Raw genomic sequence first — 237,154 nt, 5'->3', positions numbered from 1 at the left:
TAGTTTTGGGAGAAATGTTTGCTATATTTATTCCCTTATATTCTGTAGTTTTGTTCAAGTAGTTCAAATATTGTACAAGTAGCTACAATGTATTCGCTAAAACAATACAACAAAATCCTTATTTAAAGTATGGAATTGTGAGCGTAACTAAAACCAAACTCTAGTTATTTTACACCAATTGCACCCAGAGCATTATTTTCACACTTGATACCTCTTTTGCACCGGAAAATACATTTCCGGGGACCATCGCTTACCCTTCCGTCGAAATGCACTGCCACAAGAGATGAATTAGCAACATGTAATGCTTTCCAGCAACGTTGTCCACCCAACCATTAAGCTACCGTGTATGTATGGCAACCTTAAACGATAAAACTTTTACGCTTTTGAGTGCTGGTGACCGTTTTCGACAACTTGCAAGAGCAGGTCAACAGGCTGAACTTTGCATTTCCGCAATTGGGCAATCGGTTGAGTAGGACGGAAGGGTAAAAGTTTTGAACACATTTTTCAACACCACCAACAGAAAGCCCCCATAAATGTGTGTTGTGAAATATGATTTTTTTTGTATGTGCGGTACACGAGCAAAAGGCAAGTTCATTGGTTCCCATTGGTCTCAAAAACTGAAGCTTTTTAAACCCAAATTTTAAAACAGGACGAAAGAGTGCTGCGAGAGTGAAACACTGCTGGCAGGGAAATTTTCAATGATTCCTGCACGCTGATGGAAAGCAATGATTTCTTATGAAGGTTCAAAGGGTTCATGTTTCATCGAATGATTCGATTGGATGCAGAAAGTAGGTTTCTAGTTAGGAAAGGCAAAGGCAAAGCAAGAGAATGAACTTTGTGCGTGTGGGTAAACAACACTATCGTAAGTGGTGGCTTCCATTTTTTTACATGCAAAAGTAAGCAAAGAACACATCTCCGCATTCGAACGAGGTCAAAAACTGGCAAAGAGTGTGATGAGTGACTATGAAACTTTGCGAACGCTTTACGGCCACGTTCAACCGTTCGTCGGGCGACAACGCGCAATAACACAGGGGCGGGGAGGTGCAAAATTATGGCCAACGTTTGCAATTTATGATCTGTTATCGTTTTTAAACTTTGCCACCATACAGCGCACACCGGCCTTTGACGTAATGGACGCGTGCGTTCGTTCACGTGTGCCGCTAACCATCGTTGCTTGTGTGCAAAACATTTCCTAAAGTAACGCTCGAAACCAGTTGATAGACGGTTTCATTCATCAGCAGACAATTCGTGTGAAATATTTGTGATTTTCTACGCTAAACGTAAGTCAAGGAGGAATTTGTACAAGCCATTTTAAGACCGTGACGTGCCGTGTAGTACATTTGTCCGAACTTTGTGCATTCATAAACATGTGCGTTTTCGCCTGTTTTTTGATGAGTCAGGTGTTGTTTTTGAACGTTGTGGCTGTTGCAAAACGCGGGAAAATGTGAGAGGGCCACGCGTATGTGAGCGGCATACCCTTGTGGCACTCATTTTCCAGGCACTCAATCAGATAGAGAGAGCACGCGCTGCTCTGAAACACTCAGAGTGGGAGCAGCGACTAACTCTGCGATGACGACAACACAGCTGTTCGTTCCCTTTCGGTCGTGCTTAAAAGGCTTACAATAAATAAATACATAAATACAGTTTAAAAAAGCACACTTACATAACCGTAGCAATCGGCGGGCAACAAATTAGTTGCCGATTACGCGTTGCTATCGACCATGTTTAACGGTTTTCCGAAATCCGATAAACATCTCATAAAAACGAGAGGGATAGTTTAACCGTTAAATGTGAAATAAACACTAGACCTTAGAGTAAATAGCGCACCTTCGCTTTAGTTTCCACGCATTTGTTTATTGTGGTTCGGGGTTGCATGATTGATGTTTGAAATTGGTTTGATTGTTGGTATTGGTAAAATATTTACTCCGCCACAAAGAAATTTCATCCAGCCGCAACTTGATCTCGGTCTACCTCCATGGTAACAGGCTTTAAAAGGTTTTCTTTAGGGTTTCAGTAAGGTCGGTTTAACTGGCGTCGAATTGGAATAATGATTTACTCACACTATACACAAACACATTCACTTCGGCTCCGCATTGAGATTGAGAGGCGTATGGGGCCGTAAGATTTATCCTACAGTACCGAGGGCTTTGACAACGCATTTGCATTACAAAGCAGCAGCGCCGGAAGGCGTGCATGAGATACATTTATGTGCATGAACTATTGAATTCTGTTATATTTTGTGCCTATTTTTGAATCGTTTTTTGCAACCTTTTCATTTTCCGTCATCGTTATGACACGAAGCAATATTTTTATATTATTTATATAATGAATCACTGAATAAGAGCAAAAACCAATCCCCATTCACAAAAGAATCCTCCACGGTTATGGTCAGTTAAGTTAATTTGAATGTAATTAATTCAAGGGTGAGACAAGATCAATTAAAATTGAATGAAATGCCCGAATGAAATATTCCAGTGACCCCCTTCACTTGACCCCCTTGCCCTGAAGTTTCACTTGATGGTGAGAAATTAATCATTGGCATCATTTGAAGTGCTGGCAAATTGCATGATTGTATAATACGCCGTGATGTGATGTACGCCGCTCTACCAGCACGGACCATTTTCGTCCGTTCCAGGGCTGCTGTGTAGTTTGGTTTGGACGGTTTTTGTAATAATACTTAACAATGAAGTCTCCCTGTGCCGGTGCAGCGTGCTTCGTCGATGCAGGCACGACTGTTGATTTATGTAATGGCATCGGAAGGAAGAAGTCTTTTGTAGCTTTCTTGCCATCGCACTCGTTGAAGGACATTGTTATGGGGTAGTGTAAACGAGATCTCATAACCAGTGCGGTTTCTGCGGATCCGTTTGCTTAGACATGACTGGTTTTGCTGTTGCAGCACACAGTGTGGTTGGGGTCGTTGTGCTGACCTTGCCGGAAGAGTCTCAGGCAATAGCGCGATAGTCTCCGAGATAAGGTGGAAAGAAAATGTTTCTCTTTTGCTATTAGGCCGTTGAGGTTCATGTTTCAATTCTCATGCGTAAACAGTAATGCTTTTCCTAAATCGACATAGGTCTGAAAGCAACTAATTTTCCCATTTCATTTCCTCATGCATAATTGTAGCTTTCAATAAATAGTGTTCGAAGTGCTTATGCTACTAATCAACTACTAATCAATCATTCACATTTTCTTTTGCCACCTATTGAATTTCTAGTTCAACAGTTTCCAATCGGACCCATTCGGTTCTTCCTTGCCGCTTTGAAGCTCCTCCCAGCTCCTGGCAATGGTAATGGTAAGGTACGCTTATAAGGTCAACAGTGTGTAATGGAATCGGACGGGATTCCATGGGAGTCAATAAAAGTTCGTTCGGGTCGTTGAAATCCTTTGCTCCGGGCGCGACGTGCACATGAGGAAAATGCACAGAAGCACCGAGCAGCGATTGCAATTGCCATTTCATTGCCACTCGACGGGTGTATGATGTAGCATATAAAGTAGGACCATCGACTGGAACAAATCAAAACTGCTGCACAAACACACCGTCAAGATGCCTGGCGGGGTACATTGTGGTGGAACTGGTGGTGAATTATTGTTTCACCCTGAATGTGTGATTGCGTAAGGTTTGGTTATTAGTTTTTCGTACAATGTAGATGCTCTTCCGGAAGAGCTTTCTGAAACGTTCGCAGAGCAGAGAGCAACATGGGCAGTATGAAGCTATTAAAGCATCTGAACATTTCAAATAACCACATCGAAATGATTGTACATTAAACATCTCCGAAAATGGTTTACATAATTAAGCTTCATAAGATGTGATTTATTTTGTATACCTATCTTCCTGAGTAAGTTACAAGTGGCTAAGCAATGCTCCAGAGTCTACAATGATTGTTCACTTTGTGGATTGCTTTAGATATAAGGGAATTCGTGACGTGAAGGATTCAGATAGGATTATTGGACTGGAAAGTCAATCGATACGAAAGAAAAAGAAATTACACACACTGAGGACACGTTAAGCCGGACACGGTGAAATTCAATTAAAAGTTCCATTATCTCCGTTACGCTAGTTCACCTTTGAATTGAGTCTTGGCGATTGCCTCAAGGGATAGCATTTTTTACCACTTAAAATTCAATGAGAATCCTGTAAACTGCTGACTCTGTTCAAAAGTCACTCATGACCAGAGAGCATAGTTTTGGCATGCAGTGGGTTGTATTGTCCACATTGTAGTGGTTTGAAAATTCTCGTAGGCTAACCATTATAACTAAGGGACACCGTAACGATCCAACTCCTTAATATTCTTAGTAAGTTTCTTTCCCATTGGACCTTCCGTGACCATACCAATTCCCAGTCCTTCAAGATAAGAAAATAACGCAATTCCTGTGACCCAATGAAACCAATCGAAGGCTCCGAATCATAACTGGCTCGTTAGCTTTATCGTTAAGAGTTTTCATCAAAACAAACGCATATTAGTGAAGAAAATTGCTCTCCCGGGAGAATTGCGTGCGATAAAGCGCTTTGGACGGACCCGTTTGCTTGCCCAACTCGATGGACCATCCTGTGTGCCCAGTGTGCATATGGAGCAGTCAAAAGGCGCTAACCGACAGATTAATCTGATGAACCAATGAACGTCTCCGGCAAGGTTTCGGGAAGCGGCAAGCTTTCCATGGAGACGCCCGGTGGCTCATGATTTACAGCTACATTCTTGTGTGGAATCACAGATGAATTATACTGTGCGCAGCTATATCTCATTAGGCCGATATTTATTACACGCTGGCTTAGGCGCACGGGTTTGCTTTATGCGAGCCGTTTCTCGCTGCTTTGGCCAGAATGTGCTGCTGATTCATCGAGAAATTGGAGTTTAATGTACGGGGGGTTCGGGGTTAAAGATGGTTTTTGCCGCGTTTCCGGAACGCTTTCCCGTTTACAAAGCTAAGTGGGGCGATGATAATAAGATGAAATTATTGTTTCCTTTAATGAAGCGCAATGATGCTGCGTTCTGTGATGGATTGAGCCTGTTTATGGGACTTTGGCGGGTTGATCAAACATGAAAACGAGCGTTAATGAGTGTGTAGTTGTTTTGTTGAATCAGTAAACATTAAACCATAAACAGTAACTGTATTCTGCAATTGCTTCTGAAGCGAGAAATTCAACGAAACGCTTCACCGCCAGCGGCGTGACGCAACTTGTTGACTATTATTAAGGCATTCGAAATTCTTTTCGAAATTGAGCTCCAACACGGTGAACACAGGTCAAAGGACAATGCTTTAAAGTGCAACATAAAGTAGTAGCTGGTGTTGAGGATCAACGCGACCGTTTGGATGGTTGAATGTATTACGTCTTAAGCAAACAACGAAACTTTCTGCTTCTTTACGTCGGTCCTGGGCCTCATCTTGCTAAGATTGTGAACGATTTGTTCTGTTGTGGCTGAATACCTTCTGCCACGAATTACCTGGAAGTGTAGAAAAATTCCACGTAAATTGATGAATGATGCGCAAGCATTACGACTCCTAATGGCGGTGATAACTTTGATTGCGATACCTCCAACGCTGATGGCTACGATGATAGAGTAGATGATGAGTGGCAGAGAGAAGTTTTGTTTGCCAAGTTTGTGCTATTCTTGTCAATGTTGCTGAAATAAAGTTGATCTTTGCGGTGGATTTTGCTAGTAACCGCCACATTTCAAGGACAGGCTTCAGTCATGTTTATTTGTGCCATGAAAAATGGTACCCATTTATCGTACATTTTTTGGTCCCGAATTGCATGCCACAAAAGGAAGCGCAAAATTCACTGTAATTATTCCTATTTGCGTCACATTAATTTAAAATTGCACAAACGCGTTGTAATGTTGATTACAGCGTGCTGTCGCTCGCTTGCTCGGTGTAATGCGAACCAGGAATGCTCTCCCCCAGTGATTGATTAAAGGCACGACATGGTTCCGACATTAACGGACGCGCGGTCACAGTGCGGGCAGAGTGATGATGGTCCAGTAGTGAACGATATATTTACATAAAATGACCACCAGTACGACCTCCACCCGGGGTAAGCCCCTAAAGAAGTGGTTCCGTTCACGCCCGAGTGAATCATCTTTCGTCTTCTTCTCTCCCATTTGTCGAGACAGTGCTGATGAGGTTTGAAGTTTGGATGACGATCGTGTGAGTGAGACTCACTTCATTCGACCTGTACGCTCCAGCACGTGAGAGGAGAAGATTTACCGTGGATTGTTTATTATTTTGTAGAGCGTGGTAAAACATGCCAGCGGGAATATGAGCAGTTTTGGTTGAATGTTTGGATTATACCAATATTCATGAAGAAAGCAAAGCTGCAAGTACTTGCCTGAGGAGTCAATCGTCTAGGTGTGTCCCGGTAAAGGTGAAGCATTCAAGGGAAACCACTTGAGAACGACGATGAACGCCAGGTGTAGCAGTCGGTGGGGTAGCTAAGGATAGAATCAACAAGAGATCTATAGCAAGTAGAAAAGGGCTAAATTTAGAAATATTTAACATTTATATCGCCTATTTTGCTGTTGTACAATGTCTCCTATAAAGCAGAGCGGTATGGTATTACAACTTTGTTCCGCTAATTCGTCCGTGTTCCAGCAGCTTTAAACAAATACGTCAGCACTGCACCGCATTCTTGGAACGGTTCCGTTTCCCTCACTTCACTTGTGTTTCTAAATGTAGCTACCGTTGGCAAGGCGCTCCCACCGAACCTGGTTACAGATTGTGTACGGTCAGCAGAGCGGGTGGAACATGCCAAGCTATATCTTCCAAACACACCCGAAGCGCTCGGACCACGAACAACTGCACAAGTAGCTGTCCGTTTCGATTGCTGTTTCTCGCCCACAATTACGCGCGTCTATTGGCAATCGTCCCACGAAACCAGCCCGGAACGTTTGTATCGCACGTGCATATCGCTTCAATGTGTATCAAGCTTACCGGATGCCGGACGCGAAGCAAACAGTTGGAAAATCCATCGTTTCAGACTGCGTTTCAAATTGAATAGACATCTCCAACCGGGCCAAGCCGGGAGCGTCTAAGAATGGGGATAGTTTTACCACTTCATTGAACAGTTTGCAACCAGCAAACTCTAGAGCGTACCAGGGTGGCCAAGGGTTGGAAAAGTTATGTCGCGGAAAAATAAAAACCCCGGCTCTCGGCTGTCGCCTCAAACGTCGTGATGAAATTCTTGCGCCTGTCACAAAATCAAAAAAAGTTTGCTCATAAACAAACGACCGTGCATGGGCATATTTTGCAAAACTGTTTCAGAAGGCTTCAGTAGCTGTCAGGATGTTCTTGTCTTGTTTCTTCTCAGCGTGCAAAATAGAATCAAGGGCAAAAGGATTAGATTCCAGTTCCAGGCGGCTGGTTTGCTTCACGGCACACGACATACACCATGATGCTGGAGCGGGCATTAGGGATAAAGTTTTGCTCGACGGTTTGCCGTTGCCTGGGCAAAGTTTCGAATGGGAATATTCTGAGTGGATGAAATGGAATGAATGATAAATTTTGTCCCAGCATTAGGCGAACCGGAGCGTTTGGCATTTCGTCTCGGAGCGGAAAGATGACAGCGATGATGTCTTCCTGTGCCTGTTCCTGAGCTACAAGCTGTGGTGCATTGTTTCGAAAAGCTTGCGCATATCTGCTCAGAAATGCAATTAAAATGTAAAATAGAAAAGGAACGCTCAACTCAAACCATTGCAATATGCAGTTAATCGATATGAGTAATATTGTATGTTGGGTGTTTAACAGTTTCGTAGAGTGTCTCCAAACATAGAACTGAACTACAAGCTCCATCTCATAATGCCTTTCTTTTAGATTGTCAAAACGTTTGGTTTGTTCCATTTCCCCTAAGCCAAACATGGTAACATTGACACACATTTAATGTACCATTCTGCACCCACAAATTTACGCTCTCACGTTTCGGCACATCGAAACACTACAGCTACCAGATTCGCTTGTGGAACGGCTCCGGTCCGAGGCCCTTTCGAGCCAGATGTCAATTATCGGACAGTTTGCAAAAGTTGACTGTTCGTTATCGGTGCCAGTCAGGTAACAGTCGTGCTGCGGAACGCCTTTACAACCCCTTAATGTCCGAGCGGAAAGGGAAGCTTACGGGGAAGCACGAACAGAACACAAGCGGCGTGCGTTACGCTGGTGCCCGCCAGTGATAATGTAATTAAACGGATCCGTACTGCTTGACAGATTATTGACCGTAGGGCCGGCTGGATCCGATCGTCATAGCTGAAAATGGGCTTTTCTGTCTCTCTCATTCATACATACACAAACACATACATGCACAAGCACAAGCAGGCGAAATTTCTATGGGAAGAGCCCTACCAAAGCCATAAAAGGGACCGACTAGGCAAGGGATATGTGACTTGCAATTGCAATCTGGAATTAAAATCAAATTAAGTTTCGTCCCTTCCGTCCCCGGGGTGCACGCGAGATAGGGCAAAGGATGCAGAAGGACGTCGTGCGAAAAGGACATCCAGCCTCGGAACTCCTCCGCGTGACAGATGTAATAATTTTACTACGCGCGGTGGGTGTGATGTTATAATAAATCACGGACGGGTTGTGCGATCAGCAAAACCGGGGGCGAAGATAATTGTATTACTGCGGCATTACAGGCGCGTTGAAAGCGATTGCTACACTTTGCTGTCATTGTTGATTAAACACATGTACAGAGTGTGCCCAGTATTCTAGGCGAATCCACAGCACCGCTCAATCCATTACGATAAAGCTATGAAAATCGGTTTTTAAACTCAATTATTGAATGGGTTTCATGGCAGCAGCGAAAAGAAATGATGCTGCTCTAAAGAATGACGGCGTGGAGCATACACTAGCCGGCAGGCCACCACTTGGATGTATGCACCCGTACCTCCCCCGCCAGTGGAATGAATGTAAAAGAATCAATTTTACGCTTCGTTTGCATTTTCCTTCCCATCGCGCATCGTGGGTACTACGGTCTCACTATCGCTAACAGATCGGAGGGATGAGTTTTTGTTCCACCCGCTGGAATGGGCAAATATACTGAAAAAAGCCAAAAAAAAACCTGACACACTGGCACCATGCTCTGCATTTTAAAGCTCATTCACTGCACCGTGTCAGCTAATGGAGAAATTGGCTTTAAAAGGGACATTGAGGGTAAGTGATTTTTACGCTTGCTAGCAGCGGATGTAGCGCTTGAGGATTTAAATTTTTACGACGAAAACGATCACATTTTTGCTGCAATTCGGGACAAGCATGGAGAAGCCAAATAGGGAGATAGAGAGAGAGAGAGAGTGCACTCATTCCATTGACTTACCTTACCATTAAGCTGGAGCAGGCAAACGGGGTGCCAACATGGTTTCAAACTGCTCCGTTCGGCCATTTACCGGTACCGGTAAAAGGTTCATTACGGTAAGCTTTACGAGATGACGTCTGGGGCAGAAAGTTTTGCCGAAGCTCGGTGGTTACTTACAGTTTTGGTCATTTTTGTTTTCGTACAAAAATAGTTTAAAAAATCAGTACAAGGAGGCTTTTGCAAAATTTTAATTGAAATTCTTTCAACAGAAATGAACAGCAGCGATGGACGGTTGACCGTCAGTTTGTCTTTTTTTTTAAGGAAAAGTACTTTTCTAGTTAAGGATGGGATAAAAATGTTTGCTCATTAAATGGCATCATCTTGTAACTGGAAACATCTTGTAAGCTTTATAATTGGAAGCATTTTGTTTTTTTTTGACATCAAAAGCTCGGCATAGTTATTAAAACCGTACACGGAAGGAGTTGGTTTCTGAAAAAAAACCCATGATTTTCTACGCTACGCTGATTAAGCTGACCCTCGAAACAAGAAGAACGTTGACTTGCGATGCTGCTTTATACACAATTTCATTCATAAATTCTACGAAAAAGGTACAATCTATGGTTTGTCGTTGCTTGTTGCCGTGGTACTCCCGTCTCCCAATAAGTACTAATTTCACCACATTTTCCAGGAACATCTTCCGCCTCTGACGTGATTGTCGTACTTGCCACATCTGCTACCACATGGTTAATCTTCCTGTGAGCTTTTAAAAAAAAAGCTCTCTCCCTATTTTTTGCCAACGCGAGGACCTCTTTCTTCCGAGGGGGTGCGTGGCAAGCAGTGGCAGCATCCTCACTCAGACGATCGTAAACCAAAATAAACCACACCCTTTCGTGCAGCCAGCAGCCAAGCAGCTAGTCGTCTGTAGCTTTACTTACACTTCCGGACCACATGCAGGCTGGGCGGTGTGCTAGTCGTACAGCTTTAAATTACGATATAATACCGGCTCGAGCTGCTTACGGTCACTGGCAGCTAGAATGAAGCACTTTGTTTTCCGGATCGCACCAGTGAAGCGAAGGAAAGCAAGGAAAAAAACCCGAAACGAAAGCAACGAAATCATTGTATCCCTTTTTTTTGCTCCTTTGAATGTGCTAGCTAGCGAGCTGTAGCTGTAGCGTATAAATATTCTGTCTGGATCGTCAGGAGATCTGCAGACGCTGGACGCCATAAGCCGACGACCGCTTTTGTTGCTGCTGATGCCACCGACACCGGCAGGTCGGTTAGATTTTTATGTATCGGAAGAAACAAACGATGCTTGGTGCGATTCGTATGCAATGGTGCAAAATGCGGAGGTAGTAGATCAAGTTTAAAGTGACTCCCCGTTTGCCCTGCTTGCCGGCATGTTAAAGCCGGCACGTACGGCACATCGATTTTCGTGCGTAACGTGTTTGACTGGTTACGCCAAAAACGTAAGCAGCAAGCGAACATTGGTTCGATTGATTTCGCTGTCAATGTGCGTGTTACTTCCTGTATTTTCTTCCGCCAAGTGCACGGGCCAAGTACCATGTGCTGTCGCTGGCGCCACCGGGACCGACGGCCCGAACCATTTGCACCGCGGCGAGACAAGCCGTTTTTGTTCGTGTTTGGTGCGGTACGGGTGGGAAGGTTGGTTTTTTTTTGGGAAGCAGTTCGTTTTTATATGCGACCATATTTCATATCGCTCCACCCGCTCAACGCTAGTCGCTCGTAAAACCCGCGGAGAAGCGTAAGTGGAAATAGATTAGAAGTGGGCGTACGGTTTGCCCCACTCTCCACAACGGTGCGAATATCCCTGCCGGTATATTGCGAGACGGTGTTACCATATGAAGCGTGTTCTAGCTTAGTAGTTGGTGCCAAAAGTCACCAATCTGCCTCTTAGTAAGACAGTACACCAGTGTCGGGCTGCTTATTGGGGCAGTATGTGAAGCTTCCGGTTCATGCATATGTATGGAGTGTAATGGCACTGGTGTAGGAAAAAACAGGGGAAATCTGCCCGATACGGAACTTTGTCGCAAACAGAGAGAACCACTTTCATCGTAGTAATTGAACAGGAGAAAAGTACGATAAAAGTTTCTGCAGTCATTTAATAAATACAAAGTGCAATTGTGGCCAGCTGTTTTGAAAGTGGTGGTTTAACTTGGAAAATTAAAATTGAAGCTATTTTGTGCAGCAAATTGCATACTTTTGGGCGCACTTTGATGAGAAACTGCGGGCGCTTCTTCAAGCTCTCTAAACAAATTTTGCCTTTACTCTAAACAACCTATCGCCCTCATGGATGCTGCAGCAAAAACAATTCAAAATATTAAAAAGCCATTTTGTAACGCACTAATCGGGACACTAAACAACTCTGCCTTTATTCCGCGCGGCACAAACCAATGCAACCCATCGTTTAAGTGCCGAACCGTATTTGTTACGCTAGAGCTCGTTCACCGCAACCATTTGTCACCGCACCACGACCATTGGCGTGATGCGAGTAATCAGCACAGCTTATTAATTAAATCCACGCAAGCGACACAAAATCCACTCTGCCCCAAACAAAAAACAAAAACGCTACCATCAAATGATGTTCCAATTGGATGACAAAACGGTTAAAGGGTCGGCAAAAAACGGCTCGCCTCGCTCGTCGATTATCGTTTATAATCGTTTATTTAAATACCGCTGGGAGAACGGCGTCCACCGGATGGCTCGTGCCATCGCTGGAAAATGGTTTCATTATCAGCGCAAACGGCACAGCCAGTGTCCCATTGAGCAGCTGGCATTTGGGGGAGCCCCCACATCGAGGTTTGACGAAGGGAGTGAGGTGGTTTTTTTTTCTCTTCATTTCCATGATTAAATGCGACAAATTAGATGAGTCCCGGAAGGCACACGGTCCGTTTGTTCGTAGCCATTAATCACGATGCGATGGCGCTGGCGGAGGCTGCCATGCCAAATGATACCCCGCTCGGCTGGATGCATTCCGGAGGGGGCAGCAGGCACACGTGCTTGATTTTTGCCATGACCCAGTTGACGGGTGATGCAAACAAATGCACCTAAACGTACCCGATTTGATTTCCATCTGAAAGTTCCAATCCCGGTAGGCGCACAGATTTCGACCGCTTAACACCCGACCGACTACCACCTGTTAAAAGTCGGCAGGATTAGGCAGTACCAGCCACGAACCGGGTGCTGAAAGTTGGCCAAACTGAGGGTGCGAGGAGGGGAGGGGAGAAGAAAATTTATCTCCCAGCAGAAGTCTTTTACTGCCGGAGCGAAATTTATTACTACCGTCATCATCATTATCACGGGCATCATCGTCTGGTTTATGTCGAGTGCATTAAGCGGGGGCCATCTCACCTGGGGGTGTCATTGGGGGGAAAACCTTTCCACAGCTTGGTTCCGCAAAACTAATCGTACACGGTGCTGATTTTAGTGCGCAGATTAGTAGCGAAAATTATGGTTAATACTTTACGCCATAATTCAGCGCTGGTTGATTATGGCGAAGGTACGGCTCAGTAGAGTGTAAGTGCAGGAGGTGAGGTCTTTTTGCTAAGCGGCTTAATTATTGTGTGTTATTTTAATGGGCTCTCATTTGCGAGGTGTGTGGTAAATGATTCTGGCCGCAATGATCATTTGCTAATATGAGCCTCCTCTTTATCGTGTTGTTGTTTTAAAATCTACAGTTACTTTTTGATATATGAGCGGCGGAAAGCATAGGAAATTGATTTCGTTGTTGAGCGTAAAAAAGACTGCTTTCCAAACACAAAAAATTTAGCTAATTTTGGGTAAAGCTGAGGTGGTCCTCACGATTGATCAAAAATCTAATGTAATCTAAAAAATGATAGATTTTTGGGTAAAAATAATTAAACATATTGATAAGATATGGTATGTTGAAAGTAAATTAAAAAATATGTGAAAAACATGTCCAAGGTGCGTACATAGTGAGGTTTGTGATTGGTTTGACTAATCTTCAAAATTGTTAACATTGAATTTGTGTTATACTGTATAGCTTACAATGTTATTTGCTTTTAGTACACCATCATAGCAGAATTTTGTGTAAAGAATAAAGTCTACAAAAAGCTTTGAACTTTATGGTTTTAATGATTAAGCAAATGGCCACCATCATTATCACTTTTTGGAATTCCTTATGTTTTGATGCAAGAGAGGACACGTGTGAATATTTTTAGAATTTCTCATTCTTAGTAATATTAAATGTTAATTTTTGTAAAGATTCAATCTTTAATTTCTACTAAACTAAATCCAATTGGCCAAAATGAAGCAATTATTTGTAAACATTCCTGCACTCACTTGGAAGCAAAACCACTCCCCACTCGATTATGCTCACTCGCACGCATTGGAAAGGAACTCACGAAACTCACCCACGACATGAGTGCTGATGCTGTTGCTGCTGGTGCTGCCGGCACGCACTCAACTCACGGTGACCAAAAACACGAGCGCCAAACCAACCAGCCGGTCCAACCTTGGCGTCTTCTAGCGGCACAGCCATCGTTTCAGTGCGTTCGTGACCGTGGTTTAGCATTGACGGCTTTTCGCCCTCATCTACTGGGCCGTGGCGCAGTTTCCTTGCTTGCTGTACACACTACCCGTACACTACACAGGAAGCGTGACTCACCGTTTCCATGGATACGTTCGGGAGGGTTACGAGCGGTTGCAACAGTCACAAACCAGTGCAACACCACCGATCCGGATGGCAGTGTAGAAAGTGCATCGCTGCACATTTGTCGTTACTTCACTCGCTGCGTGTCCTTCGCTAGTGTGTGTGCGTGTGTTTTATACATGCCATTTTCTGGCACTATTTTCCAACTTCAACATCGTGTTTTCTGTAGTGAATGTAGTCGTAGTTTTTACCTCGCTCGCCCTCACTGGTAGTACCAATGGCCTGTAAATATTCTGCTACAAGTTTTAACACCTCTACCAATGCCCAAAACGCGACCTGTGCTTGTCAAAAGTTTTGTGCAAAGAGTGCCGTGTTGCGTGTAAATATGAGTGTGCTGTATTTTTTATCCTAACCTACAGACGATCGTAAGATTTTAAAACCTATGTAGTCCCTAGAGCGGTTCCAATGTTTCTCCGTCTCTCTAACCTTCTTCGCCATTTCTCTCTCGTGTGTGTGTGTGTGTGCGTGTGTTTTCTCCTTTTGTCCTACCACAACCGTCCACGCAGTGCCGCGTGGTAACCGTGCAAGCCGCAAATCTTAATGTCAATTTCATCCCACTAACCGCAAACTTTCGCTGTCGAGAGTTTTTCGGCGACCATTCTCCTCACGGCTCATCCTACCATTTTATACCATCCTGCATCTCGTATCGATACGACCTGTGTGTGTATATGCGATTATTGTTCAGTGTGATCAGTGGATGTGTGTGTGTGTGGGGGGGGGTCCTGGTGTGAATTTATCGCTACATGCAGGAGCAATAACTCGTGAGCATAATTTAACGGCGCACGCATAAAAGATGGTCAAAATTGGTGCTGTGAAATTGCCATTTTACTGTCTGGCATGGGTGCAACTGGTGAGCGTGCGGTATTGAAGTTGATCGTTACCGTGCCCGTGGTAATGCGTGTTACATCCTGCGAGGAGCTATAATGTGATACAGCAGCCTTTTTTGTAAAGTGCGTGTGTATGTGTATGTGTGCAAAGCGTGTTTTAATGTACAAAATGGAGTGTGAATTGTTTGTAATCGTAAAACGAATTGTAGTGTGTAATAAAAGCATATTGAGTACGATCGATAAGCTGCGTGTGTGTGTGTTTATTGTTGATGCTGATTGAACAAAAATTGAGAGCATCAAATCCGGGTGTGGCAGACAGGAGGATAAAGCATTTGCATAGATTTATGACTCGTTGTCTCGTTGTAAAATAACAACACGCACTGTGTGCACTGTAGCGAAAGCTCTTCCATTCCATTAAATTAAATCCACCAACGGAATCGATTTTGTGTGATGAAAACACAAAAAATATATACAAAAGAAACGATCCGATGCTTAAAGCACTAGTTTGAAGCTTCATCCCCGTTTTGGAGTCAAATATTAAGCGATTGCTGCACCCATGCCGAGTGGGTCATAAATTAATTACCCAGAGTGTGCCATTCTAATCCGATTGTTTGTAAATTTATGAGCTAATCGGTCTCGGTTGCATCGAGCTGCACCTGCTGTTGACTGTTTGGCGCTAAGCGTAAAACAAACGTCGCCAACCTTACGAGAAAAAGGTAGGTAAAATGGTCTCTAGTTTGCTTCATACACTTCGATTGTGTGTACTACAGATACCTTTTATCACCGTTAAAATGTTTCAACCTGGACCCACCTGGCTGTTAGATAACGGCAACTCGATCATGTTCGGGACCGACGCAAAGTGATAGCAAAACTGCCATGTAAAGCAAAAAAAAACAAACAAACGTCCTCCATCATGCGGTGCTCTGAGACATTTAACTTATCAGTAAACACCTGTTAGTGGCACTTTCGGTCAATGTTTCCTTACCGCACGAGACACCGGGGCGATGTGTTCTGGAGCTTAAAGCCGTAACTAAACAACACTGCCTGTACGGTGACCCCGGGGCTGCCAGGAAGCCTCCACGCTGTGCGGTTGTGGAAGTTGGGCTGAAAACTTCCAACAACGGTTGCGGTTATGTAAAGCTTTTCCAATGAATTTACTACCCATCCCCATGGGAACGGTCTCGATGTTCAGCGATGAATGCAGTAAAAGCGACTCGTGCCGATGCTGGACTTGCTGTTGCTAGCTGACTTCTTGTGTCTTTTCGTGGCTTTTAAGAGGCAGACAAAAGCAAACCAAATCAACCAAAAAAAAAAGAATAAGAAAACCCACAAGTCACTGGCAAACTTATTTCACACCAGCTGTAAAGCATCACTTCGTCGGATGACCAGTGGAAAGGAGGGCTGGTGAGAGAGCTCTCGCGGTTATGAATCTTTGCAAATTTCTTCCCCACACTTGAACCTTTCAAACTCACGAACCTAGTGCGATAGAGATGGTTCTAGAACGGGACCGTTTGGTGGGGCTGTGCACCGGAAAGGTTTTCCTGCTTTGAGAAGTTTTGTTGAGAAGATTATAGCGGCAATTGATTTACAATCCACAGTCCACTTTTTCCCGATTGCAATTGCATTCGTATATTCGTCTGCACTTGACTGTTGCTTCGAGTTGGAAGGGAAATAAACTTTTCGTGGAAAAGCTTAATAAACTGTACTTTTTGTGTAGTTTATTAACGTTATATTCATTCAATGCACTTGGCATTGAAGGAAATGAATTGATTGAATTTTAAATTAGCGTTAAAGGTGACTAAAATAGTTGTGTAGCCATGTTTAATCAGTTGAATTTCAGTTTGAAGAGGTCTTTACCAATATGAAATGATCCTAGAATATTATAAAGCTCATGCAATTTATAAACGTTAACATACTGTTCATATAGCTTTGCTTCTAATTGGAATTGAAATCACCAGAGCTGTAATTAATTTCAATGGATTATGTTTACGCATCCAATTCACATTTGAACCAGATAACTTTCCAATCCGAATTTGGTTCAGATTCAATCTATCTGTAAGCGTAAGTGAGATTTTTTATTAATGCTTTCTTTATCACTCGATTACGATTGATTTACAGCTCATTCAAGAGTTTGTTTGAATTAACAGTTCTGCAACAATACTTACCAACTTGCTTGCACGCCTCCTATCGGCACCTTAACAGTGACCCCTGTCGAAACATCTGCCACATCGTTAAGCAAGTACAACGATCCATAATTTCAGCCGTATATTCAATAATATACGCCCAACACAGCCCCCGCGTGCCGCATACTATCCAATAAACAACCGATTACGATTATTCGATTTTGCTACGCGAAAAATTGAACACCTGCCAAAATCGCTCGCAAGTGCACATTCCTTTCCCCAGCACTGATCTGGGTGATTGGGGAGCTAAAGGTGGGAGGTGGTGCGACTCTTCCAGTTGTACCGGTGTAATTCGTGATCGTACATTTGCACATAATGCCTGGTTACAACCGCACCGTTTCAGCGGATCGCAAATGACGCGCCAGTGTAATGTGTTAGCGATACACAGCGAACCAAAAGCGGGCGAACGTTATCAAATTAATCCACCCGATTGGCCCGGCGGTGGCTATTTGTTTTCCTTTGCCGCCCGACCGTTACCAATAAGAACGCGCTGAAAACTAATTGGATGAAAAATGTGATTTTAGCGGTTTGAAAAATGAGAGCGAGGAGTGTGTGTGTGCCGGTGATTCGAGCGATGTATGTTTCACCTCCTTGGGCGCTGGAGGTAGCTAGTCCGGGCTAGTACGCGGCCGTCTAGACGAGCATGATAAATATTTATACGATCGTAACGCACCACTACGCGCATCGCTTCGTCAGCGTCATCGGACACAGTGAAAGCAATGTGTTTAGATAAGAAGTTCAATGGTTGTTGAGCGAACAAGTTGCGTTCTTGTGTGTGTGTGTGTGGTTTGCCGCTCGGCGATATCTCACGCGCGGGAAAGGGTATGTACGGGCAAGGGGTTTGCGCGAGCACTGTAAACACGCTTGTTACAGCATAAGTTCCCGGGGCACATGTACGAAAGCAAGAGGTTACTAAACTGCACTAATAATCGTAAAGAAAGCCAATCTTACTTTGGTGGAGTTTTGTTGATGATGGTGGTTAAACGCACAAACACACAGGATGGGGCAGGATGTGGATGGGGAAAAATTTGAAGAGCGTATGATTTAACCTTCCCCCTATTGTTGGAACTACGAAGCGATGGTACGATAACGTACACAAAAGTTCACTGCGCTGTGTTGCGGTTGATGCTGTTGGGTAGTCGACTACAACGGGAGCATATCTTGCATCTTTATGTTTAAATGGTGGAAAAGTACTCGCTCCCACCGAAGCGAAAAGCGTATTTTGGTGAATGCAAAAATCGATTTTTCAGATACAAAAAAACGATTATGCCAACCGATAACGAAACACTGATAAGAGACGCGATCACCAAAAACATTTACCCGAATCGCGCGGTCCCCATCAGCAAGGCAACAACACGACTCATTGTCCCTACCGCTAAACCAATCCGGGCGGACGGAAAAGCAATCAAAGTAAGCGCAAATGCATTTTCCCCCTTTCCAGAGATGGGCGAAAGAGTTTTGGCTGCCGCTCAAGAAACAAGAAATCGTTTTCCACTTCCAGTCCGCGTTTATTCCACGTTGTTTTGTTGCGCTGATTCATTCATTCATTCATTACTGTTTATGGGGAATGGAGGCTCCCTCGGTTTCCGGCTGGTGGCAGTAAAATGGTGCCTTTTCTTCCACCTCATTGAGGTGGCGCGCATCAAATCAGTGCTGAAAAGCTGCCCTGCTTCTCTAATGGTTCAAAACTCATTCAATTTTATGTCTCTTCTTTCTTTCTCTCCCTCTATCTCTTTGCAGCGGACTCGATACGACCGTGTTTGTGTTCACGCTAAACAACGAACTTCCAAGGACAGCGCTCTACGTCACTGTTTTGTGCCTCACTGCGAAGGATTAAGCTCACCGGGGGAAGGGAAAGCGAATTGGTGTGAAAGTGGACCGGACGACTAATCCCGTTGACGCCCTACCGGAAGGTCGGTCAGTGATCGGAAAAAAGAAAATTAATCCTTTCACGCTTCGCTCCGCCCGGCCAGCAGTAACGCAATTAAGTGTTTAGAGGCGCGTGTGTTCTTCGTGCGGAGTTCTTAGTGAAACAGACGGGGCTCAGCGTAAGTCAGCGCGTTTGCTGGTTATAATCGTAACTCCTGCCATGAAGCTACTGGTGGGACTTTTGTTCCTTTCTGCAGTCAACTTTGGTAAGTTGCCCGTTCTACCACATCCAGTTGCAGGAAACAAAAGATTCAATCTGTGGAAAATATTGATCATTCGCCCGCTTTGAGGCTTTGAGTGTAGGCGCCCGGCGCTACACTGCGCGTAAGCTCAATAAGTCGGTGGAAGTAAAACACAAGCTTACCCGCCGTTAAAGGCAAATCCTGCCCTTTCTCTCTCTCTCTCTCTCTCTCTCTCGCTCTCTCTCTCTAACTCTCTCTCTCTCTCTCTCTCTCTCTTCACCGTCTCCAACTGTACGGTACTGGGGAAATTGGGGTTCGAAAAGCGACGGTATATATCGGTGGCAATTCATTTCCGGCGTACGCGCGGTTTGCGGGTCGCGCCAACGCGCCTACGGAAGGCAAGACGCTCATAAACAGATGCAGCTTTATGAGGCTTTTTGAAAATCGAGGGAAACTGTTTGCACTGATATGGATCTGTTCGGGTAGTTCGGTTAGGTTAAAACAATGGCCAAAGGTTCGGCCAGTGTGAAGCGTGAAGCGAAGGAAGTAGTGCGCGGAGGTTGAATAATGCTTTCGCGGGGAAAAGGCAAAATCTGTGGCATTGTTTTGCAACTGCAGCCAAGTACGGCCGGTGGAGTTATTACGGCTTTCTGTGCTTTGTTTTAAATTGCCTTCCAATGATAGTACTGGTAAAGTCTTTTGCTGAGGGAGAGTAATAGAGAAACTTTTCTTTTTTTTTCATTTTTAGAGAAACTGTTTCATTCTCGTTGAAGTATTACAGTACATTGAACTATTTGGAGACTGATAATGGTGGCATAGTGCACGCTGAATGTTTTATATAGAAATGATTGGGTTTGTGGGAAACTGTTCCAAAAGTACGAATGTCATTACACACGCTGCTATTTATTCTTCACGACTATGGAGCGTAATAATTTTAACCCATCCTGACCATGAACCTGCTGGCCGTGAGGCAGTGTAACGGATGATACGATGAGGTCATTACCGGCTATGCAATTTATTCCCGAACATGAACTCCATTTGGTTCAACGCACATACAAACACATCCACACACACACACACAAAAGCAGAAGCCAAACAGCGTTTGGTCAGCGTCAGACAGCATCGCGTCATATTCCATTAAAACGACGAACGATACCTTTGTTTGACATTCAATCATGTCGCAGCTGCACTGGACAGGACGGGAAGCAGGGGTAGCAGCTTCACCCAGCCGTAGGGGTGTGAAAAAAAAACGAGCGTAGGCCTTGAATTTCATGTTCCATGCACTCCCCCTGGCTGGCTGTGAAGATCGATTTATTTCTTCACCAACGCAGAGTTAGCTGCTGCTGCTGCCGGTTCCATTGTCGTTAACAGGACGGTGTTTGCAGCAAGCAAACATAATTTGCGTTCCGTTACTCCGGTACGGGTGTGTGTGTATGTGTGTGTGAGAGAGAGAGAGAGAGCTACACAGAAAGTGTAAGCTTTTAGCTGTAGATGATTGACGGATGTGGGTGGCTCAACGGCGATACCGAGCCGAATGTATAATTTTGTTTTACCAAAAGAAGGAGGAGAAACAACACACAAGCCCTGTATAATTATTTTCCAACATTTCTCACGACGACTTCTCCTGCCCATGTTTAGCCCAGATCAACAAGTTCTGCTGGCAGAACTTGTTTGCTTCATCGTCCTCAATTATTCATCTGCACGGAACGTCACGTGTTCAGCGATGGGACTGGATCATACAAATTTGAACCACATTTTTCTTTCTTTCTTGGATATGGATTTGGAATTTGTGGAGTTAATTCTACCCTTGCCGTCCCATCGGTGGTTTGATTGCACTGTCACTTTCATTGCAATCGTCTGCCATGCTACGTGACAAGGGTTTTTTTGCGGTACCTGGTTTGGGCTCACCTACTTGGCAGGGTATGTAATAGCGCACCGATCGTATGATTATTGCACGAGTGAATGTGGAAAGTGTGGTGGAGTGGCGGTGTAGGCACCACTTGCTAAAATGACAGACGGAAATGGCATAATGAGAAAGGTTTACCTACGAACAAAAAAGGGAATTTCCTTCTCGGAAATCATTGTATGGAAAACAAATAGCACAACGGTTGAAGAATTACGCTAGGGTGTAGCGTAAAAAGCTAAAAACAGACATTACGTTTGCAGTGAACCTTTTCAAACAATTAAAAAGGGTTATATTTATACTCTTGGGAATGCTGATGACTAAATAATTAACCACTTTTGTTGATTTTGATTAATTAGCGAAAGAATATCAATGCAAACATCAAGAAAGTATTCCCGATTTTTGTTTAGAACTTTAAACGACGCAATATTTACCTTTCCTATCAATTATCGTTCAAACCAATCAATGCGTCTTTTGTAGAATATTGTGATTGTAATATTTTACTCTCCAAATTGTCTGTTTTGATCTCATTCCACCTTAAGAACTTCTCAAGATTTTCAGCAGAAAATACACAACAACGTCTGATTACTAAGCCAACACGAGCTCGAAAAAATCAAAGAAAACACACATCGTGAGCCATTTCCGTGGAGACATAAAATACCCGCGCAAATGGAAAGGGTTTTTCCCGTTGCCAAGTGGCGCAGCATGGCGTGGTGCAGATAAGCGGCTGGTGGTGCCCCCCTAACCACGCCAAATTTATCGTTTGAGTATTTGTTCAATGATGAAACGTTGGCATGATCATGACGCGGGGGGGTGGGGGTGAGATAACCGGAACGAAATACCGCACCGAAATAATAAACAGTTCGGTGGATCCGCACGCGGTTTCCTTCACAACGATATATACAACGCGCCACCGATCGGAGCCAATCACGTGGCCTCGAAATTCCAACACGATAGAATCCAGTGAGATCTTCCGTTTTCTGAGTTGGAAATCCGTTTTACACCTGGCAAAAGAGCGACGATGGATTGCATCCCCCCTGCTTTTTTACTCTTCATTGGCCGACCTTTGGTTGTGCCCGTCTGGTACAAGAAGAAGAAGAAGAAGAAAAAAAAAAGGGAGTTTTCCTTCGACCGTCATTTGCACAGCAATTTATCATTCATTTCCCCCATTTCGGGGGGGGCAGCGCCAAATGGGAAGGGCGAAAGAAATGGATGCGGAACCCCCTTTGATGGTTTTCTTTTTTGTTGGGAGAGAGAGGGACGGCCTTCCGACTAATGGATGTAAATATTTATCCACGTAATCGAACGGTGGGATTATCATTTATTGGCTTATCCGGCGTTGGGTGGGGATTCACCCCCCCTCCGAATCGATGATAGTGCGATGGGGGTTAAAATACGACCCATTTGCATGACCTACCTCCCCTCCCCCGTTCCCTGGAGGTCGTTCGGATAAATGGTCGGAAAGGAAAACCGTGTAGTGAGGAAACCTCGCCACAAGGGTAAACCTCGCCAAATTATCAGCCTTCAACAGCAGGGTGGCCGACGACGGGTGGATTGAAACGGATCGGTTTGATCTTATCGCCAATGCCGGAATGGTGGTGCGTTTCTTTGTCAGGGAAATTCAGGTCACACCAACAGGTTGCCACAACAGGTTGCAGTAATGGATGGGTTTTGTTTTCATCCACACAGAGGTACTGCGTGCTGTTGCGTATTTTGAGCGCTGTTTGATAAACCCCATAATGATTGTTCCGTGGCGAAAGGAGGTGGTGGTTGAAGCAGGTTGGGTGGCAACGTCGTTGTCAAAAAAAAGCAACACTCCAATTATCTTGATTGCCAATCATTACGACAGTTGGTTGCTATTTGCATTTCCGGTGATGATAATGATATGAAAAGAGGGAAATACTGTACTTGGAAAGGAAATGGTGTAAGCTTTAGAAAGAGCTTTACTGGAATGAGGCGCATAATGCATACTGTGTTTGTCGTAAGATTTATACAAGTTTTAGTCATTTAAAAAAAACGGTTAAAACGAAGCAAAGCATTGCGAAACAGATTCAACTAACACTTTATCATTGCTGGAAGAAACTCAGAAGGCAGAATGGGTGTTGCGCGTCTCTTGAGCGCCTGCTCATTATCCCACCCATCAACACGGGTACCGCCTTGTCAACGAGAAAGTTAAGCGGCCAGCATGATCTGACCTAATCCTGATCAGCCGAGACTTGCAAATTACCACTACAGTACAGACAGTACGCGGTGAAGCGGTGTGTTTGTGCCGTGCGGTCGGCGGTGTCTCATTTTGCATATTCAGACGCAATGGCGGATGAGATGATAATCCCTGCAGCCGTCGGTCGCCAAGCATTGTTTACCACCACCAGCTACAGTGATGAGGATGTAAAAGAAGTGTAAGTAATATATTCCATCTTTGCGATTCCGTTTCCCGCGGATCTCCGTTCGCTTGGTGCGTAATCTGAAACACGCGTCAAACGCGGAGAATAGCATCAGCAGGCCGACGCACTTGAAACTTGTTGAACACATCGGGGTAACCCGAAGGAAGGTAAACACCGGGATCCGGGAATGAACGCGTTCATCACCATTACGGGTACGCGTGTGACGCACAGCGGCGGCGAGCATCGTTTTCAGGCCGGTTTTTGGACGACACGTGGACGTGGACAGCTCGCTCGACGGTGGCACGGAGTTCAAGTTACGCCCGTGACCATGACCACGGTCACTGTAACGACCTGTTGGGGTAGTGTTCGGTGCGGGCCGGGTTTTCGTTCGTGCCAGCGATAACTTTCCTTAGCCTGGAGCGCCCGGAGCCCCTTGAACGGGTAGCCGGGCCGACTGGTAATGGATGCATTATTAAGCATTACCGTTTGCCGCACACGTTCCTTTGGATTGTCCGTGGTGGGAGGGCCGGTTGTGGGGCCTTTTACTGCCCTTTTTATTTGTGTGCACGCGGTAGCCTTTATATTTCAATTATCTTCGTACCGGTGGCTGACAGGCGGTGCTGTGTGGCCGATCGGAAATATGGGTGGCTTGCATATTTATGATTTTTAATACCAAACGACGGTGCGCCTTTTTCGCAGGTGCGCTGGAAACGGTATTTAAAGGATGAAGTTTATTGGATGGGTTGTTGGATGGGGATGGGCGCTTACTTGTTTTTAAGCTCGGTGTGGGTTGATAGTACCTGGAGATAGTGTGCCAAAGGGAGTGGAGCGTGCAAACGATTTGTAAATAAGGAGCCAAGATTCCATGTTAGACCGTTGCTGAGGGTTAATTAAAAGCTTTTTAAACAGGTTGCCTTCCCCATTTATCAGCTCAGATTAGATTTATTATATATTATTGTTAATAAAGCCACTATCCGTAAGGTAACTTCACGTAGTTCATAAAACATAACATGGTAATTAATTGCAACCAATCTAAATACATAAAACCAGCTTATTAGAAGTAACAGTACAGCTTCCGGCTTTCCCAGTTATCTTTCAAACAAAAATGCAAAACTGTCCTCTAAAGAAAGATCATAACAATAAATTAGCCCATTATCTGCCACGCTCGTACATCACACGGAGCAGGCGGGAGGGAGGCTGCTGCCCACGCTACAATATCACAAACCGCAAACAAACAACCATAATACCGTACACCGACCGTGTGTACCAGTTTGTCACACTTTGCCCCCACCTCCCAAGAAGTCGGAAATTGGTCCCAGGTTGCGTTTTTACGAGCATAATTACGCTGACCGCACCGAACGGGGAGCCAAATTCGAGCCCTTTTCTTCGTTTATCGTGCCCGGCCCTCGGGGGTGGATCCAGCGCCGTAGGTCAGCGTCCAGCAAAACAGCAATTAAAGCACGCAAAAGCTAGACCCCGGCAAGCAAAGCAAAGCATAGGAGCGTGTGTGGTGTGCGTGGGGTCGTAAATTTTCCCCAAGATAGTGTGCGAGACTTTTAGTCGTTAATTGTTGTTTTGTGCCTTGCAGCTTGCCCGCACAGAAAAAAGAACAACTCCCAAATCGGTAGATGAAATCCACTACGGAAGTGGTAAATTCGGGCGGGTTTTTCCCAGTTCAGGAGTCAATTGTTGGGTGTATTGTATTGTACGGGGGGGGGGGGGGGTCAAAGTATTATGAAAAATAAAACGCACTGCCCGGAAGCAATTTTTCAACGTAGGAGTATTAGCCAATTCGCTAGTACTGGTGTATTATTCCGCTTTGTGCTTTGTGGACGATCGGAAGCAAATGCTCATGTATAAAATGGATATTCTGATTTATCACTCACATTAGACGTTTTCACTGTGCGGCAGACTCCACAGCAGCCGGATGCCGGACGTTAAGCAGAAACTGATTGTGGTTGTCACTTTGTCGCCTTTCGGGCGGAGCCGATGGAGACGCAGACGACGATGCAACTTTCCCGGAGCGCAATAAAACAGAGCCCTGGAGCTTTTGGTGCACGGCACGGCCGGACGACAGGGACACCCCAAACCCAAACCTTGACCGCAAATGGATGACCCACCGATAAGATGTTGGCAGGGCTGCCTAATAAGCACAGGGCGGTGCATAGTTTTCGCTTCCGTTTCGTTTCCAGCATGGACGTGGCACGTAGTTTTCCTTCCGTCGTGCAGTCAGCGACGAACTTCTTTCGTCCATTAGATAGGTCAGCCCCAGTGTTTCCACGTTGGTGGGTCACAGGAGTTTGATTATCTAGGTACGGAACTTTGGCCCGGGTAAAGGCTGTACCGGAATGCAGTGTTGCACCCATAGCCAGGCGGATGGGTCTTTCTGTTTTCGAGGTGACTTTCCTTCATTGGAATGTGTTGTGTAGGGCCGCGGTGACCGCCCAGTAATACGCATGGGTCATGATTAAAAGCACTCCCGAGCAATGCAACGTATGTTGCCTCTGTTTTGAGTTGAGGAAGGCCACTCCGTGAGGCTAAAAAGTTAATCTCACGTTGCTCCTTCTGGTGTCAATTCTCCTGAGAAATAAACAGCATTCCGACACAGCGATTGTGAAGCCTGGAAGCTAATGTAGCGCATGTGAATAAATGAGATTTTAAAGGGATGCGTTCGAAACACGGGCCTCGGATGTCATTAAGTGTCGTTGGGTGCTTTGTTGTCATCAGTGAGGTAAAGTGGGTCAACCAGGATGAGTGTGTCTCTGGGTTAAGTAGTTTAGGGGGGTGGCGCCCCTCTGGTTCTGCTCGGCACAGCCACCAAAAGCGATGGATTACAAACACGCAAACGAGTGTTTAGAAAGCAGCGTTACGGTTCGTTTGGATCGTTGATTAGATTAAGCAGTGGAAGAGAGTGTTTAAGTTGATTAAGAAATGAGCATCATCTACCAACAACAACAAAAAAAGCAGCAGTAGATTTAACTAATTGACTCTTTGGGATGATTTGATTGAACCTTAAGGGGCTCTAAGGGCTTACGGCAAGAAACGACAAGTTTTGCAAAGAAAAAAACAAACATCTTGCTTCGTTTAGCTTTACCCCAACTGGAACATAATATTTTATATCCCCTCCGTGTGTGGGGCTAAACAAACATTCCGACTTGGAACGCAGCTTAACTGCCAAAACCAGTCATGTGACTTTTCCGGCTGTTTGCGTGCTGTTCTTTGGTGCTGTTCTTCTCTTCCATTTTTTACTCGCTTCGATTCGATTTTCGATTTACCATACTCGTGCTCGTAAAGTTTACTGATGGATCGTACTGTTTGGATCGGTTTGGCTTTATCAAACCAGTGTGTGTGTGTGTGTCTTTGGCAAGCATCGCGGTGTTTCGGGTTCGTTTTTTCGTGTTTCATTTTTGCTGTCTGCTGCGAGGATATCAAGTGCAGCGTACGTTCGTTCGCAAATCCGTGCACCAGCTGTTGACCTGAATTTGGGTATGAAACACACACACCAAGTGTGTGGCAACCAAGGATCATATTTTGATAACATTGTACAGCGGGACGGTGCGTGAGTCGTAAAAAAATATGCTTTTTTATTATATCAGAACAAGGCAGGTGTGTTCTGCAGGTGCTTCAAGTGTCTGCAGTCGCTATAAAGCGGTATAGTAATGTGAAGGACGCGAATGGAAATAACTATTTTGATTGACGTTGTAGTAACAATTGGTACAAATCACTCAAGGTGTAAACATTCGGGAAAATTGAGCAGAATAACTTTTCGATTATTTATATTTTTTTAGACTTCTTCTAAGAACGATGTTTTCGGGCAATGAATTCACCGTTCAAGTTTGCTTCGTTTGTCGTACAGATGTCGTACAAATTGTCTCAGTCGTATTGATTTTCCTCCATTGTTACTAAGAAACATAGTTTTGTTTCTGCACTTTTCGCTTTTTTTTCTTCATTGTAACTTCATCTACTATAGCGACACACCCAACACAGCGCGACAAAATGTCATTCTTTTGAAGAACAGAAAAGAAAACAGAGCGCGCATTCCTCGAGCTCGTGCTGAATGAGCTTACTCGGGAGCGTAGTCGCAGCATCCGCGGCTCGCCGTGGCCAATACATAACGAGAATCGCATAAATATACATCCATCGCGTCGCGTGACAGCCGTGCCATGGGTTTTGTACTGATTGAATTTTGTTTCCCACTCTTCAAGCCACACCGGCGCAAGCATCCGGCACGTTGCGCCGGGCACTGGTGCTGCCCGAGACGGAATACGAAAGAATTCTCGAGCAGCAGCAGCAGCTGGGCGGCTCGTTCAACCGGAACACCGTAACCGTGGACGGGGCGGAACCGGCGGAACCCGGCACGGTGACGTTCCGCTGCGAGGATGGATTTTTCCGGTGCAACAACACGCTCCAGTGCATCGAGCAGAGCAAAAACTGCAACGGATTTCCCGACTGTGACGACGGCTCGGACGAGCTGGAGTGTGGTAAGGAATCTTCGACCCGCCAGCCACCGAGAAAACCACCGCCTGTTTACAATCAGCCCAATTTTGATTTGTTTGCTTTTTTTTGTTTCCTCCCCTTCTTTCGCCACAAAACACGATCAGATGACGACGTGGGACGGAATTATTATGACCATTACTTCCGCAAGCGACCGGCTGCCATCAACGATCAGCTGCCTTACACACCGTGCAGTAAGTAGCCCAGTGGAGCGTTGTTGCAAGCAGGAAGGAAAAAAACACACACACACTAATCCTTCAACACCTTTTTGGGCCCTCCGGGGTGTAGACTGGAACGACGCCAACAACACGTGCAAATGTCGCGGAACGGACGTGCTGTGCGAGTACAAGGGCCTTACCGGGCTGCCATCGGTACTGACCTCGGAGAACGTCACGCTGCTGTAAGTGGGTGTTGACTGTACAGCGGGAGCGTGGGGTCGTGAATCAAAGCTCTGCTGCAATCAGTTTTTTTGTGGTTGTATTCGAATGTGATAATATCATCATTCGAGCTCCGCTGAGTGTGGGCAGCAGCAAGAACTGACAGCACGCGGTGGCTAGATCACGGGTCCACGTACGGGTGTAATAGTCCTAGCTCGTGCGCCACCGAGTGCATTTGCTAGCACGGGGGTTAGGAATGCATTGTGATTGGCAACAAAAAAGAAATGACAAATCACCACTCCACACTTCGTTTCATGCTTTTCTCGTGTTTGTCGTTGCAGCGATCTCACTGGGAATGTGTTTATCGAGCTGAATATGAATGTGTTCCAGCGCTTCCCGAAGCTCAGCACATTGTAAGTATGGCCCGGGTGGGCTACGTGCCACGGCACATTCCTGCTTCCCCATTCCCCGTCCCAATATGTGTCATGCGTCAACCGTAGTAACATTGCTCCGCTTGTGTCCAGCTTGTGTCGGAATCAAATTGAAGCACTGACCCAGCGCGCGTGTGTGGGAGAGTGGCGGAAATATGGGAAATGGCACCGCAAAAGCCCGTCAATCCGAAATCAATTTCATCCATTGCTTTCCACATTATCAGTGAAGCCGGAAATGCACACATGGATGCATTTCGACCCTTATGCCGCAGCTCTGCAGCTCATCCCGGACGGCTAACAATTACGTTAAAAATTACATCACGTACAATTATTGTCGCTTGGACGTGTCGCTAAGCGTTCTGTTTCTTCTTTGGTTTGTTTGTTGCTTCCCAGAGAGACACTGGGGACACAAATAGAACGTATCCAGCCCCATTCACCCTATCCACTTTTCCACGTTCATTATCGTTAGCAGCACGAGAAAGGGCTTAATTAAATCTGCACCAAACCCAGAGTGTGCTTCCGCCGCTTCCGTCAGATAAATTACTTTTTCCCGTTAAGTGTGCTTGATTGTTTCCACTGTTTGACTTACTTCTGATGTCTGTTTGCTTCCTTTTCTATGTCCCATCCCATCAACACCGGATACAGAGTCCTGCGGCACTGCTCGATCGAGCGTATCGAACCGGTCAAGCTGGCCGGCAGCATCGACGCACTGTAAGTATGGGTGTGCAGGGGGCCTCGAATGTGCATACACGTTGAGCAGAGTTTGCCCCAGAGTCGTCGTCAAGTGTAAGGCTCCGCCACGCTGAGTTTATGAACGTTTTGTTGGGGTGGGGTTAATTGATAGGATTGCTGCCTACAAATAGAACGCTCGTATGTATGTACGGGCGGGATGAAATGCCGCCAGGATAGAGAACGCGGTTCCATTAGCTGCTAGTGGGAGGCTAAGTAGAGCGCGTGAAGTTCTCCGGAGTCCTGGGTAGCGTTACTGGCAGCAAGAAATGCTGATAATGTCCGTCTGAGAGTGTGGAGTTGGTTGATTTGTCTGGATGTGTCCGTCAAACCCAGAATAAAGAGCTTACGAAACCCAAAAAACACACAAGAGCTTAAGCGAATTATCTGCAGTGCGCAAGATAACGACCGTTCGAACCGTTCGTAGGAATGGTTGGAACTTCTGACAGTATGTTCATTTCATTTACATGTGTTTTTCGGGGAAAAGGAAACGAAGAAACTAAGCGCCTAAAGCGCTAGTAATAGTTTCCGTGTTTCCCTTGCTCCCTTGCAAACATAAGGAAAGGAAGAAGGAAGTCTTCAGGCTGTCTAGTACTGTTTATCGCTGCTGCCGTTTGTTGCCATTACCGTTGGCTTCACTCATTACGGCGCGCTAATACGCTCGATCTTTACCTTCGCGCGTTCGCTCACCACAAATGCTCCACACCATTAGTTGGGGTGTCTTATTGAACAGCACAATAAAAAGCCGACTTGCGCACGGTCGAAGTGGCAAGTGTCTAATAAATTGTGCTACTTTATTGTCCAGCCAAACCAGCCCCTCTGCCAGTGATGCAGATGGTCTAAGGCTAAGGCGGGGGGTGTTGGTGCCATATTTCTTCACCAGCTTACTCGTTGCAAAGGTACTGTTTGCAATGGGGTCGTAGTGATCGTTACTGCCCGTTGATTCGATTGCAACCCACTCCAGCCGGTGCGGTTATTTGTTTCTCGATAGGATGTTTTAAGACGGCCACGGGTGGAATGGAAAAGTGGGGTTTGTTGCAGTTTGTTGGTGCAATTTTTATTGCCGGTAAATGGGGAAAGGTAACTTCAGCTGCACTTACTCCGGACGTTTGGTTAGCTGATGCAACCGCACACATGTTCTCCAGTGGCAATTTGTGGTTCGCTCAGTACTGAGGAATGCGGAAGCACCGTCACAGCTTAGGTCGTTTTTGGTCTTTTGAATATTGCGTTGTGAGTCATTGAATACAATAGCTAACGTGTAAGATACATAACGGCAGTTAGTAGTAACGATGGGTAATGTTGGTAAAAATCCGGAGTCGACTCCAATTCGATTCCGATAATTTCTGAACCAACTCCGGAAGGTAGGTCCACCCAAAATTATTCGGAGTCGTCCGAAATCGCCTGGAGTCCTTTGGATTCGGAGTTGACAGGAGTCGTCCAGAGTCCTCCAGTGTCTGAATCGTCTGGAGTCAACTGGAATCGGAGCCGGTCGCAGTCAACTGTAGCCAGACGACTCCGGTCGACTCCGGATGACTCCGAACGACTCCGTACGACTTCCAACGAATCTGATTCCGGGCGGAACTACTGGTTCTCATTTTGTCGGAGTCGGAACGTAGTCGTGAGTGCGGTCTAGAGAGCACATCACTAGTTAGTAGTTACCAATTGAATCGTAGATTGCATAGATTTTGGCGTTTTTTCATACGACATCATACGTAATTTCCTCAATGTGTCTTCTTGCAATTGCATACATAATTTTAAGAATAACTTCAAGAGCGCATAATCAAACCAAACTGTAAATGGGAGTCAGTTATATCGCAGATTGAATAGATTTAGGCGTTTTTTGATTTGACTATACGGGTAACACTAATGTATAAATGCATTGCATACCTTGAGGTGTTTTAAAAATGTATTTAACGCCTAAATGTGTGCAATCGTTTACAAAAATGCACATTTTTAAGAAAGATCTAAAAATTACAATACGAAATGAGCTTTCTTTGTAAATACTTCCTTCCCTCTTCGAAGACATTTGGACCAGAACGGGCTGACGACGCTGCCGGACGATTTTTTCCCACCCGGGACGGTGCTGCGTATACTGTAAGTGATTTCTATAAATTTCAAAAAACCCAACAACCATTCGTTCCAATGATGGATGAGGTACTGTTTTGTTTACTCCCCTCCTGAAGTGTACTGAGCGGCAACCGAATTAACCGGCTGGGAAGGACGAACTTTGTCAATCTGGAGTTTCTCGAGGAGCTGTAAGTATACACCCCAAACAAACCATGATGGATGAGGAGCCACCGGTGCGATCTGTCACTGTTGATTTATTTCCACCTCGTTTCCCCCCCGCATCGCAGTGACTTGAAAGACAACCAGATCGATGCACTCACCGAGGATGTGCTGGCGCCGCTGACGAATCTTCGCATACTGTACGTAAGCCCCACTTCTAATCGCTGCGAATAGTTAAGATGCTAAAGTTTGTGCTTTCACATTCGCTGTATGCGTTTGTGTGGGTGTGTGTGTGTGTGTCACTGCAGCTACTTAAACAACAACCGACTGCGGAAGCTCGTCCCGGGCATGATACCGGCGCTGGTAACGCTGCAAACACTCTCGCTCGCGCGGAACCAAATCGAAACGATCGAGGTGTGTGCGCTGGATCTGCCGTCGCTGGAGCATCTGTAAGCATTTGGGTTGGGCGCGGGCGCGCCCACGTACCGTACCGCAAAGGATACAAAGTTTTCCTACCGCTCGTTTCAGCTACCTGTCGGAGAACCTGCTAACAGTGATCCGAAACGACACGTTCGGCAACTTAACGAATTTAGTAGGATTGTACGTAATAGTTCCACTGTGCGCACCCGGAAACGGCATCAACACTTTTGCTAACCAATCGTTCTCTTTGCTTCCTTCTCTGCTCCCTGTGAACAGATTTTTAAATAGCAACAAAATAACCCATTTCGAGCTGGATGCATTTAGCGGCATAGCCAAGCTGGCAACACTGTAAGTATGGTTGATAGAAGGGGAGAGAGAGCGGAAATAGGTTTCCATTATCATTGCCACACTGCTGTCACATTGTCGCCTCCTTTTTTGCGCAAACCACAGCAACCTGCAGGGGAACAAATTTGACCGGATCGATCGGCGCGTGCTGGATAACCTTACCAACCTGCACCACATGTACGTATGGCGTGAACGGGACGTGTGCTGCTAAAATGCCTATCCCTCATTTCTAATCCCCTTTTTGGCAGCCATTTCACCGAGTTCCATCACTGCAAGGCGGCCCTGCACGTGCGTGTCTGCGAGCCAAAAGGTGACGGCATCAGCAGCAACCGGCATCTGCTCGATAATCCCGTGCTGCGTGCAAGGTACGAACGGCCGTACGAAAGCTCTGTTCGGTCGCGACACATCGCGACACCGATGAGTGTTTTCCAATTGGCGTTAAGCTTGTGAATGAAGAAGCGCGGCTAGAGAAGCTGTTGGCAATGTACTTATTAGAATCTTATACGAATTACTCATAGATTTGGGGGATAGAGTGGGACGAAAATTGCTTTCAGACGTGGAACGTTCTTTAATTAAAATTTTAATTATCTTCTCGCGCTAAGGTTGCCTAGTTGATTGGGGGGCACGGTTCAGTACATTTTCGTGCGCCGACACGTACCCCGAAGCGTGATGTGTTCGCGAATGCGAGCTCCGATGGCTTTCTTAACGAGATATTAATATCGTTCTTTCCATTATTTGCGCATCTCTCATTTTCGACTGCACGGTGCATCACGTGCATTTTTTTTTTTTTGTTTTGCTTTTTGCTTGTTTTATTTTTGCTCCACCACCCGCGCGCGCTCCACAGTGTGTGGATAATGGCGGCCATTGGTATCGTGGGCAATCTGCTAGTCCTGTTCGGGCGCTATGTGGTCGGGTCGCGCAGCAGCCAAGCGCACGCGGAACATTCGCTCTACCTGCGCCATCTAGCGGCCAGCGATCTGCTGATGGGCGTGTACCTCGGCATCATAGCAACCGCTGACATTATCTTCAGGTAGGTCCCTGTAAGCACCAAACTTTGTTGCACAATTACAGTGGCTAACGGTGGTTTTTTGCATGGTTTTTTCTCCCCAGAGGTGAATATCTTACCCATGACGAAGAGTGGCGCATGAGCTCGATCTGTGCGTTTAGTGGCTTTCTCAGCACGCTCAGCTGCCAGTCGTCCACGCTGCTGCTGACGCTCGTCACCTGGGACCGGCTGGTGTCGGTGACGCGACCGCTCTACCAACGGTCCAGCAGCAAAACGCGCGTCATCCTGCGGCTGGCCGTGCTGTGGGGCGTGGCGACGGCCGCCGCCATCGCCCCACTGTCCGCGACCGAGTACTTTGGGCCACACTTTTACGGCAGCAACGGGGTGTGCCTGTCGGTGCACATACACGACCCGTACGCGATGGGCTGGGAGTATTCGGCCGGGCTGTTCATCCTGGTGAACACGGTGTCGCTGCTGTTCATCGGCATCTCGTACCTGCGGATGCTGCAAGCCATTCGCGTCTCCCGGAACGAAACGCGCAACACGCTGAACTGCCGGGAGAAGGTGGTCGCGAGAAGGTAGGTGGTACGAGCCCCTGCACCTCCACAGTCGGTGGACAGAGACATCACCTGTGGACAGTGTTAGCGATACTCCGCAACGCAGCACTCGTTCGGAGTATGCAAAGCATCGTCCTGTGGAGTTTTGCTCTCTCTCTCTTTCTAACCAATACACTCTTCACTGCTTGGTTCTCTTTTATTACCCCGTCCTACAGGTTCGCCATCATCGTTGCAACGGATTGTGTCTGCTGGATGCCGGTGATTGTAGTGAAATTAGTTGCGCTAGCAGGTAAGTGACTCACAGCCGGACGCTGCTTCGGTGTACCGTGGGGAGGGTGAATGTTATTTGTTGGTTTCTAGGGGGAAAGGATAACATCTCCAGCATGGGCAGATCACTTTGCATATGTTGATAGTGTAACCGGGATGCCGTAAAGGGAGAGCTGCTTTATGCATACGATAATTGGAGTTGATGTAATCAAAGAATGTATCTAGTCGCTATTTTGAAGCTCTTTTGTAACGAAAAGCCCCAATAGCGAGTGCTTGGAAAAGGGTGATTAATGAATCAACTAGTTGCGCTAAGAATGTAGCTTTAAGTTCTAAAAAACCAGTTAAACCGAAAGCTACCATTTTCGTCTCGGTGTTGCTAATTTCGCCGTTCGCCCTAAATCGGGTCAACTTCACTTTACAGCACCTGTAATTTAATTCAATTTTCCAATCGACAAGATTTGGCTTTCCCGAGGCCTGCTGCCTTATCCACTGCGTCTACAGCGCACCCTCATCCGGAAGCAATTAGCCTACGGCTGACCGCTGGAAATAAGCCGATGGAAGAATCGTGTCAAGGGGTGGGTGAAAGAATTAGCCACAGTTAAACGAAGCAGCATGCCCCTTGGAAGGCAACTTGAAGCTAATTTCTTTCATGGAAAATCTCATTTTCGTCTCACCCACATTAGCAAAAAGCAGCTTTACGGAAAACACACACACACACACACACACACAGCACCAAAGAAGCTGCTATTTCTCCTCTCTAAGCAGATTGGAAGAATAAATGTACATTAAAAAATGCAAACAAAAACCGCACAAGAAATGTGGCTCTTTTATTCGATCGCTTGCCTCGGCTGTCTGGTGCCAAGACGATGCCAAGTCAGGCGGTGGGGGATAGAAATACAGTTTTTTTTCTTTACAATTTCGAAATTTGGCGCTGGGCGTGAAACAATTTAATCTTCATCAAGCCAGACGAAACGGACATTGGACCAGCCTGTATCACACTGAAGCACTGGTCGCTGCCTGCTAATTGAAGGGTCCAAGGGAAACAACAAGCTTGGGCGCAGACTGTTTTTCAATTTATTTACCATGACAAGAACAACGTGCCACCGGGGCATGGCTTTTTGTTCGATTGACGAGAAAAACATTTCCTCTTGCTCTCGTACTGTTGTTTGTGTGAGGTGTTGTGGTTTTGCATCGTTTGGATTGTGCATCGAAGTAAGAACGGTATTCCAATTTATTTCCACGCGGAAAGTCATCGAGAAGCTGGGCGGAACGTACGTTTCGAAACAGCCACTCAACCTTTTCGGCACATGGGACACGAACAATCGTGCCCTGTTTGTGTCAGTGGTGGTCTGCTCGAGGCTATGATTTGTTACAACACACAAACGCCAGCTCCAGTGCTGGAGTTTCCATATGCAAACAGTGTCATTAAAACGGTGGAGAAAAGCTTTTCGGTGGAAAGGCGCCGTGTTTAGCTGCGAACTAGCTGTGTGTAGTTTGATTTATCGAATCGATCGGGGGCTTATACGGGCGTTCACTTTTCCGATTCGTTGCGTCGAAATAATTAAAGCATTTAAGCTCTACCTTTCCGCTGGGTGGCTTGCCGCTACCGCTGGTTCACTGATGAGGTTACAATTAATTGAATTTCGTCGTTGCGCGATTGGTGTGAGGGAAATCAGAGGAAAAACCACTACCAATCCCGTCGCACACAGTTGCAGCTGAAGCTGAAGATGGTCACACACTGTCACAATGATACAACGGCAGGGAAACAGGCGGGCAAACACCATTCCGGAGTAGCGCGAACGTTTCGATCGCAATGGTTGTTGGTCATGTACTCGCTGTGTGGTGTGGTTCGTTGGAGGATGAGCTTTGGTTTCTGGAACACGGCAGTAGGGCAGAATGCATTTGAAATGGCTACAAATGTGCATCAGCGAGGCGAACTGGGGACCGACCTAGTTCGTGGTTCGTTCGCGGCTCAATGGAGCCGAAATTCGGTTGATGAGATCGTTGGTTTTTGTTGAAATGTTTAAATTTAACCATTACACATTATAGTTTAAGAAGCTTTCTGCAGTCGTTTATAATCGGTGTTATTCCATTTAATCTGTTCATAGCCCAATATGTTACAGGGTTTACCGAGTCAGTTTGCGATGTGAGTTGCAATGCTAGCATTTTCACCATTTCATTCAAGTGTGGAGTGTGACATCAATAACCATGCGTCTCCATTCATTGTTAATCTACAGGCGACCCTCGAGCTACAACAAGATACGACAATTCGCATACATGATTTTTGTTCATTTTGACAATTTACAGCTGTCATTTAGCTATGATTGATTGATTTTTTTTAATTCTTACCGATAGCCGTTTCATAAAAAATTCTGAAGATTTCTCAACTACCCGAGTCGTACTTCGGGGAACTCTTATTCTGAGCTCAATATTTGTTATGTTACTTACTTACTTATCCGGCGCTACAACTGTTTCGTAACCTTGGCCTACCACAGGAGTGTCCGAAACCGCTCACGGTCTCGCGTCTACATTTGTCAGTCCGTTATCCCGGCCTTAAGGGTGAACGCCTACACGCCATCATGCCACCTCAGAATGGGCCTACCACTCTCCAAACTTCTGACTTTACGGGCTGGATCATTCGTTTCCATGCTCACTGGAGCCTGACGAGCTAGATGCACGACAGTGAGATCGCCATACATCTCGTATAGCTCGTCATTATATCGCCTCCATCATTGTCCTTCCACACACATGGGATTCCGTCAGATTTGGACAGTGTCCATATATCATAGGCGTATGTGAGTACCGGTACTATATAGGTGCTATATAGTCCCAGCTTCGTCCGTCGCGATTGGTTATTTGAGGTGAATTGCTTTCTCAGATTGTAGAATGACCGGTTGGCAGCCAGCAACCTTGCGCGCAACTCTACCACCATGCTATTGTCGTTGCTGACCTTTGACCTTTGAGATAGGTAAATTCTGGGACGACTTTAACACTTTGACCACCGGCCTGACGTCACAGTTTTTGAGTGAGCACGTAGCGCATGGCAAGAGAGCGATGAGAGCGACAGTTTCTCGTGCCATTGTTATCACTCTTTTGTTTCATTGCGATAAGCGGCGTAGCACATGTCGTTCTCGTTCTCTCTTTCCTACCTCTTTCGTTCTCAAGAGATTTACTGAGCGTCAGATGCGAAGCTGAACGGCGAGCACAACCGTCATGCGAATTTATATGACACGGCGCTTAACGTGTTAAAAGTGGGTTCACGTATCTGTACGTCACGCCTGCGTAAGTTTGGATTAGTTATTGGTAGGGGCGCTGATGTTATAACCATTAGTTTGGTTTATCTGAAGTCCGAGGCTCTCTGTCGCCTGCTCGATCGCTTGGTAAGCTGATGTATGCCAGGATCTGGGTTGACTTATAGAAGAGGGTTCCCGTAGTCTCCACCCTCGAGTCGCGGGTGACCCTTTCTAGTGCCAAGTTGAATAGGAGACAGGCAAACCCCATGGTTCAGACCGTTAGTAGTTGCAAATGGCCCTGAGAATTTTCCATCCACCTTCAGCTGGCTAGTGTGCATCTCCATTTTTTACCACTTCAGCTGCGATTCCGTCGGTTACAGGTGCCTTGTTATGATTCAGCCCACGGAGAGCTTTTCGGCTGATTTGTTATATATCTTATAAAAATTCTAAATAAAATTAAGACGCCAACCAATTCCATTCCACCCATTTCCACCTCCATTTGTAACACGCACACCATCCATGGCGCAACGCTGGCAAACCACTTCTCATATTAAACGCCATTTGTGAAATGTGGATGAAACATTTTGTCATACTTACGGTCGCTTTAGCGCATTGGCTGCACTTACACTTTCACGCCCCTCGCCGTGTGGCAAAGTACAAATCAGACCATTATTACTATAAAGCATTTTGAAATATTTCCCAGCAGTGGAGCAGCAAAAGCAAAAAAAGATACAAGGAAATAACCACCAACGCTGAAGCTGGTCCCATTACCTCTGCATGCACGTTACTGTTCAAGTAGGACGATAGTGAGAGGGATTGGAAGTGATAGGAAGCGAGCGTGAGAGAAAATGGGCTGGAACCGGAAGCTGGAACAGATCCTTCCTTCCTTCCGTGTCTTTCTAACACATTCATTTCCTTTCACAGCCTCTCTCTCTCTCTCACAGACACTCCCTCTCTTCACTTCTCACTTGCTCATCAAACTTGTCCTCCGTTCGGGCAGTCGCCACGCAAAGCCATGTCATGGATAGCCGGGACGACGAAACCCCGAACCATAAATAAAATGGCATTACTCCTATTATCGTGTTACGACGGGTTTGTGCCCCAAGGCCCACGGCTTCTGTGGTTTTTCCCCCGTTTACCCCGTTTGGCATCGTTTTGGAACATTTTTTGTTGTTGTTGTTCTTGCTACACCACCAGCCACGGGCACGATCAATCCGCCGTCCCGCCTATCCCGCCGTAGAAGGTGTACGGGAAAGGTTGAATGGAGGCGCCTGGTGTCGTGTAATGTGAGGTTTTGCTCCGAGCTGCTCGAAACTCGACCGGTCCACGGGACTCGCTTGGTCTGCCGGTCGAGTGTGTAGTTGACTTTTTGATGCTTGCCGCATACCCCCAGCCCTGGCTCTAGGATGGTCTTCACGTTCTGCCCTTTGATCATCAACCACCGATCGGTTTGTTGGTTGTTTTTCATGCTTATTTGAGAGTTTTGGGCAGTGTGTATGTGTTTTTTTTTAAAGTTATTTTAACCTTCTTGTTCCATTCAACCGGCAATGGCTACCGCGAGGAGGGGGTGCCCAGCATCTCGTTAGGCAAAACAAGATATGTCACGTATCCGGTGGCATATTTTTTGGCGGTTCGCCAAAGTGGAAACTCACGGTCTCGGTCTCTTTTTTTGGGTAGAGTTTTTTACCCATATTTTATTATTTTTAGTTGCTCTACAAGACCACCTACACATTAGCTCGTTTGATCGGATAGTTTACGTGTTTTTGAGCTTTGCCTTTTTAATGCGAATTTTCCGTTCACCGTGCACATTTTGATGGTATTTTATGGGTTTTGTTTGTTTTGTTTTTTGCGTATTATTTATGAATTCATTTCCGTGCGATATTACAGTGCATTCTATAACATTAAAGCTTTGGTTGCATAATTATGACACATAGTTGCCTTATTCTAGTAAACATTGTGAGACAGTAGCACTCAATAAAGAAGACAATTGTTCGCACCCGAAACCTTCGCAAACTCCGCACGCGAGCATTCATCACAATTACGCACCGAAATTGCGCCAGTTATCTACACCGGCCAGTCGCTCGGAAACATTTCGAATGATTAATGATGAACGCAACGCAATGGTTGCCAATGCGAGTGTGTCGCGTTTATCCTTGTTCACACTTCTTAATCTCGTCGCACTCTCTCTCTCTCTTTCATTGAGCGGGGGGAATAGTTTCCATGGGAAGGGATAAGGTTTATTGCGGAGCTTTTAACACACCACCACCCAGTGGTAGACAGTGTCCCTGGAGAGGTTTGCATGACAGCATCGTCTTGCATTGCAATAAGCTTAACCATGGTTTTTGACGGCTGCTGTGCGCGGGCGGTCTCACAGTAATAGACCGCAGTTCTGTTCCATCGATAAGTTTTGAGTGACAGTTGAAAGGATCACAGCAGGATGTGTGTGTGTGAAAAAAGCAGGAACATGTGAGAAACGAGTGACATTTGAGGGTGCCACTGGGAAAGACTGACGGAACCATTTATCATGCTCACGATAGTCGGTAAGGATTGGTATGGTTTTATTCATGTTTAATTAAATTCATTGCGGTTCACGAAACCGATTGTTGATGAGCAGTGTTGAGCAAATTCATCGCGAGGTGCTGTTCCATATGAATTGTAAAATTGAATTTATTGCATTAGGAACCTTCTCCATCAGCTGCAAACTTTTCCTTTACACCATTGACAGTCGCGTCGTATCGCCTTCTCCTACTGGAAATGTGTTGCTGTACCAGCTGTGCGGATACATCAAATAAGAAATGCAAATAAGCGAACCGTTCAGTCACGCTCGCTTTTGCGTTCGCTGAGCTTCGCTCCATACGTGATCCTGTATACTGTTTCCTTTCTTTTTTTTGCCTTTTTAGGGTATGAAATTTCCCCGTCCCTGTACGCGTGGCTAGCGGTGCTGGTACTACCGATCAATTCCGCCCTCAACCCGGTACTGTACACATTGACGACGGCACAGTTTAAGCAACAGGTAAGTTTTGTTGCCGTTGGAGTAACGTTAGTATATTTCTGTGCAATGTATTGCCTGAGAGATTTAAACATTTAAAATTATTTAGGGTAGCTTTTATCAGGGATAAAAAAATATCGTGTTTAATGCGTAATTAGAAAGATACGTGATTCAGCTAATTCGGCATCCCGCAAAGAATGGCAATTTTTCGATTTAGTTGCTTATACAGGGTTTTCCACGATTAATTGGTCAGTTCCCATGATTTTTTGGTGGGTTCCCATCGATTTTTGGTTCGTTCCCATAATTTATTGGTATTTTCCAATTGGATATCAATACAATTGGATTAAAAAAACTCTGGCAAACGGCCAAAAAACCGTGGGAACGCACCAAGAAAAATATGGAAACCCGCCAAAATTTATGGGATCCAACAAATAAATCGCGGGAAACCCTGTAAAACGTTTAATAACTGTTTCAATATTTAGTTTACAATTTTATCATTAAAAAAACAAAATCTCCAAACTAATACCACAGTGCTCAGAAAACTGTTCGAACTGTGCTACAACTGTCATACATAAGCTTAAACTAATCACCGCTAGATGGCGCTACTATATTTTTTCCCATTTCATTTCACAGCTAGCGCGCTTCTGCTATTCGCTACCATGTGGCGCTCATCCCGAATATGATTCAGCAATCGACTCGCGGTAAGTTGAGGATTAAATGAATTTTAAATGTTCTTCCTTTGCTGCTATTTAGTTCATCCGGCCAGCTTTCCCGAAACGTCTGCTTTCACTCACCATAGTTAGTTTACAAATTTCGCGTGACCAATTCTTCGCTTTCCTGTTCCGTAGCGTGCGAAGCGCTCGGTATCGTTCTGCCACTCCTCCTCCCACCCCTCCCTCCCTCCCCTTAAAAGACCACCACGCGGGGGAAGGATATCGGGCTAATGATGTTTTAATGACTGGTGGGACGACGCAAACATTGTAAACGCACGGCATGGAGCGTAACCGAAACGCGAATAAAATGATTTAGTGAGCATCAATTTGCAAGGGTCCGGATGAAGATCAGAACTCGTACCCGGACCCGGGATGGGAAGCGCGCGAAAGCAGCACCTTTTCTTCAAGGCGAAGGATAATTAACGTTTGATAGCGGCAAAAAAATCCTTACCTTCGTTGCAGGTGTAAAGGATACCAAGGGTTGTTCCGTTTTCGCCTTTTACCGCTCAGCTGCATCCAGCAGGTGAACAATGAGTTCGTTTTTCACGGCCGGTTCATTATCCCAAGAGCAGCCGGGAAAGATTGGGTACGGCGTTCGGATGTATTTAATCCTTTTTTATGTCCACCAACCAGTGTTTCGCTTTCAATTTCCTACCTGCGGAAGTAATAATGGATCAGAGCGGCGTAATGGCATATATCCGGTGAGATCGACTCTCGGCAGTGAAGAGTTCTTACCTCTGGGAAAAAGATAGAGCAACATATTGTATTTCATTAGAAGGAGAGTCCCTCCCACAATGGTTGACTGGAGACCAGCCTGTTCTTGAAAGTGTATTTTCGATTTATCTTGTTCAAGGGATATATTCCTGGGAAACTGTTCTAGCTGCTACACCGAGGCCAGTTTGAATTTATTCCCACAATAACACGGGTGCTATATTTTCGGAGAAATTTATTCCATCCAAACGCACTCAAGCACGAAAGGACTGAAAGCTGGTTAGCATTGCATAAAAAGAAACAAACCGGCTTTATATGACGTGCGGATTGCATACTTTACAGCCACACTGAACTAAAGCGCCTGAAAGTATGCAGCTCGCTTGCTAAGGTTGCCGTTTCAGCATTTGCTTTCAGCCTTTACTTAACGTACAATGTCAACTGAGTTGAAAACGCTGCCAAAGTGGGTTAAATTGTTCCTCAAATTTCGTAGAATTCCGTCCAGCCCCTAGCTACACGATACCCGCTTCGATTAATACATTTAATATGTTTGTCCTTTCCTTTTGGCACACTCCCCGATGAACCGGTTCGCTCCTTCCAGGAACTCGATGGCACAGTTTTCGCACAACGGAAGCAAACGTATGATGAATCGAAGGGTAAGTAGCGTTCCTTACAGTTTCGCTATAACAAAAAAGAACCCATTAAGATTAAAGTGATTTGTTTTGCTCCCTCATTGTTTCATACACACACTCACACACCACCACCAAACAGGAACGCATGTCATCCAACACGAAGGTGTACGAGTTTAAATAGCAGTTGTCGAACGGGGGTGCACCAGACCGGCGCAGTATCCGCAGCGTTCGGCACCGGCCCTCCGACGCGTCCGATACCTCCGACCATCGGAACCATCGGCACTGCTTCCTGCCCAACAGTGTGCACCACCCATCGAAGCAGGGCCATCCGGGGTCAGCGGCGGGCTGCGGGACCGGTATGCTGCGTGTGCCTTCCTCGTTGCCCTCCTCCCCCTCGACGATCATCACCAACATCGAGCAGGATCGGGCGGAACGCGACATACCGATGGAGATGGCCGCACTGGTTGTGTTTGATGGGCAGCATGGACCGCAACACCAGAACCGGTTTGTGTGTGCCGGACCGCCCGCTGGCTACGAGCGCCCGCAGCAGGGACAGGGAGGATCCGGCAGCTGTGGCCACCGGAAGCATCGATCGGCCACCGCGGTGCTGATGCTGATGGAACGTTGCTCGAACTCGAGCACGGAAACGTTTGACTTTTGAGCCGCGGGGGAGGGGGCGAAGTGAAGCCTAGAAATGACTGTGATAAAAGAAACTAGCCGCTTTGGTTTGGTGGATGGTTGAAACTGAGCGGGAGGGAGGAGGAGGAGGAGCGGTGAAAAACAACCCAACAAGGAGAAGCTTATTTGCCTACCGAAACACGTCGTTACGTCGATCATTCGGGTCGAATGCTGTTTCCATATTTTCTCAAACCGCTTCCAAGGAGCTTACATTTTAACGATAGATGGCGCTAAACAAAGGTCGCGGATAGAATTGCACTTCCGCAACACTTTGTACGTGCTGAACGTTTTACAGATGAAATGAACTACAACAAAATGAGCATAGTTGAATAGAAAGAAAAGTTAATTTTATAAAAAAAAGTTTAACTGTTGTGTACACCAAAGTGTAAAGTAAAGCTCGAAGTGGAACTCGATGTGATCGAGCATGAAATGCTCGTGTGTTTTGATTGTTTTTTTTTTTTAATTGACTAAACATACATAAACATGTAATGGTAAAGAAGGTTCAGGATCGAAATGTTGCTACACCGTTAGAACCATAAGTAAAATACGTTTCGGACAGTTCTTTGTTCGATTTAGTGTACTCTTTACGCTAGCGCTCTCTGGCGGAAACGAGTGGAACGAACAGGTGTTGTTAATACTAAAACAAGTTCAAGGGCAAAGTTTGTTAGTTTGTTTGATTTCTTTTCGGAAAAGAGGTGATATCTTTCTCATAATCATGCAACACAAAAACACACTTAACAAACGGGTTAAGTTTTCGACACATTTCTTCGTTTCATAATTTATTCCGTTCTATGCCCGGCCCATCTGTTCCCCCCGCGTCTTCTTCTTCTTCTTCTTCTATTGATTCAGATCACTCACAATACACTTGGTGGATTTGCCGGCCACTCAACTCCGGTGATGATTCGGTCCCAATTGCCTAGATTACTGTTTACGTTAGCTTTTACAAGTAAATGACTGCTTTCGCGCCTAAGGATATGCTTCACAAACGTACCTCACACCCCGGGTATACCCCGCTACCATCATACTCCTGTCCCGGAGACTTCCGTGCGAGGAACTTTTAGACCCGCAACGAACTCCAGTCCGAACCGTAGGGCAGTTTCTGCTGCTCTGTCTCTGTCTCTTCTCTTCCCAACGCGTTGTCACACTATATATGTCGCATTCGATGCGCCCTTCAACCGTGTGTTTAGTAACACCTTCCACTAACAATAAGCCACCCATTACTGGCGCCAATCGGGAGGTCTACCGGTGTGCGCCCGGGCGGTACCACTCCGCAAACAATGCTTAACAATCTTCTCTAGGTAGGAAATCTTTTTAAAGTTCGCATTATTCCTTTGCCGCATTTCCCCCTATCCCTCTTTCCAACTATGCACAGCTCATGGTGGGGGAAATCATAAAAGAAAACAAAGGAAAGGACTGGTAAGGACTGACTGACTGACTGGCTGGTAACGGAAGCGACGAGATTCACGTTACGCCGCATTTACTGCCCATTTAGTGATGTCAGATCGGGATCGGTGTGTGGGCGACTAACGGCTTAATCCTTGATCTTCTATTACACATGCAAACGACACCACCACCACGACAGTAGTAAATGAGACAGCTACACGTACTTAAACGAAAGAAATAAACAGCTAAGTTGGAGGAATGTACATTCCCACATTCACATAATAAATAACAAACTCCATCTACAGCGTCCATCAGCGTCGTGCCTTGAACGTGATTCGTTTTTTTTTTTAAATACGTAACTGTCTTTTTTTCTTTTTCATGTGCCTTCTCCTTTTCTTGCTGTTTTATCGGAAATCATTGCCACTTTCCTGGTTTAACAATTATTTAACAGCACGCTAAATCAGAATGAACTGCCCCGTATTGGGAGCCTAATGTGCTGCAGATTGCATACAACCAGGGGGATATTTGCCCGTTCCTTGATTTCGCACCCATTTCACCGCGTGCCGATTAACCTCTCGAATTCAGTCTTTCATATGTACAAAGGTATTCGATCAGAGCCATTAGTGTGCTGCTTTGTTTTTCAATAGCATCAATAGTAGTACCTAATTAACAAAATTCCTAGCTAATATGTGCGTGCGTAACATTGTCACATTTTGCGCCTCGAATCCACTATTGGGCGGTTTTTTTTTCACCCCATTTTTACCGTATTACCTAGTATGCAGTTTTTTTTTATACAACAATCTCAACGGTTCGGTAGCGCTTATTCACACCCCAATAAACCCGGAAAACAGCACCGACACCGTACACACCGTGTATTACTCTAGCCGGCGTGGTGTAGTAGACAGCAGCCGGTATCCCCAACATTGCCTTTCATCCCGTTTCGGGTGATCGGGACCACGCTGAACCACGTGCCCCTGCGTCCCTGTACCTTGTTCTTGCTTACTTACTTACTTCGTATGTGTATATTTATTTATGTGTAGCCTTTATAAATAGAACAACGAGGCAAAAGGAGTTAACGAAGCGCGAGCGAAAGTGCGCTCCTGTGTGTGTATGCTTTAACGTGCACCGCGCTCTAGTGCGGGTGAGTGAATCGATTCAGTGAACTGGGTGATGCTGTGGAAGGGTTTTACTGCCGCCTGCCCAAATCGTATCACCGGCAATGGGCGCGTTTAACGAAGCTACTGGGTAGAGCAAAGCAGGCTTCGACGGTGCCATAGTACGGGTAAGAAGGAAATCTCCTTGTCACAACTAGCACCAGCCTACTGTGAATAATCTGGGTTTGTTTTTTTAAGCGAGCCGCATCGAAATGAAGTAGGAGAGACCCTCCCTCTGGTGGTGAGGAACCTGGAATGAGACTCCAGTCCGTTTGCTAACTCGTAGTCCTCTGGTACTGTGCTACACTCATCCATACTGATATTACTTTGTACAGTTCGCAACCACGCAATACTCATCCATACAAGCTCTTTCATTCCCCCGGACGATCGAACAGACGATGACAGTGTGACTATCACAAACCTACTTAGCTACGTGATCACACAGGTTATACACACACACACACGAGAACGCTCACAACAAACATACACTCATACAGTCCGAGCCAGGCAGGTTTAGCGGGAAGGCCTCATAGGTTCAACCCGTTTCGAACAGTCTCTGGCTACTGTTTTGTTTCTGAACAGGTTCGAACTGTCAGAACACGCCCCGACGATTCTTCTGGAGCACTTACAATAGTTACTATCCCTCTCACTACGAACCCACCGTTCCCTCGAATGGAGTATTCACTTTATACAATTGCGCCTGCTTCTCCGCACGAACTCGATCTCGTTCCTACCTAACCTAAAAGCCTTACGTTCGTACTGGTAGTAGTCGAAGTAGTAGTAGTAGTAATTGTAATAGTAGTGACACTAGGAAAGTACTAGTAACAGTGGTGTGTATGCGCCACAAAACCGCTCACAGTTCGCGCTGCTACTAGAGACTGAACAGACTGCGGACCCGTGCCAACAGTCACCGCTTGTAGAGCGAGTCCTTGCCACCGCGCAACAGCGACCCACCTCCGCCACCGCCCCCCGCCGTGGACGGCTTGAAGAACCCGAGCACATCGAGCGTGCGGCGCGTGCGCTGTATCAGCTCGTCCTTGTACTTCCAGATCGTGGTATCCCGGACCTGGTTCTCCTTGAACTCCTCGCAGCTCTTCTTGAGCGTACGCACACAGTCGGCCCGGTAGTGCTGCAGCTGGGCGTCATCCGTCGACACCGGGTAGGAGTGGCAGGTGCCGCCGAGACAGGCGATCGGGAAGTGATTGTGCAGCGTCAGCACGCGCTCCGGATTGTGGAAACACTTGACGTACTGGTTCGGCTTGGTGTAGTTCTTGGCGCGCGTCACGTGCTGCAGCATGTGCATGTAGCGCGGCGTATCCTTCGCCCAGTCGTGCTCGTGCTGGTCGCCCCGGTCGAAGAAGTACACGTTCCGCACGTTGTAGCTCGGGTAGGTGTCGTTCTTCAGCTTCATGCCCTTCGCGACGACCCGCTCCATCAGGTCGTGCCAGGTGCGATCCTCCGGCCGGCGGGGCATGATCACCTCGTCAATGTCGAGCAGCGCGATAAAGTTGTACTTGTACATGTTCTTGTACAGACAGTCGTTGTACGGGATCAGCTCGTTCTGCCGCTTGTGGGTCGTTTTCTTCGACAGAAACAGATGCTGGAAGCCGGGCACGTTGGGCTGCCCGCCCGGCAGCGTCAGCGGCGTGACGTGCACCCGGTCCTGCTCCTCGTAGTACCGCAGCACCTTGGAAATGTTGGGATGCACCTGCAGCTCGTAGAAGAACACCTTGTCCGCACCGAGCATGCCGAGCAGCTCGATCCACTCGACCAACCGCACGGACAGATCGTCGTACAGAAAGTCCAGCCCTTTGACGCACACGGCAAAGCCGCGCTTCTCGTCGTCCAGCGGCCGATTGTACAGCACGCGCAGATTGTTGGTCGCCGTGTCGCACTGCTTCTCCACCAGCGAAACCGACGCCGGCACCAGCCCGCGGAACGGTTTCGGGATCTGGCAGGCGATCAGGTACGGCTGGTAGATGCCCTGCTTGTAGTTGCCCCACTTGTTGAACCAGATGTACTTGTACTCGAACGTTTTCACGATGAACGGTTCCTTCTGGCCGTCGAACCACAGCTGGCAGAACGTTTTGACCCGCGGCTCGATCCGGTCGATCATGCCGAGGATGCGGACCGCCGGCCCGATGCGCGACCGCTTCCGGATGTCGTAGTACGCACCGAACAACTGGAACGTGCCGTTCGTGCTGCGCAGCGTCTGCCAGTAGATGTTGTTGAACTCGAGCTCGAAGATGGACGGGTAGCGGGCACAGGATGCCTTCTTCTGCACCACGTTCTTGTGCTTGCTCCAGTACGCGATCGGCAGGGAGGGTAGCCGTGATTCCACGTCCCGCACCAGCTGCTCATCATCGATCACTGTTGGTAACGGTAGGAGAGTGAGAAAGAGAGAGAGAGACGGAGAAGTCAAGAAAAGCAAATTAATTTTACCATCAAACGATATGAATATTAATTGCCTTTTGCGCGGAAAGACGACATACGCAAGAACATGGATTAAGCGCAACATATGCAACATTGTAAAGATTGGAGTGCCGTCACGTACGCGACACTGTCCGTAGCCCGCGATGCGTGACGTCAAGTTGAAAGGAGAATGTGAGGAATTTGAGCAATGTGATGTGATTGCCAAGAAACGGCATTGAGCTACTCGTTCATGTTTGGGGATTGAAAATATATTCAGTTGCACCTTCAACTTCCTTCCTTTACAAACAAACAATGCACGTAATCCTTACTTTAATTGTACTTTACAACTCAAATGATTAAGTGTGTGTACATACATAGTTCGTGCTGATGCAAGCAAATAAAACTTTGCAAATAAACGCCTCCGTCTAGGCCGCACGCACGGAAAGCAAACTCAAACGCCGTGACCATGACCAAACGTGACCATCTACGTATTACGCGATAAGCCGGTCCGTACGCCGTAGGATGGCACGGGGAAGCGGCGTATTTGTGAACTATTTTCCGCCTCGGTTGGAAGTTTAGGTTTAAATTTAGGGAGAGGTCATGAAACGCATGTAAAGAATTTGAGTGCAATTCTGTTATATTCTCACCGGTGTTATCAGTGATCGGCAAGAAAAAGTATAGCTTAATTCGCGTAATAAACGTTCGTGTTCGTAACAGCTTCTTGAAACATGAGCTACGTTGAAAATGCAACAATTCATACAAGGAAAGTTGCTTTCAAACAATGAGAATGCTTTCACCTGTTCAACAAGAGAATGGTTCTGGGTTTCTCTTCCAACAAAATAAGAAATGCGCATAAAATACGCTTATCAAGTATTTCCTTTCATTTCTACCAAAATGAACAGTTAGCTAAATTAAATAAATGTCACAATGTACATTTAATTTAAAATAAACGTTCCCTTTTAATAACACCCACGTCAACATAGCGTGCTTGATACGGTGAAACAGCAAGCAAAGTATACGACGACGCTAAAAAGTTGATCGCTAAGGACCTAATTGAGCTTGTCAAGCCGCATCAGAACGTACGAAAACGTAGTTCGCTCGAATGTGCCGAGTCACCTGGGCAGCAGCCAATTCTGAACTGCGTGTAAATGATACGCCGCGGAACGCCGTGCACTTTGCGCGAAAGCAACAAACCTTGCAAAAGCACACGACCGGATAACGATGCTTTTCGGACACTGGAATTATCATTTTTCATTGTACCGTTAGCCGTTCTGGTGTATGTGTGTGTGTGTGTTGTCCCTTTCGAAGATCATATGGCGCATCCGATACGGTCAACCGTTCTACTTCTGCTGCCGCTAGCCCATCCCCAACCGACCAACACGTTTGAGGAAACGCAAAACAACCGTCGCCGGCTAATTAGCCATTCGCTTCACCGTCGCTGAACGCTGACCGACATGGAACAGATTATAAAGAGCAAATCGAAGAACGGGACTTTTTATTTACCAAAGACGCTTGGAATTGGCCAACGAGATCTAGATGCAGATCGCTCTGTTCCTTCTTCAAAAAACTGCGTCGGTCAAGGTATGGTTTCTGCGTATGAATATCTGCAAGAGTTGTGTGTGTGTGAGTGTGTGTCTGTGATTTGAATGAATGTGGAACGTGTTGAATTTCAGCTACGTGTTGTAGGTGTTCAAGTATCCACAAAGGCACGACGACCCCGACCGCGATCTCTAGCCTCAATTCCGTCCGTATGCAACACACTTTGCCGTCCTCTTTACACAGGTCAGCAGCGGCAGCAGAAGCACGTCCGTCTCAACGTACGGGAATCGGGAATCGAAAACGAAATCGAAGACCCGGGACTCTGCCTCGCCTAATAGCAGCTAGGCGCCGAACATTCCCATGCCCAAGGGCATCCAGGGGGCCGAACGCCTTCAGAATGCCATCAGAATCGATAGCAAGGGGGTGGAGACTCACGGTCCTCGGCAGTCAAAGTACAGTTACTTGATCTAAATCCCAAACCCATTCCGAGCCTGGCTTCTTCTCGTGGCCGCGGGCCGCCCGGGGCCAGCGTGCGATCGCCCGTTGCCTTTGCCTCCGACAGAGGCAAACCGGGCAATAAATCAATAGACGAAACGCACACGACGAAAGCACTCACATGCGCGGCCAGCTCACCGATGACGATGACGATGACGGTGATGGACCCGGGTGGACAAAAATAGGCGAAAATCGGGAACGAATCGTATCGTTTGATGGACCATGGGTACACGATCACTATCCTCTAGCCTGATCGCTTCGGCCTCAAAAGATGATGGCCTCTATTCAAAGGTTCCAGGGCTCCAGGGGGTCGAAGCCGGGGGGAAAAGTTAGGAACGCATTCCACTGGTAGTGGAGTCCAATGCTTTGGCATCGATGTGCCGAATGTCACAGTTTGGTATGTAGCCGGCCAACGTGGGAGAGATCGGTTCGGTAGTTTATCTTCGTATTTTGAGTTCCCCAATCCCCGAGTTGCCGATTAGTTTCCTGATGTTTTGTGTGGTCTTTCGCTTCAGAAACTACTCTGCCACAGGTGTACGCAAGACATCTTACGAGCAAAGATCAATATGTAGGTTCTTCGCTGCAGTGGTTGAGGTCAAGCCATCGTGTCCACCCGTTGGTTTCGCATCATTTTTAACCAAAAGCGTTCCATGTAAGGTAGTATTTATGTTCTTTTTGTTTTGTTTTTGTTTATGCAAATTGTGTATGCAAATTTCCTGCGAGTATTCATTGCCTTACTTCCCATTCAAGGGATATATTAAAAGAAGCTTATAAATCTTGTATTTATGGAAAACAAGGTACACCTGACCAAACAAAAATCAGGAGATGGCGGTTGTCCCCATTGCAGAAATAGGTCAAGCCATCAATATCTCAAGACATCCAGGAGACGTACAGGAAATGTTTTAAACATGTTCTTGTGTGATCATAATAAAAAAAAGAAAATATAGAGAAATTCTTCCAACTGCAATCATGCCTCAGCTCAAACTGGTCTTCTTTTCCATCGATTCTCCAACGTAGACTGTAAATAGGCTTCGTCAGTGTCATTAAACATTTACGATCGATCGGTTGTTAAACTTTTCAAGCTTAAGTACGCTCAGATATTGCTCGGATGGATCCATCGGAGTGGGGAGTTTAGGTTTTACTCCGGGGGATTTCCAAACACGAACGAACGTCCTGTTGCTGGTACTTGCTAGAAGACATAAGTTTTCGGTGATTGGAAGAAGCGTGTGTATGTAAATAATGTTTTTGTCGGCATAGTTTACGACTGTTGTCGAGATGTTGTTCCGCTGGGTCCGTTTGCCCGAAAACTCCAAAACGGCTGGGTGACATCTTCGATAATCGGTGGCTTAGGTGGCGCAGAGAGGACGGCTACACCATGTTGCTGTGTTGTGGGTACACAGCGACAACCGCGTCGCGAGACGAAGTAGGCGTTAAATTGCTCCGAGATGACAGACGCAATAAATTTCGATGCTCAAAGGCAGACGCGGAGATAGAGATGAGAGCAACACGTACCCCCCACACGAGGGGATCGGGATTTGTTTTCACACCAGCAAACAAAACTGCTACAATCACAGCGCGTGTGAGAGTACGGCTACGTTCTTTTCTTTATGGCAGAGGCTCAAGTTCCAATACAGTTCCAAAAGTGGCAGAAAGTTTACCAACGCTTTGGGATCGAACGATTCGATTTAAATCCCTTTTTTTATTTATTGTTTGCTAAGCGCTTGAAATCTGTACAACCACACCTCCGGTAAGGAAAACGGTAAGATGGGACACTTCTTCTGCCGTCTCTTTTTCGCGACGCTTCCCAGAACTGCTGGAGAAATAACACACTGGATTGAAGTCACGGGAAGTTGATGTTTACCGAGGGTAAACAAACTTTGCAGCGAATTCAATGGTTAGGCTTTTTAAGAACGGAAACCACACCACCATCCCACCGTCAACCAGATCGAGTGGATAAATGTGCCAATGTGCGGTGAGGTTCTTTGAACTTGCAACTCTTCTGCGAACGTTTACAGCGTCGTGTGATAGCATCAATAAGGAAACAGATGTGTGATCAGTTGATCAATTAACACACGACAGACGTTACGATTCGCTGGTTTGAAGTAGCGCGAGCTAAGCGAGTGGATAGAGCATGTGTGTGATCAAAGTTGATTTTTGCTGGAAATTCCTGGTGCAGTGTTCTCGGAGCAAAAACTGAAGCACCATAACGCAACGCAAGAAGTTATTAGCCTCGCAGTTAATCGTTTTCCCAGATTTGCCATTCAAGCAAGTGTACTCCACACTCCTCCAGTGGAGGAGCCAACACTGTTCTGCAGATGGTTTAAACTCTCAATTATTAACACAACAAAACTCAGAATAGCTGATTGGTCTAAGAGCTCCCCGGCAAGCAAACTTTAAAGGCAGTAAAAAAAGCCCCAGCCAGACCATTTGCATACCGACGATCACGAATCAAACATCCGGGCACAACATCCCCCGGGAGTGGAGGGAAGAAGAAGCGCTACACTTGCCACAGGAAGCTCTGCTGTACTGTAGAAGACTACTCCAGCACATCAAGAGGTTGAGGGGTTCTTGACGAGTGCTAGCTACCGTCTTCTGATTCGTCTCACTCTTCGTCACCGTGTGGACAGTTCGGCCGGGCCGTGCAGCGCCATAATGGGCCGGACAGGTTTCGCATTTTATTACCTCGCCCGATGTGGCTAAAGAATGCTAATCATGCATGCAATTCCACGATGCGACGGAGATTGGATAGGGGAAAGAGAGAGATAGGCAGAGAGAAAGAGGGAGAGACAAACACAGGGTGTAGAAGCAGCAGCGACTTACCAGCACGATTATCGACGAGCACCTCGTCCACGCCGGCCATTGCGCCCGCGAGCCCGGCCGGCGACAGGTAGCGGTCGGTGGTGGTCGAGGTGGCCTCATTTCCGGTCCATCGGTTGTCCTTGTTCAGCAGCAGCCGGCCGTTGATGGGCGACTGCTGGAACTGGTGCGGCATCACCGGGTCGCCGTTCAGCTTGAAGAAGCCCAGCACCAGAAACGACCAGATGCCGAGGCCGAAGATGAACTTGAACACGACCCGCGTCTTGGGTGACATTCGGTGCGACATGCTGGTGCCTGCTTGCGTGCCTGTATGGCTGACCGGTGTATATAAGTGTGTGTGTGATTATCACACAATTAGAGGGGGGGAGGGAGGCTTGAACGCCAAATTGATACACCTAATCGGCAAAAGGGGGAAATGCTGCTGCTGCACTGCAGCGAATTCCGCGGCGTATGTGCGTGTGCGGCCTTATGGTTGTGGTTGAAGCAATCCTTCAGACGTGAGGCTGCGGTCGTTGCTGCTGCTGTTTCTCGAACGAAGCATCGGAAGGCGGCAGCTGGCTCATCGCACCGGCTCGGTTGTTGGCGGGTTGATGCTCTTCGCTAGCAGCAACATCGACGACAAATAGCGGCAGAATTCTGCAACGAGAAATGAACACAGCACGTTAATAGGCAATCTCTAGCGGCATTGTTTGGCGACGAATAGCCATATCGGCCCGTTGGCCCGTTGTCGGCGGACATAATTAGACACTAAAATGCAACGTGTTTGCGACGCTACGCGTTTCGCGGGGTGGGCTGTAGCATTTGGCTTCCGTTTATGTGACGGGCACGTAAATGAAACCGATTGATGGACAGGTGAAGGTAGTTGCTGGCCACTAAAACGCAACCCATTCCCGCGGCCCGCTGCCTGTACACGTCGTCCACGCCAAAGCCACGGTATCTTACCATTTGGCGGGTGCGCTTCACATTTGGCGTTGACGTTTCTGGGCAGAAGGTCTGGGACAGAAGGTCCGCCTTCTAAGGCGAATTTGATGCCAGTCACCTTTACGGTAAATTCCACCTTATCGCCCGCCAAACACCTGTCCTTTCATGGAGAGTGCATCTCGTGCCGAGCCCAAGGCCGGCTTAGATGACATGTGCTGCTGACAACAGCGCTTCAAGGATCGGGGTTGAAACGACGGTCCACCGCCGAAACCGCCTACTTTGATTGCAATCATTCCGTAACCGCGCGGCTACACGAGGTGAAATATACAGCGAAATGAACTATTTGACAGGCGAAATATCTGACGGATAAAGCATCACAGCAACCAGCTGATGTGCAATGTAAACAAATAACGTGCACAAAATCGTAATTAAATCCATTAAATAACTTCAATATCGAGTACTTCGTCAATTTTCAGTCAACAGTTCATAATTTCTTCTAATTAGGGAATGTTCTACTTATGAATATATTATTTTTAATAGAATTTCGAAAGCGGATGTTGTGTCTCCCCCAACCCTTTAGCTGTACCTGTCAGATATTTCACCTGTCAAATAGTTCATTTCGCTGTATATTTCACCTCATGTAGCCGCGCGGTAAGCCATTTGCATAACGCAAACGTCCATGTGAAGGGCAGAATAAGTGCGTTGCATCACACCGGTGCCGGTGGCCACATGTCGCCCGGACGGTTATCGCTCGTAACGATGTCAATGTCAAGAACGGACCCGAACCATTTGTTTGACGTCGATCGGACGCGATTGATAGTAATTAGCCTTCGGGGGGGAGGATAGGTGGAATTGAAGGCGGAAGGGCAATACAATATTATCGTTGGCACGGCGTCAATCGGTGCATGCGTAATGAACCCCCTAAGGTGGTAATGGAAAAACGTGTCCGGCTGTACACGCGGTACGTGCTTTGCAGTCCCCAAATTGTCCGAATCGGACAAGTTCAGGGTAACGATTGATTTACGGAACAGGTGAGTTAGTGCGTAACGCTGGAAACGCATTGAACATCGAATGCCATACGGTTTCACCTCGCCCGGAGGTCACTCTGGGGGACGGTCTGGGGAAGCTTCTTGGGACATATTTCTTAGCACTTACAGGGACCCATTGATCGGTGTAAAGTCTGAACGATACCGTGCAACGATAAGCCTACTTACTTATGATTAATTGCACGCTGATTGTTAACAAATTGATTGCAGTTAATGCCAGCTTACAAATTAAAATAAATCAATGGCTTATAGGGGACCTTAAATTGCACGGCACTAATACATCCGATTTTGAAGGATTACGCTCCTTTGCGACCGGTATAAATGTGTCCAAATAATAACTGTGTGCTTGCTTCCCTTGGCACTTCACTCGAAAGTGAAAGTGGAACCAGGCAGGTGATAAATGATACCCGTGTCCAGTCCAGTCCAGTGTGTCCGTATGCAAAACTGTCGATTACCTCACACATTTCGGGGGAATCGAGACGAGCTTGAAAGCTACCGGCGCGCTTCGATACCAATAAAAATTGCTCAACTGGTTGCTGGAGCGCGGGCTCGGACTTCCTCCAAATAGGGAAATGAAGACGGCCTTGCACGGCCCAGCTTTGAGCCGTGCTCAGGTTTTAATCTCCTTTACTAGTATACCCACACAGTGGGAATCCTTTTGGACCTTCCCACCTCCTTGCACACCCAATCTGATCCTCGATATTTCGTAATCACAGCATCTCGCCAATCGGTGCCGTTTGTAGTGCATCGGAATTACATAAATATTAGCATTGGCCTTCGGTAGGAGCTCGCCCGTCCAGAAGGAAAGTGGCTGAAACTTTTCCTCTTCCGTTTGTGTTTGTGTGTGTGTGTGTGTGTGTGTGTGTGTGTGTGTGTGTGTGTGTGTGTGTGTGTGTGTGTGTGTGTGTGTGTGTGTGTGTGTGTGTGTGTGTGTGTGTGTGTGCAAGTATCATTACCGATTTATTTCTTTTTGTATGTTTTCCCTCTGGCAATGTGCAATTGCAACTATGTACAAACCATTGGATTGGATGCAAATGAAACATGTAAGTTAAAGGGGGGGGGGGAAGAAGTTACAAGCTTGCCCGTCCCATATGCAAGCAGCACACGACGTCGACGAAAAACGACAAACTGTAACACTGCTGCACCGGCAGAGCAAAGCATCCTACTCCCTCTGTACACGGCCATCTCGCTCTTCTGCTTTACCTATCAAACCGGGTTTTGGCCATGGAAAGCGTTGCATCCATATCTCGTTTCACTGACATAACCGACGGGGCGGACCGAGGTGGCCCGAGACCGAATGTAAGCCGATACACAGATACACACACAGACACAGGCACATGTGTATGACGCGCTCGTGGGGCAGTACAAATTTTAAAAGCAAACAGACAGCACAACCCGCCCAAAGAAGAGGAAGCATAATTCGAGTCGAGCGAAAGAAAACCCCCCCTCCTGCTCGCCTGGCTGCATTCGTTCGGGTTGCATCTGGATCCGTTTGCAGTTGCGGCACTGAGGAGGATGGCACGGGAGGATGCATTGGCTACAGCTTCCCCCTGTCCGCCCTGTCCACGTTCCAATGCCGTTCGGCCTCGCTGAAGGTACGGTACGGGGTTTACAATTTCCTTGGAACTCGTGCTCGCGTTGTGGATTTTGCGAACGAAAACACACACACACATTTCCTTTCCCTTCTGATAGCAGCAGCGCAAAGGGCAGTGGATGGTTGAGAATGGCAAACATTTGCACGGATTCTTTTGCGATACCGTGCTCAAGGTTGCTTAAAACTTTTGCTAATTAATTCCATTTAAGTAAATGTTCTTTTTGGTTGTAGAAATTATTCTAAAATCGCTTAAAAGAAGCTTCACACAGTCTTTTTTGTAGAAACAAATTCACTAAGTAATAAAATAGTGACGCATTTGGATTAAATAGTTGCACAATTTGAACTAAAATGTTGCAAACCGTGCACCGTGAACTTCTTCTTAGTCACAGCGTGCTCTACAAACATGCGTCACATCGGTCCGGTTGATGCGCGTGCGGGGCATGTTTGAATTCAAATTTCACTCTGCCCGTTGTTTATTTATTTGTTTATGGCAAACCCACCCGAAAAGCATGGCACTGGCGGAAGGGGTAAAGACCAGTACGGAATGGTGGAGAAGTCACACCCCCCCCTTCTTGTCTGCCTTTTTGGTTTTGCTTTGCCGGTGTCGGCGGGGCTTTCTCGTCCGGATGTGTTTACAGCCAATTATTAATTCGTAAAAGTAGGCGAAAAAGTTGTCCGATCGGCACAAGATCTGGCACGTCTTCACACACACACACACATGCTGGTGTACATCCATACAACGCTGGAGCGATGGAGCTAGTTTCGCGCGTAGTCCAGCCGCTGGTTTACACAGGTGGAAGATCGGCTCGGACGATCCACCCACGGCCCCTTGTGCACGGCCCCAAGTTCGCTGTGAAGGAGGCCACTTTTCGGTGGTACCAGCGCGAGCGCAAAATGATGTTTTGAGGGCACACGGTCGGTGCTTTACCGGCTGAACAAATCAGTATTGTTGTCGGTTGTGTGTAAAAAATCTTTAATCGGAACAGTCCCGTATGTTCAGCTGTTTTTTGTGTTTGTGCCATATTTATCACTCGCAATTCAATTTCATTCACGTGATAATTATAGCATCACCATTCGTGAGGAGGGGGTAGAGGAGGAATTATTTATACCCGCACGCTGAAGGGTTTTGACGAATTTTATTCCCCTCCACCCGCCACTCTGAGGAAGCATATTAATGATTCATGCAAATGGGAAGATGTGTTGGCGTGTATGTGTGTGTGTGCTGATTTATCATACAGTGTGATTTGCATTAAAGAGTGATCTTCACTGTTTAATGGAAACATGCCTGCCTCTTTGTGCGGCTTGTTGAAACAATTATAATGAATCATTGATTGTTACTGAGAGGAAGAGAGAGAATCTGAGAGAGTCATTGTGAAAGAAAAAGAGATTGAAACGGAACTGAACCGAGAGACAGCAAAGAGCAACTTTTAAATGAAACATCCTTCCCGGAAGGATAACGCCTGGTCCCGGTCGGACTATCGGATTACCAACGCCCCGGAAACGTAGATAGTTTGGAATAGAGTAGCCTAAGCTGATAATTATATTACAGGGATGAACAGTTCTTCCGCCCGGTCGGCACAACAATTTTGTTGTGAAACTGATTTAATCGTTTAAATGGTTTCCGAAATACAAAACCGTTTCAACGTTGTTAACCCTTGACCGTGTTTCCCCAAACAAATGGCTGGCCAATGGCTGTGCGGTGGTTCATTTGGTACAATCTTTTTGCATTCCACTGCATTCCAAGGGTGCGTTTTTTCGACCATGGACGAGCTGTAACGTGTAATCGATCCTGCCCGCTGTTAATCAGCCGCAGTGACCTTTCGCTATCAGCTCTCCACTTGTACGATTAGGTTGAACACTCTTCGCTTGGTGGCGGGCACAAAAACACCACAACAATTCAATCAACCCGCCGAACAACGGAACCACCATACATCATCGGCCTGTTGAGTAGACATTGCAGCAACAAAGCGCTCCTAACAAACGGCTGTTGTGGACTCATAAACCGGGGTTTGGTGATCCCTTTTTTCATTCCATCTTTCGCTCCATGATCATTTCTTGCCTCACCGCCACATCCCACTATTGTCCTTGAGATCCTTTCCTTTTGTCCATTTCTATTGGTGCATGTGTGTGTGTGTGTGTTACGAAACAATTGGGTTGATGTGAGGGAAACCTTACGAAGGGTAGTAGAAAGGATGATGGGCTATCGATTACGCCTCGGGGGCCACAAAAGCCAAACTGACGGCAAAGCTTGCTTTTCTACCTAGCAACATGAGACGTACCTACAGGTTCACTGCTGACATGGGATAGACGTATCCTTTACGGCTTGGCTCGACCTTCGGCAGGCCGCTCTCACGAAACACGATGCGTGTGCGTGTGTATGTGTTTGGAATTTTTCTTTTAAAAAAATCCTAAAATTCTTCTTTCCAACACTTGGCCCGTCACTCTTATCGCATCATTCACACGGAGCATTCAAAATGGTGCAAAAAATCATTAGCAGCAAAAAAACAAAAACAAACACAAACACGTAGATGGCAATGCAAACACACGGACACTTGCACACTCCGATGCTTAGCTTGCATGGCCCATGGGCAGACGATCAGAACGATCTTCCTTCACCGTACAGAAACACACACACACAACCGCCGCTGGATGCTGCAATTTTCCACTCATCGCTCGACTTTGCTTTGAGAATTTCGCGTTTCTATGCTGCTCGCGGCCACACTTGAGACGCAGGCAAAGGTGAAGAAAATCTTACGATGCTTAAGATCATTCCCTTTGCCGTCTCTTCCCTTCACACAGACCCAGCACTCGCGCTAATTCTTCGTTGCTTCGTTTCGCTACACACAAACACGCGCACGCACAGACACACACACACGGCTGCGAGCAAATCACTTCAACGGCTCTTCTTTTAGCAGCAAAGATGAACGTTATCAATGGTTGATTTGCTGTGCATGCAGCTTCTTCACTCCTCTTCACCGCTTCCCGCTTCGTAAGTAAGAGCACATTTTCGCAAGAAACTCTTCCACTTATCCACTGAGCTTATCTTGTGTTGCTGCTCTTGCTTTATTCTAACAAATCAAATCTCACGTGCTCCCGGTGAGATTGGCGCATCGTTTAGAGCTAGCTGAAATCGTGTTTTGGTACTCGCTTATTCTTCTTTCCTATCTCGCTTTTTGTTGCTTACACCGTCGGGCGCGCACAGAAAACGCGACGTTCACAAATCCGTACCCTGCGTCAACCGCACGAACAGAACCTACCGACAGACGGCACACAACTGCCACGGCAAGGGAATCGACGATCTCTCGAACACGCTCGGGACAACGCACTGCTGCGCGGCGCGTGTATACGCTGCAGCACAAGGGACCTCCACATAGACACACTGCGAGAGGCATTCGAGAGGGAGAAATCACGCATCGTGCGAGAGAAGCGCGAGATAACGGGCAACGGAGATCACACGGTCTTCGTCTTTGACCTCCTCCCCGTTACAGCGTTATGACGTCGACGATGACGTTCGAAACCCCCGCACCTATAAGCGCTGCGCAGTGCGGTGCGAGAGTGGCTTAAAGTTTCTCGCTCTCTTCGGTTGGTCCGCTCCTGCAGCCAGTCCCCGGAAGAAAACCGGCTTAGCCTGCCCGCGGTCTCGGCTTTGATTTTGGGCTTCGCTCACGGACAGCACCCCGCGGGGATGCGTTTAGTCGAACCGATCGAACGATCGACGCGATCGTGCGTGCGACCTCTGCAGTGCGTTCGGACACAAAAAGGAAACGCGGAGCCCAGAGACGACCTCTCGGACGCGTCAGGTGCAAAGCGTGTGGAGTGGATTGTGTATGCTGTGTCTTTCGTGCCAGGGTCGTGCGAGCAGCAGCAAATACGCAACCGTGATGAGTACTCTGGTTCATCACCTTGGCGATGTTTACAGGGTTGACCTACGCTATGCGTTACAAATCGATCAAGAACTAATCGGTTTTTGTAGGCTTCAACGGTTTTGATGCAGTTTGAAGCTTGTGTTTTGTTTTATTTCGGTCCAATAGTCACGAGTCATACGTCTAGACGCAGTGCCGTAGTTGCACTTGAAAACGCTTCACAATCACAACACCTTATCGGCATTATTTTGTCCAGCGGTACGAAATTAGCCTCTGCGCATAGCGCACCCGTGCGCATGGAAACCGTTGATAAACGCGTATCGGACCTGAATCTAGATAAGCAAGTTTTGCATTCCTATCTTCACAGTCTTGATGTCGCATGGTTACCACACCTCTAGTTCCACAAATGTATCTCACTGAGCAGCAAATGACTAACATCACGCCAACCAACTGACTCAACCAACACGTAATGACACAGATCCATGGATGCCGGGAATGTCCAGCAAACGCTCGTCGTCAGTGGGCCGTTAGCATCAGCGTATCTTTCGTTCGTTTCCCCGTTTAAGCCGCAGATTTTTGTGTGGCTTCGTTTCCATTTCAGTGTCATCGAAGGGGCGTTAAATATTAGGCAAATAAAACCACGATGTCGCATCGGCCAGCGATAGTTACACACAAGGGTGGAAAAAACATGTTGCTGAAGTTGAATGTGTGTGTGTGTGTGTGTATTAGTTGGTGAGTTGTTCGATTCGAAAGCGCGACAGCTTTCGGTTGAATAATCGAACTTCAGCGATCGGTCCCGAGACGGGGGAGGCGCTTGTTTATGCGTTATGTAACGGCCGATAAACGCGTCACCACTCCAACGCCCCACACATCCCGGGTGAGGATGATATCGGTTGTAATTGGGATCTGGTTGGAACGGTTCAGACAAGGCGGGCGAAGGACGGGAGTGATCGGAGCGAAAGATAATCGGATGCAAATTATTCCATTTCTTTGCAAGTTTGGCTTTCTATCGCCTTGCGGGAAGGCGTCGCATGGCAGCCAAACGAATACCGATCATTCCGAAAATTGTTTTGATAAGAAATAAAAAAAAAGAAGGAAAATAAAAGAAAGCAATCAAACACAAAAGAACCGATAAAGGCGAGCTCAATGCACCTCGATGCCAAAAGTCAAAATGTGCAACACAGTGCTAATGAGAGCGCAATTTAAACGCTCACAGGCAACACAGCCTGTCGGTTGCAGTTTCAAAATGCGTTCCTGACTCTTATGCTCCGGTCAACAGCCAGAATGCGGCCCAGTCCGATGTATCATCTTTCGGCATCTGTTTCAAGATGACTTTTCTTTACGGGAAGTTTTACAAGAAACCGGTCAGCACATCTCGTTCTCACAAACACACACACACACGCATACACTGCCGTAAATTCCGAAAGAGAAGCGAACCCACAATAGGGATATTTTCAACATCAAATCACATTACTCTATACCCTGTTGATACAAACTTTTCTTTGTGAGTCTTTCTCATCGCTTCCCTTCTTTTCTTTTTCTTTCCACCATTCGGTGTATGTGTGTGTATGTGTGAGTTTGAGGCCTTTTTACTGTGTTGTGCCATCGTTTGGACCATGCGGTGACCACCGCAGGAGGTGCCTATCCCAAGAACACCACGCTGACATGACTGGGTGCTTTGGGCTGCCCCGGGGATGTAGTTTTTGCTGTACCCGTGTGCCGTGCCGTGTTCTCGGCCAACTGAGGCCCATTATTCTTACTCACTTCCCGGCCATCATCTCCGTTTACATCATCAATCATAGGAACGATCAGGTCTGTGGTGAGCGTTGGGCTCTTCTCCACTCTGCACTACCTATGATCGTGACTCATTACTCCCAGCGTTCGAACAGCTCGCCCTACTCGAGGTGGGCACGCGAAAGGGCAAAAAAAGGGCTACCCAATCCACGAGTGCGACTAAACTTGACCCAACCGGTGAAGGTTAAGCAGATTCTCGTACCATTATTCACAGTACGGTGTAGAACACAGCCAAGTGGCAGGAGGTTAGCGGAAAAGCAGAGAACGAGCCCCGATGCGGGCCGCAATGTTACGGGCTTAAAATGTACATGATATCATTCGGTAAAGATAAGATTTGCTTAATCGCTCTTCATCTTGCTTATGTTTTCGTTTATTAGGCGCTCTTCAAAACCTCGCTGCAAGAGCAACCACAACAACAAAGCGAATGAGCTGTTTGTTTTCCTTCGCTGAAGACGCAAGACAAACAAGCCTTCTCATTGCGTATTCGTGCTTCTTTCAAAACATTCAGCATGATGAGTGGACTCTTTTTCATTGCCGTTTGTTGTTGCGGAACTCCCAATCCTCCAAAATAAAGCCTTATACACAGTCGGTGTAGCAACCAGTGGCCTGGGATAGTGATTTAGACAGTGTTATGATGGGAGAGGGATGGTTTTAGCACCTGTCAGAGTTGAGTGACAGTACGGTTGCTGATAACGATTCAAGAATAACAAGCCGTTTAGTAGTCAACATCATGTTCCTCTTCGTGCCGTGGAGAAAAATTAATCAGTATGGAACGAATACTTCAGAAAGGAACAAAAACAAGTGGATCTGTCCACAATTTGGCACATTTCAAACATTCCACTTTCAGTCTTCCCCACATCCATTAAGTGTGTGTGTGTGTGTGTGTGGTCGTCCTCATTAGATAAAACACAAGAGTCACCAGGGTATGCAAATGATCATCTTCCATGCAATTAGAGAGGAAATGATTACTTCACTCCAACAGAATGCTCATTCCACCGCTGTGCTGGAAGAATTTCAAAAGGTCGTGACAGGATTAAATTAAAAATTATAAACTTCAGCTCACCTGACAGTCGGGACCTAGCTTTGCCCTTGCGACCGGTAGATATGAAACCCTCTTTCGGGTATGGTTCCTTTGTAGCGTCCTGCTGCACGTGTTCAACCGCCAAGAGGATTGTATACCTCTTACGTGGATTGCATATCGCGCGGGACTTGGCGCGGGAGCGCATCCAGTGTGCCTCATTATATCCGTATCTCCGTCTCCGTACGGAGACTCGGAGCCACTCTCATCAGGCGTAACGATGAGTGCTCAAGTGTGGCTGTGGGAATAAAATACGGCACCCTCAAGCAAGCCCCGTGATTATCACACTTGACGCTTTGTGAACAAGTGGCAGCTGCCTCGTGCAAACGGAGGGCAAGAGGCCACCGGGGAGAAAGAAATTCTTTCACTTTTCTTCGCCACGTTGTGTACACACACACTTCGTCAGTGCTGCTACCTTGGTGGTACATTTTATCGTTCTTCTCGCCGGTGGAGGGTTGCGAAATTGCGAGAGGATCCGGTGTGATTTGCAGATAACTCTCCTGTTGCATTGCAACTGTCTGACGCGGCGGATAAGACGACGCATTCATAATGATACAGAATTACAGTTGGTGGCTTGTTGTGGCCCAGTGATGGCATTAACTTGATGCGCCTTTTGCACAAGCGCCTCGGGGAAGCAGCCACTTGACACCACCGACGGTAGTACCGACTGACGGCAACTCAGTCTTAATTTGACGGTAATAAAGCTACTGACGTCTTGTGGGTTGTGCTTTTTTTGGGAACCATTGTTCGCAAGTACCCACTCGATGTGACCTTGCACCGGAGAGGATCTGCTGGATTGGGCGCTCGATCGGTGGCTACCGGATTTGGGATATCTTCACTGTGATGTGTGAAGAGGCATATTAAAAAGTATGAATTGACAACTAAGCATGTCAGATGGTAGTGGCAGCATGTTGGAATTACAAAAGACAGATAAGACAGACCTTCGCAATTCCGTGAGCTAAACGAGATGTGTCCCATTGAACCGAGAGCTCCAATTAAACCACTCGATGAACTCATTAGGTGTTCCGCGGATTATCGGTCACTTTTGCAGCAACAGCAGGTAGACGCTTGACGAGCCAATTAGAAACTCTCAACTATTTCTGTCAGATCTACGCGAGACGCACTCTAATCAGCCCCTAGGTAGCAGGTTAAATTTCACTTCCAATTACTGCGCGCAACCGCTGATGCAGTTTGTGGCAAAATCGGAATTTATTCTAGCTACCTCCCCGGTTGCAAATACATAATTACGCGGGAAAATAATTGGGTGACGGCGTTTGGCGACCGGAGCAAAACCGACACTGGGACCGGACAATCGGACCGGAGCAGCTGAAACAATACGCATCCCGTCGATTCGCACGCCAACGCAATGTGTGTAATTAAAAGGCTATGACATTAGCCAGGGAACTCATTATAAATGAGCAAACATTGGTCCGGATGGCCCGAATCGGAAGCTGGAGGATGTTGGATTGTGTGTGAGGATGCACAAGCCAGCAATAGATTTATCCTCGGTTTGTGTTCGGTGTGGAAATTGAAATATTCCTGCATCCGGTACGATATGAGCAAAGCAGAAAACTTCTCACGTTACGTGCACTAACTAGCACCGTGCTGCGGGAGGCACGGCGGGTAGGACCAGGTTTGGCATATTGTTTCTAATTAGTCCAGAATTTCACGCCACACGCTTCCGTGTGTGATGGCAGTAAAGGAGGAACAGTCCCAGACACAAAACGAGAGCTACCTGGAAACGAGCTGCAACGAGGAGCAGCAGCAGCAGCAGTAGCTTCAAACAGCAAACCTCCGGCCCAGGCTCGGGGATGACGAGCAGAAGCCGGTCGATTTCATTTCATATCCGGATTACCCCAGTCCCGAGCTGCAAGTACAGTGTGCAGTCAGAGCCACAAAACCAAAGCCACACTGTCATAACGAAACTAATTTCATTAGCAACTGAATGCGATAAAACATCTCGCTCTATCAGACAACCTCGGTGAGACTGTTTGTGCGCTGTATGGAAGCGAGGGAAGCCGAGACTCCGCAGTTGGAGCGATACGCAAAGCCTCATTCCTTGCACGAATGTCTGTGCCGGCTCCCGAGGTATTTTGTAGATAAGAGCATTTGCATGATGCATTCCACTCTTTGCGAAAGCCCGGGCCGAAGAATACTGGCGTGTGCTCGCACCAAAAAGTTGGCCAGCTTCCGGGGTACGGAGATGCTGGAAAACTAGCTGTAGTGTAGGTTTACTGGGGCTGCTTCAATGCTTCCTTCAGTCGCATAATCGGATAACTATCAGGCGCATTACGTTACGGGTTCGTGTTACGGGCATGAAGAAAGTGCTTCATCTTCGTTGGGGCCAACACTAAAGCGAGGCTCCAAACCGGCAAATCGACTACACACCGTACACAGAATTCCGGAGAATCGAGATGCCCACCACCAGCACCGGGGCAGGTGGGACGGGGTTCAATGCGGTCGGGCTATGGACCCGACGCTTACGGCCGCGTAAATGAGTTTCCACTCAATCGAAAATGCTTTCGCCCCGGTGGCAGTCCGGCCCGGATCGGCCGCACCCTTTCGACGAACGACGAAGGCCCACAACAAAGAGTCTCGATCGTAACCGCGGCGAAGCAGCAAGGGAAGCTTCTTAGCAACTCAATTAATTAGAAGCGTTTCGGTCTTTGTGCAAAATGCAGCTAAGTAAGCATTCGAGGTCGAAGCTTCTAACCAATCCCCAGCCCGTCCGAAGCCAAACAAATAGAGCGGACGCAATTGAAGCATTGAGAAGGAGCTCCCACTGGGTACGTTACTTTTTAAAACCCGGAAGCACGGAAACTTCTTGCAGCTGAGACGAATTGGGTGGCCAGGAGGTTGGGCTTGGTGGAACGGTTGTTTCTTTTGTGCTTTATGTTGTGCTTCCCTTTTGAAAGCGGATAATAAGTTTTCCGCCCCTTCCCGACTCAATTATGACCCCGGCGTTCTTCATTGTTCCTTCAGGACACGCAATAAAATTGGCTAGCCGAAGAGTACGGCTTGCTGCTGGTGCAATGGCCGCCTTCTAATGCGAGCAAACATTAGATGGAGAAAGGGATTAATTTAACGAACCCGCAAAGGATAATGCTTTTGGATCAATTAGAAAGTTTATCCTTCTTTCCCTTCACCTCTTAACGGGCTTCTTGGTGCGATTCGTGCGCTGCTCGACGACCGCATTAATCACGTAATGTGATTCGCTGAGGCGAGAATCGGTTGGAATGTTTCGGAGCAAGATGATTTAATTTCGGCACGACAAGATTATCTCGAGATAGGCGAGGAGAAGTTCGAAACCCCCTCACCTCGTTCTAAAATTTGTGACATTTTTCATTGCAAAAGTAAAGCTTTCCACACTGTGCAGCGAGACATCACTGCAGTGCCGAGCTGCAAAGCATCTCATCCACCATTAATCTCATCCACTCAACAATCTGACTTTTCTGACAACTTTATCCATAAATAATCGCTTCATGCTGCTGCTACCGATCCGTATGTACCAGCTGGTACGGATTTGCAAGGCATCGTTCGGCATCGTCCGGTAGTTAAACACACGCATACTCATGGATAAACAACCGCAAGAATCGATTCACCCCATCAAAGTGTCAACTGGGCGGCAGTGCACAGAATCGTTTAAGACCGTGAGCATGTGGGCGGACACATCAGTGCAGGGCAGGGAGTAAAACCTGATCAATTAGAAAATTGTGCAAGAAAAGTTGTTCTATCTCCATTTCCGCAAGCACCCTTCAGTCAGACAAGCCCAGTGTTGAGGAGGAGAAAGACAATGGCGATAACATCCGCCTGGAATGTCCTTGCACTGGTACGAATACGCCTGCCGAAGTGAGTTTTTGCGTCGAGCAAGTTTCGTGCAATGATAATAGTTTTCTTCCTCAATTATGAAGATCGGATTTCATACCGGATGGTTCGGTTGACCGAGCATGTGGGCAGGCAGTATCCTGGCAAGTGTCAGCCTATCCTGTCCGTCCTGGCAGACCCCACAGCCAGGCGCACGCTGATCAACTTCCACTAGCAGCCTTTTGAGGTTTTTGCGAAAGTGCTGAAGTCTCGTTTTATTTGCCCACCCAAGTGTTTGCCGGGCCGAATCGATCGCATGAAGAAGTTTGAATAAATCATACTTCCGCCTTTCGACGATGGTGGTGTTTGCCCCCTTTTCCTCGCAACCTGAGTACAGCCGGAGTACAATCCACTTAAATGGCTTGGTGTGTGAGAGTGTTTTTTTGTTGTTGCATTGCTTTATTGAGTTTTCACCAGCCCGTACCTCTGCTCCATGGATGACTCCATGGAACTCGATGGATGACAAGCTCAACTGCTGTTTGATAAAGTCGCACCGATAAGGAACAGATGGTACTTAATATTTACTTCGCCGCATAACTCAACGAAACTTTTCCCGCTTCTGTAACGAATACACAAAACAAAAAATCTGCGCCATGTCCTATCTCGCTTGGTACAGGATGTTAAGGCTTAAATTTGTATGCAGCACTGTGTACTAAGCTGGACGAGTGGATGGTAACGAGTGAGGTGTTTAAGCTAAAAGTCACATTGAGAGCATTGAAAAGGTTGTATTCTTTGCTCACTCTTTAAAGAGAGTAAAGTCTCTTGGGACAAACACTGCTGAACACTAGGATTCCTTTATTTTCCAATAATTTCGCTTCAAAAAATGTAACCACATTCGGTGTCTGAATTTTTCTTACAATTTAGAACGAAGTGCGATAAAAAAAAGCTTACCGGTTTAAGTGCGCCCCGTCGAATGATCTTCCAACTTCTCGAGTGTCGCACTCTCGATTTTTCTCCCAACGAGCAATCGTGCAGCAATCGAGTTTTTCAAGATGTCGATAAGAAATTCCAGCTCCAGCTCAAGACGCAAGACCTGGGGAGAATCAGTTGGGAGGCTGGGATAATAAACCACCCGGGCTACAAGAAACCGAAGAAAAACGACTTCACACTTCCTCTTTGCGTTTGGTGCTACATCTGGAGGAGTGTTATCCTTTGCCGCTGTTTCCCCTTGATGGAAATCGGCTGTAGGCGCTCCGTATCGGTAGCGATGACAAGTGATGAAGGTGCGGGTTAAAAGAATGGCTCACACCACGCACCGACGAGTGGCAAGGACGGAAACGTGAGCAGAGGAAATTGAAAATGGTGGAAAATTACTGTACCAACTGAAGTGAACGGTTATGTTTCGCTGCGTGTGGGAGGAGGGTGCATTTACGCGTGGAATTTCCTTCGCGTATCAAAAGGAGCATTTATTCGATTGATTACGAAGCGGCACCGGCACAGTTGGGAAGCTGTTTTCGCTAACACTTTCATACCAGTTCGCTTGCTGTAGGGTCCAAAAATTCATCACATGAAACACACTCATTTCCTGCCACTTCAATAATCATATCAGCGGGCTGGAAAAATGAGGCTGAAATCTGTTCAATTTTTCATCTCCCAAAACACCTACGGAAGGCACTGGCAGGAGCTGTACCGTAGCGTTGAAATGTCAATTATTTGTCACTTTTTGTAGCCCTCTTCGTGAGGTATGTAAAACGGAACGGCGACGGTAGTGCAGCGGGATGGCAAATTGTTGATAAATTAAGTAACGAGCGTAGTAACTTCCGAACTTCAACCGAACGAGAAACGGCTTTTGTAGAATGGAAGAAACTGAAAGCGACAAGGCAAAAAATGAACATAAAATCAATGCTCGGAAAACATCTGGCGCCCATCACTGCGTAAAACGAACGCTCACAAACGCAGCCTTTGGATTTTGTTGATGTGTGGCCGATGTGTGTTTCGTCTTTCTCACTCCCGGGCAGTTAATGTAAACATTTATGCTAACGCTTTACGACGGCAAAACAAACCCGGCTAAGGAAAACTCAAACGTGGCTTCTGATGGTGGAAAGCGTAAGAAGAATATATCGGGGAAGCAAAATTCATAACGCCGAAAGCCACGAGAATTGGGGAGCCGGTAATTAAAACATCATTATCGGTTGGGTAACGCGTTGCCCGCACTACACACATTATGCGGCACATTGTAGGCGAATCAATGAAAACATTGTTGCAGTGACACGTTTATGGACGGCTTGACATGTTTATTGGTTGTAAGGTTAGGAGATAGTTTATAGGCAAACGTGGTACATTCATGCTTTGATGTCGTGCAAATCATATTAATCTTCTTCAAAGCGGAGTTCAAAATCAAAGAAATTAACCGCAATATATGTATTTCAGCTTCAAACTGAATCTTTATACTAAAAAATGCTGTTTCCTTGTTCTTAAATGGTAACCATCTGTTCAAGGAAAGCAAACAACGTTATAGACATTGAGCCAAGCGAGAATGAGCGTCGTTGAAGCGATTAACGCAAGACTCCCGGAACCTAGACTCCGAACATAATAAACGTTTATCATTCAAAATTTGATTGCCCTGTTCTCGGTAAAACCGGCCCACCAATTAAGAGCACGCGTGTAAGCCTTGTTATTAGCCGATCAACACACAAACCATCCATATCGTGATAGCCATCAAATTACGATTTCATAACTCAGCTACCGGGCATTAGGCCCGTTCGCGTCGCAACAAATTGATTCTTAATCCACGGCCCAGTCTGGTGAGTCCTTCGCAAACGTGAAGCACAAACCGTTTAATCATCGCATCGCAAGGCGCAATTCCACGTGCGTCTACCCCTCCCCCCCCCCCCCTTCAACGCCGCCAACGATCATCAATCTTTAGCCAGGGCACGTCGCGGGACGAAACCCCGAAAGGTGCTAATTGCTATTGTTACAGTCAGCACTGTATGGAAGGCCTGCGACAGCCTTCCGCTTGAGCCTATGAGCTCAGATGCAGCAGGACTGTGTGTCCCTTGGCTGGGAAGCTGGAGCAGGAGCGAGCCTTGTGTTGACGGAACTGAGCACACCACTGAGTTCGTTAATAATGTGGCCATCTTTTTCGGAAGGCTTTGCTTGAGCAACGGAACAGTTTGCGAGCGAGTCATCGTCGGATGTTTGAAGACAAAATAGCGATGACTCATCCCTGGACCGATACAGCATGCGGCGTAGATTGATGAGTGTATGATTTGTGCGAACTCACGATTTCAGCCGACATCAACGAGACCATCGTGTTAGCAGCAGCTACAACCTGCAATCCACTCTGAGAACGATTCGAGAAGATCTAAAATCGAACCCGATCGTCAGGCTGCTAGGGGGCAACCGTGCGGGTCAAGGTTTGTTTGGAGGCTGGCGAACCGAAGCGGCAAGTTCAGGTTCAAGATCGTGTTTGTAGTTGGCTGTTGCAGCGCACTGATGGAATGTACCCTGGCGCAACGGAATACGGCGGTCAGCCATCGCGATGCCTCATAAACACGGCTTAATTAGACGATGACGATAATCGGACGAACCCCGCCGATGTGCGAGTGAAGACGCTACCTTCCACCTTTCCGAGGGGAGGGTTCGAATGAGCAAACGCAAAGAGGAAGCAAACATCCTGTCCAAGAACTGTTGCTGCGAGCTAGAACCAGTGGATGAGCTCATGCCTAACCGATGAGCGCAGCACCGTTAGCGGATAGTGCAAAAAGGTGTTGATAATTGATGGGTTGAAGGCTGAAGTAACTAACGTGCCTCTGCAACAGACCGTACTTCTCGTTGGAGCCTCTCTCTGTGTCTGTGTTTGTGGAATGGATACGCAATGTTAGCCACTGTAAAGCCACTGACCTTCAAGTGTGGACCAAGATCGCTAGCACAGAAGAGCCTCACCTAAAGCTCACTTCCGCGGTTTACATCGCTGGCTTTGTGAAGATGTTCACTTTAAACGATCTTGCCGGATTTTTTTCTGTACCGACAACAACAAGACGCTCTCATAAGACACACCGTTGCTGGGAGGTTCTGCCCACTCGTTTTAATGTGCTGCTTTAAAGCAACTTCCACTGAGACGATAGCAACGTACGTAAAAAAGCTGCCGAAAAAACAGCCCACTCTACGATCAAATGTCCTCAAGAATGTAAAGCTCGCTTAAGCCTTGTCCAAACAGGAGAGCGTTTTGTGTGACCCAGGGCCGGAAGAGCGGAACCGTTTACCGGGGCTTTTAGTTGATTTTGCAAAATTACCCAACCACTCGTGTGAAACAAGGCTTCCTTCCCTTCAGTGTTGATGCCTAGGCACTGACAGACGGCTGCTTGTGCATTGTGCAGCATATCTCGGTGAAAAATGGCTGGCAAAGAACGCATCTTTACCCGTCGTCGAGTGTGAAAGATAAATTATATCCTCCCCACACACGAAAAGCTCACATGATTTACTGCCACTGGCTCATCACAGCCGGAGACTATTGCCCACTGTGCCCTTCCTTTATGGCATCGTGCATCATGCACTTGTGAAACTGCATACTCTCTGGCAGTGTGGAGGTTGAAAGAAAACTGCACACACACACACATCCAGAAACGTAAAGAGAACGAACAGTTGTCGGAAAAAGGCTGCTCATATCGGAAGAAAAACGATACACACCCGGGCGTACATAACGCGTTCCTTTGCATCTTGGTTGGTTGCTGCCAGCGGACGCACTACACCGGTCGGAAATGGATCGTCTGGTGCTCCAAGTGGCGCTAAAGAGTTTCTTGGGAAGAGCGTTTGGATCCGAGAGAGAGAGAGATAGACAGAGAGAGAGAGAGACACACAGAGACAGAGGTCAGGATGTGTGGGACGTTGCGCCTGTTTCGTCTAAAAGAATCCCCCCGTGCTGCTAGTGAAAAGCACTCGGTCGGACGGTTTGGTCGCTTTGAAGAAAGGTCTACACCGTAATCGCTCTTGAGAGGAGAAAACCTTCCCCAACGTACACGAGCATATATTTATATATATGTATGTGTGGGTGTGAGGAATTTGAAGATGGGATCCCTTTTACCATCCCAAATTGTGTCCGGGTCGGCGGAAGTGGTGCTTTGTTGGTTGCAGCTCCAAGAACGCTTGCTGTGGGGTTGGTGCAAAGGAAGGTGTCGGGGCGACGGAACGATGATGATGGGTGCTAAATGACGAGTTATTATTTTAAAATGGGGAAGAGATGGGATGCTGCCTGGCAGGAAGGATAGAGTTGTCTCGAAAATTTGAATCCCATGTAGGATGAAGCGGACATGGGTGTGTTTGGTGGAGTGAAGTGTGTTTGTTTGAAATTTGGCTTTGTGGCTGGAGCAGCAAAGAGCGCTTGTTTGCTTGCCAGTGTTTGATGAGCGTCATAAACTAGCTGCTGCTTACAGGATGCTTTAGCAGCAGTATGTCACGAAAGGTTAAATAGAAAGAAGATTACATATTCCGTGACTAAGACGATTTCAGGGGTCTATTTCTATGTTTAAGAGCAAAATGGCCTAGCTTTTATTATTATTTAACTGCTCTTCTTGCATGAACATCATGCAAAAATCACAACTGATCTTGTGGCCACACGATGTCATGTCAGTAACGCATTGCAAACACACACACCCACACATACAGGGCTCTAAGGTATTGTTCGCCCTATGGCGCCATTGCAAAGTTGACATTCGCTTCATCACTTCTCAACCCGCGGCTAGAATCACGGCGACCCCAACGACACAGCATTCCCTGACGGTTCGGTTCGCTGCGTGTCGCCATCTAACGCCAGCAAGGCTTTTCTCTTACACAATAGTTTCATCGCCACCATCACCACCACCATCCCAACGTGCCATTTTCATCGTGCAGCGGAAGCGTGAAACGGATGTGATGATAAATGTTCCAAAAACCACACCGCATTGACCGCAACACTTGCTGGGTCGCGTTCGCTGTGTGAGGCGCGTGTGGAACAGGCTGCTCCAAAAAGGTACCACTCCAGGACACAAACACACACGCACACCAAGCCACAGGCTAACTTCCTGTGACTTGCCACACAATCCATCCAGCGAGAGTCAATTTCACTGAGATAAAACGGCATCCGATGGCTTCCGCTGTGTGAAGGCACGAGCCAACTCCGACGCTCCTCTGCTCCCAGATGGAGGCCAGATGGATGTGTTCGCTGGTTGTACCGGACGCAGGGTTTAAAATTGAAATGTACTTTGCCTAAAATCAAATGTGATGGCTCCATTATGGCTCACTGGATGGTAACGTAACCTATTCGACCTTGTTTGGCTGGTCGATCGAAGCGAACGAGTTGGCGAACCGTCCAAACAGCAGTGCGGGAGTGCGAAAACGTTTGCCCTGCGAGCCAGCAAACACGAGTCAGCAGTTGTTCCGGCCCTTTCGCTCTACGCAGCAAAATCCCCAGCGAGCTAGACTGGATCATCACGAAACGGCAGCAGCTAAAGTCACCTTCGCAGCTGAAACCTTTTGCCACTGTCAGCGTGAGGTCTTAGCGAGGCAGCGAGACTTTGTTTGACGTGGACCACCGGCAGCGATGCGCTTCTGTTCCGGCTCATTGTTTCCTACAGCCGGTTAGTCAGTGTTGGAGCAGTGACTGTGTGACTCCCACCGTGTACATCCTGGCAGGGGAAAGGCCCAAGGCTGACTTCCCAACCTGGATGCTGATTAGGCGTAGGGCCATAGTCGATTCGGGGCAAAACTTGCAAACTTTCGCCTGATTGGTGCCTACGGGGGCCCGAGGGAAGCTGTACATCTGCGGCACCATATCGGCGCACAGTCCAGACTGTCATCAGCATGTGGCCTTAATAATGGGGCAAAAGTTGGCGTGTCATGAGCGAGCTGTTCTCGCTAGCTCCAGGCCGCTCTGGCCGTGTTTAGTCGAAGTCGATAAACAAGTTTTTGGTGTGCAGACAAAATTTGAACCCCGGGTTGCGTCTCGTGCACTCGCTCTCCCATGCCCCCATGACAAGTGACCGCGGAAAAACCTTCAACCACGTGCGATCATCACTAACCGTGCCACACAGCCTGCGCGGTGTCGGTGGAGGTGGAGAAAAAGAGCAATGAATCGAATGAATGGTGCATTTGCGCCACCAGGGGAGGAGTTTCCACGTTGGTCGAGAATCGCTTAAACAATGGAACCACTAAACGCCGCCTGGAGATAGATAGTTCAGACTAGCGAATCGAGCGAGATGTGTTCCAAAGTCTTGTCCGACGATTATGGCGACACGGCGTTACAATGGAACATCACGACGTTGACGAAACAGGAAGCACGAGTCGTTTATCCGATGGACATCGTAATGGAATCGAAATACGAAGGGTGAAGATAGCCGGTGGAAAAACAAAAAAAAAACACATTCCAGATGAACACCCCACCCGCAACAGTCTTAGAAGGTACAGTCTTACACTGAGCAATCGTGCCGGTTTGATGGCTTGTACGTAAGCTATTAAAAACTATAATTGGCATCTAAAGTGCTAGACGCAGCGATTCTGATAAAATCATTCTGCCAGCAACCGACTGGCATACGATCGTAGGGCTTCGCTGTACCGGACGAGCAGAGGTAATTAATTTACAGCACAGCCAACCAAACGTCCGGATTGGAACCGTCTCCATAAACAAAGCAAACCACCGTGCAAGCCCAACAAAAAAAACCCCCTGACGACGCGAGCGATGACGCGCTGCATCATCTCCCGAATGACGGCCTTCCGCGATCGAACCCCGGTACCGGATGACGCGTTGATCATTCAATCAGAATGATAATTATCAAAGCAAATGAAGTCGTTAGATGGGAAGAGATGCAAAAAATCGCGGAGGAAATGAATTAAAAACACATCACTCTGCCCAACACACACGCTCCCGCGGCTGGAGCAAACTGACACAGCACTTTTGAAGCTAAAAGAGAGTTGAGATATCTGCTGAAATCAACTATTGTATGCAAAATCGAGTACGGCACTGGATAAACGAGTGGGAATGCTAGATTTGTGATACCTCAGGTTGACAGGCATTAAGGGTGAAGGCATTATTTTCGGATTTTGAGTGATCTATCTTCATGCAATCGATCAGCTTGGATGTGTTTTGGAGAGTGTGATCACTATCAAAAGGGAGCTTTATTAAAATTGAAGAAACGCGATGGAATATATTTTCAGCAGACTGTAGCAGAACCGTCCACAACGCAAAGCTCTTCCTTTCTCTTTCGCCCCTACCCGAGTTGCATAAGAAGAAAATGATCGTTCACATATAATGAAGCTCTTCCCGCGCCGAGTACTTCCCACGTGGATCGTCATTGAAGGCTGCTAAAGAAAAAAAAAAACACAGACTTTCCTCCCAAAAGTATTGTCAGATTAGCGTGGAAACGAGGCTTGCAGCATTTGCATTGTGCAACGGCCGGGACGATTCCAATGACAGCTGTCACTGTCGCAGGTAGACAGTGTTTACATCCGCCTCGAGATGGACACACTAAAACCTTCGCTTGTTGTTGTGGGTGATACGCGTCGATTGGGACGCCCAACACACGTAATCTTCTTCCCTCGCGCTTCCCACCCAACAGCTCGAGCACAGCTCCGGCACGACTCAATCGTCGATACTCGATTACATCAACCTACCTAAGGGGGGCTAGTAGCTTGGTAAGCCGTTGGACAACTCCCCTCCCCCCCCTTGGAGAAGGGATGCAGCACTCACACAGACAGACAGACACGCAGTGCGCATCTTGGGCCGTTGCAATGGCGGCAGTATGGCACAACTTAACCTATCATTTGGTGCGCACAAACGCCGGCACCGGCGGTGGTTGCAGCAGCACAAACTCAAGCATGTAGTAGGTAGCTGCCTGCCGGCATAAGGTAGGTCGTAAATTAATCCCACCCCAACACACACACACACACACCCGAAGGGAAGGGCTGCCGCTGCATCAGGTCGGCAAGAATGCGGTTCCGCAGCATTTTGTGGTAGCAGTACCGTCATAACTCGCCCTTGCCTTGCCGGCGGGCAAACGCGCGCGAGCAGCTTCTGCGCTCCCTTTGGGGGTGGAGGAAAGGGAAACGGAGGAGTGAACCGAATATCAATGTCACGTAGATGTGGCCACTGTGGCAAGGCACGGAACCGGTTTTTCACTTGATCAAAGAAAGTGTACTTTATGGCTTTTCATGCTCTCCCCGCTTCCGGCACCCTGCCGGCCGGCGTTTGCGTTCTTCCACCATGAGTGTCCATCGCAGCGATGCACTCAATGCTAGAAAAATGTGGAACATGCGTCTTGCGGCCGGGTAGCACACAGCACGAATGTAGAGCAATGGCATATTTCATAGTGCTTTATAAGTCAACAACAACAACAAGCCTTGGTCGTGTTGGGTCTTTTAATCATGATTCACAGCGTTTGATACTGCTGGAAACTGTGATATCTCCTGCCATTGCAGGAAGTACCACGGAGCTTGAAATTTTCGAAACTGATTGAAGAGCTTTTTTTACTTCTATCGCACTCTGTGATTAGCACAAGTCACTGTTGTCCAGCCTTGTTGGCCAGTCATTGCATCGAGTCTTTTTGTGCAATATTCTTCTCCTCCCATCCTTCCGGAATCGTTATGCTCGTGCTGTGACATAAACTTTGCCTTTTGTTTATCGCCCAGAACCATCTGGAGCATAAACTCTCAGGGCAGGTCATTTTGGTGTTCTGGAACTCGGACATGCATAAAACCCGTAATCCGTGGTCAGGTTTGGCTTAGTGAAATGTTTAAAGCCACTGATCACAGCATCACATTGTTATGGTTCCCTTTTTTACATCCCCCTCGAAAGCTTTAAAAGTAATTACTCTTTTATGCACCCAAAACAAGCGCGATGTTATGTGGGTTGTTTAGTCTAGGCTAAGAAAAATGACACAATCTGCACTAATAAATTTCAATTAAAGGTACCACAACAACAAAGGAGCATATAAAACTTCCGCTTTATAACAGTTGCCAACGGAGTTTTATATTGAATATAAAAAAAGGTTTAGCGGGCCTGGGGTTTAGCTCATTTATTAATCATCCCGTAGCAGTTTTCCCATTAAGCCTGGCCAATGCTTTCGCTGTGTGTTGTGAAGCTCTTTGCCTTCTTAGCAAACATCTTAACCCATTTCGCCCACCCCACCATAGAGTATTTATTTATCCCGCAGCCAAACGCCACCTCCTCTCCAGCTGCCAAGAACAGGGGAAAGTGTAAAAGCATCCGCGGGGAATGCACATTTCGGTGCACATTTGCACTGGCTGCTGCACGTCGCTATTAAATCTTCATTGCGGCCGTGCGGCACGTCTTGAACCGCACCGGAGTGGTGCACAAGAATGCAGTGGCAACTCCTTTTGCAGCCCCCCCCCCTCCCGAAACGAAGCTGCAATGAGTCAACAGGCAGCAGCCGCGGCGGAATGCACTGGCGGGCGGGGAACCTGAATGCAAACCCATAGCACCCCCAAAAATGGAACCAGCAGCAAGTAGGGCAAATCCAACGACAGGGTGTGTGTGTGTGTGTGTGTGAATGGTGGGATTTTTATTTTATTATTAGTACATTCCTTGAGTGTACTGTCACGCGGGCGTAATGTTACAATTTTATTTGCCCACTGACCGTGCCCGTTTTTTTTCATCCCATTGCTTCCTCCGCTTCGGGGAGTCTGTTTGCTTCCCTTCCAAGTTTATATTTTGCAGCCGTGGCACCTACGGAAGAGGAATATAAAGCGTGCACTTTACTGGAGCTGCATTGCTGCTGACGACGACGACGACGAAGGCAACGAGCCAAACAAAAAAAAGACGGAGTGGTGCAAATCATCATCTCACGGCCGAAGGAAAACGATGACGGAGCGCACCAGAGCTTTGAGGACGCCTTTTGGGAGAAGCCGGAGCCGGGGTAGATGGCATGAAGGTGTAGGTTCACCCTCACTCCCTCTATGTGTGTGTGTGTATGAAGTGGGACACACGGTTAAGGAGCCTTGGCTGGTACGTGATGCTTCGTCGATTGTGCCGATGGACGGGTAAGAGTCAGCAGTATTTGCGCACGATTGAACAATTCATTTTGCTCCGCACGCAAGTGGAGCAGCGAACGAAGGCACTGGAGGGAAGCCGGCGCTTCAAGGAGCAGGCAAGAAATATTAAACCCCCGCTCCAAATTCTCTTTCTGATAAATACTCCCATTAAACGTTGACGTTCGCAATCGGAAATGGCATTTAATTCATTAGCTATCGCCGTGGGGGTTGCGCACTATAGTCCTCGCCGAGGTGCGAGACCGTGTAGGGTTTCTCGGTGTGTTAGGGGTAGTTTTGCTTTCTCTCTCGAGGTTGGAAAGATATTTAAGGATACATTAAAACCAAATAGCAATCCATTTTCTTCAACAAAACGATGAAGCAAGCACAATAAGCTAGCATCTTTATAAACGCTCTGAATGCGACCGAGGAGCCCTGTAGCTGCAACTACGCCCTAAGAAATGTTCCAATGCCCCTCCCCCCCACCGATCGAAAGAAATGGCCACCTTTCGAGCGCAGTTAATTAAATCACACAAGCACACAGATGCTTTATCGCATTCCCCTTCCGTGCCAATGTTTTACTTCCATTTTCCCAAAGCAAGGAAGCAAGCGCCTTCTTCGGCACGCCTAACGCAAGGATATCAAAGACCCATTACAATAACCGTTTGCGTAAAAGGTGGTTGCGGACGATCAGCAAACCCATCATCACTTCTCGGCCCAGGGGTTGCCTTTTAACGCATCCGATGCGTGCCGTACGGGCAAGATAGTCCGTGAACGCAGCCCCATTTCCGGCGCATTTTCCCAGCCCGATGTTATTCGATTCATGGCTTCATTGGTTTAACTCACACACACACACAAACATACAAAAGCACAATCCTCCAGGATCTCGCAACGACAGTGTAATAAAAAACAACAAAAAATAAACAGGTGATAAAATAAACAGAAGCGCCCGTGGGTATAACGTGCCCGAGGCATTGGAGAGGTGCCGGTCCCATCCAACGCTCACCCTCTGTTCGTCTCTAAACGGTTTTCCACCTTCGTGTCGTATCGATTCGCATTTTATCGCACAAACAAACGCGCGACTTCTTCAGCAGACATCGTCGATTCCCCGGTTCGTGGTCGTCCTGCTTGCCGTCGTAAGCACCGGAAGCAAACAGAAAACGATATTTACAGGCAATAATTTAATTCGCCGGTGTCAGAACATGAAGAGCGAGGCGGACACGGGTTTTGCCGCAGTTGGAAAAGCTCTGAAAGCACCGTCGTGCTTCAGTGTTGGATAGTGGGGGTGAAAAATAAACAGGAAAAAGGTGGAAATGGAGCGTTCCACTTGACGATGCCACCGGGAGTCGCCTACCCGAATGGAGATTTACAAAAAAAAGAAGACATCAGGTTGGTGAAATGTTGTCACGAGTGTGTGCGATGGTGTGTATTTTTTCCCGATACAAAAAAGAAACTCCCGCACACACACACGCTGAGCAGAGCCAGTGAGTTGAGTGCTCTAATATTTAAAGCTTTTTAATGACTTCTTTCCGGGGAATTTCATGAGAGTTTCCCAAGAACTACAACTGGCTTGTCGCTATGTCGGTGCAAATCGATTCTGTGTGAATGGGAGAGTGGAAGGCGAACTTGTAGCAGAAACCCCTATACAGGTTGTTACTACCGTTTGGCTGTGCAGAAAGGACATACAAATGGACCAATCATTCAGTGGCGCGACGCCGGTGGATTACGTGTAAAACGGTGGCTTCCGAGTCGATAAAGGACAAATCGAGAGCAATTTACGAGCGGAACGACTGTTTAACGTTTTGCCGCTGTTGGACGGGTGCAACCGACGAACGCGTAATTTATTGGGCATTATGGAGGAAAATAATTTCATTTCCCTCTTCAATAAGACTTGGTTCATCGTCCTTTGTGGGAATGATTTCCTTTTTTTTTGGTTTATGAGCTGCCGGCTGAAGAAGCAACTTTATAATTGTTCTTTTGTTCAACAGTGTAGTTGGAATCGGCAAACGCAAACGGGAAAAGTTTCCCCAATAAATGCTCTACAATAAGGGTTTGTGGATTGCGTTTTGCATAAATCAAGGCGCACTTACCACGCTTAATCGGCTTATGACATTTTTATTTCCTCGTCGAATGTATACCGGCTGCTGTTGAAGGGGACTGAAATTAAACAAAACATAACAAAAAACAAACCTGTTAAAGCAGAAGTATTTACCTTGAATAACGGAATAGCAAGAAGTTGGGGGAAATGATGGAAAAAATACAATATTACGAAAAAATAAAGACCGCACATGTATGATGGCGTGATGATGGAAAAGATAAGTAAAACATTCCTCCCCATCCCTCTCGTTCGTTACCCGGAACGTCACAGACATTTGCTAACGAGGGAGGGGTTTGCGTGTGTGTGTGTGTGTGTTTGCTGGTAGAAACACACTCCGATATGGCCAGTACGAAAAATCGCCTCCGCACCCTTCGCTGTGCTTCATTTCCCGTTCCTTTAATCGTTGGGTGGGCAAAATTATGTGTTATGGAGTAACTTTTCACGGGGTAATTAATTTCCCGATGCTTTTCGGGTGGAAAAGCGCGGAAAGATATCCTGCTTTGGGGGAGGGGACACGTATCGTTCTGTGGTTATGTTTCGATGTCATGCCGTCTGAAGTGGGAACGAACGAAGGAATCCACACAGTCCACACAGGAAATGGAGTGTTAAACGTTATCAAAGAGAGAGAGAGAGAGAGAGAGAGAGAGAGAGAGAGGGGGGGGGGAGTAGGGAGGGGATAAAAACACATACCCACCCGAACGTACAGAAATATTTCCCGATAGGGCGGCACCCGAAAATTACGACGTCGCTTTACTTTATGAAATTTGTTTTTCCAACTGTGCTTCAACGGAAAGTTGCAGGTGGTGTATAGAAGAGAAAAAAAAACGTGGCGAGGCTTTCCCTTTTTCATCCGCCTACCCTGCAGTGAATTATTGATAGTGGAAACGAATTCCTTGGCTTTTTTATGCTGTTGTTGGGGGAATGAAAATGGACGGAAGCAACAAGGTAGAATTATGTCCAGACCGGTGGAAGCCAGTAACTGCACGTATGATAAGCAGCGGGCAAAACGGTTGGCGTGCCAAAGGACCCTCAATCATATGCTCCATCCGTTCGCTAGGGGGCGTAGGATGGCCCTTTTCACGGATCGGTGCCAATGTCGAATTAGATAACGAAACATGTCATGGAATATGTGTGGCATTTTTTGAAAGAGATTTTGTTTGTATCTAACACTTGTAGAGCAGTTTCTATTTTCGATTCGGCTTCCCTTGGCACTGTATGAATGATTTATTTTTGAACCAAATTTTAGGGGATGAAACTCGACAGCAGAAGAGACGTACATTCGACAGCAAAACACGGTAGAGAATTGGAGCATTAAAGGGCACTAAATCACGCACACACACCAGATAGCAGTAAATCGAAAACGCCGATAAAACGGTTAACATATCTGCTGTCTGTAATTGAAACCACAGTTTACAGCACTGACACCTGGCACTATCTGCTGGTGCGACTTTATAACCACCGTGATTGACACCGTTTGCTGTCTACGGTCGAAATGTTTGATAATAAAACTGGCATAGCCGTGTCGAGTCGATAATGAACGTCAATGTTGCCGTTGTGCAATAAAATAATAATCACGAGCGACAATGTTCTCCCTTCCCTTCCGGGCAGGCGATTAGCAACTCAACCGTGAACGAAACAGAACCGATAAAACGATTCTATTTACGATTGGCAAGTGGGTGAGTGTTTTTCATTACTTGCCCTTTCTCCCGCTGCATTGTAGAATGCGGATCCTGCCCTCATCCGCAAATCTTCAGAACGTTTTCTACGCTCTGTGTGGTGGTACGGAGGGCGGTAGAATGAGCAAAACTTTCACCAAACACCTGCCAGTAATTGGCGGTGATTCGGTGATCATAAACATAAACACTAATCAGCAAGTTGGTGTTGGGCTTGGCAGCGGTACCGACAATCTTCGACAAGCAGCCGCTGAAGCCGTTCCGGTGACGCCAAGCAACACGGATCGCACGGAAAATCGTATGAACACTAAACCGGATAAACCCCCATTTTACGCTTCGGTCGAACTTGGTGCGTTACCGCTTACCTCCTGTGTGGAATAATTTGTGTTTGCCAGCATTAAATCAGATTTTATTTACCCTTTTACGGTACAGCATACAAACCCGTTCCCGGTCTCTTCGGTACGTCGCTTCAACCGGACGTCGTTCGTCCTTTTCTCGTTCAAATCTCGTTTAGCTGTTTTATCTTTCTCCTGAGATTGTACATTTTATGCAACGAAGCGCTTCAGGCAGCTTAACACACTACGCTTGATTTCACACCATTAGAGATTATGTGTGTGTGTGCTCTACGGGTTGAAAGGTTTGATTGAATTTCACTTCAATCAGGACCGAAACCTTTCCTCAATGTATCCGTTTTGCCCTTTTTGTTTTCGCTTCACTATCAATCCCGCTTTGTGCGCCGATAAATGCAAATATTATTCAATTCATTTGCGTTTCCGTGGAAGCCTTCCACTTGAAGCACCTCCCGTCGCACCGTCCTTTTTTCATTATTTGTACAATATATATCTTTGCTTAAACGATCATTGAATCGAAAAGTAATTAGAGGCGAAGATTTATGCAAATAGCAGCCTGTCTCCATGATATTTCCTTGGATCCTTGGATTCATCTTGCACCTCGTTTGAGTACAAGAGATTTCCCTTTACTCTAGAGCAGACGTTAAGCACCTTTCCGAAGGTGTCTTTCCTCCGGTAATAGGGTAGAAGGATGGCAAATTTATCACCACCAACCATGGGTGAATAGCTAATTTCGTCCCAATACGGCGGTGATCCGTGGATTTTTGGGTGAGTGGAATGTAATGAGCTTTTGGGATGGGGTGCAAAGTTTGGGGGTTTTGGGGCAGAACGTTAAACGAAGGTAATATGAGGCATTTTGCATAAAATTATGTCTGTATTAGTTTTTTTTACCATTTAAAGTACCCTAATTAAGCTGTGTTTGGCATGCAAGAAGCCACACGGAAGCAATAAAAGTTAGAACAGTTTGAAGTCTCATGTAACGCATTTGTGGACGATTTCAACAACGTGTTGTTCAGCAGCGTCGACTATTTCGAGACTAGTTTTGCACGCACTGATATGTTTTTCTTTTTGCAGGCACGTGCTGGCATTGTCATTTCCTTGGACCACACACACACACACGCGCAGGCTTTCAGATTACTGAGCTAAGCCGTTCCCGGACTCGTACATTGCGACCTAACATCCTTTGCTGAGACATCCAGAGCTGCACGAGCAGACGGAAAGGTCCAAAGAATGGGTCGCCAACACAGCGCAGCATTGTGTGCGCTGCTTCTGTTTTTTTTTGAAGTACAAACTTTCCATCAAACGTCCCTGAGATCGGAAATCTTCTTATGAAGGACATAATCTCCCCCAGCTAGAGGTGAAAGCTTAGTCGCTGACGGTGTGGCGTCCTTTGACGTCTGACGTCGGACGGTGCTTTCGGTACGATACGAACAAACAAGATAGGCACCTTTCAGCCATTGTCACCGCCTGTCTCACGTCGCCCTGTTTGGCGAGGCTTTGTTTGGTGAGGGGAGGAAATTTGATGCCTGCGAGTAAATATGTCTCTCCTAGAATCCAGCCCCACTAACAGCGAAGGGATGTATTGTTCTACCAAGGGGCAGCTTATCAAGCTTGTTCTCGCTGCAAGCATCAATAGCCCACGCACATCGCTGCCGTTGGCAAAAAAAGCCATCCCTTGCAGACATAATAGACACTTCACCGTCAGTCGCTGTTAGTGGCGTTGGCTAGCAGCATTTATAGCTTTCGTGGAACTCGGCTCGGCTCCTAGGCGGTAGCAGCCTTTATTCGCGTCCATCCGGCGTCACGCCATAACGCCACCTTGTCACCTTCGAACGGCGTGACGGTGTGACATTAAGTGACAGTCCCAAAACTAATCTGTCTGCTGACAGCACCGACTGGTTCGCCAACTTACCGGACCGTGGCGGAGTGGGACAGATGAATCGAAAATCGAAACTAATCATGTGCTATAATCAAATCATAAATCACATCCGCCCATGCCGGGAGGTAGTACACCAGCCGGAAGAAGAAGCCGACAAAAGATAGCAGGATAGATAAGTATTGATACAGCGCGCGCGGAGCGCCTCAATGTGCGGTGGCATGATGGGGGAAAACCAGTTGATGAGTTGAAGATAGGTTTATCAATAACTGTCAGCGCGTAAATGTGTCCCCATAGTTCATTCTATCGCCATCGGGAGGCCGCACTCGGGAGCGAGTCGATAGAAAGTGCTACAGAGAAAGTTCTACCGCACACAACCCACACATGGAGGCTATTCAGCCGTCGACACCGACGCTTGATGATTGACGCGCGGTAATTGAGCTTGGCAACTGGATGTTTATTTCCGCTTCTTGGTTGGTCCGCTTGGCAAAGGGCTGATGGCCAATTGTATAAGTGACTCAGCGAACTGACCATATGGGATTGTGCAATAGAGCGAGAAGCAGTGGCGGAGGACCTCAATCGTTGTCTTCAAGACACCCATTTCTCGAACGTGCTCTATCCCCGATATTTTGTCTAGCATACCCAATAACTCACACGATGACTAACTCACCATTGTCAACCTACGCTAAACCGCAAACTACACAACTCGATCAGCTGTTATTGTGCAGTTTGGTTCTGCCTTTCCTAGTTTCATGTTGCATTGTGGCCTGTTTTTTTCAACTTTCAAGCAAGCTCCTAGCCACGGCACGAAGTAACAGCTGTTCAGCCAGGTTTGGGCCATCAGCTTCCACCCTTATTCTCGTTTGGAACTAGTTTTAGTGTGGCAAGCTCGACCGGAGAATGAAAGTAAAACATTATCGCTCGAACGACCAACTACCCGTCTCGACGATGACCATTGCAAAGACCACGGTGTGGACCGACTGCCCGGGACACGAAGCGGGTGTGACAACTTTAAAAAACCAACAAGAAGCGCGCACGGTGTACGTTGGTCTTTTTCCTCGCACACCGAATGATTTATCATTTCACTTAACCGCACACTGAAATTAGTCCGATTTATTACCCGGTCCGGTGGCGCACTGGCCCCATGGAGCTGTCGCCCAAGCAGTGTGTGTGTGTCTTGCGAGGGGTGTGCTTTGCGCCAGCCAGCTACAACACCTCGAATCGTACCGCCAGAGACCAGTCAGAACCAAACCTCCATTGTCCGGGGCCCGGTTACGGGCTTCTCTGGCTGGTCAATCATCTGCTTACCGACGGTCGTTGCCATCGTTTGCCATCGTGATCAGTCCCGTGATTGTTAACCTGACGCAACCGAACGGGTACAATAAGGAAGTGCCGCCGTCTGCGGTCGTCATCTTCAAGTGTGCGTGTAGCGTCCAAAAATCTTGCCACTTGCCCCACTCAACGATTCGTTTCCTTCGCGGGTTCAAATTAGACCGGAGCGCTCTAATAAATAAATGGCACTCTTCCGCCGGGCACGGCACCAGCCTTTCACGCGACAAACACACCGGGCCTGTTGCTGTTCTAAGGTATGGTGTGTGTGTGTGCGTGTGTTCCTAAGGGTCAGAAGTGGTTTTTGGCTTCGGATACACCGATTGCACCACAAATTGTATGTCATTAATATTCGCCTCTGCTGGTGCCCGGTGGTTGGAGACAGTCGCTTGCTTCGGAGGGGCGTTGTTTGGTCGTTGTTGCGCAAACCAACCGCTGTACGTGAATTGTACGGTGGGGCAACACAGGCGGACTGGCTTTTTCGGGGTTTGAATTATTCTAACCGTTTGCGTGGAGATAGTTTCATTCTTCTTTTTGTGTGTTTGCGGTGCGCAAATTAATTGCAACCAATTACCGGCACTTTAAGACACCGCAACCGATGGTTGCACGAACACTGCCGTCGCTACCGTGCCAGCATGTGTTGGTGGTTTTGTGGTATCAATTATCTTGATTATAAAACGGAAACAACCCGTCCACTTGGAAGACTCGCCAAGATGCAGGGGGGAAATGTGAAATGGGGCAGAAGAGTGCTTGTTGAACATGGCAAAAGTAATGTAATAATTTAAATGGAGCAAGTCGGGCAAAGCCTACCACATTTTTATCGCTTATCCTAGTGTCTTCTTCTCCTGTCACTTAAGCTGTCAAATGGCAAAAAAGTAATACACTGAACCGTGGTGTGAGCGACTGCTCATTATGACAGGAACGTGACCTTTAAAGCGAGCGGCCGGTGGGAGATTGTGCTAGTTATTTATTGCTTTTGCTACCTGTGCAACAAGGTTGATCGAGCGGAAGACCTCTCGGAATGGTGCACATCACATTCACAGTCACCCGTGAGTGTATGATGAACCACGTTCGCTGGTGGCTATTATTTACTGATGAAATAATTAACGATACGAGAGAGCGCAAGGATACACATTGCACTTTAAATTTGAAACCATAAAGCGAATGTGAAGTGAAATATTGCGTAATCAGTTGTTCACATTGCCACAAAGGATAGGAAATGGATATGATTGTGCTTTAATTTTGGTCACCTAAATTTTAGCTAATTAATGCACCCAATTTGTGCCTTAGCCCAGTTTCGAACGCTTTCAATAATTTGCTTCATTAAACTATAGTCTAACCAAAAACCGCAGCTAATGGATGACATTACCAGGAATTGCCCAAAAACCATTACACAAACCGACCGCAGAATGTGACATCTCAATTAGGCAAGCAATCGTAAGGGGACACGCCGGACCGGGCAGCTTTGATTGATAATCCTTACGCGCCCCGGGGTTCAATGGTATGTACACCGTGTGCCGTGTGTCGGTCGGTACATTGTGGTCGTAGGTGTTAATGGAATTTCCATTTCCAGCTACCGGGCAGTGGTTGCTGCTACCGGAAAACCCCAACCCCGCTGTCCCTGTCCGGTTGTGCTTTAAGCCGGCGATGGTTGGGCCAGCCATTTCCAATCACAATGTCTACAGCAGGCACGTCACTGGACGAACAACAACAATAGGATTCCTTTCACGTTCTTTACGCACCCGAGTTCGGCTGGAGCAATGTAAAAGTTTTGCGATTGGTTTGCCGTTCATTGGTTGTGCCGTGAACGCTAGCAGATAATTAGTGAGAAATTTTGCCCAGGCGGGGAAGAATTTTCATTTCATGCGATGGAATTTTGTGTTTAGGATTGTGTAAAAAAGTTTCATCAAGATCGGGCGGCCCGACGTGGAAAATGGAAATGATCTTTCTGTGGTGTCTTTATTCTTTTGAGACCTGGCTTGAAAGCTCTTGAAGCGCTCAACTTTCGCGCCTACAACGAGTGCATTACATGTGGGGGAAAGCATGCTGTCCTTAAAATTCCAAACAATTCCGAAGAAGCAAAAAAATGTCCTTAAAAAAATGTCACCATCCTCATCTTTATTCGAGCAATTTCCGGCGGCGAAAAAGTATGCCTTAATTCATCCGGTGCATTTCCAAGACGTTGTTTTGTATTTACTTTCATACATTACGCTGAAAGTTTACGCGGCCCGTCCAAAGCTCCTTCTCAGCTACACATCCAGCACGCTAGCTAATGGCGCTAACCAGCAAACATTCTCCCTTGAAAGCAAGACAGCGCCATCGTAAAAAGGGAGTGTGTGAAAAGTTTTCCCTAGAAATTTCGCATCAAAACTTTATTGCTCCTCTCCCTCGCCTCGAACAACGCAAACCACACAACACACATCGGGACGCTATTCACATTTTTCCCGAAACGGGGAATGGAAAGCTAAGAGGCGCTCACTGGGATGGGTTTGATTCCTTTTTTTTTCTCTCTCCCGCGTTGTGCCCAAACTGTGCTGGGGGAGAATCTTAATCGGGACATTTTTGTTTCTCACCCTCGGTTTTACACTGTCTTCATTCCATCGCAGCTCATGTAAGGACATACCGCAGAACCAAAGTTGGTGGGGTACGAGGAGCGGCAGGATTAACACAGGCGGGAAACTTTGAAAAACTGAAACCGATGGGAAAAGCGCTTGTTGCTGGGATGATGACGAACGGAGGCAAAAGTTCGGTGAAAGGATTTCCCGACAGTGCAGGGTTTACGAGCAAGTCGTATCCGAACAAGAAAGGGCGAGAGAAAGCGAGAAGAGCGAGAAAGTGAGTCAGCTTAATGCAATTGAGGCGAGGCAATGAAGGGAAAAGCTGGATGGAGGCGACTGTTACCCACTGAAAAACATTTACAACACACCCGCGAACACTCAGACGATAAATCCTTTTAAATACATTCAATTTAGCATCCAACCGCATCGAATGGAGTTTTTGTTTCCGGGCGCTGTTGTGTCTGTGGCACCCGTCGCCGACGGTGCTTTGTTTTGGCTGCCGAGCTTGATCCCTTCTTCCAAACGGGGCGGCCCCCCCGTGATTCATCGGGCCAGACAGTATCCCCACCACCAATGCGCGTGTGTGTGGGTGTGTGTCATGGAAATGGGGGTTGTTTTTCCGAAAAACAAAACGAAACACTTCACTGCTGGCCCAGATTTTGCGGTGGCTGCGTGGCTGCGGGGGTTCGGGGACCGTTTAAAGGTTCTCGCTGTTTTGTTTTGCCACCGGTTGAGGTATTAGCAGGAATGAAGGGTGACTTTTGGAAAGGAAAAACAAGCGGGTTGCTGCTGGACAGAGATTGAGAAGTACTGGGAATTATTGTTGAGATGCTCTGTGGGTAGTTTAAGGTAGTTACACCTAGATTGTTGAATGAGATTATTCTAATTACTTTTCATATCGTACAATGATAATGCTACTAATTCAAACTATCACGAACAACATTTAAATAATGAATCATTTCAATTCAATTACTTGGTTACTTTTCTTGTGGCCAGCTTTGCTTGCCTTCGTCTAAAATAAGCTTACTCACTCGCAACCGTGCAGTATCATGCCCGGAACAGCTCCTTCACACTTCAATCGGAAAAGGATGAGAAGGATCGTGTGAAAATCTCCTCCCAAGCTCTAGCCCTGTTTTTCGATGGGAAGCGATACTTTTGGACGGTAGTGGAAAGGGATCGAGGGATGTTTCCCACTTACAGGTAAAAGCACACCACCCTCTGGCTCTGGGCAGCCACGGTTGGTGCCGGATGGAAACCCCGGCATTCCGAATTTCATGTGTCAAGGATTAAGAGCGATTTCATGCTGTGTGGCGGCAAGGGCTGCACACACACGGATCGAAGTGTCGGCACAAAACCAAAGCACACCGAGAAGGGCAATGCGGGTGTGTGTCTGTGTGTCAAGAAAACGGAAACACGAACAAGGAAAACCACATCCACCTCGAAAGCGGGAGATCCGATGTTTCACTTAATGGGTTTTGTCGGTGGCAGCCTAAATGAGTGGAAGATTTATGTTTCGTTTTTGCCTCGCGTTTTTTTCTTTTTTGCGCCTAAAAGACCTCCCTCGGAGAGTCCATTTTTGTGTTTTGTTGGGTTGTACGAAGAATATCACGAGCGGTGGGTGCTGTCCATCGGTTAGATGTGCGTGTTGTGGGGCATTTGTTCATTGGTTCGATGCTTTAAAAAAGATCCCCCAAAAACACGCCAACTTTTCCTCGTTTACCTGCTGCAAAAATGGTCCTTTTTCGAGCGGAAAATTGAGCCTGACAAATGTATCAAAAAAACAGGCACGCCCAAAAAGCTATTGCTAGTGCCTATGTTAGCAAAGAACAAAGCAAATTAAAAATATATCCCAACGAAAAAAAAAAAACAACAGGCAACTCATCCATTCACTGATTTGAATTGAGCGAAACATGCTCTAATTGTAGTCCTTGCTGTTGTTTCTCCCTTTGCTGTTGTTTCGCTTCAGTTCAGTTTCGATCGGCTTTGGTTTTGAAAGCGTGGAGTATCCTTCCCACCAAACGCAAACTACACAACACACCTGTGTCTAGTGAAACAGAATGTGTGCCCCGCCGGGGGTGGGGGGGGAGTTAGCGCAAAACAAAAACATGGCACTACACTACACCAGCGTTACCGATTTTGGTTCCTTTTGTACACGGTACCAAGTACCGCCGACCCGTTTGTTCGGGAAAGCGGACTAGAACGAGCCTTTTTTCCTTCCCGCAGGGCCGGAAAATTACAGTTCCGTTCTGGGCTGGCGCTGTTGTTTCGTAGCGGCGGCTCCGGCCGTCTTGTGCCTTTTGTGCTTAGCTCCCGCTGCCGCTGGCTGCAACCAGGGTTGAACAGGGTCGTGGAGTCGTGTTTTACAACCGTGCAAAAAGATGAAACACAACATAGAGAGAGAGAGAGACTGTTGAAACAAAGTGCAACAAAAAAGGAAAGCCAAAAAGAAGAAGAACAGCAAAAAAAAGCATAAACTCCATTCGTTCTGAATCCGGTCCGGTAGTCAGGAGAAAAATGCCGCCAATTAAAATTCTTCTGTCCTGTCGTCCATATTTATTGTTGTTGTTGTTGTTGCTTGCCTGCTGCTACTGCTTGCGTACATGGAAAGCCTCCGTCGTTCGTCTCGGTAACAAAACCCCAACGAACAGAACGAACCCGAACGAATGGCATTTGGAAGGCGCTTACCTTTCAGCGTTCAGGCTACTATCAGACGATGGGACCAGACGATGGGGCGGAAGTTATGAAACATGTGAAATTATCAATTGCCAATAAATTCACGGATTACATCAATTAATTTTCCACTTGCCGCTTCCCGGTGCGGTGAGGTGGCGCAAGAAAAACACTCCATTCGCGGGCCGGGCTTCCTATTTGTTTCTTCGTTCGAATCGTGTCGTTGGCCTGGCTTTGTAGTGTCCGGGGTGGAAAAAAGGGGTAAGAAAAATGCGAATAAAATCCCTCACAACAGTCGAGTTCTGGAGGTGGAATTCTGGTTCGAGATGGACTGGAATGTGTCCCTGGCGTGGTGGGGCGTGTTGCCGGCAAAGTGTAAGTGCGCGCGATCGACGAGCCAGTCGCATCGAAGTGAATGGCTGGCGGCTGGATTATGGTGTAATAATTCTTCAGCGTTATGATGGTCTCGCGCAAGCAGAAGTGCTTTGGATGTTGGAGTTTTTTTTTTTTTGTCGTTGCCATTCCGGCAGTTTGAGTTGTTTTACAGAATTACTGCGATGTAATCCGATAATAAATGAATGGGCATGGTTGGCCAAATCCGAAACAGTGGCTGGAATGATATTTTGTGGTTGCGAGATGAGATTACATTAGTAGAAATTGAATGCTTTCAGTTAATGCCTTTCAGGTTGGGCACAACACAATTCAAACAGCCATTTTTTGTGAAAATGAGCATGAAAACCATTCCACGAGCGACTACTTTTAACCAGAATTATTGTGACTAGAGCAAAATGAACCAACTTTGGAATAAAAATATTGTTTTCTTAAGTTAGAATTATTTTACTATCGATGAAAGTTTTGCGACGACCCAACTCTTTTATTCCGTTGGCGAATTGCCCTTCAACATTCCCCTTTATGATAAGTGGTTTGTTTTACCGCGCAAAAGCTGCATAATAAATGATAGCACCAAAACCAAGCGCCACAAAGCGCCTGCACCAGCTGCAACAACCGTCGGTACGCAAATAATTCCAATGCACTCTCCAATCATGCTGCAGCAGACGCAGCAGCGCGCTTGCATCGGAAGGAAAAATGCTTCATTTATTTATGCTACTAAGTGTTTATTTAACATTCCCCTTCTTGCCCCCCCCCCACCCTCCGCTGCTCACCTTTATTTGCCCAGCGGATTAGTTTGCCGTTCGGGTTCAGCTACGAAATATTCCTGTACAGAGAGCGCGAAACATTTGTCACCGTTGTGTCGCGCGCGCTGTACCATAAACTAAACAAAAAGCGCTGGGAAAACAATTGCTTGCTTCCGCCTGCGCGCACAGCGCAGCTTCGGCAAAAGGAGCATGCTTCTTGCTGGCGAAAGAAACAATCCTTTTGCATGCTCTAAAAAAGTGGGTCGAAGCTTCAAGCACGGCTGGAACGGGCGGACGGTGGGCAGAATCCCCCCCGGTTGATTTGAAATGGTATGCAAATTTTAAATAAATAACATTGCTCTTAGTGTCCTTTCGCAAGGCTCCCCGGTCAACTTCACCGACAAGAAGCATTCGCCGGTTGCGCGATGCATTTGCTTCCCAGCGTGTTCTGGTCGATCGTTTCTGCACCGTAAATCTAAACCTCTCGAATACAGCAACCTCGGTACCCCTCAATTAGTAGTCTGCGTCTATGCAAATCCTTACCACACGGGAAACGGTGGGAAGGGAGGTAGGCGGAGGGGTGCAAAGCAAACGAGGGGCAAAACTTTTCCACTAACGATGAAAGAAATCACAACTCCTCACAAACGAATGGCGTTCGTTTAGAGCGATGCTTAACGATCGAAACAATGCAATGTGTCCCGCATTTCCCACAGCATCTTATGGTCGCCGCACACACACACACATACTGCACGCATTGTCAAAGTTTGACATTTTCGGGGCGCAAAACTTTAGCGTTTTATTGTGCGTTGTGGAGGCGGCAGTGGAGTCGGGCGGATTTTGTTAGAACTCGCATCCACGGAAACCATACGGCATACTGGTGGGTCCCGATCGTGTCTGGTCGAACCGAAACTTTGCGAAACAACTCCCCCGGGTGGGGCAAAATCCCGGCTCTACCGGCGATAAAGCGGACGCGGCTAAGTACACGGACGCTGAATAAAATAAAACAAAACGACACCCGAGATTAGCAAATTAAATTGTTTAAATGGCAATAGCACTGCTCACCATCACCCAGGGATGGGGGGGGGGGTGAACTTTCGCGCTGTTCGCTGCGCCCGCGTCGGATAAAGTTGATTTTGCTAATTTCTTCAAGTTGGGAATTAATTAAAATTAAACATCTTTTTTGGGGAAATCTTTGTAAAAACGACAGTTTTTAGACACTTTGGAAGGTGAAGTTGCACGGGGCAGTAGGAGCGGTGGCAGTCGCGTTTCTACCCCTATAGAGCCTACGGGCCGATATATCCCCCCCCCTCTACACAACAAGTCCTAAACAAGAGCTGCTTCCAAAACGGTTGGAAATGGAGAAAAGTTTCCCGCACGAAGGACATTCTGGATCACGGATTAACTGGTGAAAATTCTTGGAAAATTTTCGATACAATAAACAAAAGCTTCCGTACACTTCTCCTCAGGGGTTGCCGGGGTGCAACTTCGTCGAAAGTACGTTAATTACCCATTCCGGGAAATTTGCTCCCGCCTGGTTCGTGGGGGGAGCAGTTTGCGACCAGAAAGTACTATGATCTTAAGATAAGCATTCTCAACTCTGCCAAAAGCTTCCGACACCTCATGGAAGCCGCCCTGTCATTTTGGGCTGGAATAAAACAGGGAGTGGAAATGGAATCCGTTTTTAAGTGTCGGAAAGCTTTGCACTCGTTTTTTTTTTGGGAAGAATTTATTTCGTCAGTTTCAATCGGAAACGTTTGCCGACTGGCGGTGGTGTGTGTGGGTGTGTGCTCCCTGAATTTATTGGCCGCAGCAGCAGCAGCAGCAGCAGCAGAGGGGAGCTTTCCATTCACACTTGTGTTTAATTTCCTGCTCTCGTGTCATGTCTTTATCAAGCACCACAGAAACGTTAATCTTTTCCCGGGTTGGGGATGCACACCCTTCACCCAAGGCGAACCTCTTTCCCACCTTACGGCTCAATCCTTCCTTTTATCGTCCTCTTTGCTGGTGTATGTAGTCGGTGGTAGTTTGCACACATCTAATGGATTGGTCTAAATTGTACCAAATAAAACGAATGTACCGTCGGCACGCTCAGAGGGATTGTGAAAATTGAGATCGGATAAAAAGGAATAAATCTCCCCAGCGCGAACACTAACCAAATGCATTTTGGGTCGTTAGTCGGGGTGTAGGAAACGGGGGTAGGAGGAGTTCAATGATGAGTTTGTTGTTGTTGTTTTAGGTTTGTTGGATTGCTTGGGTGTATAGAAGGCTGTTAAGAATATATTTGCAGCAGAGTTCTGCTAGCACGTGTGAGATTCAATTGACTGTCGATCTGATTATATATTTGAGTTTAATTGGTGCAATGTGTCAAATTTGAATTTTCATTTCAATTCAAACCCACTATCTAAGGAAACGTATCTCAAAGGGTTTTGGACAAAAAGGTTCAGAAACTACTATAAGAATTCGAAAAACGGCATGAACGTTTCCAATTGGTAAACACAATTGATTTACATTTCCACATTCCAACTAGATGCAATCGTAATCCTAACCCTCAAAACCCGCCATGCAGTTTGTCGTGACTGGAAGTACAGTTTCCCTACTACTTGTGTCCAAATAAAGCCACGCCAAAGGATCAGATGCCAATTATTATTAGCGACCATAACGTGCCACTAATGCCTAATTACGCACAGCTTGCCCAGTTGGCCAGCGCGATGACAATTGTATGCGACCGCAAGCAAGTTAATCCCATCCCGGCTCACACATACACTCAAACACACACACACACACACACACACACACACACACACACACACACACACACACACACAAACACACAACAACCATGCAAATACAATTTGTTCTGCATTTTAACGGCGGTACCAGCAGCCTTGCTTGAGGGGCGACTTTTCGGGGGTAGTTTTCAACGGAACCGCAGCATTGCTCCTGGGGATTCGGGGAGGGAGCATTTAAATTAGTTTTGCTCCGTTTCCGGCTTTGCCTGGCGCAATTTTCCTGGCAGCGTTCGGTTTACGGTTGCCCGGCGTGCACGGTTGGTTCCGGTGGATTCGCGCGTGGTTTGGCCCGATTTGTGACCAACGTTCGGTTGGATGAGAAGGGTCAATCTGTTTGCCCGGCACCGTGCAGCTAACGAGCTGATTGCGGTTAGGCGTACGGTGCGCTCTGGCCTCACTGGCCGCTGGATGTGTGTTTGGCCCAAATGGCACAAAGTCGGTCGTAAATATACTAATTAGACCGACGGGTTGGAGGTAGATTACTGGCAGGCAGGTTCACTTATGTGATGTGGCGGGCTAGGGTTGCACATTTTTGGCAGTTTTCAAATATTTGAAAGCAAATTAATAAAACATATGCGAATGTTGCGATTCATGAAAAGTGGTTGAAATTATTGAAGTTATTGAAAATGTCGCGAATGATATCAATATATACATGGATATAACAGCTTTGTAATTTTGTAAATTGAAAATATTGTCTAAACAACCTACTTATGTAGAAAATGCAAACGAAGAGCATTCAATTGGCATTTGAATTAAGCTGTAATTTTAAAATGTATGATACAATTGTGACATGTTCCAGTTTTAGTAGTAGTAATTTCTACTAGTTTAACAAAACACAAGCAATTTCCATTTGAACTGTAAGTATTACTTTGCTTCAGTGCCACCTGGCTTCCGGGAGTTGTTTTTCCCAAACCCTGCGCTCCTCCAAAAATAAAAATCCTACGTATAAAAACAAAATCCAAACAACAAAGAATTAAGAATCATGCCCCAGGCTCAACGCGTCAGTCTGGCGAGGGCTTCAATTATCCACCGGTATGCGGTTTTGCCCACTGCCGGTTTGTGTGGCCATCAGCAAACACTACGAAACACTGGGGGCTCGTTCGATTTGGTGCGCTGGCTGTAATGATGCGTCCCCAGCAATGGCTTCCCTCTCCCCTCTCCCAAACTGCGGAGGCCATTATAATTGCAAATTAATGGGCGGATTAATAGACACACTCTGTCTTGCGAAAGGAAATCTCGGTACCTGGTGGAGCGTTCGCCACCATTTACGCCACAATGCGTGCGCGGGAGCCGCGCACAATCGGAAGCACGGCGATGGAAGGATAAAAGGTAAACAGTAAACAACAATTAGCCTTATTTGCCCGCAACACTCGAATCCTCAAAGTCAGGGGGCCAATCGACACGTGGTTAATGATGCAGCGGCAGTAGCGGGGCCTACCGGGGGTTCCGTTTTTTGGGCTTGTTTTGGGCCGTGGGTGGAAAATCTAATTTAGTGCACACGCAGCACAGGTACACTAATAGGCATGAAGGTGCGAATAAAGAAATCACCGTCGGCTGGATTCAATTACGGCTATTCATTATGGTGATTAGGATCTCTTTTGTTGTAAGGGTGGATATAATAGGATCTATAGCATAAAGCTTCATTCTTCATGGTCCTGTGAAGTGATTCCATTTACTTGACTTCGCATTCTGTGTCATTCTAAGGCTTTCGTTTGAACTTGCACCACACCCAAGCATGAGCAGAGATGATAAAAAAGAGTGACCCCTTGCCACTGCCGAAGCTGGCCACTTTCTCAGCTAAAGTAATCGTTTAAATAAACATCAATTCCCGTTTCCCATAAAGGATGTCTCCCGTCTAGTTGACTTTTAATCAACGTACACGAGCGAGTAACACGATCCGATGCGGGTGGCTGTGCTCTGCCTTACCAGATAACAAGCATTGAGCCCGGCCCTCCTTGCCGGCTAGCGAGAGCGGCTTGATTGCACCGTGACCATAGCCATTATTTCTGGTCCGTTTATTTTTCCAGACTAAATACGGCTGCATACGAGCGGACGAGCACACGAACCAGCAAGCAGTAGGACGTGTTCGGCTCTGAACCATCCTTCAGCAGCGGTGCACACTGTACAATGGTTTATTTTCGGCAAAGCGGGCCATACCGAGAATTCGCTCTTCCGATGCTTTTGCAAATGAATTTTAAACCTCAAAACGATACACATGCATTCATGCACTCGGTACATTTTCGTCAAAAAGTATGTGCATAGGTCGCATTCCTTGTGTTTCAGGGAAGCCCGTCTGCGGGAAGTCTTTTAACAACCGGTCTGCTAGTGCCACCGAAAGGTGAACCGATGTTAAGGTTCATGTGGCTTATTTTCGTTGAAATAAAAAATATACTAGCAAAGGATAGCCAGGTAGCCGAATGCCGTAAAACCCACAGAAGGTGTACCGGAACAGAATTAATTAAAAATTCCATGCAGAAATATTTACCTCACTCAATGCGCTTTCGACCAAACGGATGTACATGGTTACAGTACAAACCGCACCGAGGTGCTACGTTCTGTTACATCCTATTTGGCCAGACAGCACTAGCACTAGTTTCCGTTTTAATTGAATGAAAACAAAACCGATCGTATCGTGTCGACCATGGCCATGGATTGGGTTATTTTTAACCTCACCTGACCGTACCGTCAGCCTTAAGTTTTATTCCATCCACACGCCACCGAATCCGTCCATCACGAGCCGAAACGAACCGGAAATCTTTCCGCTTCACCATGCCGCAGCATTATGTTCCTCTTACGGGGGAGCTTGCTTTTGTCACCAAGCTCGTGTTGGGCGTAAGCCGGTGATTATATATGACGGTCACGGTTAAGGTTAGGGGGGGCGCAAAAGTGGTCCAGCAGCGGAAATCGGATGACAAATTGAAATCGGACGCGGCATGTTAAGATTGCGGCTTGTGATTCATTTCATCTTAAATTAACCAAGTTTTTTTTCATCTTTTTTTTTAATATATATTACACGACCTTAAACTTGTTTAAAAAATTGAAGCACTTTTTATAAACAAAATTTAGCTTATATACTCTTTAGTAGTGGATTTAAATATCAACAAAAATATATTTATACCATCGCTCGTTAAATTCCACTTTAAAATACGTTTCATGTCGGATCAAAATGGGGCAATTTTTGTTGTTATTAACTGATAACGCCGCACACGCGACAGGAATGAGTCCCAGCAGTGTCCTTATCTATTAGACATTTGTTCCTTTTTTATGAACAATTCTTTACCATCCGGTTCTGCAGTTGCAACAAAATTATTTTTATTCAAACCATAAAATTAAAATCATGAAATGTTCTCACCATACCCAGTAGTTGGACGGATCGGTTGATCCCAATCTTGTGTTACAATGAAGCACGAAGAGCATTACAACGGACGATGCAATTTGCTTGTTTTGCATCCATTTTTGCATGTGTTCATCTGTGGTTTTTCTTTTCACATTGCGCAATCTGTACTACAGCTGTACAAAACACATTTACAATCGATATCCTGCCACCGTGCAATGCTCGGTTAAATCCGGCACGATCCAACAGAAATATGCTAAATTGTACAACAGCGTCCGATGCTTAATTCATTGGTTGGAGGGAGGGCACAAATGCACGCATTATCGGATTGTTTATCACCTTTGATTGATGTGGTACGGAATTGCGTGAAACGATTTCTAGGGCACATATTTTTCCATTTAAATAAAATTGATTTTTTGTGCGGAATACGAGAGTTACAAAGAGTAAATTCCACTAAAAAAGTACGACTGATTCCATTTCCAAGGATCGTCATATAATAATCCATTTGAATGCTTAAGGCTAGACCCTTTCCAATTGGATATGTTCTTTCTACCATGTCACCCAATAAAAAATCCTATTGTTACATTTTCTCATTACATTTCGCTCCACGCTCTACTATGACACTATCAGCTGACAGCTCAATCTATGTATTCAAGAAAATAAAACTCACCATAATCTGAATTGACTGACCAACTTCTTTCGCCCTCCCCGGCGTATAGCTTGGCGTATGATTCGATTATTGCAAAGTTGCATCCGTTTCAGCAGCTTTTGTTCACGCGAGATAACTGAAAATGTCGTACCAGGAAGGAAATGCGAACGCTAGAATTAAAACAAAAAAAATAACGACACTGCCCATCACGAGCAGCTTCTTTTGCACACCCAGATTGGAAACAAAGGACCTGCCCGGGAAGCCACCCAGCGGGATAAGATAGTGGTGCAATCCTCCAAGTGTACCACTCGAGCTTACAGCGGATGGTTTTGTTCCCTTTGAAGAGGCTTTGCCGCTCACCGCGGGCGGAAAGTTCAGCCCCGACCGGATGTTGTTATCCGTTATGATTCCGTGCCGGTCGGACGAAGCACGGCAGCTTACGAGATGCAAAACAAAAACGGCCAGTAATAGCACCAACCGGCGGCAGCCGCACGGACAGTGCAGCAATTCCATTGTGGTAATTTATTTGCCCGACAATACAATGTTCGTAGGGTAGAGCGCTTTTTTGTGTTGGTCGTGGCGATACTTTTCATTCCAACGGCCATACCACTGCATGCCCGGGTTGTGGCGGTACCAGCCCGTGTTGGACGGCTGTACGCCCGAGGGGCCATTTTTCCGGGCGATGCCATCGGGTTCATTTTTATGTTTCCCTGTGGCGTCAATTTTTGGAAACCTCACACGATGCAGTTTTGTTTCGAAGCCGGAAAAATAAAATAGTGTGCGAGCAAGGAAGGCGAAAGGAAAGGAGGGAATTTTATTTTCCACCTACACCATTTCTTCCCACGGGAGGAAGGCTCTACCTCGTTTCTCCTGGTAGTGTGTGAATTTCTGTGGGGCTTTTTTTGTTGTTATTATCCAATTTTGCAAACAATTCTTTTGGGACGTCCCTGCTACAGACTAGTGTAATCGTGTAAAGAGCTTCCCTAGTAACACAAAGCTCACCCAGTGTCAAAGCACCCGCAAGGGATATTACTCAGGGAGAGGGAAAACAAAACGGTAGACAGTGAATAAGCGAAAAAAACAACATCCCGTTCCAACACCCTAGGACACATAACACTCCACTACCACCGGCTACAGTGAGCACCGACAGGAACATCCGGATTGGACGGAATGAAAAACAATTTTCATCATGAATAAATTCATAAATAAAATTTTAAATTTAAATTGAAGATTGAAGCTGCACACTGTGTACAGGGCAGGGCATTTTTCCCACGTACCAGCAGCCATCCTGCCGTGTTGTGCGATGTGGTAAAGAAGCATGGGTACGAAATTCCTTCACCTTTTTCGCCTCCGCTATCAACACGATGCGGAGGGGCAAACATTGTTACACCAAACTGGTGTCGCGGTATGGCTTTGGTGGGCGAGTGGTTCAAATTTTGCCCGACACAAAAACGGCAACGCGAGACGAAGTGAAGCAACCGTTCAATGCATTTTCTTACCTTTTCCTGTTTTTTTTTCACACAAAAAAAGAGTTGTGTATGTGTGTGTGTGTGTGTGTGTGTGTGTGTGTGTGTGTGTGTGTGTGTGTGTGTGTGTGGAGTTTAGATAATTTGTGATTACTTGCGGCTTGCAGTGTGCTTGAGGTTTTCAGGCTCACATGCTCGTGTGGGAGGATTTATGGGCTTGCGCTTGGATTTTACAATGTTACATATTCATGAAGGATCGGTGTTTGTTGGCTAAACAAAAGCACCCGCTGCCGGGTGTCAACCTGTGCGTTGTTTTGTAGTATTCTAATGGCTTGTCTTTGATGTGGAAAACTGAATTTTCAATTCCGCCATACGTTTCTAGGTTACATTTGAATCGAAACTGTTGTGATTTGTGTTTTCGCGTGGAAAACGATCAGCAATTTTAATGGACAATTTACTTCTGTGTATTAGTTTAATTGATTTCGGGTCGCTGCAAAAGCTCCAAGCCATGGCAGAAAGCGTCATTAAAACTTTGTTAAAATGCCTGTCACCGATTGTTAAAACTAATTGAATGACATGCTTTCCTGCTCCACCGTTGCACACATGTACAGTAGTTGGAGCAGCCACACATTTTGGTTAGTCATGCCAACGAATTCATACAAAATAGGCAAAAAAAGAGCACGACGCTCTAATGAAACAAACGGTAACAACTTTTCTGGGAAAATTTGATTTCCTGCTCGTGTCCATCACCATTGGAATTGGGGAAACTTTAGCACACAATTGGTAGCGAACGAAAAAGCGAAAAACGCTTAACGCTCACCTCCCAAAGCCCCTCCCAGCACGACCGTGCCTTATCCGCATGCAAGTTAGATTTTTGGATACTATTCACAATATTTTGACTAGAAACGGATTGAATGTTTAGTTGGTTTCTTTTTACTACACCCACAAAAAGTCCCACTTGGCTGCCGAATTGTGCATTATAAACGAACACGACGACACATTGAAGCGATGCAAAATGGCACTGGACGATAGAAAAAAAAAACCCCTGAACAGCCAAGCATTATCCCGGCGGCAAGCAGAACGAGCAAAGGGTGCCGTTGAAACTGCACCGAACGAAACAATTGCAGCCCGAGCGGAAGCGGGCCAAATTTTCCAACCCAACACCAGGGTTCCAGCTTCCAGCACGGGACGTGCTGAGCGACGGCTGTCGTGGCGTGACAGATGAATTAATTTAACCGTTTTTTGTTTGTTTTGCTCTCCTTTACCTTTTTTCCCCCAAGTCGTGCGACACATTCGTCTGCATTCGTTCGCAAATTTATCCCAACTGATAGAAGGTAATATTGGTGCTATTGCTCCTGCTTTTGTTTTTTGTTTATTACCAGCCTCCGGGCGAGGGCGTGAGCGACAGTTCAAGCGAGAACGCGTCAACTGGAGCCACGGGTGAAGCGGCTGGTGAGCTGTAGCAAAATGTTTAGAAAGCTGGCGCTCCAGTAGCGTTTTGGGTTGCCGCGAGAGAAGGAAAAAACAAACTAACACGGGTGCACCATTGCGAAACCCAGCAATGGGGAAAGGTTTAATTGAAAGCGGGGCAATAAATTGAAATGAATTTTCGGGACGAATATTGCTCTTTCGGTGCAGCACTAAATTGCGTTTGTCGCCTGGAAATGGGAATGGATGGTTGAAGAAGCAGTATAACTCAGCGGGAAAAACGCAAACGTTTGCCAATTGTGCACGGGGGTTTGCAATGCAACCGTTGGTTGTTAGGTAAATTGTGCCATTTTGTTCGCGGAACTTTATTAGTTCTGTTTTCTAAAAAACGCATAAAATACCTCACTTAAAAAGCAATACAAATTTCCTCGAAAATTGTTTGCTTTTCATATACAATTTAATAAATTTTGACGAAAGTAAATAACGACGAAAATAGTTGTCACCAGAACGAACTTTGCCAAATTTCGTTCATGGTTAGATACCAGCGCTTCTCGGTAGTGAAACTTCATAGTTTACACACTCCAGCTCCCAATTCCATGAAGAAGTACAACAACAGGCGCCTCCATCGTCGGTCGGGGAGTGCTGCGTTTGAACGACCCACCAAGTGGACATTGTTATAACAACAACTCGGAGCACCATTTCACTGCAAATGAATATCACACCTTCGGGCCAACGCTAGCACCTGCTCGAGCGCCAGAACAACCTCTCCAAAGTGTAAGTACTCGTTGACATTTCAAAACATTCGCCCCATAACCTGCTCGCTATGGAGCTGGCTTGTTCGGACCTACGTACGTTTGGACATTCCACACACACACACAAACATGGACAAAGCTGGAAAGATCATTGTGATGCTGAAAAATAACGATTCAATAATCACAATGTATGGTGGTACGATAATGGTCCCATTAGGTTTACGATATTTGTTTCCATTCCTTCCATTAGCTTGTATTATGGACACACTCAAACCACACCGCGGTAGCGTTGAACACGAAGAAAACTACGACGACGGCAGGAACCGGCATTCAACCATTTTGAATGCACCTTTACACGAATGGCGTCTTACTCACGTCCATAAAAATTATCCGTGGTTCCACAACGATTTTAATCATATAAAATAATCCGTGCATTATGCTCTGTTTAGCTGGCACCTCCTCATTCAAAGCGAGAGAACTGATGTCGTCTTTCTTTTTTTTGTACTAGAGTTAAACGAAAATTTCTCCCATTTATTCAAGTACCTTTTCCAGTTGGAATACTTCAATGAGTGAGAAAAACACAACAGAACACTCTTGACGGGTTTCCACCGGTGCAAACTAATACAGCACTTTCTCGGGACTGATGAATTCCTAAAATAAACTCTAGCTCCTGATAACCTTTGTTGATGCTTGATGCAAACATAATGTTGCCGCTTTATTACAGAGTTTGAGAGAAAATCGTTGGCTCGCTGGAGCATGAGATGAAAAGTAGCATTGTGCTAGGGCAATATTTTTCACTGCTTGAAAAGCCCTGAATGTCGATGAACATCGAGCACCCAATTGCACCAAACATTTGAATTAAACTAGGCAAAGAATTTGATAACAGTTTAGACCATATCAGATAGAGGGAAGCATACATTATTAAAGCATTTAGCTTTTTGTATCTCCGTGGAACGGTTGGCCATTTTTATGTTTGTTTCATATCCCAAAAAGGAAGGCATCAACATTCGTGTACACATCTTTCTTTCCAAGAAGTCCATTCCAGAAGTCCTGAATGATCTCTAGAAGGACAAGCCACTTGTCTCCTAATCATTACACATCATCATAGACATCAAAGTCCTCGGGTGTATCGCTTTGATATCACTGTGAACTGCGACCAGTCATCAACTTCCCAACGAGCTTAAAGCGAAACGCCATCCTGGGCAGTGGCCCAGAAACATTCCAACCGTCTTGAGGCAGCGAATTCTCGGACACTAGAGACAGTAAAAAGGAAAACAAGCCGTGCGCCCCTAAAATGAGCGTCAGTCTTTTGTTCGGCTCTGTGTCCAGCGATGTGACAATTTCCAGCTCGTTCAACAGTGCAAAAAGACGAGCAGAGACGCTTGGCAGAGCGTACTCGGTCCTCGCGCACCAACCCTACCAAACGTCGCAGTTAAAGCGGTAGGCAGCCATGAAAGCATGTCAATACAGTTGCGAGAAGGTTTCGGGATATTTATGTTTCACCTAGCTTTGAACAGTGCGCCACTCGCAACGCGCGGCAGCGATGCCGTGCTAACCTTCGCAGTGGTTCCAGTATCCTGACACGAGACGAGTGATTAAATTGGACGCTGAACAAATTTGACCAGCAACAAAAGCCCGACTTGGCGAGCGACGGACACAAAGCATAAACCACATGCGCCAGTGACGAACGGTGCCCGGGGTACGGTGATGACGGTGATGTTAAAAATGCTTCAACTTCTGCCACTCATTGACTTGCCGTTCTGGGGCTAGCTGCTCGAGCTGCCCCGGGAGGACTACATGTTTATACTGGCTTCCGCTCACCGCTCTCCCCATCATCGACTGACATTATGAGGAATGTGTCCTATGTCCATCATGGCCCCCTTTTTTTTTTTGCTGTTTCGACTCTCTGTTTTGCTGTTTTGAAATGAAAAGACTCTGGAGCTTTGAACAGAGGGTAAGGCTCTTCTCTAATCAAATCCATCCCGAGGTTGGACGGTACGGTCAACGAATTCAACCGAGTCCAGAACCGAGGGGTTAAGGTTAGGGTTGAATTGCGAGAAGGATAAAAAATTGTCCGTACCAGAAATAGGACAAAAAAAAAACCTGCGCAAGGGCACGTTTGCGGGAAAGCGTATCATATTTTTAAGCTGAGTTATTTTCCCACAGCCTGCAACCGTCCGGGGCTTTGCCAGCGGGCCCAGTTTACACAGTTCCAACCGGCTGAAAGCCTTCCCCGTTTACTAGCGTCCAATTTTTCGTCCGCCTTGCTGAAGCCGCTGTACCCGCCGGTTCGAGTGGTCGTTCAAACACTTCACATTCACTAGAGCATCGAGGACAGGGACGTGCCGCTAACAAGGAAAAGCTTTGAATGGTGAAGACAAGAAACCAAAAAAAATATATATAATGGACGGAAAAAAAGCATACACACAAGAACTCACACAAAACCTCCCAATAAGCTTGTGAACCACGGAAGCCAGTATCCATGAGCTCATCGGAATGGCTTCCGATTTCCCCGGCCGGATACGGCCGGGTGTGACATACCGGAAGGGAAAACCATTCACTTAAGCAGCGCCCATTCACTCACATACTTGGGTGTATGTATGTATGTGTTGGCTGCAGACTTCCAGTTGGGTTGGGTGGGTCCTCAAACGTTGTCCTTCCGATTAGATCCATCTACGATAATTACCTGCAAACGAGTGAAATGAAAAGAAGATAAGAAAATAGGATGGGAAGAAACAACAAAGCCAGTTAGTCTGGAGAAGCGCTGCTATGAAAGGAACAATATTTTTCTACGGCTTTGTGTGTGTGTGCATGTGTTTGTGAAAAATAGTCACGTCAGCAGTATGGTACGGCCACGGCCTCAGTCCACACCCGGATCCATCGTAAGTGCATTAGCTCGATGAAAGCATAATATACGCTCTGCTGGATGCTGGCCGCCAACGAGCCGGTAAGGGGTCAATGTCCTTTTTTCTCCTTCAAACGGCAAAGTACACGAAAAAAAACACGAAAGTACAACAACCAGAATCCCTCCAACTCGTCATCAATGTGACACAATTTGTCACAGGCATCTAGGCACCGCCATTCAAGGGTTTCTGTTTGTGTTAAGACGTTGTGCTTCCTTGACAGACGGTACACGCAATTTTGCAACCCGCGCCAAGCGCACGGCACGGCACAATCAATCAAGGAGTTCTGCCGGGATGGGGCCGGGTCAGTTGGCCGCCGCCGCCCCTTTTTGACATAATTTGATTCGCCGTAAGTGAGAGCAGATGAAATTGTAAAAATATTGTTTATGAAAGCACGCAAAGGTTTTTCGCCGCGATCGAGCGGGGCAGATTGGATGGAAAGCGACTGCTTTTGACGGATGAAAACAAAGGGATGGTACAATCGCAATCAAGACAAAAAGGAAAAAGGCTTACGAATATAGTTGAAGAACAAGCGAAAAGCCCTCCAAATGGAGCCTGCTTGATAATTTAATTCAATACAATTCTGCGATATTGTGTTTTTCCTTCGCCTTCCGTCGTGTAAGCGACCTACTAGCTTGAAGATGGAAAGTTTTTGTCAAGACTTCCCCGGTGTACCGTAACAGAAAATGTGTTGCAAAACTATTAAATAATGTACATGTGAAACGGATTACAACTTGTTCACTTGCTCCCAATCAGCCGCATCAGTCAAGCCGAGTCAAGCCGGAAAATAAAGCAGCGAAAGGCTCTAAAAGCTTCGCGTTCGCCTGCTAGCAAACACACGGCATGACAGTAAATAAATAAACTTCGCTGTCTGTCACACAGCACAAGCCCCGTGTAGCTGCGGCCGTCCTGTGTAGAAGGTGATCGTCTGTGCCGGGTGCCTTATAAATTGTCATCCATGCAGCGGGGACGCTCACGACACACTTTCAGCTGCTGGAAAGTGCGGAAAGCTTGGGCAGAGCGCAATGGTAAACCCGACATTTCTTTGCCTTTGCACAATCCCAAGAATGTTACTTTAGTATGGTACACTTTTTTTGCATTGTTTTTAAACCATTTGTTACTGATGGCTGGATGCTTAACCGAATCGTTTTCAGATTTGTTTCAACTGTTCAGTACAACTGTTTGGAGATATAACTGCAAATGATGGATGACGGAAGGATTTTTATATTGTGTTTATAATGAGATGCTCTTTCAAACTACCCAGCCAAGAGGTATGTCTAAGACATCATACAAACTGAAGAATATGAAGTATTTATATGAAATTTATAAAACAAAAACAATTCGATACGCATCTAGATCTAGAAAGGAAACAAATTCATTCAAAAACTCTTTTGTATGGATGGTCCTGTAGCAATACTTGAACAAGCAACACAAGTGCACTCCTTTGCCGTGGCAAAGCTTGCACAAGCATCTCCAAGTTCAGTGCAATCACAACTTCCACATATCTCCATCAGCTCATCATTTGCAATACGCAATATTCAATCTATTTGCAATTCTGACATATCTTACCCCGTTCGTGATTCGTTCTTCGTTTAAGATTTAATCAAGCCCAGATATGTTTTTCGTCCCAGCGTATTGCCCTGCTTCAAAACTAAATTAACCTCCGCTCCCTGCGACTCGCTCAACTATCCTCTGGGGAGACGGATGCTTTGGCTTCAAAATCTCATCAAACAACCCGGCAGAGATTTTGTCCTCTTGCATAAGATAAGATAAATCAAACGAATTTTCAAACGCAATCCTTCGTCTTCTGCTGCATCCATAAAGGAACCATTTCTTCCATTTGCCCAAGACATTCGGCTCCGAAAGCGGCAGTAGGACAAGACTGTGTGTGTGTATGTGAATGTCTGTGTCCGGAGGGGCATGGTTGCAGATGCTTCACAAACAAACAGTCTACGCTTCGTTGCACTCGTGCACATTTCTACCGCGTCTTTCGGTTCCTTCCCAGACAAACTTCCGCCACCATATCGCTTGCTATTTCGGTTATTTATCGCTATTCATGCGCTCCAGATTTGTTTATATCCTTTTTGATGTATTTTATGCTCTCCGGCACACACACACACACACACACCACGGCTAAAATGTGCAAAAATGGTCCGTTGTTGGGCTGTGGAAGCTTTTCTTTCGCAAACCATTTGGTGAGGTGGTCTTTCTTGCTTCGCTCAAGGAATCGTTCTGCCCCCACTTGCTCATGTACACTCGCATCGCAGCAGGAGCCAAGCCTTCAACAACAATTTTAAGCGAAAGGAGCACAGAAAAAAAAACACACACACACACACTGCTGCAATCCGGCACTCTGTATCGGTGCAAAACGGTGGGAATGAAGCAGAAAGGATGAAGGGATAAATATTTAGATCTTGCAACGGCACCCGGTGGGATAATGTAGGTACCGTCGCAAGTGAAACCTGATTGCTGCAGCCTGCCTGCATAATACAGCGCCGGCAGAGGACACACTTTTGGGCCACAGAATGACAGTGCCGGGCAGTGGTAGGGGAAAAAATATAAAACAAGACGACAAAAAACACAACGCTGCACACACGAAAACGATTTAGTTCCTAACGTAAGCACACAATTCGTTTGACGTTTGAGGCTGCAGTAGAATGTGTTATTGGAAAGGGTGTGAGGTTTATATAGTGCATATATACATATATGCTGCACAGATTTTTCACCGATATTAGCTCACCCTTCGAGGAGGACGGGGATGAAACGAAGATGCGCATATACCCATGCCAGTGCCAACAGTGCCAAAGTGAATGAATGCGACAGCTTGTTCCCTGGGTGGCAGCTCAATCTGCACGATCCAGGGACGACTGCAAGCTTTTCACGACAGGCCGCCAATTTCAAGGAAAAGCTCATTTGATAGCAAAGCTGTTCGTAGCAACGATTGTCGCATGATTCGAGTGCAGTCTTGTAAATTTTTCCTATTAGGAATCGAACAGAAGAAAAAACTAGATGGAAAATATGATCAATCAATGCGGCGACGACACACACGAACGACGTGAACATTGCACAGTATTCCCTATGCCAGTAAGCATTAAAGTTTCATGGATATTCTCCCTGGTGCATGCACTCAAACCAGCCGATTAGTGACAGCGAAGCATCTATCATGTCGCATCATTTATTATGCCAAACAAGAGTTGAATCTGCCGCCAACACCTCACATTTGCCCGTGATGGCCCGCACATCGCATCATTATGCTGCGGACGTTTTGTCACTAGCTCGTCAACCATCGATGGCAACTGCGCGTGAATGAATGAAAAGCTCATAACTTTTCTACATTTTGCACCCACACACTCATACACATACACACACAGACACAGTGTTTGCGCACGTTACAAAGAACAATAGCACGGTATGCTTTCTTCGGCATGAGGCACTCGGTGAGCTCCCCTTTGGCAAGACTTGCCAAGCCATGAGCCACCGATCGGAGCAAAGACGGGCAACGTAACAGACGATAAACGTTTGGGAGCAACGACTCTACGATCCTCCCCTCGGACTCCACTTGCGCTGGACGGCCACAGAAGAATGATGATGATGATGATGATGCATCGAGAGGGGCCGCTCGAATGCATTCCGATGCGAACGACTGCACCGGAGAGCGTTTGAAAACGAAAGGAAGCCATTAATCATGCTAATTGTGTAAATTTGCTATTTACCAATAATTGCAAAGAATCGCACACCAAAGCGAACAAAGCAGGCAGGCAACCGTCGACGGGGTGCAGCTGCAGTCAACGGGGAACTCGGGGACTTTGCACCGTCGTTATGAGGCACGGTCGATATCTGGCAGTAGGAATCTTCTTCACTCTGCTTACCGTGCAGGCGTTTAGCGTGGAGTGCTCTTACAGCATAGAATACATTTCCCTTTTTACCACTTTGCAAGCCACCTTGCTAACTGTGGCCTGCAGCTGGGACAAGCTGGGATGCAAAACTCAACGAAACGTGGTGATAAATGGAGCACAGCGCAGGTAAGCTGCTTCTCGATTCTGTGCTGCAGCAATGCTTACATTGCTGTGGCTAAAGGGAAGCAATTGTACGAACCGACTCATCCAAGTAGATTGTACCAACCGACTAGCCAGCCTTTTGAAAAAAAAACAGCTCCCGGGGAGCAACAAACCTTCATCCGAAAGTAAAAACACTACTCCTCGGGTGTCTGTACATGGATAAAGAGAGCAGAGGAACGAAATTGCAAGATAGAGATGCTAGTCCTGGGCAATTGCTGGAAGCTTCAATGCCACCTGGACTAACTCAACCCTACTCCCACTCCCCGGATTGGCTGGGGTACAAATTCCCAGCCCTCTCGAATCGAATCAACGGAAAACGTTTTGTATAGCTTCCTTCGGCCCGCGTATCCTTGCGGCGTTAAACCCCGTTTCGGAACATTTCGATGCACAGAAACAGAGACGAATAGGGAACGATTTTACGTTCACCTCGTACAGCCGGAAGTCATAAATTGATATTCCTTCCGTGAAACAACGGGCGGTAAAAATAATTCATCCTTTGTAGCTCCTGTTTACGATGCAACTCTGCCCAGGGAGAAAGACCGGGCGACCTCTGCAAGTAATGAAAATGCAATCATTTTTCTCTGTTCGTTTTTACTGACCGCTGTGCTGCTATTATCAAAATTGTGGGATATTTGCCTTCGTGTTGTTGGCATTCCCTGTTTGAGAAGCTCGTGTTATGCTGTTTCTTGAAAATATTTTTGAAATATTAATCCCCGTTGAAACTTCAAACATATTAAGCACTACTACTGTGCTCTTTAAAGTTCATTAAACAAAGGTCTTGCTTAAAATAAATCCTCTCGATAAAACGCCCCAACTCCAAAAATCCCCAACACCAACCAAGAAACCACAACAAGGCACAACCCGCAGATGGTCCTTTTAATTGCATAAAAGCCAAAAACGGGACCACAATGTTCATAGCTCACCGAGAGCCGCCTGCTCGCAACCGTACGCGGGACTGCTCTTAGCTCACCGGCCGGATGGGTTTGTGCATTCAACGTTTGTGCATCGCAAAACCGGTTGTATCGGTCGGTTGCATTGTTGCACATCGTCCGACAATGAAGCTGAAGTTCGATTGCACCCGATACTCAGGGGGGGGGGGCCGGGGAAAAGAAAGACATCCTTTGGTTTGGCTCGTTTTGTGCCCTTACTTTGGCTGCATATGCATTTATGGTAATCGATACATTCGATAACAATGGTCGGTGCAAGGGTGCCGTGAACATTAGAAAAACTGGACACCATTAGGCACGTAGTGCATCCGATGCTTCTTCTGGCTTTTGACGATGGTAGCATGCAGGAAGTTCGCCGCATGGTCAGGTCGTAAGATCGCGGAAATGGCGCGGCGTGAGAATATGGAACTATAAGCGGCTTAGCCTCGATGTTTCAAGCTTTTCTAAGTGCTACCGGGAGAGTTGGAAAAGATTTTTTTTACAATCTTGTGTGTATGTGGATCTATTCGAGAGATAATAGTTTCTTGGAGAGATTACTAAACATAGCGGCCACCATAATACGCTTTGTCAAGTTTTAAGTAATATTATAACATAACGTTTAAGAGCTTAATTGCAAGTGCTTGCAAAAACTTTCGATGTATCCATCACTGACTCTACAGCTGATATATGCAAATGGAACTTCAATTTGCAGCATAGCTCAAATCGCGTAAATTCTGGCAGTATTTCGCCATATTGACCAGAGTGGGAGAGTCACCGGGATCTCTGTTTCCGCGCATAACTTTGCATAAGTTTTGTAGAGACTCAAAAGAAACGCAACAAAAGCATCTCAACATACATCTCCCCTATGAGCTGGTTCCATTAAGCCATCATCTATTTTTGTTTTCTACAATTAAATTTACCCTTTTTCTTGACCTATACCAGAGTGTGGGAAACTTGCTCCCTGTACCGCGTGTTTCGGTCATTCCGGCACGGTCTTAGTCAGCACGTACATTTTCCGCCCTCTTTTACACCCATTTCCTGCTGAAGGCCAAGCAAGAAGATAATCTTTTTTTTTTTAAGAACACGAAAATGAAGTAAGGCGACAGCAAGGAGACAGCAAAACTTGGCAGACTGCCATTTGCACTGCAGGTGCAGCAGTATCCAGTGGAATACTAATGGATCATGCCATTAGGAAGAGAAATAGGTAGGAAGCGCATAGTAGTAAGGGTTTTTTTCTCTTTACCACGAACACCATATTTTCCATCAAGGTGGTCTTTTATTCCAGTTTGCATTTCTTTTTTCGAGGAGCTACAGCATGCTGAATGCAGCCAGGTAAAGACCGCACGATATAGGTTTCCGGGATGGAATTTGATCATCCATCGTTAAACCGTCGCATTAGTACAAGAAAAAGGCGTAAGTTTATTTCTTTGTCGATCGTCAATTCGTCCCTTGCTCGCGATGCAGACAAAATGTAAACGAACTTCAAAGGAAGCTTTTGATAAGAGCAGTACTGTATGGGTTTACCATCAAGTTTTTCCACTCAAATGAAGAGGAGGGTTGTGTTGGAGACCCTTTATAGATCGATTTATTGTGTATGTGTTTCATGGCTGTATATTCCAGTGAAAGGATGCAAGAGCTAAAACAACTCTCTTTTATTGCAAGCTCATGTTTTTCTTTCTTCTTCTTTTTACTCGTATAGTGCAACATAGCAAAACTCTCCATAAACGTTGAAAGAACAATGACACATTTTTTTCTTCGTTGGTTCACTTTTGTTCTAGCAGGTGATACACTTTCTGAAAAAAAGTCAACCTACCACGTTCGTCCAACCGGAACAACAAAGATAGCGAGTTGATAAAAAAATATCGCCCAGTTGGACTGTACGCGAACCCACCCAGACCCGCGAGGCAAAGCGTCTGCTTTGCAATGGAAAACTCGTAAACAAGAGCATCTTCCTCTCCTCACCGGGCAGGACTTTCATCCTGCCCATCCTGTGACTGACGCCGAGCAGGTGGTACACGATTGAAAAGCAATTTTCACCGGGCTCAGCCCAAAACTAGTAGAACCGTTCGCAGAACGATGAGCCGGATGTTTTGACTCCGCACTATGCACACTTCCTCTTTCTCTTTTCCTCTTCCTTCCATTCTTATTCAGTATTGTGCCTGCTTCGTTGACAGTCATCTCGAACGGTCTCGAACTTTCCCGGAATGTGGGATAACCGTGTGCACCGTGTCCTTTCGTGTCCTTCAGTAGCCGACGATCACCTTTAAGCACTGGTGGAGGAAAAACTACGCAAAACGATTGGTTCTTGCCGGCCTTTTTTTCGTTCCTTCTACGTCATGCGCTTCATCGAACTTGAACTAATGTTCCCTATTCTTGTTGAAAATGGATAAGCGGAAAAAGCCGATCGCCTTTGACCTGTGGCATACACGAGCACTTCAATCGTTACGTTGTGCTCGAGGACATGGTCAGTTGACATGGTCAGAACATAAACACACACTCATTCGAAAATAGTACCCAGGATGGATACGATAGAAAATCGTTTCTCAGCATTTCCCCTACTGTCACAAAGGTCATATGTTTTGGGGTTGAGAGCCTGGAATCCCTGTCTTTTCCGATGTTACCAAAGCTGCTTGTGATATGGTTGCAAAATATTGAGCATCAACAGGATCGAGTTTTCTACCTTACCAAGGAACAATAGCAGAAAACAAGATTAGAACATTGGAAAGTAAATTAGTTTGTTTCTTTGTAGTGTGAAATATAATATCATTCAATCAAGAGACGCTTGAGCTCAGCCAAGTTAAAGATGCCGTAAATTCAAAGAAACCAATAATCAACAAACTCATCTGTCTAAACATGGCTTCTTTCGCCCAATCAAAGGTAACATACATTCCATAGAATGCATTGAATGGTCCAGCACAAGGTTCAACTATTCAGCATTCAAAACAGGCTTCCGGCTACTAGCTGTCAATCCATCATATCAATATTGCAGCTAACTGTGACATGCTCCTCATATCATCGACTGTACCCACCGGCTAGCAGGACAACTTTCAGCAAACCCCGAAGACCCCAGAAGACAGATTGCGGAGTACGTATGGAACGCGTTGGTGTGGACTTTTTGTGCCTTTGCAACTCCCAGCACGATACCGGGGTATTCAATTTCCAAACAGCCTATGTCACACGTGTCTGTGTCCTTTGAAGTCTTGCAGCGCAATGAAATGCAGGCGACTTGACTAGACAAGCGCTTACGGCAGGGCAAACACTATGCTCTATATAGAGTATGTTGATGCCAACGGACTTCATATTAATGTGCATCCCCTGAAGCAATGTCTGGATCGCGTGTGTTTGTGTGCTCATAATATTCAAGCCAACTTGGAATTTCCCCTGTTTGATCCTTTCATGGTGCATGATGTAGCAAATGAAATCGTATCGATAAGCAAAAGGTACCTGTTCTACCCATTCTTTGAAAGGTCTCTAAGGGTAATTCCAGGTAAGGGAAGTATAAAAACCCTGCAAAAAGGCCTGGATCCATTGCAGAATAAATGTAATGAATCAGTCAAGAAGCTGGATTTAATATTTCACTGATTTTGTACGCAATCAGAAAAATGCTTATCACAAATGAAAGTGTGCCGGCAATATGATTCCGAGCGACAAATGAAATTGCAATGCCTCGGCCGTGTACAATCTGGCTGAGCATATCATAAGACATACATACACACGTACATACATACACACCCATGTGGATATTCCGGCAAAGGGATACAGCGGCTCAAGTAGATGAAATTTTATTACGCAATTCCGACTCATCCGTCCGGAGCCCGTGTTGCAAACTGTGCTTGCTGGCTGCCTGCCGACGGGTAGCATTCCGTAACGCAATAGCAGACAGGTTATTATTTGCCCACAGAACCGAAAGGTTTTTGCACTCGCACCGGTGCAAATAAATTAAATTTCAACCCATCAACCGTTTGCCACCTTTCCGTTGTGCAAACCCTGTGCAGGAGAGGATGCACTGTTGCATCCTGCATCCCGTACAGCCCCACGTTCAACGGTACCCTCGTCCTCCCCGATGTCCGGATGATTCGTCATGGTGAAAATTGCACCTGACGCTACTCAGGTGAAGTCTGGTGAGCTTCACACGTATTCTGTAAGTGATAAGCAGCAAGAAAGCGCAGTAAGAAAAAAAACACAAATCTAACATTGCGCACAGCCAGCTCAACTCCGTAAAACGGCTAGACCGCGTTTGCAGCAACACGCAACATCCAGCTTCGTCTCGCTGAACGCGTGCCGCCACCTGACGAGATGTCAGGGCAAGTGAAAGATTTATGAATAAGTAATTCCATTCATCATCCGGATGGGGGCGCGGGCGGGCGGTTCGTGGCCGAAATGTGGTTCGTTACACCGGTCGGGATGTTCTGGAGTGGTGAAATGGACTCGGTTACTTTTACCTTTCACCACTACCCGGACACTCACTGCCGTCCAGACCCAGACGGGGAACTGTGTGGAATTGTGGTCGCGTTACACGTAAAACAGTGAGAAAACCCCAGCGAGTAATGGAGAGTGGGAAAACAACTCATTCCACGACCGAGCCGCAATGCTGCCAGCCAAGGGGAAAGGGGTGTATGACCGTTGGTTAGTGACGTTATGAACACATCATGAGTTATGGATGCTCTTTTTCGGTGGTGCCATAAAATACAATCTAACATTCATCAATGTTGGGCTTGTGGTTCATTCGCTCGCGGAAGGTTGCCGTGAAAGCTACAGGTCTGTCTAGCCGTGTCATATGGGTGATGAGAACTTACACGCACAGAAAGAGATCTCACGAGATGTCTAACAGGGTACATGGATTTTAAATTACTCCATCACCTTGTCAAAATGTTGGGCTGCAAGCATTCAAAACATATCTATCTCTGATAATAATCAGTATATCAATGATCTATATCTTCAAATAATCAAGGTAGCCACATCGCCCATATCGATCCGGACACAGACAAATATATGTCCCGAGAGACTTACACTCTGTTTTGGTGTGATCGGTTACACAAGTACACTGAACGCTGTTTTTAAAGATATATCATTTATTGTTCATCATCACTTTTTCTCCCTCCCATCAAACGGTAGCGAAGGAAAACATGACTCGTAACATTAAAACAAATCGTAACCTGCATCACTAGCAGCAGCCGCAAGTAGCAGCCTAAAGTGTCAGATGTAACCGCTCACACTGCACTGTTTTGACAGTTCACCCGCACCAAAAACCCGCCAGCGACACCTGGCGGTAAATTCTCACAATTGTGTTACAATAACTGGGAAGGGGATAAGCCATTCCGTTCTCTCACGCGCCGCTGTCGTTTTGGCGTTTGTACCAGATGTACCATGGGAGTTTGGGAATCGGCGGCGCTATTCTGTCCGTGTTTGCGTTTGTTACGCGCATCATCAGAGATAACTATTATCTAACACGCTGGAGCACCGCTGTTGTACCGTGTGCGACGACTACTGCTGGTGTTCGGCTTCTTTCTACCGATGTACCATCAGTATTTGGCTGAATGAACCAACACAGAGCCGCTAATGCGAAGGGCATGCTTTTGTGTGTACCCAGTTAAATGCAAGTGTAGGAGTGAATTAAATACATCTGCAAACGGGTTTTGGCTTTTGCGTTACCGAGCCCCACGGGTGGTCCCCAGTTTTGTTCGACGAAAGGATTAGAAACCATCAAGCTTTGTTGGAAATGTTTCACCACCCTCATCGTCGCATGCGCCTTCCGCTCCGGTAGCAATGTGAACAAGCTTTTGTATTTCGACGACTCCGTACGCCTTCGCCTTCGACCACCATTCACCGCCTCCGGTTTCGCCTCCGGTAACCTGATAGCGCATTGACATTTAACAGCATGTTCATAAATTATGCACAACAGCAACGAAAACATTGTAACGTTCAATCAAGAACCGATTCCCAATCGAACCGTCCCAGTGCTCGAGCAGAGGGTACCATTGTTGTTCGCATCCGTATCGTTGACTTGTTCCTTTTCAAATTACACACTCCCGGGGTGGAAGTGGTACCACTACTGTGGTATGTTCTAAGGACACGACCGAACGTGACCTCCCGCTCCTGTACCCCCCCCCCCCCCCCCCCTGCATTCAATGGCCGATTGGGGAGCGGGAAGCGAAGAAATTCCAGCAGAAGTGCAAGCTCTACCGATCAGGCTGATGTGGGCGCTCGAGGACCTCCGTCTTACAATGTAGTTCGAGACGCTTTTGTGTTCGGGGAACACACTCATCACATGTGCCCGCCCCACGGTTGCCAGCCTCAACTGCTTTGTCGTGCTGCTATACCGATACCCGCTCACACATACACACACACATACGCGCTCCAAAGGGAACTACCGATCGTAATCAATAAATTTGTATAAATTATTCCACTTCCGTGAGTTTCCGTTCCGGGTAAGGCGTTTGTCTTCTTTAGCTGTTCGAGTATGGAGGAAAGGTTGAACAGAAGAAATGTCTCGGCATGACGGAGGGTACACGGTGGTCCGGGTTTTTTTAGAAGGTTAGAAACGCTCCCCCGAGGCAAACGGGAACCTCGGCAAGGCTCATCGGAAGCAGAGGTCTTCCTGTTCGACAGCCTCGACTAAACGGTTCTTCCGGGATATCTCAGCCCTGCGATATTGTAAAGGAGGTGGAAAATCCAGATAAATTTGCTCGAAGGAATGGGGAAGTGTACCGAGAGGGAAGGAGTGGTGGATAAAAAATAAGTTAAACGCAAAGCTAGTGCTTCAAGTACACAAACTCCTCTTGGGATTAGAGCTGGGAGCATATTTTTCTATCACCATTCCAGTTGGTTGCTCTGGCAGGGCCTGCATTCTTCTCCCAAGGCTTGGTTGGTTCTCTGTTGAGTATGTCCTTTGCTGGACGGCCCCACCATGGATGCATGTTAGGTATTGGGACATACATACACACACACAAAACGAACGAACTAACGAAAAAAGCAATCAATGTGTGTTATAAGTCTTTCCCGCTTGCAGTAAACGAGTTGGCCCAAATCTCCTATGCAACTTATGTGTAGAGAAATGTTACCGTTTACGGTGCCCTGCCACCCCTACTTAATGTCCTCCACGGCATTTCCTTCCATTGAAACGTTAAGCAAACACATCGATCTTTCGCAAGGCAGAGAAACTATAAGAATTTGGCGCACTCGAGTCGGCAAGCAAACAGCCACTCGTACGATAACCATCGCATCGCTGCTGCCCTCCCTGCCTGAGCGCCCTAGAGGAATGAGCAACGATTCCTGATTGTGACAGACTATTTTCGGGCTCCGAACTCCATCCCAGCCCGGCTGACAACAGCCATATCGCCCGGGCGTTCGTTCGGGGTTCGTTCCGATTGAACAATTTCTAACAATTTTTCCCTATTCCGTGTGCTGTGTTTTCTTTTCGCCGTCCGTTCGACCTACGGAATCGCGTGGATATCTCAGGCGTAGGGAAAGGGAATGAACAGGCCAGGGAGGGGGGGAGAAAAACAACTCCAACAGAAAATTCTTCCTCTCCAACAGCCCTTCAATCAAAGCCAAGAAAAGCGGGCTCCTAAAATCGTGACGTTCACCGACGGGTGGCACAGCTGACGCGAAGATGCAAACTAGGCCCACCGGAGCATAAAATTGGAAGTTGGATTTGTTTTTTTTTTTGCTGTGTTTGTCTCGCTCTCCACATCGCACCTGTGGAAAACGACGGGCCGAAGATAGAACCCAGGGAAAGAGGAAAGAGAAAAAAACAGCACAGCCCCGTGAGCGTGATAAATTTGCATCATGAATTGGAAGCTGTTGGCGCCTCGCCGCGTCATGATTGCTTGCGCAACGCGGGAAATGGAGTGTGCGATAGGGAAAACACGATGAAAAGCATGAAAATCTGATATTCAAACAACACCTCCGCCCCACACACATACACACAATCCGGGCAATCCTTTGAGTAGATTCGAAAATTACCTACACCCATAATTCAATTCCGACATTCCCTCGACACGAATCGTTCGCCTCGCCAACCCTTAAAACGGTGAGCTTTGCCATACGCTCGACTTCCGGTTCGACAGGAATCGATTGAAAAATGTCAAAACAAATCCCGCACAATCTCCATCCTGACGGCATTCGAACACGGACCGGGATGGAGATTTTAGAGGGTTAGAATAAAACAGGGAAAAACAAAACCTCGTCAATGAAACAACCCGATCCGCTCATTTCGTATTCCGCTCAGAAGGTGGGCACAAATGGAAAGCCGTGATTATAGTTTATGCTAATCCTTGTGTTTCGTTGTCGTACTTTTTTTTGTTGGTAAGTTTTTCTTGCGCTTGTTTATTTCCTTCGACCGGAGCGCTTGAACAATCGGTCCCTTTGGCGGAAAAGCTACGCCAAATTGTATTGAACAGGATCATCACCCCACCCTCTCTCGAAAAGGTAAAGCGGTTTTCCATGCACAGTGGAGAAAAGGGTTGCAAGGAAAAGCTTTCTTTGTGACGAAGTATGCGCACGAAAAACAAACGGCAGTGCGTAGTATGCAGACATAAAACTCCCTTCCCCCCGGCAGGGCCTTCTGCCTCATTGGCATACAATAGTCATAAAAAAAGCGAAGCCCATCTTTACTCACAACAAATTTTTGTGACTTTCCGTCGCTGAAGGTCCGCTGTTTAGCAAGATACTATCGGGTGACGCCGAACGGAAAACGGGCGCCCTGATTTTCATCCCGCGATAAGTTTCAATGAAATCAATGTACTGTAAAGGCAACATAAAACCCGAACCAGACTTGCCGCCGGTGCGGAGAAGAACAACACCCTCTGCCCCGTTGCAATTTGAGGGGCAAACACTGGCAGACGATTGCATCACACAAAAGCATGCTGCCCCATCAATCCGACCGTTGGCACTAATTTATGCCCGACTGGATCGGTCATTGCTTTTTCCTTCCGCATCGATTTCAATTTCAATCTGGCTGCCGGCTCGATGCTCGATCAGTGTGTCGCTAAGCGCTAAAGCTTCCTTTGTACAATTAATCAGCGTGAAAGCGGTAGCCAGCTTTCTGCACGGGCGAATTCTTTTGGGATCAAAATTTCATAACAAATGCTAAGAGAAATTCCAGCGACTGATTTACTTAGATTTAGTGCTATGGATAGTAATCTCTTTGTTTACTTTAAGCTTGAGAAGCAGCTTGGATATTTGATGAATTAAAAGCAATTCAAATTTACAATATCTTCGTTTCCTTCTAATCCTAATCCTAGTTCTTTTGGTAATGTTTTATTACCTGAACGATTTTTTTTTCAACATCTCTCATTTCCTTTCTGTATTTGACTTTCCTTGCAAAAACTTTCCCTTCGCCGATCGTCCTTGCTGCCATTTTCATCGCTTGGCACCGGCACCACAGCGCCTACTGCGACAGTGATGATCGCAAATGAAAAGTGGCCGTCGGACCGTGGTGCAACTATGATTGAATTAAATTCCCCCCGACCACGGTTCGGACGCGTGTCAGTAGCGTGCCGGAGGAAAAAAAAGTAAAAACAAACATTAAACAACAAACCAACACTCTCGCTCCAAGCAGTTCTCCCTCCGGTGCAGAACTTACCCGCTACCTTTGGACCGTTTGGCCGTTGCGCAAACGTTATTAGGAATTTAATGTTGTTTTGCTCTGACTGCTTGTTGTTCTAACGATGTAACTTCCTACACACGCTCATAAGAAAGCCAACCGAAACCGCCGAAGTTGTTGTTGTCCGAAGCGCCTTTGTATTTAAATAATTTTCATTCCACAACTAAACTTCTAAGCACAACACCAGCAACAGCAAGCGATACTGTTTTTCCACACTTGCATTTATTTTGTGTGTCTTACCAACCCCCCCCCCTCCCCCCCTTCTCTAGTTTAGTATATTCCCCTGGCACCCGCACACAACAACAAAAAAATAACAAGAAGAGAATTCGCCGAATCGTGCGTTTGATGTGAAAGTTTTTTACTTTTCCGGCCATTTTCCACCCGAACGCAGATCGGCGGGGCCGTGCTGTTTTCTCTCACTGCAGAAAGCTTCTCCGAAAGTAAACCTGAGTGGTGATGGTGCTGTTTCTTCTTTGCCTGCCTGCCTGCCACAGCGGAGTGTTGTGGTTCGGAAAGGAAAATGTTTTCATTTTCTATTTGCTGTGCCTTTTTTCCGTGTCTCTTTCAATAATTTTTGAGCCGGTAAATATGCGTGGGCGCCCTAACAACAACAACAACAATAACAAATTTACTTTGCACAGTGGGAAAATGTGTCCTTTGTGTGTGAGAGTGTGGTTCTAGCTTGATTTACAAACAAGCCGTGGCTCAAACTCGAGCTCAAACTGGCTGGCTGCCCCGTCCAAAGTGACCATCATCATCGATCCAGCAAAAGGCACGACCGGTACACACACACACACACGGGGCTGAAAAATAAGCAAACTTTTGCTCCCCGGGTCCCCCCACAACACTATGAATAAATATAAATTTTAACAGCTTTCAACCATTCATAGCTGAAATAGTCGTAAGAAAAGTTTCCCGACGAACGACTCCACCCACTAGCACTCCGCTGAAGCTTGGCGTACACGTGCACACTCCGCTGTAGCGGACATTTTGCCGAAACGGTTCGACCAGCTCCAGTTCCTTTCAATGCACATGCGAACGGACTAGCACACCAGGGCTGTGAACATTCAAGAATGAGGATGTGGCGTGGTGGAGGTGGTCAAAAAATGAACGAAAAAAATGGCACAAAAAATATTGTAACAACAAAAAACACCTTCCACACACACACGCACATATACCCACATCCGAGTGATGGGAAGTTCATTTGGCGTTCGAAAGAAAAGGCGATGGACGGGAAAACTTTAGCCCGTTAGTCCCTTTCTATGCCTTCCTTCCTGCACCATTTTCCCTTCCAACCCGGAGGTGCACGGGGTAAAGTGTTCATACAAAAAAAGAAGTTGGTCAAACCCATTACTAACGCCCATCAGCTGGACTTCCGGTCCAAACGAACGAACACGGAACACTAGTAGCAGCAATAGCAACAACGAAAAAAAAAAAGAGCTTCCACCAGAACCTTTGCTGGATCGAAAAACCTCCAACGGAAATGCTTGATACAACAACCCCCGGAGTGGGACCACGAATAAAAAAGGCAACAGTGCCCCCCAAGTAACCCAAGCACCTTGGCAGTGGAAAGAACCATTCTCTGAACCTCGTTCGGTCGTTCTGGTGCGGCCCCGTTATCGTGCACTGCCGGAAAAGCTGAAGGGCGCGGGTTGAGATAGGTCGGAAGAAGTTCCGTCCATAAGTGCACTCCATAGAGAGGGAACTCCGAAAAAGTAGGACCCTTTCCTACGAGAAATAGTGGACAGAAAAAGCAGCTCTAATAGCATTGCTGCTGCAGCCGTGTCTCCCGGATGAATCAATCCAAAATGGTACCGAAATGATCTCCGACCGACCAGGAGCAACAGAATAGCCGATAAGGGCGCAAAGGACACACACACGCACGCAAGGACCAGCATGGAAGAACTGGCTAGTTGTTCACGACATCCGTAACGACATGCAAATGATCGCTCGATAAAAAAAGTCGCCTTGATAGGAAGCGGAACCAGCTCGACAAGTTGTAACTCTTTCCTATTTCTTTTGCCATTTCCTGGCAGCTTTTTCCGTCTCCTGCCCGTACTACCATCCATTTTCCCATTGCACATTGCATACTTGTGTCTGTGTGTGTGTGTGTGTAAGTGTGTGCTCGGAATCGTTTCAGGATCTCGGGATATTTTTTCTTTCTTTTGTGCGCTCCTGCCATCTGCAAAGACATTCCCAAAAGAGGGCACATTTGCGAGAAAAATGACCACAGTACGTGTCAGCAGTTTTGCTGCTCTCCAGCGTGCGCCTGGCACAGCGATGCGGGAGCAGGTAAACGTCGCGGTGGCGAGGAAAAAAGAAACCCGAAAATGTCACTAGCCAGAGGACGCCTTCAAAACGACAATGTTATCGAATAACCGATAATTGTCGCCACAGGGCAGTGGGAAACGAGAAAAAAAAAGATAAAGAAATGACGAAGGAAAATCCTAGCACAACGCGCAAAGCGATGGAACATCGTTTTGTGGCAGTGAAAACACACATATTCCCGGAGGTTTGGGGTGGAGGGGGGTAAATTTATCGTGCCGACGTGTCCGAATTTGGGTTCGGCGGGCGATTTGGCAAGAACCCGCCCGCACATTTGTAACAACGTGTGTCCGTCCGGTCCGGTGGGTCGGGGAGCATGTTGCGGTACAGCTTGCGGTTAGGATCGCCCGGTGGAAGGCAGAGAAGGCATGGTGTAGTGCACGGGTACGAGGTGTTTAATATCGCAACAGCGTACAGGCAACAAACACACACACAATACAGAAGAGGTGTTAGGAAAGATCAAAAGTGAAAAAAACACATTGGAGCATCTCTGGCGTTGGGGTAGGTGGTAACGATGGTCATATTTCGTGACAGCCTATATGTATTTCCTTTTTCAATCACGCTCGGGCATTTGGCTGTTCCATGTTCATCCGGTTGTGGTGGTAGGATTTTGCTCCCCCAAAAGGCTATTGATGATTTGGAGGAAATTTTTAGAGTTGTGTGATAAAGAATGGGGAAATTAGGAGCTGCACAGACGAGAATTGTGTCAGATTAAAACCTGAAGCAGTAAAGCTTTTGTTCAGTAATAATTTAATAGCAAAAGATATTATTTGGCTAGAATTATTAATCAGAAGAAAAGCTTATTTCTTTCTCGGAATAAAACCCAAAATTACCCATTAGTATTTGTTTTAAACATGGTATACGATTCCGTAAGAATTTTTGGCACCTTGTCAAGGGTTTTACTGCTTCCAAAAGGTTTCGTCATAGCATTTATCTAGTAATTTTCAAATATGTTGGATATGAGTCACGACATTTTGATTGTTTCAATTGCTCAAAAACGATTTTTGTAACGATGTCAAAAAATTGCAAGATGCCTTAAACAATATTCGGCAGACAGTAAAAAACTTCCACTGTTATCTATCTGAATATAAATATAATACACTAATGCCTTCAGGATAATTGTTATAAAATTTAAAAAAAAATCAAAGAATAAACAGTTTGCAGTTCTTAGTAACTTATTCCCTCTCATAAAATCATCAGTGAGTATATCGTCTCAAAGTGTCAACTTTATTCTCTTACTTTCTCCTATACTACTAATTCTCCCTCTTACACTTGTTCGAAACAGTAGTGCAATATGAATTCCATTTTACGGCTATCGTTCCCAACAGCAACAAGACACTCACCCACCAACCCACCAGTATCGAACGCGTACCCTCCCATCGCAATGCAGCTAATGGGTGCTAATTTTTGCTCCACGCCCGAATAAAACCAACCATAAAACGAAAGGATATCCAAACAAACATCCTAATCCACCGTAAGAGCACGGCCCGAGAAGCAGAGAAGCATCGGTGCATTCTCACCCAGCCACATCGAGCACGGCAAGAAAGTCGAGTTTGGCTGCGGGCCAAGAAACTTTCGCCCGCGTCAATCGAAAGCACCGCGCGTTCTTCCGACCCGCTCGTTCACAATTCTTAGAAAGAAATGTAGATAAATTGTTTCATCGTCTGCACGTCGCATAGTTTCAGTGGCGGTTTGTTTGTTTGTTTTTTTTTTTACTTTTTTATGAATCTGTTGTTTGCGTTTGATCCCATCCGTACACGCAAGAATACGCTGCCGCTGTTGTACATGTGTCGGTGATAAAATGCAAACGCTTGCGCAGCACCCGGCCGCACGTGGAGCGCGAACAAAAAGTGCCATGCTGACACTTACGCTTGGGCGATGACGCGTTACAGCCAAAGACACGCGGACGAGAGCTTGAAGACGAAGACTTTACAACAACCGACAAAAAAAAACGGAACCAGCGAATAACCCAGTGAAATGGTTTGCTTATCCTCCACCTCAACTGGCGCTTGTTTCGAAACGTGGATGCTCCTCCAACCGAGAGAAGATGTGTTTCGCTGCAGCTGGAAAGAAAAACACACCGAACTTCTTCACCCGCCCACAAGAGCTCGCCTTCCCTGTGAAGACGATCATCTTCACCCTTACTACAACCTGCAGATGGCGTCGAACACGGTCTGCACGCTCTGATTGTTCGACTTTGCAAAACTCTCGTCCGAACGATAAGTCGTTGTGTTTTTTCCATCTCAAAGGCGACTCGTTAAAGAATGAAGCGCGAAAACTATCCACCGCAGCGCAACGGGGGAGCGGTGTGTGAGGCGGATCGCAATGAAAGTGTTTCCGAAACCGAACAACTCAATCGACCATCAGCGCCGTACAGCGCGTTAAGCTCGCGAAGCGAACTAGACGATATCAAGATGAAGCTACCGGTGCAAAAACAACACCAATCAGCAACCCCGTTCACGGATCTCCTAGGATGGATTTGGACAAAGTTCTTGCTGGGTATAGTTACCGTCAACCCAGTTATTACCGGGCGTTGTTAGCGAGTTCTTGTTTAATGTTGCAGACCTTTTTTTTGGCGCATGAGATATATAGATAAGACAGAGAGGATGAACATTGGCAGAGCATTAACGAAAGCGTTATGATGGCTTGTTTCTGTTTTGAATATTTGAGACACAAGGATGCCCGAGAAGTTTAACAGTATTGTATGTAAATTTTAGCCTGTTTAGCGTGCACTACATCGGTTAAAAGCATACAAAACCATTAACCAAGCATATGCTTTCAATTCAAACATGCATCGTTTGGTAATTATTATAATTTCCTACCATTTAACAGAACAGTTCAAAGATATTCCTTAATAATACAATGAAAAAACGCTTAACAATTTAACAAAAAAGGGCAAGAATAAAGATTTTCCCTTACCAAACAGTTTCTCGCAGCCCGAGCAAATACGCTATTGAAACACGAAATTCACATTTTGCACATGCAATTAATCATTAAATGCAACATCCCCAGCGGGTCCGAAAGGGGGCAGCAACCGTAACAGCATCCCCCAATGTCCCACCACCCTCACAGCAAGCCACAGCAGACAAACATACACCCTATTTTTTGCGCCATTCCACTCCCCCGCACTGGTAATTAGTTGTGTTTCGCTTTAATGGCGCATAATTCACTGCATAGCAGCAGCAGCAACAATAAAAGAGTTCCGTCCCGTGGCAAAGAAAGCTCACTGCGGTGGGGGGAGAAAAGAACGGTTGGGAAAAGCCCGTTCGCAAATCGCTGATCGCTGACCGGCAGCACGTAGCGCTTAAATTCGCTGATGATTTTGTTTTGCTTACCTGTGCTGTGTTTTGGGAGGCATTTTGTTTTTTTTGTTTTTGTTTTTCGTTTGTGCTTTTTAACCTGCACCGGAGTGTTTGTGTGTGAGTGTGGCGAATAAACGCACCCGAAGAGGAGATTTCCCACCCTGCCGGTTCGATCCGGTCAGCCGACGGTGGCTTTCCCTTCACGAGAGAAGGTGTGACAGGCAGGGAGAGAGCGAGTGTGCTTGATCGAACCAAAACCAAACCAAAAACCCACCCACTGCTGCTGAAAAATGCACACACAGGTGGGAGCAACAACAACAACAAAAACTTTCACCGGACATTCCACCCCACCCTACCCTTTACCCACACTTGACAACAGATCGGCGTGATGTCGGGGAGGGGGCAATCGATTTTCCCTCCGAACAGAACGTGCAACTGCCTCTGTGTGTGAGAGTGTTTAAAATCGTGATCGTGGATTGGGCTTTCCTTTCGGTGCTTTTTTTCGTCTCTTTCTCTCTCTCTCTTCCTCTATAAATTGATCAATACTTCCTGCCATCGGTCCACCAGGGATGCAGGTGATAATTTCATCCCACGCTTTCCACGGGATGCACGCATCGGGACGCCCTGCCGTATTTATTTATTTTGCTTTAAATACAACACCCACTTATAGCAAGGGCCTCGTTGTTATTGCTCTGCGCTTAATATTTTCGAATTTCTCCCTCCGTCACATCGTTCCCCATCCCACCCAATATAGCACCGCTTTATCCTCGCCTTTCCATCTGCTTATCCTCCATTACCGATAGCCGTGCAGCGTGTTCATCGATTCGCTTTCACAAAACTGCTTCGCTCAAACTTTCCACCTGATATCAACGCACACACACCCCATTGCCGTGTGTGGATGCCGTATGTGCGGTGAAAAAAGTGACCCGATTTTCCCGCGAGGGCGCTCGTTTTCCCGGGAAAGATGTGTGGCGAATGTGCCGGAAGCGCACCGCTGCAGAACGAAGCAAGGAAAGTGACCAGCCGAGTGACCGCGTTTTCCGGTTCGGTTGCAAATCACGCATTGTGGATTCGGCGGAGAGTGCCGAGGCAAGGCTTTTCCCTTCAACGCTGCGCAGGGTCTTGCGCAGCTATCAGCACTCTCACGACTTCCTTTCTGGAACGAAGTCAATAAGCGCAACCGCTGGACGCGCTTATGCGTGCCAACGCATTGGGCGCAATTAGGGAACGCTTTCAAATCGTTTATTAACTGCTACATTAAGTATTGTGGGTTTTTAAGAGTTCAAATTGGAAAATTTCTTATAAAAGTTAATTAGATATGAGCAAATTGTTGGGTTTGCCTTTCGAAGAATGTACAACAGTAAGGTGTATTTTACCTAAACAAACCCACCAAAGTCAATCCGTCAAAGTCGATCGAAAAAGTTATCCCACAAAGCGATCCCACACCACCAACGGTGCCAAAGTTTCACCCGAAAGCCACCATGATTGCATCATGTGGGAGGGTGATGCTGTTCCTTTGGCATTTTCCAACCCCAGGCTCCAAGCTCAGCACCCCAAACAGCTCTCAGGGGTTTAGGTAAACAAACGGGCCAAAAGCCTTGCAACATTAAGCGTGGCATTCGATTTTCGCGAAACGGTCACGATAGTTTACGGTGCCGGGTGACGATGCCCTGAGCATCTCTGAGTCTTGCCACCTTGCTCTGCGTTTGTTTTTCTACCACCTCTCTCTCTCCCTCTCACACACACCTTTCCCGTGGGAGGATAGCATCAAATCGCTCTCGAAGCCAACCGTCCGTCAACTTGTCGTCTGCGGGAATCCGACCGACACGATGGCGGCGAAACGAATTTCAGCCGATTTCCGCATGCCCAACTTTGCACCGTTGCGATGTGCCTGGGAAATCTTCTTCAACCGGTCAACCGGTGTGGGCCGTAGGATTTCTGCCCGCTTGCCGGGCCCAGTGAGCTGGTTGACCGTTCCGAGTTTCTAATTTAACCAGCGCACGGGCGCATCCTCCTACCACGCAGAACGGCCTTACCTTTTGCTAACGACGTTCGACAGTTCATTTCCTGACCTCACGATTGACCCAAGGAGCACCCAAAGAGGTTGGGTGGAAAGGAGGCAGGAGGGGTTGTCGGTACGGTGTGGGCGCCGCTATTGCATTGAATCACGGCGAAACAAACGAGAACGAGACGCTGCACCGGCATTTGCAGCTCGCACGATGCAACCAGCGCGCAATGGGGATTTCGCTTGGGAAATCCAGCTGGACGGTTTGGACCGATACCGGCGGACACATCTGATGATGGAACCTGGTCGCACTGGAAATGAGGAAATCGAACTCACCTGCAAGCAGATTGGAAAAGAAACAGGTAAAACGAAAATCATTAATACGTTTAAAACGACGTTGTGAAAACTGGCTGGCTGATTGGCAAATGGATGAGGTGGAAAATTGAGGCGCGAAGGCGTGGCGTGGCAGAAAAACAACAACAACGAACCGAGAGCATCGAAAGCTAACGCGAGAAAATAGCTGCTTGGGCAATCGTGAACGGCTTAATCGTTTCGCAAAATGTACGCCAAGGCAGCGGAATGGAAAATGTTTTGGAAAAAGTGTTAAGATAAAAGCGGAAACGGTCCCAACAAGTGGGTCGAAGGCAGGAAAGCGTGGTAAGAGTGGTAATATAGCGTAGAATGAATGTGAAATTAAAATGAGAAAACGCTGCGCAAAGTTTAGCAACATCGACTTAAACGGGAGGAGTGGAGTGAAGACGTACAAACAAATAAACACCTAGCAAATGCTCGAGCGAGGTTGAAAATTGAATTAAAACTGTGTCAACCCGGTTCTAGGGTTGATTAGCCGAGAATGGGAAAATTGTTTAGCGCAGACCCTTAATAAATTGGACTCCAAAGCGTAGCCAGCGTCTTGCGATCTTTCCACTTGCCCGCAGGTACAAAGAAAATTCGACCTAACCACAACACTACCGTTGTATAATTGACGTTGAAGCGTTAGAGAAAAGCGTCGAGAAAGGCGAATAAAAGTGCACCAAATTAGTTTACAATTAGCGACCCGCGAACGGTGCAGCGGAACTAACCACACTAATTAGCGTCCACCGTGGCGTCCCGTATCCGTCATCTTTTCCACCGGCACGAACCATAAAAGCCTTAGGGCCTGGGGGTAAAATGGACGAGGCGGTTTGTTCCAAAACACGGCCACAATAATTAGGGTTCTACCGGTTCAAAGTTTGGGCTGATGCTTTTTTTTCAGTCCACTTTCTCACACTACACGCTGTCCACGGCTGAGGTGTGGTGCAGTTCATAGGGAGAGAATCTCCGAAAAATGTGATAGGAACCCCAAGAAGTTGCGGGAACTTTTCCTCCGCAGCCGAAAATGATGATCACCATTGATGGGTGGAAAACCATCCCGGAAAGGGGCCGTATGATCGGAAAAAGGGCTCAATTAAGGTCAAGCTCACATACACACACACACGCTCATTACGGTAAGCAGCAAAGGCCGCAAAAGCGGGAAAATGGTCCGCTCATCACAGAATCGACCCCCATCTTGCTTGTTTCTTTTCGGTCCAATTTTATGATCTTTTCATCATTTCAGCTTTCTTCGGCATTGCCTTTTAAAGCGTAAAGTGCCGATTGTAGTAAACATCCCGATGCTCACCGCCAGGCGTCGGCGGCATTATCAAATGGTCAACCCAATGACCCAAATTGAGACGACCAACGTTGGGCCGGAGTCGATGTCGAAATCAGTCAACCACAGTGACCAACATAAACCGACCGACCTGGAAACGTGCGCCGTGATACCATCAGGGAGCAACAGCACAGGTCGTCTTTTGTCTTTGCGCCCGTGTCCCGGTGTCATTGGCAGGTGGGGTTTATTTTCCCACCCAGAAGCGTTTCCCATCGAACCACTGCCCGATTGGCAGGGTAGGGTGATCATGCCGCACCGAAGTGTCAAAAGCTCAGCCAGCCCGCAGCAACTCATTACGTTATGGTTGTTTTTGTGTTTGTTGTTGGAAAATGAGTGTCTTTTCGAAACTAACCTTTCAACCCGGCTTCTTGTGCTTTGCTTTCAGTTCCCGAATCAAGTTTTAATTGTTGGTCCGCAATGCTTGGTGCATCGAGGTGCAGACATGAATTTGTGTTATGCTAACGTTGTGCTTTTGGCGTGTTTTAATTAACGCAGGTCTCGTCATACTTTTCTGTAGCTGAAACTACACCCCACCCCAGGCAAATGCGACACAATGCAACCCGCTGAAGCTGGCACGATGGCTTGGGAGGAAACGTCGCGATGGTTTGGATTTTTCTCTACTTCTACTCAACGCATTGTAACTTACTGCTATCACCACCCGAAACAGAAACCGTGAGAGATAAGTGACGGGAGAGGGAGAGGCGATTAATTAAAACTCAACTATTGAAATATGCAATCTGTGGAACGTAGACGCCAAAAAAAGAAAACGACGCCATCGGTTTCTATAACATGCTACCGTTACGATAGAACGGTACATGGTTTGCTAACTTGCCTGCAGCGTAGTATGCCATCATTCAAAGAAAGCACGTGTTTTATCCCTTCCCGAGCTCACATTGTGTGGGGTTGTGTGGGCGATTTGTTAAAAATTTGGATTATACATTTTACATGTTCGGCGGGGGACAATTTTCCCATTTTATTCGCTGTGGAAACAAAATTATGTTTCAGACTCTCTACTACAATATAAAGCACACTCCTACTTGGAAAAGCCGAGAACATTTTTTTAGGATTTTCCATGGATGCTGTGTTTTCCGTGAAAATGTTCACAACGAAGACTGATTGCGAGGATTACGTTTTAGCAGCGTAAGCTTGAATTCGACCAAACATGGTTAAATAAAATCCAAACAAATGAGGTTTTTTTGCTGAAAAATTGCCATCGTTCTAGCCTATTAAGCGTGTTGAGCAGGAGTATCGGGACAGTTTTTTGTTTCCCCAAGAGAGAAAAACAACATCTCCATTAATTTAATAACAGGCCAATTAAGAACTTTGTCCACAAAACGATTCAATGAAGCTGCTTAGAGATGAAAATGAGGCAAATACTAGGACAAACGTTCGATTAATATATTCTTACCCACCAGCCTTGCTCAGGCAGGTTTAAAGCGTGTTTCATAATAAATAAATGCTCCAGTTTTCATAGCACTTTTCCTTTCGCTACATCCTTTAAAGAGTCTCGTAGGACACCTCATAAAACGGTGCGATGTTTTCGCCATTTTTGCTGCACGAAACCATCCCCAAACCAACCTGCTCCAATCTCCTCCATTCCTTTGACATCCGCAAATGGCAAAAGAATAAGGAAAGCAAGCCAGCACAAATATAAACCAACAAACATATCACGGAACCCATGGCAAACTTCAACAGAAAACCGGTGAAAAGTGAAACCAGGGAAAACACCTTCGAACGGTTTCTGCAGCACCAGCAACGTTCCCCCCATCGCAAACGGACGACGTTTTTTGCTCCGCCAAGGGGTGCCGCCGTTTGGGTGGGCTGGGTAATTATCATAAATTTGCTAATAAAATTATTTCACATTGTTGGAGCTCCCGCTCCCGGTTGTGCTCGCGCTGTGTCCGGGGGTTAGTCTGCGACGCTTCCGCACTTTAAAGCGAGCAAGAAGCCGACATCACCCACACACGGGAAATTGATGTCGTTCCGAAGCAAGCAAGGAAAATGCGCGAAAAACATGCATTGTCGCCTCTTTCGGGGAAAATAATCTCGCAAGCGGGGGAAAAATTAAGCTCACCGGGGACGCTTTTGATTGTAATTGAAAAATTCAATTAATGTCTTGCCTTCAAGAAGCAAACATTCTACCTGAACCCCCAGTAGAGCTTAGCTTATTTGGTATCCAAAGACTTACCTTAAAGCTTCCAAATGGTAAAGAATCTCCCGCAAAAAAACTATTGTAAATAAAAGGCGTAAAAACAGTTGCATTCACGTGTCGACTAAGCAATACCAGCTCAGAGCAGCGAAAGTTGCCGGCTTTCAGATGCTCAGGACGTACAGACTCACGTCAACCACCGTGGCACACGTACCCAACACAAGCCCACAGCTTACCGAGGAAGACACACACACACACGGTCGCAAAGGTTTCTTTTCCAAAGGGCGAAGAAGTTTGTACTGCGCCGCGATAAGGGCTTTGCCACGCGGAGGCTGATGTGTTTGTGTGTTTGTTGTTTGTTTTTTTTACAGCCAAATCGAACCAAAACCTCAACCACATAGAAAGCAACTCCACGCAGACTGTGTTGATGGGGAGCAAGTTAAAAAAAAACAACAAACTAGGCACAAATACACACGAAAAAACCCTTCTACCGACACGGTGAAACCGGTTCCGTTCCGTCGTTGCTGCTGGCGGTGGTGGCGTCGTTTTTTTTTTTTTTTGGTGAACTGGTGGTGAACGCGCCCAGGGCAATTGGCTCAGGTGCATTCGGTTGGACGGGGTTGGAAGGACCAGTTCCACAACCCACCCCAAAGCGCCGATCGAAGGGAAACTGCAACGAGGCGAGCGCGAGTGCGCGACACACGTGCGCGACTGTACTCCCGTGCGCATTTTGTTGCCGTGCGCATTTCCTGCTTTTAGAAAGGCCTTGAGACGCTGAGCTGCGGGTGAGTCAGTTCAGTGTGTGTGTGTGTAAGTCGGGTGCAATCGTCAAGCTGTTTGAGAGTTTAACTCATTCGATACGGACGGAATTATTACACTTTTTGATTTTTAGTTTTAAAATGTATCTCAAAATAACCTTTTTACCATAATTTCTTGAGTGTTGTTACCCTTAATCGTCCATAAACTTCACAATAATTGTTACACGTCGAACACGAAGCCCCCCCAATCTGCCCAAATATGCCTTCTATCTATAATTGGCGTATTTCCAATGGACCTTCTTCCAACAACCATTCGAATGTGATGAAAGTGTGAAAACTGCTGCCAAGCGCATCGTCCCGCCATCCTTGCAGCATCCGGCCTTGTGCGGACAAAGTGGCTTTAATAACGGCACCGCTCGCCGCCCAGAACTACACCCACCCATCACGAAGCGAATCGCATCCATCGCACACATGTGGCGTAATGGGCCTCGGAAGCATTAACCCCCCCATCTTCCCATCATCATGGCGACCAATGGCGACCAATGCCGACCAGCTCACACTACCCGTTCGGGGTCATTCGTTTGTGCATTCTTTCAATCTGAGATCGATCGCAGCCCCGAGCTCTAGAGTAACGCTTTCGAGCGCCACCACACCCCACCAGCCATTATGCTCCCTGCCGCTGTCATCGATTGAGCATATAGTTTCATGCTGCACCCAACATTTCAGCGGCGTGCAGCCCCCCCATCAACAAGATCGACGATTGACACACACACACACGGGAAAGCAAAGGGAAGGCCAACAACGACAACAACAACAACAAAAAAGGCATACATACGGCGTGCTGTGTTGTGTGAGCGATCGGGTATGATTTCGTTACACAAAAATGCTTTCAAAACAGCACTTGACACCCACCGACTGTGGGTCGGTTGATAGGGGATACGGATACGTCGGTTGCGCTTGTTGTCAACCATCTCTGCTCAGCTGCAGTGCCGCTTCACATGGAAAACTGCATTGCCCCATCAGGGTTCGATAGTCTACCCTCCCGCCCGTCGATCACTTAGCTCTTTCAACGGTTTATTAGCTATGTTGCAATGAAGTAGCTGTGGCAACGGGGAGATGTTTGCTGCTGTGCCCTTTTTTAATCATCCCATTTGTGGTTCATATTTATGTTATTACTAAGGCGGATGGTGTGAGTGGCCGTTGCTGCCTATAGCATTGCTGCTGCTGTATGATTATTGTTTTTAAATCATGCATTGTTCGTACAACTACAACCAACGTGTTAGTGAACAAGATAACATGTAATATGAATTTATTTCTGTTACTATGTTTTTCATGCTGTAAGTTGTACAAAATGTAACAAACAACTAATGACTATCTTCAATAACAGCTAAAATCAGATTTTCGCTCAACTTTGGGTATGATTAACATAAGCAAAGAACGCAAAGCAAACGACTGCCATGTACTAATGTAAACAAAACTAATGCATTTTATTCAACCCTTCCTTTTGCAAATCCATTCACCCTCTTACCGATGTACCGTCCAAACCAACAAACGACGCTGCCAACACTCAATTGCACGCAAATGCTCCTCTGCTCGCATCCGTTTGCGCGGGGCCCTTTCAATGCTTAACCATTTACCCCGCTGACTCCACAGCTTGATTTGCTCACAGCAAACGCTTCAAGAACAGTCGCGGAGGCAAACAAACATGCAAACAAACAAACCCACCGGCACCGGGTTTAACTCGATTGCAACCGAGCGCACCCTTTGCCGTCGCTTTCGATCTCGCTTGTGCGACCGGTTGACCGGCCGGGGGAGCGCAGGATGAGGTGTCGGGATGGCCCAACAACTACAAAAAATTACAAACGATCCGACCGACAGCGCTCACTGACATCGTGTTTGCCGTACGATCGCGTCATATTATGCTTTGTGTGACAAGAAGGGGGGACAAACATAGACCATTCTATGCTGGCGGTAATATGGTCGCTCTGCGCGCGCCAGAACGCAACACAGTGTCGTTGCACTCGCTGCAGGGACATCGCTCTGTCTGCGTGTTGAACGCACGTGCTGGCTTTGATTGTCCGCCGAGCACACGGCGGTGGTGCTTGTAAACTCGCGCGGGGGTTATGATAAAGCGCTTTAAAATTCATCGTAAAATGATTGGAAGCTATGCTCTTTTCGAGACCTTTTTAGCTTCATTCTGCTTTTTTACATACCATGAGAGATTGTTGTAACGATTGCAATTATTTTACCATCGCTCAATACTAACACCCTGTAAAGAGCTTAGAATCATTGCTTAGTGATATCTGTATCAGGGGAGAGGAAAACAGTATTTTTTACGACACTGTGTGGTTTTACCATCCAAATCATGGAGTGAAAAATTGCCACTTGTTGCCCTCTGTAATGTTAGCTCGCTTACCGAAACGATGCCCCGCGTTTTTATGCACAGTTGTCGAATGCACACAGTTGTTTGGCACTATGCCACCATTGGAAAGCCAAGCCCTGTTTGTGGTGCTTCGTAAAAAAAAAACTACCGCGCACCCGACCAGTCTCCATCCAACCACGCTAAAATATAGGATATGTTTCATCCTCCCGCATCGAAAGGCACTTTTTCCACAACACACGTTTCGATGGGTTTTGAGGTACGATACGTGGTCACAACGATACTCGAATGGAAACGAAACAAAAACAAAGAAAACTGGGCACAATTTCGGTGGTTGATTTCAAGTGTACCCAATTGCCGGCTGTGGGCTTGGCCATACCGTACACGTCCGCATAAGCTCGCGCAATGTTTACGTTAGCAAATGCCCGCTACAAACGATGCGTATCAATCGAAACATGAGCAAACAGTGGTCGATTGCTGCTTCGTTTTTGGAGACAAATTGTGTACTCTTCACGTCGGCCGTGTTGGAGGTGTGGTTGGACCGAGCGATGCTTTCACACGACCGAGCAGTGTCACGTGAGAGCAATCGATGGTCGTTCAACATACATGGTAGGGAGATGTTAAGTATTTCATTTTATCATCAAATTGGATCATCCAAAAATGGAATATCCATAAGCATTCTGGTATATGTAATTATTACATGAAATGCTTACAATCTTCGTCTAGTTTAAGGCTGAGGAACATAATTATAATAATATCCCCCATGTACTCCTCTCAATAAAGTTAAAAGCATTACCAGTTTCTATCGCGATTATACTTCCCTCGCGCAACAATGATCCCGGCTCCTTGATGGTTTCAGAAGCATCAGCTCAGGTATATGTGTATAGTGTTGCCTGCCTTTCTAATGCCGCTCCTGGCTATTACACCACTGAAGACGGACGCCAACAGACAAACCGCAAAACAATATGCGAAATTGCGTCGAACTGCACCCAGCACGTCGGAACATGACACGTTCGCTCAGCCATCCCTTCCCTACCCTGACCGGTAACACACATTCTTCGGCAATCCCTCGGCGAGTGGAATGTCACTAAACACTCCAACACGGTTTGGCGCTGAAGGTGCGCCGTCCAGTTCATGCGTGGTGACGTTGAGTGTGAGTGTTTCAGTGCCAGCCGACTTTCAGCCCGTCAGCCGATGGACAGCGGACCGATGGATCGGACCAATCGATTGTGAGAGATGACGACCGGCCGGGAGTGATGTACCCCCCTTTCTGGATGGGTGACGCACGGTGCTGGCACACCTGCTGACACAGTGCTGGCTAAGCTTTCCGAGTAAACGATCACACATTTAATCGCATTACACTATCATCACCCATTCCAGCACTCGGGGTTATATTTGTGCAAGCGGGCAACGCCACGCACCAGCTTTACAGCACTCTTTCAGTCCCGGTTTGCTGCTATGCTGCTCCCACGTGCCCCCTTCCATGGCAGTTGTTCGTTCAGTTCTGGACTGGATCGCTCTGTTATGACGCTACCCATTCTAAAGCAGGGCGGCGGTGGGAGCGTTCCCATGTAATGTTCTCGGTATGTGTTGCTATGGTTGCTCTTACAGGTGCAAATGAAAACACTCCAACGCCCCAAAGTTTCCCGTTAATCAGCAACGGGAATTAGCTCTGAGTTGGCACATTTGGGTAGCGAGTAGGGGGGGAGAAGTCTCGCTTCTAGTTATCCGCACGTGAAGTCCCGTGTGATTCGGTGTCCCGGCTCGATTCGGTCGGATCATCATTACCTTTAGCTTTACGTTCGGTGGCTCTCACTGCCGTCGGTCCACTCGTTTCCTCCCCTCCGACGATGGTGATAATGGTCAGAGATTAGGAGAAATTATGCTACAAACTTCACTGCACAAGAATCATACACGCGGGTAGTACCACACGCACAAAATTCCCCGCCGATTGCGGGGTGTGGGCTGACTGACAGCGCTACATAACACCGTAGTCGGGAGCGGATGGGAAAATCACTTGTTACACACGGTACACTCTTGTACGTACATCCCACGCTTGGGAACTGAAGGCATTGGCCGTCCCGTGGAAGGCCAGCGGAACAGCCAAGACTCGTCAGTACGTCATCCACCGCATTTTATCGCACGGTTGAGTGAGCTCTCAGAATGTCTTAAATTATTCAACGGATTAGCGGATTTCGCTTTCGATCCAACCCATCACACCGCGCGCGGCTGCATACAGCCGCAGAAGCAATTCACCAAATCTCCACTGAGATCGAAAGAACTGTTGAAGCATTTGCAGTTCTTGCTGCCGCAGCTGCGAACAAATAGACAATGGTTCCCGCGAGGCTTGCCGGATCTTATCGCGTTTCCCCACAGATGCGGCTTGCGATCGCGGCAGATAAATCGACGCATCCGGAAACCGCCAATGGAAGCGGAGGAGATAGCATTACGGATCTATCTCGCAACAAAAATCTACTCGAAGTTCTAATTTTTCTAACGCACCTGACCAGGGGCAGGAAGTTTCCGTTCGGAAGTTTACTCTCTTTTCCGGCCGGCATGTAACAGCTGCGTAGTTTTGCCTTCGCTAACTTCGGTGCGGCTACTTTTAGGCATACTGCTGCCTATCTGCCGTTGTCAAAACGATGAGATTCTCATGCTCCCACATGCGCTCGTAAATTCTTGCCCGTAGCAGCTTGCCCACCAGCAACTGTAGAAGGGTTGCCACGAGCCCGGTAGTAGATCGGCAAATCGCGGGACGGTGGCTACACCGGTAAGATAGTAGTAACATCTCCGCACTAGCTTGTTCACGGAACCGTGGCAAAGGCTGATGTTAAATTGGTATTCAACGCGCTATTTCCTCCCTTTGTCTTGGGTCGTTTTTTTTTGGGAACAGCGAACCTAACACGCCGACATTGACATCAGTTTTGTAGCTGATGCTGGTGATGGTGGTGGTGGTGTAACGCATCGCCGGAACTTCGGATCCGGCTTAGAACACAATTCTCAGCTGCTTCTCACAACCTAGCTCCAAACAAACAAAAAAGGGTCCCAACAAGCACACCACACCGAAACTTCTTCGCCGCGTGGAAGCAATTCAATGAGGTGTAAGGTCTCGCCTAAGGAAAGGCAACATGCCGCCGGAGTGCGTTGCAGAAATTCTACCCAAGCGTTACCTTCGGCCACGCCAGATAAAATCGCCCACTGGCACACAATCCATTGACGTTTCCGGCAGGGTTGAGCTCACCCACAAATACTTACGAATCAGCAAATGGCGCTCTGAAAGCACGGTATACCTTAGATTTCGTCGCAATTTGTATAGCAGCGCTAATATCTGAACGGCCTAGATCAAACTTCGTTTTTTTTGGTAAATGAGGCGAAAAAAAGTGGAAGTGGAAATCGAAATTGAGCACAGACCTGCAAGGGGCTGACGTAGCCGGGCGGACAGATACGGTCGCTCACTTATTTGCTTGCCCCCCTTTTTACCACACGTTTCAAGCGGCGTTTTATGACTCATAAAGACTCGATTTTTGACGGCCGATGGCAATCTTACCCCCCCTTCGGCACACATTGACACACATTATTCAGATCGTTCATTATGTCAGCCGTGCGCCGTAATGATAATCAATTGCTTCCACGTGGTGTCTAAGTAAACATTGCCCATTGCACCCTCCGCCTCCAGTCACCGAAGCTGTCAAACTTGACAGCTCGCTCTGTTTACTAATGCTCATGCAGCGCACGCTGCCATATTGGAAATCCGTGAAACACGCCGGATCAAGGTCGTGGCGAATGGATTGTACGAATCGCTCGCGTCTTCCTGTATGGTATGGCCGCAACGCAACGCGGTTTGTTGTGGTGACCTGTGCGCTAAGGCGAGCACCTTCACCGTTACCTTGCCAACGTCCTTCAGCTGCGACAGTGTAGAGCCACGAACCCAACGTCACGCGCGCAACGCAGCCCGGCGAGAAGGGGAGAAAGAAATCGATGATTAATGAACCGAGGCCGAGCCGGTGCGTTAATGGGGGCATTATTACACTTTTTCCACCTCTAGCTCCGGAAGGAAATCGAGTCTACGCGCCTTCGCTGGAGGAGAAAAAGCGAATTTGATCATCGACCCCGTCATGATCCGCCAGCATTTCACGGACACTGCCGAGCCGTGCCGGGCACGAATCAACCCGGCGCGGGCATGAAGAGTTAATTTGTTTTACACGCTATTAAACTCGAAAATGTACAGCGCTCGAAAAGCATCTCCGCGTTCCGGTGTGCGTGAGATGGTACATTTTTTTCATCTCTAATTTCATTAAGATCGTTCCTCTTTAATTCGAACATTCTGCGTCCCTTGCGTAGCGGCCGTACCACGCCGTACTCTGCAAGGTCGGCCCACGGAGCAGACTGTTTACTCGTCTCGAGTCTCAAATCGTTGCCGAAATTCCTAAACCCCGGCCCGAAACCGTTCACTGACGAAAGCATAGCGCGGCAGGTAAACAGAGTCTTGGTCTTCAGTCTTGGAGTTGAGGACGGCACACTGTGCGTTTGGTGGAGGGGCAAAGATCTAGTTTGCTGGTAACGAGAGTAATTTCCTTTCTAAAATGGATTTTTTGACAGACAGTCCCGCCACAGACCATTGGCGCTGGTCGGTCGGCGGAGCAGTTGGGAAGACCGGTATCTACAACAGGCCGAGTGCTTCTACTTTTCGTCTACCTTGGCCATATTCTTACCACTTTTCACATTCAATGTTGTTCCCTCTCTCTTTCTCTCTCTCTCCGTTTCATTGCATTTCCAACGCGATTTGATACAACGGCGAGTACCTTTCGCTGGGGCAAGTTTTGTTTTTTACAGCACATGGACAACTCCTTTCCTTACACGCATTAATACTCAGGCGACCGAAACTGGCTCACGCGAGCGGGCCTTGCCTCTTTTGCCACCTAACTTGGTGGTTGATAATTGGCACAAATTTCGCTAATAAATCTTACTATCGGTTTAGAGCAGCAGCGAACGACTTGTCAAACAGCCGCAACAAAAATGCTCCAGCACAAACCCCAGTTGCTCAACCGGGGGAAACAACGGGCGAACCAGTCAAGGCTGGAATGGTGCATTGTTGACAGCACAAGGGAATTGGGGATGGTTGCTTTTTTGTTGGTGGTGCGATCACAGCATTGTCTTCCCAGAGCTCATTCAACACCGGTTTGAGAGCATCATGTAACACTGATTGCAATACCTTTCATAATAGGCTCAATCGAGTGGCGATTGATGGCTACCTGTTGTTAACGTGCCGAGCGTCTCCGTTAGGACCGTTTGCCAGGTCCAGAGAGCTCCAAAATGCTCCTAAAAAAAAAACAACCAATTCTGACAGTCCACCCTGACATGCACTGATGAAAACTACTTTCACAATGAAAGCACATTACCTTTCTCCGTAAAACCCTGCAAACAAAAACTGCCACGTTCAGCGCCAATTTAGGACATGCAAGGTTTCGTAAAAATAATCGTAAAGCAGCTCCTGCCCGGCTCACTTTAAACGTGTCTGCGAATCCAAAGCGTCTTCTTCACGCACTTTTCAGACGTCCACATCACTGTTGGAGTTCGATGGCAGCAAATTGATGCATGAACAGTTTCTTTCAGCATTCTGGCGTTCATTCATCGTCCCTGATGCCCTTAAGCAATCAACTCAACGAAAAAAACTTTAGTTTTCCACCGAATTTCGGATTTCGTCGATCAACAGTAACCGTGAACGGTTTGTTTCTCTTTTCTTTACACTATCCTCCCATCACAGCCAGGCACGGTCATTAACATCAAAATAAATAATTCGTCCCAAAAGGCGTCGGCAATGTCAGCCACAGTCCGCCAACAGCGCCTGTCTGCCAACTGTCAGCTCCACCACGCCGTCCCCGCCAGTGCCGAAGGAAAACTTCCGCGAGGCAAAAACATAAAAACATGCACACACACACACACGCCCACAAAACATATGAAATAATAATCGACCGAATCATGCAATCCCTAACCGGTGTGCGGCTGGTAGCGGAATAAATAAACGCCACACAAAACAAAATAAAACTAAGCAACACACACACGCATTGGCATTGAAAAGATGCAACGTCAGCATTGCTGGGCGATTGTTGGTTGGGTACGGTTGCCGACCACTGCCTGTTGGCCCATGCCGTTCGACAGCAAATTACCAACGGGTCGTGCCTAATTGCGTGCGAATGGGAAATCGTTCACATGGCGGAAGCGACTGCGCGGGCCTGTGCACTGTGGCACTGTTCCCAAACGCACTCACTCACATCCTCCCCGTCTGGTACGGAGCAGCTGCGTCGGATGCACCTTCAGCAAACTGTCAAAACGTTGCAACTACTTCGTGTGCATAATTAGCGGGCACGTTTGGCGGTGGCTTCATTAGCGGTCGCTTTACGGTACTTAATAACTGGACGCCGCCAAGATGCGTGCTTGTCTGGATGAGAAGATCCCACACACACACACACTCCACACACGATTCGGCAAACCGTCCGCCCTCCAGCCGGAAAAGGTCAACCGCGTCTAGAGGAACCGGCCTGAAGAGGTCACGTCGGCTGGGAAACTACCACAGACCCTTAAAATCCCCCAATGATGTGGCCAATTTTGCTCGCCCGTTATTTGCCCGCACGGCAGGGATTTTCGCTACCAGCCGGCAAGACAATTGGCACAACGCGCCTAGCTCGGTTGAGATCGTTTAACCATTTTCTTTCCCAGCCGTGAGTCAGCGTAACAACAGCAAAAAAGCCCCGCATTCCGCTATGGTGGGTAAAAGTCGAACCGGCAAATTGAAATTATAATCCCCCCCGAATGGCCATGCCGTGCGCCTTCGCTTCAATCGGTGGCGGTCGGGTCCGTTGCACAATTGCCAAAAACTCATTTCGCGCGCCCATTTCATCTGCTTTTGGGTGAACTCTGTGAGCTGAGTCGACGAACGAACCAAAAGTGAAATGTGGTTCAATGCTGCATGTAGTATTAGCGAGGCGCAGAGCACAACGGTCGCGCACCGGAGGTACGAAACTGCAGACGCGCACACCGCACGCCGCAAGAGACCTTGAAGGTGGCAATTATTAATACTTTGCAGACAGATGAGCTCAAATTGCCGCCAATTTGTACAACCAATGCTTCGCCACACGACCGTTGAGCTGCACTCAAAATCTGAACTTCTGAATCTGAACAAAATCTGAAGCAAAACAAAAAAAAACAGTTGCATTTGGAGTTGTTTTCTACACCCCCGTTTTCGTAGCGTGTGTTCATGTTGAATTTTCATTTCGAAGAAAAACAAATTATAAATGTATCGCAGCTGTTGAAAGGTGAACGTCACCCACCGATTTGTCACCCTGCCCGCGACACGCTTAATTGATCCGCGGGGAATACATTTCCGGCATTACCCGTGCAGCCACCCAATGCGCCGATGCTTGTCAAACAACGCACCAACAACATGGGCCTGAAACGGGTCGGCCCACATGCAAAGGGGTTCCTTCACGTTGTTGCACCAATGGTAGCAGCTGCCGCCGCTAATAAAGACGCATGCATACGCACTCCGTTCCAGCAGTACACTTCTGGCGATCCACAATGCGCCTACGACCGTTCGACGACGGCTTCTAATCGGCACATATTTCATCCCCCAAAAATTGGCAGCACCTTAAAAGCGTGCACGCGGTTAACGACACGGGGTTTTGTTTTCTAACCCGGGGCCGCCCCGATTTTAACCGAGAATTTGGCACCAGTTGTTTTACTGTGTTTTACTGCCCTCCCCCCTTGCGCTGTACAAGGTTCCCATTCCGGGCGAAGTTTATGAACCGGTACGGAGCACATAAAAGTGAAGATAAATTGCCAATATATCATGGCTGGTGAGGGGTTTTAAGCGAGAACAACATCATCATCATCACCGTGCCGAGCCCGTCAACAAGCAGGGCGCAATCGAGAACGAGCAGCAGTGGCCACGTGAACGAACTCCACTCCACAGAACACGAACAACGCACCGGGCCCAGTTTGATGGGAAGAAGCACGTGTCGTTACACCGTGAAGAATGAAAAAAAAGAAGCACTTCAAAACTGAATGAGTTCTTAAGGGCGCTTCCCATGCTACGTACGGTCGTTCCGGCATTCTTTTCCCCGGCGAACAAAAATTGTATGAGCTGCATTTGCTTCCACCCCTATCCACGCGCTCTTCAGGTGTGAGTTCTTTCACTTCATGTTGCGCTCCGGTGAGCCCGGCATACCGGCAAACACATCGAATGTCACGTTACGGAATCGAAATGAACCTCCGAAGGGCTGGCTCTCGCCAACACTCAGTTTCCCATGACTTACGAGCAATCACGAGTGCGCTCTCGCGATCACGACCATTTCGAACAGTCGCTGTCCGCCATCCGGTTTCATCAGCGATCACAAAAACACACCCACACACCCGACCATTCGGAAGTTTTGGGGGGATGGAACATTTCCTTCCCGATCCCGTCCCGTGTAGAAGGGTATGGGAGACACGCCAACAAACGAAAGCCTTGCTGTTGTGACGTTACAAGCGACTGCGCTTCAAAACAAGCCAGACAAACGTAAGGTTTGGCTTCTACAGTGTCAATCTTACTGTTTTTTTTTACCCCGCTTTAGTCATTTTTCTTTCTTTTGCTTTCCTGCCCCGCGCGACAGCTTTCTTCCAAACAGTTGGGATGGTTCAGTCAATGGATCGATTCACTTGCATTCCCGGGAACGGGATTTCTCTTTCGTTCGGTAAAGTGCATCGAAGCGATCGCGACCAAGCCTTCGCGCTGATCGTGTGTCTACCCCCGTGTTGGATCAATGGACACGGGCGGGAAGCAACTTTCGATCTCACACCCATCGCATCGCAAGTGAGAAGATTGATTTTGTTGTGGGCTCTTTGTTTTTTCGCTTCCTCTTCGATCTTTCCCCAAAAGAAACGGCACCACGCGAAATGCCGATGTGATATGATCGGCGCTAATGGAGTGTCCACTAAACACGATGCCACCGATGCCGGCAGATTAATCTTCAAATGTATTCAAACTCCCAAAAGCAAGAGGTAGAGAGGCTGTTGATTCTCGCTTCCTTGTCTTCCTTCCTTAAAAACAAACGTGTTACATAAGCTTCCAGCGTCGGGTTAATGGATTGCTGGAACGGCACACGGTTATTGGATCATTAGTAGGCAACATGTAAACGATTCCTCAAGTGATAGAGAAGGTTTTTATTTTTCAAATCGTCTGTAATTTAGTTGCGAATGTTACAGGTTAATCCTAGTCAAAGTTTGGTATACATATTTAAACAATGACCAAAATGTGTAAAAAAAAGTAATCCTTTTTTTAAGATCCTTCCTCAATGTTTCTTTTTTTAAATATAAAACTGCACTAACGAATAATCCAAGCGCACAACAATTCATTTTCCCTACTCGTTCATCCCGTAAAGTATCGGGCTGAAAAATACCAGCCATTTCCCAGCTCCCCGACAAAAGAGCAGCACGAAAAGTAATCTAAACCATGAAATGAAAGCACCCCGGAACCGGATTGGTATGGGCTGGCGATGAAAAACACGCCGAACCAACCAGCGCTGCTAGTCTGCGGTGTCTAGTGTACCCTCGTTCCAAGCGGTGACAACCGCCAAAGAGGTCAACCATGCTAACCACGTGCCACGTACACCATTACAACCATGAAAGCGACGGGAAATTGACAAACACCGCTCGTACTATTATGTCCTGTCAGCAAGGTTCCTGTCGCTGTCCACTGGGACACTGCATCGCCAGAAGCAGCAAACCACTGTCAGTGTTTCGTGCGTAACATCGATAACGACGTGTATGTGTTTTTGGGTACACGGGGGGGCACTTTATCTAGCGTTTGTTATCTACAGAATGGAAAAAAGCGACATTTTCGCTATGATTCGCAAGCTATATTTTATTTTGTTTAATTCAAAAGGTGTCAGATGCACCCCTAATAACGTTGTTGCGCATAGCTTAATTTACTTTGAGCGAAATTATGAACTACAAAATCGATTAGCCTCATACAAAAACTACCGATTGTTCAAAGCTACCCTTAGCTAGCTAGCTAAGGAAATTTGTTGTAATGCTTTGTCCTAAACCGTAGCTAAAAAACAGAAAAATCGCTAATCCGTCAAATTGTTAAATGTTTTCAAGCTTCCGAAGGAATGTCGGACAACCGGACAAGCTAAATAAGCGCTGCTGTACGCTTTGATGGAGATGAATGTAAACCAGTCAACCATATTTTTCTTTCATTTGGGTACAGTCAACACACTGCGTCTAGTTCTGTCATTCGGGTGGCAGTGAAGTGTTGGAACTGTGGAAAAAACAGTCCAAAATACATCCCTACCGGTTACATCTGACAACTGACTCCCGTTGCAAGTAACCAGCAAACAGTAAAACAACACTGGCAAACACGCATCGAAACCTCTCGTAGCAAGCAGAAACACTAGAAAATCTACCAGCATAAAAGTAGCCTATAATTTTCACTGGAAAGCTGCTGAAATCGATCCACTAATTGACAACCGGCCGGCCACTCGCGGAACGGTCGAAAACACCGGAACTTCGCTCGCTTCCAACCAGTGGACCAGCACAACAGCCCGGGCTGTGTCTATGCTTGCGGCCATGATTGATTGAGCGAATGGAGCGAAATGCACACACACTGTGGCCTTCCTCCGGATGCTTGTGTTTGCATTCGGCCTAACGCGGCCCGTACGCGAGGCGAACCGGAGCGTACGAAGACGGCAACAGCACCCGTCATAAACGGGAAACTGGAGTGACTACCGGAGATTAGCGGTGCACTGTTTTCCCTCTCCCCCCCAGCACAGATCGATTAATTAAGCCTGAACGGTTTTAATAAACACACACTACGCAAATGGTTCTTTTTTTTTTTGCTTTTCAAACTAACTTCATAACACATCCTACCGCCCAGGGGGAAAATACCATCCGAATGCCGTGATAGAGCACGCGCGCAGTGAAACTAGCGAGTTTTAGCGTTCCAGTTTGTCGCGCTCTTGGAGAGATCTCCAATCAGGTGGAAACGGAACGAATGCTACCACGTTTACCGGTTGACTTCGTTAGAGACAAAACGCAACTCTTAACGACTGTTGAAAGTCCTCTCTGGCGAATGCTCCTTTCGAGTACATCGTTCCGAGGGGGGGGGGGTGGAAAGATAACCCTCAAACCCTACCCGAACTCAAGAAGAACAGTTCATCAACCGCAACAAAACCTCGATAAAAGTGTGTTTGATTTCACCCACCTCCCCTCGTTTTCGGTCGTGACAAATGGTACTGAAATTTCACGCTCGCTCACTCGCTCGCAGACTTGCAGAAACGATGGTGACTGTTTTAATTATGCAAAATTCTTAGCACAAACACTTAAGAATGACGAGCGGCAATTGAAGAGCGCTGAAACACTGAAGCGTCGTGATCAACGCTCTATACACGGTTTGGGTTTGCAGTGAAGCAATACTTCGAATGCGCTGATGTTCTGAGGCAAACCCCTTCAGTTTAGTTGATAAGTTTGTGCGCAAGTCTCTTCACGGCCAACTCAATACAAACGTAAGCACCATCACAGCTTCACCTTTCCCAAGTTCTAGCAACTTATCCACAACTCCGCAGAGCATCCAGCATTAATTGTTGCCACCAAAGGGCACTCAAGAATATGCGCCCGTAACGAGGAGAGGGACCTTTTAAGTTCGCCATGCTCACCGGTGCGGCAACGCAGAATCGGCCCATCGGTTTGGCGACTCGTGCAGCAGTCGCACAAACGCTGCAGTTCTTCACAAACCGCTCCGCCGTGGCCTCATTTGGGTTTGATTCTTTCGTTTTGTGGTTTCAAAATCATCTTAAAATTCGAGACGAGAAGAAAACTGCAACACCGAAATAGCCGACCGGCGGTTGGCGGTTTCTTCGGCCCTCGGTGTTCACGCCACGCCAAAAAAAAGGGAGGTAGAAGTTGTTTCGATGGCACGTCAAACGGGAAATTATCTCATTTCGGGTCGTCACACAGTTTGCGACACAGCGCAGCAAAGTTCTGTGCTTGCTCTGTGGCGGAGAGTGATTGTGGCACAAGAAGAACTCATCAACGAGCGACTCGTTTGCAACATCGCACCAAATTAGACGCGACCGCGAGTCGTGGGGTCTGCGAAATGTGCAGAAGTAATTAACCCGCGGTGGAGAGAAATTAAAGACTGCCACTCGCTGCGCTTTAAAACGTACATCGAGCGAATGGTGGAATGTCAGTGTCAGTGTGAAGCCATTCTACTCTCCCGGGATGGAAATCGTCATTATTCTCATTACCTAACGATCATGATCACCGATGGAGCTGCTTCCCGGAATCTCCCGCGGCACGAAATACGAAATACGCTGCAAGCTTAACGAAGGAAAGTGCAAAAACTTTACACATCACTTTACCCGTATTTGATGCGCCGTGTTTTTTTTACCCCGGCAGTCCCCGCTCAATTTGATGGGGAAATTAACTTTCCATTGGTTGGGGAACAGGCAGAAAATAAAGCACCAAAGTGAAGAGAGAGAAAAATGGCAACCCGTGCCAGCAGGTTGTAGCTTTTACACCCGGCACGTGGCAGGAACGCAGCAACGTCAAAAATGGTGAACGAAACGTGCCTCACCAGGGGAGTTCGGGAAATGCAATTTTGCAATTCTTTTCACCCAAAAACGTTTCCACCCGGCGAGTTTATTTTTCTGAAAAACTTCTCCTTCCTCTCGTTACACAAACTGGCTGACTAGTAAAGTCGATTTTCCATCCCAGTGTGAGTCGGCTGCTCATCTTGGGACATAGGATGCCCACACGGCACAGCGTCCCGTCACAAGAAGTAATGATTTGGAGCCACAAAGCAACGCAGTCTCTCGCGACAACCGAAAAGGTATGTCCACTGGCAAACACTTCCCACTCACAACAGCTGCAAAGCTTACTGTCCCGTCTTGGCACGGCCCGACCAAAGGACCACCCGTTTCCGAGCGGAAAGGGGCTCGGGGCAGTACGACGCTTGGCGAACGCTTCGGGAACTTCGATGAACAAGCAAGTGAAAAATCCATTTCGCCAACAGCGCGCCACAATGAAATATTCAACAACAGATCTGCAACCAGCACTCGAACCGGCAGCTACGCTGGGGCCAAGCAGCATTTCGTCCATCTTCGGGTATGGCTTTTCATTTTCAGTTTTTCTTCGGTTCTTGACTTCACTTCACTTGACTCGCGCTGCAGGATTCCAGTACGATGCTGCACGGACGTTACGCGGGAGTCATCATTCTTGGGCAACATTTATTGCGCTCACTTAAGATGTCTTAATTGGAGTGTACTTTTCCTCCGGATCGGACTTTTATTCAACCAAACACGGACATCAGCCCGCGCGCACAGTGCTGCAGTACTCTCCCTCTCTCTCTCTCTCTCTTAAATCGGCAAAGGAAAATGGCATCCGAACGTGCTGCTCTGCCCTCAAGAGCCGACGTGGCTAAATATTTAAAGCTTTCCTGGTTGCTTTTTACTCCATTTGGGGCCTCGTGCCAATGCTCGTACAGACGGACGGCAGCGTACAGGCCATGCTGCACGGGCCAGCGCGGGTAGGATAAAGTTCCATAAAGTTGATTGAAAACTTCCGACACTGTGGCCGGAAGTGAAAAACTTCGGACGGAGGATAGTCCTCGTCTCTCGGACCCGCGCCGGAAAGAAATGCAATATTCAATATGACAACAAATCGGATACAATTATTTCCTCGCCGGGAACGGGAACAGGCAAACACGGACAAACTTCTGCACCGTTCTAGCGCAGCATGTTCGTGAGCGGTTCTACCATTAAGCTCGGCGGAGATGGACACTGGACGTTCGAGCGACACGTGCAGCTCCCGTCCAGTTCACGCTTGTCTTATCGGACAGGTTGACCTTCGGAGCGCTTTTCGGTAACGTGCTGCACCGTGTCTGTGAAGCGCACTTCACTCAATAAAGTCAAAAGTCGAAGCTTTTGACTAGCTAAACGACTGTGACTGTGGCGGTAGGATGGCAAAGTTTGATCTATTGCCGGGGCCAGGTCCGAGCGCCCGTACACAACACCGTCCGTCGGCAGCAGAGGCGGGTCGGATGTACCCGTACTGTGCTGAATAATCTATTTCGTTGAACATTCCCTAACCTGGGCTGAACTTTGGGAAAGTTTTTGGAGTTGAATATGGGCAAAAGCACTTCATTGTTTACATTCTACGTTCAATTTTATCAAATCAAAGCGATTTTGGAGCAGCAACTATGCTCGCCATGTCTAAGCGGTCAAAAGCAGACGATCTATCTCTGGCATCTAGGTACGGATGCCGTATTTATAGGGTCATTAACTTATCGGCACATTTAAGTGCAGTGCGTTAAGTCACACTCCCCCTGCATCGGTACACACGTCCAGAACCTATAAGAAGATAGGATTTTACATCCCAAACATATTGACACCTTTGGGATGATGTTTAGTTAATCTTGTCCAATGCATCTTTTGGAAGTGACATGTTCAGTGGCTTGTCGGCTACCTTCCCATCCAGTTGTTAAATCCAAATGGAAGTGCAATGACACTGGCCACTTCCCTTAACTGGAAGGTGAAAACCATTTGTCCAAAGCGTCCAATACACACCTTCCAACACGCGTTTCGGAGCCGCGGTCTTTGCTGTCCAGCCGAAACCGCGTGCCATCGTTCTGGGTGGGGGACCGGTTTTTGGGCCTACGGGACTCAACCATCCAACCAGCCCACAACGCATGACCACTAATTTATCGCACCGAGCGACCAAAATCGAGCGTCTTGCCCACTTCCGCCCCTCGCAGGGCGAAAAGCACCGAACCGGATAGGGCACCGAAAACTTCGAACAAAGCGTACCTGCGAATAATGCAACACACACACACACACACACCGCGGACCGCAATTATGCTTGTATGTGCGCGTTTGCTCGAGCCGCTAGCACATGCTCACCCCAAAAGGTTCAACGATCTGACCCGCCCGGCCGAAACAAAAGCACCAGAAAACGAACGAACCAAAAATAAAAGTTCGACTAACGCACCAAAACTACTGTGGCTCTTCTTCACGCGTAATTTGTTCGTCTGAGCTTTGCGGAACTGAACACAAACACACGCACAAAAAAAAACATGGTGGTGCTAGCATAATTTGCCGTTCGATGCAGGTTCGAAAGCAGAGCAGGAAACACAAACACGACAGAACGCCGTACAAAGAGAGCGAAAAAAGCAGAGAAGATTCAACCGTGTGCCTCCCCGAAAAGAGTGCGCCCCGATGGAGCAGCCGGCGATGGACAGGATGACCGATGGGAATGGAAGTAAAGGGACGAATCAAGGGACAGTGCAACAGCGGGGGACGGGGGAGACCGTGATCGAAAACATGTTTTACCAAAAAACAAATAAATAATTTTTCACAGGCAAGGAAAGAAAGAGCAGCACGCAAAATCATAAAGAACAACATACGGCAAACAGCTTGAGAGGAAACTGTTTTTCATACCATATTCATTACCCCCATGGCAGTGAAATTAAAATAGAAAAAGCCACTTCATGAAAGAGATCGTGCTAAAAAGTATGATTTTTATACCGTATATTGCAACATTTTAGTTCAAATACTAATTAAACCCGCTAAAACAAACAAATCTTTCAGCCACCAGTGGCTGCTTTACTTTCACCTCACACCTGATAAAACGTGCGAAGCACATCAAACAAAACTCTCCCGCAATCGCCCCTGTTCCTTCGATTTTCCCATTCCATTCCATTCCATTCCATTCGTCCCTGTCTGCCGTTCAACCCCTACCGTACCGTTAGCAGGAAGGCTACCGCCCTTGGGCTCCAAACGATCACAGTGATGCGAGCAATCCCCGGGAACCACTTGTTGATTCACCTCGTGGCAGATTTTTCTCCCTGCGCTGGATAGACGTTCCGGCATGCCGGGGGTGCAGTGTACTACCCAAACCAGCTGGTTGAGGGTGGTCATGGAGTGCTGCTGCCACTGGTTTTTGCTTTTCATCTGCTAAGAAAACCCCTTTTAGTGGTAGTGATTGGAATCTTTTCTTTGCTCACGGGGCTTTCACTGGGAGGGACAGGTATTTTCCGGGAAATGAGAGAGAAATAACCCAAACCCTGTCACCTGAGCATTAATTGTGTGTGTGTGAGTGCAAGTGTGTTAGTTTATAACACTTGTCCCAGCGCAGTCGGTTCATTTTGCTGAGCACAACAGCACAAAGGTCCTTTCCTTCCTGGCGGGTCCACTGCACTGAGAGGCAACAAGAACCCGCCGACGAGAAAGAAACGGTTAACTCACACACTCAACCTCGACGCCGTGCGCCATTATGCTCCATTACCGTGGGGGGGGAGGGGGGGAGTAGGGTTAATTAAAAATGTAATGCGATAATTGTTCACTCCATACGTACGCCAGCACAGGCAGGACGATCAACTCTTCCGTACCTTGTGATGTCCAGCACTCTCTCCCTCTCAGCGCTGTCCTGTTGTTAGTCTGCGCCTTTTGATCTGCTGCGATGTTGACGTTCGGTTCGTTCCACACCCCGGTGGGGAAAGGGTCTTTCGGATTCGAACGGGGTTGGCTCACTTCCAGCCGGTAGTTGACGGGCGGATCAGAATCAGGTTTACTAAAAATGCAGTTTTCCACCCGGCACAAGGCTTCCCGGCACACTATGTTGTGGCACACTGAGCTCGCTTTGCTCGCTTTACACTCTCACTTGCACTTCGTTTCTTTCAACAATCAGCATTCAACACAGCTCATAATCACACTGAACACACGGCGGGGGAAAACACACTAACAGGACAATGGACGATCGTGTCCTGCACGGATAGCAAAACAAGAAGCATTTCACACGGTCACGAAACCACGCACACTGCAGCAACTGGAAAAACGAGAAACAATTAAACACAACTACACCCAAACTATGCGCACTCTTTCGGTGCTCGGGCCACAGGATGGAACGCCTTTCTCCTGCCGCACGAAAGGTGGGTGGAATCAGTGCAATTCGATCGAAGGTGAGCTACACGTTTGCTTGCAATTTTTATGCTTTATCAACTCCCACAGGAATACAACAACGAAAAACACCCCCCGAGACGATCGACGGCGAAGGGGGAAATTAGCAACAACCAACCAACGAGTGGTTGGGTCGAGAAAAACCGGTTTTCCCTACTGGAACTGTCTCGGGCTAAAAGCCGCGACTCCCCCATGCGCCTACGAAACGAAGCACAGCTACAATCCGGTTTCCGGTTCAAAATTGCACATTACACACTCGCTTGCACTGTGTGCGCCAGCAGCAGCCAGAGATGTTGCTTGCGTTGCAGATTTTTCCAAAACTTCATCGTACGAAACGGGGAGTTTAACATGCGATCATCGTTATCAGCCAACAGCCCTTCCCTTTGCGACGAAGGGCGATTATGATGTTTGTGTTCGGATTTTAGCGCTTCTTCCTTCGCAGTGTGTACGCATCGCAGCGTTATGTGCCCCGGCGTGGAACTCTCACCAATACACACGATTGCTTGGGAGCGCGATATATATCGGGAACCGTACAAAGCATAAATCGAACCATCGCCACAAACACACCTTCACGGAAGATCTTCACCAAGGTGAGCTTCTTCGGCGGCGGGGATAAACCGGATCCACACAAAAATTACTAGCTACCTTCGCCCGTCGATCGAGATCTCCACTCCGTTGGCGCAAGAAAGCAAGCTTTTAACTGCCACTGCCACCCTGATTCGAGTTTCCCCTTTCACGATCGTTTCCTTTACTTGGGGAAACTTTAGCGACAGAGCTGAAGAAGTGGTGAGAGAACAACATATGTTTGTTTGTTGTTTTATTCGATACTCTCTTAATGGTTATTTAAAACATGAAAACAAACGCAATACCTAGCGATACACTCAAAGCACACCTTACACCACACAAAAATGCATATTTTTCTCGTTCACGCTTGCAAAACCACAATCACACAAAGCATGCTTTCAATCGCTACGACGAACGACAAACGCCCCACGCTCAAAACACATTCGCCACCAAGTTCCGAAACTCGTGCGGCTGCTTTAAAAAAACACACACACACAGCGCGTTGTTTCGCTTGCGAACGGGCAGACCGACGGCAACCTTCCCTGGCGGTTGTTTTACGTAGACTGAACGCGCATTTCTTCATGCACTGGCGAAAGGCTCAAGCCGCCGAACGGAATGCACCGGCGTGGCCGCACCACGCGCTTTTGGGCCCGCGGAGAGAGCAGCGCGATGAACGCGCGATGAACGGAACCGTGTTCCGTTCGGCCAAGGCACGCGCACTCGGGCTGCACGACGCTGGAAAGCGTGAACGAACGCTGACTGCACCACCGGCCAACACGTTTGTTAGAGTATTTGAATTGGTTTAATTTTAAACAATATATTTGCTAAATTATTTTGCACAGGAAAAAATTATCCTTTGAAGGTAATAAACTGTAACTAAATTCTATCAAGTTTAAACTAAATATTACGGCCTTTTAAGATCATCATTGGGTTAATAATGCATTTGCAAGGTGCTTCAAACAAGCATTTCCATATTCCATTAAATGAACGAGGAAAGCAAAGTCTACTTTCATCTGAAGAACAACATAAATGATATTACATATTAATTAAAAAATGAATTAAACTATAAACCATTCATAAAATAGTTAATATAAAGAAGTAATCAACAAAATAAAACAGAAAACATTGGGTACAAATGAATCAAAATCATGGTTTGAAATCGAAATGAACAGAAATGAACGCGAGAGTCACAAAACACACGCAAAGCCAGAGAGCGAGAGAACACGCGTTCATGCCCGAACCGCCGAAGCCGAACGTGCAGAGACCGACCGCCAGCACCGGCACATAAATACGCCGGCTCTCGATACGCACCAACACACAGAAGGCAGGGTGGGTTATGCTTTCTCGGTGAGCATACAGCAGGCGAGGCAGAAAAGGGTTAATGCTACAACAACGCGGCGCTCCCGATCAAAGCATAACTCTTTGAACAGATGCGATAAACGGGGTTTCACTGTGTATTTTTAGCGACATCGAAGATAAGATAATGGTTTTGGGTAAAGGTAAAGGTAAGGTATAGATGATTGAAAATGTGGGTTTATGATTGAGATTGATCATTTTAAACATACTAAACAAATGCGGCGCAAAAGGACAAACTTTTATACTGGATGATTTGATGAAATTGAATAGTGATGTTTCATTTTTACTACACGAGTATCATTTCCTCTACTGCAATAATCCAGTATCTCTGCAGTATATAAGCGTACAGCAATATTGTTTCTTCTTCGCTTGGTTTTTCTTTTTTGCGAGTGCCTCACTATCGACAACGAACCGAGATTAATTGATAGGCCTCGTGGGTACGAATATCGGATCGAGTAAAGCGCAACTTCGTGAGAGCTTGCAGCCTTCACGCCTCGTGCACGCCGCACTGTTAATGATCCACCGTTCGAAAGACACTCCGGCGATATCGGCACACACGGGCCAGTGGTGGCGGGCAGGAGGTGCGGTGCGCTAGACAGCGGAACATTTCGATCGAAGGGATGGAAATAAAATACGGACCCGTGAAACCGAATCATGGTAAGGATTCCTCCTCGCCCAACCCACCCGACCGAAGCTGAACTTTCGAACCGTCCCGCACCTTTCTTACGAATTACGAAACTTCAGCTTCTCTCCCCCTGAACTTTCCCCCCCCCCCCCCAGCGGTATTATCGGCGGCACCATTTGATTGACAGCGCAGCAGCGTTTGCAGCAAGATGAGCGAAAGTTAACGCGCCACCGTAAAAGTGCTCCAGAAACTTTGACATTCTATCACCGATTTTTGATCGATCGCGACCGCGCGTCCACGGTAGCGGAATCGTATCGGAAAGTGTGTTCGGTTTGGTTGACCCCAAAAAAAAAGAGGGAGCGATATGTCGGGGAGGGGTTGGGTTGCCGGTGGTGGGGAGCAAAAAATCACGCATTAATTCGATGAGCTGTGAGGAATGAATGAAATTGCAAAACGCAGCTTTCAGAATTGATGAGGCCATTCAGCCTGAAGGGGCGGGGAGTGCCCTCGGCTTCCCCCATTTCGATACTTAATGGAATGTCGGAGTATTATTCGTTCTTTTCTCTTCTTTGGGATGAAGCACGTCTCGGGCGGTTTTGAAATGAAATGGAGCTGCGTCCTTCGCGGTGGTTTTTTTTTGTGTGTTTATTTTGCATGATTCGGTGATGGCAAATGATGCCTATTTGCATTTTCTTTTTATGAGTGGTAAATGAGGGGCCAACAGTGAAGATTGGGTTCATTTCATTTACTTAATTGGAAACAGCGAGGATGCTATTATTGGGGAGAGGAGCAGAAGCTCCGATTTCTGAGAAAATTTAGGTAAAATTATAACCCAATTGATCGAAGGAATCGAACCCATCAAATCGGCAATCCGAAGGGTAATGATAGAACTCAACTCAAAAGGACAATTTCAGCTTTTGTTGCGCTAAATATGTAATTATGTTTAGGTGCTACAGAACAAAAAGACTCCAAACATAGCTTCATCACGCTATTGTTTTACCGAAAATGTTTAACATCATTTCGCTGCCACAAAAGCACCAAATTTCAGCGGGTTAAGGAAAGTGTGTTTACCCAGCAGACCCAAACCACAATTTGGCGGACCGAATCCGCCAACGCTGAATAAAACATACGCATACGCCGGGTAGAGTGGAGGTAATTTCAAGACTCAAAACAAACCGTACGTTGCTGGATGCTGTGTATTTGTCCTCCACGTCCGTCCATCTAAATTTTCTTCGCCTCACAGTCACAAACACACAAAGGCCGGCTGTGTGGCAGATCAAAATGGAAAACCCTTACCTTTCGTTTCACCTGGAGGACGCGCCTATTTGTTCAGGCACGGGGGCCACGGGTTGATTAATTGCTCAAATGATGTCGCGAGCCGTGTTTTCAACCCACCTCGACATGGTGGTTCCGACAGCGATCTCCGACCTTCTTACACCATCCAACTACAACAAGGGCGAAAAAAATGGAGATTGTGAAGAATGAAAATAAAAGTAAAGTTAAACGAAGGTTAAAAAGAGGTGTAACTGCACTAGCGCCAACGTTTGTTAGCATCCAATCTTTCGTACATCAAAATTCGCCCTCTGTTTTTATTTCCCATCTTGATGGCTTCATATTTTACCAACTCACTGCCACTACGGTAACTCCAACAAACACACACACACACACACACACACAGGGGAAATGTACCGTATGAAACACTGTGCCCCCCTGCCATTTGATTACATATTCCATTGCAATGTAAAATCTCACCACTATGCCTTACACTTGGTTTGATCGAATCGCGTTCCCAAAACATCACAACCGGCCAAATTCTTCCACCACAGCATACGATACGTGCCCGACGACCCGCTGCCAACCGCGCGACCTGTTGATTTGACAGCTGCGTTGCTGTGCAAGGCAGCAAACAGCGACCAGGGTTCCGCGCCTACTGCGACGCTGTCATCACCAGGTTGCCATCAAACCCTTCTGCCGGCTATGCACACACACACACACACACACGCCCCTTTTGTATAAAGCCCTTGAAATTGGATCGTTATTGTTGGACCCCTTCCTGCCCTTTCTTCCGGTTTGGCCAACCACAACCCAGCAGCAAAACTCCAGCCCTGCTCTGCCATCCTTGCAGAATTGCTGTCAGGATCACCGTGCCGCTGTCGCCGGTAACAACCTCGGTCGCCTCTAGGCTTCTGTTAATTACAGTGATCGTTAATCCTGCCATTGTTAAACCTTTTTGCGAACGAGCAATCAGCAGAAGGAAGAAAAAAAACATCCAACAAGGATCTCAACCACTCAGCCTCACTCACCAGATTGCGAGGGAAATGGCAGCAGCGAAGCAGAAAGAGTGACAGAGATGGAAGAAAAACACTACAAACGCTATACACCAACCGTCCGGAGAACACACAAATCAAGGGGGAAGAATCACAAGGAGGAAATACGGGGTAAGGGGAAGATATAAATATTTGCTCCTGTCATCGAGCCTCGTCATCGTCCTTTTTCTTTTTGCTCAACCAGAGATGAATATCGCTTTAATTACACTTTTGTCGCTGCACGGCCGAAGAGAGGGCATACAAACTGGCTCAGAACCGGTGCTGAATGTTTGGCTCATTGGAAAAACAAGAGAGCGATACCCCTGTATACCCGTAACCGTGCCGGGGATGCGCTGCCATCCATTCGTAATAAATTCCATCACGTGGCATTTCACGGCATGCTCGTTTGCAACACCGTGTGCGACCATTCTCAATCGCGACATTTGGTAACAATTAGAATCTACCAATTATGCTGCATGATTAATGGCCACTTTCGGTGAAAACTCGTTTCGGTAGAACGATCGAGTTGTCCCGTGGCCGGAAAAAAAGCTCAAATACTTCAAATTCCCGCCATGCAATCGAGCGGAATGTTTAATCTTGCAATCAGGCTATCAAACATGTCCCACGCACACACACTTGTGTGCCTACAAATTCCTGTGTAGCGATGGAGACATTCCAGGCTCCAAAATTCGTCCTTTGGTGCTTATTATTTACGACACGTGAGCTCCATTGTTTTGGAGCAGTACGCACGATTCGATAGCATCGCATTGCATCTGGTTGTTAGGATCAGCTCGAGGATGGAATCTGGGTGCAAAGTATGGCCACCGTCAAAATGTACAGCCTTCTCCGTGCTGCCAAACAATCCCCATTCCGGATCCGGTTGTGCACTTGTCCGCTCCGGAATGTACACTGCCAGCACGTACCGCCCGGGCACGCAAACGCTGTAATCGTTTGGCTAAGCTAAGCAAGCATCGCACGGGACAAAGGAATGCAGCATCGATTGTTGTTTAATTTTGAATTCAAACATTCAATTTTCCCAAACCCAACATACAAGCAGCAACACGATCCCAACGGGCGATGATGTTCCGGCGCTAAAATTGCTTCTGAACGAGCACTTCCACACGCGGGACATGGACATGAAATACTTGGACGACCACTCCCGGGACGAGATTTGTTTCCGGCGTGCCGAAGGTGTCCGTTGAGACGTACTTGTGCCGTGGAGTGGGTTGTAATTGAGTCTCGGAAAGCCACCGTGCCCCGTATGCAATATGTTTTCCGATTGAGAAAATGCCATCCCAAAACCCTTCAAAAACGGGGGCCCGTACCGAAGAATGTAATCATCTTTCAAACGAACATCGATACGATACGATGCCATAACAGGATAGAGAGCTCTTGTTTGTGTGGAACGAATCGAGAGCCGTAAGGTGCAAAAGAGCTGCAGCATCATCAACCTTTACTTCCGTGACCGCCGGCACGACCGGGCAACCACAATAACCATTGTGGTTGCCTTCCCGAGGCAAACGTAATATCATCGTTGCCGCACCGCAGTGCCCTTTTACCGGTGCGGGCTGGCGAGCTGCGTGGTGGAAACATCGTCGCTTTCGCCTGCCCACGAAGTGCAGATCTTGGGAAGGCATCTCGGAAAACCTCATCTCGGTCGGAACTATCCAAACCGGACGACCTTCGCTTTTGCCACAAAACCATCGCCTCCATCACCGTTTGCCATTGGCCGAAGTCCCCAAACGGATCGAACCTTGCCTCGAGCAGGAGCAGCGGGAAGGTATTTTGCGCAACCTGGTGCTCGTGCCCTTTTCAGTACGGACACAGCAAGCCGAGCTCACACAGCAGATGCAGAGACTGATCCCAAGACAGTTGCACACGTGGACGCCTTAAGAAATCTTCCAGCCTTCCCCGTTTCCATCAATTGCCTGCTGCACGATCATCAATGCACACCACCGTTGGATGACATTTCCAGCGAGCGCGTGTACCATCGTTGTTTAAAAAGGCGGTGCTTACCCGTAGCAACAACCTTGAGCGAATCGCAGCACGCCAGGATGGTGCATAAATGCCACACACTAGTGGATCACAGCTTGCTTTTGCGTGTTCTGCTTTCGCGCTCCTTTTCAGCTTCGACGCGCAGATATCCTTCAAACGTGTACGCGTACTTTTTCGTTGGCTTGGTTTTGTTGTCCCAAAAAAACACCTCAAGGCACTGCGCAAACCAGAGTAAGGCTGTCACTGCCTTTGTTTTCGTACACTTGTACCGATTTACATGCTTTTGTTTGCCAAATAGCTTCGTACGCTGCAAATGTCAGCGCCATTATTAAATGGCGATCGCGTGCAGGCTGTCGCTTTTGTTGCTGTTTTACGACGAATACGCTTATACACGCGGGGCGAGCTCCTTTTTTTACTCGCCCATCTATTTGAAGAGGCTGGAGCAAGTATGCACCACCCAAGAACAGTTGTAATTACGCACAAAAGTAACAGAACTGAAAGCGTACGAAATAAAACATTCCCATCCTAATTGCTTCCCATTAAGCGAAAGCTACCGACATTAGCGGACCAGCACCGGCTCAGCAAAAAAGCGTTCTCGCTCGGAGCACCCAGCAAAAAGGGAAGATTGAAAAAGGTGGAAAAGATTAAATGATTTCACTTCTGCCAGAGCTAGAGGGAGCTAATTTATTTGCACTTCACGTAGTGGTGGGTTCTTGAAAAATAGTTTCCTCACCGCAGAACGCAAACAACGGGCATCGCGCACCGACCTGCCATCCTGCGCTCAGTACAGTTTAAAATGATTAAACCAAGAACCGTATTATTATTTTTTTTATTTACCTTTCCATACTTATAGAAGCATTAGCATTATGAACATAAACCATCCTTCGCTTTGGAACTAAAAATACCACCCCACCTGCACTCGCGTGCAAAATTAATCTGATTTTTTACTACCTTTCATCGCCCGTCGTCCCATTGCTGCGCTGCGGAAAAATGGAAAACGAAAACGTCAAGTCCAACATTGTTCTAGCGAATGAAAGGCCAAGTCGGGCAGAAGAAAAAAACATCTCTACTACTTCCGTTGCGCATCGCTCGGTCGCGTGAATCATTTTACTTTGTGATTTTTCTCCCATTTTCTTCTATTGGCGTTACAGAGAAATCGAACCAATTAATTACAGTTCACGGTAAGCACTGTGCAATTGTTCTGATTCTAGGAAAACAATGCTTTTAGGAGAAGAAAAAGCAAGGAAATCAATCGAAGACAGCAACCCATTCATTGATTTTTTTTATTGACAATCCCCTGACAGATCTTGTCGACCTGATTTTTCAAAAAACAAATAAATAAACTTGAACCTCTGCCATCTATTTTCTTCTTGACTTCGTGGACATCAAGACAAATACAAGAAATTATGTTGACAACATTGCCCTTTTTTAAATAACCATTTCATCACCACGTCCAAATTCCAACCTGCTAAATCTAGAATAAAAGGATTGTGTGTGTGTCACATCCACATCCATATACAACATTTCCACCACAATCTGCACATCAAAGGTAACAATGTTATGCATTATTTTTCGTTCGAAACTCCACCACAAAAGCTCCCCAGAAACCAACTCAGCACATTACAATTCTCAACAGAGCACATCAAAGTTTCCCAAACGGCATACTAATGCTCACACGAAGTGCACACACCCGACTGCAGTGTGAAGCAGGCTCTCGCTAAAATATTTTATCGTCACGAAAGCTAATGTGGCTGAAAAAATATACATACATACACAGTTTCCCAAAACACCATTTGCAGCCATCAGCTTATTGCTGGGGAAACTGCAACCCATTTTCACAGAAAGCTTCCAAAGCGACACATTGGACAAAAACCAACCTAAAGTTAGAATCCTTTATGCTTCGCGTCTGATAGCGAGTTTTGGAACAAAGTTTTTATCAAACTCTGCAGCAGGTTTTACTAGAGCTTCTGCTTCCCTGGCACGATTGCCTTTACGGAGCGTTGGGCGAGCTGCTGATGGATGAAAGTTGATTGGTTGAATAGCAAAATGACTTCAATTTTATGTTGCTCTCGTGTTTGTTTTTACTCCGTTTAATAAATTAAAGCAACCGTCATAATCATATGCACTAATTACATTTCCTATTCATGAATCACACAAACCGTGCATCTATTTAGCGTAATCAAAAGGGCTAAAAATCATAATTCACATCAACGGTAGATAGGATTATAGCAGGGCAGTATATAGCACTACCAACAAAAAACAAGCACACAATGTGCAATAAATCTGTGCGGTAAGTGAACAAAACGCGTTAAATATTTAATCACACACCGGAATGCTATCGAAGCATTGCCCCGCACTGTAATGGGATAAACTCGCCGATTTAATTGTTCGAGTACAACCGGGGCTTATAAAAAGGAGAGACGAACTGAAAAAAAAACACCTGCTGTAATGATAGCGTGTGGTAACAATCGCATTTAATGCTGTGGAAAGATAAAAAACAATCGTTGTGGGGTGAGCTGACACACAAAAAATATGCAGGACTCACCGTAAACGATCATCTTCCACCGATGGGTGCAATAATAGAACGCAATGGCGTTAATCAGCGTCGTCGCAAAATACAACAACACACCACACATCCTTTCGTTGACGCCGAGTCGGTACAACAACAAAAAATGCGGCAACTGTACAAACCATTACTTGACCATGGTTCAACCAACCAGCCAGGGGAGGCTTGCAGGGATGAAGGATGTAAAATTTACATTTTTGCTGTATTCCATACTACATCCGTACTACACACAACACTTCCCGCTTTTAAAGCGTTTCAACGTTATCCAACGTTAAACCATCCCTTCAGCAATCGAACAAAGAATGTCCTGTGCAGACATATCAATATTTACGCATCGTCCTTGCTTCCCCCCTCTCGATGCCCTCAAAGTAGCGAAAGGGTTGGACAAGCCCTGCAGCGTCGAATGCCGGACGGCGACGTGGACTTCAAAATGAGATAATGACAAGATTAAAGGTTCAATTTTATTCATCATGCTGCCGCGTATGGCTACGCAAAGGCCCACTCGACGGGACGGAGAGGCCACGCATTACACACGCCGATCATTACCGGAGCCACAAATGACACACCGCCCTTGTCTCTTGGCCCCCTCTGCGCACCATTTGCGTTGCTTCTGCAGTGGCCCACAGCCTCCCATTAAAGTGTAATTGATACACTTTTGTCATTGTTCGCCTTGTCCTCAAACCGAACCGACACTGATGATGGTGGCGCCTGGTTCTCGCCAGTCTCAGATCTCTCTTTCACTCACAATATGTTCGTGTCTATCTCTCTCCCTTTCTCTCTACCACGAATGGCGCGTATCATTTTCGACATTTTGCTGTAGTAGCGCACATAAATAAAAACCCCTTTCTTTTTGACAACCTAACGTCGGCCATATCCGGGCGCTTCTTGTTTGACAGTTGACTACTGTTCGTTTGGGTTTTTTTGTTGTTGCTGCCCATCTCTCATCTCCGTCCGACTGCACTATTGTTCTTTGCTGCTTTTGTTTTAACACATTCCGCCAGCCAGCACAATTCGTTGATTATTGGAATTTTATATACGTCGCAGTATAATTTACGACCGAAAGCATCCGAAAGCATGATGAATGGTACTACCAAATCTACACCGGTACTGCGCCGACCGATGTTAATGGATTTTAAAGGTCCTGTAGTCCTTGACTCACGTGAGCATTTATGGAAATGGAAATCCATAAATTGTAGCATTTTTTTAACATTAACGTCAGCAAAAAAAAAAACACCGAACACACATATACAATATCTTCTGTGTAAATACCATTACACTCATCGTCGAACAAAACACCTCGCGTTTAACATAATGGCCCTCTTTTCATTTGCTGAAATGCTGTTTTACTATTATTTTTATGCGATCGTAAATATTATTGCCGATTGTGTACCGGGCACAACTCGTACCCCCCCCCAACATAGAGGCAAACAATAGAGTCGCCTACAGTTCGGAAAGTACCACCAGTGCGATCTTCACAAATCGTTAGCTGATCACGCGTTAGTGGCAGTTCATTTGTTACGGCCAAACTGCTGCACCGTCCTCAGTTGCGGTTAATGGGCCGGGCAAATGTGGCCGGGCTGCATTTGTCTTTTTTGTTGTGCCGATTGTAGTGATTGTAACAATTTGATGCGTTTTTATGAGCCATTCTTCTCTACTGTTTGACTTTCTTCATCCCGACCGCCCATGCTAAAGTACTTAGACGAGCCCCGTCACACCATCTCGAACTGGTTCGAATGTAACAGTCAGTTTCAGGTGATTGTTTTTTTAGTTTAAACACAATTATTTCCTCACAATTGAACGATACTTTAGTAAACGAGTTCTACGGCCACTAGGCAACATTCATCATCTTCAGTCGCTTTGGCGATTCATGCGAAAGAAAAACAAAACCACCCCCTGGACGACAGAGCAAACTCCAGTTTGTCATTTTCTAGACCCCTTTCCGTTGGTTTGATTTATATTTATTCAGCTTTTCACCAATCGGACACTAACACGGACAGCGCCATCTAGCAGCAACGATTGCAAGCTCGTACCCGCTGGACGACGATATTGTTTATTTGTTTTATCCGTTATTCGTCGTTCTGCTTCGTTCTCTCTGCCGTGTGTTAATTTTAATTTAATCTTTTGCTGAAACAACACCACACACACACACTCTACCCACAGGTTTTGCTCATAAATTTGCATTCAACTTAATCCACACTCTGTGCGCATTAATTTAACTCGTCACGGGTACCGTCCACGCACATGGAGCGGCCGTGTTCGCTTCACCCTCGCCACACCATTTATTGCGTGGAGCAGCACTGAGACAGAATAGGGAGTTTTGTGAGGTCCAGTTTCTTGTTTTGATCGACTATTTGATTCTTCAGCTTCAGCACTTCCGCCAAGGCGGACGGGTTAACGCCCAACACTACCCACCATCTCATTCCGCATTGACCATTTGTCATCGAATTAATCGAACTGCCACAAACCAAAAAAAAAAAACGGATCAAAATCGTATTGTTTACCGAAGCATGCATTCTTTACTAAAGGCGCATTGCTAACCTTTCGCAAAACTACAAACTAGTCCGGCGGTCTATAATTCTGGCTGTTCACAGTTTTTTCTCTAACACGAACACCTTTACCGAATATGGCCGATGACCTTTTCGCACCCTGCCAGCGGCATAAATGTACCCGGGGAGGGAGGTCTTCGAAATTGTAGCTCGCCTGGCACAATGGCGAAATCTACCAGCCCACCAAAACCATAGTGTACCGCACCTCGCGAGGCCTCCCCGAAAAATAATTGTGAGCCACGCTGCGTAGGTGTGAGCAAGGGCGCACGATTCGTTTCGTAGCGGGCGCATGGCAGCTTCAGCTGTCATAATTTCGGGCGCCCTGCAGCCCAATTTAGCCCAAATGCACACGCCGCGCAAGATTTAACTCGTGGCGAAGGTGAGTGATGAGCGGGAGGTGAATGTCTTAGGCGCTTTCGTGGTGCAGCCACCGAGCCGTTGGAGGCTGTTGTGATTAAATTTCGACTCACAGCTGTGTATGCAGCGCATTGCATCGACCGTTGCGCTCCGCTCCACCCTTTGCATTATGGGTGCACATTTCGCCCAAGGTACTAACCCCCGGCCAAGGTCGACCGGGGGCAGGTCTCGAGTTCACCGTTGCGTGGAAGCGACTACCCCCCGAGAACCTTCTCATTAGCTGGCGTACGTGGACGTCGTGTCGTGCAAGAAAACGCACCGTACACGCAGCACACAGCCAGCAACGGTGACTGCGTTCGAGTGCGTCACAAGTGCGTATGCAAAGCATGCTCCCGCTTGATTGTGTTGCAGTAGTTGCACCAGACGTACCAACCCGAGGACGCCAGCTAATGAGCGGCCCCAGATGATTCTGAAGTGAGCGGTTTCGGGAACGGGTGACAGGTGAGAGCGCGTGAGCTGTGTCACGGAACGAGTTTTTCCAACCGTGAACGCCGGTGACTGGAAAGAGGTGACTGATTAAGCCGATAACGCCGTAGTGCGCGTTTGGTTCGAAGGTTTCGCTTTATTTTTAGAACCGGCACGAACGCGTGAACGTGACACGGCCGTTCCCTTGCTAGACACCCGCATCTGTCGGTTTCGCTACTGTCACTGCAGACAGTGTGTGTGTCCTTTAATGCGCACAATGCTCACAGGTGAATGCCATGCTCGCATTAGAGAAACAAAATAAATGTTAAGCCATTTTATAACGAATCTCTTCGAGGTATGAATGTAAACAAACCGATGAAAATAAGCGTTTTATCCATTCGTGTATGGCTTAAACTCTCTGTTAATTCCTTCCTATGCACTGAAGGTAGCATTATTTTGAGCCAATAGCTTTATCATAAATAGCCAAACGTTTGGCTAAACGTATCTATAGACTAAACCAAACAAACTGACTAAACCTTTGAGGTGTTTTAAAGCAACGCTCACTGGATAGGTCTTGTCTTGTTACTGTGCAATGCCTTAATCTCCAGTTCATAGTAAAATAAACAAACACGGTAAAAAAAGACCATGAACCTCCTGTTTTACCACCTGACGAGACCCGATCATCGATTGCAATCACGAGCAGCTATACTGCTATACTTTCAACAACTTTTACAATAAATCATTTGCATACTCATTAAACGCCAACCATAGTGTGCCGTTTAATTCGCATTATTCGCCAACTGCTGCTAGCATCGCCCCACCGCTTTTATATCTTCCAGCACCGTGCTGTACGGGGGGGGGCACGTTTCGTGCGCGGTGAACAATTTCTCACCGACGACACCATAATTCCGTTCTTCGGGTTAGGAGGGTTAGAGCCGTCATAAATTCTCGATGCTGACGATTGCTAAACTTCATCGCTTGAAGCTTTTTTTTTTTTATTTTGGTTTTTTGTTACTTTACCACACCACGCTCATCATAGCCATAATCTTGCGCGCGCTGCATTGCATTCGTGGAAAGGGCCTCATCTCAAGCAGCACCAAGTGAACCAAAAAAGGCTAACAAACCCCCCTAAGCCATTGCACACCGCACTCGATCAAATGAGACTGCGCAGCCCTTTTTCGTTTTTTTGTTTGGTTAGTTTTGCGTTGCTATTTACAGGGCCCTGGGCAAGGGCAAAGACGAGCATGCAATAGAAAAAAAAAGCACAGAAAAGTTAAGGGAAAAAAAGTTACGAGTTTGGTGGAAAAACTCGACACCACCGCAAGCTTCTCCACCATACTCTCCGGATGCTCCACCGCAGCTTCATCGGCTGTGAGGATCGTGACATAATCTTAGCATAAATCATAGTGCACCATCATCTCCCGCGCTAGAGCTAGAAGTAGATGAAACTTTGTGCAACAACGACGACAAACCGTCGGGCACGGGAAAATGAGAAAACGACGTCGACGACGACGACGACGACGACGACGACGGCGACTTTTGCTAGTCGGCGATCTGGCGGCTTTGGTCCGACCTCATCTCACCTCCAGCCACACAGCGCGATCGGGCGTATCGTCGGGCGAGAGCAAGAGAAGAAAAAAACTCCAACCAACCCAAACCAAAGGTTGAGTTGTGCGGTGGTGCGACCTCGCGTTAACTTCTTGGCAATTTCCATAATTATCCCGCCACGACGGAAGGGAGCGGCCGTGCCCGCTGCGGCTCGAATCATCACCATCGGGTCAGTGGGAAAAGCTTGTGCTAGGGACGGCTGCGGAAAGGTGCATCTCAGGGGAGGAAGCAATATGTGTGCCATTTGTGGTACAATTTTGGAGCAAAGTTTAGTGAAAAATGCACCGCAAATGCCACATTTTGTAGAGAAAAAAAGGGATTGTATTTTCAGCCCGTAGTTGGATATATTTTACGTTCGTTTTAACGTGAAATAAAAGTTTATATTTTGTTTTTTTTTCAAAAAAATAGGTGTAAAAGTTATTAGGAAGTAAAAATGTGTTTATTTCGTTTCGATTGTCTTAAAAGCAACAATTTTGCTAGGCATATTGCCTACATTTGGGCGACTTTTATGACATTTTTGCCCAACAATTTCTAAAATCAGTGCAATTGCGCTACAAAACACGAAGGGTTAGACCGAAGCTTCATCTTCTTCCACCCACCACTATCGCCCAGCCAACCATGGCGTGATAAAGTGATGTGCAGATAAAAATTTAAATACGACACGTTGCATCATCGCATAAACGCACCGCAACCACGCCATCGAACGGTTGCTTAGGATGCGTGCCCAGTGTTTGCAGCTAGCGGCCCGATGCAAGATGCAGCCAGCTATGCATTGGCCCCTGGGAGGAAGACAGTGTGTGTCTTGTCGACACGTAAGCGCACCCACAAACTCACCCCACCATTTTTTTGTTGCTATTGTCACGCTATTGCTTTTGTGTGCGCGATTGTGCCGAGTTGTTGATCGTGCCGAGATGCTGCTGCTGCTGCAACGAAAAGCAACGCCACCAGCATCTCGCGTGGCATCTCGCCCGGCGCATGCGGTACAGCCATTCCCAGCAAAGCGTGAACGTGAAAAACTTTACCACGCAGCAGAACGCAAAAAAGTGGACGAAAGCGGGAAAAAAACACACAAACCCACACACCGAGCACACTACGAACGCCCAAAGCTTTGCCAACATTTTAACGAGTTCGCGCACCGCACGGCGATGACATATTTTAATTTTCCACCAGCTCTTTTCATGCCTTCGAAACGCCACTAATCCGCACGCTGGGAGGGGGGGGGGAGGGGAAACCGAGCGGGCACAAAAGTTGAAAGTTTAACCATAAAACATATTTTATGCTTGTTTCTCAAACATTTGCCACTTTGCACTCGCGAGCCCTTTTTGCATTCAATTGCGCACCGCTGGTACTGGTGGCTGGAAAATGAGTACCCCCCCCCCCTCACGTTCTCCTGTGCACCCCGCTCTGGAGCACACGGTAGGGCAAGGGCGACCGAGAAAATCGCGCCAAGCCAAAGTGCGATTGTCCACAAGTGGTGCCGTGCACCAGTGACACAAACAACTTTATGCAACAGAGTCTCAATTGACGCCCTCTCTCCCCCCCTCCCCTCTGTTTTACTGTTGTTTGGGTAATGTTGTTGCTGTTTGCGGCCAAAAACCACCAATGATTGTTTCGTCTGCTCTTTGATGTTTAAAGATTACTCCCGCTCCCGTTGCCGTGTGGAGCTCTAGGGGGACCGCATGCTTTTGACGCTGACAAGGGAAAAATGCACGTGAAGTGCATTCACTTTCATCCCACTGTACGGCGCCAACGCAACGCGGGACGGTCTGTCAACAAAACCGACCGAGTGGGAGTGCATTTCCCGTAAAAGCGTGATCGATTTATTATTATGCTCTGTTGCAACACATGCACAATGTGTGTTGAGTTGGTAGGACGCTAGAAAAGAGGCACGGCTGTGGGGGACGATGTGTTCACACTTTGCCTTATTGCTGATGGCTTATGTGATGTGTGACCCTTACAACACTGTACTTTTGTCGACAAAGTGTTTAAAAGCAACAAATTGCAATCAATAATTGAGTTATTTAATGTATAATTTACCACACTTTTCACAATCATCGTCACACAAACGATTAATTCCTATTAAGTGGTTCATCCCATTTTTTGGCGTTCTACTTGCGAGCGTTTCAACACATCACAGACGTGCCAACAACATCCAATGCATCCCACATCCTCCTCAAATCAAGTGATAAATGTTCATTGTGCTTTATCACGCCATCGGTCCCCCCCTCCCCCCCTTTCTATCCATCTATCCTCCACACAAAAATAAAACTGTAACCGTTCTTTCCCCATTCGCTATCGTTTCCACTCAACCGACTCGACGGAACCGATGATTGAACGCTTAACCCCAAAGATTGGGGCAAATATGTTGCAATGGGTGTGTGTGTGTGTGTGTGTGGTAATGGCTAGAATTTAAACAATTAAACCACGCTTTCCATTATGTGCCCACACTGCTTTCGCTTCATTTCCAATTGGTCCAGGCAACTACCCGTTGCAACGACTACCCCCGATGAGCCTGCAGCCGCCAGATATGGCTTTACCCGCTCGAAAGCGGACCTATCAACCGGCCAACCGGCCCTGGCCAGACATAATCAATGGTTTTGTATGGATGGCAATAATTACATTATGAAATTATGATGCGCATGAGATAGGCACGCTAGTTTTGCTGCATTTTGTAATGCACGCTGCAACAAATCAGCTATTTTGTGGCAAAAGCGTCAGGTCAGCCCACCGCTGCACAGCGATATCAATCAAAAAAGGTTGGATGGTAGCCAGTCAGTCAACCGGTCAGTGGCGGGAAGCCAGTTTGGCCAGCGATTTCGTCGATGCCTGTATGATCCCATTCCGAAGCACTGCCACTGCCATGCACTGTTGCATCGCGGTTGGATTACATTTTATGTTTTAACGACCTTTCCGGTTTCCGGTAAATGCCAGTTATCTACCTTCCCTCATGTGTATCAAAACCCGCTCGATCGCAACCAATGTTTGGATGTAGATTCTTTATGTGCCGTTGATTATGTTGCGTCCGTGCAGGCCGGCAGTCAGACAGCGGGGCAGATGGAAAGCTTTAGAGGTGCTTTGGATGGATGTAAATTACCTACACCTACCCACCCAGCAGCAGCATCGCTAATCCATCCATTTGCTACCTACGAATAGAGGCATTGCACACATATGAAATTGATGCAATTGGGTACTAATGCAACATTTCCACCAACACCGAACCGGCTCGCTAACGAATTCAATTTAGTGTGGGATCAATTTGCAGCGTGCTGTATGGAAATTTGCAGCACTTGTAATACATTCATCACATGCACACACATCGAGATTGCAATTACTCGCAAGCCACAAACTATCAGCTCGTTATCAACGGCAAGTTTTGCAGTAGAATTGCTTATCCGCTTTTCTTTTTTCACTGGCACCGCACATTTGGTCACGCGCAGTTCAATGATAATTTGACTCCATTGGCTTCCTACCGGCCGCCGCCGCCGTACGCAATCATGGGCAGTTAATTTTCCCGGTCGCACGCATGAAGCGCATGAGGCAAACGCTTGCTTGTAATTGCCCCCAGTGCCATCGCGGAGTCGATGAGCGCGCTTTTCCCCACAGACCGCTCCACAGGAGCGCAGCGGCGGAGCCAAACAAACAAACAAGCAAGTCACAGCATCAAAATCCACCCCACAACGGTGCACAGTTTAAGGCGTATCGGAACCAGCCTGAACCAATAACGCCAGTAATTACACCGCGCCGGGTGAGCTGAAACGTAATGTTTACCCCATTTGCCGGGGTACAGTGTTGTGCCGGTGAAAACGCAGCGAAAGATCACAATTTGTCTCGCCTCGTGCAGGATCTTGCCGCTCGGTGGGAAAGTGAACGCCAATAAACATGTGTGCGTATGGGCATGTAAGTGTAATGATTATTGATCCAAACTGTTCATTTATCAAACAGCTTCACCGAATTTGTGCACAGGGCAGGATGCACATCACGTGCAAGGTGAAAGTTACAAAGGTGATTAAAAGTTTGGCCGGTAGTTCCCAATTTTCCCTTTTTTCATTGCCCCCGAAACGACATCGATTGGACTGTTTTGCTGAAAGCAAAAGCACCCGAAACAGGCAATGGTTCCGACAGTGACTGTTACTGGAAGTTGTTTGCACTAGTTGCAAACTACTCGTGTCGATTGAAAATTCTCATAAAACATGATGCCAAACAGTTGATGTAACTAGCATGTTTCATCAAGTAATTTGTTGCTTCAAAATTGCTTTTACACTGTAATATCCTTTACATGTAAAACAAGCTCTTAATGCTTAATCAGAAGTCTAACTTTGAAAATATATGGAAGTACTCCTTTATTTGATCTAGTATTATTCCTATTCGATGTAAGTTATCGCCTAGCTTGCTGGTGATTTTAAAAGTATAACAAAAATGTTCACTACCGGCCACGCGAAAAGCTCCTTCCTGCACTAGACAAGCTATTTTGCCAAACATGACAAATTAGTCAGCATTATGTTCCTATCATTGCCACACGCCTATTACGTAGAGCGGATCAACACTATCAGACGAAATTTTCATTACGGTGCTTCAACGTCTAATTTATCATCCAACGCACACAAACTTTGATCACACCAGCAAAAAAACATAATCCAACATAGCATCTTTCCTCTTCATTATTGCCACATCATCATCCTCCAGTGTAGGGTGCAAAATCCCATCATCCCACCGCTAAACAACACGCTACATCCTACGAGTGTTGATTTTACGGGCAACGTGAGCCACATTTTAGTTCGTGGGATATCTTTTTCTGTGTAACGCAAAAAGGTCAACCGTTTGAGCTTAGAAACAAGATGAAAGAAAAACACTACACCTTCAACAATGTAATCTGCGCCCAAAATTAAACGATACGACATTGTTCGCTCCCCCCGCTACCCAATGGCGGCGGTGCCTAAAGAAAGCTAATTTCATCAAAATCTACACCACAGCTCCTCACGCTCCGCACAGCAGTGCGTCCTTCACAGTGACATTCAATGCGTGCTTCAATCGACATCCGATGCCTAAGCTCTGCCAAGCATCTTCCTCACTGTTTGCCACGGTCGGCGCTTCGCATCTGTCATTATTCCAGCACCGCGAGACTCGCGACTGTCACACGTGTGCAAGGCTTGTGGCGGCGGCGTGTGGAAAATATTGCATTCGAGTTTAATTAGTTTTCATCTTCCACACTACGCAAGGCTTCCCCGAATGCGTGCCACAGCGATGCACGATTTGAAACTTTTACAACCCAGCAGATTTTGGACGAGTCTTTTTTGCCATGTATAATACAAAAAAGGCTTCGTACACACACATGGCTACTGCCACACACGCTCAAAGCTAGAGCGAATCGGAAACGAAGTTAATCCCCTTAGGAAGCGAATTTTTTGAACCACTCGGCACACTCGAGCACTCCATCGGAAGTAGTTTTGCGCTACGAGCAGCTATGGCATATTCAGCAGAGAACAGCCAAACGGTCGTTGAAGGACGCGTCAGAAGATAGAAAAAAAAGTACGCGTGGGAACCGTTGCGTACGAAGCGTTGCGGTTCTATACTCAAAGCCAACCGGATATGTATGCATCATATGCTGTCGATGCTGATCTGGCAATTTGTCGGCCGGCAGGCGGACGGAATGCCGGCGCGGACGTGCGAGATTTGTAGCAATCTTTATTAAATCTTTTATCTAGATTCCAAAATTCCGTTCAAGCGTTTTAGCTTCCCTCTCGGCTTGGGTCGTTTAGTCTGTGGTGTCTGTTTTTGTTTCAAACTCACCCAATTTACTTTCCAGTTTATTGGAGCGATTGAAAAATTTGCTGACAGACCGGTTCGGATTCGCGGTCCTAGTCCGTGCTGCTTCTTCGCCCCATTTCTATTACATGGTACCGTGCTGCAGCAGGGCCAGCAGAACCGTTTTGGATGGAAGTGGCTTAAAGCTTAAGCCAAGAATCACTGGAATCACTACCGTACGGCCATCGTTTGTAGCAGAAAGCGCTCTTTTGCGCTCGCTTACCAAATGGAAGCCGATTAATTGTTCGGTTGTCTTCTCAATCTCTGCCAGCCGATAATTGGTTGTGCCTCGACTGCACACACACACCCCGTCTCACCTGATCGGGACGAGCGAAAAGGACGCGTCTGCAGAAACGCTTCCGCCTTTCTTTCGCATCCGGAATCGTTGCTCCACCGTGTGCAGAGCCATGGGCAGTGGGATACCAACCAGCAGCCAGGCGGTGAAAGATGTGTGCCAGTGTAAATCGAATACCTTGCGCTACCAGCAACCATCGGTAATTAGAGCTTCCCATGTACCTTTTCAAAGAAGGTTTGGTCGATTGATTAAATGTGTTATCCCAGTTATCCGTCGTTCTTGGCCACTTCTTCACTCCAGTCACTTCAGGTTACATCGCAACGAGAAGTAGGGATTTAGCTTTAAGCTCTTTTCTTTAAGCTACAAGCACAAACTGGTGTAAGCATACTGAAATGGAGCTTAGAGATGTGTAAAGTAATCGTAGATAGTTGGCAAAGATTCGTAATTGTACGTCACAGAATTACCAAGGGAGGAAATTGCCACCTTATGTCACATGAATTAGAGAACATTTGAAAAGCATTTCAGATAACATTAAAACCCTTTAAGATGTTTTCAAAATCCATTCATTCTATTCTAAATTAACAGTTATCTTCAAAAAACTTCACAAAAAACCTTCAAAAGTATTCAAAGATAACAATTTAATATAAAGAACAATTTCTCACAAATAAAATTTTTCATGAAATGATGATGTTTCTTGCGACCAAAGAAAGTTTCCTTCTTATCAAAACATGTTCAATTTGCAGCGGCACAAGCATTAACAAGGTTCCGGCCTTAAGTAAACAACATCGCAAAACTCCAACCACAACAGTAACAACAACAACGGCACTGGCCACAACTAAGTGCTTATTACAGCGCAAACGCCGCATCTGGTGCAGCATTACAAAACTTCAACAATCAACAATTTGCACAAAACGTTTATCTTAGCTTTCCTGCGTAAAGCCAATATCACTGCGGCTCGTTGCCGAAGCTCGGGTGGATAAGTTGCGCCCCAAGTCGCTGATGGCTTGTGTACCGCCAGGTGTACTTACGGAGAGGCAGTTAGTTTTTGTTTTACTTTCACCGGCAGTGGCTTAAATTTTGATAGCCACTGGCCAGGGCGCTATCCATCTCCCTGCCCGCGGGGCCATTGCGCTACCCAAGTGCCGATGGTGTACGTTTTATTGATACTAAAAGTAATAGAGAAACCGTGAAGGAAGTGAGTGAAATTCGCTCCAATAACGAATGGATGGCTTCTGCTAGCGGTATCTGGTGGCCGGCAGTTGTAGCTTTGTGTTGTGTTGGTGTAGTTGGTCCCACTTCCTGCAGGATAACCGTAGCAACCGCTGACTCGCTGATCGTTACTGTTACTTTCTTAACGCCTGTGTATTCAGCTTCACCACGAACAAGTTTTGTACTGTTGTTGCTCATCTGCCGCATAATTCATCAACGCAATGCCGGAATGCCCGGCCGAAGCAGCATTACCGGTGTGAAAAAGCATTACGGTACACGGCGAGGGAAATTAAATGAAGAACAACTACCAAACCCAGGGGTAGTGGGGTACCGTACAGCGTGGATGCTGTAAAATTCTTCTTTACCCATTTCTACTGCTAATACAACCACTACTACCAAGTACCAAACCATCGGGGAGGAGTGGCGCCGGTGCCGGCACACGTGGTGCCGAACTTTTACTGCAGTGAAACTTCACCGACGAATTCCAACGCTCGCAGGGTGCGTTTCTGTGTGCACTTCGACTCCGAAACCACACCGATCCATCAGCGTGTTGTGCGCCCACCCGGCCAGTGGGTGGAAGGAAGCTGGAGAGCAGCAGAGATACACACAAAAAAACGAGCCAACAGCAAACGCCACGTTACATCAGGCAGGGCCGGTAAGGTAATTAAATTTAATATTTGAAACCATTATCTCAGCCGTCCATTTTAGCATAAAAACTGTATCATACCATTTTTGATGGCAGAAAAAGCGACAAGGCAAGGGGAAGGTTAGGAGTGTAGGTGCGAGGGTGTTGGACCTATTTCTGCTTCTTTTTTTTTTCTTGCTAGCCCTCCCTGCTCTACCCTCGGCCTAAACCATCGGTTTTGCTCGCGCACGGCGGACTTTTCTTCCAACTCACGCTTGGGGAGCAGATTTTCCAACCCCCTTCTCCTCCGACCGGTAGGAGAATGTTAGCGATTTAGACTTGAAGTTTTTGCTAGCTGGCTGGCCGTTTTTCTTTTCCCTTCGCTCTCTTATCGCTGTTGCGTTTTATCTTTCTTATTCAACTCGGTCGACCGCTTTTCTCTTCAGCACACTCGCTGCGGTGCAAAACGGTGCCCCATTTCGACCAGGGATTCGAGACGAGAGAGTTGAAAGTAAATCATCATAGCATCCACCATGCATGTTGCATCATCATCGCCTGCCTCGTATGCACCATTACGCGTTGGCGTACCTTTTCCGCTGCGCTGCGTGTCGGAAAAGTTGCGCCAAAGGGTTGAGGTGAGAAATTGAAAATAAATCAGAAAACCGTTTAAGAAACCATTTCTTGCTGTCTGCAATACTCGCCAGGAGAAACTGAAATTGCAAATAGCAGTGTATAAAAGTGCCTTATAAACTAAGAATATCAAAACCCCAAAACTGCATAAGCGATAGTTGTTCTATGGTTTAATCATCTGTCTATAAATTTATCATATTTCAGTTGAGAAAGTGTATCAGCTTAAACAAGTAACTGGTAACCATATTTCAAAGCTCATTGTGCACCAGAACAGTGCTATATCCTTAGTGTTTGCACCTGACTAAAAGATCCTTTCAGAACTTCTGCACTGTTTATTGATTTAGCACTTCAAAAGTCCATTTATAAGCTACCAAATTTCCACACACAGACGTACCTTGTTTCCGGAAGGGGAGGGGGGAGGAAGAAGCCTGTGCCATCCTTTCTTCAAGTGGCATCCCTACGACTGTCGACAACGAAAACTTTACCGTCCAAACAACACGGACGCCGATCATGAAATCATCTATACGGGACATGCTAATGAAGTTCGATCTATCGAAGGCAAGATTCCAGAGCAGCTAGACAATACTAGCTCCACCCAGGGGGTGATGCTGTGGCGCCAGTCCCGTCCCCTCGTGTGCACTGGACGGCAATCGCAATCGATACCCGCACCAACCGTTATCTCCAAATATCTACACCCAGCAGGACCTATCCCCCAGCTCAACCGAGCTCAACACCTGAAACCGAGCGCTCGGTTGCTACCTATAGCTCGGTTGTGATTTCCCAACCCTAGACTCACTGATGCATGTATGATTGAGTGGTATTTTGCATACTTTCGCATAAGCGAGCGATGGCGAGTAGGGAGCGTAGGTGGGTAGAGCGTACCTTTCCCGATGTTTTGTGGATGCGGCGGCTGCAGTCGAATAAATGCATGGGATGGATGGGAAAATAGGACATAAACATCAACACAGTGCATCAACCATCATCACCACCAACACCGGCGCTCGGTCGTTTGCTCTGGTCCGTTCGGTATCGTCTCATGCAAAAGGACAGAGCAAGCCGTCTCCGTATCCTTTCATTATGTTGATGTTTGTCTCTGCGGTGTGCCTACAGTGTGCCGGAGCGTCGTTAGCAAATCGAGAAAGCATAACAATTCAATTCGATTCGGAAGAGGCTTTGCTGCAACGAACGACAAAAGCTCAAGGTACGAGCGCTCGGCAGAAACAATCACGAACCTGTACGAAATGTCGAATGCACTTAAGAATAGGTGCGTTATCGTGCCCAATGCCCAATGTGCACGAATATGCAGCATGCATTGAAGAACAGAAGACGATTAACGGGTCATAGGCACTCGGCAGATTAGATTGCATTCTAAATTCCTTCCTGGAACCGAACGGAAGAAGCAGCCACTGGTCGTGCACACTAATCAGTGGCCGAGAAAGAGAGAGAGAGCGACTGATTGGATCGATTGATTCGGTCGAACTATGGGGATAATCCTCTGCAGAACCTCCCCTCTACCAGGCCGGGACGTGAGTGTTAACGATTAGCACGTGATATTTGTCTGCCGCAAACTCAAGTACGTGCATCGGGCTTTTTATTTCAAAATTTGCTCCTCTTCCTAGAAAGGCATGTTTCGTGCGGCAGCAAACCAGGACCAACTTTCCAACTGCACGCGACGTACTTGAAAGTGGAACCAACGTCCACCGCGAGCGCCACAGACGAGTGGAAAGAAAGCAGCCGTCCCCACCGGCATGCTCATCGGTCCCTCGGCTCGAGAGATGGGACGTCTCTCGTTTGTGGTTACGCATTTGCGCGTAATGCGGTCAATTGCATACTGTGGTCGGGTGCTGTAATTAAAACCGTTCCGCTTCCGTTGCACCCGCAAGTGGAAACCGCACAGCAATACTCCACTTTACGTTGCCATAAAGTTGGTTGGTTTTTTTGTGAAACAAGGTTTTTTTTGTTTTGCTCAATTTGTGGTGGTGACAATCAATTTAAAACACACACACAGTATTTAAAACTTATTTCCCATAGCCCACCGCCTGAGTAAGCGAAAGGCCATTTCATTTCCCCAAACAAGGCCCCCTGATGAGTTCTGGCGGGGAAGAATTATTAATTCCCCTTTCAATATCGAACCCAACGCCCGCTGGAAAGTAGCCGCCTGCCGGCAAAATGAGCACAGTTCATGCAGCCATTTATTTCAATGCAGCTCATCATTATTTTTCACTTCCACTTGCCGGGCACGTGTTTGACTTTTGCATCATTGAACGTAATTTGTGCACCGCCCGCATCTGCTCTGGTGCAATACATAGTATCCTGGGGCACAGCTTTTTTTTTTTGTTTCTTTCGCTACACTTTCATCCATCATTTTGTAAGAGAGCTTGTTCAATGTTTGTTTGTCAGTGTTCGTTGTGACCTTCACGGTACCATCGATCAAATATTAAAAGAACGGTTCCATAATTTACGCTCACCGGTAATTGCACAGCCCTCGGCCCCACCTAGCAGCAGCTGCAGCAGCGTGAGATTGACTGAGCCGCCGTGTGCCGTGTCTACACTGTATCCGGTAGCGGTTTTCATCCAGACCGAACAATCTATTGCCCTGCCAGGGTCGTTAGCAGTGGCCAATGCAGTTGCCGAAGAAAGCTGTGAAATTTCACGTACGACCGAGAAAGATTTAATGTGAACGGTTTCGGCAAACAGTGTATCGTTGTTAGCAGACCTGATCCGTGGTAAAAGGTGACTGTAACACTGCCTGGGAGACTATCACGGGGATGATTGAAGGGGAGCGAAATTGCTGCTGCGAGATGGCCAAAGAAGTTAGTTTTAATATCAAAAATATTTTAAGTTGGCTTAAGCATGCATACTGTTAAGTAAATGGTAATGCTCTAACACTTCTGCAAGCTAAATATCATATTTGAAAAACATTTATTTCAATGCCTTACTACGCCGGATGCGACCAAAAACATAAAGGGCAAAGAAGGGCTTTTTTAAATTAATTGAGTCACAAAAACTCATGAAACGGAAAGTAAGGCACTTAATTTCAACTACACGCCACACCCCTTCATCCATCCCACTTTAATTATCGCAAGCAATTAGCTCAAACTGCAGTGTCATCACTGTAAAGCAACAGTATAGATTCACTAAGATCAAAACCAATCCCGACGACGGACTTGTACGACTAAACAAAAAATAAACGCCACCCCAACAAATAGAGCCATTAAATTTGATGAGTTCATCAAAAGTAAAACATAATTAATCATACAGCACCTTCGAGCGGTCGGTCGCTCCAAACCCCCGAATGCCCCTTTTTGCAGATGAGACGACAACAACTGGCCGGAAATCAAATACACAGATCATGTTCGTGCTATCACTGCAGCCCAGATCTAATAGCGCAAGGGAAGAGAGGCTACCAATACCGGTAGCCGCTCGCGGTGTAATGTTTTGCGCGCCCTCCCTTGTAAAGCGATCTTTCATCTTCAGCGCCCGGTGGTTCTGCTGTGCTGGCCAGCTGTCCAGCCCACAACAGCCGCACCAAACCCACTGTATCTCCGATCGCTCGGTGTTTCATCAGCATCCGATTAAACGCAAACCGGTGGGTGGGCAAAACGACCCCGCGAAACATTTTACCCCCGGCTGGCGTGTTCTGTGGGGCGTGTTCGTGCGTGATGTGAAGTGGCCTACATTTTCGGGGCTGATGGCTAATGCTATCGTGCCCTATCGCACCCACTGCCCTTCCAGTGCGTCCGGTTAGACGTTGCGAACGTCCGACAGCCTCACCACTCTCACGATCGCACGGCTAACGTAGGGGATGTTTACTTAGTTTACTTCTCGCCTACCTTACCAATCGTAATGAGGTAACAATTGTGAGGGGGGAGTCCGGAGGGTTTCAAGTTCAGCTGCAGTGGAATTGTTGGTTACGCTTCGCACCGGCAAACGCTCATCTCTTCTCGCTCATCTCAGGCTCATTTGCACAAATTTGTAGACACTTCTTTCACACGCTACGTTGCTAGTCGCACACCAAACGCCGAGATGAGGGAAGGCGTTTGAGCATAATCATTGGTACACCCTCCCTTCTCAGGGCATCTTTGGGCTTCTTTTAGAGCCCTTTCTGTTGTTGCACTGGTACTCGTACCGTCTCGTAAAGTCTGTTGGTGTTGCCTCATCGCGATAACTATTTCGAGATTTCAATGAAATGCGCGTGCAGTGCCTTATGGGGATGGTGAAGTTTCTACCCTTATTTCTTTTGTTGTTGGTACTTCATTTTGTTCCCCTGCCACAGCTGCTTCTTACAAATTGTGGGCAATGACCAATGAGTATCATCATCTAGATGTACCTTGAGTAAGCAATCGAACAAGACATTCAAAATTAATCGTGAATCTTGTCTCTTTATGTTGGATGGCTGAACCATGTAACATGTTTAGTCTTGAAACTACACAAAAAACTTCTTGAAGTTAGTTTTGACTTTAAAAAACCTTATGAAGAAATAATCCTTTTCAAGATATTTTTATATTATTTTATATCTATTGCCTGCCTTACAATGTTTTGCTTAAAATCTAACTAGTCCACCACACCAACATCTATTTTCCGCGCTATAATAATCGAAACCAACAACCCCATCACTATGTTACAACCACGGCACTTTGTGGGGGATTACACGGTTTCTCCCCAAGATTGCATCCTCCATCACGCACGCCGCATCGAACGGGCGGACCTATTTCCCATGGCCCAAAACACGATTCACATCTGGACGGAAATTGCACACTTTCCTGCCCATTGCCCACAGCTCACAGCCCCAGCTGGCGTGGAGCAAACTCCATTTTCGCGAACCTCAATCGAGTACATCCGAATCTTACCCTCAATCACTCGCGATGCCATATCGCACCAGTTCGTTTGGCGAAACTCCGTACATTGTACAATGCGCTACAATCAGCCGATCTTTAAACCGATTCCATAGCGGGCTAAAAAAAAAGGAACGATCAGCTTAGACCCTTCAGACGCGTGTGGTTGGCCCACATTTTTATCCCGCAAAGTGAACGAAACCTTATTTTAAAATTTCTATTCTCTATCCGCTCAGAGTTACTATTAGCAGTGAAAAACAGTAGCACGAAAGCAAAAATCATTTGTCAAACGAGGCCAACACTATATGGGCTACATTTTAATTAAAGCCTCCACGTGTGGTATTATCGCTTACGGGGGAGACCGGATTAATAAGCCTAAGCCCTTATGCTTGTCGTTCCAATTTCCCGTTTCTTTTCAATGCACAATCGACCAGGGGCAGTTGGCGTTTTGCAAATCGTTTTTTGTTTCCTTCCCCACACAAACATTCGATTTACAACGTGACCAACCATTAACGATGTCCGATCATCGGTGGATTAGCATCGAACCACCCACCACCCCGTTGGAAAATGGTACTGGGTACTTAGGGTAGAGTGAGAGCAAGGCAACACCCGCGCTAAAGTGGCAAAAGTTTCGCAAAACATACACACACACACACACATAGTCCGTGTCCACCGAGCGCCGGTGTGCCGCGTGATTGATTTATCTCGTAATAATTGTTTCGCTCTATCTATCGGTACACCAGGCCGATATTAGCGCGTCGTCATCGTAACCGTCTTGACAAAACGAGGGGGAACCGAAAGTGCTCACACCTCTCACTTCCCGGTGTAGTGCCAGGGTGGGCATAGGGATGGATTTTGGACCGAAAGACAACAACAACAACAACAACAACAGTAACAAACCATAAAATAAAAGCCTTGTTTGCTGTGAAGTAGATTAATGAAATTTGTCGATCAAAAGGCTTCGCCCAGCTGACCTGTTCCAGTCCCCCCAAGGGGCCCCACGGGTTCGAATTGGTACGGGTACACTTACAAGTCAATAATGGGCTTTGTTGCGCTTTGTGGAGCGTTTTGACGGCGCCTGACAAAAGTGCCTGACGACCGTAGCGTACCGCGCACCACAAGAGAGAGAATAAAGACACGAAAAAACAACCACACCAAGGACAAAAAAACGCGGAAAGAGTTGTGATTTATGGAACTTGGCGCATAATGACACCTTTCCCGCTCGCGAAGGTTTTTGGCGCACGCGCGCGCGCGCACGCCTTTCCAGCATGGAAATAAATGGATTTGCCCGAGCCAGCGGTTGGGTGGTTGGGTGGCAACGACGTTGCAAATGATAATTTCATGCCTGTTAGCTGCTTGCTCGCGCAAGCTGCGCCGGGCACCCTCCAGGGATATGGAAGGCCGGCTTAGAAAGTGCACGACGTGGCGCGCTGGCGCATTAGGGCTGGTTTTGCTATTTAAATAAGTGCAGAAGAAGCAAAAAACGACTGCTAGAAACACACAGCGCCATTGATCGTAATCGAAATCCGGTAGCCTAATGCAAACATTCATTTTTCTTTTGAATCACACCGTTTATTAGCGGGCACGGGACAAGATTGTCTGTGTTTTTTTGCCTCTCCATCCTCATCTGTGTATTAATTTAGCTTCAACGGCAGCTTACTAGCATGTGGAAGGGGCATGTTTCAAGGCAATCGAAGCTTTTGCATGCTGTTCCGATTGCATAAGCAAGACAACTTAAAAGGCATACAAATGAACGCTTATTCTGCTTATAAATCCAGCATCTAATCAATCTATTAATCAATCCTAGAAGCAATGATGCGTAAAGCCATTTTTAACCTACATACCACCGCAAATTGATTATAAAATCATTAAACACTTCATCTTCACCTGCTGCCGGTCCTAGCTGCTAAGCAAACAATATAATCAGCAGCACAAGGCCTCCCACAAATCATCAAATTGAACCCAATCTCCCACTTTAATCCTTCACGTAATGGGTTCTACCCCTCCGCAATCAACTCATTAAATTACGATCCAAGAAGCACCAAATCGCTCATTAGCGCTAGCTCTAGCAGGTCTAAGTTCTATTGAAACGCAACACAAACCGCACGCAATTGACACACTGGCGAGAAAGATTAGCCGTTTTGGGTCTAATTAAATTTCAAACGCAATTCCTCGTCGCACCCAGTAGCCAGCGTTACCTAACAACTGTTAGAAGTTCCATTCCATTTAAAACACTTCACTGGGGAGAGTAGGAGTTAGCAACTTTTCCCATTTCCTCTCTAATGCCCTGGCACTTCTAGCCGCTTGAAATCGATCCCGAGCTCATTAATCGTCATCAAACGACCGTTTTTGGGGTAAGTGAATAGGACGGCTTTGAAGAGCATCGATTGATGTCAATTACTACGTGCATCGATTGCCAACAAGAGCCAACAGTTTGCATAACACTTACAGAGCCTAATCGATTAGATAGCACACCGCTACATTGCTTCATCATTGCAAACTTTAATGGTTCGAATTTGAATTGTGCTGTGAGTATGCTCCTGCAAAAGTTGTTACACCTTGCAGTGGAGGCGAAAGAACTCCGTTGGAGCCAAAGCCTCTCAAAACTATATCAACACCTTGCAGTGTGGTCGTGGCGGGTCAACAGCAGCAATGCAATCACATCGTTTTGATGTTCGAACCGAATGAATGTCTCCCAGCTGTAGCGGCACTGTTGCAGCTCAGCCACTACTCAAGCACCAAAGCACCTCTTGGACCCGATCTGGGAGTATCTAACGCCGTACACTCGACTGTTAATTAGAAGCTCCTTGCACGCAAAGTTGGCGCACTCTGGGGCGCATCGCTGCAAAGTACTCACAAAAGCAAACTATCAATCCATCAGCACTCCTTCTCGATTGTGGTTTAGCTTTCGCTTTTTTTATTGTTTCGGTTTCATCTAACGAAAATATTTGTTTCTATTTTCCACTACCCTCGCGCGACGCATCCATCTCGGTCCGTCCTATTGCATAAACAGCGCGTGAGCGCGGGGTAAACTGATTATGTTTGTAGTTTCTACCACACACCCAACCCAAACCAACTGCACCCACAGCCAGACAGACAGACAGACGGAGCTCTTGGTGGTGCTTTTGTGTATACTTTCCTTTGGTAAGGGTAGTAGCAGTCGGTGCCGGACAACATGATGGATGTTAGGGAGGAAGTGATAGATTTACGGCAATGATTGCAGATGCAGCTTACAGTACTATGAGAGCGTTCCCCTACGGTGGGTGTTAGTTACAGGCATTGTTTGTTTAGCTAAAGTTTTCTATCTGCGAAATTCACGAACGCAAATAGCAGTAGAGAAGTACACAGCAACTGGCTCAGAACTCCAAATGCAGCAACGGTTAAGAATTGTTTGAAATATTCGCATGTTTAGCTGTTATTTAGGCATGGTGAGGCATTCTATGCAATGATATTGGATTAACACACTCAACATCGGGTTAGCTAAGGCTGTATCCTCCCTTAACATGAACTTCGCATAGAATGGAATGTTGGAATTCCTTTATTTACACAATTGTGTGGCTCTTTGTTGGCGATGGTCTTTACAGTAATTTAGAATATTCATTTAAATAATACTATTCAAACGGCATTTCTATGCTCGGACTCAAACGAGTTTTATCACACACCCATTTGTTGTCTATTATTCATTTTAATGGAGAAATTCCTAATACAAATCGCTTCAATCAAACAATAAACGGTGAAAGCCCACCGGGGGTACACCCCACCCTATCGCGCGCTGCCTTATCCAGCAGACGTCTCGTGAATCATATCGTTCAACATTAATGTAGCCACGCCAATGACAACATACTCACACACACACGCATATACAAGATGGACAACCCAATCGCAAGACACATTTCCATTAGCAGCCACAATCGATGCATCTGTGGGGAACGGCTTTCCAACCATAATCGTCCCTTCATCCACCATAAACCGAACCCGCACGACGCACCCGACGGTCCCAGACTGCGCGCCGCATGCCCGGCTGCTTCTTGCATCATAAATCCATTCATTTATAATTGTCCCTTTTGTTCAGGAGGGGTACGCGTGGGCACCGATGGGCTTGTATCACTTAAGTGAATGATTCCCTCAATCAGACACCGACCACACAAACAGGGCAACACAACGCCCGCAACCTGCTGGACGAGAGATGGATTGTCCTATTCCCCCGTGTCCATTTTACACGCATTCCTTTACAAATGACAATTTTGATCCCACAGCCTCAGCACAGGGAGGGCGGGTGTAGTGCGCTCAAGCCTCCAAAGGGCACTTTACTGTTAATTAATTCGCACCCGGGCCCACCCCCTCGAGTAGAACAAAGGCGCACAGTGGAATGGATGCGTTTCAGTGCGCATCGAGACAGTTGATTTCAATTTGGATGCTGTTGTTTAGCAAAACTTCAACTAGCCACTCGTTGGGGGAGCTGGGGGACTTCCACGCGAATCAATCGGGTTTAGCTACTCTACTGCGAATCAGCTCTGCTCAATTGCTGCAACTATTCAATCAAGCGTCTGCTTCATCAAATAGCCTTGGCACCCGGGAGTATAAAGTTGTGCAACCGAGAACGGGTGCATTGTACACTTCCCCATTCACCCAGCTCACGCATTAACCGCGTTCGAACCTTGTGCAGACTGGGGCACGTATAATTCAATTGCCCAAAATCAACCACCCCACTGGCTGGAGGGAGAGCGACAATTGTAGGCAGCAAAGGCAGCATTTTTCGCTCCGCAGCCAGGAGCGGAACCGGCAGCTGTGTAGTGCTTGTGCCGCGAAATTGTGCGTGTGAATTATGCGCATGAAAATTACGCCCCTACGTGCGTACCATTTGCATACGTGATTGTACGCATCGTTTTCAAATTTGATTGCAGACAACAGAATGATTATGGCTGGCTTGTTAATATGTGTGGTGTTGTGAGAGTCATTGCCATTAATGCACTAAATCGTCGGGTCAGTTTCGTATTGTTTAGCTACTTAGCATCAACTTGTGTTGGTAAAGTGAAAATTACTCTAAAAAAATGGCTTAGATTTTAACATTCCTATTAGCTCGCTTTGCCGCGCACTTAACATTTATCCAACGCTAATCGATGCTGTACTGAAACATTTCGTTTTCTAATTACATAGTAATAAAGATTTATCGGGTCAATAAAAGTACTCTCTCACGGAAATCCGCGTCCCAACCACGGACGATACGCCGCCTTCCATAGGACATGTCCATAGGCAAAGCATAGCGGAAAAAGAAGTGCCCAAGACTGAACATGGAGCTATTTTTATGTGTTTTTTCTTTATGCGGAAGCTTGAATTACGAATACGAATCTGTCCACTGCCCTTCCGTTCCGTTTCCGCGAACAAACTCAATCGTACAACAGCAAACCGGGATCGTCCTGGACCTCCTCCACGACCGGAACCGTTTGAGTTAGAACGTAACTCGTGAGGTTAAAACAAAAAAACCGCCAACGCATAAACCGTTCAACGACGACAACTAACGGTTCCCCTTTACGACTAACCGGGAGCTAAGAATGCTTCACATCCCCTGCCCAATCCGCGACAGCTCTACAGCACAAGAACAGCGACCGTGCTCAATGTTTGTAACGTAACGTGGTAAACAAAAAATGAATCCTTTTTTTACGTGAAAAATGTTTCCGATTTCGCTTTCGCTTGCTCGATTCGTCCTCACCCCGTGCTCCACCTTTCAAACCGTGGGGTCGCACGTGGTCGCTTTTGCAGAAATGCCCATTCGTGCTCTGTGCAAATGCATCCAAGTGACCCGTTTCTTTTTGTTTTTTTTGCGGTTCATCTTTTTTACCAGCTCGCGATCAACTGCATTGACACATACGGTCGCTTGCCGCATGAACGGTTTTTGACTTCCGGGTTTTGGGCGAAAAACTTTAACCATTAGTGCACGGAGCAACGGGCATACACGCGCCCCGTCACAGGCACAGAATGTTACGTGGAACAATGGGAAAATCGATCGAAAAACAACCCGTGGAAATGAGATATTAAATAGTGTTGAAGTTTTGGCAAAATTAAACATAAATATGTATTATATGCATTGCTGCATTGTTTCCCAAATCTCAATCCAACAAATTCCTAGAAAAAAAACTTTAATACAATTTACAGCTGCTTAAGCTAAAGGCCATACAAACTCCACTGTGCGATAAAGGAAGGAGAAAATAGGAACTGCTCCCATTGAAAATCGGAAGCAATTGCCGGGAGCCTTTTTTGTGTTCCCGCCACTACATCCATCTATCTTTGCCATGTCCGTTTTTTTCTCTCTTTCTTTCTTTCTACAACACTTTACCATGACTGCACCTGTTCTAAATACCTTTCGATGATCCCAACACTACCCGCCAGTGCAAAAACTTTTAATCCACTGTTGCAGTATCCGATTCCGATTCCTTCTCGAATTCCGGCAGGCAACCGGTACACCACGCGGACGCGAAAGTGAAAGGGCGGAATGGTGCGAGCAGTGGAAAAGTTTTCAAGTTGTCGCTTGATTTATTCAAATCGACTTTTGCACAATCTTTGACCGTTCCTTTTGATTGTGGTTTAGTCTTGCGCGGTGCACAAACGGCTGATTTTTTTATCGATCCATATCTGTTGAAGTATTTAGCAGAGATGAATATCTACGCTGCTTGTAAAACAAATTCTCTGACAATAGGGTTATCTCAACGTCATAGCAGTGAACAAAAATGTTCAATCTGAAAAAAACACTCCAAAATAATTACACTTCCAGCTCTCTGTAAAAGAGTGCAGACAATGTACAACCAAGACTGGTGAAATGGCAGTATGATTTTAATTATTCATCCTGCAGCAAACAAGAACAAAGCGCAAATAATACATCCTGCACGCTTCACCAATTATCCATGCCATCGATAAGAGCATGAAACCATACGAAAGCGAAACACCGAACCTACCCCTCCATCCAAACGCTGTCCAGATTTGGGCAGCCACACTGACGACCAGCAAAAGATCTCATCCATTGCGCTAAATTCAGATGTGCACATAAAAAAACAGAAGCTGCCAAAAGTGATGAGATTATTGAATCTGCCGTCTGCACCCACCTCCTCTGTTGTCTGTTGTCTCTTCGTGCGGTGGAAATCGCATGCTATAACTTCTTTATCCTCACGGTCACTTCCTACCGTTGCCAATTCCAACGCCGTACAGCAATCGTAAAAAATCGGTAAAAAATCAAATAACGAATGATCACATAATCCCTCTGTCCAGGCACAATTTAGTACCGGTGGTCCTCTCCCTCTCTCTCCCTTCTCCCATTGTCCGCAGCAGTTCGATTGATAGACAAATAAATCCTTATCCACCCTAGCGAAACCCACCGATTCGGACAGTGAATCGAAAGAGCAAAACATTATTCTTATTTCAGCTCGCCACATCGTTTCACTGGTATCGGTTTGATGGCCATTTTGCACCAAAGTTTGTCCGGGTTTGGTTGTTCGACCACGCATCGTACACCATCGCACTCTCTGCTCCGGAGTGCCCTCGTCCTTGATGATCTTGTTTGTCAGCCGGAAAGAAATCATAAAGCAACCCCCCGTCCAGTAGTAAAAGCTCAACGAAAGCCACATAATCAGAGAAACCGGGCGCAAACGATTTGTGTGATTTATTTTCAATTGTTTCTACCCAATGTCGCCCAGCGCCGGAGCACCAACCAACCAAAGGACCGGGTGATTTTTGCGTTGTTACTCGAGTGGAAAAATTCCAAACCGTAGCATTGGAGCAGCCCTATGTGCTCCCCCGGATCTCGGAAAGTTGACAAACGTTAACGAACTGAACCGCATTGACCCGTACGCCACAGATTCGTCTTCTGCATGTTCCAGTAGCACCGGCCAGAGACGGATCGGCCACTTAACCGGCCACCGAGCAGTATAACGATGATCGAAGAAATAGAGCATGTGTGTGTGTGTGAGCAGGTGGGGAGGAGTCTGCATCTGCGAACGGGCACGAGATGCGGGACCAATCTCGTCCGACACTAGATGACAAATTCTGTCCGGCTTCTAATGAGATTACCAACCGTGTGAGGGAAGGGTTTCTTGCAATTTTTGGCCCAGCTTTTTTCCTCTCTCTCTCTCTCTCTCTCTCTCTCTCTCTCTCTCTCTTTCTTACACTCACACACACACATCCTGTACGAATTATACCAAAGGGTCGACACTGTTCCGTCCAAAAAGCTCCCCGTATTGTCAGGAGAGTTATCCTTCCAGTGGATGGGGTGAGGCAACCGAGATCAAAAATGGGAAACACCGACAACGAATGTCAATTTTAATTTAATTCAAATACTATCCTACTGGTACGACAAATAAGGTCCAATGTTTTTGGAACGCCACATGCTCTCGACACACGCATCGGCCATCCCAAGCCAGACTATCAAGCGGTCGGTCGTCGGTGTGACACAAGTGTTTATAATCGTCTCTTTCCCTTCATCGTTCTCAAGAGACGGTGGCCTCTGGGCCCCTAATGCGGGACTAATTAATTAATCCTTTTGACTGGGTTTCGCTTCACCGCAGCAGCACAAACGGGCATGGGGGGGGGGGTTTGTGAATGCTTAAACACTTCTCCGGATAAGAAGCTCTGTGCCGTGATGTGCAAAATGCTGCAAATGTTGTTTCCCCGGTCTAGGTCAAGAATAGGCAAACAGAGGACAGGCCGTGGAGAGTTGCCCGAAAATAGTGGAATCAAATTCTATTTCGACGAAACCTTGGAAAGTCATTCCACTCGAATCACTAGCGTGTCGTTTGTAAGAAAACATTTCTCCTCAGTCCCCGGGTTTCATCCAACATTCCCTCGTACGAGCTATACAGTTGGCGAAGACCATGAAGTGAAAACGGATTTGATCGTTCTGACTCTCCGCCCGATTCGGTATTGTCTGTCTGTCACTCACTCACTCTCTCTCTCTCTCTATCTCTTTCTCCATTGACGTGTAATCTCACTCCACTCCCGGACGCTAGATGGCCAACTTTGGGATTCATGCCACCGCTCCACTTGGCTTGCTTGCTGCTGCTCCTCTGACGCAATCATTCCATTACGGTACGTCGGTACGTCGAAATGTCATCGGTTAGGTAGGAAAAGAAGAGCGATGCTTTCTCTCGGTACTTGTCGTCGTTTGTCGGGCAGGGGGGAGGTGAAACGGAACAACGGCACGAATCATACACGCTCGAAGGACGCCCGTATGGACGCGTATCGATATCGTGTCATCGTAGCAGAAATGGTAAAAAGTTCTAGCGTTGCTCGCCGAATGTATGGAACCAAAGGCTTTCACCTTTCCTCTGAGACGAATGCTGTGAGGGATGAGGGGATTCTTTTCCCCGCATTTCCAGCCCTGCTTGACTAAAGAACGTAACGAAACGTGACAGAAGCATCCTCCTTACTTGACAGCTGATTTTTGCTGGTACGATCAAAACCTTACAGAGCATCGTATCGATTACAGCCCCAAACAGAGGATGACATCAAAATACGTTTGCTGGGAAAGTTTGGCAAGATACTTTTCCCACTTTTTTTGCTGATTTATCTTCACTTGTCAACTCTGCCTGTATGCGTACCCCGTGTGAGTGTAGAAATGGAATATTGCTTGATCGACAAATGTTTGATATAGCTGGTGTAGTTTTGCTAACCAAGGCTACGCAACTTTGGTCCCAACTTCAATTTGGTCCAATTTCAATTGATCTTCCCGTTCAACTCCTTCCACGTGCTTGATACATTTTTTTGCACTCAAATATACGTTTCCATCCCGACGTTATGCGGCTCATACCACAACTTATCAATCAACGTAATATATGCTGATGTAGTCGTGCTACAACTTTGAAACGAATCGTTACGCCAGCGACAAGTCGGCATCAACAACAAACAAAAAAAAACCGGGAAAAGAGTGCCACCTCATCAACCCACCTCTAAGGACACGTCAATCATTTGCCGATGCCAATCCCTTCGCAACCATTTGCAATGAATTATGTCACAGCTGACTGAGCTTGATGTCGCTGTTCTGCATTAACCTTTCCTCCAGGATGTCTGGGAATTGTGGTGAGAGTGGCGCACATATGCGAGCAGACCACCGGCAGGTGGGAGATGAGGTCGGCATTACCACAAAAGTCAAGCCACCGACGTCATGTTTTGCCGTTTTCCGGTATGACTTCAACCACGATAATGTCAAAACTTCCACTCGAAAGCTCATCCAGTGGCAACGGCTGGCAGCAGCAGTCTTGTGTCTGTTGTCGATGAAGACATCCGACAAACCGTAATCAATACCCCTGGTGTATCTTGTGCTCCCCAAGGGTCATCACGTGCAGTCACCGAGGGCGAACCGAGCGGCAGTATCGATCGGGCAAGGCGCACGGTTCGTTGGTATGTAGCAAAATCGAAGATCCATCTCGTTGGTTACGTGCCTAAGTTCGTCCATTTCCATGCCGCAAGATGCAACCCGAGAGGAAAGTCCTCAAGCGGGGGAAACCGGGTACGGCAGGTGGATATTTGCTATTCCGTTTCTCTGCTAGTGCTTGGGAAGACTGAAATGAAGTGCACTTTACGTGTGTATGTGTGTGTGTGTGGCTCTATCTGATTGCAACGGATGGCAACAAAACGATTAGCTTCCTGTCCTCCAGTATCACCGGCAGGAATAGTTCCAGTTGACCTCGAAACCTCTAACTCTAACTCTCTCTTTCTCTCTTTCCCGGAACAGGCCCCATACACATCCGAGAACTCGATCCATGCACATCCATGAGCGGACCCGATGCATGCCGGGCATCAAAAGCATGGTCGATTTCATTCTAATTTACGGCTACTTTGAGGTTATAAGCCACATGGGTCTGCCTGAAGTGTGCTCGGGGTGTCTTCACCTTTCTGATCGGCGGTTTTGCTCCAGAGCAGCAGTGTTGGTCGTACACTAGCACAACAGCAACGGGGACCCAAGAGGATAACCACCAATTCTTCTTTCCATCCTCGGTATCTTCGGGCACTGGGTGGTGCTTAATATGGGTGCAGTATGGCACAACATTGACACTGTGTGTGTGTTCTAGTAGTGCCTGCTGTGGCATTGAAAACCACAAACTAGGCTGAAGGGAAACATTGGTGAAAATTAATTTGCAAAAGATTGTAATTGATAGCTTAACGATTGGGCAAAGGCCTGGCAAAGGCTAAAAGGAACCAAAGGGTAAAAATTCCCTTACATACGACATTTTCTACCTAAAGAGCAAAGTATAAAGCCATCAAGTCAAACTGTGGCGAGACAAATAGTTTAAACATATTGATCAAATATTGGAACAACACTTATTTCTATTATTTTTAACATTCTACGATTTCCTATCAGCAATCCTAGCGTAAACGATTATTGCAATCATGCACACCATTGTCAACATAATTTTCCACCATGCTAAGCGAGTTTAATCCGTTTTTGCTTGCTTGCCGTAGCGCGATCTTAACGGTCGATTGAAGTAATTAAAAACAGCAACATTAGCGAATTAATGTGCCCATCGCTAACGCGGTACCCAAAATTAACTCGATTTATGTGTTCTACCAGCATTTTCCGGCGCTTTGGCGCATTCCCCTCCACCACGCACACACAGTTTAGTCGTAAATTTCCACAACCCTTCCACAGATGTAATCTCGTGATGTGCAAAAAAAAAAACAAAAAACAAACAAACCACTCATTCTGCACTTTAAGCTCAACCGATCCAGCTCCATTGATGGGCCCGAGGGTTTACACAAATCGTAAAACAGCACCAAACAACATTAGCACCAAAAACATTTTACACCGGATAATAACGATCCGAATGATCAGACTGTGAAAATGTTTTCCCCTTCGCTCCCGAGGCGGGCGGATGGACGGAGAGGCGGTAGGTTTTAACCAAACGCAGCCATTGCTTATCATCATAAATTAAAATCTAATTGCATCTAATTAATTTGATGTGTTCAGTGAACCATTCCGAACGGTCCGATAGGGTGTGCTGTGTGTTTTTTTGTTTACCTCCCCCGCGCACACTGGTTTGTTTTTTAATTAAACGTTTAAACAACATGTAGGATGACACGAATGAACTACGCAGCGGTACTCTAAATTAAATCACAACCCACAGTACAAAACCCACCACAACAATTAAAGGGAAAAAGCGGAAAGTCGTGGCACACCACCGGGTAGCAGTTTTAGTTTTCAAACATTACACGCCCCATCGAGCGGTGGTTGGAATTAATCGGCGGCACTAAACTCCAGCAAAGCCCACCCTTACAATTACCCGCCTCTATGGCGCCCCTTCATCGATAGACATGGATCCACTACCAGCCGCTGCTCACTCAAAACTAGCTGAAAATCGGTTCAAATCACTCGCACAATAGGTTCATAGCTTTTTTGCGAAATCAGATTCATTTGGCCGTAGCTTTTGGTTTGCGGCCGAAATGGTAAAGCGCCGGAGTTTAATGCACCGTTAAAATGGTACCTTTTTCACCCCCAGGATTCGGGTAGCTCGGTAGGGGCGATAATTCCTGTACGCGCCCGGTTCCGGTTGCTGACCGTTGGGGCTTTAAATTAGGCGTTAACCGTTGAGTCATTTGTTTCGTGTACGCGTGTATTGTTTTACGATTTGCAAAGGTACGAAGAAAGACCATTTTGTGAGGGATTAATAGGATGACAAAACTTACCATGAAACATCACGAGTAGTAATATTTAGAAATTGTAGATAAACAGGATTTCAATTACAGGCTTGTTCAAGCTATTCAATGTTCTTGATAACCTAAATGATATTGTATGTGTTTGATGAGTATACTATTGAAAATGAAATTAAAGATCTCCGTGCTTTATTACTTGCTGCATTTGAACTACTTTTACGATAGCTTCTTTATCGTATTTGCATGCTAAAATCGCTCTCAACAATCAATTAGCCACTGTATACATTAACGCATCACTGATGCCCAAAGATCGCAGACAAAATGTGCTATGTATTCGTTTTTTTCCTTTAACAACATGCTAATGACACCCGCTAAACATCGACACGTGATCAGCTCAATAATGCACGCGAGAACATTAACATTAACCGCTACCGCCATTAACATTCCCCCAAGCCATTCCAGCCTTCATCGCATCGCAGCCCCATGGGACACTTTCAGGAGGTAACGCTGACCACAGCGAGCCACCCTCATCCGAAACCACTCCGACTCCAGACGGCGGTGTGTGTGTGTGCGTTTGTGTGTTTGTGATTTGCATACCGAATGCAAATGTCGCCAAACCTAGGCGGCACTACAGCCAACGTAAGCCAAGGCGCCCGGCCAACACTCGGACTAACTCGCACACTAACCGGCAACTAATGGCTGACAGACTCATTACCCTCTGGCCGTTTTATGAACCGAAGCCCGTAAGTACACCACCGGTACAATTCAATTACAGCGTCGAAACCGAGACGCTATCCCATGCCGTGCTCCACTCCCATCTTGACGCGTTTGCCACGTCCTGCGGACAGTGGGACTCCACACTCCAAGCGCTATAATTTTCATTATACCATCCGACCGACCGATTGCACAACGAAGATGAGCCACCAATGTCTCTCCGGTGTTTCGGTTCTGCACACCTATCGCAAGACTAAGCGAAGACGCTCGCACACGGCGCAACACGCTGACCATCGTCACTCTTGCAGTGCCCGAAACGGCCCCCTTCCGATGGCATTCCGATTGCGCGAGGCGTTCCCAATTTGATAATAGACGATGGCTGCAGCAACAAAACGTGCACATTAAGTGCATCACTGCATCTGGCCATTCCGCCTGAGCTTTGATCGGCGCTTTTCCATCGGCCATCTATTTATGTATCTCGCTTACGGTCGGCTGAAGCGGTACAACAGCGATTGCTGTAATGCTGCATCCTGCCGATTGCTGCCCGTTCGAAGTACCGACCGAGAGCTGAGAATTGGCAGTAGAAAACCGAAACAAAGCTATTGCAAAATCGCAAAACGCCAGGCTGTAGAGAATGAAGCTAAATAAACGACTATGCGCGCGACGGTAGAGATCGTGAATCTGTGAATCCGTCTTGTCCTAGCAGTCGATTTTGCCAAATCTGACGTAACATCGGAACACTGAGTCGCCCGTTTCGCTCGTTTGCTTTAATTAATTATGCAGATGGCTTCGCTTGTTCGTTTTTCGTTTCTTTTTTTCCCTCCCCCATTACTTAGGACGCACAGATACGCTCGTTAATCTGCCGATAGTTGTGCGGGACGGGGATAGGAAATTCCATTTCCACCGGTAAACGACGAACCCTGTCCCGGTGCAGATAGCACACGAGACCGAACGACGAAATCGATCGAACGACCCGGCGGCGCTGCATTTCGTGCAGTGAATATTTTATCAGCAAATCCATGAAAACGCAAACTGTTCATTATGACTTACTGCTTCTTCTTTTTCTTCTTTTTGTGTGCCCTTCTTTCGTACTCTCTCTCGTACCATCGATTCTCGGTGGAATTTTACGCGATCGAAACGAAGGGTTCAATCATACAATCACGTTTGATTGCCCCCCAGGGAGGGGGTGGGGGTGGAGAGGAGTTAGAAAGCGCGGGTACTAATGCTAGGGAAGAAGTAAAGAGGGATGGGTACGATTAAAATTTCATCACCAAGCACGGCTCGCCGTACACTGTCTATGATCCTATAATCTCCAGTTACATCTGATGGACGCGATGAGACATTTCGAAAAGCGGTCTGATTTATTTTTTAACTCGTTAGAATATTTTAAACTTTTTTTTGCCTCCCTCGGGAGTGAGCTCGGAACTCGGAAATGGACAGTTACAGCTTCATGTAATTGTAGCATCGGTTTAATAATAGTCTCATTTTATGTACGTTTTACGCCTCATGAATGTCCAGAAAGTAAGGTTTCTGTTAATGCATGCTTCAATTGAGCATTTAATTATATTTTGTATGCGATTCTAACTACTTTCCGAATATCTGCTGCCAATGTTACAAGAGCTATTCACCACCATAGCTATCGGGACGGCACGGTTCACGGCTAGAGGTTAAAATTTTCCAATTATCTAGTTTGCAACACTTCAATAATAATTACAGACAATCATGACCCTTCACTCAATGCGGGGAAAACCCCACAAAGTTTGCCCATTTTCATTCGAAATTCGCAGCAATTAAAATTCAAAATGCCAATTCCATTGTGGTTGCATAGAATTGCCATTGCACCGCAACATTCCATCCAGCATCGGTCCGCAACATCCCATGCAAAAAACAGCGCCAATCAAATCATTCCGTCCTCGGATCCCCAGACAACTGCACGCAACACACCGTTGGTATGGTGACCCCTTCCGGATGCTTTGGGTGCACACTCGACAAACAAATTAAAATACATTTCATATTGCGCATCTGTTTTTTTTTTATCGCTTTTGTTTGCTAAATTAATTTAGTACCAACTCATCCTGGCAGTCAGGCTCGTGACGTGTAATTTACACGCTGAACGATTCGGTATCGATAAACTTTGGGTGAGCAACGATTGGTTTCGTGCCTCTGTCCAGAAATATCACTATGCGTCCAATGGGAACACGTTTATTTACACCACATCAAACACACCGGTTCGGATGGTTGAAAAGTTTGAGCTTTGCATAAAAGTAAACAGAAAGCAAATATTTCTCTCGCACCCATTTTTCTCCGTCATTCTGTTGCGTTTGGTGGATGCAGCCTTGGTGTTGCAGGGAGGGGCAATTGAATTGCCAATTGCATACCGCAAATGCGCATCGAATCGTTCGGCCACACGCATGGCCAACCATTCCCGCAGCCCGCATCGATTGCCGATGTCGTTCGATGGGCAAACAAAGTCACAATAAAACCGATCCGATCCGATGTCAATACTGTCAGTGGGCTAACACATTTGCCCCAATCTCCGTGGATGCGTCCCCCAAGGTGGGGCGGAGGATGCGGGAACAACATAAAATAGCTAAATAAACAATCACTTCCGGGAGGGTTTGGTTTGAGCGATGTGCAGATAGTGGCGGAGCACGCGCAAAAACAAAATGTACGCGGAAAATGTGCATTTTTCCAGCCGGACCGAAATGCCGCAAACGGTGGCAGCACCCGGGTTGGGAGTGGGAACTGGACCACCACACATAGATAACTGATTTGCGTGTGTTTGTTTGTTGTTGATTGGCAGGAATGGAGGCCGATATCTCGGTTGGTGGATGAGACGATAGTTGGCAAATGTTATTCTCTCCACAACTATCTTTCCTGTGGCATTTGCACCATTCAACCTGCTCGGCTGTTCAGTGCGTAAACAAAGGGCATAAACAGCTGAACAAATAATGATTCTGTACGTTGTTCGTATTGTATTTTTATGAACTTTTTCAATCCCCCACGGAATGGGTTCCGTGCCGATGTTTAATGCCGATGTCACTCAATTAGCTTAAAAACATGGCCCGAAACGAAACGGATCGTTAACTCCTTTTTTGCCACTAAATGGCGAGGATTATTCCAAACGATACTTTTCGATGTTCTGCTATTATGTACGAATTTTGTCATTTTTGCCCTTCATTGGGGTACGGAAATACAACAAAAGCTTCCTTTAAATTTCATACTTCACAAAAGAAAACCTTGAAAGTTGTGAGAAACATAGACATCTGCGAAGCGACTGTAATGTCCTGTTGACAAACGGATCTATTGTTATATTATAAAGAATACGAAAATGTGGCCCCTCCGCTCGGCGACCAAAGTTTGATTATCCCTGTCGACCTTCTCTGTTTTTATTGCTCCTCGCCAGTGACTTCTTTTATTCTGCTTGAACCGACAGAGATACCATTTACGAAACATCAAACAACGAAAGTTTAGACGGAAATTGTCGTTGACATAATGGACCGCCAAATCATGTCGCTCCATTCATCCTCTATCCTTTGAAAACTGTGGCTAAAAATACAGCTTCAAAACAGCTTCAGAAAATTATTGTTCCACAAACAAAACGGGAGATTACAGTTGAAAAGGAAGGTTAAGATTTCCACTACCGTCACAAATATTCCTAGTTGGGGTTTTTGCTGGTACGATAGATTGGAAGGACACGCGATACAGAATGAATTGAAATGTTGCCAAAGACAGTTTGATTGATAGCATCTATCTCTATGCTTCATTATTCTAAGCATAGTATTTTTAAAAAATGATAAGAAGTTGCTTTTGTACCCTACCAAAAAGCCTCTTTGCCACTACAATTAGGCATGAATGATGCAAAACGCTTTTCGAAAGCACATTCAAAACCTACACCACTTGTAGAAAGCGTCACGGAAAGAAGTAAACCATAAATTCCATACACACTGTGTCATCCGATACGTAGGCGCTTCCAGCAGAATTGACAATCCCGTCATCGTTGCTTCCTTCATGCTTGTCTTTCCTCCCCCCCAAGAGACGGCAATAGTGTACGCGTACCCTTTGCCCCCTACGGCATTGTCATATACGAGGCTTTAACGTAATGGCAATGTTAGTAATAACCATCGACATCGGCACCATATCTCGAGAGCAGACGACACAATGCTTCGCCCCTGGTACTGCTGCTGCTGCCATACATGGGTACATTTACGGTGGAAAATTGCATCCACTTCCACCGCAAGCACGTGCGATGCAAGTGGTCGCCTTTCAGCCCACTTTTTCCGCACCGATTTCAGCTACCAGCAATGAAATTCAATCAAACCGTCTCGTCGTGGCAATCAGAACGAATGTCCCCATACAGTACACCGTATGTAATTGGATCCTTACAATGTGCACTCGCAAGAAGTTGCATTACTACGGCAGATTGAAGCCTAATTGAACTGATCGGAAGAAAAATGCTCGCTGCACGTAGTGTGCGAAAAGCAATTGAATGCAATGACAGTGAAATAGCATCGTTACGGGATACTTTGCTTACTGACCTATCAATGACAACGTGATGTGTACGGTTGGTTACATCTCCGAGAAGCTGTATTCTTTGCAGTATTCCCTGGATTCGCAGCCGTTCGGGTGAAAAGCTTGTTGAATGCTAACAAATCTATTTGTGGCCTCTTAAGCCGGGCTTATTGCAGTACGGATTGCATATCTACAGGCGTTCTCATTTCTTTGTATTTGCTTTGTATTTCCGCGATTGCGGAGGTTAGTGATGGCGGATAAAAAAATAAATAAATATCAGAGTTGTGTTTGTCAATAGCAGCTTGTTTGTCTATTGGTGTCATAAATTTTAATCGATCATCGATCCAACCAGCAGACCTGCTCATCTACCAGAAATATAGACCCCTTGCGAAATGCATCACAAAAATACATCTAACGAACAAAAAAACGTAACCCACACTTACATCATTTCTCGCCACTAGCCCGGTCTAACGAACCTCAGAGCCGATGGCGTCGCCTATAAATCTCCATTCTATCCACCAAAAGTGGTCGTAGTGGGGTGATTTTTCCTCCGAAACGTACAACAACCATCGCAAACAAGAAGTGCAATCTCGCTCGGGGCATAGCTTCCGGGCAAAGGATGCTTGTGGAGCATCGGGTATGGGTATGGTTGGGCACGACGACTCCGCGCACCTATCAACCGACCCGTCCGAAAGTTATGCCCGCTGGTCTTAATATTTATCGTGATCGTGCACGTTACTTGTCCGCGGGAAAATGGCAACCAAAACACACACAAACACACGCTCTTAAGAAGAAGAGAAAAGCGTTCGTTGCTCGTGTGCCGGGGCGTGATTTGTGCGATAAAGCTTTTCCGTAGCCGAGTGCGCGAGCGCGCTCGATGCAACAACGTCGCCCGGTGAAGATAAATTTAATCGCTAATGAAGATGAATAGTGAGATACGGTACACGATTACCGTCGATTATGGGTGAACCGATACGCCGCCCGCGTATTCGACAGGATCGCCTGCGCTAGGCGGGAGAAAATTCAACGATGCTCGCGTAGAGGTGCCTATCGGTTGAAGCATGCCCGTCGGCAAACAACGTCGAATATTACCAAACAATCCCCAACTCTGCTGGCGTTTCATTCAAGAGCGAGGTGCACCTAGTAGTATAGCATCTCCGTACAACCAGCCAAACCATGCTGCGCCAGCTCGTAAAGCACATGTTAAAATGTGGGCCATAAACAGGTGTAGTAAACTGTCATCGCTTTCCCAGCTTTGCGATGCAACAACGGGTTACAAAAAGTTAATGTTTCGTTTCGATACTCATGTTACGAAAGAGCTATATACTGCAGAGATAGTAACGCATTGGTTTTTGATCAACCGATGGGCAGAATTGCAAGTTGGAAATTTGCAAAATAAAACAAAAATTGTTGTATCGCCTGTATATGGCAAGCCAAAATGTCTGATACTGTTGCAACTGTAATATCAGCAAAAGCAACAATAGCATTTTTCAGCTCCAGCCAGCTCCTCTCAGCATTCCGCACACAAAAAGACCTCCATCACGGGATCCTGTGCAATATTTATCTTCATCGAGGTCAGGATTACATCAGCCCAAGTCGTCGGGAGCTGCAATCCATCTCCTGGTTCGATGATCGATGATGGACCGCATTCAACCTCGCCATTAAGCTATGTGTTTTGGTGCAGAAGAGTTGCACAAATTATGCAATGGGATGCAACGACGGGCACACGACGTCTGGACGATCGTTAGTCATTGTTCGGAGCGAGCGGTACGGATCGGATGCGATGCAAGCTCAGCGTTACGCAGTCAAACATTATCATGCATCATGTGGTGGAAAGTGCACACGGAAAGTGCAGCAGCCACCGCAAAAAGGTGTGAATTGAAGCCACTGATTAACACGTGCTTTCGAACACGAGCGAATGGATATTTTTCGAAATGTCAACGCTTAGGTATATTACACCGCGAAAAGCAATTATCGAACACATTGTGATGCAAAGGAAAAGTGATTATGTGTGCCAGAACCATTATTTACTGCTATCAAATGTCAAATATCTCTTTTTATAACAAATTTAAAATAATATTATTTTTGAAAAACCGTAATTTTTTTTTCGTTTCCAAACTTTCATTTATAACCACTTACTCTACTAGCCCTTCGTCAGTTTGATGGAACCACTAATAAGGGTGGTACTCCTACAGACTGCACACTGGAAGCACCGCATAACGCCGCGTCGAAAGTGGTAGAAATTCGATCAGCTCTGATTAACTGGTACGCTTGTGGATGGATTGGATTGAGGTTTGAAAATGATTCCTAACGCAGCAATCATCAAACAGCTCTCGCACGTGATGCCACTGGAGCAAAACTTGGGTGAAAACTGATCCACAATGAGCTTTTGAAAATAAGCTATCTTTAACGCACGAACTGTACGCGCAAATTGTCTACCCCTACCAGGGAAATAGATGTTCACACCTTACGCTTAAAACCCATTCCTAAACAGAGTAAACCATCAGCTACACATCATTAAAATAACTATTTAAACGGTTAAGGATATTCTGTCGTCATTACTCCTCAGATTCATCAACCGTGTTCAATGGAAAGGTTACTTGCTTACGTATGTACTGCCTTACACTTGCACCAGACATGGCACAACGCTTGAACGATGGTTTGATTATCAGTCTTCCGTTGGCCAACCAGTAAACACTGGTGACATTTTACCATTACACTGGCGCACCAGCGATGACACCCGTCCTATCCGATTCCTGTCTGCATGGGAAGCAGGAAGTAACACACACACACACAAAGGTTAATTCCATGCTCTTTTGCAGCCGCAAGCCCTTTTGCATCGCGAATGGAACATGCTGCAAACACGACTGATAGGTGAAGCAAAAAAGAAGCAAATGCTTTTTCCATTTGACGCAATCGTTTTACCATCGTTCCTACCAAACGGTGCGAAAAGGGTCTGCTGTACCTTGGCTTTGCAACTTGCAGTACCGGCACCGTGAAAGCGACGGGAGACACCAAAGCAATGAGAAAAGCACCATAAGAAGGTGTTCAAGGTTTGAAAACACCACTCACCGACAGAACGTAAGTAGGTCCTTATTCCAACAAAACGCGTCTCATACTCATGCCGGTGACGAATGGCGGCTCGTAGTCGTAGAATTCATTTGACATTTGCTGTGCTTAGAGTCCTTCCCGCTAAGCCGACATTTTCAAAATTTAGATCATAAATTGTGAAACACTAAAACTAGATTTGTTCCAGCTCATATATCAGGTATGTAACGTCAGTTAAGTGTTCACGGTCAAATTCGAACGCCATCAGTTGGACTACGTTTTCTCACTCCCCCCCACACAAAAACAAACCTTCACCCGATTTCTAAATGCCAAACGTTTATTAGAATGAATCATTTAGTGCCGAAACGGACCAACGTACCATTTAGTAAACAAATACCTCTTAATAACCCTCAAGAGGTGCGTCATTGGGGGGACACAAGCAGCACAACGTCCCAATGCATAAACAGCCGCTCAATTGCGCTCATCGTTGTGATGCTAAATAATCGACCGCAGCGCCACACAGCGATTCCTCAATTAAATCGTCCAAGCTGCATAGCTCTCTGTGTTCGGTGAGTGTTAATCGAACAGAGTTGTATCTTACGACAGCGCGATGCTCTTCAGTCACTGTTGCTCGTTACCATCCATTTGCATGCAATAATAATGCCATAAAAATCAATATCCTCGCACAGGTCGGACGAAAGACAAAGTTTACCAGCGCCCCGACTGCTAGGACGTCTAATAAAAGTACTTATAGTCGGCCCCACACGGCACCTCATCTATCACCAGAACCGGTAAGGATTTGCATCAAATGTTCCGCACGCGGCCAGACCCTTCACTAATTGGGGCTGTTTGCGCTGTTTGTGCAGGTTTAGCGAGCAACTGTGTACCGGGCAAGTCGTTGTATTTGACGAACGAATGAAGCATGGATGTGCTGCACACTTCATTACAAAATCGATGATTTTATCACACCGGTTACTGTGATGGTAATTGAACAAATCATCACATGTGGGGATCGAAAAACGAATGAAAGTGTGATACGATTTTGTAACCACTTGCTTTTTCGGGGTAAGATCTTTGCCAAAGATGCCCTACATTTGATGTTTGGGGCACTCACAGGGGCACTGCTGGACGCAGCAGAGATCGCACTCGCCCGACTGAAGTGCTCCTCAAGATGACCAAAGCAATGCCCAATTCAAAGGGATTGTTCACCTCAACCTGCATTGGCACAATTGGGACACTGTTTGGGCAAGATCTTTGCGAGAAGTGGTACTTGAAGGTAAGCTGCAGACAAAGCATGAACTCTCAAAATAATGCCATTTACGTCTGCTGAGGGTAATTACTAACAGGAATCATATGGGCTTTGAATTTGAATGATATTTAGAGTTGTAACTGTTCCTATAGAGATAGAGATTGTGTTTCTAATCTAAATGGTAAAAACTCTTCCAACGTTACTGGTGCATAGAAAACCTTCCCCTCACTAAACAAACAACGTTACTTGGCTTTTGTTCGTGACACTTGATTGGAGGAATTAAACAGTAATCTCAATTCCTTCCCCATACGCTTCCCGGGATGCCACATGCACTCGTTCTTCCAGAGTGCGCTGATCCTTTGCTCCCTCTCACAACGGTCGCTCCCGAAACGCCGCGCTCCATCGGAACAGCTGCGCTTGCAAGGCACCGCCAGCAAAACAACGATTGGATAATTTTCCCATGTCAATTACGTTCTTAATTTAATTGCGCGTCTACTGCACACGCAAAACTGTACAACGCGTTCCGCTGCACCGGCGGCACTGCTGCAAGCTATGCAACGGGCACGCAAGGGCCTCGGTCGGCAAAAGGGGGGCGGGGGGGGGGAGTACATCTCGCTCCTCCAAAAGAATCACGGGGGTAAACGTAAACGTCCTGGGAGGTGCTGTCGTTGAAGTAACAACGGATGTCGGATAAGCTGGTGTGCGGCCCGGTACCCCAATGCCGCATGCCGGATTGCACCGTGTGTAGTGGCACGTATTGGCAGCACAACCAGCTGTTTGCCGCTGGCGTTTGCTCAGATGACAACGCTTTCACGGCTTTCTTCGCCGTTTCGCCAGAGCGTGTGTGTCGTCGTATCGTACACCGGGAGCGATGTACAGATGCTGATGACTGGCTGACATTGGCTGGGTGGGTTAGGCAAACAGTGCCTCCAGCAGCGAGGCGTTCCGGATCACGCGACTAATTGGTGCGGCAGAACAAATGCACGCCATGCACTGTGTCTGTTGCAGTGCCGAAAGGGAAGACAAGGAAAGGCTAGAAAAGGTTCCCATCCAGTGCAGTGTTGTCTTTTCGTAATTCCTGTTCAACTGAGTCATCGGAATCCTCCAAATTCGTAATCAAGCCGCCCACATCGTTGGGATGATTATCGCAAAATTCTTAATACATCATATTGTTTTCTTCTCTCTTGCCCTAATACATCATTTATAAGCGTTCTCAATCAATTCCGTACATTGTTACCGGTGTAGGTTTAAACTTTCCTTCAAACGCACCATATACTGCAATTTTAATTCCATCACCATGTACAGCTGATTGCATACTGTCAGGCGTTATTCTCTCGCGTAAACGTATAATGCGCAAATCGCTTCTTTCCGGCACGGTGTAGCGAATGCAGCTTGTTTTACGCTAAATTAAGTACCATCCAGCCAGTTTCAAACATTGTCCTTTGTTTTCTCGCCATTCCTTCCCCAACAATCAACCCAAAAATCTCTTATCGTACGCTAGATTTACGCCCTGTAGCAGCTCACAGTATAATGGTGCCGCCTGTAGCTCAGCCCACCCCGTCCGCCTCACCGTGGCGTGCGGGAGAAATGCAAGTAATTGACTTTCATAACCCCTTCATAATGCTGTCGCCGGGAAAAGAACCGTACCCATCATAGCGCCAGCAACGGATGATACAGTTTAAGCACACTTGCTTCTACGCGAGTTTTCGGTACAGCATTTGCCCCCGCTGGCACGGGTAGGTAGGAGGAAACGCGTCGAATGCCCTGTTCCCCCTGAAGGAACGGACAACTTCCTGTTAAAACGAGCAGCACATTACGGGACGAAGTTCTACCCCAGAAGTTGCCTCTTTAGTGTGAGGGTTTCGTGCTGAGGGCAAGTTCGGTCGTCACACTGCCGAGCTTACCGCACAAATCCTTACGCGAGAGCCGTAACGCAAGTGACGGTATGATTAGGAGCGTATACGTACCTTCCCGGTGATCCGTGTCCTGTCCTAGCGGGAGCCTGAGTTCAACTCTTCCATCCACAAAGTATCATCCTGTTGAATATTCATCCTCCTTCTGGACAGTTCTGGTTGATGAGCAATGAAAATTATTCATTTGCCTTGTTTACAGGCGCAAAGGAGTGCTCGATCCCAATGGTTTGAATGCACATGCTTTGCAACCGTTGGTGGCGGTATGGGCCGAAACGTGCTCGAACCGTTGCTCATATCACGATTAGCGGGAGCCGTACAAGAATGTAACACTTTGAAACTCGTGTGTATATGTGAGGCAAAAGTTTGTTCAGACTAAAATGGGAATATTTTGGAATATTTTAAAACTTTAACTTCAGCAAAATAATTCATTCAAAAGGGCCCTGAAGGCTGTACTCACAACGTTTCAATTAATACATTTAGTAAATACATTTCTCTTTTCGTAAATAGATTCATCGTTTCGATCTTCCACTGGTTATTTTTCACATCAACCTTCGACTACCTTGGCCAATTACTGTGACTGATTGAAAAATTCACATCATATATTGATAGTAATGCATTTTATATAAGCTTTGGCCCAAATAATTTTTCAAATGTATATTAAAGAATACGTTCGATTTCAAATGCACCACGAGCTATGCCTCTGTCTGGAGAACGGACACCACTAGTGGCTTTCAGTGACTAATTGATTCCCCCCATAGCAGGATAGTCAGTCCTACGTATGGCGGCGCGGTCTATTTGGGGATTGAACCCATGACGGGCATGTTGTTAAGTCGTACGAGTTGACGACTGTATTAAGAGACCGGCTATTCGGCTTATTTCAATTTTAATGCCTCTAAATTAATTGGGTTATTTTAATAATAAACAAATCATACATACTAAAATTAGAACAAAAACCTATGAAACGAATAATATGAGTTATCAATTGGAACGAATCCACAAAAAATCCCTTTTTTTATTTATTTTTTTTTTTTGTCTCACGAATCCACTGGTCCGGGTCAACTGCCAATTTAAATTACAAAACGCATTCAAAAACGCACACTCTCGATTCATTATTTTTCGCGCAAAATGATTGATGAGAATGTGTTTTTCGTATAAAAAGCCATTAAAACAATTCAAACATTTAAATCATTTTTTAAACTTACATCAAATTATTAATTAAAACAATTTTTCCAATATTTTTCAGCGCCAATAAACGCACTGCTTGCCTTCGCTCGTGCTGGCAGCACTGCTGTCACCCGAGCTTAAACGGAAGTACGAGAGCTGTCACGCGCCGTCACCAATTGTCAGAGAAAACAACTTTACCTCTCTCTTTTCCGGCCTTTATGGTGTTTGTCTGAACACATTTTTGTTGAGGTGCGAAGAATTTTATCAAATTTTACCGTAAAATCAACGCTGTTGTGTACTTTCGGTGGCTTAAACTGTGTTCGCTACATTGCTCTGTCGAAATGGATGCTGTGCGCGTTGCTTCGTGGTTGGGAAAATGTGTAAAATTTGATATATGTAAACCGTGGCGCGACCTTTCCTATTGCCAGCGGCGCGTACCTTGCCGAATTCGTGGCGAATGCGCTCAAATGATCTACGGTTCAGTGTGTTCAAGCTTTCCCGACATAAATTACTGTTCTCTTAAATGTAATATAGCTTTGGAGAAGAAAGTTTAGATTGTAAATTGTAGTTTCTGTAATGTTTTGCACGGGATTTTGCACGACTCTTGGCCCCAACAACGTAGCAATCGTGTGTGCATCCATTTTGACATACGCGATCCGATGCCAGCCAGCAGTGAATGTATCGCCTATGTTCGGTATCTCTTTTAACCACATATCTGTTTCACCTCCATTGCAGGCACACGGCAGACAACAAATAACCCGTCAAGATGGTGAAGGGTAATCATATGATTTCGAATGGCCACTTCCATAAGTACTGGCAGCGGCACATTCGCACCTGGTTCAACCAGCCGGCCCGCAAGTACCGCAGGAGGCAGAACCGCATCAAGAAGGCGAAGGCCGTCTTCCCCCGTCCGGCCAAGGGTCCGATCCGCCCGATCGTGCACTGCCCGTCGCAACGCTACAACACCAAGATCCGTGCGGGTCGTGGATTCACTCTCGCCGAGCTGAAGGTAAGGAGAAGGAGCGGAGTGTGGTGCATGCCGTAGCAGCCCTAGGTTACTTTTTGTTGTGTCTTTCAAGCCGATTCTGGCTGTATTTGGCGCAAGCTAACCGTCGGGGCAAGATCGACCATAACTCGGGGGAGTGCTTGATCGGATGGTATGTGCCGGATAAAGTGGGCATACTATTTAGGCAAAAGGACTCACAGTGAAAACACGCAAACCAATATGAAGCCAAACTTGAAGAAAAATAATACCAACCAAGCTAGCTGCCCTAGGTTACTTACGATTGTGTCTTTCAAGCCGATTCTGGCTGTATTTGGCGCAAGCTAACCGTCGGGGCAAGAGCGACCATAACTCGGGGGAGTGCTTGATCGGATGGTATGTGCCGGGTAATGGGCATACTATTTAGGCAAAAGGACTCACAGTGCAAATGTAAATCAATCGTGAAACCAAACACATATGCCTCTATTGCCGCCTAGTAGAAATCTTCTTCCCATTCAATGGAAGGGATTTCGGCGGACAACGGAGGCTAGAGTACCACAAGCGACAAAACACAGATCGCTTTCAATCGCTGCTGTGAAGCACCACCGGGCCCATGTTACCCGGCATGTAAAAGTTCATCCATTGATTCTCACTTCAACTTTACCCCTTCCTTCTTGCTTGCAGGGTGCCGGTCTGACGAAGAAGTTCGCTCAAACGATCGGCATTGCGGTCGATCCGCGCCGTCAGAACAAATCGGTCGAGAGCCGCCAGGAGAACGTGCAGCGCCTGAAGGAGTACCGCAGCAAGCTGATCCTGTTCCCGATCCACCGCAACAAGAAGCCGCGCAAGGGCGAGGCCACCGCGGACGAGTGCAAGCTGGCCAAGCAGATGAAGCGCACGGTCATGCCGATCCACAACACGCGCCCGAAGGTGACGCTGGAACCGATCACGGAAGCGCAGAAGAAGTTCAACGCGTTCCAGGCCCTGCGCCAGGCGCGTCTGAACGCGCGCTTCTTCGGCGCTCGCGCAAAGAAGGCGAAGGATGCGGCGGAGAACGAAAACAACCAGCCGGGCGCAGGAAAGGGCAAGAAGTAAAAAAAACACTGGATGTGAGATGAGATGGGTGGAGCGTGCATCTGTTTTCCTTCCTCTAGCCTAGCCATTTCGTTTCTGCTCCCGCTCCGTCAACCGTCAACATCATCATCTTGCTGTACTGTGCCGCCTGTGCACGCGTTTGGATCGCGTGCACAGTTGCGCTGTGCTGTACAACGGGTGCGACACAGTTGTAACAACACACACTTCGGAGCGGAAAGGAGTGAAATCAAATAATAAAAAAAACTATTCCCCTTACTCGCTGATGAGTTAATTTATTGCCGAGAAGGAGCAAACACATGGTGCGATGTCGTGTACTTATTGAAGAATGGATAATGATGACAGTCGTGTTAAATATCACAACCATGACCAATGTGTGCCGTTTTACACAGGCAACAAAGAACTACATTACTCTCAATTTAGGAAATAGATAGTAACTCACTTGTAGTGTGACTTAATGGATGTAATAATCCAGCTTCGTGGCATTTCCAGTCCAAAAAAGGCCGATGCTTAGTATTTTCTAATTTCTTTCTCATTCACCTAGCAGCAAACGTACACTGGTCCATGTTTCTATGACAGAAAATGCTTTACCGTTCACTTTATTGACTGGATAATTCGTGAAATAACGAAAACACACATGCATTACGTTCTTCCGGGAGCCTTCCAATGTGTATGTGTACCACTTCACCCTTACACTGTACAATCTGCATTCGTAATGCCTACTGCGTTAAAAATGAAGAAAAAAAAGAAAATTACAAACACTTTTGAACCTGCTACCGTCGCTGCGGTAACAGCGAAGGAAGCAATGGTAAAAAAAAACTTAAGATAAAAAGACGGAACATCTCTTCTGGGGGTTGTTTCCATTCCCTGCCGACACCCACCTTCCCACCTCAACGTGTACGTATTATTATTGCATAGTGTTTGAAAAGAGGCAGCGTGCGCATACGTTGCTAAAGAAATATATGTAACCGAGCAGTGGTAAAGCAAATTGCGGGTTCCCTGATTTGTTTTTTTCCTTCATGCTGCTTCGTTGACTGTTTGAATCGGCTAAGCGTTAGCAAAGGACTGGTACACTCCGAACAGAACGCTACGATTATTCCACTGCCAAATGAGAACGCATTGTTTGGTGGACACCCCAGTTGGGAAAGAAATGGAGGCTGACAAAAGACGGAGCTTTACGGTGATGCATGCTGAGTACAAAGGGATACACATCATTCCAAACGCCACAGCTACTAACTCCACTACCACCACCACCACCACTACCGCAGCCCTAGTACTATTCCCCCAATAATCCGGTAAGCGCTCGGGTGAAAAAAACAAAACGCTTCGAATGCTTTGGTTGCTCCATCGTACCAATCCGGGGTCCATTTTCGCAAATCATACAGCATACGGGAAAGTAAAGAAAAGAGAGAAAAGGTTCAACCTTTTTCACGCCTTCCCATTCCCCCAACCACGCCGACCCTTTTCGGTCCCTTACAGCAGTATCAAACCGACGTCCTCCGGCTGCATGCTCGGGCAGCGCCAGTTGTACAGATAGTACTGCAGATTGCCGTCGCCGATGCCGAACTTGAGCGGCACCAGGAACTGCTTGTTGTCCATCAGGTCGAGCGCGTTAAACACGTCGAAGCCGAGGTTTTTGGCCGATATGAGCGCATCGTTCATGAGATCGAGCCAGGGCGTGCGGGTCGACACGTTGTAGAAGCTGTACGCGGCCTTCACGTACTTGTGCACCGCGTGATGCATCACGGTCGATGGCAGCGTGTAGTAGCTGACCATGTCCGTGATCGTGCCCGGTTTGGCCGGATCCTCCACCACGAAGCAGTCGATGATGCCGTTCTGGGGCAGGAACCAGTGGCGCATCTCCGCCTCGTCGAACACGGGGGTAAGGTTGAAGCGCTGCAGGTACGATTGGAGCAGCTTGTGTACCGCTTTTAGGTCCGTTTCCAACAGCTTCCGGAAGCCGGGCGTTTTCGGCTGATCCGGCAGTTTGTACAGCTTGATCGTTCGTTGCATCGTCATGTTGCGGGACAGGTAGGAGAATTTTACCTAAAACCAAACAAAAATGGGACATTTGGGTCATTTTCCTACTATACCGCATAGTGCATCTATACTGTACCTCGATCAGCTTCTTCGGATTCAACGAACGGTGCCAGTAGCGGCAGGAGGAGACGGGCTTCGGCAGCACCACGCCCGCCGTATAGACGGCCTGGAAGATGCCGGTCAGATTGACGCGCCGCGTTATCTCCCGGATCAGCACCGGCGCTAACCGCTTCGAGCGCAGCTTCTTGTGCACGCACAGGAAGTTGATCTCCACCATGCGCTGCTCCTTCCGGTGCACATTCAGCGTGCCGGGGATGGCCGATATGAACCCAACGAGCCGGCCCGACTTGACCACCCGCACGCCGCAGTGCCACTCCCGCTTCCAGCCGGGCGGCTGCAGGGCCCACTGCAGAAACTCGGGCTGATAGTCGAACCGGAACATGGCGTCATCGTCCTCGACGTAGTTCTCGTTCAGCAGCGTGTACAGCTCCTTCAGCTGCAGCGGATCGTTCAGGTTCATCGTGTCCCAGGTGAAGCCGTCTGGCAGCGCGTACGGTTCCGCCCGGATCTCGCTGATCGGTTTGTCCTCCTCGATCGGTTCGTTCGCCAGAATCTTCTCGTCCATGCGCGGCACCGGCTGCGTCGACCAGAACTTGTACGATTTGTGCAGCGCCTCTTCCGACGTTTTGGCCGGCTTCAGGGACCGCGTGCTCACCTTTAGACGCTCCAGCACCTCCCGCACGTTCATCAGCATATCGACCGCGTCCGGGTTCGAGGTGAACGGGCCGCCCCCGTCACCTCCGTCACCATCGCCGCCTTCGGCAACCATTTCCGCATGCCCCGCCGCCTCCCCATTGACCTGTGGTGATGGTTCCGCTGCACCCGCTCCAGACGAGGGAGCCACCGGACTCGGTTCAGCCGCGTTCGCTTTGTTCTTATTCTTTTTCTTGCTCTTCGACTTCCCACTGCCTGATGGTGCCTGGTGTTCTTCCGTGCCGCCACCCGCCGACACCTCACCATTCGTCACAGGCACTGGTTTCTCTTCCTTGGCCGGTCCTTTTTGGTGTTTCTTTTTGCCGGTTTTGCTAACCTCACCACTACCAGTGGCAGGGGTAGCAGCTGGTGCCGTTTCGCTGGCCAGCGCTTTACCAGTTTCATCACTCATCGCTGGTTTGGGGTCACCGCTGTTTTTCGTAGCAGTAAAGATTCGTTGCCTTACGTTGCAGCAGCACGTTCTGCACTGCTCGAGCTCTAGCAATCACGCTAATGAAAACTTCCTGCACCGTACCGTTTGTCTAGCTTCTGCTGCCACTGGCCTGCTGTCTATACTTTCCCTGCAAGCCTTTGCTATCACGCGATCGATATCCGTACGGAACGGCTTCGAACAACCACCACCTCCTGTCTGCGCTCCTCCTACTCCCTCCGGGATGACGATGATGATGATGACACAAGCCCTTCTGTTCGCGGTACGCACACATGCAACCCCGGACACTTTGCAATACAACCCGCTGACCCTCAAGGTAACAGCCGTTTTCCACTTGAGGTTGGCAGTGCGACGGTCGTGATTTGCTTCGAGGGCGCTGGGTGAAACTGAGGAAAATCGTTTCTGCTTCCGACCACACTTGACCGTACTCGAGCGATTACGACGGACGGCACACGACCGGGGAGCGCTTGTGCAAAAAATAGGCAGTCAAGTGTGTGCGTGACACAGGGCGAGCAGTGTTCGATTTTTTCCAACAAAAACACACGCGCATTGTCAGGACCATTTGACACTCGGTCGTTCAAGAAAAAAGCTGTAAATAAATTAAATTAAAGGAAGTGAAAGGATTAATTTCACTTTCCATTATATTCCTTATATTTTGCTTAATTACATGAGGTTGTTTTTATTATTATTATACCATAAATACATTACACACGTTGTCATCCACGCGACAATTTAAATACAGATGGAAATATACAATCATCCTCACCTGACAAACGAAACTGTCAACAAATCGGCATCGGGCGGAAAATTGTAAAAAAAACCGAATGGAAACAAACACCACCCAAGGCGCGCGTCTCGTATTCACATTAGAAAAGTATTGATCAAGTTGTATAAATATGAAATCGAGAAGCCGCTCCCGCAGCCGCAGTAAGCGTGATAAGAAAAGAAGCAACCGAAAATCTAGCTCCCGTTCCAGCTCGACTTCCAGCAGCGACAGTAGCGCAACCCGTACTAGCGACAGCCGGAGCAGCAGTGCCAGCAGCGACGCAAGGGACAGGCCTACCAAAAGCCACAATGATCGCAGAAGAAGCGAGGAAAAATCGTCCAGCAGAAGGCGATCACGATCGCCGAAGCGGGCAGAAGAGGTACCCAAAGTGCGCCGGGATGAATCCTCGCTAAGAGAGCGCCATACCGACCGGAGGCGACAATCGAAAAGTCCCGACCAGAGGCAGCGCAAACGGAACGATTCGCGGTCGCCGCGAAGGCAACGCGAGGAAGACTATTATCGCAAACGCCGTTCACAGAGCCCTGTCCGTGAGGGTAGGAGGGCTCCATCGCGAGATAGCAGAAGAGAGGAGAAGAGTCGCCACGAGGAGGATTCACGGCGGCCATCAAGGGAAGAAAATCGGCGTCACCGGTCCCGTACACCCCGGGACAGAAGGGATCGTTCCGGGGAACGGGCGAGGCGTCCGGATGATCGAAGGAATGAAAACGACGATCGTGCTGGCAATGCACGACATCGTTCGCGTAGTCCTCGTGCGCGGCGAGCTTACTCCCGGACCGATCGCAGAGAACGCCCGGACGATGATGGTCAGCGCAGCGAATACGGTGGCAATCGTGGGCCACCGAACCGCTGGATGCACGACATGTACGAGTCGCACGATTCGGACCGCAACGTCGACAGAAGCTTCCGCCGGGCAAACCGTGACCCGGTCGATAACGATTTCATGGAATCGCGCCGGCTGCAGCGCGAGATAATTGGTACCGAGGGAGTGCCGGAGGCGTGGGGTGATTCACCGCCCGAGGGCAACAGCACGGACGAGGAGCTGCAACCTGCCAAGGGGGGCACCACGAAGCACAAGAAATCGAAAGCTAAGGGCAAGAAAAAATCCTCCAAACATCGGTCGAAAAAGGACAAAAAGAAGAAGAAATCGTCCAAAAAGTCCAAAAAGTCGTCCAAGAGCTCAAAGAAGAAGAAGAAACAGAAAGCGAAGAAAGCAAAGGTCGAATCGTCCTCCTCGTCGTCCGAACCTTCTTCCTCCTCCTCGGACTCGTCTTCATCGTCCGGCGAGGAGGGCGAGGAAGTTTGGGTGGAAAAATCGGAAGCTACCGCCCGGGCGGCCGGCAAGGGTACTGGTTCTGGCGCGCAGACGGCCGGCAGCTCGCAGGCCCGCTCCGCCGAGGAGGACGGGGACAATGTGGTCGGGCCGGTAAAGACGAGCGGCAACCTGAGCCAGAAAGACTTCGGACGCGCGCTGCTTCCGGGCGAAGGTGCGGCCATGGCAGCGTACGTCACGGAGGGCAAACGTATCCCGCGCCGTGGTGAAATCGGTCTAACGTCGGACGAAATAGCAAACTTCGAGCAGGTCGGGTACGTGATGAGCGGCAGCCGGCACCGCCGCATGGAGGCCGTCCGTATACGTAAGGAAAATCAGATCTACTCGGCGGACGAAAAGCGAGCGCTGGCCATGTTCAGCAAGGAGGAGCGGCAGAAGCGGGAAAATAAAATCCTCACCCAGTTCAAGGAGATGATCAGCGCCAAGCTGTCGGAGAACAAAAAATGAACTGCCCCGAACTGAGAAGCATTGAAATAAACTCACTTTTTAGCGGTTAATTGTACAAAACAAAGGCTTTCTGTGTTTTTTTTCTTTTCTGTTGCTTGTCCAATTTATTTTGTAAAAAGTTTCCTATCGATGCTATGCACGCGTCAACGGTCTATTTATAGCAGCAAACGTGTGATCACGTGCCGCGTTGGTAGCTTCGCTCGTCCGCTCTTCCGGTGCACCGCCACCGCGTCGCAAACTACATTTATTCACGTGAACACGGAGAGAACGATTCGATTTAGTTGTGTTATTTTTACATATCAAACAACGGGTTTGAGAGTATAGATATTTGCTACTAATTCACAGTACATTAAATAGTATCATACAGCACGGGTGAAGCAGCGATGCTCTACCTGCTCCTTTCCCGTCTAGCGCACCACCTGTAACGCACCCCGTTGCGCAGCCATTGCGCCATCATCCTGCGAGCGCATCCCCTCACTAAAAGCGTTGCGTCGTTTCGCCTTGCTTCGTTCATTTGCCTATTGCCTACTGTAGAAACAAACATTAAATATGCTGTACTCCTTCCGGAGCTGCTGTTAACAGAGGATATTGTGGACATTGCTTTGGGTTAGTACGATTACAGCCGAACCATTATTGCCCCGTTCTATGGCGCAAAAAGGAACGCACGTGTGCTACGGAACGATAGCTGCTCAACAACTAGGACTTGCTCTACAATGCTTCCACCGTTTCTGTGCTCGATTTTCCCAACCGAGATGAAGAAATGAAAAAAAAATCACATTCGTTTTGTTTTGTGGGGAGCTTTTTCTCCCATTTCCTGAATCCCTAAAAAATAGAACCAATATGGGAAACATTTGTATCTAAAGGGCAATTACACTGTTGCCCATCCACCGGAGCTCAAGAAATAAGGGGTAGTCAACGATTCTATCTAATTCGCCTTGATGTAGTTGCTGTCGAAGATTTCCAGCTCGTTCATGATGTAGTTCGCCTTGTTTTTCAGCAGCTTGATCTGTTTCTGGTTGGTTTCGATCACCCCGAGCGAGCTTTCGATCTGCTTCAGCTCCTCATTCATCTCCGTGCTGGCCGTGTCCACCACCCGGCACAATCGTGCGAAAGTGCTGGACAGTTCCCTGAATAAAACATTAAAATAGAGAGCGTTTTTAAAATAAAGCAATGAATGGAGCAATGCATTTCGAGCGCTACTTACTGCTGCACCTGGTGACTGCAGTTGGCCGAGGTCAAATCAACGATCAGCTTCAGCTTGCGCGTTGCATGATCTACGTACTGGTTCTTGAAGTTGCGCTCCTTTGCCGTGTTCGTCCAGGACAATCGTTCGTACAGATACACGCTGCCGTATATTACACCCGCGCCGACTATCACACGCCAGCCGATGGTTTTCAACATCTTTAGGGGGAAAAATAAGCATGTAGTTTATGTTTCGGAACGTTAAATAATATAAAACACTACTAGAGACTTACCAATCCAGCCACCACCAGACCGAGTGTTCCCTGCGATCCTATCGAAGCGATGGCCACCTTTGAAATCACCGACAGTTGTTCGTTCGTGATCAGCTCGTTCTCCGGCATAAGACACATCGGGGAGGTTGGAGAAAGAACCTGTGACATCTAACGATGGGAGGGAGGGAAGAAGAAATTGTCCTTTCATTACCATGTTGTGCTCGAGGTGGCCATTTCCCTACACACTACACTCACATTCATGTTGCTGTTCTGACGATGATGCGTGATCGCTTTCCGATTGCTGGCCCGGATCTTCCCATTGAACCGTGCGATCAGTGCCCGAATGCCCCACGAGAACCGGAACTCCAGGTCCTCCTGGAAGTCGGCGCACAGATTCTGACAGTTGAGCGTGTACAGCATCTCGAACGGTTGCGTGCGCACGACCACCTGATGCTGCTGGGCGCTCATCTTCTCCGACGGTAGCAGCGCCGTCATGCGGCTCGTCATTTCGCGCTGCGCCGTCTCCACGTTCATCGCCAGCGCCGTGCTGAGCCGGGCGCGCAGGTTCGACCCCAGCCCGTTCTCCACGTGCGCATTGATTTCCTTCTTGTACACGTTCAGCACGAGCGGATCCGTGTGGAACGGCAGATTGAACTCGTCCACCAGCACGTTCAGCCGCCAGATTTCTTCGTTCAGCGCCTTCGCCACCTTCTGCTCGACCTCCTCGACCATCGTGTGGATCTTCATCTTCATCTCGCGCGTCACCTGCATCAGCGACGTCTCCGTGCTGGCGATCCGGTCCGTCAGGCGCTTCCTTTGCTCGAGCTTCTGGTTGCGCAGCACGTTCGCCCGCTCGTAGATGCTGTCGAGCATCATGCGCATATCGCTCGCAATGTTTTTGCCGCGCGAGCTGTGCTGCTCGAACTTGGTCCGCACCGCACTCTTGGAAATGCATTCCTCGAACTTACGCTCAAAGTCCTGGAACTCGAAGTAGCGGTTCTGGAAGCCGTCGGCCAGCGCGCCCGCTATCGCTGGGAGGCCTTCCTGCTCCTTCAGCCGTGCCTGCAGCGTTTCGCGTGCCGAAACGAAGAACACACGCTCCTCCGCCTCCTTCGGTGTGGCGACCTTCAGTTCCTTCACCAGGAAATCTATGCACCGCTCCTGGTGTTGAGCTTTCACCTGAAGGAAGACATGAGCGCTTGGTCAGCGTTTGCAATTGCTTTTGGGTATGCTTCTTCTAACACATGTAGTTGTGCAAAAAATATATAACTGTAGGTACGGGGAAACAGAAACTTAACACACGCACAACCGCACACAGGGACAGAAAAGAATGAAAAGCGTGCATGGTTAACGCGTTCGTTTAAGAAGCGATAACAGCCACCGTGCATCGAAACGCATTTCATTACCTTTTCCAGCTCCTTCTTTAAATGTGTGTAGATGGGTTAGAAGAAAAATAAACGCACCGTGGAAGCAATGAGCGATGGAGCACATGAGTCAGATAGTCCCGCGTAACAAACACTTACCGATTCTTGAAACTCGGGCTCGGACGCTGACGCATCCCAGCGGTTGTTCAGCACAAAAATGTTCGGCTTCGATAGACGGGTGGACACTTCGTGAAAGAATGATTTTTCCTACAGAGATAAAACCAGCTTTGAATTCATGTTTTGTACAATTGCCTCACGCGCACCGCAAAAACCCTACCGCCAGCGTCATGGTAGATTCGGCGTTTAGCACCAGCACGAACACGTCCGCATTCAGGCAATGGTTGTCGATCCAGTCGTCCAAGTTCGGCGACACGTCCACGCCGGGCGAGTCGACAAACACGACGTCATCGCGCAGCAGGCTGCACCGTTCGCGCGGCCAGAATATTCGCACCAGCGAGCTTTCGCACAGCTTCTCCTGGCACAGTGCGTTGGCCAGCTGTTTCACGGACTGCAATTTGCACAAATAAGAACCTTATCTTCATGCGCCTTTTTAACCGCCGGACGATGATGGGGATCCATGCACCGGAATACTTACGGTCACGTTGAGCTTTTCATCGCTTCCCTCCTTCACCAGGTACGCTTCGTGGCCATCGATGCCTTCCACCTGGCAGAAGCAGTTGGTCGTGTGGCCGATGCCGCTGGGAAGAATTTTATCGCGCAGCATCGCATTGATCACGGAGCTTTTGCCGTTCGAGGTGCGGCCGAAAAATGCCACCTTCATGTTATCGCGCGCCAGCACCTCCCGGATGCCTCGCACCTTAAGCACATAGCTTTTGAACTGTTCCGCTTCCGCCTTGTCGACGATCTCGGACGCGGCGGGTAGTTCAGCTGGGAGAAGGGAAGCGTAGAAGAGAAAAAATAAATAAAATATGGCAATTCAACTAAACCACATCCCCCACACATACTGTGTTCCTCGCTTTTCGCTCTCACCTTCGATGAAACCGGTCGTTTCGACGACATAATCATTGATCTCGACGAAAATATCGTTGATCTTCTTTTTCGCCCGCACGAAAATCTGTAGCGGCGACACGTCGGTCGCATTGTTGTGCAGCGTGCGGGCGTTCGGATCGATCAGGGCGGCCGTATCGTACATCGAGGCGTTTCCGTTTCCGGTCACCATCGACAGCGTGCGGTTCAGGTAGGTTGCCATGGGGTGGCACAAATCGGTACGCAAATTGGCGGGATTGGCAGTCCGAACGAAACGAAACGAGGGAGAGGGATCACGACACGTGACAATTGTGTACGGCTTTTAACGGGCAACAATTTTGCTAAATAAATACGTCTCCAATACGAATCAATTGCGCTTTAGTTTGCGCTTTGGTGATTTTTTGTCACAATCTCTGATTCCGATGCCGTTGTGCTACACACACACATAGACAAATACAAAAACCGTGTATACTTCTAATTCCCGCCTTCCGGTGGACCGCTTATCCTCTGCGCGAGTGTGTCAAGCGGTTCGATTGTGGCGCTAGGTTGAGGAAAAGGAAAAAGCGAAAACAGGTTCGAAAGAATCAATCCTTCTTTTCCGTGCTTTCCACTTCCACCACACTTCGCAGCACAAGCAGGGAACGTATGAATGAACGGGCAGGGGTTAGTAGACAGATTCGAACCGAACGGAAATGATAGCCTACTGAGCACCGGTGTGTATGTGTTTTGTGGAACTAAAGCCAGGAAAACAGCCGCATTCAAAGCCACTTTTGACGGCACAACACAAAAGGAGCCTTTGGAAGGTATCGCGGTAATGGGTGGGGGTTGTTTGGACGTTCTTCACAGTGTGTGCATTCAACCTTATCTACACGTTCACACGGGAGGAACCACGTCTTGCTCTATCTCACGCTCGCTAACACTCTGGCATTAAGCAACGAACTGAAAATAAAAAGAGAAACCGAAAAAAAAACAGAACATAAGAAAAGGATCCGTACTGGGAAGTTTAAAGCACAGTCGCTGGGCTTGGCGGGATATGGTGCACGGTCGTCGCTCGTGGAACTACTGTTGGCATACACACACACACCAATTGGAAAAAAGAGGAGGGAAATGCAAAACAATCGATAAAGAGCAACGGATAAAGCGGCGAAACGGATGAATGAAAATGCAGCCAGGAAAGATCGGACAAAAAGCACATAACGGTCAAGGTAAGCCAGGAGGCAAGCTAGTACGACGTAGGCATTGGGGGGTGGCCCACGGCAGGCGTAACAAGATGATCTTTTTCGGGAACGATACATCGTAATTGCGCTCTCGCCGAACAATTCTTTCCAAATAACTGTATGGCTCACTGAGTGTGTGTGGGTGGGTCGGATAATTAGCGGAAAGGCGTGAAGAATAACAGAACGCAAGCGGGACGCAAAAGGTAAAAGAAGAGCACGGTTTGTTTTTTTTTTCGTTTGTGGTTCGTTCCACCCGTGGTGCTGGGAGCTGATAAAGCACACGGCCCAATGAATGAAGGTGAGTGGTGCGCCGTTGTGTTTTCCCCGTGCCCCCTCCATCCCTCCTGTACCGTTCCGCTCCGGATACGAACCTGCTTTGATTCGGTCATACTACGACGGAAAGAGCAAGCGGCGCCCCAATTTGCTGCTGCTGCGGATGACGATGATGTTTCCTCACCGATGATGACCGAATGTCCTGGCAAGCTGCGTTTTTCTCTGCGCTAGAGCATGCTAGAAAACGCACACGGCGCACTTTTCGCTACCGTTCGGTGATGATTGTGTGCTGCCACTTGCCCGTCGCACCGAGGTCACACACAACGGGGGGAATGGCCGTTTCTTTACCCACAAAACCACACACACAGCACAATGCACCACGGCAAAGGGGGACGATTCGCTGGGCAAATTGTTTGCTCCGATTGCTGCGTTTGTGAAATCGCGTGATGTAACTCGCTTTTTGAGCTGTCGGGGATAACGACGACGACAAAACGTCGCTGCAGAAGCACGAACACACACCGCACCGTTCTTCCAGTGCGTTCGCTGCTGTCAATTCACGGCGCTCGGACACACACACTCACGCACACATACTGACAGGCGCGAACTGTCAGGCGTGTGGGGGTTTTTTTCTGACACATGGCGGTTTTGTTTACATCTTTTCACGGGAACCGTGTGGGGCTGGTACTGGTACGGAGTGCGATTATCAATGGAACACACACCGTATCTGGCAACCTGTGATAAGTTTGTTTAGTGCGGACAAATTCCGTTTAGTTCGGAAGCATTCAGTGATAAGTAGGGAAATTGTTTTGTGACAACCAAAAGTGTAATCGAAGCGAAATGGCTGACGTTATGCTGGAGCTATCGGCCTGGGAAGATTTGGCCAACATTCCGGCAGACCCGCCTAGGATGAGGCCGCTGTGCAGCAAATGTTGGTGAGTTTGCAACAAATGGATTGCTAAACGGATTGCTTAATGGTTTGCCTTCCACCGTTCGCCGCTTCCAGCCGACCCGTGCAAGTGTGCTGGTGTGCCGCTTTACCCCCCGAGCCGCTGAATCCTGCCGGGCGCATCGTACTGCTGCAACATCCGGCCGAAGAGAAGCGATCGCTACGCACCGCCCCGATGCTATCCGTTGGGCTCGCCCCCGGCAAGTGTCTCATTTACAAGGGCAAAAGGTTCCCCAACACCCGGCACGATGCGGAGCTGGAGGCGATCCTGGCCGACAAACGGTCGCTGCTGCTCTATCCCAGCGCCAGCTCGGTCCCGATCGAACAAATCGATCCGGCCGGCGGGCCGTACAATTTGATCCTGCTCGATGGTACGTGGCCACAGGCGAAAGCTATCTACCACTGCTCGACCGCTCTGCACGCGATGCGCCAGGTGAAGTTGGTATCGTCCGGCACGAGCAGCTACATCATCCGCACCCAACCGACCGAAGGGTGTCTCAGCACGCTGGAAACGGCTATCCAGGCGCTCAGCGCGCTCGAACGCGACGACCGATACCGGGAGCAGCTGCTTCAGCCGCTGCACGTGCTCTGCCAGTACCAGCTCGCCAACGGGGCAGTCACGCACCAGTCAAAAGAGTTCCTGATCCGCCACAACCAGTACCCGAAGCTGATCGGGCGGCGGTTGAATCGGTTGCTGAAGCACGCGGACAACTTTAAGGACGACCCATCGGACGGGACGGAACGGAAGCACTCGACGTAGAAATAGGGACAGAACTCTTTACCGCGGTAAATCCAGCATCAGAACACGATGATTTTACTTTTTTTTAAATCATTTTATTATACCATTTTGTATTGTACTGATTTCGTAACATAAAATAGAGCATAGCTTTATTATGTGTATATATACATTCACACAGAGCAGAACTATTGATGACCCATCTTTGTAATGTATGGTTTTGGGCGCCGTTGGGCGCTATGCAAACGCCGTTCTATTGCGCGCGCGCGCGCGCGCCTTGCAGCATCTTAAATATTCAAATTCAAATTTAACAATGTTTGTTTTTGGTTGCTGTTGTTTGCTTTCTCGCATGTTAATATAATAGTGTCCCAATCTCTTAAGCTACTAAAACAACGCACTGAAGCAAACTGATCATACAGCTCCTGCGCGATACCGTCGAATTGTACGTACAATCGTCCATAGGGGTAGCTTCCGTTGGGCCTGCTTTTGAATCGTCGCTCGCTAGCAAACGGCCAGCAAACACCCACTTACATCTTTGGACTGTAAACTGAAATTACTGTTACCTTAAATTGAGACTCATCATTGCCACAAATATCTGCACCATCGCGCTGGGGCCACATTCTTGCGCATGCAATTTCGTTCCTCGCAGCCGGAACAGCCTAACAGCCAGTTCCGGAAAAGCTACAGCCATAAAATAATCACTAACGCACTACGATATTCACAGCATATTCTACGTTGTTTGATTTGCGCTTACCAAAGGGGTTATATTGTATTGGATCAAAGAAATGGAATGGTTAAAGTCTATGCTTAAACAAAAAAAAAAACGACAAAGAAATAATCTCTAGGAGTCGGTTTCCAAACCAAAATTCCAAAATATTTACAACGGCACCAGAGTACCGTTACGGGGTCTTAGCAGAACAAGAACTGGGGGAGGGTTTAACATACTTGTTTTGTCTGCTCAACTTTGTGGTAACTAACGTGAAGGTACTACCGACTATTTTAAAAACAAAGAACAAATCACTGAAGCATTACTCTATGGCATAAGGAACACAACCAGGACCCGTCCAACGGATGGTTCCTGTGTAAGTACTAAAAAAAAGGTTCTAATTACTGGCGGTTACTAACATCTACACTTACTTAGACCATCGTTTATCATCAAATCCCCGTCCCTATGGGCCCTATCCCTTCCCCTTTCTCGTATCATAATACATACATAAGCGCGGTTTCATCAACCATTTCCACCGCTCCAGCAACCCCTCCACACACACACACACATACACATCCCACTAACGCTAATGGTGTCCTTGCTTGGGCTCTTTCATAAAGAACCAATCGTTCACATAACCTGCTACGCCTAGGACCTAGGACAGGATGGGATCAGCGTAGAGTCTACCACTAAATATTGACCAATAGCCGGGCAGCATACGCCTCTATGGGGCAGCTTTATAGGGGCTTGTTTCTGTTTCTTTATTTTTTTTTTTGCATATTTGCTTGCTTATTGCCTGTTGTTTATCATCATCTACGCGTAGCGAGTAAATATATGTTGTTGAGTGGGTGTGTTTGGGTAGATTCCAAAATGTTATGCCTATTTAGTAGTAGCATGGCTTTCTCTCCCTGTTATCTTGCTCTTTGCTTCACAACACTACGGCACCAAGTGCGAGAACTACACAGAAGCACACGTGAACGTAGTAGCAACGGGTGCAAGTGATGATGCATCGGTGGACGCAATCGGTGTGCATTGGATTCGATCAATGTTATGTCTCTCGTGTCTAATTTTGCTAACTCCCTTTTTTCTCGGCAGAAGCGAGGAGAGTTCGGATCGGTTCGGAAAAGTGGGTGCAAATTCAACTTCTAGCTTAGTTGTACTCAGCAAGATCTCAGCAAGACCATGGGAATAGCGATTCCTGTACTTTAGATGTATGCCCTCAGCATGGATATACGTGCAGCATCATCATGGGATATAGAAGGTGTCAGTTGGCTTGTATATATGTATATCGATAAATCTCTGTCCCGTTGTATCCATCTCCATTTCTAAGCTCCTTCCTAGTGATAAAAAATTGATGGTGATGGTGGTGGTGTGATGTGGATGCACTAGAAAACCCCCACGCAGAAAGCCTGGCGCTACAAACTACAGATGCACAGATCAGTGGGCTTCATAGCTACTGTAGGGGTGTAGATTCGTTACCAGATGAAATGTGTTAATTTGACGTAATTCATATGTTTGCCGCAACAAACGTGCCTGGCCTATGATGAGTTCTTGTGAATAAGGGCATAGCGTGATGCTTCTACACATTGTCTATCGTCTGCTCAAGAATGCTCAGTTCATTGCAGGGGTCACATTTAGTCATTGGGGGGAAAAAGGAGGGCCTGGTCAAAGCCATATAACAAGGTGGATCGAAGAGTGGTTTTACGAAAACAAGATGACTGTTTGCGGCAACTGTCCGCTGCCTTTTGCATGCTCATAGCGACCGCTGGCCACCTATTCCCGCAGCTTGTGCCAATCGGCAATCTGACGGCGCGGTGAGTTGCACACCTCCTTCCAGTGGTTCAGGGCGGAACCGTTGCTGCGCGGTCCGCCCAGCTCGAGGCGCCCGATCACCTCGTTCTTGGTGACCCGGTCCCAGTCCAGCAGCATCAGCTCGAGCGAAACACCGTCCAGCGTGGCGCCGCCGGCCCCCTCGGTCGTCGGTATGTCGAACGCGAAGCTTTCGTTAAACACCGGGCTGAGCGTGCGCTTCTTCACGTGCGTCTTCTTCTTCGCGATGCGCTGCCCATTGTACAGCAGGTAGATCTTGACGTACGGGTCGGCCAGCCCGGTCACATCCATGCGCGGCAGGTTGCGTGCCTTCAGCAGTACGACGGTCAGCCGGGCGGCGGCCGGCTGCCAGCAGAGCGAAATCAGCAGCTCGCCACGGCCCTGCGCCCGGATCTTCAGACTGCGCGGTTGAATCTCGCGGCTCAGCGCTACCTGCTGGTTCTCGATCTGCTGCAGGTCGATGCCGGACAGCGGGCAGACGACCTCACCAATTACGTCGTCCCGGCTGTAGCGATCGAAGCTCAGCACCACAAAGTGCAGCGACATGCCGGCCAGCTCGCTCAGCGTCAGTCCGTAGAAGGTAAAGTCCTCATCATACACCGGGTTGCGCGTGTTGCGTAGCACTCTGGGGAGGGGGGAGGTGAAATGGAGAAGAAAAACACACAGAGATAAGTGATAAGTTAGTGGGAAAACCCATTCCGACGATTACACCACCGCATCGGGCTGCTCCCATTTTCCCCCTTCTTCCTGCTGCACAGAAGAGCCTCCGGCTGCAGATTATGGGTTTATTTTTGGAAAACATCTGCGCTTCCAACCAACCAGGAGAGTTGGAAGAAGCAGAAAAGGAAGTGGATCGCTAAATGGATTACTTTTCAATTCCCGGCTCGGTTTCTGGGAAGGAAGGGAAAGCAAACTTTCTTCACATCTATATTTATCGTCCTCCGCAGGCGAAAAATGGTGGCGCAAGTTTTATTGCCACGCGTGGTTTAGGGGACAACACTCGGCACGTCGCCATCCAAACCAACCTGTATTGCCCAATTCCAGATGACCTTCAGTATTGATTGTCTGTAGTCGCTTGCGTCCTTATGTCTTATAGAGCACATCTTCAAAGGTGTGTCATCATCCGGGGGAAACTCTCTCCAGCCACATTCTAAGCGTCAGCTTTGACAGCAGTGCTTTGCTACCTACCGAGTTTTCACCTTGTGCTGCTTGTCGGGCAGCAGCTGCAGCTTCACGTACGGATCGGTGGCCGTCTGCTTGCCGTTGGCGCTCCCGTTGCACAGCATCGTGCCGCCCCCGATCGTGCTCAGTTCGGCCGCCGCCGTACCGTGGTTCTTGCCGGGCAGACCGCGGCACCGCACCACCGACACGACCAGCGCGCTCCGATCGGCCAGAAAGCGTAGCTTGAACACGATCGTACCGAGCTTGCCGTGCTCGGTGCCGTCCCCGTTCTCGCACGAGCTCGGATCGCCCAGCTCCGACACGTCCGGTGATTTCGGTTCCAGCTGCGCATTCTTCGGTATCAGTTCGTTCTCCTCGGTGTACTTGGTCGGTGGCACGATGCTGGTGGTGGTGGTGGTCGTGGCCAGCGTGGTCGTCGTCGCTGCTGCGGTCGTTCCGCCGGCGGCCGTCGTCTGGTCGGTCGGTGACTGGGCGGGCAGGTGGCCCGGCAGCGGCTTGATGCTGGTCGGCGACGGTGATTTCTTCAGATACTGTGGCGGCTGGCCGCTCGGCGAGCGGACCGCTTTCGGTGGCCGCGGCGGCTGGAACGGCAGCGAGGACGCCTCGTGGCCCGCCTTCTTGTGCTGGCGGCGGAAGCGCCGGGCACAGAAGCAGGCCGTCACGGCCAGTATGGCGGCTGCGGTTAGCCCGAGCACGGCTGGCACCACTGAAATGAGCACAACGTAATCTGGAATGAACGGCAACGTGCGATAAAGAGTAGATAGAGAGTGGGTGCTGTGCCGCGGTGGCACGACGGATACCGGAAGGGGTTGGAATCGAGTGTGCAATAGAGGAAGCCCTGCCAAAGGTCACTGTCGCCCGGCCTCCGTCAGGCTCGGGAATCCTTAGACGACCATTCCAGTTCGGGGCCGATTCGCGGGCCATAAAATTCGGTGAGAAAACATCCCATACGATCCCAAAGCATCGTAAACGTTCGCCAGAGCCAATCCATTGGTGTATCGGGGGGCCAATTGGCAGGTTCATTGTTTGATTCTGGGAAGCCCGCGTTTACTTCCAGACTAACTTACAGAGGGGGGGAAGCCAGCATTACAAGATCTCCCCGAAATGATATGAGCAGCCCATAAAGGAACCATTTACCGGGCAGAAGGCGGTGGAGGGACTACTAAGTGACGATAAGTGGTGCGTCAAATTGAAAGCAACAGAATCCGCGGAATAGGCCCCCCGAGTAGGGGCGGGTTGATGGCATCGGGTTTTCCTGCGTCATATTTCAATGCGTACGTTGCTACGCGTTGCGAACGCTCGTAAAGCCGTAATGTGTGGCACCATTTCGCGAGGATGGTTTTCCCTAACTGACAACAACTACAACAACAACAACAACAGTGTTGTGGATTGGAGTGTTTATTAAATTGAAATTATGATAAATTTACGCAAACGATTGGGCTTTAACAGCTAATTCCAGTTAAAAGCCATGAGCTTTTTCGCAGCCGCCCAAGCACACACCATCTTGGATAATCATTTCGTCCACCTCCAAGGGAAGCTTCTTCGAGGTGGGATTAAAGCAAGGAGGCCTTACCACTTACTCAGCGCCCACCTGGTTTGCTAATTTTAAGCAGGAAAAAGCTCCCGCCTCGCGCCACCTTACGCAACGGTATCATCTCATCCTGAGCTGTCCCGGGTGTGCTAATTTCGTTGGAAAGTCATTTTCCTTATCGGTTGTAGCCGACCGGGCACGATGGTTTAGATAAGTAGCAACCATGCCAGTGGTGGTAAGTAATCCCGCAACTGGTCGATGCTGTAATATAACCATGTAATGGGCAAGTACTTCCAGACCAAATCGCGTTGAACGAACGTACGTGGAGCTTGTGGTGGTCATTATTAGAAAACGATACATAATTCCAACGTCTCCGACTGTGTGAAGGTGTTCTGTTAATTGCCAAAACAATTTTAATTGCAAATGTTGCCTTATCGTAACCCTCCAATCCAAATTTGACCGTACGGGGGAGTTTTTTTCGTGTTTTCTATTTTACTCCCAGTGTGCTCAATGGTAATGGAAAAGCAATCGTTCATTTCATTCTTTCGAAGTAGAAAACGAAATAAAGTCGAAAACACACACATAGAAATGAAAGGTTTGTTTTTTCATTGCAATATGCTTTGGCGTTTTACGACTTTGTCGACCTTCTCTGCGCTTATCCCTGCGCTTTCTAGCCCAGCCGTGGTTGGGACTTGGGACGGGGCCGACCCGCCAGTGAGCTCAGCAAAAATTCAACCAACTCTCCTCCTCCAACTCCAACTGGGAGCAATATAAAGGCATTCTACCGCGAGAAGCAGCAGCAGCAGTAGCAAAAACGAAAACGGCTTCCAGCGACTCAAACGAACCAAGAAGCACAGCTTGCGTCCAATGTAACACGTGTTACGATCCTCCAAAGCTCCTCGGAGGAGCTGGCTCACACATTTTAGTGGCTCCCAAATGATATGGGGGTCGCCTTCTTTCTCTCTATGTCCGCGCGATGCGTAAACGGTCGGCAACGGTCCTTAACTTTCACCAATCGATTGTTTATAAAATATTCAAAAAACATCTAGCATTTGGGTTTCCCACGCACCACCCAGGGATGCACCACAAGGGAGCGTAAACTGCGTATCCGGTGTGGAGTTGGGATAGCAATAAGCGGTTGGATAACTTATTTAACCTTTGTAGAACGTAACCAACGAAAAGACTACATAAAATGGAAACCAATGTTGTATTTCGTGTGGTGCTAGAAAACAAAAACACTTCTTGTAAATACTCTATTTCAGCTCCGAGTGAATGAAAACACATTCTACTGAAAATAGAATCAAATCCGAGCATCAAGACGCTGTGCTCCCTATGAAACACTCATTCAGCACAAGATTAGTCTGCAGATTTTGTAAGCTTACCTCCATTGCGATTGCCTTCGTGAAACGTACTTCAAAGAAGGATTTCATTTCAAATTATGAATTCATTCGCGTATTGAAAGCTATTTCGGTGCGTTCTGTTTGTTCCCAAATACGAGCGCTCGTTCATGCAAATCCACTTTAATTGGATTATTGATGGGCTTGGGGACGATGGTGCGAGGCCGCTTTCCTTTTCGCCACAAACAAATCACCGATAAGGAAGGCACTAGCGATTGGTTAACAAGGTACATTGTTTCGTTGTTTCGTGCTGGTGCTTTGTGAAGCTTTCTCGAGTGTTGAGAATCGACTTGACCACCGAAAAGTGGCAGCATTTTTCAATTCCAAACGACTGCTGGATAATCCATTACGTCGCTTTAAGCAAACTCCAGTTAATCACTTCGGTAATAGCTGCAGCCAGTACCAGTTCCCTCGAAGTGGATGTTCTAGAAGCGGCAAGAGCTTGCCGATTCTTGCTGCCAGCCTTTCAAGAGCTTTGCGCTAATGGCGCACTTTAGGTCCATTTTCGTCCGGGCGGGGAATGATGGCCGAAACCATCATCGAACGCGTTGCCCTTTTTCGCCAGTGCAGTGGTGGGCTATGTTTGGACGTCAGACGTGTTGGTGGTCAACGGCTCTCGGGGGAGCGAATGAAGCAAACGACGGAAAAATAGACGCAAGCAGTTGGCACACAATATTACACGTTCGTGCACGGCACGAATAACTCTGTGGCGCTCAGGTGCGCCAACTTCCGACATCTTCATCCGAACTGCCTGGCTCATTGCAGAGATGCACACCCATCATCCGTGTCTCTTGAGATGTCCGCATTCGAAACGGCATTTGCTTGTCTTTTATGTTTTGTTTTTTTTTCTCCCCTTTCGATAATACTGGATGGAAATTTCTACACGCCGTCGAGTGTAAGTGACAGGCGGACATGCAATGCAACGTGTCTTACAACCATTCCCCCAACAAGACGGTGCCCGCATTGTGTGCGCCCTTTCAGCATCCTCCTCCTCCTCCACGGGCTCGGGCGGCTCCCATGCTGCTGCCTTCGGAGCACTCGGAGAGGGCTTTGTCATCGAAGTTCAAGGAAAGGCCTCCATGGCCGGCGCGTGTCGAGAATCGGGTTTGCGGGTGCACACCACAGCCAAGGACGCAATGCAATGCTTTATACGAGCACAGCGGGAATGCTTACGGTTTTGCTGGCGGGAGTTATACGACCTCCCGGTCGCCCGGCAAGCTGGCAGGCAGGCAGGCAGGACTGCATTTTGCTGCGTCAAGTAATACCGAGACGCCAACAGTGCCAATCGATAGGAACAGCTTCCTGAGTTAGACGCTTCCCTATGAGGATGAGTGGGAGAAGCTGTGATAGGGGAAAGAAAATAAGCTGACTGTTTTTTTGTCTTTGTTTGATATCTTCCCCTTATCGGGAGTGGATTCTGTCCAACACGGGTATGATTATTCCGCGTCCTGCATTCCGTACGTGACTTGCAGCCGGAATGTGTTTTATGAGAGTACCTGTGCTAGTTGACACTTTCGTGGTATTAGCTGGTAGCTCTTGCGCGGCGAAAACTATGACTGTTGCATGGTGAATCAAGGGCCAGGGCCAGCGAAAGGCAATACATTCAATCAATCCAGAGGGAAGAACGTAGATTAGATTACATCGCTATGGTGATGGTTGGTGTATTTCTGATAGTGTAGCGATTGCAGCTTCGAAACCATCCAGCTTAAGTCATACTCTTTTGGCTCAGACTACTAGATGCAATCTCCATAAATCTTAGCTTGGAATCTCTATGAAGCTGTGGAGAAGTAAACAGCAACTGAAAACGCGTGTGGAATCGAGCAGCTAAGCGGGGATCTGATGGTAATATATTCTAAATTATAATCCTGTTATGCTGTGGTTGTGGATGTCGTGCGGACATCCACTAAATACCTCGACATCATTGTACGAGGTAAACCTTGAACAGGTGCCAGAAGCCTTAATCTACAATCAATGGCAAAACGAAATCCAGAGTATCCTCAATGAGCAATGCAGCCTCTTGCCCAGCAAATGGAAATCTAATGATCCCAACTAATGCATCTACTAGGTCCACCGTCTCTTCAATCATGTTCCAGCTCCAGCTGTGGACTGCTTAATCGATATGTTTTTTTTTTCTTGTTTTCTGGTACTAATTTCTGGAACCAAATCAAAATCGTTCTCCCACTCTCCCACAGCAGAGCCGTCGTGTGGGACGCGTACGCTCTGTACGCTTCCCGGGATGACTCACGGGGTCAGGTGAATCAGGTGTTGCCAGCCAAGCGGGCACCGAGAAAATTGGTACCGCCGGACATCACGCAACTGCGGGCGACCGACTGTCGGGTGCATTGGCACCACCGTCAGTGATATGATCGGCAAGTGCAATGTTTGCACTCTCCCTCCCCCTCCCCCACTCCTGCCCCCTCTTCTCCAGCTCCCCGATTGCGATTGTTAATGTCAGCTAATGGGAATGCCCGATGTTTGTACGATGTGCCATACACATCAAAGCAGGCATGTTTGCGTTTGTGTGCGTGTATTGGTTCACCTTCAGTATGGGCCTGTTTGCAGAGACTCAGCCGCAGCTCCTGCTTTTTCCACATCAAATTCCTTCCATATATACATCCATATTTATATCTCCTGTATAGAACTCTATCTCCCCCATAGCCCCTCCTTACGCTGCTCGAACACACTCATTCCAACCACCTCGTTCCCGTCCGCGTGGGCAGAATGCCCTAGAATTGAAGTAGCCCTATATTACCAGTTTCCAGCGTGTTCATGTCCGGGCCGTGGTCGCCCATCTTGTTGATGATTCCGGACTCCACCGTTGTGCCGACGTGAGACAGGATTCAGACAGGAATACAAACTCCACCCACACAACCACACGGAGACACTTCACTGAACTTACAGGCAGAGATTACACAATTTGCTTAAAAATCCAGCCAGCAGTCCAGGATCTCTTCCGGGCACACACTGAAGCACACAAAAACACCCTCCAACGCACAAACACACTCACACGCGGGCACGGAGGAAATAAACGCACGCGCGCGCCTACACACTCGCTTGAAAGGAGTTGTCCTACGAAGTGTTTTTTTAGCAAACGTCGACACTAACGTCTCACCTCGGTACCGAGTTTTGTTACACCTTCAAACTAGTGAACGAATAATGCTTGTGGCACCCAGTATTCAATGCGTAGCATTGTTGAATCCTTTTTGAAAGCACTGAACACTGATCAGAACGCAGCACCAGCACCAGCAGTCTGGGCAACAATTGGGATACTTGGGATGCGATGCGCTTGTACGGAACTCCGAACAATATGACCGCAATGTCGCACTTATGCTGAAGGTGTGAGCACCAACGTCAGGCAAATCGATAAAGCAAGCGGAACTGAAATGAGGCGCATGCGCTCTACACCGTTTTCACCATTCCGGTGGAAAACAAAACAATGGCCGGAGCTTTTAAGCTCTCCGGTTGCTGCTTGGTGTCGTCGTCGCCTACTAATTGCTTCAGTTTTGCGACTCCTACGCGGCTTTCGGAGCAACTGCTGATGCTGAGAGATGAGATGAGATGTGTAGAGTTGCACGAGAGGGACAAAACATGAGAGAGAGAGAGAGAGAGAGAACCAGTTTGGAGCAATGTACCCAAACGAAATGGAAAATGTTCTGAAAAATACGTCTGAACTTTTCTGGAAGTCTTCCAACTGTCACAATATAATCATGAAACGTCAGAGCAACACCTATCACCCAATACACCCAAAACAAGAATGAAATGCAAAGCTAATTTAGTTTAGCGACTGTTTTTGTATTTATTAATTTGTTAAAATTTGTTCAAAAATTAATTAAAATTTGTAACATTTTATGCAAGCAAAAATAATAATTTGAAAATGCTCAAACACGTGCTAACGTGTCTGACCGTACAAACTACCATGCGCTTCCATCGTTAAGCGGTATTTTTTTTAAAGCGATCTCATGGAGTTGGACGCTTGACGTACTTGTTTCCTTTAATTATCCTTCTGAATTCCTCTTGTCCAAAGATTCACAAACTTATTCTCTCAGTTTAACCTTGAAACAACTCCACAAACTTTTCTTGGTTTTTCGGCCTGTTGCCTCCAGCAAACACGTGACAACTCCGAGTTTCTGTTCCAAAAAGTTTGCAATACAACACGTAGTGACGTTAATGAAAAATATAGTTGTACGGATTCTCAAACCCAACCAACGCTAAAACATTTGTATGGCACGTCATACATCAAGAGCAGAATAAGAGCTCTTTTTTGTTTTGTCGTTAGGACTCATACTTACCGGGCCACGTGTTAAGAAGTCTCGTGTTTTGTAGAATTTAAAAAGTCACCCTTTAAGACAATCATCATTCACTATCCACATCGTCAACCATTTCTGGACAAAAGTAATGCACGTTTCTGGATGTTTTACTTAAAATTATTTACCGTCCTCGTAGTTTTATTCAAAAGATATAAATAATACATTTATCAAGAGAAAGTAGACGTTGGAAGATACGCATGCTTCACACATTGGTTGATGTTGTTTTACGACCTCGGATCTAAGACAGAGTGGATTAATGTATGTGTGGGTGTGTATTTGTGTGTGTTTGTTGTACAAGATGGTCACCTCTGTTCACTGTTTGTGTGTGTTTGGTGCCAAACTTGCCTACAGGCCTAATGGACAAACCGCAAAACCACTCACGACCACCACCACCACTACTACCTGTGCGCTCCGACGCAAGGATGTATAGAAGCTTCCAAAAACAACGCTGGCGACTAACAACAATGACAACAACATCATCAACAACAACAACAACATGATCTTTTGTAACCTTGCTTCTGGGATGGTCTCTTTTTGGGGTCTTTAGGAGGGGCTTCTCTTGCTCTCTGTTCTCAATAAATATGGTGCCTTGCTGGTGTTTCTGTTTTTTCTCTGTGGGCACCTCCCCTCTGTACCATCTGGGACGGTGATGTTAGATGATCGCATTAAATTAGATGTTCTAATGCACTCTTTCTCTCTCTCTCTCTCTCGCACTCGCTCGTTCCTTGCATTCGCGGTGTAAATTTACTCTTTTGCTGCCTGACTGTCCTAGCTAAGCTCGGTTCTCGTTTGCTTCGATCGCGAAAGTTCGTTCAAAAATGCCTTCCGATAGGTAAAGTAACAGAGTGTTAACAGGTGCAGGTGCTGTACGGTACGGGCACGGTAACGGTGCACAGTCCAGGGCACCGGCGTTATACCATACCGATCGTAACACTCCATCCTTTCCCCCCTCGAATTAGCCGGCCATAGATGGAAACCGACCTTAGTAGCCGGCCAACTCGGCGAACGTGGAGTCCATCTCGTCGGCCAGGGACTTGTATCGGTCCTTGTTGACGCCCAGCTCATCTGTGAAGGAGTGAAGAAAAGGTCTGTTAGTACCACATCGCACAAGGAATGCAACCGTCTGCCAAATGGACATAACTTGAACGCCACAACAAAAAAAAACGAATGGACACTTTAAATACACAGACACCGATCGTCGCGGGAGCCACTCTCACTCTCTGGCCTGCACGGGAAGGGCTTGCGAACGATCTTGCGTCCCAGGACACGTAGTATAACACATTGCCCGATTGTCGCGTACGGACGATATTCGGTGTGGTCGATGGTGATTTGTCGCACGAAGGTCAAACGTATGAGTCAAACAATGGGGACAGCAGAACCAGTGAATGTGTTTACGTACATATGATAGTAATCTCGTTAGTACACCGAACAACACAAGCTAGTTCCAAAAAAAAAAAAAAACAGGATGCAAACGGTAAGCGCATGTATGGTTAGAAAGCGGCGGTCTATGCACGCAATGCAGATCGAGGCGCATTTTGGATGGAATGGGGATCTAAAGCTATCCTGTCGGAAGGGTTTTTACCTCCCCCTGATGACCGGGGGAACTCGAGGCTCGATCGACATAAATGGAAATTCGGGATTTGGTATGTAGTTTATGTGTACAACGAACGCACGCACGTACAGGTGAAACGGGATGGTAACGGACGTTTACAACACAACGTAACACAGAGTGGAATGCTTTGCTGAATGCTGAACAGTTACGGCCACAAAGAGAAGTCGCGTGTGTGTGTATGTGTTTGTGTATGTGTGAGCCAGGTGGAAGATGTTCCGGGCGAACGGAAGATGACGATCAGAACATTGTATTGTGTGGATGTGCTTTTATGTTCTTTTTTCTTGCAAAGATGTGAAATGGAAACACATGTACACATGAACGGAACACCGAACGGAACCGGAAACGGACGAGCACATTTGAGGTGATCAATATAAATATATATAGATGTATATAGGTACAAATATGACGGACGTGCGGACTGGACAATGCAGACAATGCAGAAGATGTACAACGTCACAGCCGACACACACACACACAGCCGGTGGATTGTAATGGATCAATCAACAAAAACAAAAGTGGTGAGTGTTTGTGGCGGTGAAAACAAAACTTTCAGAAAAAACCCAAATCGAAACGCATAGCAGAATCGTGTATGTAACGTGCGTTACACATAAATACCTAAAGGGTCGGATCGGATAGCATCGCACTACTATCACCGCGCACCAACGTGTAACGTGATGCGGGGAGTTTTTTTGTTTCTGCGTAATCGTGGCGTAGTATAGGTCGGGCACCGTTTAGGCACTGAACGACCACTTCAAAACGGCGACGCAGTAGCAGATGTAGCAGAAGGCACAGTCGAAGGATATCTTGTCGCTAGTGCGCGAACAGAGAGCTTTCGCGTTTCGTTAGCTGGACTTGGCTAGAGGAAGGAAGGCGGGAGGATGCAGGAGAGCTGTGAAGGAGAGAAGTGTGCGAGGGGAAAGCGAGCAGCAGTGGTACAGATATGGGAGGAGTGAGGGAAGGAAGTTGGTAGGGTGTAGAAGGGTTTTGAGGCAAGCTGGTACGGGCAGGCAGTGACGCCCAACGTTAAGACGGAAGTTAGCGTGCAGTTTAGTATCCGGTAAGTTCGGCGAAGGTCGAATCCAGATCGTCGCAGATCGCCTTGTACTTCTCCTTTTCGTTCATCAGTTTGTCTGCAAGAGATTACAGAAAGGTAAGTTTGTTAGGATTTGCGTGGTTGTTCCCGAGGTCGTTTGCTGTTCCGGAAATGGTGGGCTGGACGGATGGTGGACTGACGTGGTGGAATGGTGGAGACACGGTTTTTGGAAAGTTTGATCATCACATCCCGGTGTCGGACGATCGTGTGCCGCAGAGATATGTTGATCTTCGCTCAGGTCGAGGAGTTGGAGATGGTGTGATTGGATTTCAATAGACCCAGCTAGCTCGGGCCCCGCTATGGGGACAGACCAAGCTAACGGCTTCGGGGTTTATGTTTTATGTTTGTTTTTTGTTTTTTGGTTTATGGCAAACAGCAAAAGCACCCTTGGCGGCTATTTACAGCTCAGGTTATTCAAGTAAGCAAACAGCGAAGAGAGAAATAGAATAGTGTGTGTGTGTATGTGTGTGTGGTGTTGTCTGCGTTGTCTGTCTGTCTGGCATCTAACAGCTACTGTTACTGTAAAGCCTACGTAACAACAAGTGTCAGTGTGATGGTACGTGTGCATCTGTGTGTGTTATCTTTGTGTATTATCAGTGACGCAGTACTCTTCGCCTCGAGGAACAACTATTAGACTACCCGTTGCCTATCCGTATAACACGTTTAGTGTGAGCACCAGAAGGTACGACGACGACGACGACCAACGCGATCGTACACGCGCAGATTGTATGGTTCGGGTATGGCTGTTGGTGGTGTATTAGATACAGGGGGTCGCGCAAGCTCTCGCACGTACCTTCTAGTCTGTCGACCTCCTTCTGGAGCTTCTTGACGTTCTTCTCCGCGTTCTCGGCGCGGGTCTCCGCCTCCTTCAGCTTGATCGTCAGGCTCTTCAGCTGGCGCTTGAACTCCTCCACTCTCTGGTTGGCCTTGTCTTCCGACACCTCCAGAGACTTCAGGGAGTTACCGACGACCTGTGGGAAGGGAAGATACGAAGATGTTACACTCGATGGCTTATCCTGTTGCTTCCCTCCGCCTGCGTACCTTCAACTCCTCCTCCAGCTCCATGATCTTGGCCTCGCCGGACTTGACACGGTCCTCAGCCACTTCCAGCTCGTCTTCAACGAAGGCCAGCTTGCGGGACACCTCGTCGGACTTGGTATCGGCGTCTTCAGCGAGCATACGCGCCTCCTTCAGCTGGTTGGACAGCTGATCCATACGCTCCTCATCCTGCTGGGAACGGTTCTCCAACACTTTGCACATACTGCGAAGAGGCCCCGCGCACGTTAGTTAGCTGACCGCTGTCATCCCCAATTGCCCTGTGCTTACCGGTTGTTCTCATCAGCCGACTGGGTAGCTTCCAGCAGCTTGGACAGCGCGGCGGACGAACGTTCCTCAGACTTTTCCAGATCCTCCTCAACCTGCTGGACCTTGCGGGTCAGGGCGGCCACGTTCGCCTCGGTCGAGGTGAGCAGCTTGTCCTTCTCCTCGCTGTCCTTGGTAGCCTGCTCCAAGCTAGCCTTGAACTTCTCATGGTCCTGGGTGACCTGCTCCAGACGCTTGGTCAGGTCGGCGACCTCCTCCATGATCTTGTCGGCGCGCAGGTTCGCCTCCTTTGCCTGGTTCTCGCAGGTGTCGGCTTTGTCCTGCGCGTTATCCTTCTCGATCTTCATCGCCTGCATTTTCTTCTTGATCGCGTCCATTTTGGATGGTTTGTTTTAGCTAACCGCGGGCCACAGAAAATGAAACAGGAACAGGAGCTTTCCTTTTTGCAGGTGCTAGCTGTCGAAGTGAACAAATTGGCAAACGAACAAACAGTTAGGAGATACAATGTTTTTTGCGGCTGAGTTCTGGAACGCAAGATGTTTTATTGTAGGTCCTAACGTCTTGATATACTTCTTAGCTACTGTTCGTCTCCATCAACTACCTTGTTAATTAAACCTGCTCGTAATTGGCAAGGATTATTCGCGCTTAGCACTAAAACCTTGTAAAGTGAGGAAAAATACAGTTGCAATACATTGGCACCCCATTTTGCATGCCACAGTACCAGTAGAGCACATCAAGAGACGTACAAAACAGCAGGCCCATTGCTTGAAATCCGTTGGCAATTCCTAATAATAGAACATTCGACTCTAGGCCTTCCAGCCATCCTAAATTCGCATCCGTCCCTACGCCACGCACTACCCAACATTCCATACTCAACGCAACGCATTCCACACCATTCCTCTGCTCCCACCCCCAGAAACCTGCTCTAGGCCACTGTTTATTTCAAGAAATTTTCATAAATGAGTAGGCCGCGGCGAACAATTGCCCTCCCTGCGTAACGTTGCGGAACGGTAGCCCCCAAATCCGTCCCAAAACCGTGCAAGGAAGGTTGCAGCACAGTGGCGACAGCAGTAGGCGCGAGTGCGAGAGATCACGCATACGCATCAGGCGGCCTGCGCATCAGCGTTCGTGCGCGCATCTGTTCTAGTAAAAATAGCTCCCCGGCAGGAGTTAGTATATACCGTGGCAAACGGCTGAGGCTGAGGGGATGAGGCAGCCGCCCGACGGACCTTATAAGCTGAAGTGTAGCTGAATCGTGCGGCTGCCGGTACGGTGTGCGCAAAATACGGACATGCGCAAAGCGCCCAACAGAAACGGCAGCCCTGTAGTACAAGCTCAGTGCAGAGAGTTGGCAAATTTTTGCCTCCGATTATTGGACGGCATTGAATACATTGCTGGATACATTGTCAATGTTCGATTACTCTTAGCAAAAGATGGTGGCACAAAACAGAGTTTTTCCGCTGCACAGCTAACCAGTAACAGGCGGTTACTCAATCATACCCAAACCCCAATGGAGACTATTTTTAGACGCGGGGGGCTGTTTTTTTTCAAACCAATACACCCGCTATGAAATCAAATGTTTTTTCTTCCTCTTCCTCTTCTTCTTATTCTTCTTCTTGTTGTGTGCCGTGCGCGAGATTTAGGCTAAATGGTTAATTATAACCGTTGCGTGAGAAAAAAAACTGCTGCCGTCCCGCAGTAGCAGCGATTGGTCGGTCTGGCGCTATTTCGGGCCCACCGATCACCGACACACTATCTGACTGACCGGGGGCGCTTACACGGACACCTGTACGCGCACGAAATAGTTCACTGCTGATGCTGCCCTGGTAGAGGCCGTCACGTTAAGGAATGTGTCGTTTTTTTTTAATTGTTGTTGTAATTTTGCTTCATTTTTGTATCTAACCAAACACATTTTTAATGGTTTAAGAAGGTGTTTTGCCGATGACTGCTAAATGGTTCCTACTACCAATTACTGTAACCGTACTTAGGATGCACTTTGGACTGCACTTTTTCATACTATTCATTTTGGTATCACTGTGAAGCTTCATTTGCAAAAAAAAAAAGATTTTACACTTTTTCACCCTAATTGTAATACAAAACGTAAGGACTATCCTTCGCTGGCAAATCAAAACCCCCTTTCAGGCAAAAAAAATAGGAACAACAAAAACAACAAAACCAACCTGAGCGCTTTCACTCAAATCCTCGCAAGACTAAAAACACGATAGCACTGAGTAGCGCAATACGAGGAAAACTCCGATTGACCCTTACGCCGAGCGACGCACACAGCCGTGCGACCAGTCCCGGACGGTGCACGAAGTGGCCTCGCGCGCACACACACACACACTCGCCATAGGAAAAGCGGGGAAAAGCGTGCGTGAAGCACGATCCCGCCGAGTCGGCTTTAGCTCACGGTGACGTCACGTTTTTGGCGCTTTTCCCCGCATTTTTGTTTCCCCGATGCCACTGTGTGCTGGTGCGCGTGGGACGCACATATTCCCCTTTGCGCAAATCTAGTGCGCGTGCAGTTCGCACGCGCATCCGCACCCCGATCGGTTCTCTCAGGTGTGTGTGTGTGTTTGCAGGGGTGGCAACCACGAACCACGAACCACGACGGTTAGAAAAGGAGAAGCGTTTTTCCTTTTTAGCGCTCCCGATGGCAGCAGCAGCAATCGTAGTAGCCAGCGGCCACGACATGCCCCATGAACGAATTTTCTTACTGCGGGTGGTTGGTGTTTCCTTCGTGTGTGTGTGTGTGTGTGTGTGCTTTTTTTCTTTCTTTTCGTGCTGCTTTTTGCTACACTCTCGCGGTGCGCATCGATTCTAAATTTGAATCACCCGACACTGCGCGTTTTGAGCATTTTTTGCCTTCATTTCGTACAAACGATTTTTCAACCCAATTTTTCAACAACCAACCAGTGCCTGGTAGAGAGACAGTGGTTCTTTTTCGT

At 47.1% G+C, this 237,154-nt stretch overlaps 9 protein-coding genes across 15 annotated transcripts; 4 read left to right on the top strand and 5 right to left on the bottom strand.

The window, feature by feature from the left end:
- The first annotated feature begins 13,813 nt into the window (after window positions 1-13,813).
- Window positions 13,814-43,641, top strand: LOC120900381 (relaxin receptor 2-like). 2 transcript variants are annotated; one of them, XM_040307288.1, is made up of 22 exons: window positions 13,814-15,504; window positions 18,712-19,106; window positions 27,575-27,850; window positions 27,971-28,057; window positions 28,152-28,263; window positions 28,582-28,653; window positions 29,317-29,382; window positions 31,423-31,494; window positions 31,584-31,655; window positions 31,755-31,826; window positions 31,935-32,075; window positions 32,155-32,226; window positions 32,323-32,394; window positions 32,497-32,568; window positions 32,640-32,756; window positions 33,236-33,421; window positions 33,502-33,975; window positions 34,170-34,243; window positions 40,355-40,467; window positions 41,077-41,144; window positions 42,466-42,520; window positions 42,636-43,641. In XM_040307288.1, the coding sequence occupies exons 2-22, from the start codon at window positions 19,061-19,063 to the stop codon at window positions 42,675-42,677; spliced, it is 2,361 nt and encodes a 786-aa protein (XP_040163222.1). In that variant the 5' UTR covers window positions 13,814-15,504; window positions 18,712-19,060; the 3' UTR covers window positions 42,678-43,641. The 2 variants fall into 2 exon arrangements, with proteins under 2 accessions (XP_040163222.1, XP_040163232.1); XM_040307298.1 differs by lacking the exon at window positions 13,814-15,504 and adding an exon at window positions 18,419-18,578.
- A 279-nt stretch (window positions 43,642-43,920) lies between these two features.
- LOC120900388 lies at window positions 43,921-152,416 on the bottom strand. Of its 4 annotated transcripts, XM_040307330.1 has the most exons (5): window positions 152,159-152,416; window positions 150,722-151,158; window positions 80,181-80,247; window positions 52,978-53,610; window positions 43,921-48,081 (listed from the first exon to the last, which is right to left on the bottom strand). In XM_040307330.1, exons 4-5 carry the CDS (start codon window positions 53,258-53,260, stop codon window positions 46,619-46,621), a joined length of 1,746 nt encoding a protein of 581 aa, XP_040163264.1. In that variant the 5' UTR covers window positions 53,261-53,610; window positions 80,181-80,247; window positions 150,722-151,158; window positions 152,159-152,416; the 3' UTR covers window positions 43,921-46,618. The 4 variants fall into 4 exon arrangements, with proteins under 4 accessions (XP_040163264.1, XP_040163274.1, XP_040163254.1 ...); XM_040307340.1 differs by lacking the exons at window positions 150,722-151,158; window positions 152,159-152,416 and adding an exon at window positions 98,574-98,592; XM_040307320.1 differs by lacking the exons at window positions 80,181-80,247; window positions 150,722-151,158; window positions 152,159-152,416 and adding exons at window positions 58,815-59,324; window positions 59,385-59,843.
- A 52,008-nt stretch (window positions 152,417-204,424) lies between these two features.
- On the top strand, window positions 204,425-206,680 carry LOC120893613 (60S ribosomal protein L13). Its single transcript, XM_040295606.1, has 3 exons — window positions 204,425-204,555; window positions 205,042-205,315; window positions 205,973-206,680. Exons 2-3 carry the CDS (start codon window positions 205,073-205,075, stop codon window positions 206,381-206,383), a joined length of 654 nt encoding a protein of 217 aa, XP_040151540.1. The 5' UTR covers window positions 204,425-204,555; window positions 205,042-205,072; the 3' UTR covers window positions 206,384-206,680.
- Window positions 206,681-206,945: 265 nt separating this feature from the next.
- Window positions 206,946-210,145, bottom strand: LOC120893612 (glycylpeptide N-tetradecanoyltransferase). The gene is made up of 2 exons (XM_040295605.1): window positions 208,497-210,145; window positions 206,946-208,426 (listed from the first exon to the last, which is right to left on the bottom strand). Exons 1-2 carry the CDS (start codon window positions 209,583-209,585, stop codon window positions 207,854-207,856), a joined length of 1,662 nt encoding a protein of 553 aa, XP_040151539.1. The 5' UTR covers window positions 209,586-210,145; the 3' UTR covers window positions 206,946-207,853.
- A 288-nt stretch (window positions 210,146-210,433) lies between these two features.
- LOC120898776 (NKAP family protein CG6066) lies at window positions 210,434-212,252 on the top strand. The gene has a single exon (XM_040305096.1). It carries the CDS (start codon window positions 210,521-210,523, stop codon window positions 212,186-212,188), a length of 1,668 nt encoding a protein of 555 aa, XP_040161030.1. The 5' UTR covers window positions 210,434-210,520; the 3' UTR covers window positions 212,189-212,252.
- A 3-nt stretch (window positions 212,253-212,255) lies between these two features.
- LOC120898775 (transmembrane GTPase Marf) lies at window positions 212,256-218,067 on the bottom strand. Its single transcript, XM_040305095.1, has 10 exons — window positions 217,642-218,067; window positions 216,914-216,992; window positions 216,057-216,594; window positions 215,662-215,954; window positions 215,344-215,574; window positions 215,166-215,273; window positions 213,898-214,821; window positions 213,664-213,810; window positions 213,393-213,589; window positions 212,256-213,315 (listed from the first exon to the last, which is right to left on the bottom strand). Exons 3-10 carry the CDS (start codon window positions 216,274-216,276, stop codon window positions 213,114-213,116), a joined length of 2,322 nt encoding a protein of 773 aa, XP_040161029.1. The 5' UTR covers window positions 216,277-216,594; window positions 216,914-216,992; window positions 217,642-218,067; the 3' UTR covers window positions 212,256-213,113.
- Window positions 218,068-218,131: 64 nt separating this feature from the next.
- Window positions 218,132-219,389, top strand: LOC120898778 (tRNA-uridine aminocarboxypropyltransferase 2). Its single transcript, XM_040305100.1, has 2 exons — window positions 218,132-218,475; window positions 218,547-219,389. Exons 1-2 carry the CDS (start codon window positions 218,381-218,383, stop codon window positions 219,247-219,249), a joined length of 798 nt encoding a protein of 265 aa, XP_040161034.1. The 5' UTR covers window positions 218,132-218,380; the 3' UTR covers window positions 219,250-219,389.
- LOC120898777 (synaptotagmin-11) lies at window positions 219,302-229,326 on the bottom strand. 2 transcript variants are annotated; one of them, XM_040305098.1, is made up of 3 exons: window positions 228,624-229,326; window positions 222,950-223,670; window positions 219,302-222,386 (listed from the first exon to the last, which is right to left on the bottom strand). In XM_040305098.1, exons 1-3 carry the CDS (start codon window positions 228,661-228,663, stop codon window positions 221,705-221,707), a joined length of 1,443 nt encoding a protein of 480 aa, XP_040161032.1. In that variant the 5' UTR covers window positions 228,664-229,326; the 3' UTR covers window positions 219,302-221,704. The 2 variants fall into 2 exon arrangements, with proteins under 2 accessions (XP_040161032.1, XP_040161033.1); XM_040305099.1 differs by having other exon boundaries at window positions 222,950-223,649.
- A 955-nt stretch (window positions 229,327-230,281) lies between these two features.
- Window positions 230,282-236,518, bottom strand: LOC120893756 (tropomyosin-1). Of its 2 annotated transcripts, none has more exons than XM_040295834.1 (5): window positions 236,387-236,518; window positions 234,210-234,662; window positions 233,925-234,144; window positions 233,677-233,854; window positions 230,282-231,243 (listed from the first exon to the last, which is right to left on the bottom strand). In XM_040295834.1, exons 2-5 carry the CDS (start codon window positions 234,581-234,583, stop codon window positions 231,161-231,163), a joined length of 855 nt encoding a protein of 284 aa, XP_040151768.1. In that variant the 5' UTR covers window positions 234,584-234,662; window positions 236,387-236,518; the 3' UTR covers window positions 230,282-231,160. The 2 variants fall into 2 exon arrangements, with proteins under 2 accessions (XP_040151768.1, XP_040151767.1); XM_040295833.1 differs by lacking the exon at window positions 230,282-231,243 and adding an exon at window positions 232,720-232,920.
- Between the last annotated feature and the right edge of the window lie 636 nt (window positions 236,519-237,154).

The sequence above is a fragment of the Anopheles arabiensis genome, chromosome 2, assembly GCF_016920715.1.
Source record: "Anopheles arabiensis isolate DONGOLA chromosome 2, AaraD3, whole genome shotgun sequence".
NCBI classification, from domain to species: domain Eukaryota; kingdom Metazoa; phylum Arthropoda; class Insecta; order Diptera; family Culicidae; genus Anopheles; species Anopheles arabiensis.
This window is presented reverse-complemented; position numbering and strand designations above follow the sequence as displayed.

Bases quoted from the DNA above. Each gene is read 5' to 3' on its own strand.
- LOC120900381 (XM_040307288.1), top strand. From the start codon at position 19,061: ATGAAGCTACTGGTGGGACTTTTGTTCCTTTCTGCAGTCAACTTTG. The intron at 34,244-40,354 runs GTAAGTGACTCA...TTGCCTTTTTAG, and splicing joins GAAATTAGTTGCGCTAGCAG to GGTATGAAATTTCCCCGTCC. The intron at 40,468-41,076 runs GTAAGTTTTGTT...TTCATTTCACAG, and splicing joins CGGCACAGTTTAAGCAACAG to CTAGCGCGCTTCTGCTATTC.
- LOC120900388 (XM_040307330.1), bottom strand. From the start codon at position 53,260: ATGTCGCACCGAATGTCACCCAAGACGCGGGTCGTGTTCAAGTTCATC. The intron at 48,082-52,977 runs GTAAGTCGCTGC...CGTTACCAACAG, and splicing joins GCTCGTCGATAATCGTGCTG to TGATCGATGATGAGCAGCTG.
- LOC120893613 (XM_040295606.1), top strand. From the start codon at position 205,073: ATGGTGAAGGGTAATCATATGATTTCGAATGGCCACTTCCATAAGTAC. The intron at 205,316-205,972 runs GTAAGGAGAAGG...TCTTGCTTGCAG, and splicing joins TCACTCTCGCCGAGCTGAAG to GGTGCCGGTCTGACGAAGAA.
- LOC120893612 (XM_040295605.1), bottom strand. From the start codon at position 209,585: ATGAGTGATGAAACTGGTAAAGCGCTGGCCAGCGAAACGGCACCAGCT. The intron at 208,427-208,496 runs GTACAGTATAGA...GTTTGGTTTTAG, and splicing joins ATCCGAAGAAGCTGATCGAG to GTAAAATTCTCCTACCTGTC.
- LOC120898776 (XM_040305096.1), top strand. From the start codon at position 210,521: ATGAAATCGAGAAGCCGCTCCCGCAGCCGCAGTAAGCGTGATAAGAAA.
- LOC120898775 (XM_040305095.1), bottom strand. From the start codon at position 216,276: ATGGCAACCTACCTGAACCGCACGCTGTCGATGGTGACCGGAAACGGA. The intron at 215,955-216,056 runs GTGAGAGCGAAA...CCCTTCTCCCAG, and splicing joins AACGACCGGTTTCATCGAAG to CTGAACTACCCGCCGCGTCC. The intron at 215,575-215,661 runs GTAAGTATTCCG...TGCAAATTGCAG, and splicing joins ATGAAAAGCTCAACGTGACC to TCCGTGAAACAGCTGGCCAA.
- LOC120898778 (XM_040305100.1), top strand. From the start codon at position 218,381: ATGGCTGACGTTATGCTGGAGCTATCGGCCTGGGAAGATTTGGCCAAC. The intron at 218,476-218,546 runs GTGAGTTTGCAA...CGCCGCTTCCAG, and splicing joins CCGCTGTGCAGCAAATGTTG to CCGACCCGTGCAAGTGTGCT.
- LOC120898777 (XM_040305098.1), bottom strand. From the start codon at position 228,663: ATGGGCGACCACGGCCCGGACATGAACACGCTGGAAACTG. The intron at 223,671-228,623 runs GTAATATAGGGC...CGTTCATTCCAG, and splicing joins CATGAACACGCTGGAAACTG to ATTACGTTGTGCTCATTTCA. The intron at 222,387-222,949 runs GTAGGTAGCAAA...CCCCCTCCCCAG, and splicing joins CAGCACAAGGTGAAAACTCG to AGTGCTACGCAACACGCGCA.
- LOC120893756 (XM_040295834.1), bottom strand. From the start codon at position 234,583: ATGGACGCGATCAAGAAGAAAATGCAGGCGATGAAGATCGAGAAGGAT. The intron at 234,145-234,209 runs GTAAGCACAGGG...GCCTCTTCGCAG, and splicing joins TCGGCTGATGAGAACAACCG to TATGTGCAAAGTGTTGGAGA. The intron at 231,244-233,676 runs GTACGTGCGAGA...ACTCCTTCACAG, and splicing joins GGAGGTCGACAGACTAGAAG to ATGAGCTGGGCGTCAACAAG.